Here is a 288358-nt window from a genome sequence, read left to right as displayed (position 1 = left end):
CCCCTTTGTCACATTCGCCTGCAATTCATCTGTCCATTCTACTGCTGGATACTCCCCATTTTATTTATTATTTGGCCGACACCCGTTACTACCCTTCGACACCTCTCGTTTTGCTGTGGCTCCCGTGCCGTCGAGTGGGCTTGTGTGAAAAACTTTTGCCCAGTTACACTGGCCCTTACCGTGTTTTGCGCCCCGTGACCGACGTCACCTACGAAGTTGAATCTGTGGTTCCGAAGTCCACGTCCACAGCTCCAACCTCCGAAATAGTGCATGTGTCGCGTCTAAAGCCCTATCATCAACGTTCTATTTCGCTAACATAGACCGCACCGGGACTGTGCTTTTCCCGCGGGGGGGTAGTGTTACTTAGCTGTATTCGCTGTTCGTGATGAGGATGAAGAAGTGAAACAGACTCCGAGAAGACGGCGACGCTGAGTGTTGTGAAATCGGTACCCTCATCAACGTTAGTTGTGCGGACAGCTTTGGGACTGTAAATCTTCCACGTAACAATATATTGGAGATTAGTTTTCAGACGGGCTTTTGTCATATGCCGCGAAGTTACCTGCAGGGAGTAATTTATCCTGGATCCTTTCTGCGCCGGGATTGTTGAGTGGCTACGATATGCACCGTGCAATTTTCGCACACGTCTCTTCGACTTGCAGAAGGTTCACTCCAGTGTATTTCGGCGTTCTTCTTGTTCTAATGGATGAGCGTCACAGTGCACAATTACTAACCCCTACCGCACTCGTTGCCGCTGTGTGGTGTGTGTGAGGGGCCACGCAGGCCATGTGCGGTAAGTGCACCTGTCCCTATCACACCCGCACATTGTGGCTTTATTGTCATTTTCTATATGATTTTCATTGCTTTCTTCTTCCCTTTCTTCTATATTGGTTTTGTTTCTCTTCTCCGCACACCTCGGTCGTTTCCTTCTCGCGTCTCCCTTTATGTTTTTTTTGCTCGTTTTCCGACAGATAATCAGCTTTCAATAATAAACCTACTTCTTCCATTAACAAGCGCTGGTGCTAGTATCGTCCACTTCTGTGTACTTGCTAAGCCGCCATGCTATTTTTCTGCTGGGTTACTTTGCTTTTCAATAAGGTATATGGATAATGGGCATATTTAAATATCTACAACCGGAACCAAGGGCGCGGAATCAATCTGCGCTGCGGATGAAAGCTCACATGTACTGTCCGATGACAGTGCGTGCTGAGTAACCCTGGGTTGTCTATATCGTGGAAGCCCCTGTAGCGCTGTTCATAGCATTCGGTGCTTTAGGCCGTTGCGGTCTGTGGCAAAAACATTCAAACCTTTGTCTTCTCAATGGTTCTTTGCGGAAGCGTTTTCAGTCTAGGTATCTGTTTCACCACATTACTTATCCTTAAATTCATTTAAGAATGTTCAATGCTTTAGAGCGGTAGCCTTATCGCTCCCCCTGATATTTCTGTCTATGATCTGGTCCGTTCTGTGCCTTTCGAGAGCGTCACACAGTGCTATAAAGAGATGGGCGGGCAATAAAGAGCCCAGGAAGCAAGTAAAAGGTGAATGTATATTTAGCTTAAATAAAAAGAAATAAATGGCCATAGTACAGGCGAAGGCCGCTAGTCAAGCTCCTTTATTGCATTTTGAGCGTGGGCAGGGAACACCGGACGTAGAAAACAAATTTGAGCCTGTATAATAAAGGTTCTTCCGGAACAAGGACTGATATTCTTAGAACCGGTGATAGGCAGTGATGTATGTATGTATAACTTTATTAAGGAGCTGGCAAATGACGGGTTAAAGCGTCGTGACGCTGGCCAAACGTCGACCTGGGGTTATGCCCTACTCTGCACTACCTCATTTGGCCCGTTTGTGGTGGGATGCGAGGCTTGTGCTTCTCGAGCGCACCCTGGGCCTGCTGGACGGCCCGTAGTGAATGTCTTTGTATTTTGCACAGAACTTTGAAGTTCCGGCGGGTATGTCCTATGTGCAGCTTCGGTTGGAAACCTGGCACAGTCCCATATCAAGTGCCATTGGTCCGCCGGACCCACTTGACATACACTGCACATATCACTCGTGTAATATCTGGGTGGAGGACCTCCGCCTCCTCCCGACTTAGTGCCGGGTGAGGCGGCAGCATTGTTCGTCGAGCTAGGCGGTAAATTTTAGTCCGTTTCTCGTAACTGGTCATTCGGTCTTTTGTTTTGAACCATCACTCGGAACAGTCCCTCTCGGGGGCGCGGAAGGTAAGCGCTCGCGCCACAGAATGAGCCGTCTCGTTGTGATTCGATAAGGATGCACAATCTCCCGCGTGTGCCGGGGACCAGCTGATACGGATAGTGTTGCCGCGGTCGAGCCGCTGAGCACGGTGCGACACTCGGCCTCCGAGATCGCCAGAGCGATGGCAACCTCCTCAGCGTCTGTGGCGTCCGTGCACCGCACGCTCGCTGCCGTTGTCTTGATGCCGGTAGCCGCCGCAACGGCCACTGCCACGAATCCTTCTCGCTTGTATTCCGCTGTGTCCACTAACCGGGCGTGCGGGTCCTGGGCGTGTTGCTCGACGAGGACTTTGGCCCGCGCCTGCCGCCGTTCTTGGTTGTACTCGGGGTGCATGTTTTTCGGGCCGGGGACGAAAGAAGGAAGCACCTTTTGGGGCTCCGGAATATTTGGTTTTATCGAGTCCCTAGGGTGCCATTTGCAAGTGCGTTTTCTCGGAGAGGCTCCGTCTTCTTCCAGGGACCCTCCGGGGGACTTCTACTGGCGTCCTCCCACGCTGCAGCGATACTTTGCGACCTTCAGGGCTCAGCTGGCAGCCTGGCTAGGCCTGACAGTCACTCGAACGACCATGGTTGACACGGTTGCTGTTGCTAGCAACGCTCATCTCCCTGCTGGTTCTACCGCGCACCCTCCAGCCACAGCGGTCTCTTCGGACAATGGGGCTGACCTCCCGGACGTCACTCCTTTCTTGGAGGATTCTAACCCAGAAGTTATTGCTGACTCCGATTCGCATTCGCCTTCGGAGACATATTTGACGCATCTGAATACCTTACTGGGCCACTCCCCGCATCCTGCGGCCATTGAGCCGTCCACAGATATTGATTAACGTCCACTGGGTTCCGGCGCTGCCATTTTGAGGGCACACGAGCACACGAGGGCTCACGAAAACAAGATTGGCTCTGGAGTTCGCGCTGTCCTCGTCTCACTGGCTTCGTCTCTGAATGCACAGGCAATGCACTTCTTGGTTGTACTGTTCGGGACAGGGAGCGTATCCGTTTACACGACCAAATCTCTTCTCGGGACCGGGAAACAGAAGGTCTTAAGGCTCACAACGCGGAGCTTTCTTGTAGGACATCTGCTTGCGAAGTTAATCAGCAGAAGACTGAACGTAATGTTTCTCGGGCCTTCGCAGCAACTTTGCGGGCCGCTCCAGATTCCGTGAAACCTCGTGAAGCAATTCCCAGATCCATGGATGGTATTCAGGACTTTAAGGCCTCACGTGCATCATACTGCTGAACCTCACCAGATTGTCCTAACGTCTGCGGCCGCTACAAATTATGTGAGACAGGAAGTTGCAACTCTGCTCAAGGCACCAATATACTCAGAATCCGAGGGCATTGGCGCTCTTAACCTCCGGCCCACGCGTCGTGCCTTAACTTCCAAGGACCCAGGACATCTTGAGCGTTTGAGGGCAGCCATCACCCGCATTGAGGCCACCAACGCCTCAATAAAGGTCCGGGTTCCCTCGAGGAGGAACCCACACATTCGGCTGTCAGGTGTTGACACGGACGTCCTCCCGGATGATTTGGTGGCGGTCGTCAACTGTAGAAATCCCGGATTATGCCTCGATCCCTAAACATGTAAGGTCAGACTTTCTTTCACTTAGCGATCTGGGCAGCGGGTGCACATCATTGAGGTCGACCCTCCCGCCTTCTTCTGACGTCGCGCCGCACGTAGGGTCACGATCGGGTGAACTTCATTTGAAGTCCAGGAGGGTCTGCATGTGCCTTTACGTACATTTTGTGCACAGTATGGTCATGCCCTTGGAGCTTGTACACAAAAAGCTTCCCCGGATAAGGCTTGTTGTACTCGATGCGCTGGTTCGCTCCCCCTTGCGCAGTGTCCCAGACCGATTAAGGACCAAAACGTAAAATGCGCCTCATGCGCAACGGCAGGCCGCCCTTGTGCCCATCCGGCTGGTGACGTCTCCTGCACTATCTTGCAGAATCGAGTGGCTCGAATACGGGCAAGAACCAACTATGGCTGTTAGGACCATGGCAACCCCTCGTCCCAACCATAATGTTAAGTTCAAGTAAATTTGGATCACACACGTTGTGCGACTGCCCTGATGGTTAAATGCTTTCAAGATAATGACATCACAGTAACTGCCGTCTGCGATCCATACATTACCCCTAAAAAGAATTTGTTGGAATTCCCCCTTCATTTCATAAAATTTACTGTACTGAAAATCCCCACTGTGTTGTATTGCTCCATAATCCTAATTTTCTCATATATACCACCTCGCGCAGTTATCGAAAACCTTCTGGCTTTCGGGTGGAAGTGTTACGGCCTTAAGAGGAACGCACGTTTAAGCATTTGCCGCATCCAATAACGTAGTTGTTATTATTAATCCAAATTTCTTTTTCTTTCATTTCTCAACCTTCATCACAGTTTAAGAGGCTTACTAGAGCCAGTTCATGTCGCTTAATTTCCCAGTTAACGTCTCTGAATTGGTTTCAGCACTTTTACAATCATCAGATCTATTATCAAACTCTACAACGAAAGTTTACGTTCCGTTAAATCTACATTTTCTGAGGGGTCTGTTTGGTGGTCGGTTGATTTGCGCATGGAGCGCTCACGTGTTCGGGCTCTTCGACGTCGTTGTCAACTATCAGGCGCACACATGACAATTATGTAAAGGAACTTTGCTCAAATGCTACAAGAAAATTCTTTTTTGGCAAGCCATACAAGTATGCTTTTGGGAAGCTCTGGACTCCCTCAATAATTCCTGTGCTGAAATACCCTGACGGTACCTATACAGAGACGTTTCAAGACACTATAAAGCTTCTGCTGAATACACATGTCGCTGTGGACGATTCTTCTTTGGATCTACCTTTACATATTCACGTCAGGGATATTATTAAGCCGCCTTATAATAACTCAATCCAGGATCCACCTTTCACTCTTGAAGAAATTGAGGCTGTTATAACTTCTTATCTCTCCTCGTTTTGTTGTTTCCTTGTTTATTGCTCATCCCTTCTTCGGTCATTTCCCTCAACCATGGAAAATAGGCAGGGTTATTTTTATTCCCAAACCCAAGAGACCACCGGACCTTCCGAGTTCATACCGCCCGATTTGTATTAATTCTTCATTTGGTAAAGTACTCGAGCGCTTGCTTTATGGTCGACTGTACTACTTATTATAAAAAAATAACTTGCCTCACAGGAATAAGTATGGTTGCACTCACGGCCGGAATCTCCTCCTTGTTCTATTTCGGCTCCTTCTTCTCTTGGTAGTCCACAAGCTTCGCCTCTTTCCCCATTACTTTCGAACATGGTCCTTTATGACCTCCTAAATATATCTCTCCCTTCCCCAATTCACATTCAGGCATATGCCGACGACACCATTATCCTTGTACCTGGTAAGACAAGTCGCGAGCTATCTACAAGGGCAACCAGCGTCCTAACTTTAGTCCAGAAATGGTGCACCGAAAATCGTGTTCAGCTAAACGCAGAAAAATGTTCTTATCAAATAATGGACTACCAGCAATACATAAGCGTAAACCCACCATTCCTCTTGAATCTCACAGCCTTAAGTGAGAGCCAACTATCAAATTATTAGGGGTTGTTTTTTATTCACACCTTACCTTTATTCCCCATGTAAATCACTTGTAACCTAAAACTTTGTCCTCTACCACTAAGCTCCTTAATTAGTTTAATTTTCGCGTTCACCTTCTCATTTGCGTCAAATTTATCACCAAGTCATTCTGCCCTCGATTACATATGCTGCCCCTGCATGGTGGTATAACTGTCCTCTTTTTCGACTAAGAGATCGCGTCCTTTCACTACAACGAATACCACTCCTCGCTCTTACTGGCGCCTACGCAACCACGCGAACAGCTCCACTTTGTGTTCTGGACAATGCTGTTCCATTGCCTATTCATCTAGACCAGTTATGTGCCGACCTATAGTATATGGAAACGTTACATACAACCCTTCTGAAACACAGCCATTGTACAATCCTTGGACTGATCATCCCACAATGAAGTTTAAATTTCATTTTATTTAACTCACCTATCAGGAAGCCATGTTTTGTTCCTCTCAACGCGCAGGTCGTTCACACTTCACTCCGCGGGCGCAGCTTTTGCAGTACTTACCTCAACCCAAAACATATTATTTGTTCATCGCCTTTCCTCGCGAGTCATTATTGGACTGCCTCGATCAACTCCTATCCGCGTCTACTAGAACCAGCCACCTCCATGGGACTACTACCACCTTACTTCTAATGAGTCTCTACCACACCATGGCCTCTACATACTCACCAAGAAGTCGCAGCTCTCATCATCATTCCCAATAACTTCTTGCGCAACACATGATGACTGTATTATTTACACAGATGCAGCCGTAGCCCTAACAGGCGGTTCAGTTGCTTTTATAAGCTCAACCCACCCTCACCTGAACACCACTCGAACTTACCTTACCTACACCAAATCAACTCTTGCCTTCGAACTGCAAACTATCTTAAACGCCATAGAAGCGTTACCTGCCGACCCTACGCTTAAACAAGTATACATAAGGACTCACTCTAAAGAAGCCCTAAAGCATTTAAGGAAAGTCCATGGCACTCTTACGGTCGCACAGACTTTAGATGCTGCTTGTCACCGTTACCCAGTGACTATAATCAATCATTCACTGGGTTCAAGACAACACAAATTTGAATACCATATAGCAGCAGACGTGCTTCCTCATGCAGCAGATGCGTCGCAACCTATTCATGATTCCTTGCCACCGGATCCACTCCTGACCCATTTGACATCATCAGCATCCCTCAGGCAGCGTACACGTGCTCTAATTCTCCCGTGTACGTACCCCCTTCCCCCAATCTAACAAGGATGGAGGAGGCAAACTCAGCGCCATAAATAAATAAATATATAAATTCATCGGCTTTCTTTGCAGCCACCTTCCAGTGCGTATGAAGCGGAACTTGTAGCCTTTAATTCTACAGTTGATTACGCACTTAACAATCCTCCTACTACGCCTATTTATTTCTATACAGATTCTCTGCCTCTGCTTTCTGCCATTTCTTCAGTAAATTTGTTTAATCCCACAATTCTTACCATTAAAAAGAACCTGGCGCGCTTATCGTTTCTCGCTCAATTCACGTTATTCCATATCCGGGGCCACTCCGGCATTTATGGTAATGAGTTGTCCGACCAAGCAGCTGGTAGCGCAGGCCAGTACGGCCGTTTACATCCTTCTACCCTTTCAAGATATTATGTTCGTTCACGCTCACATCGTTCTTCCCTTGTTTTGTGGAGCACATATTGGCACGAAAATAATGGCGGCACAGAATTATTTAATTGGATACCTGATACCCTCAATATACCACTCATTTGTCCGCCCCGTAATGCGCTAACAACTCTAATTACAGGGGCATGACAGATTTCATTTTTATTTTAAAAGAGTACGTCTATGCTTCTCTTCACTTTGTTCTTGTGGCAAGATGTGTAATGACGTCACATTAGTCAGGTATCAAGAAATGAACTTCTGTTATAAACTTTTCAGTGTCCGAGATGAATTCCAAAACATCATTTGGGAGTAGAAAACACCAAGTGAAATCAGATGTGAACCGTCATTTAATGAACAATTCTTCTTCTCTCAAGTGAACTAATTGCTTGCTATTTCGCATTTATTAAATTATATGCCGCAGGGTTTATTTTTCTACTTATCTCCTCTGAAAGGTTACCCTAGTGCCAATCTATTTTTTGACCCACCCATTCTAAGATGGTTCGACCGATGCTCGACCTACTTAATCTCTCATGTTGGGCGATTCTCACCGCTTCAGCAAGTTCCGTCCAGCTATTATGCACTCCCATTTCTATCAGGCGTTCCGTAGAAGAGGAGATGGGTAGACCCAGCGCCCTCTTGACGCAACGCCTGATGAGCGCGTCTATCTTATCTTTTTCATTGGTCCTGATGTTGAGGAACGGTGTGGCATAGCATATTCGACTTATTATGTACGCCTGCATTAGTCTCAAGAGGCTTCTCTCTTTAAGGCCTCTGCCTTTGAATGCAGTCCTCCTAAATATCCCTGTTACTTGCGTCGCGTAGGTAGTGAGTTTTTTTATCGTTCCGTCGTTATACCCGTCCTCTTGAATAAAAACTCCGAGGATTCTGATTTGCTGGACTTTTGGTACGGTTTTGCCGTCGACCTTAATTTCTACGTTAAAGTCGCCCTAGCACCTCATTGATTTTGGATGATATATCAAAAGTTCGGATTTTTGCGGAGAGCACGCAAGATCCCTTTCTGCCGCGTAGGACACAATGGTGTCCGCCGCCGCCTGTAGGCGTTCCTCTATGCTGCCATCGCTGCCATTGTTCATCCAGAGATTAACGTCGTCCGCATAAATGCTGAACTTCAGGTCTTTTATGAGCGGCAGGAAGGCCTCTCATCACCACATTAAAAAGGAAGTGGGAGAGCACCGAGCCTTGCGGCGTTCCTTTACTTCCCAGGTGGACAGTGGGGGATTCTAGGTCCTGAAACTCTAGTTTCAACGTCCTGTTTGTCAGGGAATCCATTACGTAATTACATGTCCTCTCGCCGACTCCTAATTCCTGCAGTCCCGCGAGAATTGCCTGGTGTTTTACGTTGTGAGATGCTTTTGTTAGACCTAGGGCTAGAATTACCTTCGTGTGTCTGGATTTCGAGTCAATTATGTCATGCTGTAATCGGAGCATTACGTCCTGTGTGCACAGGCCCGGTCGGAACCCGACCATCTCGCGCGGCCACAGGTTGTTTTTCTTCATGAAATTAGTTAGCCTTGTTTGGATTACGCGTTCCATAAGCTTTCCAATGCATGAGATCCATTTTCCATTTCGGGGGCTTGCCAGGTTTTGGAATTAGCACAACGTTTGCAGTTTTTCACTGCTGTGGAAGACGACCGCTACTCCATACTTCTTGCATGTCGTCTAGGTTTCGTAGCATTTTATTTGTTATTCCATCGGGGCCGGGAGCTTATCGCGTCTTTAAGCTCAGGATTTCGGCTCTAACTTCCGCTTCTGAGATGGGCGCGTCGAGGGCCTCGTTCGGTGGGCCCGCGTATTGCCTAAGAGGGAGGGATGTTGTATCGCCGACATATTTGTCTACAAGTTTAGTTATTAGTTCCGCGTCAGTCCCCTCGAACGCGTGTCTTGCCTTTGCTATTTATTGTTGTGTTTGACTGTGTTTTCGAACTGTCGGGATCAAGAAGATATCCTAGCAGGCTCCACGTCTTTGAAAGGCTCATGTTGCCCTCCATTTCATCGCACCTGTTACACCAGTTTTGCTCGCAGAGTTTAATTGCATAATCCTTAATTTCCTTATTGTCTCTGGCTATTTTTCGCCTTAGGTTTCGGTTCCATCTCTGACACCAGAGGCGTCTTTCGATACCTTTTTTTTTTTGCTTCCCACATGTGTAGGAGTCTCCTGTCGGCTGTTTTCGGTGCATCGTCCCCCTCTAGGGTAATGGTAGCGGATTTAACGTGGTGCACGAGGGTTTCTGCCCAATCGTCGATATTTTCAATATTTTTGTCCATGTTTGCGGATTCCCTAATTTGTCTGAATTTCTCCCATTCGATTGCGCTGATGATCTTTTCTCGTCTTACTTTGACTCCACTTTTAAGCGTTAAGAGTCTGTCTGCAGGGTGAGTTTTAATTCGTGAAAATCTTCCCATAACTGCCTGCCCTTCGGATCTTGCCTATTATATCCCCACTCTTGGTGGCAAGCGTTGAAGGCTCCTACAATTAGCAGGGGGTTAGCTCCGGCTGCCTTCATTGCTTTGCGAAATAATGTCTTGAACCTAACTTTGCGCTGCTCAGGAGAGCTATATATGTTTAGGACGAAAATACTGGGTTCCTTCTTGCTGCCCGTGATGATTTCAACGAAAACCGCCTCAATGTCGCGAGAACTAATTTCATGTTCGATCACCGCTACGTTCCTTTTGACGAATGTAGTGACCCGGGATTTTTCTCCCCGGCCACTATCAGACGCTTGATATCCTGATAATTTAGTTGCTCCTTCGCCAGTTTCCTGTAGGGCTGCGGCTAGAGGTTTTTCAACTATTTGCTCGAGATGTTGTTGCACTTACGCTCGCTTGCGCGGGAATCCTCGGCAGTTCCACTGCCATACCGTCGAATTATACTTTGGTTGCGCTTTACCTATGTTGGAATTGGTCAAGTATCCCTTCTCTCACTGTTTGCCTTTCTGCCATAGCAGCAAGCGCCGTGTTTGTTTGTTTAGATTGTTCCTGAATTCGGTTTAGGGTGCCTATGATGTTGGTCATTCCTGTCTCGAGCCGCTCGAGTCTCGCCCCGTATTTGGCGTCCAGTCTACGCTCTATTGTCGCCAGCGGATTCGTTTCCCCGCCTTCTTCGTTTCTGAGGGGGAGGTGGCCTGCACTGTTCAGTGATCATTGCGTCCTCCTCCGTGTCTGACGCCGCGGGTGGTGCTAGCACCTTTGGCGTCGCAGGTGGAGGTGTCGGTTTGGCTGCTTGTTTTGCGGAGGGAGCCTGTGGAGGCGGGGGAGCCCCGGAATTTGGCTGTGATTCTTTCTCTTTTTCTTCCCCGCTCGGGCTTCGCTTTTGGGTGGCCGACGGGTTTCTTGGGTCCCTGGAGTTGGCCGTGGCTCTGGATTTGGACCCCGACCTGGACTTGGATCCGGACCGCTCACTGCTGCTGCGAGAGCTTGAACGGTGACGTCAGTTGGCGTCCTCCAACTGCGGGAAGTCTCCGCTCTGCACCCGGAAGCCTCCGCCCTTGTCTTGAGAATATCCGCGTTGGTCACGGTGGTCTCTTCTGAATTTCGAGCGTCATCTGCGGCCGCTCTCAGGTGTGGGGTTGGGATATTGCTGCTGCTCGTTGTGCTGCTGCTGCTGCTGTTCGGCGATTTTCTACTCCCATTGACGTTTTTTGGTCTGACAAGGGAGTCCTGTAGAGCTTTCTACGCTTCTTGTCGCCAAGCGGGTGGTCTTGACCGCACAGCTGACATTTTATTTCGCAGGTGTGTCCCTGATCTGGGCGCTCTTCTCCACATCCTCTACACTTAGCGTTATTGGGATCTGGGCAGACATCTTCGCGGTGCCCTAGGCGCCCACATGCGTTGCAAACCTCGTATTTCTTTATGTATAATACACATCTTTGCCATAAGTGAGAGTTTCACCCACCTCGGAACCTCTGGTTTTTCAAACAGTATGAGCACGGTGGTTGAGCTCCTGCCCAGGCGCCTGGCTCCTAGCACGGAGGGGGGGGGGAGGGGGGGGGTGCCTTTGATCGTGCGTAGCCGGTGCACTATTTCTTCCTCGGTTATGCGAAGGGGAATGTCGTGTCATCCCCTTGCCGCAGTCTTCAGGCATAGCGACGTACTCCGTGATTTCAATTTTCTGACCCTCGAATTCGAGGACGCGTAGTGCGACGTATTTTATTTTCCGTTCTTCGCTGTCTGCTGCAATGAGGATAGACTGCTGTTTTGTGTTGACCGAGAAGGTGTCTTCCGCAGCCTCTCTGATGTTTATATTCGCGGTGCGAGCGATCAACTTCGCAAGTTCAATGTTGCCGTACTTAAGTAGGCGGCTGACTCCTCCCCGTGGGCGGAGAATTATTTTGTCAGTTCCGTCGGGTATCTTGATCGATTGCCTTTCAACCGACTTTGCTGCCAATTTCTTTCCGGCGAGCTTGGACGCGGCTCGCTCTCTCCCTTGATCATCGGTTACGCTGCGTTCCTCGTTCTCAAGTGGCACCGCCTCTTTTCTTAGCAATAAACCACTGACCAGGTTCTTTCAGCTCCGCAGGGTCTATGCTCGTTCCCTCCACGGTTTCCATCATTTTCGTCCAGCTTCTAAACGGCCGGGGGTGCCTTTGTTTGCTTAGGCCTAACTAGGCCTAGTGTCCCCCGTGGCTTGTGAAGTTCTTCAAAGCCTCAAAAATGTGTGAAAGAATCGGCCCACCTTGGAGTCTTGATAGTCCGCGGTGAGCGCTTCCTGAATAGAGTCGATTCCCACAAAATTTCCGAAATACAGTGGCCGAAATAGAGCGAAAGCGTTCGTGCTCGATGAAGCCCATCGATTGCACGTTCGAAAGAGGTCATGACGCGGCGGCGGCAGTGATGCATCACGTGTCCAGCGATGCCACAGACGTAGAAAATTGGCAAGTTGTCTGGTGTTCGCACCGTCCGTGGGGGCGCGGGCGAAAAGGAAGAAACACTGGCGGCGGCTGTCGGGTTATTTCAGCGTAAGTAAGCGGCGCTGTAACAGGATGCGCAGCAGTAGGAGGCGCTACAGCGGGAGGTGCTGAAACTGCAGGGTCTGCAACGGGAAGCTGGTGACAAACTGACGGCATGGCCTCGGACACTTGCTGCCGGATCAGATATCGAAGTGTCGTTGCCAGATTTGATGGCGGGTTCGAAACAGAGGGAAGCGGGTTTTTGCTGCCGGGTTTTTGTACCAAACTTTCGCCACATCCGTCAAGTAGAAAACGACATTTGTCAGCTTCATGCCGTCGTTCCATCGTTTGTGAGCGCTCACCCGTTCGTAGGAGGATAGCCAGTCTTCCACATCATGGTCGTCCGTGCCTTTGAAAATTGCGAGATCCGTTGACGAAGCTCACCGGGACAGGTTGCGGGTGGCGAAGCGGTTGGTTGGATGGCGTCACCTGGCATTGCGGCAGCGAGGGTACGGCTGCGTAGCTCCAGGAGCATTCCTCGCAGGCTCCACCAAGATTGTAAGGAGCTTTATTGCAAGGCGAGCTCGTTTGCTAGGGGCTAGGTCGAGGCTTGCAGGTAGGCGTTTGCAGGGTAGGCGCTGACTCGAACGACTGGTTCTCGCGTCTCGTGCCGGCGCGCTGCAGCCAGGTCTTCTTCTTCTTTACAGTTGATTATACTGACAAGAAATGTAAACTAAATCTGTTGAAGCTGTTAAACTTGAGCCACAGTTTAGCTGGATAACGTTTAGTACCCCTATGATTGCAAAATCTGGGCAGCCACAACTGCCTGCCGCAAAATATTCTCCTTTGGCTTTGATCCATGCTGATGTGTCTTTTATTTTGATTGCGATCGCGGAGAAGAAGGGTTGGACGGGGGGGATCCACACCATTTTAGAATTCTTACATCTGATTCCACCATCAATGCGCCATTAACGTAGTACTGCTTTCAAGCAGTTTAGACCTTTCCGAAGGCATGCTTGTATGACAGGGGCTGTTCCTGATTGCTTTGTGTTAGCTGAACTGCCAGAACGTTAGTAAAACACTCTGTGACAGTAGCAACTATTCGGTCGACCATTGTAGTCATTGAGGCTTCCACAGCAGTCATTATAGCATTTGTCGTTTTGTTGTGGACATGATCACGAAAGATGACCATCGCCACATTTGCAACACCGCACGGAGGACTTACAACCACAAGCACTCTGACTATATAGCCAGCAATCAGTACACTGCAGTGGCTTGGTTTCAAGAGGATCCACACAAAAGATCAGTGGTCATGCTTTTATCTCTGACGGGCATGGAGTTCCCGCAAATGTGACAATCACTGACTCTGTTGGCACACGCATATTATTCACCTCCCGGCTGCAACGATACACCGCTACCGCACCAGCCGCCGAGAGAAGGTCGAGAGTCTCAGCTGTAGTTAAAGAGGACCAATCTTTTTGTGCATGCAAGATGAGAAGGGATGAAGCTGCTCACCTGAAGCGATCCAAATGAATTGCAGTTAAGCGGATCCTTAAAGAAATTGAGGTCTGGAGTCGGCACAGTATCCCGCCACGTCCAAACTGCCTCACTTCTGCCATCCTAAGGCACCAGCGCTACAGGAATGTTTCAAACGCCAGATCGTTGCAACGCTTCCAAAGGTAGATCACGAGGCAGAATGAAAGCCCACCAGGGGGAACTCCCTGGCCGGGAGACTTTGTAAACATCACTTTACAGCTACAATCTCTCCGCGAGCGTTATCAACACGGTAAAAGACGCAAATGCGCAGGGGAAAACAGAAAAGGAGGGGCAGCCACCCAATACTTAGCCGATTCACACCCATTCACTCAAGCGCCCATTACAGCGGGCTCTGATGAAGATCTGCCTTTTCTCTCCAGGTACATGGTAGCGGTACGTTTTCTTTGTCGTGATTGTGACAATCGCCGCCTCTCGGCAAACTCCAAGACGGCACCTGTACCATTCCTCATTTCTGGCCTTCATTTACACTGCCACTTAAAGTAGCCACCATGTGCCATCTACTCTCAAAGCCTACAAAGGCATTTCTTCGCTTTATAAGAGAGACGAGTCTCATTGACAGACTGTGACTTTCTCACCTCCCCTCCTATTCTACTCTCCCCCTTTAATCCCCATTTCCCTTCCCCAGTGCAGTGTAGCCAACCGGAATTCATTCTTTTGGTTAACATCCCTGCCTTCCGCCCTCCTTTTCTCCTCCAAAACACCATGACCAGGTAGAGAAGCATATACCTTAGACGCCCCCCCCCCCCTCCCGTCCGCCAAAAAAAAAACAGAAAACAGTACTAGCATTAAAATACACAACCTCATAGCCAACGGTACCAGAACTGTGCATCATGCGCGGCGACTACATTTTCACGAAGTGCAATTTTTCTACTCAACAGGTGTTCGTGTAGTCTTCATCTCAACAGTGCGAAGTGGCCGTGTGCTAGTGCACGTAGCGTTCTAACTCGAGATTGTCTTTCCCTTGAAGCATTATTGCGACCCTTGTACGCGTCCTCAAGTCTTTCAAGAGCTGGCGTTTATTCGATTAGTGCCGATCGCGCTTTGTAAATGCTTTCTGGTAGAAGTGCCATTATTCTGCTTGCGTATTCGATCACTGAGTGTCCATTTTTGAACGTTTTTACAAATTTCACAGCTCGCTTTTCTTCTCATGTGACTAACGACGTCGAAAATGCAAAACATTCTTAAATCATTTTCAAAGTTCTTGATGCAGTTTACCGAGATCTTTCAATTTCAAAGGCACATCAACTGCACATGTGAACACTTTGCGCAAGCGTGACATTGAGCATGTCGTTACCCGCATGTGTTGAAAACATGCCACTTTGCTGTGAGATAGCAAAAGTTATTTTTCTTTGTTGAGCTCTTTATTTTTTTGCCGGTCGAACGTTTTCATCTTTAACTGTCATCAATATCGCCTCTTCTTTGCGGCACTATTTTGTTTGTGTTAACGGCAGCTCCTTCTTGAATATGATTTATACGCGCGTTTAAATGTTAACCGTTCGTAACCAAGAAAACAATTTGAGTCTTTTCGCCAGCTAAACCTGCTACCAAGCGGTTTCTGAAAACATCGTTTGGGATCGTTTATGGTAAATTCTAATCTATTATTCAGAGCGTTTTTAGGATCTGTGCTGAAGTTGAATGTCTAAGGAGACTGGGGACTATGGAGTGACGGTCAACTCAAAACCAGGGATCTGAATCTTGATCGCTTATTGAACCAGGTGTTGAATGTCATGCAGCGAAAACCTCATAAAGCATCCATCTAATAAAATGCGTGGTTTATTACGCAGAGCCATGTCTACTAACGTTTGGCCTTTATGAAGAACTTTGCGGCTTTCGCCCTCTTTCTTAAATACACCTTATACTAGCAATACTTAACGAATACGACACATTGTCGGCCCGAAAAGTGTTCTGAAAACTTCTGCCTTTGTTCTTGTAACATTTGCTGGAACCGGAGTTTCGTTAAGGTTTTCATATGCTTAATCCTCACTATACAAAAACAGCGACAGATTTTTTCGGCAAAATGTTTTATTGATGTCGCTAAACATTCTACAAGTTTTTCTTTTGTTCGCCTTAGTATTTAATTTCGGCATGGTCGCAAAACGTATTGATGCATAACGCGCACCCATTGCGGAGAGGCAGTTCACTTATCGTTTCCAACATCTACTGAAACGTATGATTAACATAGTTACAGACAAGCGAATTTTATTGTGCAGCACTCTTTCAAGAGGTCCAACCGGCTTGTGGCATGTCATGGTCTCGGCGAAAAAAAAAAGTCATTGCGATGTGCGGTGCGGAGACCACGCAGGAAGAAGGCGTCAAATCATGGTGCAGGGACTCTTTTTTTTTTTTGCCGCGTACGATTCACACTACCAGTGTCCGCTTTTAGGCATTGCCCTTCGCTCATGGTTTCATCGCTAGAGGGGGGGGGGGCTGGTCCGGGCGCTCAACGTTTCTAGCGTCGTCGAATTAGCTACCAGCACTGGTTTTACCACTAAGAAGAGAGGATGCGATCTGAATCCTCCTTTCCAGAGCCCTTGAACCCCGAGCTCGACGACGCCACCTTAGGCCAGCGGTCCCGATCTTACTGCGTGGCTAAATTGGCGCCTTTTATGATATCTCGCTCCTGACAATTTGGCCGTAATATTGTTACCGGGAACGCATGCATGACGAAGTGGTGGCCTTTCGAGGGCGCGACGACGCTGACAGTGAGGGTGCTGTACCGCCCATGAATTTTCGCTCCGTCACAATATTTTCACGTAGGAAACTAACAAGCAGACAAGTCACACGGGCAAGTCCCAACTCCCTCGAACCTCTTTTCCATAAAGGACCACGCAGGGAGCTCAGCCCCAAAGGAGTTGTCGCCGTGTCACACGGCTAAGAACGAGCTCCTCAAAGATGCCGTCAGGGTCCCATTAGGCGTTGTTCGTTTTGTGTATGCATATTATATAATCAAGTTGGAAACATGTAAAATAATTTTAGCTCTTTCTTTTCAACAGTTTGAATTTAATTTAAAATATAAATGTACCTTCATTCATATGAAAGGAATGCGCTGTTATTTCTACTAGCATAGTGGGTTTGTCCTTTGTGCTGGCCACAATGTGCTTGCAAAATTCTTGCGTGTATGCTTGGAGCATTTCCACTTTTATCCATGCTCTACGTTGTGCTACAGTATTAAAATTAGTTACAAACGCAAAAAATGCATAAGTACTTCTTTTAAAACCTGCATAAAGCTCACGGGGAACCAGAGTACTCAATTTACCTGCTCGAAGGAGATGATTGGAACTCCTTACGCTAGGAACTTCCTTAAACTTCCTTTCCTAAAGGACTGCCGTGTGACATGGTGCGTATCTCCATTGGGATAAAGACTACCTTGGTTGAAGAAAGTTAAGGAGTTCAGCCGTGCCCGTGTGACAGCAGTATAACCAGCTCTTTAGCGGGCTGAATTGCTTCCGCAAAGAACCTAGAAACTGGTTGGCATCCATAGCAGCAAAATTCATTCGGCAAAGAAAATTTGGATGCGGACCCGCTCGGCCATAATTATTCGAAATAAACCTCGGCCCTTTTAGCGCTGCAAAGTAATAAAACCTCTTCTTGGTGACGCTGAGTGGAACAAAGGACGAGCACAAGATTGCTTTTGTGCACAACAAGCACTGATATTGCTCCTTGTGCACAAAACCAAAGGTCGCATTCCAAGACCTTTTGTACGCGGCAAAGATTATAATGCTCCGTGCATTACATAATCGTCTTCCTCCATAACGTGCCTCTGGTAGGCAATGGCAAGAAAACAGGACCGCGTCGTTTACGTATATCGTAATGGAAACTCATGAGTAAGGAGGTGTTCATTTTCAAAGCAAACGACGCAAAGGCGCCTGAACGACCGAATAAAACAGTGACAAATACATGACGAGATGTAGACACGACGTCAATTCCATTTCAACGCCGTTTTATGAAGCTCGCGTTAACAGCGTTCTTCCAGAATCCCCTGCTGCATCTTCACCATATACTCCTGTGCTGTTTAGAAGAGCCAGACACACATCACTGTCTGGTGTCCACAAATATATTTTATTCGGCCCGCTCAGCTAGGCGGAAACGAAACTGCAGAGTTCCATCTTGCCAGACGCCGCATCCATTCTGCTCGCGCATCAGTTAGCGCTCGCGGTGTCGTCTTCTTCCGGACCATCGTCGCAAATGGTAGGTAGCTGCATATTCATCCTACAGTACACTAGAACCACCACGCCTATAAAAGTAAGAGAAAGCAAAAAGAGAATGATGAAATAGAAGCCGCAGTGCACCTGGTGCGCGTGGTAAATGAGGTCACTATTCCTTATCGCCATAGATACCAGCAGACAGATACTCACGGACTCTCAAACAGCTGGTCGAAATTACATGAATGCTAGGATAGGTCGTCACCCGCTGACAAAATTGAAAAGGGTACCGGGGCACATGGGGGTGGCAGGGATCCAGGAGGCCGACAGGATAGCTCGAGCGACGCTACTTTCCGAGCATCCGACGAGACCATGGAACTGCGATTCTCGCCAAAAGCACTCTCACGGCCATCATACGCTCAGCAACCAAATGATTGAGCATACGTTCTCTAAAATCCTCTCGCCTGCACCAGACACGCCGAGCTTCTTTATAGCGAGCGTTTACGACCCACCCTGAGCCACATTCCACGGCTTCCTTGCCTTTCTGACCGACATCAAACGCATATCTGAGTCACATACACTGACAGTAGGCGATTTCAACGCCAGACACATCACGGTCCCCAACGCCTCCACCCTAATTGGCACTAGCACCACTCGGGACATCTCCCCAGACCTTGCACTCACCAACCTCCGCTCCCCCATTTTCCTACACTAGGCAGCGACCATTACATTATCCAAACTCCACTGCAACATAACGCAAACAGTTCACATACAAGACCCAGCATCTCACAAGCGGCAGCCTCTTCCGAGGACTCCGCAAGCACCCAAAATTGATCCTCATCATCTGCATCTCTGGGAGGCAAGGCAAAGCCTCGTAAAGAAATGAAAAAGGCACCGACAGAACCCAAACTCCACTTTCAGAATCGCCCAGATTGGATGCGTACGCTATGGCCTAGGATTGGATGCGTACGCTATGACCTCTGCAGCGGCCTTCAGGGCAAACGAAAAACCTGGAATATCCTCCAGACCCTACTCGACCCCACCACCACCACCTCATTCACACTGCAGCACAAGACACAGGCATCCTCCAATACCTCACACAATAATACATCCCCCCCCCCCCTCCCACTCGCCTCCACGCCCCATCGTACTACTATCCTTCCTTCTATTTTCTTTTCTTATCACTTGTTATTTGCCTTATGACGCGTCTTGAAACGTGGCACTTGAAATCTTTCGCTTTTAATATAGCATTTTTCCCCCGAAAAATAAGCAGTAAAAATCTCGCTGCAATTCTGTTTTTGCACGTTGTTCCGGTAATCTCCGGGATGCGTTTGCGACACAAGCTACAAAATATAAAAATTCAAATTACGACTTGCTAAACCAAATAGATTGGAAGAAATCGGTTTTATCTTTATGAAAAACCTATATATTATTGCATATAAAATTACAAATAATTAAAATTACCCCTCTCACGGTTTGGTATAACATGAAAAGGTCACATTACGCAATAGAATACCGCAATAGAATACCAAATGAAGTATTGATTATAAGCGCGTTTTAAATTTGTGGCATAATTGCCTTGCAGGACTGGAATGCCATTCGTAAATGGAGCACTCTAGGTGCTTTCTTCTAAGGTGCTAAGGCTAAGCTGCTTCACAAAAATAACTCGCCGTCATATCATGTTGTATGTCTTTTCAGAAAGAGAACAATGTCAATGTTTGTCATCCCCGTAGAATCTGTTGCTATCCAAGCTTCTATTGAATCTTCGCACATACGTTAAAGAAACACCAAATCAGCAGTTGCTGAAACATTATCCATGTCTATTTGATAAATGTCTATTTGATAAAAGTTTCGAATTTGGCTTCTTTAATAGAAACAGCACTTATAAATACACATAGAGCGTACAGAAGCAATATCATCAAATACATGTCTGTAGTAGGCTTCTGACGAAAGCTCTGCATCACATTCTTCTCTACATTCTGCTCCATATTCGGCAGAAAAGCTGACAAAAAATATGATTTTTGCAGTTTCTGTCTTTGCACTGCAGTATCACACATTTACATTCGGTAGCGATATTGTAGATTCAGACAGCAAAAAGCCATAGCACAACCGCTACTCCCGTCATTGACGCCTGTGTCTGCAATTTGGATACTATAAATCCCCAACATAATCACGTCCGGAAATGCAAAATAACCAAATTTGTGTAACTGGACCTCGATCGTAAAATAAATTATATTGCACCTCAACAATCATTGCATAGCCGTGTTTTGTTGGCCTCGATGGCAGTTCTGCCATTTTGGGTCACAAAACGCACTGTCATAATTTTGTCCTCGTGGCAGTCTTAACTACTCGGTTCGCTCAGGATAAATATAACCGCATTATATTCTTTTCATATGTTTGGACATTACATCGAATTGCAGAAACATCTGCGCTTCTCAGTCATCAATCCAAACTAGCCTGCTTGGCTTGAGCCAGGCAGTAATGAAGCCATGTGAGCTCCGCTTTGAGGGCAACACACCAACTGTAGAACACAGGAGTATTAACAAGATTTGTTTCCAACCTTCGTAATGCGCTGAGCCCACTCACTCGATAGTTAGATCTTTCATTACAGCGTTCAGCTTTTCTGGGAGTCCTGCTGTATCATCGTTACTGTTGAGCTGTCGAGGCTAAGCTCATATTTATTTTAAACCGAAGCCTTATTGTACGGCTATAACAGCGGCCATCGCGAATATGATAAAACAAGCTTCGAAGACACAGTGAGGGGACTACTGGCTACTGTAGTGTAATTTACGTTCACCAATTTTAAACTATTATCCATCAGTAACCAAGATCCGTATAACTCGTGCTATGGTCTTTCCAGTTGTGATGTATGGATGCGAGAGTTGGACTGTGAAAAAGGCTGACCGCCGAAGAATTGACGAGTTTGAATTGTGGTGCTGGCGAAGACTCTTGAGAGTTCCTTGGACTGCCAGAAGATCAAATCAGTCGATATTGTCGACCATAAACCCTGACTGCTCATTGGAGGGTCAAATTCTAAAGTTAAAGCTCAGCTACTTTGGTCATCTGATGAGAAGAGAGGAGTCGCTGGAGAAAGATTTGATGTTGGGAAAGGTTGAGGGTCGCCGGAGAAGGGGTAGGCAGCGAACGCGATGGTTAGATGGCATCCTCGAGGCACTGCAGATGAAGTTATGTGATGTTAAGAAGATAGTGAGAGACCGGAAAGCGTGGCGTGACATGGTCCATAGGGTCACGAAGAGTCGGACACGACTGAACGCCTGAACTGAACTGAATGTTAAATTTAGATGTTTTACTGCAACTGAAATTTAGTGCTGGATAATAGTGACAGGTGTACAGGTTCATAAACCCGATGCTATTTACCGTGGTGTCAAAATGCCCAATTTGTCTTTTGCCTTGATCAAGTAGGCTAATTTCATTCCATCTATAGAGTACATGGTGTAAATAAAGATTCGATTTGTTATTGACCCGACCGCTCGAAAGGCGGTGGTGGTGGATCGAGCCTTCCATGGAGAAACCCATTACGTGCTGTGAACCCGAGGAAGTCTTCCTTTGGAGACATTATGAGAATTAAGTACTTTGGAAAAGCGACATTTGCCAGTGCCGAACTTCTCGGACACCCTACACGGTATAAACTTGGTGTTGTGTTTCAATCGCCAAAGCAAGATCGCCATTAACACAAAGGTCGTTTACACTTATCATATGAAGGTGTGCGAGGAAGCTAGAGTACCATCTCCGGCAGTGGGCAGATCCTGGAATGTCCTTCAGTGTCAGAGGCGGAGATGCATCCACTAGCAGCTCCTGTTCTCTCTTGATTTGTACATGCTTCACTATATAAAATAAGTTGCGCATAAACCTCTTCTTCGTCTCTCCTCCCTGGCTGCTCGTGACTTTTCAGGGTAATCCTCCAAAGTGGAGCTTAGGTCCCTTATGGGAGGCTATACTCGAACACGAAAGGCTCCACAAAAGAACAATCGATGTATAAAGTAGAGAGTGTCTGCATTATCTGCGATGATGTTCGTCGACAAGTGGTTAACCTCCCACTACGCTTCTTGCTTTGAAATGGCAGGCAGCTGCCATGGCATGACGACATCTGGAATGATACATGGTGGTTTCAGACACCCTGAATATAAGCGGACTACCTCTATCGATGAGAATCGTTTTGTGAGCTTCATACCTGTAAAAAAAAATTAGTTGTGGTTTAGCTCTGGTTAACCTTAGTTGAATTGCGAAAGCAACGGCGGAACCTTCTTTTGATAGTTACATTGCAGTGTAAGGTGCTACATTATTGGTATGGACGTGCCTGCGTGTTGTAGGGATAACGAGAATGCAGACGATTCCGGCAGGCTGATTCTGATATCACCCAACAATATGAAAGGAGCGACCTGAGGTAGCTGCGGCCACTTGAGGTCTCGCTTTGGCTGTAGTAGTATTGCTTTCAGGACGCTCTCTAAGCCGCCGCAAACGTAGCCGTTCTCACTGGCCGCCTTCTGGCAGGGCCAACAACAGGCCCGCTCTGCAAAGCAAACGTGCTTGAAGACGGCATGATAGATAGACGTATAGCACAAACTTTCAAGGGCCTGGAACATACCAAGAAAGTCACTTGCCATTCTTTGATAATTACGACCGGCAAACTTGACGGGAATATTTCATAGGAACACTTTCTATAACAGAAACATGGTTCATGGGAAACGCATCAATAGTAAAATTTGTCGCGATTTCTGCACAGGATAGAGGCCACCGCTGATTTGGCGTTTTCTTCGAGTACTTCTACGCAGACAAATGACCAGATGTATGTATCAAGTGTGACTGATGATGCACTTGCCTGGCTGCAGACAATTGGTAAGTGCATGTTAGGCTCCACAGCAAACCTGTAGCTACGCGGACACTGCAGACACGGCGGACACGGCAGAGTGCATGCACAGGTGATTTTCTTACATGACCCACCGCAAAGGGGCTGAAGCACTGAGATATGGAGGCTGCCTCTGCGAAACGGCGCACGCAACTGGGTGGAGTGCTTGGCTCTCGATGGCGTTTTAAGCGGCTTTTTTGTTTGTTTTTGCTTTCCGAAGTGCATTACGAAGCCTGTCAGCTAGATACATTGCTTTTATGTAGCAGTGGGAATCATAGTCGAACAAACCAAGTCTCTCTGTCGCGGTTTGGTATACGGCCACGATAATTGTTATGCAAGGTATACTATGATGACGGCCGGTGAGCTTGGGGGCGGTTCTCGCCACCTATGAGCTTAGTGACTGATGATTTGTTGACTGTTTATTAGACTTTCCTGGAAAATGCAGCCACATAGAGCAGGAGGCTTGGCACGATTATCGCTAAGAAAAGAAATATGCCGGCATTGCCTGGATCGATTCCGTTTTTGAAGGCTCCGTGAACGCAAACTCGCCTGCAACTTCGGTGCCATGCAATCCATAGAGCTGATAGGGTATGAAACTGAGCGAATGTCGTATGTAGTTCGCCTTATATGTAGTAGATCGTCAGGTTTGCTGCCATAATCAGGGCTGCCGGTTAGATGACACGAGGTCGCTAAGCTGTGATGAAATGCGGCTTGTACTAATCCGTCTTGAACTCTCAAGATTGTTTTCTGCAAACCTCACCGTCGAGTGCTCCAGTTATTTTAAATCATCTGAGATTCTTCATTACATATGCGCCCACATTTCACCACACACGGGACACTTTTCCGTTTCCATCTTCAAAATTCTGCCTTCAAGGTAAGAATTGTATGCGCGTCCTCTGGCACTGTAGCCGAGCACCCTAATTCAACAGAAATATTTCCAGCAACATAGCGCTGCTTGAAATCTACGAGAGCATTTGGCGGGCTAGTTGGTGCACATTAGAAAGTAATGAAAAACAGGGCGAAGACCAAGACGCGACCACACAACACAGGCGCTGCGTTGTGTGCTGTGTTGGTCTCGCCTGTGTTTTCAGGTCTCGTCTTTGTTTTCGCGCTGTTTTTCATTAACTTTCAATTGAAATCTAAGTTCGCAGAAAAGCGATGTGCTATGATTACAGTAGATTCAGTTGTACACTGTCACAAGTTGAGAGAAGTGACGATTTGAGGTAGCATGCGAATATACGCTATTAAATCGCTCCCCTTTGAAAACATGCTGCGCTGGACGTCAACATCCTCAGGCACGGCAATTTGCCTCGCCCATTTGTCAAATGTTGAAGCGCTCTACTATTACGCATTGTCGCCAGCCTCCGGGTGCTTGCAATGGGGTAGGCACCTTTTATTTGCGCACTAAACCGCTGTCGACATCTCTGGTGACCCTCAACCTTTCTCAACATCAAATCTTCCTCCGGCGACTCCTCTCTTCTCATCAGATGGCCAAAGTAGCTGAGCTTTAACTTTAGAATGGTCGACAATATTGACTGATTTGATCTTCTGGCAGTCCAAGGAACTCTCAAGAGTCTCCGCCAGCACCACAATTCAAACGCGTCAATTATTCGATGGTCAGCTTTCTTCACAGTCCAACTCTCGCATCCATACATCACAACTGGAAAGACCATAGCACGAGTTATACGGATCTTGATTGGCAGACTAATGTCTCTGCTCTTTACTAGGCGGTCAAGGCTAACCATTGCTCTCTTTCCCAGAAGCAAGCGTCTCCTAATTTCATGGCTGCAGTCTCCTTCCGCGGTAATCTTGGAGCCCAAGAACAGAAAATCTGTCACAGCTTCCACTTCTTGTCCCTTGATGCTCCAGGACTTGATAGGACAAGACGCCATGATCTTTGTCTCATTAATGTTCAGTTTAAGCCCAAAAGGAGAAGGCAATCAAAGGCATAAGGAAGGCAATGATGTTAAGCAGCCCAAAGGGCTGATTGCCTTCTCCTTTAATATGTTCTGGTTACGTGTACCCATGTTAGTGTGCCCTTGTTAGTGTGCCCATGTTAGTGTGCCCATGTTAGTATAGTAGGGCAAGTACTGTTCGCAGCTTGCTTGGATGAAGTATTCTTAGGCTATGAGAGGCGCCGTAGTGGAGGACTCCAGAAATTTCGACCACCTGAGGTTCTTTATCTTTTAGGGATAAGGGTAATGTACGATTGCTGGTGACATTTCTAATAGGCAGTTTCTAATAGGTAGAGAAGCACTCGAAGTGGCAGGTGAATATCTGGACAGGTAGTAACCGCAGAACCGCGTCTACAGTTCTACAGTGACTACAGAGTATGACTAGAAGCTTACCGGTATCACTCAGAGTAAAGTACACAACAGTTGCATCTTACCTGTACTCACCTATGGCGCTTAAACGTGGAGGCTAACCAAGAGGGTTCTACTTAAGTTGAGGACAACGAAGAGGGCTATGGAGCGCAACATTGTGGGTGTAACGTTGAGTGAAAACGTGCAGAGTGGGTCATAGAATTAACTTGAGTTCCAATTGGATTCCAAAGGAAGGAAAGCGTAGCAAGGGGCGACAGAAAGGTGGGCGGTTGAGGTTACATCGTTCACAGAGGTCACGTCGATGCAGCTAGCACTGAACTGGGCTAATAAGAGAAATACGGGAGGGGCCTTCGCCCTGCAGTGGGTATAGTCTGGCTGATGATGATGAAGATGATTACATACACCAACCAGGCGCAGATTAATCGCCCGTTATAGTGCAGTAGGATGAAAAATGTTAAAAAGAAAATACGTTCAAAACTCAATTATGGGAAGCTTCAAACCGTCATTAAAAGCGTTGTTCGCCTCAGCAGACGCCTACAAAGCAGGTTCAGTAACTGTTAGTACCACTGATTATCACTGAAGAAGCCAAGAGTACACTTTATTAGTATGGCTGTATGAGCAAATGCGTCGATGCGCTCCTGATTGAGCTGAAGTGCATTTCATCACGTTTCACGTCATGTGATGCTGGAGCATGTAAACATTGAAGCGCTGTACTTTTGGAGAGCGTTATCCATGGTTAACAGGACGTGACTAAGACAAATGTTTTTCATCATCATCATCATCATGCCCATTCGTGTAATTATTCTGAACCCTGAAGTCAGGACAGGTGGCCTTGCATATGCGGGACAATCGCGCACTTTTTCTACGACTTTATTGAGGGAGTGTGACAGCTTGTGAATATATGGCATCACCACTATCTTGCTACCCCATTCGCCATCACTTACACTCCTCGCGGTCTTTTCCTGCTGCTGCAGGCTCTCAGCAAATTTATTGCCACCTATTAAAATTATCATGGAACTCCAAACTTGACATTAAAAAAATCTGCACTGAAAAAAGCTGACTTTTCGCCCATGAAAAAGTGTGCATGGTACTGCAGGTTCCACGTAACTTAGTCCCAGAGGAGACTGTACAAGTCAAAGAGCCCCCTGGTGAAGCAGGTAAGTACACATTGGATCACGATCTGGCATTGTGACCAGAAGGAAGATTTCTAGGTTCGCATCTGCTTTCGCTTGATGTCTACCTACACCATCGCTGCATTATTGTTAGCCACAAGCTTAAGCATATTACGTTCTGCCGCAAGTGGTTCTTTATTATTCCTTACATATGCAACAGTATCAGGAGCCCTACGCTAGCTCCAGAAAAATCTTGTAAGGCTACAAAGAAATCCGCACCATTTTTCTCCCTTTTGTTCTCTATGTGTGCGACGTTGTGTGTATTTTATTTGTGTATGTCCTTCTATGTCCTCCTGAATAATGAATTACACCAAAAATATCTACCTTTCACCACAGAGGCTATATACTGCACAATCCTGATGGCAGCGGATGCTCTCCAAGCCAAAGCTGGGCCCGCAACCTGCTTGGATTTCTTCATAACAAACTGCGCCATGCGGGGGCAAACCCCTCGTATTAAGAACGAGCCATGTTTCAGCGCCTTCTTACCATATCTCATATCATCGTCAGAGGAAAGCGATAGGCATTGCACATGTACTTGTTGGCAAGGATAAATAAAATAATATAATAAAAAGTGGACAAGTTCGATTTTCTTGCTAAGCGTAATATGATATGGTTTTTAAAATTGTGAATACGCTGTAAGGCACTCAAGCTTCGCCATTGAAGGCATGACGCAACAGTGGTAATGGCTCCCACCTTTGGCTCCGCATTAGTAATCCTTTATTTTTTCTCTATTCGTTTGCGGATAGCTATTAGCGCGTCCAACACATATATAAACCTTACTTAAACTAAGCAGTGAAGCCCTTCTAAACGATATAAAGAAGGGGATGTTTCCATCTAAGCCCCGTAACTGGACTTGTGAAAGTTCTCCTGTAAGTAGAATATTTTTGCGGTCTAGCTGGTTCATTCCAAATAAAAGTTAAAATTGCGCTAATGAAGCAGGACGACACAGCAGCCTTGCTTTCTTGTCCTGTTTCATTCGCGCAGTTTTACCTTCTCTCATGTAACACATAAGATTAAATGGAGACAATGATGACGACTAGATTTCTCGTCACGAGCGAGATTGGTAGCGCTGGAGATGCGCAGTGAGCCCCACTACATATTGTCACGTGGTGGCGACAAGGCCGATGACACAAATGAAGAGCCTGGGAGTTCACTGCAGAAACCCTTTATTGGGCTGACTTGCGCCCGCAAAAGAGCAGCGATTCGGGGGCGGCGATAGCAACAATCGTGCCCGGGGGTCATCGAACGAAGAATACCGTCACAACGACAAGCGCTCAATTTAAAGGCGGCGAGAAAACATCTAGATAAAGCCGAAGACTAGCACAACCTTAAACATTGCAGAAACACACGCGAGTGGTAGGAATCTTCGAGACACATCTCGGCGCATCTTGCGCGACACAGAAACTGGCAAAGTTGCGCCTCGCGAAAACGAGCATGAACAAACAAAGAATACAGAATCGATCCGTATGCTACAATCCCACTGATAAGGCCACGTGCCAGCAACTGTAACAAATACAGATTTGAATGCTATGCGGCATTACTTCCCCCTTAAGAAACATCGCCAAACATAAACATCAGAATGTTTAAAGCATCACTGATTCTTTAACGCACGTAATACGGCTTCAGACGTACAACATGTACGACTTCTGGGGGCGCGCGTCGCCGTTGGGAGGCTATCGTACCGTCGGGAATGACTTCATAGCCCTGTTGTCCTACGCGATGAAGGATTTTGTACGGCCGGAACTTGGTCTCCTGGCTTATACTCTGCGTCGCGTCGTCGCAAGTTGTTTCGTCGGGCGTCGGTGCGTTGTTGGTTATTTCTTCATTTCGATAATAAGCCATCTGTCATCAAGCCACAATAAGCAACAATGAGTACTAACCTGTTTTTTTAGCGCCGTGAAGTTAATGAGACAGCTCCCGCGACAAAATGCCGTTTGCGTGCCAAACCCCGCAAGGATGAGTTCTCTCTCCTTTCTTATTTAACATAGCACTGATAGGTCTGCCTCCTAAACTTCAAGAAATCCAAGCTCTTCAACACTCCCTATATGCTGACGATGTCACCTTGTGGGTAACAAAAGGTTCGGACGCTGACATAGAGCAAATGCGTCAAGAAGCAGTGAATGTAGTCCAGTCATACGTTAACCAAATTGGGCTGAAATGCTCACAAATTAGACAGACTCATTAGAAGCACCGAGAAGGCTGGGCTAGGTCTACCCAGAAGCACTTCAACCGAAAAACTTCTCTCACTTGCGATACACAACACTGTAGAGGAGCTGATCGCAGCACGACAGCACAGCTACAAAGACTGTCTGCCTGCTTTAAAAAATTAATGCCGAACCACTAACCAACCACCCAGGACCACTACCAAGAGGAGTGCGCGACAAAATTATCTCCACACCTTTGCCCAAAAGCATGCATCCCTCCTTCCATGAAGGCAGAAGGAAAGCTAGAGCTAGAGCCCAAAACATAAAATACCGAAATCACGATGTGGTGGTGTATACCGACGCCTCGGACTACAATATGGCTGAAGGTGCCTGTGCATCTCTGTAATTAAGCAGTCCAGTAACGTCAGTAAATGTGTATCAGCCGCTTCGGTCAAATTCCGCTACTCGAACCAGGCGGAAGAAGCCGCAATCGTTTTAATCAACGCTACAACAGATGCGGACATAATTTCCAGTGATTCAAAAACTGAAACATCCTCGCGGATATCAGACTCGACAGATAGAACTCGTATGGTGATCGTAGTTAGAGCCGGCGTGCTTTTAGAAAAGTAGGAAAGCTGTGCACACGAAACTTGGCTGCTCATCAACACGCTCGAGGTTTTGTCGGCCGAGCGGTGGGACCTAATGCCGAGGAACTCTGGAAGGATTGCTCACATACATACCTTACACAACACTTCAAACTCTCTAGCAAAGTACACCCACCACCACACAAATCCCTAACACATATTTCCGGACAGAATCAGCTCATCAAGCACTAATTGTGGAGAGAAAGCCGACATTAATCATATCCTGTGGGATTGCTTAGAGGACCCGCCTCCCAAGGCTCTCGTAGAAGCTCCCTCACTTGAATCCTGGGAGGAAGTGCTGCGTAACGCGAACCCCGATATACAATTGGGCGCCGCAAACCGCGCTGAAGAAGTCGCCGCAAGCCACTACCTAACGGCCCGACAATAAAGTTTTCTCTCTCTCTCTCTCTCTCTCTCTCTCTATATATATATATATATATATATATATATATATATATATATATATATATATATATATATATAATCTGTCAGGCTTGTTCTATGGACCCTTTGTTCTATGGACCCTTGAAGCCCCGTCGGGGTGGTGCAGTGGTAAGACGCCCGGCTACTGTGCCGGAGTTCCGACCATGGCGGCTGCGTTTCGATGGAGGCGAAACGAAGAGGCGTCCGTGTGCTGGGCGATGTCAGCGCACGTTAAAGATCCCCAGGTGGTCAAAATTACTCCGTAGCCCTCCACTACGGCTCTTCTTTCTCTCTTTCCACTTTCACTCCCACCTTCCTCTCTTCCCTTACGGCACGGTTGCGGTGTCCACAGAAAACAAGTGAGACAGTTACCGCGCCTTCCCCTTCCTATAAATAAATCAGATAAATCAGATCAGATATGGACCCTTGAACCGCGCCGTAGGGGATGGGAGAAAGATGGAAATGAAAGTGGAAAGAGAGATAGAAGTGCCATATTAGAAGGCTACGGAGTAATTTCGACCACCTGGGGATCTTCAACGTGCCCTGACATGACACAGCGCACGGTCGTCTCCCTTTCGCCTCCACCGAAACGCAACCGCCGGCGGTCGGGACCGAGCCGGAGAACTAACTGGCTGTGTTTTTGTATGGTTCGCCGTGCAGCTTAGAGAGGGCTATTCCCGTTAAAACACAGTAAAAAAAAAAAAACCCTTTCGAGATGAATAACAGGTTGACAGGAAAGGAAAGGCACAGTATATGTCATAATTGTTTTGTGGACACCTGAACCGGGCCGTAAGTGGAGGGAGGAGGGCGGGAGTTAGGGCGGAGAGAGAGGGAAAAATGTGCTGTAGTGGAGGGCTGCGGAGAAATTTCGACCACTTGGGAACTTGTACTGACATGGAGGAGTGAGAGGTGAAGGGTGGCTGTTCCTGGCCCTACAAGGCTGGGACGGGTAGGTCAACGTCACTTGCGGAGGGGGCTAGCCTGCCACTGATTTTTTATCCGCCGTAGGCCGTCATTGCAACCACTCAGGTGGTGGACGACAGTTGTTGCGACGCGCGTTTCTCTCCCTCTTCTTTTTCTTTATTTTCTCTACTTCCGCACGAAGCAGTGGAGGTAGCTTAGCTACAGAGCCAGTAGCAAGCCCGTGCATTTTCTTTTCCTTCTTCCTACAGTCACATCAACAGTGCACTTACATCGCACACCACACGGACATCGAAACGCAACCGCCGGCGGTAGGGGGTCGAACCCGGGTACTCCGGCACTGTAGTCGGCATTTTAACTACTGTACAACCGCAGCGTGGCCACGAGTTCCTCGGTACATTACGTGTTTCGAGGAAGGAAAGTGCGGTATACTTCAGGTGGAGACCCACACTTCATTAGGTCAAGGTCACTTGAAGGTCAAATTTAGTGCCACTCGAAGACCGGCTCTACCTAGTGTAGTGAGCATTTAGCCTAAAATGTAAATTCGTTTATGAGAAAGGTAACGCACAATATTTGTCAAGGTCACTTGAAGGTGAAAGCCGTGACGCTGACAGCTCGGAAGGCTGGCGTAGTGAAGGCTTCAAAACTGGGATCGCGACACTGCAACACTCACCGGTTTCGCTTTCCCGCTAGGTTCAAGCTACGCTTAAACACCCAATTTTGTAAAGCACTGGTCTAAAACTTATCCCATGCACTTCCACTCCAAATCAGCGTGGACTCCCGTTGTAAACATTTTTGCTTCCTTTTACTCAAAAGGTTCCTACATGTGCAATGTTTAGAGGCTAGGCATTTTCCCTACTGATACCCACTCCTTGTCACGAAAGTGAGCCAGGTCTTTCTGTGGACGCTCCGGAATGCTGGCATTCCGGAGCATGCCCGAGCATACGCCAACCGGGAGGCGCACAATGACTGGGAACTGGACGCATTCACTAGAGGCTATGCATCCAACCTTGAACATCAAAGAGCCTTAAGGATGATCTACCTACCTCCCCACGAAGCCCTTAGTAGAGAGCAGTCAGTTGCCTAGAGACAGCTACAGACTTATACAGTGACGACAGTGTGACGACCGGCGCCGGAGGCCGGGCCGCTTTTGCGATGACAGCAACCGGCTTCCGCAAGAGGGCACGACATGCAACAGGGGTGCCAGGATCGCCGCTCGGCGCGTAGCGGCCGCGGGGATAGCGGCGGGTAAAGAAGAGGGGCGCGGTTTTCTATGCAGCTTTTTCACACGCTACGCAATTAATGCGCTATTTAATAAAGAAGCTAGTTATTCCAGGTGATTAAATAATCACTGAAATTCCTTTATGTATCTTGGAGACGCGTGCACGCTTGGGTTTCTATTCGGTGCAGCGCGCGAAGTTTGAATCGCTATTTGAAACTCTCAACGTTTCTTCGTCCTGCGGACAGTCATAAATCGTCCAGATGAGACACTTGTACTCAATGTTTCCAACGGAGCGTGGTGTTTTTTATTCGTTCTTCCCGTAAGGGAATGACGGCAGCTGCCGAGGAGCGCTACTAACACGCGGAGAAAAACTCTATACATGTGAATCAAAGCTTGTGCTTTGTAAGGCCGCTTTAGGAATACCATTTTGTTTACGAACCTTATTTAAGAACACCTGCTTACATTTTGTAGCTTGTGCTTATCAATATATAACAACTTTTATCCATAAATTGTCAGTAATCTGTAATATATATTTATATTAGTGATTAACAGACCCATATATCGCGGACATTTAATTTGTTTACGTGCCACTCACCAAGGGGGGAATCAGCTGTACAGATGAAAAAAAAAAAAGTCAAGTACAGCTAGGGCAATACTTCAGATAAAATATGAAAAATGAATCCTGTCACATACGAGGGAATACGTTCTTAGTGGGCACTTGAGTGCGGACGCTTTGCTAGCATAAATGGTAGATATGCGGAGCAAAGAAAAAAAAATAAAAGCACTTATAATTGCGCGTCATCTATGATACAGTTCTTGGCGTGCACCGAGAGAAAATGGAAAAACGCGAAAAAATAACGAGCACCTAATACGGAAGCTATTAATATAAGGCCGAATTTAAATGCGGACACTGATGCGTGTTTATTTTTCGAGTGTGTGGTACGAAATATGAGTAATCGACTAGATATACTTGCCAACTACTGCTGACAGAACTATAATCGGACTGCTTGGCGGCTACTCTTTGCAGAACTAATCAGGCTATATTTGTTCCCCCAGGAAAACTATAACAAGGTTGATATTACACGTGAAATACTTCCAAGAGAACTTACCTATTTTTCCCTTTGGGAACTCTTGTCGCAGTTCACTGACTTTGCAAAGAGCGAAGCCGCAAAAGCACATGAAATTTCATTATTTCAAGTGTGAGCTTTCTGGTCCCGCTAAACTTTTTGGACTTCCGCACTTTACACGAAGGTTGCAAAATCTCAAGTGCGAAGGCGTCGGGCCACCCGAGTCAAATATTTGGGTGAATTGCTACCTGTAGCTTCGAGCCTATGGCCCAGTTTTTGTTCTTGGGGAGAAACCGAACAACCTCTCAATCGCAGCATGTTAAGAGCTGCATATCCCGCCATATACAGTAAACTAAACGTTTTGACGTTATAAGGATGACCTAGCGGAAGCGAATTATAAGCGCACACTACAGCCTCTGCGTCCTTTATCTTTACTTCGTTCTTTCTTTTTAAAGCTATCCTTTTTTTTTTTCACTTTGTATTTGCACCAAAACAGGACTAGAGTGATTTTCAGGGGCAATTATTGCAGATTACCGGTTGCTCGAATTGAGATTAAATGTCTTTAGTATGGCGCACATCTCTGAAAGCTATCCGTTACAAGAACGTTCCAACTTCTCGGAAAAAAAAAAAAAAGGTTTGTTTTTATATTAGTGTACAGTTTCACAAAGTTGTTGGCTCATAAATTTCGACACTTATATCGCCCCGCTTGTAGCCTGTTTGAGCACTGCTTTCCTCTTCCCAGCTAGGCCTTCATTTGGTTCTTAAGCTCGGTTGTTTCCTTTTTTTTTTTATTGCCTTTCATATATCTACATTTTCAGCGGCTTTGTTCACATTCGCGGTCGCTCTTTTCACGATGCCGCGTGCCTTTCGCCTCTTTCTCCCTCCTTGGTAGGTGACACGTTTTTTTTACCTTCACCTCCCACTTCTTCCACCTTTCCTGACCCACTGTGTTCCGTTATTCAATAGCCAGCTTACCTGGTGTGTCGCTCGTTTTTCATGTATTTGCTATATCTATACCTCCATGCGGGGTTGTCCACATTTAATTCATTCGAACTGAATGCCGACTTTTCTTGTGACTTCAGGTGACGAACTGTAGTCAGCATGGTTGCATGTGAAAAAACGGAATATACCATTTTGGACTGTTTTTATTAATGGTTTACCGATGACCAGCTTTATTTAGTCAGCGCTCTGACTTCACGTTCCGACTTCTTCATACATCCTGTCTCCACACTACCCTCTTTTCAAATTGAGGACATTCCAAACTGAGAATTAGGTGCTTTAGCAATGCTAAAGAAAGCTGTACGGCGAGTGAAGCGTGCTGTGCTGTCTGAATTCGTACGCCCCTCTCCAAGTTGTTTCCTTCGGATCCCAACTGCTGTCATGTTGCTTCCCCGAGGTGTTGCCGACGGCCAAAATGGAAAATAGATTAGATGATTGCTAACAGTACTGAGCCTCGTTAACCGGCATATTTGTAAAATCTTGACGCCAGCAGACCGAGACGACGTACAAGCAAACGAGAACGTACAGTGCGAGCGGTATCCGCCCCGCCGCACAGCGCGCATACGCGGGCGCCCGAACGGCTGACACACCAGTTGCTGGTGGCGCCCTCTGCGCTGCGGCGCCTCCGTCATCGCAAAAGCGGCCCCTCGCTCCCATGCATTTCGCGGCGCGGTCGACACACTGCCCAATGTTCTAGAGCACTATAATTCAAGCGCACTATGAAGCCACTGGAAATCTGAATGGCTGCTCTATTTGCGTTCGCAGCCCACCAACGCCCTAGCAAGCATTTTTGCTTAGTCGTGTAGCTGAAAACATCCACTTCACCTCTTATTGTATTGCACTGTATTGAAATTCGAGAAGCGACATGATTGACATGCGTAAATCGGAAAATTTTCTTGAAGGTGCACCTTATGGGGAAGGTGATGATTTGAAGGCCCAGGGTCTGCTTTACCAAAAGAAAAGATGGAGATTCTAAAGGAATGTTGCAAACTATTTCCCTTTCACAGGCTGCATGCCAAAGAAACTGCTTCTCTTCCTCTTAGACGCACATTCGTTAGAATCCTTGAAGCGTATGCGAAAAACACTTTCTTCTGCTTTTGCTGACTCCAAACGATACTGAACCCTCTGTGGAAGGTTTGCTCTAATCGTGGGAGTGTGGGAGTCATGGGACCACTTACCGTGTTTAAAGTACACTGGATCAAACCACAGGCAGTCGCAGACTTGGTATACATGTCTTAAAGGATTGTATTTACAGTGTGGTAGAGGTAGGCGGTGGTGGTCTTACTACGGCGAGTTTGCGAGCGTTGGCTGGTGGGATTCTACCCAGCTGAATCTAGTTCACAAAGCGGAAACTCGGCGAAACATGGTCAGACATAGTTTTCTGTGGTTTAACACCTGTATGCATGCCTATGGACGTACCGGTACGTGTAAAGTTTGACTTGTGAGCGACATAGAAAAAGAAGCAAAGAAGCTAGTAGCAGAAAAAGCAAGCGGCCAGCGGCTCCACCCCCGCACATGATTGATTGATTGATTGATTGATTGATTGATTGATTGATTGATTGATTGATTGATTGATTGATTGATTGATTGATTGATTAAAACTTTAATTTCCACCGATTTAGGAGGCCCCCTACTCCCCGCTCCTGGCACGCAGGCCTGAGGAACGGGGCTGGAACCTCCGCGACTAAGGACTGGCGAATATACATTGGTTATTCGCGGCCTCAGCCGCCAGGCGGACGGCTTTCTGCTGGTCAGCGGGGACGTCGCTTCGCAGCAGGGTTACTCAGGCTTCTCTACTTTTAATGTTGTCCCTAGCGCCCGGAAACTTAGGGCGTTCCCAAATTATATGGTCGAGGGTCCCCCTCGCTTCGCAGGCTTTACATTTATCGTTTTTTCTCATTTCCGGCATGTAATCGCCGCCAGGCTATGGCCTCTTTAAAATTTAAGCTAGGATCCGGTGGCGGCATCAGACGTCTACCTAATCTAAAATTTTCGATTATTTCTTTATAGGTTTGCAAACGTTCGTCCATCGCCTGGCAGTCGGGCGGCTCCGCGTTTGCCCGGAAGTAGAGATCTCGGGCTAAATCATGGGCCGCCTCGTTGCCGGGGACGGACGTGTGTGCTGGGACCCAAATTAGGGTGATTTTGCGATCAATTTTAGTTGCAGCTTTTAGAATTCGGGCGGCTTCTTGTGAGACCATGCCTTTTCCGATATTCCAGAGAGCAGTTTTACTGTCGCTAAAGATCAATCTAGCCTTCGTTCCGACGCAAGCGAGCGCTATTGCGACCTCTTCAGCCGTGGCTATGTTTCTACTTCGAATGGTGGCGGAGACGACTGGTGCGCCGCTACCATCGACTACCGCGGCGACTGCCACCCCTGATAGGCCGCTTGCAGCGTCTACGTAGGCAACTTCTTTTACTCTGAATTATTTTGCACTTTTAACCAGTGCTTCTGCTCTCTTCTCCCGTCTCTCCTTGTGGTATTCTGGGTGCATGTTGCGGGGGAGAGGACGGACAATGATGTTCTCACGACATTGTGGTGGTAGGGAAACCTTGTCGGCTGTGCCCCTATCTATTTTTCGACCCACCCATTCTAAGATGGTTCGACCCGTGCTCGACGTACTTAATCTTTCATGTTGGGCGATTCTCACCGCTTCAGCAAGTTCCGTCCAGCTATTATGCACTCCCATTTCTATCAGGCGTTCCGTAGAAGAGGAGATGGGTAGACCCAGCGCCCTCTTGACGCAACGCCTGATGAGTGCGTCTATCTTATCTTTTTCATTGGTCCTGATGTTGAGGAACGGTGTGGCATAGCATATTCGACTTATTATGCACGCCTGTATCAGTCTCAAGAGGCTTCTCTCTTTGAGGCCTCTGCCTTTGAATGCAATCCTCCTAAATATTCCTGTTACTTGCGTCGCGTAGGTAGTGAGTTTTTTTATCGTTCCGTCATTATACCCGTCCTCTTGAATAAAACGTCCGACGATTCTGATTTGCTGGACTCTTGGTGCGGTTTTGCCGTCGACCTTTATTTCTACGTTAAAGTCGCCCTTGCACCTCATTGATTTTGGATTATATTGTCACGTAGTGGTGACGAGGTCGACGACACAAATGAAGGGGGGTCGATGATTGCACTAAAAAAACTCTTTATTTGGGCTGACTTGCGCCCGCAAAAGAACTAAGCAACTCGGCGGCGGCGATAGCAACGAACGCACTCGTCGGTCGTCGAACAAAGAATGCCCGTCACATTCGGCAAGCTCAATTTAAAGGCTGCACAGAACAATCTAGATAACGTCGCAAACAGCTACCAGCACGGGCTGGAACATTGTGGAAAGACACCCGAGTGGCCGGAACTTTGGATACAGATCTCGGTGCATCTTTCGCTACAACAAAACTGATAAAGGTGTGACTTGCGACATCGAGCATTAACAAACAAAGATTACGGAACTGATACGCGGTCGAGAATCAGAGTGATAAGCCTGTATGCCGGCGGCTGTTAAAAAAACAACAAATACTGGTTTGGTTTGGTTTGGGGGGTTTAACGTCCCAAAGCAACTCAGGCTATGAGAGACGCCGTAGTGGAGGACTCCGGAAATTTCGACCACCTGGGGTTCTTTAACGTGCACTGACATCGCACAGCACACGGGCGCCTTGCTTTTCGCCTCCATCGAAAAGCTGCCGCCGAGGCCGGGATTCGATCCCGCGTCCTTGGGAACAGTAGTCGAGCGCCGTAACCACTGCGCCACCCCGGCGGGGTAAAACAACAAATACTGTTTGAAGGTTTCGCGGCATTACTCCCCCCTTAAAAAAACATCGCCTCGATGTTCCACAACAAAGAAACTTAAACATAAACACTGCAAAGTTTAAACACCACAGATTCTTTAACGCGCGTAATATGGCTTCAGTCGTACAACATGTACAATTTCTGGGCGTGCGCGTCGCCGTTGTGATGCTGACGTTCCGTCGGGAATGACTTCATAGTCCGTCGAAGTCGTCGTAGCAGGTATGGCTTTGTCTGCAGAGAGCTTGATGAGCTTGGATCGGAGGTCGATGATAGCCCTATTTTCATTTAGGAAGTCCATGCCTAAAATCACGTCGTGGGAGCACTGCTGCAAGACCACAAAGCTGGTGGGGTAAGTACGCCCATTTACGGTTATTCTTGCAGTACACCGTCCCGATGGAGTAATCAGGTTGCCACCTGCGGTGCGAATCAGCGGGCCATCCCAAGCGGTTGTAACTTTCCTGAGATGGGAGGCTAACGGTCCACTGATGACTGAATAGTCAGCTCCGGTGTCTACAAGGGCAGTGACTCTGCGACCGTCGATATCAACTTCAAGGTCACTTGTTCGCGTCCTCGCATTGCACGTGGGCCTTAGTGTCCGATCTCGGCTCCGTCGTTTCTTCAGGTCATGGCCGGGGCATACCGTTGTTACTTCGCTGGGCGGCGGTGTCTGCTTGCAGTCTGCTCGTGTTGTCGTCGATGACGTCGTGTGGAGCGGCAGTGAAATGGCTGCGTCGTCGTTAGTGGTCGTCGGCGGCGGAGGATGTTCGTCTTTTCGCCGTTGAGCAACCTCACCTCCAAAGGTTGCTCTGTTTAGTTTCCCCTGCGCGGGCTTGGGGACCTTCCGCGCATACTCTCATCATAGGTACGGCCTGGCGACGCAAAGCGGGCCCTGTACGGCGATGGAGACCTGAATCGACGGATTGGTGGCGCAATCTCACCGCTACGCAGATAGTTGTCAATTTCTTGTGGTCGTTCACCTGGGCGTGGTCGTGGAGCGTCGACTGCAAATCCGCGGAGACCGATTCGTCTGTACGGGCAGTGGCGCAGAATGTGGCCAGCCTCACCGCAGTGGAAACATAATGGCCGGTTGTTTGCAGTCCTCCAGGCGTCGCACTTCCTCGGGTTTGGGGGTCGTTGGTAGGCTTGGCGGGCGGGGGCCAAGGGGCGGTTTTCAGGAACAGGACGGTAGCGGCGAGGGCTGGGAAAGTCATCACGTCGGGGCGGAGGGCGACGTAATGCACCAGCGTAGTTCATCGCTGTTGCTTCTTGTGCTGGAACAGTCGCAGCCATCGCTTCAGGAACGCCCAGCGCCTGCTGAACTTCTTCACGGACGACGTCCGTGAGCGTCGCCACCTGGGGTTGTTGCGATGATGGCAGCATTCGGCGGAGCTCATCTCGCACGATCTCCCGGATTAGGTCCCGAAGGTTCTCTCCGCTTGCAGATGTGCTGGGGTAGTGGCATGAGTAGTTTGGTTGAAGTGGTCGCTCGTAGTGGCGCATCCGGGTATCCAACGTCTTCTCGATGGTCGATGCTTCACTCTCAAATTCTTCCACAGTTTTCGGCGGGTTCCGGACAAGCCCCGCAAAAAGCGACTCTTTAATGCCTTGCATTAAGAATTTCACTCTGTCATTCTCGGTCATGTTAGGGTCGGCGCGGCGAAACAGGCGTTTCATCTCCTCTACGTAGGCCAGGACGGGCTCGTTTGGTAGTTGAATTCTTGATTGGAGGAGGGCCTGAGCTCTTTCTTTTCTGACAGAACTTGTAAAGGCCATCAAGAACTGTGCTTTGAATATCTCCCAGTCCTTGAAAGAAGTCTCGTGATTTTCAAACCAAACTCGGGCATGTCCTTGAAGAACAAAATAGACCTGCCTGAGTTTCGCAGCGTCGTTCCAACCGTTGAATTCTGCCACACGGTCGAAAAGGTCCATCCAGTCACCCGCATCTTCATCCGATCGTCCATGGAAGCAGGGGGGCTCACGAGGTTGGACGAAAACAACCGGTGCTGTAGGCTGGGCCATTGTCAGCGTCGATGCCTTCCGAGATCGAATGGAGTCAGGCAGCAGACCGTGTTCGGGTTGTAGGCCTTGAAGTCGGCGGCTGGCTCGGTGGCCTGTAGGCTGGTCTTCCAGGGCGTCAGGAACACGGCTTGGGTCTTCGCTTGAAGGATCAAAGGCAGCACCTCCACCAGATGTCACGTAGTGGTGACGAGGTCGACGACACAAATGAAGGGGGGTCGATGATTGCACTAAAAAAACTCTTTATTTGGGCTGACTTGCGCCCGCAAAAGAACTAAGCAACTCGGCGGCGGCGATAGCAACGAACGCACTCGTCGGTCGTCGAACAAAGAATGCCCGTCACATTCGGCAAGCTCAATTTAAAGGCTGCACAGAACAATCTAGATAACGTCGCAAACAGCTACCAGCACGGGCTGGAACATTGTGGAAAGACACCCGGGTGGCCGGAACTTTCGATACAGATCTCGGTGCATCTTTCGCTACAACAAAACTGATAAAGGTGTGACTTGCGACATTGAGCATTAACAAACAAAGATTACGGAACTGATACGCGGTCCAGAATCAGAGTGATAAGCCTGTATGCCGGCGGCTATTAAAAAAACAACAAATACTGGTTTGGTTTGGTTTGGTTTGGTTTGGTTTGGGGGGTTTAACGTCCCAAAGCAACTCAGGCTATGAGAGACGCCGTAGTGGAGGACTCCGGAAATTTCGACCACCTGGGGTTCTTTAACGTGCACTGACATCGCACAGCACACGGGCGCCTTGCTTTTCGCCTCCATCGAAAAGCTGCCGCCGAGGCCGGGATTCGATCCCGCGTCCTTGGGAACAGTAGTCGAGCGCCGTAACCACTGCGCCACCCCGGCGGGGTAAAACAACAAATACTGTTTGAAGGTTTCGCGGCAATATATGAAAAGTTCTGATTTTTGCGGAGAGCACGAAAGACCCCTTTCGGCCGCGTAGGACACAGTGGTGTCCGCCGCCGCCTGTAGGCGTTCCTCTATGCTGCCATCGCTGCCGTTGTTCATCCAGAGATTAACGTCCTCCGCGTAAATGCTGAACTTCAGGTCTTTTATGACTTTAAGAGCGGCAGGAAGGCCTCTCATCACCACGTTAAAAAGGAAGGGGGAGAGCATCGAGCCTTGCGGAGTTCCTTTACTTCCCAGGTGGACAGTGGGGGATTCTAGGTCCTGAAACTTTAGTTTCAACGTCCTGTTTGTCAAATGCTTTTGTTAGATATAGTGCTAGAATTACTTTCGCGTCTCTGGATTTCGAGTCAATTATGTCATGTTGTAGTCGGAGCATTACATCCTGTGTGCACAGGCCCGATCGGAACCCGACCATCTCATGCGGCCACAGGTCGTTTTTCTCCATGAAATTAGTTAGCCTTAGAAATATAGGTTTTCCAATTTCGGGGGCTTGCCAGGTTCTGGAATTAGCACAACGTTTGCAGTTTTCCACTGCTGGGGAAGACGACCGCTACTCCATACTTCTTGCATGTAGTTGGCGAGTGCCGTTATGGAAGCGTCGTCTAGGTTTCGTAGCATTTTATTTGTTATTCCATCGGGGCCGGGAGCTGATCGCGTCTTTAAGCTAAGGATTTCGGCTCTAACTTCCGCTTCTGAGATGGGCGCGTCGAGGGCCTCGTTCGGTGGGCCCGCGTATTGCCTAAGAGGGAGGGATGTTGTATCGCCGACATATGTGTCTACGAGTTTAGTTATTAGTTCCGCGTCAGTCCCCTCGAACGCGTGTCTTGCCTTTGCTATTGTTGTGTTTGACTGTGTTTTCGAACTGTCGGGATTAAGAAGATATCGTCGCAGGCTTCACGTCTTTGAAAGGCTCATGTTGCCCTCCATTTCATCGCACCTGTTACACCAGTTTTGCTCGCAGAGTTTAATTGCATAATCCTCAATTTCCTTATTGTGCATGGCTATTTTTCGCCTTAGGTTTCGGTTCCATCTCTGACACCGGAGGCGTCTTTCCATACCTTTTTTTGCTTCCCACATGTGTAGGAGTTTCCTGCCGACTGTTTTCGGTGCATCGTTCCCCTCTAGGGTAATGGTAGCGGATTTAACGTGGTGCATGAGGGTTTCTGCCCAATCGTCGATATTTTCAATATTTTGGTCCATGTTGGCAGATTCCCTAATTTGTCTGAATTTCTCCCATTCGATTGCGCTGATGATCTTTTCTCGTCTTACTTTGACTCCCCGTTTAAGCGTTATTTCGAGGACGTAATGATCGCTTCCAAAGTTGAGCTCTGTGTTCTTCCACCTAAGCTCCTCTATGTTTTTGGTAAATGTTAAGTCTGGGGTTGTGTCTTTGCTCACACTGTTTCCCACCCTCGTCGGGCAGCCAGAGTCTGTCTGCAGAGTGAGGTTTAATTCGTGAAAATCTTCCCATAACTGCCTGCCCTTCGGATCTTGCCTATTATATCCCCACTCTTGGAGGCAGGCGTTGAAGTCTCTTACAATTAGCAGGGGGTTAGCTCCGGCTGCCTTCATTGCTTTGCAAAATAATGTCTTGAACTTATGTTTAGGACGAAAATACTGGGTTCCTTCTTCCTGCCCGTGATGATTTCAACGAAAACCGCCTCAATGTCGCGAGAACTAATTTCATGTTCGATCACCGCTACGTTCCTTTTGACGAATGTAGTGACCCGGGATTTTTCTCCCCGGCCACTAGCAAACGCTTGATATCCTGATAATTTAATTACTAATTTGCCAGTTTCCTGTAAGGCTACGGCTAGAGGTTTTTCAACTATTTGCTCGAGATGTTGTTGCACTAACGCTCGCTTGCGCGTGAATCCTCGGCAGTTCCACTGCCATACCGTCGAATTAATCTTTGGTTGCGTTTTTCCCATGTTGAAATTGGTCAAGTATCCCTTCTCTCACTGTTTGCCTTTCTGTCATAGCAGCAAGAGCAGCGTTTGTTTGTTTAGATTGTTCCTGAATTCGGTTTAGGGCGCCTATGATATTGGTCATGCCTGTCTCGAGCCGCTCGAGTCTCGCCCCGTATTTGGCGTCTAGTCTACGTTCTATTGCCGCCAGCGGATCCGTTTCCCCGCCTCTTCGTTTCTGCGGTGGAGGTGGCCTGCACTGTTCAGTGATCATTGCGTCCTCCTCCGTGTCTGACGCCGCGGGTGGTGTTAGCACCTTTGGCGTCGCAGGTGGAGGTGTCGGTTTGGCTACTTGTTTTGCGGGGAGAGCCTGTGGAGGCGGGGGAGCCCCGGAATTTGGCTGTGATTTGGATTGGTATTGGTCCTGGGTGAGTTTCTTAATTATCTCCCTCAGTTCCTCAACTTCCTTTCTTAACTTTTCTATGTCTTTATCTTTTTCTTTGTTTTCCTCATCTTTAGCCTGGGGAACCCCACTGCAAAAACTCACGGTTTTACTGTCCCCGCTCGGGCTTTGCTTTTGGGTGGCCGACGGGTTCCTTGGGTCTCTAGAATTAGCCGTGATTCTGGATTTGGACCCCGACCTGGACTTGGATCCGGACCACTCCCTGCTGCTGCGAGAGCTTGAACGGTGACGTCGGTTGGCGTCCTCCAACTGCTGGAAGTCCCCGGTCTGCGCCCGGAAGCCTCCGTCCCTGTCTTGAGAATATCCGCGTTGGTCACGGTGGTCTCTTCTGAATTTCTTTGCTGCTGCTGCTGCTGCTGCCGCCGCCGCCGCCGCCGCCGCCGCCGCCGCCGCCGCTGCCGCCGCTGCTGCCGCTGCCGCTGCCGCTGCTGCTGCTGCTGCTGCTGCTGCTGCTGCTGCTGCTGCTGCTGCTGCTGCTGCTGCTGCTGCTGCTGCTGCTGCTGCTGCTGCTGCTGCTGCTGCTGCTGCTGCTGCTGCTGCTGCTGCTGCTGCTGCTGCTGCTGCTGCTGCTGCTGCTGCTGCTGCTGCTGCTGCTGCTGCTGCTGCTGCTGCTGCTGCTGCTGCTGCTGCTGCTGCTGCTGCTGCTGCTGCTGCTGCTGCTGCTGCTGCTGCTGCTGCTGCTGCTGCTGCTGCTGCTGCTGCTGCTGCTGCTGCTGCTGCTGCTGCTGCTGCTGCTGCTGCTGCTGCTGCTGCTGCTGCTGCTGCTGCTGCTGCTGCTGCTGCTGCTGCTGCTGCTGCTGCTGCTGCTGCTGCTGCTGCTGCTGCTGCTGCTGCTGCTGCTGCTGCTGCTGCTGCTGCTGCTGCTGCTGCTGCTGCTGCTGCTGCTGCTGCTGCTGCTGCTGCTGCTGCTGCTGCTGCTGCTGCTGCTGCTGCTGCTGCTGCTGCTGCTGCTGCTGCTGCTGCTGCTGCTGCTGCTGCTGCTGCTGCTGCTGCTGCTGCTGCTGCTGCTGCTGCTGCTGCTGCTGCTGCTGCTGCTGCTGCTGCTGCTGCTGCTGCTGCTGCTGCTGCTGCTGCTGCTGCTGCTGCTGCTGCTGCTGCTGCTGCTGCTGCTGCTGCTGCTGCTGCTGCTGCTGCTGCTGCTGCTGCTGCTGCTGCTGCTGCTGCTGCTGCTGCTGCTGCTGCTGCTGCTGCTGCTGCTGCTGCTGCTGCTGCTGCTGCTGCTGCTGCTGCTGCTGCTGCTGCTGCTGCTGCTGCTGCTGCTGCTGCTGCTGCTGCTGCTGCTGCTGCTGCTGCTGCTGCTGCTGCTGCTGCTGCTGCTGCTGCTGCTGCTGCTGCTGCTGCTGCTGCTGCTGCTGCTGCTGCTGCTGCTGCTGCTGCTGCTGCTGCTGCTGCTGCTGCTGCTGCTGCTGCTGCTGCTGCTGCTGCTGCTGCTGCTGCTGCTGCTGCTGCTGCTGCTGCTGCTGCTGCTGCTGCTGCTGCTGCTGCTGCTGCTGCTGCTGCTGCTGCTGCTGCTGCTGCTGCTGCTGCTGCTGCTGCTGCTGCTGCTGCTGCTGCTGCTGCTGCTGCTGCTGCTGCTGCTGCTGCTGCTGCTGCTGCTGCTGCTGCTGCTGCTGCTGCTGCTGCTGCTGCTGCTGCTGCTGCTGCTGCTGCTGCTGCTGCTGCTGCTGCTGCTGCTGCTGCTGCTGCTGCTGCTGCTGCTGCTGCTGCTGCTGCTGCTGCTGCTGCTGCTGCTGCTGCTGCTGCTGCTGCTGCTGCTGCTGCTGCTGCTGCTGCTGCTGCTGCTGCTGCTGCTGCTGCTGCTGCTGCTGCTGCTGCTGCTGCTGCTGCTGCTGCTGCTGCTGCTGCTGCTGCTGCTGCTGCTGCTGCTGCTGCTGCTGCTGCTGCTGCTGCTGCTGCTGCTGCTGCTGCTGCTGCTGCTGCTGCTGCTGCTGCTGCTGCTGCTGCTGCTGCTGCTGCTGCTGCTGCTGCTGCTGCTGCTGCTGCTGCTGCTGCTGCTGCTGCTGCTGCTGCTGCTGCTGCTGCTGCTGCTGCTGCTGCTGCTGCTGCTGCTGCTGCTGCTGCTGCTGCTGCTGCTGCTGCTGCTGCTGCTGCTGCTGCTGCTGCTGCTGCTGCTGCTGCTGCTGCTGCTGCTGCTGCTGCTGCTGCTGCTGCTGCTGCTGCTGCTGCTGCTGCTGCTGCTGCTGCTGCTGCTGCTGCTGCTGCTGCTGCTGCTGCTGCTGCTGCTGCTGCTGCTGCTGCTGCTGCTGCTGCTGCTGCTGCTGCTGCTGCTGCTGCTGCTGCTGCTGCTGCTGCTGCTGCTGCTGCTGCTGCTGCTGCTGCTGCTGCTGCTGCTGCTGCTGCTGCTGCTGCTGCTGCTGCTGCTGCTGCTGCTGCTGCTGCTGCTGCTGCTGCTGCTGCTGCTGCTGCTGCTGCTGCTGCTGCTGCTGCTGCTGCTGCTGCTGCTGCTGCTGCTGCTGCTGCTGCTGCTGCTGCTGCTGCTGCTGCTGCTGCTGCTGCTGCTGCTGCTGCTGCTGCTGCTGCTGCTGCTGCTGCTGCTGCTGCTGCTGCTATTTTCTGCTCCCATTGACGTTTTTTGGTCTGACTTCTTGTTGCCAACGGATGGTCTTTACCGAACAGCTGACATTTTATTTCGCAGGTGTGTCCCTGATCTGGGCGCTCTTCTCCGCATCCTCTGCACTTAGCGTTATTCGGATCTGGGCAGACATCTTCGCGGTGCCCTAGGCGCCCGCATGCGTTGCAAACCTCGTATTTCTTTCCATATAAGACACATCTTTGTAATGTAAGCGAGTTTCACCCACCTCGGCACCTCTGGTTTTTCAAACATGTATGAGCACGGTGGTTGAGCTCCTGCCCAGGCGCCTGGCTCCTAGCACGGGGGGGTTGCCTTTGATCGTGCGTAGCCGTTGCACTATTTCTTCCTCGGTGATGCGAAGGGGAATGTCGTGTACCACTGCAGTCTTCGGGCATAGCGACGTACGCCGTGATTTCAATTTTCTGGCCCTCGAATTCGAGGACGCGTAGTGCGACGTATTTTCTTTTCCGCTCTTCGCTGTCTGTTGCGATGAGGATAGACTGCTGTTTTGTGTTGACCGAGAAGGTGTCTTCCGCGGCCTCTCTGATGTTTATATTCGTGGTGCGAGCGATCAACTCCGCAAGTTCAATGTTGCCATACTTAAGTAGGCGGCTGACTCCTCCCCGTGGGCGGAGAATTATTTTGTCAGTTCCGTCGGGTATCTTGATCGCTTGCCTTTCAATCGACTTTGCTGCCAATCTCTTTCCGGCGAGCTTGGACGCGGCTCGCTCTCTTCTTTGATCATCGGTGACGCTGCGTCCCTCGTTCTCAAGTGGCACCGCCTTTCCTCTTTTCTTGGCAATAAACCACTGGTCAGTTTCTTTCAGCTCCGCAGGGTCTATGCTCGTTCCCTCCACGGTTTCCATCATTTTCGTCGAAATTCTAAACAGCCGGGGGTGCCTTTGTTTGCCTAGGCCTAACTAGGCCTAGTGTCCCCCGTGGCTTGCGAAGTTCTTCAAAGCCTTAAAAATGTGCGAAAGAATCGGCCCACCTTGGAGTCTTGATAATCCGCGGTGAGCGCTTCCTGAATAGAGTCGAATCCCAGAAAATTTCCGATATCCAGTAGCCGAAATAGAGCGCAAGCGTTCGTGGTCGATGAAGCCCATCGATTGCACGTCCGCTTTCCAGCTTGGTCGGCGTGGAACTCCCCCCCGCACATGAGGTCAAATACCAACGTCACATGATCTCTCCGGCGTCAGATGAACTCTAGCGAACACACTAAAGCGCCTGAATTTCCAGAGAGTTTGCAGCCTTTAGTTACACCCCACGCTGATGTCTACTAATTACTACTAATTACTAACTAGCTCCAACACCTTTGTTGCAGATATCCGTAAAAGTCACAGGTAAGTGGTGTCTCCAAATTCCTTCAGCGTCTTTAAACGTAACTTCTGGCCAGGCGCCGCCTCGCTGCATGCTGTATAAACTCCGGTGTAAATGGTGGGTTGTAGAGTCTCCTAAGTATTTGGTGGCAAGGCTCTTGTAGCAAATATCGGCTGACAGCCGCCTACTCAGAATTCCTGCATAATCTGCGTCATGTGAGAGAAACGCGTAACACTTCGATAACATACGTACGAAGCTGCGCAATAGGCTTCCGGGAACAGGCTTGCAAACCTTTATGTGCACCCGTACCTCAATGACGCAGTTAAATGGGGCGCAAAATAAGTACATTTGCCTACCGGGCATTGACGACTGACACAGTGAAGCACTTTGCATCAACTATAGTATATAGTATGCATCAACTATACTATATACTACTATAGAATATTGTATGCAATAAGCACCGTAATTTCCTGGAAACAAAATCTTTGCGGCGTCTTGAATTTGTTGGATAGAGCATTGTGATTCTGTCCCGAGTCCGTGCTTATCCAGACGGAAACAAATACGCTGAACCGTAGTAATGGTAATCTTCCCCCAATTACTTTTGGTTCGTGCCGTTTATATTTCGTGGTGATATTCTCGGTGCATAGAGTTTCCGTGGCTTTTAAGCTAAAGAGGGTTCCAATATGACTCATGGGAATGTGCAAGCTGGCAAAGTCTCTCTTCGAGCCGTAGATCCCTCATAAATGAGGCGTACCTTGCGGTGAGCCAATTTCAGCGTTCTAGACGGGTGTGTGGGCGCCCGTAGGAACGTGACTTATGTGCCAACAGAATTAGAATAAAACCACTCACCGCGTAGATAAATAATCTTACAAAGCAAAAAGCCTCGCCCTTACCTGTCGACGCGAAGAGGCCTAACGGCTGCCTCCAACTAGCAGCGCTGAGGTCGTTCCATGGACAGGTGTCCGATTTCCACGATCTCTCATCGTTTGTATCGTTGAGCAATAATATTATAATTGGTTGACAGGAAAAAAAGGCACAGTACCTGTCACAGTTGATCTGTGGACGCCTGACCGCGTCCTTAGCGGAGCGGAGCGGTGATTTTTACACTCGCAAAAGTAGAACCATGCCGGGAAGTTGTGTAGGCTGCTTATTTTGAGAAACAAGTGGCGTCCGTGTGCTGTGCGATGTCAGTGCACGTGAAAGATCCCCAGGTGGTCTAAATTACTACGTAGCCCTCCACTACGGCTCCTCTTTCTCTCTTTCCACTTTCATTCCCACCTTCCTCCCTTCCCTTACGGCGCGGTTCAGGTGTCCACAGAGCAAGTGTGACAGATACTGCGCCTTTCCCTTCCTGTGAACCAATTATTATTATTATTATTATTATGGTTCTAGAAACGGCACTCACATTTCTCGCCTTCAGCATGCTTCTACATTTCGTATAACGACGACTATTCCGTGATGAGATACACTACTGACGCCCGACGTCTGGCCGAGCGGTACACCTTGATGAGGCTTCAACCGAGCGCACCTCGGAAAACGGCAGTGCGGCGTCCAGACGCGTGTTCAAAATCACTTCTATACGCCATTTTTGCTCCCGGTAGTACATATACGCGCTTATGATATAATTTTTGTTGCTTTATTTTAGGTTTCCTGGCCACTGTGCCGGAGTAGCAGGATTCAAACCAGACTGCCGGGGGCTGCGCAACGATGGAGGCATCCGTTTTCTGTGAGATGTCAGCGCACGTTAAAGATTACTCTGAGCCCGAGCCAAGGCGGTCGCCAATGGGTTCTTGTAATGAGGAGGCCACCTAGTGATTGTGAGAGGTGGCCCCTCAAGCTTCCTCCCTTCAATAAAGTTTTTCAGACAGACAGACAACATCCGCTACGGCACCCCTTTCTCTCTTTTCACTTTCACTCCTACCTTCCTCCCTTCCCTTACAGAGTGGTTCAGGTCACCACAGAAAGAAGTGTGCCAGATACTGAACCTGTCCCTTCTTGTGAACCAATTATTACTATTTCTTTTTTCTTTACTGCAGTAGATTGTTTTCCTCTTTTTAGTTTCTCGATTCCTCAGAACGAAGCCTCTCACTTATATTATACATTAGTGACGTCACCTTGGTAGCAAGTTCCTTAAACAATACTGGTTCGCTCTTCGTCAACGTTTCGTTTTCACGTCTTTCTTGATACGTCCTTACGTTTGCCATCTTTCTCATTTCGTACTAACTTATCGGAAGCAGTCTTATTATACACGAACAGCTGTGTGTTAGCAATACCTGAGCCCCGTCGCTTCCATTTGAAACTGATGGAAGAATAAAGCAACGTGTTCGTAAAAACATGCTCCTACAGTGTATATAGAAACCGTCCCTCATTATTTATTTGTTTTCTGTAGCTTTCACCTTCACATTTGATATAATTAATAAATTTATATCTATCTCAAAAGAACGTAGACAGAGGAGCTGCATAAAACGCTGTCAAACAAGAAATTGAAAAGGCCGCAACACCATTTACAAAGCAGCAGCAGCAGATAAAAAACGGCTCACCCAGATTGTAAACTTATACGGAAAAGAAAAAAGGAAGAAAAGAGATAGCTCAATAAAATGGACAAATGATAACTTAATTAATTTAATCAGTTTAGAGAGTAAAATTCATCAACATTGTTCACAGCAAGATAAAATCATTGTGTATTCAAGCCAAATAAGAAACTGAATCCGTTTTTCCAGGCCGGCAAAGGGCTTGCGAGAGAGGTATATCCGCCGGCGATTTCGTCTACAGTACGACGACCGTCTTGAAAGAAGCGAAAGAGTGTAATTAGTGATCTGCGTACAGATTTAGTAAAGAAGCTAAATTTCAAATGAACATTAGCTTGGCGACCAATCTTTAATGGCACAGCCAACTATGGCATCGAGGAACGAACACACAGCACGTTGATGATGTTGATTTACAAATTAGGATGAACTTCCAATAAAATAAGGGTGACGATGAGTAATCACAGATGGGAATGAAGTTCATTACAAGTGGTCAGACTTTAACCTTAACAATTACCCATTTTTTACACGCGTCTCTTACCGTTGTACAAGTATTCTAGCCTTTTCAGATAGAAAACATCGTAGAAACACCAACGTCGTAATTTTTCTTTTCATTTTGCACGTTTACTGATAAAGCTTCAGTAACTGGTCAACAATTGGCTATTCGGTATTTAAAATCATTTCGCATGCATACAGTCCCTTCAGCAAGGATGATAACATTGGGTAGAAATTTCTTGCTATATCAGCGACATGTTGAAACTCGCCTTCTCTGGTAACGCGCTGTGCGAAAAATTACCAAACTATATTTTTTTGTGGTCAGAGATACCCCCTTGTATAAGCTCCGGGTAGTATTCAAATTATGTAATAACTGATATAGATTAGACAACTGTGTCTCCCACAGCTCGCAAAAAGTAACTATCCGTATATTCTATCTGAATGAATGAGCAGCCGCATGGGTACATACCCACACATTTAAAACTTTCCGCTTGTGCGCAGGAAGTGTCCTCGTCATAACGCTTAATTTCTTCACGCTAATCCCTGATTGATGTCTCCAAGCGGTGCTAGGTAAATATGCAGTATCACAGCAGCTGACGCTAAATTTATTTTAGTTCCTTCTTGCTATGCTTGTCTACACCGTAATACAGGCGCTCTTTGATTGGGCACGCTCTGTTAACCTAATTGCCACAATAAATTGTTGTCGCCTTTGTAAGGCGACAATATTTCCACCACCGAGTTTGCTGCTAATAATCCCACTGTATACCACCGAGTTTGCTATGTGCTTCCGATGCGGCTTTCAAAACATTCATAACGCTTCAAATATCAGCCAGAAAATTCATTCCAAGCTAGAAGTAGATGTAATAGATAATTCATTATTGGGTTGGCTGCGGTGGCTTGGTACCCACGAACGATTTCTTGGAGCTGGTCTTCATCTAGGCATCTTCGAGGACACGCTCGAGCCGTAGTGGAGGACTCCGGAAATTAAGAACCCCAGGTGGTCTAAATTTCCGGAGACCTCCACTACGGCGTCTCTCAGAGCCTCAGTCGCTTTGGGACGTTAAACCCCACAAACCAACCAACCAACCATCTTTCCGCTCCCGACCCAGCACGCAATTTCTGGGAGGGACGCAGCCAAGTTAAACTGCCTTCCACCGACCTGAGGTTGACGCGAACGGATTCCTTGCCCAGGCAGCGATTGGGCCAGTTGCACAAGCCAGGATGCGAGCCAGCACAACAAATTCTTCAACACCTTCCGTTTGTACCTCGGTTTTCCACCCCTCTGCCTGACCCCTCAAATCACTAGATCATAAGCTGCGCGATTGGGCCAAGAAGATTTACCCTCCACCCGTACCCAGTCGCAGCTGTCCGCAGCACTGTTCCCGAAATAAAAACAACACAATAAACAAGCGACTCATGGAGCTTTCTTTCCAAGGCTCGTGGTCCCCGACCCCGTGGGACCTCCCAAAGATGCCCGCTCCCGGCTCCTTTCCGGCCCTAATCAGTCTGGCCATCCTGAAATGCTCATCACGGCTGTGCTCTGGTTCACCTGGCCAATACGCTACACCTCGCAGTGGTTTCTCCTCTGCTGCACCTCCCCAGTGGGGCGCACGATACACGGTTCCTACACGGTAGCGATTACTGAAGCCCACCGTCGCCCCGCGGTGCCTTCTCGTGTGCTACACAGCTCGCGCCTTTCTTCGAACGCGACCCGGAGAGAGCAATCAATTCATGTTGCTGAACGCGCACTCTTCCCAATCAGGGACTCGCGACGACCAATCCCTAACAATCCGTCGGTGTCTGCCGCACATGACTTTCTGCCGCTTCCCCTCTTGACCTCAGCGATAGATTACGCGTTCTTTCGAACGGCCGGCTGACGCTAGCCTTTCGAGACCACTAACCGAATACTGCAGCTGCCTGACAGAATTCAGCGCCACCTGATAGGTGTATAGCAATTAAGCCTCTCCCTACGCCGCCCACTTCCGTTGCCGTCATCCGTCATGTGTCTCCCAGCGATGCTTCTGCGGCGAATTTGAGTACGAACTCACGAGGTTGCGCGAAGACTAGTGGCAAACTTAACACTGTAGCTTGAACACTGTAATAAGCGAGCGGTCAATCCAATGCATTTTACGGTTCACCATAAAGCATTGCACCTCCCTTTACAATAGCGCTCTGCAAAGCATCCACATAAATATTATGTTGGTCCCTGAAACATCCATGCTATGACTAACCAATCCTGACGAGGGTTCAACAGTCATGATCTAAGACCACGCATCAGTGATTTGTAGTTTGCAAGTGTACTTAGGAAACTGCAATATCTATGAACTGGCTTTCTTCAAAGGCGTGAGGTGAACTTCTAAACATATAGGCTCGCTATGGTGAGAACAATAATTGCGAGTGGCTCTGCAGCCGCGGTCACAATTAGAACTCAGCTCGACCAATATCATTGCAAGCACATTAAGTGAACAGAAAGAGTTCTACTGAAATATGTGAATATAAGAAAGCCGTGCCCGAAGGTCGTTCTGCGGTGCATTGATGATCCTTTTTGTATTACCAAGAAGAGCGCTTCCACTGCCTTCACAGATCATTTGAGCAGCTTGGAAGATTTCATTCAGTTTACCATTGAGGAGGAGGTTTCTGGCCGTCTTCCTTTTTTGGACGTTTGTGTTGAGTTGACGTGGCGACCGGCTTTCGTTCAAAGTATACAGAAAGGACACATACAGAGGCCGGTACCTTCATTTGAATTCCATTCTTCCTGCTTGCCACAAGCGCTCTGTCGTTGCTTCCCTCGTCCGACGTGCACAAAGAATCTGCTCGAAACCTGAAGATAAGGCCTCTGACCTTCGCTAAGTGCGCCGCTAGCTAAATAGTGCGGCTACCCCAAGCACTTCGTCGAGGCCGTGACACGGCAGTCATCGAGCCCATCTGAACCCATTAGTACTTGTTGCCGTGCCAGAGCTGCCATCCCTTATGCTACTGGTGTGAGCGGAATCCTTCCCTCATGTTCTTCACAAATATGATGTGCAAGTGGCTCCTGTTCCTACGCACAAACTTCGTCACGGGTTGGTGGCAGTAAAAGAAAGGATAAAGACAAAAACGTTTCCCTACGTCATCTATGAAATCCCCTGTGCAGACTGGGATTATTCATATATAGGGGACAGCGGGAACTTTGGACGGCGGTTAAGGGACCACAAGAACGACGTCAGAAAAAAAAGGTCAGTTCTAACGCACCTGCGGAACACGTGGAAGCAACGCAGCACAAGATCGCCTAGGACGATGCGTCCATCATCGGCAAAAAAAAAAAAAAACTGGTTACCACGCCAATATCAGGAATCTCTGGGGGTTCAAACGACAAAACATACACATAATCGCAACACCGGTAATATTCCGCCCACGTACACGAGATGCCTGGAACGATTAGGAAAACGCACATAATCTTCATCCTTTGAATTTTCCATCCAGTGAACAAGGCATACGTTTGGAAGCCGAGACGTCTTGTTTTTGATAATTATCTTTGTTGTCGGCTCCCCTTAACCCTTCATACATATTTCTACTCCAAAGTTTTGCAAATTGTACGCAAATGCCACCTGGCGTTCCTGATGTTCTTAGGTGGCGCCTGGAAGAAGAGGACACTGTAGTCGGCTGACGCGCTGTGTTCGAAACTGTGCCTGCCCCTACAGCTTAGCTTGTCGTTCACGTCTTGCCTGTTGTCCGCGACATATTTTGGTGTCGGCGCTAGGTTTTGATCTCAGTACATGTCCCGTACACCACCGCACGCCCAGAACTCAACTTCTGTGCCAGTCGACACCCCTGTGCACCGTACTAGCCGGAGGAATCAAGGCCTACCCCCTGAGCACGCGCCGTTGGAGTTCAACACCGCAGCTGCCCCTCGACCTGCTATGCAAGCACCAAGTTACTACACCCTGCAGAATCCACGACTGCCTCTGCCCTTCCATTGCAGTCAGACCGAAGACTGGCTCGTCCATTCTGAACGGGTCGCTTCGTTTAATCAGTGGAACGATGCCGCCAAGCTTATTAACGTCTTCTTCAGCCTGGAAGATGGCGCTCGTACTTGGTACGAAAACCGAGAAGACGCCCTAACATCATGGCGCGAGTTCTGCCGACACATTCTTGAGACCTTTACCAGCGTGGATCGGCGAGAACGCGCAGAAAGGGCTTTACAGTCTCGTATGCAGATGCCGAATGAAACTGTAACTATGTACGTGGAGGACATGACCCGGCTCTTTCGATGTTCTGACCCGGCCATGACTGAAGACAAAAGGGTGCGCCACCTCATGAGCGGTGTTAAAGAGCAACTGTTCGCTGGCCTCGTGCGTAATCCCCCGAACACGGTCGCCGAGGTTCTTTCGGAAGCTGTCACAATGGAGAGGATGCTCCAGCAGCGGTCTACCACCTACGACAGGCCGGTGCTCGCCGCTTGGGTTGCTTCACTACCCCGAACCTACGCGACATCATCCGCTCAGTTTTACGCGAAGAGCTCCAGACGATTTTCGGTGCTCCCCAGCCGATGGTCGGCTCTGTAGCTAGCATTGTCCGTGAAGAGCTTAAAGTGTTGAGGCCTTCGGTAGCGTCCGCTGATCCGCCACCGTTTCCCACAGAGTACCTACGTCCAACTTATGCAGATACGGTGCGACGCTCTGCGCCTGCTTCAACACCAATACAGCCTCCCGATCAAGGCTCACTGTATTCCGCCCACACTGAGCCGTACGTCGACAACCGACAAGCACCCCAGCGGAAGGCGGACCTGTGGCGCGCCCCAAATCGCCAGCGCCTGTGCTTCCATTGCGGGGAACCAGGTCATCCCTATCGCCAGTGCCCCTATCGACAACTTGGACTTCACGGATGTCCCATCGGCATGCGTCGCCCTCCAATAGGCCAACGACCCCGTGAGATTGAGGACTACCTAGCTCAGCAGCGCATGGCTCCAACTTCCCAGCGGCAGTCACACTCCCCGTCCCCACGCCGACCATCGCCGCAGCCCAGATCTTCCTGTGTGGCACAGCGACGGTCGCCAAGTCCTTGCCGGGAAAACTAAAGACAGCGACCTCCGGGGACGACGCCGCTTGCAATCGACGTGACGAAGACCCCCTGAAAACGACAATGAGACCCGTGAGCGATCCCGATTTTACGGCAGCGACGACAGTTCCTAAGCATGAAGATCGACTCTCGCTGGACATACCCGTGGTTCTCGATGGCCATAAGGTTAGCACATTGGTGGACACTGGCGCTGATTTTTCGATTATAAGCAGTAAACTAGCGGCGCTTCTTAAACAAAAGTAATGACACCATGGTCTGGCACGCAGATTCGCACCGCTGGTGGACATGTCGTAACTTCTAGTTGCCTGTTCACGGCAAGAGTTCCAATTCGCAGCTCTACTTTCATTGTACGCTGCTTCGTTATACCTGACTGCTCCCGTGACTTTATCATTGGTGTTGATTTTCTCCGGGAGTATGGAGCTATTATCGATCTCCGGAGGCGCACAGTGACATGTTCGACCGAGAAAGCTGCCGATACTGACACCAAGAATCGCCAACGCCGCGCCGCCCTTCGACTTTCGGCCGAGAGCGTTTTGATTCCGCCACGCGCCAGTATTTTTGTGACGTACTTGCGACGAACTGCTTGACAGGCATGCGGTCGCGGAAGGCAACCAGTCTCTATTGCTTACCCACGGTATAGTGCTCTAGAAGATTGGGCAGTGTGTCGACCGCGCCGCGAAATGCATGGGAGCGAGGGGCCGCTTTTGCGATGACGGAGGCGCCGCAGCGCAGAGGGCGCCACCAGCAACTGGTGTGTCAGCCGTCCGAGCGCCCGCGTATGCGCGCTGTGCGGCGGGGCGGATACCGCGCGGACTGTACGTTCTTGTTTGCTTGTGCGTCGTCTCGAGCTGTTCGCGACAAGATTTTACAAATATGTCGGTTAACGGTGCTCAGTACTGTTAGCAATCGCCTAATTTATTTTCCATTTTGGCCGTCGGCAACACCTCGGAGAAGTAACATGACAGGAGTTGGCTCCGAAAAAAACAGCTTGGAGAGGGCCGGCGTACGACTCGCACAGCACGCTCCACTCGCCGTACAGCTTGCTTTAGCATTCCTAAAGCACCTAATTCTCGTCCAGAAATGTAGTCGTTTTGAAAAGAGGGCAGTTTGGAGGCAGGATGTATGAAGAAGTGAAACATACAACACGTGCGTTCGAGCGCTGACTAAAACTGGTCACAGTAACCCCATTATCAAAACAGTCCAAAATGGTATATTCCGTTGTTTCCCTATGCCGACTATGCCGACTACAGTACGTCGCTGAAGCCACAAGAGAAGTCGGCATTCAGTTGGAATGAATTAAATGTGGACTACCCCGCATGGAGGTAGAGATGACCTAATTGTTCAAGAAAATGTTTCCATTCTAGGGTACGCAAGCCACCGGTAATATGCAAGTCATTGCCTCCAGAAAATCGCTCTAGTCCTGTTTTATGTACATACAAAAAAAAAATGAATAGCTTTGAAAAAGAAATAACGATGGAAAATAGAGGACGCAGAGGCTATCGGATATACGCTTATTCGCTCCCGCTAGATCATCCTTCTGCGAAAGAGAGGTTGTGAGGCCGACATGGTTTCTCACCACGAACAAAAATAGCGCCATAGGTTCGAAGCTGGTCGCAATTTACTCAAAAATTTGGCTCGATGCACGGTCCTTTTCGACTGCTTTGCACTTCAGATTTTGCAAACTTCCTGTAAAATGTGAAGGTTCAAAAAGTTTACCTACTTGGAGCACCAGAAAAGCTCCCACTTGAAGCAATGAAATTTATAGTGCTTTAATTAAATTCCCTTGGAAGTATTTCACGTGTGATATCAACCTTGTTAACAATTATAGTCTGGTTAGTACTGCAAAAGAGCACCCGCGGCAAGTAGCCCGATTATATATAGTTCGGTAAGCAGTAGTTGCAAGTATATCCAGTCGATTACTCTTATTTCATACCAGACACTCAAAGAATAAACATGTATTATGTCCGCATTTTATTTCGGCATTATTTTATTTGCTTGCGTATTAGGTGTTCGTCATCTTTTTCGCATTTTTCCGCTTTCTCTCGGTGCGCGCCAAGAACTGCATCATACCTGCCAATTTGACGCGTAATTATCAGTGTTTTTATTTTTGTTTGTTTGCTTTGTACCATTTGATGCCAGTAAAGTGTCCGCACTCAAGTGCCCACTATGAAGGTATTACGTATGTGACAGGTTTAATTTTTGACATTTTATTTGAAGTAATGCCGTAGCTGTACTTGACGTTTTTTTTTTTTCATCTAAACAGCTGGTTCACCCTTTGGTTAGTGGCACGCAAACAAATGTCCGCGATATATATGTAATTGTTAATCACGAACAAAGAATAAATGCTTGAGTCGCGTATACCTTGTTTATTTTTTTTTTTTGCCGGTAAATACCACAGTGCTTTAAATTAGTACGGTAGTGAATAAATGTGTTTTGCTCGCACACTGTATTTGTAATTTATATAAGCGGTGATTAGGGCACATAAAGAACACCGATTAAAGAGATATATTACAGATTACTGACGATTTAAAATAAACGTTGTTATGTATTAATAAGCGCAAGCTGCAAAATGTAAGCAGGTGTTCGTAAATAAGGTTTGTAAAAAATAGGTGTAAAAATAAGTTTGTAAAAATAAGGAGGCCTTACGAAGCACAAGCTTTGATTTGCATGTACACAGTTTTTCTCCGCGTGTTAATAGCGCTCCTGGGCAGTAGCCTTTATTCCCTTACGGGAAAAACGAATGCAAAACACCACGCTTCGTTGCAAACATTAAGTACAAATTGCTCATCTGGACGATTTGTAACTGTCCGCAGGAAGAAATGTTGAGAGTTTCAGATAGTGATTCAAACATACCGCGCTGCTCCGAAGGACTACCCAAGCGTGCACAATGTCTCCAGATAGACGTAAAAGAACGGCAGGGATCAGTTTAAGCACTTGGAATAAGTCGCCTCTTTGTTAATTATCACACTAATTGCGTAGCGTCTGAAAATCGCTTCAAAGAGAACCGCACCCCTCCTCTGTACCCCCGCTATCCCGCGGCCACTACGCGCCGAGCGGCGAACGTGGCACCCCTGTTGCACGTCGCGCCCTCTCGCGGGAGTAGGTTCTTGTCATCGCAAAAGCGGCCCGCTCTCCGGCGCCGGTCGTCACACTGCCCAATATTCTAGAGCACTATACCCACGGCATCTGTACAGCGCGCAGCCTCATTCAACTCCGCGACGGTCGGTCTAAGCTTCTGGAGACTAACTTCATCAACGAACCCCGGAATTGTTTTCGTACTACTACAATCGCATTCGCTGACTCCTTAGCGGACGTTCCAGAATGTTTTAGGTTGGGGCTGCTGTTAGCACTGTGCCCCCCCTCCTTGACCGTCTTGATATTAATCCGTATCTCTCGGACACACAGAAGCGTGAGCTACGAGCCCTCCTACTAGAGTCCAGCACTTGTTTCGCGTCTTCATCGAAAGTACGGCAAACGCTTCTTGTGAAGCACCGCATCATTACTCCTGACGACGCCCGCCCTATCCGCCCGCAGCCGTACCGTATCTCAACGACGAAACGTGACGCGATTCAGACTCAAGTTCAGGAGATGCTTTTTGATGGCGTCATACAACGATCCAACAGCCCATTGTCATTCCCTGTCGTGCTGGTAAAGAAAAAGGATGGGACCCTTCGCTACTGCGTTGATTATCGAAAGTTGAACATCACTAAAAAAGACGTCTGCCCGCTGCCCCGTATCCATGATTCACGCGACAAGCTTCGTCGCGCCCAGGACTTTTCCTCCATTGACTTTAAGAGCGGGTACTTGCAGATTGAGGTCGATGGGCGGGACCGCGAAAAAACAGCTTTTGTCACCCTAGATGGACTGTACGACTTCAAAGTTCTGCCTTTCGGCCTATGTTCAGCGCCGGCTACTTTGCGCATGATGGACACCGTTCTCACTGGCCTCTAATGGCGAATCTGTTTAGTTTATCTCGACGACGTTGTTGTGTTCTCTGAAACCTTTGGAGAACACCTCGAACGCCTTCGCGCAGTATTAGATGCCGTCCGGTCAGCTGACTTGACGCTCAAGCCCGAGAAGGGCCATTTTGGCTACAAAAAGTTGAAGTTTCTCGGTCATCTTGTGAGTGCCGCAGGCGTTAGGCCAGACCCCGAAAAAACTGCATCCCATATCTACCTACCTAACAGTTGACGCCCTGAGGGCACATTTCCGACACATCACCCGGGTTCCCTGTCATCATTTGGCCAGTCTTCCTATTACCAGGCCGCGTACATCGTTTACAGAGACCATTGATGCGCATCGCGCTATTCTGCCGTCCAAGTTTACACCCGCATCTAGACCATCCTCTCCACTGTGGAGCCTGCATCAACCACACGTGCTTCTTTCAATACCCGGCATCAGGAAGACGGTCGAGCTATCGCCGACAGAACTAAAACAAATCACTCTTGAATACTTCCATGAGTACCATGCAAATCGTATGCACATCTACACCGACGGTTCAGTGAATGCCGTGAATTCTTCAGGCTCCATGGTCATACCCGCAATTCCTTCAGAAATAAAATTTAGGACAATTCCCCGTACTTCTAACAGCCGCAGAACTAACCGCTCTACGGGTCGCTATCAGGCATATCAGTCAGCACAACCCCTCAACGATGGTCTATTTTCACGGATTCAAAAGTAGCTCTGTAAGCCTGAAAAGCGGCTCTTCGCCGTGGAGCCCATGAGCAACTCGTCGCGAAAATACGACAATTTCATCACTATGCCATAAACGAAGGACCTGACATCACCAATGGCTTCCAGGACACAGTGGCATAGCAGGCACTCTCCGGGCGGACTAGGTCGCACGAACAGCCCACCAAGACAGCGATTGTGTGTCGATTTCATTTTCCAGGGCAGACGCAGCGGGCATGCTTCGCGCACTTGCGCGGGAACACACGCTCTCCTTGTGGAATGCTGACCAGTTTGCGAACTGCGGCTTAAAATCCCTAGACCCTGACCTGAAGCTTCGGCTTCTACCTGGCCTACCCCGATGTGAAAAAACTTTGCTGTGCCGCCTGTAGGTTGGTGTAGCATTTACAAACTCTTATTCTTTTGTGATAGGTATGGCAAATAGCCCTGCATGTACAAACTGCGGGTGCGACGAGACTATAGGCCACATTATTTGTGAGTTCCTCATATACAGCGATGAAAGACTGTCTGTGCCGTGCGCTGGAGCATCTGGATGGACGCCCACTGACTGAAATTAAGATCCTAGGTCCCTGGATACGGCGATTGTCTGCGGTGAAGGCCTCCCAGGAACTGATCCGCATTATGAAAAGCACAGGACTGATCGAAAGGCTATGATTTTTTATGTTACGTGATATAGCTGTGACGTGATGTGATGTGACATGTCTGTGATGTGACTGTACTGTCTTCACTCATCCCTCTCTCACCCATAACTTTTATACCTACCTACTCCTCTCCCCCAGTGCAGGGTAGCAAACCAGTTCCTTTACCGGTTAACCTCCCTGCCTTTCCTCCTGATCTTCCTCCTTCTCCTTCTCCTCCGGGAAAACTGCCGCTGTCACCACGTCTTCCGTACCTGCCACAAAGAAGAGTTTAAAACGTTTCCTGAGTCTGTGTGCGTACTACCGCCGCTTCATCGCTGACTTTTCCAAGATAGCCGCACCCCTGACGAGCCTCACTCGGGATGATACACAGTTCGTGTGGGCCGCCGAGAAACAGGAGGCTTTTGAGGAGCTGCGCAGACGACTGCAAACTACCCCTGTTCTTGCGCACTTTGATTAAGACGCTCCCACCGAAGTCCACACCGACGCCAGCAACATCGGCCTTGGCGCTGTACTCGTTCAAAACCAAGCTGGCGTAGAAAGGGTCATTGCGTATGCCAGCCGCCCGCTCTCCCGCGCTGAAACATATTATTCCACGACGGAAAAGGAATGCCTCGCGGCTGTGGGGGCAACTATGAAATTTAGGCCTCACCTCTACGGCCGCGCGTTTAAAGTCGTTGCTGACCACAATACTTTGTGCTGGCTGGCCAATTTCCGGGACCCATCGGGGCGCCTAGCACGATGGAGAGCCTTCGCCTCCAAGAATTTGATTCCGCCATTGTGTACAAATCTGGTCAGACGCACGAAGATGCTGACGCGCTCTCGCGGGCGCCCGTCGGATTAGTCGATAACGCCACGGATGACAGAGGTTTTCTTGGACTAGTGAATGCCTTAGACATAATGACCCGACAGCGAGCTGACTCAGGCTTTCGATCTGTCATTGACCACCTGGAGGGTCGCGCTGCTGACGTCCCCCGCCAGTTTGGAAGGAACCTGTCTGCATTCAGTCTTCGGAATGGCGTTTTATTCAAGAAAAACTCCAGCACTGTTGACCGAGCGCACCTTCTCGTCGTGCCGGCCGACCTTCACTTCGATATCCTTTTTGCTTGCCACGATGAGGCCCACCTCCGGTCACTTGGGCTTTGCACGCACACTCGCTCAAGTTCCTCAAGCCTATTATTGGCCTAAACTTTATGACGCTGTCCATCGCTACGTCAGAGGCTGTCGCGAGTGTCAACGTCGAAACGTACCGCCTCTCAAGCCTGCGGGTTTGCTCCAACCTATTAATCCACCTCGGACGCCGTTTGACCAAGTCGGCATCGACCTTCTGGGCCCATTTCCGCTGTCATTGGCGGGTAACAAATGGTATATAGTCGCGACCGACTATCTCAGATGGTATGCGGAAACCAGGGCAATTCAGCGTGGCACATCATTTGAGATCGCTCAGTTCTTTATGCAGCAAATCGTGTTGCGTCATGGCCCATCGTCCCTAGTAGTCACCGATCGAGGCACCGCTTTTACGGCACAGCTCATGCACGACGTGTTCGAGCTTAGTCATACCAGCCACCGAAAAACCGCTGCATATCACCCGCAGACGAATAGCCACACGAAGAGACTTAACAAAACCATCGCCGACATGATCGCAGTGTACATAGACTCGCAGCACAAAACCTGGGATGAGATTCTCCCCTACATCATACACGCCTACAACACTGCCACCCAAGAGACGACGCGTTTTACACTGTTTCGCCTAGCCTACGGACGTGACTTTCGGACAATGTTGGATGCCATTCTTCCGAGCTGCACAGATGATCATACACTCAAGCCAGACGCCAAGCCGTTGGCTCAGCGCGCTGAGGAAGCACGTCAACTTGCCCGCCTTCACATTCAGCAACAGCAGGGAGCGGATGCATGCCGCTACAACCTCCGTCATCGACACTTCACATACCATCCTGGAGAGGAAGTTTGGGTGTGGGACCCCGGTGCGTCGACCCGGCTTGTGTGACAAACTGATTTCCCGTTACTTCGGACCTTACGAAGTTCTGCGCCGTGTCACGGAAGGGACATACGAAGTTCATCCAGCGGGTACTGTGCAGCCCTCGCGTCGGCAACAACGCTCCGAGGTCGTGCACGTTGTCCGCATGAAGCCCTACTTCACGCGGTAGTGTGCTATGCGCGCGTTTCGTTGTCGCATAGTACACCTTACCTCACCTTCGTTATCTATTCTGTCCATGTGCTGATCTTTGTTTTCGCTTGCATTGCCCATCGCTCGCGCTCCGTCTTCGATTTCTTTTAGGAGGGGGAGTAATGCCACCTGACGTTCCTGATGTTCTTAGGTGGCGCCTGGAAGAAGACACTGAAGTCGGCTCGCGCGCTGTGTTCGGAACTGTGCCTGCCCCTACAGCTTAGCCCTGTCTTTCGCGTCTTGCTATGTTGTCCGCGACAATAATATCTTTCTGCCAAATGATTAGAACAATCATGACGAGCGGCTCGGGGACCATGGTAGCACATGTTCCCCTGCGGGATTTTATTATAAAAGAGAGGAGCAAGACGATCATCGACTGCTTGGCGGCTCATGTTCGGCAGTCGACTAGATGGGCAAAGAGCATGGCAGCAGATCTCAAGCCAGGCTACTTGGTTCCGGGCTAACCGCAAAGGTCTGGCCAACCTTCAAATATGATATGAAACATGCTGCCTCGAATAAGGCATAGGAATATGGCCCAAAGTGGAGCCTTGCACCTAACGCAAGCCTTCATTTATTCGTTTCTCTTCATTTATTTCCTCATTTCATTTCATATAACATAAGTTTAACCACCTAAACACAGGTGGTTTGTTCCTTATATGGACAAAACGTTATATTTGAAGTCTTCGTGGAACGTGATTTATCAGTATTTATTATCAATTTTTTTCATAGCTTTATAATAAATGAGCAAAGCAATATAACACCCGACGTTACTAGAACCAGCTGAATTTAAAACCTCCGGAGCGCCGCTCAAAGACCCGCGCGCGCTCAAAGATCCGCCCACGCTGACCGAGCACGTTAAAAAAAAAAAAAGAAGCAGTGCGTAGCGTGAAGCACTTGGCGCGACAACTTGACGAGAAAAAAAAAGAAGACGACGTAAGCAGCGCGGTCGCCTGCGTTTTGCTTAGCACGGGCAGCGGCTTTTACCAACAGTGTCCCGGACTAGGGACCCGACCAGCCTTCCCTTAATCTAAGCCAATGTCAATAAATGTTTTCATCATCATCATTATCTACGTTTCCATCCCTCTCCAAATTACCGCCCTTTCTGTTCTCAGCAAAATGCAACACCAACTTGCCTGGCAGCTCGATACAAGCTGTCCAAAGATATATAATTTTATGCTGTAGTGTAACGTTGGCATTTATCACAATTCACTAATTACGATATTCATAAGATAAGAAGTGCAGTTATATTAGTCATAAGCTATCTAACGATAGAGGATTTGGTGCTGCAGCATGAAAGTAAATATTTTAATCACCGAAACGTAATTATTGACAACTAAATACGTCCTATGCTTAATCCAGCGAAAGTATATTTTGCGAAGCAATCCAACAATTACGTAATGATGGTGCGTTCAATATAGTCACAAATAACTAATTAAAGGGTAACAAAGGATAACTACAATTAGTATATTGCAATCATGTCAACGTAAGCTACACAGGCACTGCGGACACATTCTACACATTCCGTACACGGCGGGTAAGAAACAAGTAAAGCTACGCATTAAAATTACCCATTGATCAATACGCATGCAAGCTCATTCCATTTCAGATTACTTAACCAACGATAACCAGCAGCTGGGAATAGTCCCAATTGATTTACAAATTTCACGACCGGCAGTTCCTCATGGTGCTATTCTGATATGTCACTATTCCAATTGCCAAGCGTAGCAGGGAAAAAAATTGCAAAGCCTGCTCTCGAACCCTTTTGACACATAAACAACTTGTCGTAATTAAAGCATGCGCACACAGCTAGTTTCTCAAAAACAGGCGTGAGGCGTTCAATTGTTCGCACAAATAGCGCAAAATATACCAGAGAAGTATAATCTTCCCTGTTGGCGAAAACCAGACAAGCATTCCGAGTGTGGTCTGCTGCACCTTAATGGTATCTGCTTGCAAGGTTTTACATTAATTTGTAACCGTTTTGTGACTGTGAAGGTTGGAGCTATTGAAAAAAAATTAAAGAGGACTGCAGAATCTGCAATGAATTAATGCGAAAGCAGGGATGCGGCTGTTGGTTGCTTCTGTTTGCCTCTAGTTGCTTATATATCACTTCTTGCTTACCCATTTTAGTCGTTGGTACTTTCAATTTGCGTGCCAATCCCTTCCTATCCCTTTTTTCGGCTCTACTTCCGGTGGCGTAAGTCACGTCCTCTACGCCACATTCACTTCTTTTTCACCCATTTTAGTATTTGGTATAGTTTCAAATTGCGCGCCAATCTCTTCGTACGCCTTTTTTCGGCTCTACTTCCGGTTGCGTGACGTCACATCCTTGATGTCGCCCTAATCGACTCCCTTAATTTCCTTCTTTAGTCTTTGGTGCGTTCAAATTGCGCGCCAATTCTTTCCTAAGCCCTTTTTCGGCTCGTCTTCAGGTTGGGTGACTGATTTAAATAACTATAATATTATTTGATACATTCAAATGTAGCGCCAAGACATTGACTAATGAGACCATTTTCGCCTTTACTTTTACATTTCTTGCCTCTAATAAATTACCTAGTTACCTTTTTGGCCTAATTATTTTTCGGCCATTACGTCGCCCTCTATCAATTGACACCACTCATTAACCTCTACCACTTCTCAATTACAACTGCTGCGAACACGATTTTGCAGACATGTTCTGCGGACGCGGTCTGCCGACGCCGTCTGCCGACGCGGTCTGCGGACAGAAATCTGTGAACATAGGAAGTAATGCTCTCGCATTAATAAACAATCGCATTATTGTTTCAGACAAATTATTGCTTTTTAAATGCTGCCCTTCGCCCATCCCGCCCCAGCTTTCGCTCCCGCTCCAAGGCGTCAGTCAGGAGCCGGTTTAGGGTGCCTCGATCGGGCGCTCATCGAGGCACCCTAAGCCGGTTTCGACCACCGCGCCACCTACCCGGGAAAGGCGCCGGGCGCCGCCTGCAATGTACAGCGGAAGCGGGTAGCTTTACACTGAAGCTGGTTCTAGTAACGTTGATAACACCATATCGCTTGATGCCTGAAATGCATCAAGCTTACGTGGTCTGTAAAGAATGTGCACGCATAAAAATACAACGATCGTTAAAGGTTGTGCGGTCTATGGCGCAAGTTCTAATGCATGGAGGCGACTATGCGCCCTCCTTGCGACCGTCGCTGCTACAGTACGGTTATACGGTGCTTTAACCGCCGCACGTTGAACATGTGCTTTAATGCTTTCATGAGTTCTTCGCTTTCTTTTGAGACATAACCACCCCATGAAACATGCTGCAAGGTGAGTGTGCTCCTAATAATACATTGCATCGTGGTGGCAACGCATTTGCAAAGTATAATAAGGATGCTGATTTGTTAGTAACTGTTTTAGCTCCGCTTTTGTATGACGCAACACTGTAGAATCGTCCGCACCCGAACGCCTCGTGTTTTATGAATGCGCTCTTTCAGGTTTCTGAATGGGGCAGCGCTGGCACTCTAGATTTTGCAGCTTGAGGGCTTTTCTATACTTCGGTTCAGATGCTAAATTCTGGCAAATTAAATATATATTTCTAATATTCACTAAGAAATTGTACAGACATACTTTATTACATTCTGCGTGCATTCCTCAACGTCTATTTAATATACATGGCGAATATCCCGCTGTATATTTCCAAAGGTATTTTTTTTATATTTTAGGTATTACTTTCGAAATATATATTGCTTTCTGCAAAGCGCAAAGGTAAATTTTATGGTGGCTTAAGAAACATCCATGCCATAGCGGAACAATCATGACTCGGAGTTCGTAGTCATGGTTTAGATCAATCATCGGTGACATATAGATTTCAAGCATACTTGATGAACTCTAACAGCTATGGACCCTATACCACCGGGTTTGCTTTGTGGTTCCTATGCGACTTCCAAAACATCCATAAGGTTTCAAACATCCGCCAGAAACTTCATTCCGGGGGAGAGGTAGACGTATTAGATAACTCACTATTGGGTTAAGTGCTGTGGCTTGGGTTGTTGTGTTTTGTGTGCTGTGTTGGTTTTAATGGCGCATAAGCAGCTCAGGCTATCATGCGCCAAGCACACGCTTGTAAGTGGTGTATATTACTTATTCTATACTTTCTTTTAAAATTTTGCTTCCCTTAGAACGCTAAAACCACATGATAGATCAACATGTCCACTTTCATCTAAAATCAAAGCTGAATGGAAAGGAATGTGTTCATCATAAAATCGGGTAAAATACTTTTTTTCTTTGCATTTCAAATCTTCTGCATGAAAATAAAATGTGGTGTATGGTGAGTTGCTTTCCGCATTCTTCACACAGCGGTTTGTTTTCTTTTCTCAACAAAACGTTTTGTGTCATGTGTGTGTGACCAATGCGGAGACGGCGTATTATCACTTCCATGAAGCGTTGCTGATGATGAAATGATTTCCATTCTCCTAAAACTGGCATCACCAGTTGCAGTTTATTATTTACCTCCCTACTCCATGATGACTGCCATTCTTCCTTTAATCGGTTGTGCACTAGCATCATGCAGTCTCTGTACGGCATATTTATGTTCTTTATTTGTTTTTCATGGGCTTTGGCAGCGCAAAAGTTTGCTCTCTCGTTTCCCGAATGCCGACATGACTCGGGACCCAACAAAATGTTATGTTATGTCCTTGAGCGATATGCTATGTATAATGTCCCCAAGTAGTGGTGCAACTGCGTTTTTGTGGTGAAGGGCTGTAAGGACACTTGAGTCTGTGTAAACAACACTGTTTGTGATGTTCTCGTTCAGTATTTTTTTCACAGCCACAGCAGCGCGTAACATTCAGCAGTGAGAACACTTGCACACTGAGGTAGTCTAATCTTTCTTTCCCGGTTTTCTTGTACTACTGCACTACCAACGCGTTTTGTTGTCTTGGAGCCATTCGTGTAAAATTGTGTGCAACAGTCATATTTTTCTTTAAGAGCTAGAAATTCTTGCAAGATGAGTTCATGTGGTGTTTTCTGCTTAGAAAAATGAGTTAGTGTGAAATCACAAACAGCAAGGCTGTACCAGGGTGACAGTGGATCATATCTCGATGCAATATCAGGAGGGCATGCAATATTCTTAGTTCATGACATTTATCTTCAAAATGGAGTAACAAAGATTTGATAGTGTGGGGCCTATTAATGAACAATACCCTGAAGGCATACGTCGTGACAGTAATGTAGCATATGTGGTGATTGGTGACGTCCTATAAGCACCAGTAAAAAGATGCAAACCTGAATTATATACAGGGTCTAATCGTTTCAGATATGAAGCTCTTGCTGACCCGTATACTATAGAGCTATGATCTAGGCAAGAGCGAATGACAGAGTGGTAGATGTGCAAAAGGCAGGTCCGGTCAGAGCCCCAGTCCTCGCGTGAGAGGACTTTGAGTATATTGAGACATTTCGAGGCTTTCTTTTTTAGTGTGTTTATATGTGAAAGGAAAGAGAGTTTTTTGTCAAAAGTTAAACCGAAAACTTTGTGTTCATGTTTTACTGGTAGTGTGATTTCATTTAGGCAGATAGTGATGGTCAGTGTGCAGTCCTCGTCTAAGAGAAAAGAGAACAGCCACAGATTTTTGCGTGTAAAACCTGAAACCACTCTTATCTACCCATGATGCCAGCTTATTTACAGTTAACTGAATCTGCCTCTCACATGTTGCAACACTTGATGATGTGCACGCAATTTGCAAGTCGTCTACGTAAACCGAGTACATAATGGACTTCAGTATTATTTTCGCTATAGAGTTCATTCTTACTATAAAAAGTGTGGTACTTAATGACCCCCAGGCATTTTAGCCTTCTGCCGCAAAAACCAAGTTCTCCTAAATCACGTAAGATCCCGAACCTGCATGTAGTATCATATGCTTCTTCGAGGTCAAAAAAGACAGCAAGGCAGTGCTGTCTATGCACAAAGGCTTCTTGAACTGTATTATCTAGGCGGACAGGTAGTCAGTAGTAGAACATGTTTTCCTGAAACCACACTGGTGAGTTTCAAGCAGTTTCGAGATTCAAGAACAAACATTACTCTTATATTCAGAATACTTTCAAAACACTTCGCAAGACAGCTTGTCAGGGCTGTTGGCCTGTAACTGCCTGGGGTGTTTGGTGACTTCCCAGGCTTCAACAGAGGTACTATAATGGCTTTCTTCCAGGTCCCCAGGAATTTTCCCAGATATCCATATTTTATTGAAAATTTTAACACTGCTTTTACTCAGGCAGCAGATAAATGAGCTAACATCTCATAGTGGACCTCATCGGGCCCTGGAACGCAGTGTTTGTCTGCTGAAAGCACTCTATTTATTCCAGTGTAATTGAAGCATTAAAAGGTTCTTTTGTGCTACCAGTCATTGGAAGCATTTGTTTTTCAGCTGTTTATTTGTACTTGAAAAATGAATCTGTATAGTGTGTAGAAATTAAAACAGCAGCAAAATGTTCTCCTATTATGTCTGCTTGTTCCTGTATGCTTGTTTGTGTGCCAGGAACTGAAAAAGTGGAATGTAAAGGGGGAGTATTTTCCATCCTGTTTATGTACTTTCTCCCACATGCTTTTTGATGTACCCGAGCTCTTAGTGGAGGACACATACTTCTGCCATGATTGTTTTTCAGCCGTGCGGCGGATATATCGTGCTCTAGTTCTTGCTTTCTTGAAATTTATAATGTTTTCGTGTGTTGATTAGCGCCGAAAAATTCCCCATGCTTTATTTTGTTCCTTTTTTGCTTTTCTACATTCTTGCGTGTACCAAGCTTTTCGATTTTGTCGTACCACTCCCGATGTCCGGGGAATGGCTAGGTGAATGGGGTGAATAATACATGCTGTGAATATTTCATTTAACTTGTCCACATCAAGACTGTCAGAATAAATTTTTTTCTAGGGAAGCCTTTTCACGAAAAAGCACCCAATCGGCCAAATCTAGCTTAAAATGTTGCGGTTTTGTTAATATGATTGATGTAGATGACGTTAGACTGATAATGACCGAATGATGATCGCTCCCATAGGGGTTGTTAAGAACGTCCCATTTAAAATCAGTAAAAACACTTGGTGAACAAAAAGACAAATCAAGGCAGCTCATTTTGCCTGTGCTTGAAGCACAATACGTAGGTTTGCCCGCATTTAGTATGCAGACATTGTTGTAAAGAATAAAACCTTCTAAAATCCGATCTCTGACGTCTGCTTGTTCACTTCCCCAAAAGGAGGAATGAGCATTAAAATCCCCTGCTAAAATTTATGGCTCCGGCAGTTGCATTAAAATTGTTTGTAAATCACGAAGTGTAATAGTTAAATGAAGTTTGATGTATAAAAAACATGTCGTTATAGTTTTAAAATGCACCACGGTTACTGCAACAGCTTCAAATGAGGGTTTAAGTTTGATTTCTCGTGTCGCAACGCCACCTTGGGCCACGATAGCAGCGCCTCCAGAGAGCATGCTTGAGTTATGTCGGGCACAAAGGAAGGCTGTGGCTTAGTGTTTGCAAACGATTTCTTGCAGCTGGTCTTCATATACGCATCTTCAAGGACGCGTTCTAGCCATCTTTCTGCCCCTGACCCAGAACACTGTTTCTGGGAGGGACGAACTAAAGTTGAACCGCCTTCCGCCGACCTGAATTTTACGCGAACTGGTTCTTTTCCCATGCAGCATTGGGTCCGTTGCACAGAGGTGTTCTGTCGGCGACGGATGTGGGCGAGACTGAAAGGTTCTGAAGAACTTATGACGGAACCACCACAACAAATAATCATTCGGCACCTTCCGTTTACACGTCGGTTTTCTATCTATTTGCCTGAACCGTTCGATAAGCAGAGTGATTGGGCTAAGATTTGCCATCGACCCGTACACGGACGCAGCTGTCTGGAGCACTGTTCCCGCACTGAAAACAACACAAACAAAGGACCCCTGGCACTTCCTTTTGTAAGGTTTGTATCCACCGACACCGTGCGAAATGTTCAAGATGCCCGCCCCGAGCGCCTTATCGGCCCTATAATCAGTCTGGCCATCCCTAAGTGTTTATCACGGCTGTGCTTCAATTCACATGACCTATGCGTTATGTCTCGTAATGGTTTCTCCTCTGCTGGACCTCCTCAATCGGTTGCCAGATACCCAGTTCCGACATGGTAGCGATTAGTGAAATCCACCGTCGCCTCGCGGTGCCTTCTCACGTGCTACATTGCTCGCACCTTTCACGAACGCTACCCGGAGAGAGGAGTGAATTTATGTTGCTGAAAGCACGCGCACTCTTCCCATTCAGGGATTCAGGACGGCCAATCCCTAACAAAGCACCAGTGTCTTCGGCGACGGGAACCGCACATGTCTTTCCTCCGCTTTCCTCTTGACCTCAGCGGTGGATTATGCGCTCTTTCGAACGCTAGGCTGACGCTAGCCTTTAGAGACCTCTAACCGAATACTGCAGCTGCCTGACAGAACTGAGCACCACCTGATAGTCGTATAGAGATTAAGCCTGTCACTACATACAGCACTTTCGTTAGCTGTCATTCGTCCATGTAGTAATGTCTCCCAGTGATGCTTCTGCGACGTATTCGCTAGGGAGCGCGATGACTCGGGGCAAAATTAACACTGTAGCTTGAACACTGCAATACGCGAGCGGTTAATTCAAAACAAGCATTACACGGTTCTCACAAAGCGTTGCAATTCCCTTTACATTGGTGCTCTGCAAAGCATCCACAGAAACAGTGTGGTGGACTCCAAAACATCCATGCCATGGAGAAACCATCCTGGCGCGGGTTCTATAGTCATGATCTATAGGACCACGCATCGGTGATTTTTAGTTTGCAAGCGTATTTAGGGAACCGCAATATCTATGAAGCGGCTTCAAAAGCGCGCGGTGAACTTCGAAACATATAGGTTCGCTATGGTGAGAACAGTAATTGCGAGTGGCTCTGCAGCCGCGGTCACAATTAGAACTCAGCTTGAGTAATATTGCTACGAAGATGACGAAGCGGGAAGTGGCGCGGGGTGGAGCGCTCGCGCCAGGCCCGCTGGCCATTAAAGCATATTTCATCGTCATTTCATCACGTCGTTCTGTTTCTGTTGTGTCGCAGTGTTCCATCGCTTGTCATGCCACCACGTAACATTTGGTTGGAGGTGCGGTTCATCCCCATCATCGCCTTGCACCGTCGAAGCCAACCGTAAGCCGGGTCCAACGGCCGAGAGCCCGTGGAGATCGCCGCCCAGCTTTACCCCAGCCCTTTGTGCCCAGACCCGACCAGCCGCTCTCCTTGACCACAACACGTGACGACCAGCAAGAGCCCAAAGCCGACCCGACCGACCCTACGACGAAGCGACCTCACGACCACTCGAGCGAAGACAGCGCCCCCGCCCAAGCCGTTCGGCGTGTCCATGAGCCTTGGCCTTCGGCAAACGGTGAAGATTGGACCTGATGATCCGGGGCAAGCATTCATCCCATATTCGCATTCATTGTGGTGTCCAGCTTTTCATGTCCTAATGCTGTGTCTGTGTTCATCGTCGCTTCATGCATTGGATTTCTAGCAATCGATCGGGACGATCGCTCGGTGACCCCGGGTAGTGCTACGAAGATGACGAAGCGGGTGGCGCGGGGCGGAGCGCTCGTACCAGACCCGCTGGCCGTTAAAGCATATTTCATCGTCATGTCATCACGTCGTTCTGTTTCTGTTGTGTCGCCGTGTTCCATCGCTTGTCATGCCACCACGTAACAATATCATTGCAAACATTGAGTGAACAGAAAGAGTTCTACTGAAATATGTGAATATAAGAAACTCGCGCCCGAAGGTTTTTCTGCGGTGCATTGATGATTCTTTTTGTATTGCCAAGGAGAGCGCTTTCACTACTTTCACAGATCATTTGCACAGCATGAAAGATTCCATTCAGTTCACCGTTGAGGAGGAGGTTTCTGACCGTCTTCCTTTTTTGGACGCTTCTGTTTAGTGACGTGGTGACCGGCTTTCGTTCAAAGTGCACAGAAAGGACACACACACATAGACCGGTACCTTCATTTTATTTCCGTTCTTGCGGCTTGCCACAAGCGCTCTGTCGTTCCTTCCCTCATCCGACGTGCAGAAAGAATCTACTCGAGACCTGAAGATAAGGCATCTGACCTTCGCTAAGCGTGCCACGAGCTCAACGAGTGCGGCTACCCCAAGCACTTCGTTGAGGCCGTGACACGGTGGTAATCGAGCCCATCTGAACCCATTGGTCCTTCTTGCTGTACCAGAGCATCCATTCCTTATGTCCTAGGTGTGAGTGAGTCTTTCGCGCGTGTTCTTCACACATAATATGTGCAAGTGACTCAGGTTCCTGCGTGAAAACGTTTTGATGCGTTGGTGGCCGTGAAAGACTGGACAAATAGAAAAACGTTTCCCGACGCAATCAATGAAATCCCCTGCGCTGACTGCGATTACTCATACATAGGTGAGAGCGGGAACTTTGGACGGCGATTAAGAGACCACAAGAACGATATCAGAAACAAGGTTAGCTCTAAGGATCTTGCGGAACACGTGGAACCAACGCAGCACAAGATCACTTGGGACGATGCGTCAATCATCGGCAAAGAACTGGTTATCACGCCAATATCTGGAATCCCTGATAATTCAAACGACAAAACATACGCTTAATCGCAACGCCGGGAATCTTCCGCCCAAGTACGTGAGATTCCTGGGAATATTAGTGCAATGCACTTAAGTTTCGTGGTCTGAATTTTCCATCCAGTGAACAAGACTTCCGCGTAGTAGCCGAAACGTCTTGTTTTGACAATTACCTTTGTGGTCAGCGCCCCTTAACCCCTCATAATTATTTTCACTCCAACGTTTTGAAAAACGTCTATCAATGCCATGATTCGGGCAATCATGACTCGTGGCTCGGGGACCGTGGTGGCGCCACTCACCATCACTTTGATCGCTCAAAGCTCCCCTGCGGAATTTTCGGCGCAAAGCTTTTTCACATAAGCAGCCGATAAAATCAGGCACAAACAAGGCGACAAGTTTCCTGCATCGGCTTTCAGGCAAAAGGCGGCCGACGGTTATCCTTATTAGCTTATGGTGTCTTTATGTAAATCCTTCCGGTTAGATTGATGGCAGCTGCCGTTTGGCTGGGAACCACCATTTTGTATCTCAAGGGATTAGAACTGACCCTGTGGCATACACGAAGCGAAGCTGGTAAATGACAAACCTGAAATGAGGCTTGTATTCCTGGCACTCGTATTAGAGAGCCTCGCAGCTCAGGCAGCTGAACATTCCTCCCTTGTTAATGCAAGACTTCGACACTGCAATGAGAATATAATAAAAATGACGCAATCGTCGTAGACTAATGCTTCTAAATATCATTTTACGTTTCCGTTTAAAATAGGCATTTCCCCCTTGATTTGTATCTTCAGACTTTACGAACAACTAATCCTGCAGCGCAAAATAGAAGTGATATTTTTGCTTAGTTATTTTTTTCCAGCCACGTGCAATATTCAGTGCTAAGCGTCGTATATAATAGAAATGGCATCATAATGATATTGGTTCCAATCAAATCAAAGGCCGGAATGACCGTGCAAACATATTCTTTCGTATAGCTCGAACTTTATTCCTAAATAGCAAAAAAAAAAGAAAGCTAATACTGATGGCTAAATATGTCTGCACAGAAAATGCGGACGAAGTGCTACCTGGCTATTGCAAAAAAATATTATTCACTGTGTTCTTCAAATCGAATAAACGTCACCTCATTCGCTACATGAACGATAACAAATTCAGCTGCATTAACGAAATCACTGATGCGGGAGGCCCATTGAGAAAAGGCCGCGAGTTCGCTGGGTAGATAGGTATGTAATTGGCACGTCAAAGCGCTCAACGGTAAAACTGGGTACGGAGGTTCCGTAAGCGCTGCAACTCCTTAAACTCCACACGTCCTGCATTTTTCTCCCCGCAATTGTTGTGGCATCACAAAATCTCTCGATCCACTGCTGCAAACCCACGTAAGCGCGAGGGAACTAAAGCCCCACACAGGCGCACCAGAGGCCATGGTGTGACGAAGGCTGTCCTTCAGATAAAAACTTTGGCCCATGGCGGTTGCTTCTGAGCCGCACCGTTTGGCACTTGATGCACTCGCAGTGGCCTAAGTATAAAGGCGAGAAGAGGTTTTGTCCTACACTCTCCAGGAAAGAGCACGTCTATGAATGCTAATGGAGCGCCGTTCACCGCTTGGAAGCCTGAAAGCGGACCCTTTGCGCGCTAAACGTTTTACAAACCTGTAAGCCTGTAATTGTAAAACTGTAAAACTGTCACTCTGCCAGTCAACAGTATAAGGCGCCTGTCGATGTCGTCACAACAATGTTAGGCTCGGTCGCCGTAACAGTGTGGCATTTGGTGATATTTTCTAAGCAGTCGTCATAAGACGGCATAGAGTGCCAGAGGGTTCTGCTTGTTCGAAGTCTCAATAAGTGGTATATCGAGTGCAAGCGCACTTTTAAAGCTGTTACTTAGAAGAACAAGCCATTGTGGCCCTCCGGAATAATGCTTTTGTGATCAAGATCATCAAGCACAGAAAACATTCCCGGCCGCTTCCACTGGGCACATCGGTCCCAAACAAACAGCAAAGACCGATATCGGAAATCAGAGCAATGTCTATTTGGCAAGGATACGTCAAAATCTCGAGATATTTCAGGAATAACTGCTTTATTCAAAACTTTACAGCCAATGAGTATTGCAATGCAACATAGGATTTCAATTGAAATTCTTCCGCCTTACGTGTTAACTGCATAGTCTAAACAAAAAGCAAAGTATCGTTTCTATTGTTGCAATGTTCATTTTGAGTGTTCCCTTTTATTGTCTTTATATCGGTGTCACCACAAGGTCATTTTTCTTGCTAAGAGCACGCTGTATTAGACGCATTCACAGTAGAAATAGAAGTCTTTGACAAGGGAATGATGCAGTAGTAGCCTCTCTGAAGACACCAAATGGGCACAAGGAAGAAGCTAGACAAGGGTAATTACTTGAGACGGAGGAGGAGGAAGAGCTTTTATAGCCTATTATCCTTGCATTCCATAGTGGAACCTCAGTCCAGGTCTCCGCGTGACGCCACGATCCTGCAGGCCCACGGGAGCAGCTATCGTCATTTTGGTTGTTGCTGGTCAGAGCGGCTTCAAGAACAATTCTAAACACTCATTCTATAGCCCCGTTGGCCACAACTATTCGCTCGGCCCGCTATATTAACGGACGTAGGTCTGTCTGTCGACTCTGGGTGTGGCAAGGAATCTTGCCAAGAGAAGGGAGTGGGCAGAGTTATGGGTGCGTTGCAGTGTGTTGTTCACACGCCGATAATGATGCGCTAGCATCACGCCCATAACGTTCCACGGTTCTCTCCGCATTCGCAGTTCATCAATCGCCGACACACCTTTAAAAGGGATGCAAAGCATACACCCTCCAAATTACCCTTCAACATCGCAAAGAAAAAAATTTGGAGGACGCTTAAGCTTCGCCTTCAAGAGTGGAACGCGATAGCGTTATTGCACCTCGTCGAGAAAACTTAATAAACGCAAGGGTATTGGGGCATCCTCGCACCGGTACCCGCGCGGCCCGAAGGGGAGAAGCGGGTGAGCGAAGATAGTGATCTAAAGAAAGGAAAGACGCTTCATTCTACAACCCGTGAGGGTGCACGGCGAAACGTCAGGGGCGGGTGGCGCGCCACGTGTCGGGGCAGCGCCGCACATTGCGAGGAGGGGTTCTTCTGTGTTAACCGCAAGATGGCTCTGCATGTGTGCAGAGCGCAGAAGAAATGTAGCGGAAACGTACTTCGATACTCGTGTAACATGCTCATAATTACCGATATACACCGCAGTATAACGCTCTACGGCACGTTTCTAAGGCAGCACCGCATTCACTAGAAGCGCTTTTGTACCGCTTTCAAGCATCGAACTCGGGGCTGAGTGGTAGCATCTCCGTCTCACACTGCGGAGACCCTGGTTCGATTCCCACCCAGCCCATCTTGGAAGTTGCTTTTTATTTATGAAGTGCATGCCGGTATTTATCGCTCACGGCCAACGCCGCCGACGACACCAGCTTTTCTGCGACACGAGCTCCTTAACACTACCGCGTTAAAAACGATTCATCACCTGTCGACAACCGCGAGAAACAAATGCAGCGACGATCGATGGTCGGGAAGCAGCAGCTGTGTGTCAAGGCCTCCGATGTGCGGTGTGCAGTGCTAAAGCCCTTGAAACAGCGTAGTCAATAGAACAAGAACATGTTCAATGCCGAAATTTACAATTATTGGCTATGCTGCGTGTACATATGATTTCTTTGAAAATCTTGTGGAAGAGTACAAAAACGCCGTGCAGTATATTAAACTCAAAATTACTCCAGCATTTATGAAGGGCCCTCCATACCTGCGCAACAGCCGCTTCTTTTTAAAACAGCTATTTTAATGAACTAAACAACTGACGGCCTGCTCCGGCTTGCATGCTTTCGTTGCATTAGTGCTGAAGGCGTTGCGGCAACCAACTGCACCTTCATTTCAAATCCACTTTTTTCTACGTATAGCACACTCCTAAATTAATTAGCCAGCTTATAATAACAATTTCGTAGTTTGAATAAGAGTCACCCGCTGCAGCTTCGATGCCAAGCAGATAACTCCTTGCGATGCGAAGCGAACGGAATACGATGCCATCATGCCGACAGGCATGGTGCTGCGGCTGGAAGTGCTTCAGCAGCGTTGGTTGAGTGCGATATTTCTTGTTTCCGTCTGCGTTATTCATTAGCTTATTAAGTCATTTTGAAGCGAAAGCATCGCTACGCCATGTAAGGCCAAGATCATCGTGCCGGGCGCAAGCCCCAAATGAGCATGCGCCCACCTTCTTCTTCCCGTCGTCTTTCTTTTGTCGCCTTCCGAATCTTCTTGTTTCCCGTTTTCTTCCTTTCTGTCTTCTTCTTCTTGGTGTACTCCGAACCTTCTTGCTTTCAATATTCTTGGTCTCCTTCCCTTGTTCTTGGCGTTTTCGGAATCTTCCAACATCCGGTCCTCTTCTTCCCTTATGTATTCTTGTCGTCTTCCCAATCATCTTGCTTCCCATCTTAAGGCCACTGTTCGCGCAGAACTCGTCATGGCCTTAAGTGAACTATATCGAGAGTCCTCGAAGTTTTTCGCTGCTGTGGTTGCTGAACGCGCATGTTGTGATCTCCTTTTCGCCAGTTTACTGGAACGAGAGCATGGGATCGACGCTCTCCAAAGCCTTGACGAGAAGCGAATGCGGATCGCCATGGCTTCATGAGATTTGCGCGTTCTCCGCAACGACCCAGCGGCTTTTTGTTCGTTTGCGGACGTAATGTGCGCGACTACTCAGAATCTTTCGGATGCTGACTTCCCGCGGCCTCCACCTGCTGATCCTGCCGACTCTGTTGACATGTCCTCTCCTATCCCCAGTCAATACTATGTCATGTGTTTGGCGCCCGTCAGCCGTCCGACTCTGAAGGTCGTGCCGTGGACACCGACCTGTACTTTAGCATCAATCTTGAGGCTGATGGCATCGGAGTGGTCACTTTGCGACTCACTCGGCATAGCGTCACAGTCATTTTCAGGAACAGATCAGGCCTTGACCGTGTGCTGAAGGCGGCAATCAACCACATCGAAGTGACTCGCGTTCGGTCACTTTTTGGGTTTCTCAGAAGAGAAATCCTCATGTAAAATTTACCGGAGTAGGCACGAATGTTTCCGTGGAGGATCTGAAGGTGCCCTAAACTGCCGGAAGCTATTGCTGAAGCTTGACCCGGCCACTCGTAAGGTGCGTATTTCCCATAACGAAAGAGGTGGCACTCATGCCCAAATTATTGAAGTGGATCCAGATGTGTTTTCGCTGCCTAAAAGTAGCCCGTGTTCGAGCTCAATTTCGGCACATCCTAATCAAAAACGTCACTCAGAATGCCCACCATCGCCTACTACCCTGATCACGAGGCAGTGGAATTTCAGAGGCTTTTACTATAAAAAAAAGTAGCCCGCAGCAATTTTTAGATGCTACTGGACGCAAACCAGACTTTATCGCCTTCCAAGAAACAAACTGCACACCGTCGCTCACGGAATACTCAAGGAGGAGGAGGAGGAGTAAAATGACGAAGAAAGGCAGGGAGGTTAACCGGTGAAAGAAACCGGTTTGCTACCCTGCACTGGGGGAAAGGGGTGCGTGGATATAAAAGTTGTGGGTAAGAGAGAGATGGATGAAGTCAGTACAGTCACGTCACACACATGTCACATCACATCACGTCACAGTCATATCACGTAACATAACAGACTCAAGATTTCGGCAAAAACATCAGAGGTTACGAAACACTATGTGCAGCCACTTAGTCGCAAGAATATGACCATGATTGACACAATATTCGCGTATTGCGCACATTTTGCTCGAAATCCTGCCTCGGGGAAGAAACCAGGCAAGCGTCTTCTTGTTGACCATCTGCTGTCCTCCTAAAAAGGGCAAGACGGGCGTATTCGAAGACTTCTACCACGACGCCCTTAAGCTTTTCAAGCCACCTCAGAACTCGCTCTTTATTGTGGGCAGCTTCAACGCTTGTGCTTCGTGGGGCTACATAAACGAAACTTCTAAGGGCCATAGGCCGGCTTGGCTATCGTCCGGTACCAACTGACTCCTTTAACTACTATCGACCATTCAGCTCGTATCGGCAACAGCATGAGTCGGGATACCAGCCCAGATATGGCGCTAGTTCGAGCGCAACACTCGTGCTTGTGGACCAGCCTAGAAGATAATTTGGATAGAGACCATTCAACATTAAGATGGCCATGAAAGTAAGAGCGAGCCGCATGTCTTCCCGTAAGCTACACCTCATGGACTGGGACGCCTTCCGGCAACAAAGTTTAGCTCCGAAGGATGGCGAGCGAATCTCACTGGTTGATTGGGTGTTACAGCTGCAGATGGACATAAAAGAGGTCATGTACGCAGTGCAGGCCACAGAGAAAGCTCCCGAGAGCGACCCACACCTCATCCACATGTGGGAGGCTCGAACAGTGCTGATCCGAAGGTGGCGTAAGCAGCGACGCAATCACAAGTTACGCAAACGCATAGGTGAAGTCATTATTGCAGCAGAGCACTGCGTGGACGAGCTTGTGAGTTCCAATCGACGTATTCTGTGCGCCAGGCTGCTGGGAACATTCGGTGAAGCCAAAACATTGTCGCTCCTCCGCGGCCTCCTTGACCCGTATAAGTCGAGAGAGAAAACTTCTAAAGTGGTAGCCGAGCTTCTACATATGGAAGCAAAAGACACCACCACACTTCTGAACCCTTCAAGGCTCACTATATAATGACGGGTCCCTGATCACAGTATACAGACTATCACCATCAGGACGGATGCTCCCTCCTAGAGACGACATCACGTAATAAGAAGTTCGAGTGGTGCTAGCAACCCTAGCAAGCCTGTACGAACGATATTGCGTACGAGATGCTCCACAACTTCCACGATAGCTCAATAATCGCACTGACCAATTCTTACAATGAAGTATAGGACCACTAACGTAATCCATTCTAAAGCTGATGAAACACTTCGTGCTCACTAGGCTCCACCACACATTCTTCTCTGACACCATGTTCGGTTTCCGGCCGTAGCTCTCGACCCAAAGCACGCATCTTCACCTCAAAGAGGAAGTGATTGATCTTCCCAGCAAAATCCAGGACTGTGCTGTGCTTCGATAACGTGTCGCATGATGCCATCTTGACCGGTTTAGCGAGGTCACATTGTGGCCAGCGCACTTATAATTCTGTAAGGGCCTTCCTCTCCTATAGAACTGCCACCCTGGGCATCGCAGGAGTACGATCTAGAGCCATTCATCTTGCAGGTCGAGGCACTCCACAGATGCTTAGTGGTCGCCCATTTTGTGCAGTGGCTGGAATTTTTGCCGATGGCTGGAATTGCTCTCTATAATTCCTGGTGTGTACCATGCCTTTTAAGCTGACATCAAGTTATGGATGACTAAAGGCTCGGATAGCCGCATCCGAGGTAGCCTTCAAGAAGCCATAGAGGTCCCACCGCACTACGCGAGAGAAAGTAGGCTGACATGCACGCCTGAGAAGTCGGAACTCCTTGTTATTCGCGCGCACTGAAATACCAAAGTAGTCCAGTCCAAAATTGACCTCAAGCTATAAGGTACTCCGATAAATAGAGTAGAGAGATTAAGGTTGGTGGACCTGTATCTACAGTCTAACAGCGGAGCGACATTTACTATACTGCTGCTACAGAATCAATTCGTGTAGGTGGCGCACTTTAGCCGCAACACTTCCAACAGACGTTGGAGGTGGGGAGCTATGTGAATTATCCGGATGTCATTTCATGCAATCTATGAACTGCTAAATCGAAGTGAGCTGATTCGCCTGAACATTATTTTGCAATCGGCACTCAAGTGTACTGCCTCCGTACACTTCGACACAGTGTCTGCTCCTGCTCAGCCTAAACAACAATACAGAAGAGCTGATCGAGGCACAAAGGACCGGCCAGCTTACACGCTTTCGCGACACGAGGGTGGGCCAGGCCGTTCTGCGCCGATTAGACCACCCGGAGCCGACCCCATCGTTGCAGCAGATGTGCAGGCTATCGCGCCTAAAAAGGCAGCGAGAAGGAGAGTTGCGCCAGTTCCAAAAACCATGCAACCCGAGCTCTACACTGGCCGTAGGACAGCATGTGTCAAGGCAATCATGCGTCAGTACAGCCATGACACAAATCTTTTGTATGTCGACGCTGCAAAATATTAATTGAAAGACACTATGAGACTAGCGGTCAAAGATACCAACGGCTCAGTTAAGAATTACGGCCTTCGTTCAGGGCACAAGCTCAACCAAAACGGTTGAGGAGACCACCCTAGCAGTAGCACTGGCTTTTGTACACAATATGGACACACATGACGAACACCACGCCAGTCTCTCTGACATACACCATAATTAGATTCCCATGCTGCGTACCGCGCCTTCGCGAAGAACGCACTATATTTGAAGGCTGCGCACGTGCTGTCGCCAGTATGTTCAGACACATTTCCCAATGTCCAAATTGTACGGATCTCTAGTGAAACCACCCTTCCTGGCAACGACAGTGCGCGCTTGCTCGCCCGAGCAGCAACTTTCCGAGCGCTGTCGAATGAAGCGGGGGAGAAAGTGGAAACAGAGGGTGCTTGCCCTGCTCCGTACACTTATACCCACACATGCAATATTACCGCACAGAATGGTGAAGATTAGCAATACCTCCCCAACACTCATCAGGGCTGAAGCTGTGACATGGCGTCAGTGAAAAACTCATATGCATCGTCAGATACGCATCGTCAATAACTTGTTCTCCCCCCCTCCCCCGATATCCAGAGAATGTTCCAGCTACCAACAGTACAGATCTTACGTTATATCATTCAGTTTGGGTCTGTACAGCACCACCCGGCAACGTTCCACCGATAAATCTCCCCTCTCCGTTCACCTGACAACAAGCCTTGGCCAGCCCCGAGCCAACCAATAAGCGTAAGCTGATCGATCGGGCCGAGAACATGACGGTGGCGAACTGAAACGGGACTCTTGAGCTAGAACTCTTACATCCTTCCTGGGACCGCTCTCACCAGCACCAATCCGCAAGACCAGCGGCAGCTGCTCAAGCAGGCTTGAAGGATAGTAGCATCAAATGGGCCCCCGGACCTACGGGTCGTTCAAGAAGAAGGGGGCAAAAACAGTAAAAGAGTTTCCTTCTCTTCCTGCTGTTTTCATCTTATTATTCCCTTCTTCTGTATTCTTCTTCTTCTGGCCATCTTCCGAATCTTCTTGCTCCATTTCACCGGCTTCTTCTGTAAATAAAGGGCTTTACCATGTGTAACCATTAGTAGTGAAGCTTATACTTGCACGCTAGGTTTAATCAAGTAAAACCATTAGCAATTTTTAATGCATGGGATAACTTATACATCGAACTATTTCTCAATCGCCTCGAGTTCCACATATCCATGCTGGACTATAGATAGTAACCTCTCTGTGCTCCATCGCTCTCCTCTGCCACTCTACTCTGCCGAACGCGCCCAGAGCCGGTGTGGGGAGGATAGCGCACCTGAACTCCTCTTACTGCGCGTGCCTCGATAGTGGTGCCATTTGAGGTACTTAATTGATGCATTTTACAGTCGTAATTCAGGCTTGGGAAAGTCTCAAACGTAAGGTATTCACACGCGACACATAATTACTTAAGGACAGGACAGCTACCTACCAAATAAATGACCAAATTTTCATTTTTATACCCTCCTCTTTTTAACTGCCTGCAGAAAGAATAGAAGGCCGGACGCTTCCTGGTTTAACCCCTTCCATTTTCATACCCTCCTCTTTATAACTTCCTGCAGAAGGAATAGGCGGCCGGACGGTTCCTGATTTAACCTCTTCGCATTTCGCTTAATCTATTTCTTTTGCCTCTGCCAACAGCGGCAGCTCTGCGATCAACTGGTCGATGATACTGACGTGACAGCAAGGTTGTGGAGGAAAACAGTCGCTCCGATGTGACGCAGTTGCTGCAGCTTCCTTGATACCTTGCCGTGAACTTCCGTCTATCTCTGACCGCGGCCATGGTGCAAGCATGTGCCATGGCGGAAGCCCCTGCTAGAGTCCCTCGAGTCACCGTTCCTATGGTTAAAGGAACACTGGATTTAGGCACCCTAGAACTCTCGGAACAGTAGCGCGAGCCGGAGCAGTAGCCGGTGGCGAGCAACCACCGAAGAAAGCACAAAAAGAAGCAGGAACGCAGTTATTGGATTGATTTTACCGTCGCGTCTTTATCAGCCTATCCAAATACTCTAGGAGTAATTAGTGACCTATTCCACAGATACACGCATTATCTTCATCTTTGCAAGCTTTCTAACATCATGTTTTCCTCTTCGAAAATGCTGCACGGACCCTCAGTGAGCACATCTTAGAATGATATTCTGTGTTTAAGAATTATCAGTGAAGCTGTTAAAAAGAATTTTCTATTTAAAACTACTCATCATTGTGTTACGCATAAATAGTCTGCCTAAACGAAAAGGCAGGGTAGAAAAGGCTCACAACGGATGCATATGATTAAATTTCTTTCTCGGTATTCAGCGAGAAACCGAAAGGAAAGAACGAGCGGTTATCAGAGCAGCGTCTTCAACAAAGAGACTATAACAGGAACTATAACTTGGGAAAAGCGTTCAAGAAAGTTTTCACCAAGCTCTTAAGCTACTGTACTCACCAATCCGTCGTACCAATTACCTCTTCCAGTAGCACCACACTCGAGTGCAGACCACTCATTAAGCGAGCGCATTAGGCGCTTAAATACAACAGCAAGCTTCGACCGATAATTGTTATGACGAACGATGTGGATCGCTGCTGGAAAGATGCGCGCACCATTGCGCGCAGTCGAGTGCAGTCCACTCATTAAGCGAGCGCATTAGGCGCTTAAATACAGCAGCAAGCTTCGACCGATAATCGTTATGACGAACGATGTGGATCGCTGCTGGAAAGCTGCGCGCACCATTGCTTCCAGCAGCGTTTCCTCCTGAGCACAATAGCACAATAACATAATGCGGCCATAAAGAGGAGCTCTGGCGCTCTTATAAATGATTGCCATCACATAGAGCTGGCAGCTCTATAACGATTTGTATCATGTCTATCTCCTTACTCTTCGCCAGTTATGTACTGGTATATGAAGATTGCAAAGAGTGCGGCTATCTTTATGAGCTCTCATTGATGCAAAATGAATGATTGCCTGCATACTTGTCCTCATTCAATCCGAATCTGCGAGAATGAATGAAAGCAGGCGTATTTGACTGGTTACTGAAGGTTTGCATAACTAACAGCACGAATGGACCGAAGTGAGAGGGGGATTAACAAAAACATGATGCGCTTACCAATAATGGAAGTTTTATTTGAAACGAATAAACGTAAACTCATTTCAATACACCATTTTGTGAATACCAATTCAGGAGCAAACGGCTCATCCGTCATTACCGAGAAGACATCACGCTAACTATAAAGTAGGGCACCCCAGAGACATGCAAAAATACAACTATTTTAAAATGTGAAGATTGATGAGACAGCATAACAATTTGATCATGAGCAACATACAACAGAGCCGCGAACGCCATGTCTTATCCATGTATCTTACTGTCTGGCTTTGCCTAGACATGATGCTCGCTTTTTTATTACAAAACGTGCAACTAAATAAAATACATATAAAGCTTTGCTTAATGAATTGTACATATACACACGTGCCCCTCTGGAGAGGGAGGAAAAGTAGGAAGATGTATGTAAGGTAAAACTAACGAAGTAAACATGTTATACCTTAGGTTAAAGCTCTGACTGATGCTAGCGGCTTGTACTACTGTAAAAAAACAGTACCGATGCGCAGATGTGTTGTTCATGGTGTCCATTGGTGGTTATCAATTTCTAAAAAGAATACTGAATCTTCTTTGAGCTTGTGTCAGTAGATTTCTATTTCAACAAAATCAGCAGGAATAGCCACAGTAATTGGGGTGTCGTCAGTGCGTTCAGTTTTTTTTTTTTCTCGTCAGCAGGCTCACATCACTCCACCTAAACTCACAATGTATTTTAACCCGGCCGGCACTTGGAATACTACCAGCCTTGGTGGCCCGAAAATCTGCCCGTACGCAAGAAGCACCTCATCAGGAGCCCTCTTCAGGGCACCTGATTGCAAGGTGCTTTTGCCGCAAAGCTGGTGCCACTAACACCCACACCATCAAACATCGTGGTCTCATCCGCACGCTAGAATTTTGTCTGCATTCTTCTGGTTACTGAACTTTTTTAGTTTACATATACTTTAACGGCTCCACAGCTGCTGCTGCTACTGCCGCTGCTTATAAAGCTGCTGTTACAACAAATAAATTGTACTGCATTCGGGCCTGGTTCTTTATCCACAATTCCTACCTGGGCAGAACTGACGAAACATATTCCGGGACTAGATGAACATTTATTTTTGGCTTTTTATACCTATTTCAGTACTTGTTCAAGGGCATAGCAGGCTTAGTTCAACTCCATCCTGCGTATTCCATGCCACTCATTATTGAGGGGGACCCACATTGTTGTACCAATTCAGTGATTGAAGCACGATCATATTGTTTCATATATATCTTGCAGCTTTTCGCTTGATGCAATCCAGTTTGTTGATGATCGCGGACGCTTGTATTATTTATTTGTTGCTGACAGTCACTGGCGAGCGGCCTTATCCCTTTACGTGTATCGCGCAGGAAAGTATGGTGTTCTTTATTTATTTACGCTCAGTGTTGCCGAGACCCGGCTTTATCATTTTGTTTGTTGCGCAAGATGCGCCGAGATGCATATTAATTGATTACAGCCACCCGCGTCCAATTCTACAGTGTTCCAGGTTGTGCCAGAAATATTTCGCGGCTTTATCTACACTGTTTCTTCGCATTTATGGCGGAGCTCACGCAAGCCATCTTGAAGTACAGTCAAACTAGCCACCTAAGGACGCCTGCCCATCACCCGCAGGCGGACTTACAGAACGCCTCAAACGAACAATCTCAGACATGGTTTCCATGTGCGTTGACGCTGAACACAGGACATTGGACTCCATTCCGCCCTTTATGATATTTGCCTACAACACCGCTATCCGGAGACTACCAGGTGAACCCCATTCAAACTTGTGTATAGCAGAAAGCGCTGGAGAACGCTCCACGCGATGCTGCCGCACGTGACAGAGGACAACGTGGACGTGACCGCCTACCTTCACTGTAGCAACGCCGAGTACACAACTTACGACGGCGCAAACAAAGTACAAACCAGGGAAGCACGTCTGGGTTTGGACGCCAATCCGCTTTCGCGGGCTCACTGAGAAGCTACTACAGCGATACTTCGGCCCGTACAAAGTCATTCGCCGAGTCGGGCAACTCAACTGAGAGACCAACACGACGGCGCGACAGCACCCCAGCGTCGTCGTACTCACCTAGAAGATTTTACATGTAAGCCCGATTACGTGTACTGAAGGCCCTAGATGTTTAATATTTACGTCACCCTACAGTTAATTTTGGAACATCGAGTTTACACAGCCAAGACTATCGAAAGCGGCGGTGGCACTCCCATGCAAATCCTCGCCTTTTGTATGCTGATCGTATTCGCCGCCATGATGGCACTTGTTGTTGTTGTTGTTGTTGTTGTTGTTGTTGTTGTTGTTGTTGTTGTTGTTGTTGTTGTTGTTGTTGTTGTTGTTGTTGTTGTTGCTGTTGTTGTTGTTGTCGTTATTGTCGTTGTAGTTGTTGTTGTTGCTGTTGATGGGATTGTTGTTGTTGGACTATGAATTTATTTACGGGGAGGGGATACAAGGACACGGGTTATGTCGGCCTGGTATCCAGCACTTTCCACGCCACTTTTGGGACACATTTACCGCAAAATACCGCGTGGCAGCCTTGCAACGTAGGAAAACTGGTACCATGGAGGTCATGTGCGTCGCAGATTGGAGTACGTGCAGTGCGGTGCAGTGAATGTAACGATGCTGCGGCTCAATTCACTATCGCTAGTTGAACATTTCCTAGCTCGTTTGGCAAGTATAGGAAACTGTGCGATTTAGAAGGTTGGCAAGCCCTTACGAGCGAGGCGTGAAAACCTGTAAAAATATAGACGGTAAAGAAACGCAGCTAAGGAGATACGCCGATTTGGAGTGTAATAAAAACAGTATTCAGACATAGAAAAAAATTCCCGAACCCTTTCCGCACCATGTCTGCATATCGATGGTCCCGGCGGGGATGTCGCGACGGGTATCTAGCTGCACCTAATGGGCAAAATAACTGATGAGAAATCACTTAAAAGTGGACGGTTGTGTTGGTTGTGTTTTTAAACTTTCAAGCGAAGGTAAGTCCGCTCTCCTACTTTCTGAAGACTCTATCGAACACGACGCGTTGGCTTCTCTGGCAGTATTCCGGCGTCCGTCTTAGACGCAGGGAACGGGATTCTTTTTTTTTTTTCGAAGAGTTTGCCACAAGGCATAAGTTGAGCAAGGGGGAATGGGATACAGGAGATAGAAAGTTACAAGAAGGAAGGAAGTCCAGTTGTGCTTATGTATTCGAAAAGGTTGGCAGTATAGCGATTGTCCATTGTCCATTTCTCATAATCACTATCGCGATTCCACCGCAGGCCACCTTCATGGTTATTCGTTGCCTAATGTGAGTCGTTGATGGACACGTCCACAACAAGTGACGCACATCGCAGACGTCAGGGGGAGTATCACAGTGAGGGCACCTGTCAGTCACTGGTAGATCTTTTTCCCGCCATCGATGTCGAACAGATGGGGTCAGAGCAAAAGTGACTACCAGTTCGCGGTGCATTGACTTCAACTAGCAAACACCAATATAAATAGAAACCAGTTATAAGTAAATAAACAAGGCGCCATGTGTATTCAAAATCGTTGCTTTCATAATTTGTACGCTTCTCACAGCCAAGCATGTAGCGTGGTTTAGTCGGATTCACCATAATCTTGTCTTTTTCTACACCGTTTTGTTCGTCTCGCTCATTACGTTTCCCTCCATGTCATTGTTTTAACCCAATAGCGTTAAATGGTATATTGGGTAGAAACTCCACCGTCAGTGTCGGCGTCGTGAAAGAGACATTACAAGCACGGCGCTGGCAGGTGGTAGCTACCAGCTGACACGGCCGAGCACTGATTCTCCCATATTTTGTGAGGCTTAATCAGACCACATATCAGAAAGTACAAAGAAGCTGCCAGATCGGGTCGCTCATTTAAGGTGGTAAGGTGGAATACTAATCAACCTTAATTCTAGTGCTCTTGGATATCCAGTCAAGCACGCTACTCCTAGACCATGAGGCATGTTCAACATCATCATCAGCCTAACTATACCCACTGCAGGACGAAGGCCTCTCCCATATTCCTCCAATTAACCCGGTTCTGTGCTAGCTGCATCCACTTGACCCCTGCGAACTTCTTAACCTCATCCGCCCACCTAACTTTCTGCCGCCCCCTACTACGCTTTCCTTCCCTTGGAATCCAGTTTGTTACTCTAAGCGACCATAGGTTATCCTCCCTTCGCACTACATGTCCTGCCTATGCCCATTTCTTCTTCTTGATTTCCACAAATGTCAGTAACTTGAGTTATTTCTCTGACCCACTGTGCACGCTTCCTATCTCTTAATGTTACCCCTACCATTTTTCGTTCCATAGCCCTCTGGGTTGTCCTCAACTTAAGTAGAACTCTCTTGTTTAGCCTCCATGTTTCAGCCCCATAGGTGAGTACAGGTAAGATGTAACTTTTGTATACTTTTTTCTTGAGCGATACCGGTAAGCTGCTAGTCATATTCTGCGCATGTTCATACGGCTTGGTTAAAGTGGGGTTTAATATGTCGAACATCTGTTACGATATCCAGCTAGTTAACATGGTTGTTTTTTGGCTTAATGCTATGGCATCCTGTCCTTAAATGCATAAATCTCCGCTATAATTTTTATTCCTTTCTTTTAGACATGCTGCAATCACGTAAGAAATACATTTTGTCACTCTTTCCGCAGGCGTTACTTAAATTTTCAACTTGTCCCTTTTTCAAAGCTCTATTTGTCTTATTTCACATCACTTCAGTGCGAAAATCCAACACAATTACAAAGCAGTTTTCATATTTTAACACACGTGAACCACATACTGCCTTTACCTAACACGTCAAGCATGTTCATTTACGGCCTGGTTGGTTTTCTGTCTTCAAGTAAATGCTATTGAAACAGTCGCAGTGGGCGTTGAACATGCGTTGAACTCAGTGGAACATGCGAGATGCGTCCAGGAAACCGCCTCAATTTTCGGCTTTCCACGATATAAGTGTGCCTTGACTCCAAGCCCAGAATTTGTGCAAGCATTCAATGAACCTGTTCGGTGCATTGCCGGCTAAAAGCATGGATTTCTGGCACAGATGAGCCCGCATTTCTTGTAGAACTTATACGTGGCTATGTACTACTGGGTTGGGGAGGGTTTAAGTTTAGAGATGTCTCCATACTAGCTCTTGCTCCTTAATGATGTCTTTGTGAGGTGGAGCCAGGTATAATCGGACACATTCAGCCCGGAGTGCAGCAAATGCAGCGGCAGAGCCCAAGTAGATCACATATTCTGAGCCTTCCTGGTAGATCCCCCCCCCCCCCCTAAACATCCCCGAAGGCTCGTCTAACCGGGCCCGTGGGAGACCTCCCTGCTCAGCTACGACCTGGAACTCCAGGCCATGACCAAAGCACAAATGGGTCGCCCCCAGCATCTACTCATGGACGCCTAGCACACGCCCATCATTTCACTAAGCGCCGATAATCAATTTTTCTAGTCCAGTGTATCATTTACACGGTATCATATTTGTGCGGCGCATTTGATACTCCTCCAGGTAGCGTATATATCTAGATATAAAATACTGCATACAATGCGCTGCAGTTATATAACTTTACATTGCTTTTAGGTGACATCAGTGTTACATTCTAAGCCCAGCTCTTCTCCATCGCATGTAATGACTTACCCGATCAATGCTTTTACAACCAGGGCACTTCAATACCTTGAAGTTGCAAGGAGAGGTTCTAGTCCCGTTGTCGCCTCGGCTTGACTAACATGGTCCAGTACCACACACTTGACATCGTTTTGTTGATGATATTGCTTAGAACGCAGGGGACGAAGTGAAAAGAATGATTAATGAGTTAGACAAAAAAACGAGAGAAGTGGCCGAAACGTCATTATGCAGAAGAGTATGGCAACGTTCAACATCTTTGCAAAGGAACAGCAGCTCACAATAGGTGGTGAGGCACTGGAATTGGCAGGTGAATATGTCTACTGAGGACAGGTAATAGCCACACTTCCGTACCACGAAGAAAAATAATGCAGAGAATCAGATTGGGATGGCGCGCATTTGGGCAGTACTCGAAGGTCATTACTGGCTGCTTAGCGAGATCTCTCAAGAGGAAGGCATTTCACAGTTGTGCCTTACCTCTATTTGGCATAATAGAGGGCGCTAACTAAAAGGACAACACAGAGCTTCGTGTGACATTAAGAAAAAGGCAATGTGCAGAGAGAGTCCGACAAATAACTTGAGGTAGTGACACTGTAGTCGAAATTGAGAACTGGGCTTGGGCAAGACATGTAATGCGAAGAAGGGACAGTAGATAGTAGGAACGAGTAAGCATTTAATTACAAGCCAAGGAATGTGCCACAGGAGGCATCAGTAAATTAGGTGGGTGGATAATAAGAAGTTTGCAGGGCTCAACTACCAGCTGCTACCACAGGACAAGGCAAATTGGAGGAACTCGGAAGAGGCCTTCTTGGTGCAGTGTCTATAGGCCGTTTTTGCGGCGAGAAGTAAAATAGCCCCTAACCGAAGCGCATAAGGTCACTCCTCATCTCTGGTATGTGGAAACTCTATACCTTGGCACGTTGCTTAAGAAACACTTCTTTGAGGAGAAGAAGGACGTCTTGGGTCGATATCTTAGGCCGGAAACCAAACATTGTCTGTGGCATGAGAACCTTATCTTCCAAACAGTTCTGAAGTCTCATCATAGCGATTCTTTCATACAGTTTCGCTATGCATGAGGTCAATGAGATAGGCCGCAGATTCTCCATGCATGCTTTCTTGCCCGGCTTGGGGATGGCGATGATTTCTGCCTGCCATCACTCCTCAGGCACAGTCTCCGCCTCCCAGTGTTTTTTTTTAATTGGTTCACAGGAAGGGAAAGGCGCAGTATCTGTCACACTTGCTCTGTGGACACCTGAACCGCGCCGTAAGGGAAGGGAGGAAGGTGGGACTGAAAGTGGAAAGAGAGAAAGGGGAGCCGTAGTGGAGGGCTATGGAGTAATTTCGACCACCTGGGGATCTTTAACATGCGCTGGCATCGCACAGCACACGGACGCCACTTCGTTTCGCCTCCATCGAAACGCAGCCGCCGTGGTCGGGTTCGAACCCGGGTCCCAGTGGTCATTGAAAAATTTCGTGATGCTCGCAATCTGTTCCGCCCCTAGATTTCTTATAATGGTGTTGCCGATCTTGTCTGCTCCAGCCGCCGTGTTCTTGACTGTCATTCCGACCGCCGCGTACACCTCGTCCTTCGTGATTGAACGGTCAAGTTTCTCATTTTCAATTCCTCGATTCACTTCTGAGCAGTCAGGGATGTCCACCTACCACACATACCATTTTCGGATCTTATCTAGCAAATCCTCATCGTCTCCCATGTACTTGTGGGCGATTTGGTGAAGCGTTTTGCTGGTTTCTGCCTTAGATTTGGCCGGGTGGATGAGATTCCTCAGCAACGCCCTATTTTTGGCTGTCTCTAGTCTTCCTTTAAGTGAGTCGCACAATTGTCCTCATTTTTGTTTAGAGAGCTCTTGGGTATGCTGCTCTGCCTCAGCCGTGACCTCGGCAATCTTCAGTTTGAGCTTCCTGTTGCCCTTCTGTCTCCTCCACCTCTTAGTTATACTCCTACGACCTTTCCGTAGCCCCCCACTACGGCTTCTCTTTCTCTCTTTCCCCTTTCACTCCCATCTTCCTCCCTTCCCTTACGGCGCGGTTGCGGTGTCCACAGAAAACAAGTGAGACAGTTACCGTGCCTTTCGCTTCCTATAAATAAATCAGTTTTTTTTTAACCGCACTAGATGGTTGTCAATTTCAGGGATTGCCTTCGTCCTTTTCACAGGCCCCGCCGGGGTGGTGCAGTGGTAAGACGCCCGACTACTGTGCCGGAGTTCCCGGGATCGAATCCCGGCCTCGGCGGCTGCGTTTCGATGGAGGCGAAACGAAGTGGCGTCCGTGTGCTGTGCGATGTCAGCGCACGTTAAAGATCCCCAGGTGGTCGAAATTACTCCGTAGCCCTCCACTACGGCCCCCCTTTCTCTCTATCCACTTTCACTCCACCTTCATCCCTTCCCTTATGGCGCGGTTCAGGTGTCCACAGAGCAAGTGTGACAGATACTGCGCCTTTCCCTACCCATGAACCAACCAACCAACCAACTTTTCACAGTCTTTGTTGCTCTTTCGTACACCTCGCGAAGTCCCTTGCTCCACCCCTCAATAGCTTGAATTGGTTCCTTGTCGCAATGTTCTCTAAGCGCATTCCAGTCCATTTTTTCACTTCCCCTAACTTTCGTCTGACCCTCGCAGTGGCCAACGATATCACAAGGATGAAGGGATCACCGCCAAGACTCTCGTTCTTGTTTTCCCAAGAAACGTCATTAGTGTGCTTTACAAAAGCGAGGACTGGGCATGTATCCCTGCTGACGCTGTTTTCCAGTCTAGTCGGTTTCGTTGTTGTTGCTGTGGCTGTAGGAAGAAGGAAACGAAAATGCACGAGCCTGCTACTGGCTCTATAGTTGAGCCACCTCCGCTGCCTCGTGCAGACAGAAGAGAACTGATTGATTGATTGATTGATTGATTGATTTATAGGAACGGAAAGGCGCGGTAACCGTCTCACTTGTTTTTGTGGACACCTTAACCGCGCTGTAAGGGAAGGGAGGAAGGTGGGAGTGAAAGTGGAAAGAGATAAAGATGAGCCGTAGTGGAGGGCTACGGAGTAATTTAGACCACCTAGGTATCTTTAACGTGCGCTGACATCGCACAGCACACGGACGCCTCTTCGTTTCGCCTCCATCGAAACGCAGCCGCCGAGGTCGGGTTCGAACTCGGGTACTCCGGCACAGTAGTCGGGCGTCTTACCACTACCCCGGTGGGGCAGACAGAAGAGAAAATAGAGAAGAAAGGAAAAAGAAGAGGGCGAGAGAGACGCGCGCCGCAACAGCCGTCGTCCACCACCTAAGCGGTGGCGGGTGCAATTATGGCCTACAACTGAAAAACATTTGGTGGCTGGATATCCTGGTGGCAGTTCCTGGCCTTACGGGGTTGGGGCGGTGGGCCAACGCCGCTCGCAGCGGGGGCTAGCCAGCGACCGAATTTTTATCTGTTGTAGGCCGTCATAGCACCTTCCACCGCTTCGGTGGTGATGGACGAAGGCCGTTGTTGCGGCGCGCGTCTTTCTCTCCCTCTTCTTTTTTTTCTCTATTTTCTCTTCTGTCCGCACGAGGCAGCGAAGGTGGCTCAGCTAGAGAGCCAGTAGCAGGCCAGTGCATTTTAACGCGGTAGCGTTAAGGAGCTCGTGTCGCAGAAAAGCCGGTGTCGTCGGCGTTGGCGACGTTGGTCGTGAGCGATAAATCCCGGCATGCACTTCATAAATAAAAAATTTGGAGGACGCTTAAGCTTCGCCTTCAAGAGTGGAACGCGATAGCGTTATTGCACCTCGTTCGCACCGCCCACTCATTCACTCGGTATGCTCTTGAGTCACACAGACATAGTTTTCATACTCAACACTTCTAAGTGCACTGCACAACTTTTTTCTAATTATTTGTTCAAACAAGTGCTTCTCACAATCTACATTATCGCACTGTGTTGTGCACACTACAACGTTTCTTGCTCTCGTGTTCCTTTAGCGTTCACACGCACTGAGTATGTCGGTCAGTCACACATCGCAGGGGACGCTTTCCCAAAGAAGCGCTACGGCGCAGCGATCACGTCAGAGGCGTCCGGCATCAGACGCTGCACCTAGCAATCGCGCTGTGAGCGGAAAGCGGAGCCGCGTCGCCTAAACACCACTGTTCGAGTGACGCACGCTGGATGTTGGAAGGGGAGAGAGCGAGAAAACTTATTACACGCAAGGGTATTGTGGCATCCTCGCACCGGTACCCGCGCGGCCCGAAGAGAAAAAGCGGGTGAGCGAAGATAGTGGTCTAAAGAAAGGAAAGACGCTTGATTCTACAACCCCTGAGGGTGCACGGCGAAACGTCAGGGGCGAGTGGCACGCCACGTGTCGGGGCAGCGCCGCACATTGCGAGGAAGGGTTCTTCTGTATTTGCCGCAAGATGGCTCTGCATGTGCGCAGAGCGCAGAAGAAATGTAGCGGAAACGTACTTCGCTACTCGTGTAACTGCGACTTCTGTAAGTAACATGCTCATAATTACCAATATACACCGCAGTGTAACGTTCTACGGCACGTTTCTGAGGCAACACCGCATTCACTAGAAGCGCTTTTGTACCGCTTTCAAGCATCGAACAAGTCTAGGTGGTGTTGGCCGAGCTGCTTCAAGAGCATACCGAGCGAATGAGTGGGCGGTGCGAACGAGGTGCAATAACGCTATCGCGTTCCACTCTTGAAGGCGAAGATTAAGCGTCCTCCAAATTTTCTTTTCCTTGTTCCTACAGCCACAACAACAAAGCCCCCGACGCAAGCGGCGTTGACCTACCATCCCAGCCCCGTAGGGCCAGGAACAGCAACCCTCCAAGTCGGTTTCGCAAAATTCGTTACGAGAGCAATGACCGACTACTGTCCGGAATACCCGGGTTCGAACCCGACCGCGGCGGCTGCGTTTCGATGAAGGCGAAACGAAAAAGCGTCCGTGTGCTGTGCGATGTCAGCGCACGTTAAAGATCCCCAGGTGGTCGAAATTACTCCGTAGCCCTCCACTACAGCTCCTCTTTCTCTCTCTTTCCACTTTCAATCCCACCTTCATTCCTTCCCTTACGGCGCGGTTCAGGTGTCCACAGCGACAAGTGTGACATATACTGCGCCTTTCCCTTCCTGTGAACCAACTATTGTTATTATTACCGTTTGCGCAGCTGCTTGCGCCAGGTTCTTGCTCTTGGTGTTTTCTCCTACATATCCCGTCGCAGTTTAGTGGTCCAAAGTACCGCATAGAATTTTTTACCTTGATGTGATCTTGACAGATACTCCACATTTACGTGTGCTGTGCGATGTCAGTGCACGTTAAAGATCTCCGGGTGGTCGAAAATTCCGGAGTCCTCCACTATGGCGTCTCTCATAGCCTGAGTTGCTTTGGGACGTTAAACCTCACAAAACAAACCAAACCAAACTATTTTAGTGTAGATCAATTTACAATGTAAGCGAAAGCTTCACTACGCTAGGTATAGCAAATCTTCGTGTGAGACTTAATTTGCCCTCGAAGCGACCTTGACATATTTGTGTTGGTGTCCATGATTTCGCGGTGTTTACCCAAATGTATACAGCATATGCCCCTTCATTTCCCCAATACAAAATTTAACTATCCCCAGGTGGCCAAAGTTATTCCGCCTCCACTACATACATCTCTTTCTCTCTCGCCACTTTCACTCCCCATTCCTCCCTTCTCTTACGGCGCGCTTCAGGTGTTCACAGAACAAGTGCGACACTGCCCTTTCCTTTCTTTTGATGCAATTATTATTATTAAACACAGGCAGCCTTGAGTTCTTGCGACTGACTGCAGAAGGAAGACAGTGCACGGGCCTGCTACTGGCTCTGCAGCTGAACCACCTCAGCTGCCTCGTGCGAATAGGAAAAAATAGAAAGCAAGAAAGGGAAAAGGGAGAGAGAGAGAGAGAGACGCGCGTCGCAATGACCGTCGTTCACATCGAAGCGGGTGCAATGACGACCTACTACAGGTACAACCACCGGTGGCAGGCTAGCCCCTCCTCAAATAGTGGGGACCTACCAGTCTCAGCCTCGTTAAGGACAGGAGCAACCACCGCCGCAGCCCAGGATTGTGTGATGTCCCCGCACGTTAAAGGCCCAGACGTGGCCAAATTACTGATTTATTTATAGGAAGGGAAAGGCGAGGTAACTGTCTCACTTGTTTTCTGTGGACACCGCAACCGCGCCGTTAGGGAAGGGAGGAAGGTGGGAGTGAAAGTGGAAAGAGAGAAATAGGAGCCGTAGTGGAGGGCTACGGAGTAATGGGATCTTTAACGTGCGCTTTCTGGCCAAATTAAAAAAAAAAACATTTATTTATAGGAAGGGAAAGGCGCGGTAACTGTCTCACTTGATTTCTGTGGACACCGCAAGCGCGCCGTAAGGGATGGAATGGAAGATGGGAGTGAAAGTGGAAAGAGAGAAAGAGGAACCGTAGTGGAGGGCTTCGGAGTAATTTCGACCACCTGGGGATCTTTAACGTGCGCTGACATCGCACAGCACACGACGCCTCTTCGTTCCGCCTCCATCGAAACGCAGCCGCCGAGGTAGGGTTCGAGCCCGGGTACTCCGCAATTCGACGGGCTGTGCTCGCACTGTGGGCAGGTGTCACATCTACCACATGGTGTGGGCCTGCCAGAAAACCCCATCTTTGCCCCCTATCCCCAACCCCACCCGAGAGAACTGGGAGGCGACCCTGTCTGGCTGCTGCACCCTAGAGGCCCAAAAGGTCTTAACGCAGCGCGCCCGGGCTGCGGCAAACGCCAATGGAGTGCCTGTCTAGGCATCCCACCTAGTGTACATACCTATATGTATTATAATAATAAATTTTTTCACCACCACCACCACCGGCACAGTAGTCGGGCGTCTTAACACTGCACCACCCCTGCGGGGCTGGCCAAATTACTCATTTGCCTTGCACCATGGGAGAAGGGAGGAGGAGGTGATGAAGGGTGGCTGTTCCTGGCCATACGGGCTGGGACTGGTAGGTCAACGCTGCTTGCGGCGGGGGCTAGCCTGCCACCAAATTTCTATCTGTTGTAGGCCGTCATTGCACCCACCACCACATAGGTGGTCGACGACGGCTGTTGCGGCGCGCGTCTTTCTCTCCCTCTTCTTTTTGTTGTCTATTTTCTTGTCTATAAGAAGAGGGAGAAAAAGACGCGCGCCGAAACAGGTGTCGTCCACCACCGAAGCGATAGCGGGTGCAATGACGGCCTACAATAGATAAAAATTCAGGGGCAGGCTAGCCCCCGCCTTAATTAGCGGTGACCTAGCTGTCCCAGTCCCATCAGGACTGGGATCAGCCCCCCTTCCCCACTTCCTACCCTTTAACAAGCTGACACATGATCGGGGAAGAGAAAGAAGTGTTGGACCATACCATTGAGAGAACGAATTATGTTTTTGATGATGTGGCTGTATAAGAATGAAATGAAAACGCACGGGCCTGATACTGGTTCTGCAGTTGAGTCACCTCCGCTGCCTCGTGCGTACAGAAGGGAGAGAGTAGAGAAGAAAGAAAAAGAAGAGGGAAAGAAAGACGCGCGCCGCAACAGCCGGCGTCCACCACCTAAGCGGTGGCGGATACAATGACGGCCTACAACAGATAAAACCGTCCCAGCCCCGCAGGGCCAGCAAAAGCTACCCTTCACCACCTCCTCCCCAGAGCGAAATTACGCTGTACTGGGCAATGTCAGTACCATGGCCGCTCGACGGACGCTCATCTAGTGCGCGTCCATCTAGCGGCCGGGTCAGTTCACTTTAAAAATAAATCCCCAGGCAGTGTCGATTACTCCGGAGTCCTCCACTATGGTACATTTTTGTCTCACTGCCACCTTCCCTTACGGCGCGGATCAGGTGTCCACAGAATAAGCCCGACAGTCACTCATCCTTTCCCTGCCTAAATAATAATAATTGGTTCACAGGAACGGAAATGCACAGTATCTGTCGCACTAGTTTCTGTGGACAACTGAACCGTAATTTAAAGGAAGGGAGGAAGGAAGGCGGGAGAGAAAGTGGAAAGAGAGAACGGGGGAGACGTAGTGGAGAACTACGAAATAATTTCGACGACCTGGGGATATTTAACATGCGCTGACATCGCACAGCACACGGGCACCTCTTCATTTCGCCTCCATCGAAACGCTGCCGCCGTGGTCGGGATCAAACCCGGGTGGTACTCCGGCACAGTAGTCGGGCGTCTCACCACTGCACCACCGCGGCGGGGCAACCGTTCCTTGCCTCTAAACCAATGTACATTTACATATTTACTACGACACAAAAAACAATTGTTGTGCTAAGTTATTATAGCTTTGTTGTCACATTAAACACGAAATAGTTTCGGTTCCCGCTGACAGCGGTCTTAAAAATACAATTCCGCCGAGTTTCCGGCCGTACTGAGTTAATGGTTCATTTATATTGCTGGAGGCTTGTTCACCACAGTACTCAATTTCATTTTTACAGCACGCAAGAAATACTTTTAAATAAGCGAAACATATGCTGAAACTGAATGCCCCGCCGCGGTGGTGAAGTTATTAAGGTGCCCGACTACTGTACCAGAATCCAAGATGGCGGCAAACCAAGTAAAGCGGAAATTAGGGCAGGTTGGTGCATATTCATTGCACTCACAGCGAGCCAAGTCAGGACTAAACGGAGAATGAAGCACAAAAAAGCACTGACGTCAACAGAGGTGTAATGAAGAACGAAACACATAAAAACTCCATGAACCAACTTGTCACGACAAAAAAAAATTATCTGACTGGTATGTGGGTGAAAATATATGCCATTTTGTATATGCCATATTTGTAGTCTGGGATGCATTTGCCCTGTTTCATATGAAAGTAGACTTGGGCAGAAGATCGCCATTCGCTTTCCTTTCTTCGTATCACTCCTCGTAGAAAAAAAAAATGAAATAGAGGATGCATCAGGTGCAGTCCTCGTGTGAGGGAACAGACATCAACCAGCGACAATCATAATTTCGCCTGCTATCATAGATTGTTATTCCTAAGCAACAAAAAACCTTCTGCGAAGACTGCGCCGTGTTTTGCAACAAAAGCATCGCGAAACCGGAAGTACTGCGCTGGGGCATGAGCTGCTGAGACGGTTACAATCGGCGACATTGTTATATAATTTAGTGGCGACAAATATACACGTGTAGTTCTGAAGCGCAGTTGTAGGTGTTAACTCATAGGCGTACCTTTGTTAGCACTGCTTTCGCATCTCATGTTGAGGTGGACTGCCAAAGCCATTGACCCTCTCCTCTCGCGGCGCGTTTCAGAGCACCAAATAAATTCACAAGAAATGGAAGGCGCAGTATCTGTCACACATTTAAGGCTAAGGGCTCGTGGCTCGCTAGCGTGTTCGGCCGTTAGAAGCGTCACACTTCTTCGCGAGATTCCGCGAGATATCCCGAGATTGTGACATATCACCTAGTGACGTCATCACCAATGACCAAAAGTGACGTCATGGCCGGGTGTTACGTCATCGTGACGTTGAGTTCAGTTACGTATAATAACCGAAACTGCTGTCATCATGAGATCACAACTGTTCATGACCGATGACCAACCAGAAATTCACTTATAAAAAGCTGACCACGTCGGATGTCCGATCCAGCAAGGCGTCCGTGCTGCATCTTTGATCTGGCGCTTCCTCGAACGCCGCAGCACATAGCGTACAGAAGCAGACGCAGTAAAGCAAAAATCAGCGGCTTTTAAAACAAAGCATTTCGCCTCATCGCACTTAAGTAGTCCAAAGTGACTTGAAAACATCTTAGTGTTGCAGCACTACTGCCCGCATTCTCCCGGAAACGCGATGTCTGAAGCTGATTCAGGTGTCCACGAAAGTGTGACAGATACTGCACCTTTCTTATCCCAACAACCAATTATTACAGTCAGAAAAAGATCCACCTCTGGTTGACCTGCTTCGTTGAGAATGAAATGTGTTTGCAGTACGATTCGTATCCAACGCCATCGCCAATAAAACTTTGTCATAAGAAGACTGTCTCTCTGAAGCGCATCAAATGTGTGGTCTGGAAGCATAGCCGTCGGGCTAACACAGCATATAGAGTTTAATAATAGAGACATAGCGAATAATTCTGTCAAAACGCCCTGCTGCTGCACGATATTCCGTGATTATGTTAAACCGTCTATCTTTATGTGTACACCGGAGCAGCACCTTAAGGGAAGGAAGGAAGGTGGGTGTGAAAGAAGGAAGATGTGTCATGGTGGATGGCAACTGAGCCATTTCGACCACCTAGGAATCTTTTACTTGAACTCACATCGCACTGCGCTCAGACACCTCTTGGCTTCTTGAAAATTGGTTTAGAGGTAGAGGCGAGGAACGGCGCAATATGTTGCACTTCTTGGTAAACACTTTATAGGAAAAGGTAGGAAACGTGTGTTAATAAAAGAGACGAGGAAGTGCCATCGCGGTAGCGTGTGCAATACTAAAAACTGGGATGATCCAATAATGCGCTTTGCCTTCCCCAAAGGCAATTTCAATTTACACCTTTACCATGTACTTGACTCGGACAGAGCACTAACGTGCGGAAGGGTGGCAGTTCCTGGCCCTACGGGGCTGGGACGGTAGGTCAACGCCGCTTGAGACGGGGGCTAGCCAGCCACTGATTTTTATCTGCTGTAGGCCGTCATTGCACCAGCCACCGCTTCAGTGATGGTGGCGGACGACGGCTGTTGTGGCGGTGCGCGTCTTTCTCTCCCTCTTCTTTTCTTTATTGTCTATTTTCTCGTCTGTCTGCAAGAGGCAGCGGAGGTGGCTCACAGAGCCAGTAGAAGGCCCGTGCATTTTCTTTTCTTTCTTCCTACAGCCACAACAACAGAGCACTAACGCTTTTGCGTTTCGCCTTTGTCGAAACGCGGACACGGCAGCCAAACTATCGCCTGCTTCTATGTGTGTTTCCGTCAGGGTGTCCTCTGCGCAGTCCATCCTTCGTCTCCGCACTTCGCCGTCCCCATGCAGTCCTACAGCTATGTTGTTGTTGCGACAGTACGAAGAAGGAAAAAAAATTTGGAGGACGCTTAAGCTTCGCCTTCAAGAGTGGAACGCGATAGCGTTATTGCACCTCGTCGAGAAAACTTATTAAACGCAAGGGTATTGGGACATCCTCGCACCGGTACCCGCGCGGCCCGAAGGGGAGAAGCGGGTGAGCGAAGATAGTGATCTAAAGAAAGGACACTTGATTGTACAACCCGTGAGGGTGCATGGCGAAACATCAGGGGCTAGTGGCGCGCCACATGTCGGGGCAGCGCCGCACATTGCGAGGAGGTGTTCTTCTGTGTTTGCCGCAAGATGGCTCTGCATGTGCGCAGAGCGCAGAAGAAATGTAGCGGAAACGTACTTCGCTACTCGTGTAACTGCGACTTCTGTAAGTAACGTGCTCATAATTACCGATATACACCGCAGTATAACGTTCTACCGCACGTTTCTAAGGCAACACCGCATTCACTAGAAGCGCTTTTGTACCGCTTTCAAGCATCGAACTCGTGGCTGAGTAAGATTCTACTTCCTGCCGCGATAGCGAACGGTCGCAGAATCATGAGCTCCGTCGGAGCGGCGATAGCGGCCGTTGCTGGCCGCGGAAACAGGTTTAGCGCCGAAGAAGATAAGGACTACGAGATCGTTTTGCCTACCCTGCCCACCGGACGTGTTGTGTTAAACACGATGTTTTTGCACGGCGACGTGCGTATGAGGCCCTACAGGGTCGAGGACTTCAGGGATGCCCTCGCTAACGTCGGTGCGCTCCCCGACGTCGTGGCGTTGGGGGCGTACCAAATCAACCATGTGTGGGCGGTAACCATGAACAGCACGGAAGCCGCGAAGAAGCTGGCCGCCTTAAAGGAGCTGGAAGTCAAGGGACGCCGCTGCCTCATATTCGACCCTGAAGACCAGCAGGTGAAGCTACGCCTGCACTGGATGCTACACGGTGTCCAAGACGAGGACATCCGGACTGCTTTCGCGGCGTTCGGAAACGTGACCGAGGTGACGCGGGAGCGTTGGCGCGTCGTTGGAATGAAGGAAAAGGGATCCACCACGAGAACAGTGCTGCTCAAGTTGAAGCCAGGTATGAAGGTGGACGACCTGCCCCACCAGCTTCGCGTCGCCGGCGAGTTGGCTCTCGTGGTGGTTCCCGGGCGGCCGATGCAGTGCCTGCGGTGTCACGGCGCAGGCCACGTTCGCCGTGACTGCAAGGTGCCCAGGTGCTCCAAGTGCAGGCGTTATGGACACGCGGACGAGGACTGCGTCCGCACCTACGCGTCAGCGACCGGGCTCGGTGCGAAGGACGACAACAGGGAGCTGATGGACGTCGCCGAGGCTGAGGAAGCAGCAAAGGGTGCCGACGTGCTGGACAAGGTTCCCGTGTCGCAGGGCACCTCGGTGACTCCGAGTGGCGACGCCCCCCTTGCCGATAAGCCAGAGCTCGCGCCAGCTACGGTGAATTTGCCACAGCCAAGCGAGGAGACCTCAGCGGACGCGGAGAGCCTGCCGGCTCCCAAGGACGCAGAAGCAAAGGAAGTGAGCGAGGTTCACCGGCACAACTGCGGTGGTCGGACGACCCCGGCCGCTACCCCCGGGAAACGCCCACATGCCGACACCAGCACCGGCGACGACAAGGAGGCAACGCCAACTTCCGAGGAACCACCAGCAAAGGCGCCTCAAACAAGGTGGCCCACGTTGAAGTCTCGCCCAAACCTTGCGAGCGAGAGGCGGGCCGGCGACACGGCGCCTCTCGAGCACGGCCAGAAGCTCGAGGAGGACGGCGCCAGCAGCGACGGAGGCGTCTAGCCTTGTGCTAGGCGCGAGAGGTAAGCGCCGTGCTTTCGGTCTCTTCTTCTTATTTAAAAAATGGCCCCTGCATCACCGTTGAAGGTCGCCACGCTAAATGTTAGAGGTCTGGCAGGAAAGAGAAAACAAGGCCAGGTGTACCGACTTTTAACGGAGCATGATATTGATGTATTAGCTGTGCAGGAGACGAAAGTTGACGGTGAGGAAGAGATCGAGAGCATGGTGCAACGTTTCACGCCTAGGTTTTTTGCTGTGGTTAGCCACGCTGTAGGCACATCGGCTGGCTGTGTTCTTTTTGTGAAGAAGTTGCCGGGGCTTGAAGTGCTTGGTCATTTTTCTTGTGAGTCGGGCCGGTGTGCACTTCTAGATTTTTCGCTGAATAGCACGGATTGGCGGATTGTCTGTCTCTACGCGCCTAATGTAGCAGATGAAAGGGCGCAGTTTTTCCAAGGCATCCAGCAGCGGCTCTGCACCGATAGACAACTGATCGTCCTAGGTGATTTTAATTGCGTCCTTAGTGCGCGAGACAAGACAAGCCGGCGGCCATACCGAGACGCAAGCACTGAAGTGCTATCGCGAATTGTTGAGGAGTGTAACCTCGAGGATGTGGCAGAGTGTCTCGAGGGAGCCCGCACCGTAAAGCTCACGCACTTCCAGGGTTCGAGCCATGCAAGGCTGGACCGCATTTATGCATCCCTCGACATCTTACCTGAATGCAATAGTTATGAAGTAGAGCCGGTATCGTTTTCAGACCATTGTTTAGTTAAATGTTCTTTTGGATGGGTAAAGAGAGGGAATTCTTTTTCGTGGGAAATGTGGAAATTCAATAATAAACTCTTGCAGGATGAACATTTTACCCGCATAGTAAAAGAAGAAATTGAAAAAATAAACCCAAGTAAAAATATGCACCTTTGGCAGCAGTGGGAGCTGTGTAAAGAAACTATAAAAATTAAAGCAATAGAGAGGGCAACCTGTATACGGTTTGAGGAAAAACAGAAAGAGACGGAGTTAAGGACACTGCTCCGTACGTTGCTTAAACAGGAAGCTCGAGCGCCGGGGAAATGGATTGAAGATATACGGAAAACAAAGCAAAAACTAGAATTGATAGACGAAGATCGTTATCGAGGTGCGTTAGTGAGGGCAAGGGCAGAAGACACAGCTGCAGGGGAGGCGCCATCAAAACGAGCGCTGGGGTTCGAAAAAGCAAACGCTCAACGGAACCACATCGACCAAATAGATTGGGGCGGTATCTTGGCGGCGGACAACGACCACATCAAAGCAGCGTTCAACGCCCATTACCAAACCCTCTTCGCATCCCACACGGTAGACGCTATCACTTTTAAGAATAAGTTTCTGGCGACGATACCGCGTCTGGACGATGAAGTGAAAGAGAGATTAGAACTAAAGATAACTGAAACAGAAGTGGAGCACGCTATTGACAGTTTAAATGCCGGTAAATCGCCGGGACCGGATGGGTTCAGCGCGGGTTTTTACAAAGAATTTAAGTACGAAATCACACCTATTTTGAACGCAATTTATAACGATGCCTACACAGTAAATGCCCTGCCTCCGTCATATGGGTCATCCCACACCGTACTCATTCCTAAAACTGATGAAATAGACAAATTACGCCTGGTAACATCTTACAGACCCATAGCACTTACAAACGTTGAATATAAAATTTTTATGAAGGTTTTGGCCCGAAGGTTGCAAACGGTTATTAAGGATATAGTAGGACCACACCAAACGTGTGGGATAAATGGGAGGTCAATAGTGACCAACATTAAAAAGGCGCGAAGTGTCCTTGAGTGTTGTGATGACTGGGATGGTCGGTTCGCCATGCTTCAGATCGACCTCGAAAAAGCATTCGACTGCGTCGATCACGAAATTTTGTTTTTCCTTTTAGAACATTTGAATGTTGGTTCAGTTATATGTAAGGGTGTGGCCCTGGCGTACCGTAACTGCACGACGAGAGAGATTATTAATAAGAGTCTGGGAGCCCCCATTCGACTGCAGCGTTCGGTGCGACAGGGCTGTCCCCTCAGCCCTCTTTTGTTTTGCATTTATATTGAAACATTGTGCATGAAACTTATGAATAATGTCAACATTAGTGCGTTTAGGTTACAAGCAGCCGAAGTGAAGCTGCTCGCGTATGCAGACGACATCGTTATTTTTATGGTTGACCAGGAGAGTATCACCGAGGCTGTCAAATGTATCCGTGAGTTCTCTCAAGTTACCGGTAGCGGGGTGAACTGGGCCAAGTGCCTTGGGCTCTGGCATGGACAGTGGTCGTCGAAACCAGATCGCTTTGCCAATGTTACGTGGACAGACACACCGACCAAGTACTTGGGCGTCGAGCTGGATGCCTACCGCGAAAGCGAGCATTATTGGAAAGGGCAAATGACCGAACTACGGGAGAGAGCCGAGAAGTGGAAAGGCGCCAACATGTCGATTTTTGCCAGAGCTACTGTATGCAATCTTTTTTTTTATCAGCAAACTTTGGTTCGCAATGCAAGTTTTGAGTTGTTCGCGCGTAAACGTACAGAAGTTACACAGGATTTTCGCCGTTTTTGTTTGGGCAGGTAAATGGGAACGCTGCAGCAGGACGAATTTGTTCCGTCGGGTAAAAGACGGCGGGTTGGGGACTCGGCCATCTGTTTTTACGGCAGGTGGTCAACCGGTTTTTGTTTTTTCGGGATGCTTCGGACCCTTTCTTACGCACCGTCTGCCAAGTTAGGCTACGGCGTCTACTGCCGGAGTTTGTTGTCTCCACCGAAGAAGCTACGGGTGGGATTGTTGGTTATTACAGGGAGGTCGTCGCTAGTGTAAGATTTCTTTCAGTGCGTTTTTCTAATGAATATTTGTCCACTGTAAAACGAAAAAAGCTGTATCGCGATTTATGTGACATTGTTTTGCCACAACCCTTGTACAGAACCTTATACAGTGGAGGTCCGGGCAGAGATGTCTTGAAGAGAGTAAAGAAAATGCAGGTGTCGCCAGGAGCTAAGACATTTTTCTTTAAATTACACACCGGAACATTATCAGTAAAGAAGTTTTTGGAGGAAAGGGATTTTTTTTTTACCGTGGGGGGCGCACTGTTTAATCTGCAAGCAGCCGGAAACAATAGACCATGTTTTTTTGCATTGTTGGGAAGGGGTTTATTTCTGGGATGTTTTGCAACGTACGATAAAGAAAGAATTTCCACTAGACTCCCACGGCATCCGGTATTTAAGCATTGATAATGAAGATGGCGTTCCGTATGATTTAATCATGCTCATGGGCCTCCACTCTATATGGCGCTCCAGAATGGCGGGCTATCACTGCGACAGGGATGCTCGACCCGCTAGAATATACTTTCGAGAAAGTGTGAATTGGTTTATTGCCATACAGAAAGTGGCTGCTGAACCTCCCGAATGGCTCTCAAGGGTAGAGCCTTTGCTGTCGTTGCGGGAGTTTTAATGTACTGAGACGAAGCCAGCCTGACATTGGCTGATGATGACCTTCCAATATGTACTTTGTTTTGTGTTATTCGTGTTGTGTTCTTGTGAAATGGTATAAACCAAAGCCAGGAAATAAAGAAAAAAAAAGAACTCGTGGCTGAGTGGTAGCGTCTCCGTCTCACACTCCGGAGAGCCTGGTTCGATTCCCACCCAGCCCATCTTGGAAGTTGCTTTTTATTTATGAAGTGCATGCCGGGATTTATCGCTCACGGCCAACGCCGCCGACGACACCGGCTTTTCTGCGACACGAGCTCCTTAACGCTGCCGCGTTAAAATGCACGGGCCTGCTACTGACTCTGTAGCTGAGCCAAATCCACTGCCTCGTGCGGACAGAGGAGAAATCAGATAGAGAAAGAGAGAGAGTCGCATCGCAACAGCCATCGTCCGTCACTGAAAGGGCGGCGGGTGCAATGACGGATTACAACAGGTGCAACCACCGGTGGAAGGCGAGCCCCCGCGGGGTCCCCCATTCTTAGCCCCATAGGGCCAGGATCAGTCACCCCTGCAGCTATGGCAGCCACCGTCCAGATGGTTCCCGAGCCAAACTGGCATTAGGAGTGCCTTCTTCAGGTCTCATCGTACCTGCACCCTCCTCTCACCAGCTACAGCTAACAGTAATTTCAGTGAAAATAATTGTGCACTCCGGCTTTACGGTGAAGAACTGGTACTTCAACTTCGACAGTATCACGCGTGGTGGGAGGTAAACAAAATAGTGCTGCCGAAGCAAAGTGCGACCAGACACTAATATGGTCAATGCTTCTGTGGCATTCGCCAAACCCAGCGAACGGGATAGCTTTCTGTCTAGCGCTAACATATATTGCGCTCATCTGCGTCACAGTACAGAGGCCAGAAAGTTCGGCCCGAGTTGCAATCGAGCCGAACTTTCTTAGACAAGACCAAGAATTGATTGATTGATTGATTGATTGAAAACTTTATTGAGTGCTTGGAATTCTCGGAGTTGTGGGTGGTCCGCCTATTCCGGCAGCCCAGTGGCCTGCGCCGCAGCTTCGACCCCGCGAACCAGTCCTCGTTGTTAGTCGGCCTCGCTGTGCAGAATGGCCTCCCACTGCTCCAAATTGGGATTAGGAAGTTTATCGATAAAGGCATGCCACACCATGTGAAAAGCCGTAGCTATCTCCCCACAGTGTGGGTACTCTGGTGTGTAAAGTGAGGGGTGGTGGTGGTGGTTAAAACATTTATTAACTATTAAATAGTTACAGAGAGGTGATTGGGTTAAAACCTTAGCGGACTCCTCCCCTCACAATACTAGGTGGAGCTCCAATTCCGGTGCCCCATTGGCAAGCAACGCTGCTCGCGTCCGATGAGCCAAGGCCTTTTGAGCCTTGAGGTCTTGACAGCCGAGCAGAACCGCCTCCCACTCCTCTCTGGTGGGATTGGGGTTGGGGGGCATGGATGGGTTTGATTGGCACGCCCGTAGAAAATGTCCCCTATGACGCCCGTACTAATGAACTATTTTCCTCTTTTAATGTGCTTCCTCTCAGCATGTCCACAAATTCGACCTCATTATTAAATACAAAGAAGGTATCAGACATAACAATGACACTTTTATAAACCTATGCAATCTTAGAAGAACACTAGAAACATTTTACCTAATTAGAAGAAGGGAATTGTGGGTAATTCCCTTTTCACATACAAATCATGGCCTACATGGACTACAGTAGCACATGCCGAAATACCTTAATCTATTAGAGGAAAGCAGTATCAATATAGTAACGAGTACAAGGCAGCGAACACTGAACCGATCAGCTCCACACACTGCACTCAGCTTCGTTCTGTTTTTTCTCGGTTCCGAGAGGCACGCGGCATTACCCCCCGCCCCCCTTTTCGAAAGCGGCGACTCGACGCTGGGAGTGTCCTCAAGCTATATATGCACACAGGGGAATCGGGGAACACAAAGCTGCACACGCGCAAAAGGTCACTGTCTCTCATAATACGGTTTCATCCGCACTACATGAACAGTTTCAGCAGTTGAGCTCCGCCGTATTGAGAGTCGTTGACCCCGAGGAACAACTTCGTAGGTCACGTTGCTAAGACGTCGAATGACCTTATATGACCCAAAGTAACGGCGAAGTAGCTTCTCGGAGAGTCCTCGACGGCGCACTGGTGTCCACACCCATACAAGATCGCCAAGCTGGTAGTGAACGTCTCGGTGTCGGAGGTTGTGCCGACTGGCATCGCGGTGTTGAGGCTGAATACGGCACCGTGCGAGCTGGCGTGCTTCTTCGGCCCGCTGCAAAAATATGTCGACGTCCGCATAGGCGTTGGTGGCATCGTCGCCGTGACTTATGGGTAGCATAGCAGAAAGAAGAGAACAAAACTGAGTGCAGTGTGTGGAACTGATCGGTTCAGTATTCGCTGTTCCTAGTTTTCCCGACGGCTCGGGGAGCGGGGGCGCGGCGAACGGCTAGTGCGATATGTAGAGGGACATGGACTTCGAAACGATAACGAAAAGAGGTAATGACGCGGGACCCATATTGTGGGACGTCTGGAGGAATTGTAGGCATCGACAGGTATTCCTCAATTTCGGGTGGTCGTTCACTACTCCGAGGACATCGTGCACGCGGATGGAAGCCACGAAGTCCGGCGCGGCGGTACGGACAGACCATGTGACCGGCCTCACCACAGTGGTAACAAAGGGACCGATTGTCAGGGGCACACCAGACGTCAGTGCTCCGAAACCGTGCCTCGGCTGGAAGAGGAGGATGGCGTGGGCTTGGATCAAGAGTAGGGGTGTCCACTCTGGCTCTGGGAGCGTCGTACCCACTATGGTGCTGGTTTGGATGAGGCACAGTGGGGTTCACGCTTGGAGGATCACAGAGGTTATGCGGCTGAAGCACGAACGCGTACGTTGGCACACTCGGTGGCGGTGGCTGCACACCAGGCACAGACGGTTCCGGGACGGCTTGCCTAGCTTCTTCGCGAACGACCTCCGCGAGTGCTGGAAGCCTCGACGACGACGTTAGACCGTGTAGCTGAATGGGTCTCAGCTCTTCACTGACTACAGATAGAATAAGCACCTTAAGGCGTCATCAGAACCGTTGAAGCCGGAACCATAGATGACCGGTGACATGGCGGACACGTTACGGTTATAGTGTTGAGCCCTGCGTCTAAGTGTTTGTTGGTTTGTGGGGTTTAACGTCCCCAAAGCAACTAAGGCTATGAGAGACGCTGTAGTGGAGGCCTCCGGAAATTTCGACCACCTGGGGTTCTTTAACGTGCACTGACAACGCACAGCACACGGGTGCCTTGCTTTTCGCCTCCATCGAAAACTCGAAGTGTTTGTTCTATCATGGTGGCCTCTGTTAGAAAATCTGATGCCGTTCAAGGTGGATTGCCACAAGCCAAGCAAATAGTTCTTATTTCACCCCGCGCATTAGGTGGCGCAGTTTCTTCTACTCTGACATATTTGGATCAGCACGCCTAAAAAGGCGGATCATGTTCTCGTAGTACATTCCAATACTTTCGTTAGGAGCTTAGACGCGAGATTGCAGCGCCGACTCCGCACGCTTTCTTCGGTCGTTATCAGTGTAGGTCGCCAACAGATGGCGACGAAAGAAGTCCCATGATGATAGTGCCGTTTCGTGGTTCACGAACCATGTCCGAGCTGAATCTTCGAGAGCAAAGTACACATTATAAAGCTTCCTCTGCTCATCCCAGCCGTTGTAATCGGCGACCCGTTCGAATTGGTCCAGCCAGTCTTCAGCGTCCTCATAAAGCTCGCCATGGAAGGATGGTGGCGTTCGAGACCGGAGGACGACGAACAAGGGTGAAGACTCTCCGTTAGCCGCAATGTTCGTGCTGGATCTATGCATGTTGGCCACAGGCGTGCAGGAAAGAGGCCCGAACTCTGGCGACTGACCTCGAAGGCGGCGGCTGCAACTGCGATGGACCAGTGACAAATCCGTGGTGGCTCTCGGTTGCCCTTGAGGGGTGGAACTCAGCAAAAAGGGAAATCGTACTCCACACCTCCACCAGAAAATGTAACGAGTACACGGCAGCGAACACTGAACCGATCAGTTCCACACACTGCACTCAGTTTCGTTTTCTTTCTCGGTTTCGAGAGGCACGCGGTAATATACATAGCATCTCAAAGAAAAAATGGACAGAACAATTGATATTAGAAAGCAAGTAAACCTGTCATTTGTTTACTTTCTTTTCACTTTTTTACTTTTTTTTACTTTATTTACTTATTTGGGTTTTTTTTTGCTTTTTATGTTTTACAATGAATACCAAACAATCATTTCGTGCAAAGTGTGCATTTCAATGTCCTGTATTTTTCTCTTTTTTATTGCTGTTGTTAATCTGATTTTCCTAGCAAAGTGGATAATTACGCGATGTTGTGTTTGGGTGTGTGTGATCTGAAAGCATTGTGAATTCAGTTTTGTGCATAAGTGCCTGTTTGTTTTTGTCTTCCACCTATGCCACGACCGGGGCAGGAACCCCGTCAAGCTACTAGTACAGTAGCTTTTTGTTCCTGCCCTAGTATTTTTTGTACAAAATGCTCAATAAAGGATTTGTAAGGCGTCAGCTACCTCCCCACCGTACTGGCACGCACCATCAAAGGAAGGGTTGAAATGAAAGCGCCGCCGGGCACAGTACTGTATTGGTAAAAATTTTGATGAGGAGGCGCTCGTCAGCGCGATCCAGTCCCTTACAAAAGGCCGGGTAGCGCCTGTGCTCCTCCTTGTAGTAATCGGTGATGTCTTTGAATGTGAGGGCCAGATTGTCTGATTGGGAGTAGGCTTCCAAGGACAGGGAGAAGCCCGGGGAGAGAGTGCGCGGGCGACCTGATCGGCCTGTTCGTTTCCCTTGAGTCCCTTGTGATCGGGTGCCCAAACGAGGTTATGTGGAGTTGGGTCTATGTATCGGCAGCTAGATTGCAGTATACGCCTAGCAAGCGGGGGAGCCCACCCCAGCCTATAGTTCCGACAGGCACCTTGAGAGTCGGTGATGATGTGTTTCGACTTGGGAGTTCTGAGAGCCAGAGCAATAGCAATATCCGCAGCGTGCGTTATGCTGTAGGCTTTGAATGTTAGGCCATAAACTGCGTTCGGGTTGTGTACGACTGCAGCCGTATACCACCCCCGTAGTGTGGCCGGCAACATCAACGTAATAAAAGTCTTTTTCGTGACCATAGTGTCGCTCCAACACTTCCACGCGCGCTTGGCGATGACCGCTGTGGTCTTCTTTGGACATGTTGTGTCGCGCCAGGAGGGCGCGTCTCCAGGGTTCTGCACTCTCACCCTTTCCTCAATGTGGTATTTATGTTTGATATCTGGCCGGTCCAAGAGGCGGCGACCGGACGGGTTCTGTGTAAGACGCGTGTATTGGTTGAGTATGTGGGCTGCTCGAAGCTCTCGGAAGGTGTTCACCACGCCAAGGGCCAGAAGTCTGGTTGGGCGTGCTGACCGGAAGGTCGAGAGCCCACTTTATGACATCCGGTGGATGGCATCCAATTGGTCATCATCGTGTTTGCGCAGGTACAAGTATGGGGTCGAGTAGAGGATTCTACTCATTACAAAAGCACGGTCAAGCCGCAGTGCATCCTTTCTTCGTTATCCACTCCGCTTGTTGGAGACCTGGCGGACCATACGGCCCACCTGGTCTCCCACCCTGGGAAGTTTGGCCAGGGTGCACGTATCAGTCTTGCGTTGATGGTGTTTGAAGAGGCCAAGGATGCGGATCTCTTTGACCTCCCGGATTGGTCCCGAGTGCAGACTTATGCGAAGCTTAGTTGTGTCTCGATGGGAGGGACGTACGTGTACAAATTCAGATTTAGCTGGGGCGCACTGCAGTCCGCAGTAGGTCGCGTAGCCGTCGACTACCGTCGCCGCTGCTTGCAGGCAAGACTATGTGGCCCAGGTTACCTTGCACTGCCCAGATTGTGATATCATCTTTATAAAGATCGTGATGTATCTTTGGAAGAGAAGCCAACTTGAAGGGAAGATGAAACACAGCCAAATTAAAGAGGAGGCATTGGAGTTTAAATGGTGTATCGAGTGCCTGTCTGTAGCCGGCGGAGGGTGTGTTCTTCCGCCTTGTCTAGAGTTTTGTGAGGAGTGGAGTATGTCCGTCTGGCCTGTCTGTAGGCCTGCAGGGGTTCAGCGAAAGTGATTATGGGCTGTAAGTGTGCTCTTTTTCCTCGTCGGCTAAGGGGGGATCCCAGTGTAAGAGAGCTCGGGCGTGCCAGTGGGCGGCGTCATTCCCTCCCGTGTGTGCCGTGTGTCCCGGAAACTATAGGATTGAGGCCCGATTAGGAGGGTGTTTTGCTAATAGTGTCAGACATGATTTATGGATTAGTCCGCTGGTAATATTCCTGCACGAATTTTGGGAAGCTGTGAGTACATTAGCGTTTGGGTTGGTAGCTAGCGCTAGTGCAATGGCTGCCTCCTCTGCGTGAGTGGGGTTGGGCGTGCAGACTGATGCACAGTTGATTAATTTGCCCTCATGATTTGTTATGACGATGGTCATCCGCCCTTGGAATGGACCGGCTGCATCCACGTAGAGCATGTTCGCGTTGTCATCCCATTTCTTGCGAAGGCTTTCGGCTCTGGCGTTTCTTCGATCCGCGTTAAATGTCAGATGCATGTTTTGGGGTATTTGATGGACATAGATGTTCTTGCAGATTGATAGAGGAACTTCCGTCCTTTGGTCCACTGTGTAGGGTACTTTGAGGTGTATTTTATTCAGAAGGGTTCGGCCTGTTCGAGTGATGGCCAGGCGATTGAGCTGTGACAGTCTGCGCCTCCCAGATTTCTTCGAGTGTGTTGTGGATGCCGAGAGATATGAGGCGCCATTTTGATGTGATATTCGGCAGACCTAGTGCCGTTTTATAGGCCGCCCTTATTAGCGACTCTAGCTTTGCGATTTCTGACGAGGTGAGGTGGAGGTAGGCAGTCCCGTACATTATTCGTGAGACAACAAAGCGAATTGCATCCCTTTCTTTTATGCCGTGGTGCTTGTTACAAATGCGGCTGAGCATCCTAGTTATCTGCAGCATTGTTGTTGCGAGTCTTTTACGGCCGTGATATTTTGGCGGCCTTGCGGTATGTACTGGCAAAGGATTTTAATTTCGAATGGCTTAGGGATTTCGTGTCGATCGATGCTGATTGAGATATTTTGGACTAGAGGTTGTCTCAGGTTATTGAGTATAAGCAGTTCCGACTTTTCTGGGGCGCATTATAGACCTAGACATTTTTCATACTGTTGGACCAAGTCGGCTGCAGCCTGGAGACTTGATTCCACCTCTGCGTCGTTCCCAGTGCGGCATCAGATCGTAATGTCATCTGCGTAATGGCGTGTTGTATGCCTTCGATTTCCTGAAGCTGGGATGGTAGGTCCTTAATCGCCAGGTTGAATAGCAGGGGTGAAAGGATCGCCCCCTGTGGGGTTCCTCGCGGGCCAAGTGGGGTGGGTTAGATCGAATAGTAATAATAATAATTGGTTCACAGAAAGGGAAAGGCGCAGTATCTGTCACACTTGCTCTGTGGACACCTGAACCGCGCCGTAAAGGAAGGGAGGAAGGTGGGAGTGAAAGTGGATAGAGAGAGAGGAGCCGTAGTTGAGGGCTACGGAGTAATTCGACCACCTGGGGATATTTACCGTGCGCTGACATTGCACAGCACACGGACGCCACTTCGTTTCGCCTCCATCGAAACTCAGCCGCCGTGGTCGGGTTCGAAAGAATCCCAGATTGAGGATGGCCTGTCTCGATGTAAGGAAATCTTTGATGTAGATGTAGGTCTTGGACCGCAGTTGACATCTGCTAAGCCGCGAAGTATGCTGGAGTGGAAGATGTTGCCAAATGCGCCTTTTAAATCAATTGGGCCAAAATGGCCCTGGTCTGGATTTTTGGAGGTTTCTCGAAAAGGTCTTTGTATATGTATAGTAGAACGTCTTGCATTGAAAGATGCGGCCGGAATCCGAACTGCGTTGGCAGCAGCAGGTTGTTGCCCTCCCTGTATCGGGTAAAACGGGTTTTGATGACCCTTTCAAAGACTTTTCCCAAACATGACGTAAGGATACTAGGGCGAAAGTCGTCTAACAGCAAATGTTTGTTGGGTTTTGGTATAAAAACGTACGTCAGCCATCTTTCAGGAGGATGGCAGTTGTCCTGTATCTCAGTGCTAATAAGGTAATCTAGACGTCGGAAAGATTGTATAGATTTTGGGCCGTCATCTTGTCTGGCCCTGCAGCGGTGTTTTTCCGCATGCCAGCGAGTTCGGCCCTGACCTCTGCCTCCGTGAATGGGGCATCAAGGGCCACGTTGGGTAGGCCAGTATACTCGAGATGGGGTTTGTGTGGGCTTACGCATAAGTACCTATCCTGCAACTGATTTAGTATTTCCTCGTTGGTGCCCGGTATGGAGTGAATTATCGTGTTCATCCGATCACAATTTTCGAATTTGCTCTTGCTAGGGTCGATGAGTGATCTTAATAAGTGCCACGTTTTAGACACTCCAAGATTGCCTTGGATAATGTTGCAGATTGAATTGCAGCTCCGTCGGGCAAGGGTACACGCGTACTTTTCAGCTTGGGTGATGATCTGCTCAATGCAGAGCCGTAACTTGCGATTATATCGCTGTTTTCTCCATCTCATAGTGAGAGAGCGCCGCACCTCCCACAGATGTAGGAGACGTGGGTCGACCGCTGGACAGTCTTCGGTTGTTTGGGCGTTTATTGTGAACTTAGTTAAGCTGTTTCTGATGTCCCGAGTCCAGTCGTCTATGTCGACGATGGGATTGCTCAAAGGGGGCGGGATTCCCTCAATTTGTCCCCGTCCGTTAGTCGCGCAGTTCCGATCTTCTTTTTGTATCTGCAGGTAGTCAGGCTGATGGCGAGGATATAGTGGTCGCTTCCCAGGTGCTGGTCCGTATTATTCCCATTTGGATTAGCTGCGTTTTTTACAAGCACAAGGTCTGGGCAGGTATCTGGGGAGACATTGTTGCCCAATCTGGTTGGGAACGCAGGGTCTGTTAGGAGCGTGAGTCTCTCTTGGGTAATTATTTCGGCCAATTTTCGACCCTTGGGTGTGGCCTTCGGGTACCCGAAAAAAGGGTGCGGGGCGTTGAAGTCCACCCCAATCACGCACGGAGCTCTGGCCGCCAGCGCTACGAACTTTTTAACGAGATGGCCTAGCCTAGGGTGTCGGTCTTTAGGTGGGCTGTTGACGTTTAATATGTGTATGTCTTCATCACCTTTCCTTAGCGGCAGGAGGGTGATGTAGCAATATGATATGTCCTTGATTATCTTTTCGTGCAATACGGCTGTGTATGATTTGAGAACTAGTATGGCAGAGAATTGCTCGTGCTGGTAGCTTATCAGCTTCAGCCCTGTTGCAAATGGTTCTTGCAGCAAGATCAAGGCCGGGGCTCTTTTGCTTGCGTGATGTAGTACATGCTAAGGGCTGCTTGTTTCCGCTTAAATTCCCGGCAGTTCCACTGCCACAGTGTTACTCTTGAATCGGCTGACATGTTTGCTCATTGTCTGATGGTTTGTTCAATATCACAGGTCTAGTGAATCGAGATTTGTGCCTTTTTTCAGGCAGTTTGTCACTGATGGCTGCAATAGCGGTTTCCGTGTAGTGTTTGTTGTTTACTATGTTTTCAAGTGTTTCAGCCATTTGATGTTCTGCATACTGTTGGTAGGCTCGGAATTCTTCTCTGAAAGATCTGATCTCCTGAAGAATTGGCTGAGATATCTCCCCCAGGACGGGTTGGATTGTGGGTGCGTTTTGAACTCCGTGATAGGGTTGTCGGTTCGGGCTTGTGTTTGTGCGCATGTTGTGCTCGATGGCATTGAGGCGTGCGGTGAGTGTAGTCAGCATTGCTTGTAGTTGTTTGTTCTCCTGTCTGAGTGACTCTATAATGTTGTCTTTCTGCGAGGGAGGTGAGGAAGTGGAGAGGGGAGGCCATTCTGTCCAACTCACCTTTGTGTCCGTAGCTCGGATGATGGGCAGGTGGGGCTGGTTTCTGGAATCGGGAGGCTGGCCCGTGGACCTCTTGTTTTTGGTGCTTTCATGGTGCTGCCGCTGTTGCTCTTCCTGGCGTTCTCGGCGCCCCGCTGCGTCTCGTGACCTCGAGTTGGATCGCATTCTGTTTGAGGAGCGGGAGCGGGTGCCTCTCCTTCCCGGTGTCTGCTCCTTTGTCCGTGGCCTCCCTCGCGGAGATCGGTTGTGGTCTTCTGGGTCTTCGTTGTGGTCCTCTAAGTGCGCTGTGGTGATCAATAAAGTTGCGAGTTTAGGTATGAGAGAGTAAAACTTCTCTCCGCAATCTTTGGAATAGGTCTTGTGGGGACCCTTGCACAGGGCACACATGGGCTTACACTTGTGTATTCCCTCGGTGAGCTTGTTACCGCACAGTTGGCAGAGTATTTTCCTAGGTTGAGGGCAGACGTCGATTCTGTGCCCTGGCGTGCCGCAGTTGAGGCATGCTTGCCTGGTCTTGCGGTAGATGTAGCAATGGCACTCGGACCAGCCGTAGTTGATGGTAAACGGGACTCGGTGTTCAGCAAATATTACTGCCGCCGAGGATTATTTTCCGAGTCGTCGTGCACCTAGGATATGGTGGTCGGGAGAATACAGGGCTTGAAAGATCGAGTCATCGCTCACATCGGGCCTGATGTTGTGAATCACCTCTTTGCAGACCTCTTCGGGAAGGGTGATGCAAGCAGTAATTGCGAGAGCTTTGCCGTTCAACCGGATATGAGTAAGTGCGGCGAAGCGGTGTGCGTCCGTCTCGTATCTTGTGCAAACAATGATGATATTCTGCTTGCTGAGGATTCTAAGCATAGGCCGCTCTTGTAGCTGAGTGGTGAGAGTTGCCTCTATGCCCTCTTCAAGGTCGAAAGAGCGAGTAGCAATTGCTTGTAGGTCAAAAGTCATTCGAGGCTTCATCACTAGCTTGTAAGTGAAGTTACTCAGGTTGGGTAGCCGAGGGAGCCTGGGCGCCCGGGAAGCAGGTGCCTGCTGTTGCGTGCCTGGTTCTTGAATCGATGATGGTGGTGTGCGCGTAGCATCGGCGAGGTTCTTGCGGATTAGGGTATTCCGTCCACAGGCTGGTGGTTCCCCGGGAGTGGCTTGCGGAGGCGGCTGCGTTTGAGCTGCTACAATGGTGATGTAATTCATTGCCGTGGGGTCGTATTCTCTCACTGGTAATGCTTGCGTGGCGTCATCAGCCATGACGAGGCTGGCGTCGACGTGGCGAAGCGAGCGCTACCATTCGAACGCAGCTGCTCCGAAGCAGCGGCGGCCCGGCGGAGCAGCGTCTCCGCCGCGAAGGTGCTAGGCTTAGCTCCCTGCCTCGGACGTTGAGCAGTTAAGTGGGCGAGAAAGTGGCAATTCTGGACTCACCGGCCCACCAGGGGTGTCAATCGATGCAGGGGCTCGAGATAAACGCGTTGATGGTAAACTTCACGATTCGAAGCAGGAATTCGGTAATACTTGGAGTTAATGGCAGAGCCCATGCAGCGTGTGTCTGGTTGCGGCAAACGCTAGCAGCGCCAAGACCACACAAATCCCTAACCTTAATTTTCTGTACCGCGCATTACATCTCTGTGGATGCTTCGGTAGTAGTTAGCAGCTATGTTTGAGCCCTGACGATGCACAAGGGTAGAGAGTTCTTTTTTCTTGTCAGATGGAAGGAAGGGTGCACTGGTGAGTCTTCTGTGAAAGACAGACTTCAGCTAGCAACCATCATCATCCTACGACAACCCAGACAAGGCCTCCCGCACCACAAGAAAGGGGAATTGTTTCGGGGAGCGGGCTTTTGCCAGCCAATGGGTTCATGCAATCTGGCTTATCCCCACAGGGGAGGATTTCACAGCGCCAGTGCACTGCTAACGCAGCACCCCGGCACGTCAAATATTGACGCGAGCAGAGCCTCTAGAATCTCACTTCTATTCTTCCGAAGCTTACTTCGAAAGTGATCATCGGGCGGCCCCAGTCTTCTAATTAGTTCTTCATGCTGGGGTGGCGTTTTTCTCGTTCGAGGTGGAACCACAGTTCTTTCCAGTTCTTTCCAGGTCTGGGACTGGTAGGTCACTGCGACCATATTTTTATCTGTTGTAGGCCGTCATTGCACCTGCTACCGTTTCGGTGGTTGACAACGGCTGTTGCGACGCGCGTCTTTCTCTCCCTCTTCTTTTTCTTTCTTCTCTTTTTTCTCTTCTATCCGCACGAGACAGCGGAGGTGGCTCAGATACAGAGCCAATAGCAGGCCCATGCATTTTCTTTTCCTCCTTCCTTCAGTCGCAACAACAAACTACTGTAAGAGCTGAATTCCTGACTTGCATGCTTCGAGCAGCCGCCATCGCTAGGCTCCTGTCCACCCTCTTTTCGGATTCGTCTTCCGGGTTTTTACGGCAGAACTTTGCATTTTCTTTAAGGGCCGGCCACCGCCACACTAGGCCTGGGCCTAACCCCGCACGCCATTGAATGTGGTTTGGGAGTCGACCACCTCCACATGAACAGCGGCATGGTGCGCACTGAAGATAGGACTACTGACTCCATCGAGATGGGACCGGGCCCGGGAAGCTCGACGTATGGCTCACCTCGACGCCCTCTTTTCCCAGCAAGCCACAACGAACTTGACTCCTCGGCCACCGGCCAGCACAGCCACACCGGCGCAGCCTACGCACGCAAATCCTTTTCTACCGTTCTTAAGCATCCACCATCGTTAACCGAGCTCCCGACACGAGACATTAAACTCATATTCCGCCCCGGTGGAGGCCTTGTCCTTGGTAAACACAATGGAGGCTATATACTGCCTGTCGTCACCTTCATCAGAACGCCAGCCGAAGACTGTGCCCGCAGATATGCAGAACTAAAACTTATCAAGGTCATCGACCAAGACTACTCACTGAAAACGCACATCGTTCCTCCGGACAACGCTATCCGCGGCATATATAATGCCATCTACGACCAAGCATCTGAACAAATCTTTACAGGGCTGAAACCATTCAAAGCCCCTCCTATGCCATCACCGATGCATGCCAACTCGGCCGCACCAAATCAATTCTCGTCACCTTCATCAAGACCAAATCGGTTCCTAAACAGTTGCTCTTCTGTGGAGCGGTCTACCACTGCCACCCATTCCTCGCCAAAGCCGAAGCTTGCTTCAAATTCCATCTTGCGGACATCGCAGCGACCTGTGCGCGGCACCCAAAAAGACTTATGTCAATGATGTGGAGACACCCATGTGCCGGCTGACCCTCTAGCGTGTCCACCCCAGTGCATTCTATGCGGCGCTCCCCATTTTACGGGCTCCCGCAATTGCTCAGCGGGTTTCAACAGACCAGGTAACGACAGAGTGACACCCTCAATAGCTGGTACAGACTCCGAGCAAATACCTCGGCAATCGCGAAGCAAGCATTGGGCAAGTTCTACTAACCCGTCAGCTCGAGGTCCGCCGCTTCGACCAACACCAGGAACCGCTCGCCATCCTTCCCAGCCCTGATCGACCGGCTCACCTTATTTTCCGGAAATAAGATGAGCTGGGGCCCGCGATCTCCCTCCCTGGTTCAGGAAAATAAGACACTTAAAGATAACCTAAAAACGGCAAGAAAATTCACCTAGAGGATGATCAAATAAAAAAACTCAATGACCATGTTCCAAAGCTCACTCCGCTGCAAACGCTAATTCACTTGCTCTTCATCGCAGAGGGAAAATTAAAAAGCCGTGCAGAATCTGCATTGGGATAATTCGAAAGCACGGATGCTGCTGTTGGTTGCTTCTGGTTCCTTCTAGCTGCTTAATTCACTTCTTGTTTACCCATTATAGTCCTTAGTATTATCAAATTGCGCACCAGTCCCTTCCTATGCCGTTTTTCGGCTCTACTTCCGGTTGCGTGACGCCACATCCTCTACGTCACATTAATTCACTTCTTGTTTACCGGAAGGCAAATAGAGTTCCACGCCGACCAAGCTGGAGAGCGGACGTGCAATCGATGGCCTTCATCGACCACGAACGCTTGCGCTCTATTTCGGCCACTGGATTTCGGAAATTTTCTGGGATTCGACTCTATTCAGGAAGCGCTCACCGCGGATTATCAAGACTCCAAGGTGGGCCGATTCTTTCGCACGTTTTTGAGGCTTTGAAGAACATCGCAAGCCACGGGGGAGACTAGGCCTAGTTAGGCCTAGGCAAACAAAGGCACCCCCGGCCGTTTAAAAGCTCGACGAAAATGATGGAAACCGTGGAGGGAACGAGCATAGACTCTGCGGAGCTGAAAGAACCTGGCCAGTGGTTTATTCCTAAGAAAAGAGGAAAGGCGGTGCCACTTGAGAACGAGGAACGCAGCGTCACCGATGATCAAGGGAGAGAGCGAGCCGCGTCCAAGCTCGCCGGAAAGAGATTGGCAGCAAAGTCGGTTGAAAGGCAATCGATCAAGATACCCGACGGAACTGACAAAATAATTCTCCGCCCACGGGGAGGAGTCAGCTGCCTACTTAAGTACGGCAACATTGAACTTGCGGAGTTGATCGCTCGCACCGCGAATATAAACATCAGAGAGGCCGCGGAAGACACCTTCTCGCGGTCAACACAAAGCAGCAGTCTATCCTCATCGCAACAGACAGCAAAGAACGGAAACAAAAAATTTGGAGGACGCTTAAGCTTCGCCTTCAAGAGTGGAACGCGATAGCGTTATTGCACCTCGTCGAGAAAACTTACTAAACGCAAGGGTATTGGGGCATCCTCGCACCGGTACCCGCGCGGCCCGAAGGGGAGAAGCGGGTGAGCGAAGATAGTGATCTAAAGAAAGGAAAGACGCTTGATTCTACAACCTGTGAGGGTGCACGGCGAAACGTCAGGGGCGAGTGGCGCGCCACGTGTCGGGGCAGCGCCGCACATTGCTTCTTCTGTGTTTGCCGCAAGATGGCTCTGCATGTGCGCAGAGCGCAGAAGAAATGTAGCGGAAACGTACTTCGCTACTCGTGTAACTGCGACTTCTGTAAGTAACATGCTAATAATTACCGATATACACCGCAGTATAACGTTCTACGGCATGTTTCTAAGGCAACACCGCATTCACTAGAAGCGCTTTTGTACCGCTTTCAAGCATCGAACCTTTCGTGACAGCCGAAGTCTGGTTGTTGCAAGTTTTACCATTATTGTGGATCCTTTTTGAATTGATGTGAACCCAAAACAGGCAATAAAGAAAAAAAAACTCGTAGCTGAGTGGTAGCGTCTCCGTCTCACACTCCGGAGACCCTGGCTCGATTTCCACCCAGCCCACCTTGGAACTTGCTTTTTATTTATGAAGTGCATGTTTATTTATGAAGTGCATGCCGGGATTTATCGCTCACTGGACGCCGACGACACCGGCTTTTCTGCGACACGAGCTCCTTAACGCTACCGCGTTAAAATACGTCGCACTACGCGTCCTCGAATTCGAGGGTCAGAAAATTGAAATCACGGCGTACGTCGCTATGCCCGAAGACTGCGTTAAGGGGGTGGTACACGACATTCCCCTTCGCATCACCGAGGAAGAAATAGTGCAACGGCTACGCACGATCAAAGGCAACCCCCCCGTGCTAGGAGCCAGGCGCCTGGGCAGGAGCTCAACCACCGTGCTCATACTGTTTGAAAACCCAGAAGTTCCGAGGTGGGTGAAACTCTCACTTACATGGCAAAGATGTGTATTATATAAAAAAAATACGAGGTTTGCAACGCATGCGGGCGCCTAGGGCACCACGAAGATGTCTGCCCAGATCCGAATAACGCTAAGTGCAGAGGATGCGGAGAAGAGCGCCCAGATCAGGGACACACCTGCGAAATAAAATGTCAGCTGTTCGGTAAAGACCATCCGTTGGCGACAAGAAGTGCAGAGAACTCTACAGGACTCCCTACCAGACCAAAAAACGTCAATGGGAGCAGAAAATTGTCGAACAGCAGCAGCAGCAGCACAACGAGCAACAGCAATATCCCAACACCACACCTGAGAGCGGCCGTAGAGGACGCTCGAAATTCAGAAGAAACCACCGTGACCAACGCGGATATTCTCAAGACAGGGACGGAGGCTTCCAGGCGCAGAGCGGGGACTTCCCGCAGTTGGAGGACGCCAACCGACGTCACCGTTCAAGCTCCCGCAGCAGCAGGGAGCGGTCCGGATCCAAGTCCAGGTCGGGGTCCAAATCCAAAATCACGGCTAACTCCAGGGACCCAAGAAACCCGTAGGCCACCCAAAAGCGAAGCCCGAGCGAGGACAGTAAAACCGTGAGTTTCAGCAGTGGGGTTCCCCAGGCTAAAGATGAAAACAAAGAAAAAGATAAAGAAATAGAAAAGTTAAGAAAGGAAGCTGAGGAACTGAGGGAGATAATTAAGAAACTCACCCAGGACCTCCACCAATCCAAATCACAGCCAAATTCCGGGGCTGCCCCGCCTCCACAGGCTCCCCCCCCCCCCCCCCCCCCCGCAAAACAAGTAGCCATACCGACACCTCCACCTGCGACGCCAACGGTGCTAACACAGTCCGCGGCGTCAGACACGGAGGAGGACGCAGTGATCACTGAACAGTGCAGGCCACCTCCCTCGCAGAAACGAAGAGGCGGGGAAACTGATCCGCTGGCGGCAATTGAGCGTAGACTAGACGCCAAATACGGGGTGAGACTCGAGCGGCTCGAGACAGGCATGACCAACATCATAGGCGCCCTAAACCGAATTCAGGAACAATCTAAACAAACAAACGTGGCTCTTGCTGCTATGGCAGAAAGGCAAACAGTGAGAGAAGGGATACTTGACCAATTCCAACATGGGCAAAACGCAACCAAAGATTAATTCGACGGTATGGCAGTGGAACTGCCGAGGATTCCCGCGCAAGCGAGCGTTAGTGCAACAACATCTCGAGCAAATAGTTGAAAAACCTCAAGCCGTAGCCCTACAGGAAACTGGCAAAGGAGTAATTAAATTATCAGGATATCAAGCGTTTGCTAGTCGACGGGGAGAAAAATCGATGGTCACTACATTCGTCAAAAGGAACGTAGCGGTGATCGAACATGAAATTAGTTCTCGCGACATTGAGGCGGTTTTCGTTGAAATCATCACGGGCAGGAAGAAGGAACCTAGTATTTTCGTCCTAAACATATATAGCTCTCCTCAGCAGCGCAAAGTTAGGTTCAAGACATTATTTCGCAAAGCAATGTGAAGGCAGCCGGAGCTAACCCCCTGCTAATTGTAGGAGACTTCAACGCCTGCCACCAAGAGTGGGGATATAATAGGCAAGATCCGAAAGGCAGGCAGCTATGGGATGATTTTCACGAATTAAACCTCACCCTGCAGACAGACTCTGGCTGCCCGACCAGGGTGGGAAACAGTGTGAGCAAAGACACAACCCCAGACTTAACATTCACCAAAAACATAGAGGAGCTTAGGTGGAAGAACACAGAGCTCAACTTTGGAAGCGATCATTACGTCCTCGAAATAACGCTTAAAAGGGGAGTCAAAGTAAGACGAGAAAAGATCATCAGCGCAATCGAATGGGAGAAATTCAGACAAATTAGGGAATCTGCAAACATGGACGAAAATATTGAAAATATCGACGATTGTGCAGAAACCCTCATGCACCACGTTAAATCCGCTACCATTACCCTAGAGGGGGACGATGCACCGAAAACAGTCGACAGGTAACTCCTACACATGTGGGAAGCAAAAAAAGGTATGGAAAGACGCCTCCGGTGTCAGAGATGGAACCGAAACCTAAGGCGAAAAATAGCCAGGCACAATAAGGAAATTGAGGATTATGCAATTAAACTCTGCGAGCAAAACTGGTGTAACAGGTGCAATGAAATGGAGGGCAACATGAGCCTTTTAAAGACATGGAGCCTGCTACGATATCTTCTTGATCCCGACAGTTCGAAAACACAAACACAACAATAGCAAAGGCAAGACACGCGTTCGAGGGGACTGACGCGGAACTAATAACTAAACTCGTAGACACATATGTCGGCGATACTACATCCCTCCCTCTTAGGCAATACGCGGGCCCATCGAACGAGGCCCTCGACGCACCCATCTCAGAAGCGGAAGTTAGAGCCGAAATCCTGAGCTCAAAGACGCGATCAGCTCCCGGCCCCGATGGAATAACAAATAAAATGCTACGAACCTAGACGACGCTTCCATAACGGCACTCACCAACTACATTCAAGAAGTATGGAGTAGCGGTAATCTTCCCCAGCAGTGGAAAACTGCAAACGTTGTGCTAATTCCAAAACCTGGCAAGCCCCCGAAATTGGAAAACCTATCTTTCTCTAACCTCATGCATTGGAAAGCTTATGGAACGTGTAATCCAAACAAGGCTAACTAATTTCATGGAGAAAAACAACCTGTGGCCGCACGAGATGGTCGGGTTCCGACCGGGCCTGTGCACACAGGATGTAATGCTCCGATTACAACATGACATAATTGACTCGAAATCCAGAGACGCGAAGGTAATTCTAGCACTAGATGTAACAAAAGCATTTGACAACGTAAAACACCAGGCAATTCTCACGGGACAACAGGAATTAGGAGTCGGCGAGAGGACATATAATTACGTAATGGAGTTCCTGACAAACAGGACGTTGAAACTAAAGTTTCAGGACCTAGAATCCCCCACTGTCCACCTGGGAAGTAAAGGAACTCCGCAAGGCTCGGTGCTCTCCCCCTTCCTTTTTAACGTGGTGATGAGAGGCCTCCCTGCCGCTCTTAAAGTCATAAAAGACCTGAAGTTCAGCATTTACGCGGACGACGTTAATCTCTGGATGAACAATGGCAGCGATGGCAGCATAGAGGAACGCCTACAGGCGGCAGCGGACACCATTGTGTCCTACGCGGCTGAAAGGGGTCTTTCGTGCTAAAAAATCCGAACTTTTCATATATAATCCAAAATCAATGAGGTGCAAGGGCGACTTTAACGTAGAAATTAAGGTCGACGGCAAAACCGTACCAAGAGTCCAGCAAATCAGAATCCTCGGACTTTTTATTCAAGAGGACGGGTATAACGACGGAACGATAAAAAAAACTCACTACTTACGCGACGACAGTAACAGAGATATTTAGGACGATTGCATTCAAAGGCAGAGGCCTCAAAGAGAGAAGCCTTTGAGACTGATGCAGGCATACATAATAAGTCGAATATGCTATGCTACACCGTTCCTCAACATCAGGACCTGTGGAAAAGATAAGATAGACGCACTCATCAGGCGTTGCGTCAAGAGAGCGCTGGGTCTACCCATCTCCTCTTCTACGGAACGTCTGATAGAAATGGGAGTGCATAATGGCTGGACGGAACTTGCTGAAGCGGTGAGAATCGCCCAACATGAAAGATTAAGTAGGTCGAGCACGGGTCGAACCATCTTAGAATGGGTGGGTCAAAAATTAGATAGGGGCACAGCCGAAAAGGTTGCCCCACCACCACAATGTCGCGAGAACATCATTGTCCGTCCTCTCCCCCGCAACATGCACTCAAAATACCACAAGGAGAGACGGGAGAAGAGAGCAGAAGCACTGGCTAAAAGTGCAAAAGAATTCAGAGTAAAAGAAGTTGCCTACGTAGACGCTGCAAGTGGCCGATCAGGGGTGGTAGTCGCCGCGGTAGTCGATGGTAGCGGCGCACCAGTCGTCTCCGCCGCCATCCGAAGCAGAAACAGACACGGCTGAAGAGGTCGCAATAGCGCTCGCTTGCGTCGGAACGAAGACTAGATTGATCTTTAGCGACAGTAAAACTGCTCTCTGGAATATCGGAAAAGGCAGGGTCTCGCAAGAAGCCGCCGGAATTCTAAAAGCTGCAACTAAAATCGATCGCAAAATCACCCTAATTTGGGCCCCAGCACACACGTAGGTCCCCGGCAACGAGGCGGCCCATGATTTAGCCCGAGATCTCCATATCCGGGCAAACGCGGAGCCGCCCGACTGCCAGGCGATGGACGAACGTTTGCAAACCTATAAAGAAATAATCGAAAATTATAGATTAGGAAGACGTCTGATGCCGCCACCGGATCCTAGCTTAAATAATAAATAGGCCATAGCCTGGCGGCGATTACAAGCCGGAAATTTCCCGAACCCTGTCTGGTTGTTCCACACCCAGATAGATGAGAGAAAAAACGATAAATGTAAAGCCTGCGAAGCGAGGGGGACCCTCGACCATATACTTTGGGAATACCCTAAGTCTCCGGGCGCTATGGACAACATTAAAAGTAGAGAAGCCTGGGCAACCCTGCTGCGAAGCGACGTCCCCGCTGACCAGCAGAAAGCCGTCCGCCTGGCGGCTGAGGCCGCGAATAACCAATGTATATTCGCCAGTCCTTAGTCGCGGAGGTTCCAGCCCCCGTTACTCAGGCCTGCGTGCCAGGAGAGGAGAGTAGGGGACCTCCTAAATCGGTGGAAATTAACAATCTTCTTGTTTACCCATTTTAGTCTTTAGTACATTCAAATTGCGCGCCAATCCCTTCATATGCTCTTATTCGGTTCTACTTCCGTTTGCGTGATGTCACATTCTTGACGTCACATTAATTCACTTCTTGTTTACCCATTTTAGTCTTCGGTACTTTCAAATGGCGCACCAATCCTTTTCTATGCCCTTTTTCGGCTCTACTTCCGGTTGCGTGACGTCACATCCTTGACGTCACCCTAATTGACTGCCTTAATTAACTACTTTAGCCTTTGGTGCTTTCGCGCCAATCCTTACGCGGGATTGAATTCCGGCCTCGGCGGCCGCTTTTCGGTACAGGCGAAAAGCAAGGTATCCGTGTGCTGTGCGATGTCAGTGCACGTTAAAGAATCCCAGGTGGTCAAAATTTCCAGAGTCCTGCACTATGGCGTCTCATAGCCTGAGTAGCTTTGGGACGTTAGACCCCACAAACCAAACCAAACCTTCCTATCCCCTTTTTTTGGCTCGACTTCAGGTTGCGTGACGTCACATCCTTGACATCTTAATTTACTGGTTTAATTAACTATTTTAGTATTTGATATATTCAAATGTGGGGACAAGCCATTAGCTATTGAGACCATTTTCGCCTTTACTTTTACATTTTTGCCTCTAATTAATTACGTAATTAGCTTATTGGCCTAATTATTTTATCTGACAACATTACGTCACCCTCAAGCAACACCACTCATTAACCTCTACCACTTCTCAATTATTCATAACTGCTGCGGACACGATCTTGCGCGTTTTGCCTCTAATTAATTGCCCAATTAACTTATTGGCCTAATTATTACGTCACCCTCTATCGGTTGACACCACTCATTAACCTCTATCACGACTCAGTTACAACTGCTGCGGGCACGACTTTGCTGACGCGGTCTGCGGACGCGGCCTGCGCACAGAAATCTGTGAAAATAGCGAAGTAAATAAAGGTTTCTTTCATTCCCCTCCCAGTTTGTCCCACCCCACTTCCTCCTCCTCCTCCTACCACATATAACACAGCATCTCTAAGACTCATACACCCGCCAAACGGAAAACACCTCACCAAACCTTTCCTACAGAGGTCAACTCCTAAAAATTAGTTGTAGTTTAACTCTGGTTAACCTTAGTTCAATGACGATAGCACCGGCGGAAACTTCTTTTTCCTGCTACATTATTCCTCTATCACGCCCTATCAGTGTAAGGTGCTATATTACAGGGTACACTTAAGCTCATCCAGTATGACGTGAGAGCGTAAGCTACCTGCCCACATATGGGAAGGGTTCAATGCTGTTGAACCGAATGTGGAGCGAAAGCATTAGCTGCCGGTGACCGAGCGTTCTTCTTCTTCGCGGCTGTTCAAGGTCAACGTGGCCCTTCCCGGGACGATGCGAAGGGTCGAAACCTGGCGCAGTATTGCTATCGCAATAAAAACCTGATCTGGTCGCCTCCATAGCTTTATACTCGAAGAGAAGCTTGCTGAAAAATTTTGAATCTATGACCGCTAGCACAAACGCATGGGCAGCTAGAGTGATGCGCGGATAGCGGTGCTTGAGCACCAGATGCAGCAGCAACAGCTCCAAATCAAAGCTGCTCAAGAAAAGTTACTCTCTTCTGCAGCACCTCCCCTGATCCCACCCGCCTCCCAATTCAAGGTGGCAGAACATTGACAGGACATTAAGGTGTGGCAGTGTAACTGCAGAGGCTTTCGCTCCAAGCGTAGTAATATGCAGCTCTATATTCAATTCTTTCCGGCCGATGAAACACCAACGGTAATCGCAAAGCAGGAAACAACCTCCCTGTAAAACTGCTCAGTTACACCGCTCATACACCAACAAACTGCACTCAGTATAGAGTGGCGACACTGATTCACCGCACCTCACAGCAACTGGCCACAATATGTACGTTGCAAATGTCGACTTCCATTTAATAGAGCTGCTTCCCAAAGAGCGAAAAGAACCAAGTTTATTCGCTCTGAATATCTAAAGCCCCCGAAAGAGAAAACTGCTCGTCTAATGGCGGCCATAAAAAAAGCCCTTAAAATCAGCGCTAACCACCCATTGTTTGTGGCAGGAGACTTTAATGCCCGCCATATCATATAGGGATACAAAACGAACTGCACTAAAGGCGTCCGACACTGGACACTTCTCCAAAACGAGGGCATAACCCTCGTCAATGACATTGCACGCGACTCGGCAACAGTGTCCAGGACACCACCACCCCCGATCTTGCACTCACGTAAGAACATCACACAATGCAAATGGACAAACCTACAAACATTTCTCGGTAGCGACCACTATATCATCAAGACCTCTCTCTCACTAGCCTCCATAAACCCCCGCGTAAAGCGGAAACTAAAAATCCCCAACTGAGATCGCTTTCTCGGTCTTCGTACCGCGGCCCCAATGTAACAATGCTAATCGACCACCTTAGAATTTGCTTGGCTAACCTCGACAAGGACGTAACCATGGCTACATCAAAAATGCCGCGCCCGCCAAACTCGGAAGTGATTTATAGCCGCTTACTCCTTGAGTGGGAAGCCGCTTACTCCTTGAGTAAGCTTGAGTGGGCTTCAAAAGCGTTTGCTTAAAAGCAAACACAATCGCACCCTGAAGCAAATGTACTTCAGAGTACATCTCCGCCCTAAAAAGCGCTAAGCATCATTTTCTTTCCAACACTTTGCCATCCATGCTGAAATTTAACGTCCGTAAATTGTGGCTCGTAGTTAACCCTTCCTCTGAAAACTTAATTACATTACAGAACTCGTCTGGCCAACAGGTTTTCAAAACCCAATGTGCATCTTTCTTAAACTATATATTTCTTCAAAATTTTTCAAGCGCTCCTAGTTCTCATTTTCCTGAATCACACAACTATAACTACCCGACCATGTTCCCAGTTTTGGTAGACGTAGCTGGTGTTGCAAAATTTATTGAAAATCTCGACTATCATGCTTCTCCCGGTTTTGATTTTATAAATGCTAAATGTTTGAAAAACCCTTCCACTTAAAGTTCCATCATACTAACAGAGATTTTTCAGCAGTCTCTCGACACATGTACAGCCTCATCCACTTCTAGCTATAACACGGTCGCTGCTTTCAAAGCGTCATTGCGTCCGACCCGACTATGCAATAACGCTAAGTGGCAGGCTATGAGAAGCAGCACATCCGGCTCCCTATGTGCTTGCATCGATTTCCATCGATATGTGCCTGCGTCGAACGCAATGTTGTTTTGAAAGGAGTGGCAGTGTTATAGCTACAGGTTTTCCCGCTGAATTTAATCCTAGCGCCAGCGGAAATAATCTGAGCGCCGACTGATATAATCTAAGCGCCATGTAATTTAATTCGAATGCCAAGCATTTAATCATAGCGCCAGCATACTTAATCCACGCGCCAACTCGAATAATGTCAGCGCCAACCAATTTAATCCGAGTGCCAACGCAATTAATACAAGCGCCAGCGAATTTAATCCGGGTGCAAACAAATTTAATCCACATGTGAAAAATGAATGTGGGGGAGGACTCCAAAGCACGAAACGTGAATTCCAGAAATAAATAGAAAGTGAGATCACATTCCAGACGAGTAAGTGAAGCGTCAGCTTATGGGATGACTTTCGTCAATATTATGGCAAACGCACAATCTCGGCACTGAAATACTGAAGGGTCCCAGAGCTGTGGCTTACTGGCTCTATATTCCAAGAGGAGAATTTATCCCACAATTGTGCGCACTGCTGATTACAGAATATATACCGAATTAAAATGTCTTCGATGAAACACGCAATTATTTTATCACACAATTAAAAAACGTTTTAATCAACCGTATCTAATTTAGCTACATGTAATTTCATCAGCCAAATATTACACAGCCAATGCCAAAAAGTTCCAAAGCAGGCGGCAAGTTTTCCGCCTCCGTTTACTCGGTGCCGAATTGTCGTTTGTTTTTGCGCTATGTTAGGAGAATGGATGAGAGCACAGACACGTGAATTCACTATTAGAAATAGGTGTACTTTCTTTTGCAAGAAATAGAAATGTTTTCTCAAGAGCATAAAACAAAAACTGCTAGAAACGCAGAAGACAAGAGATTTCAAAGCAGGCGGCAATCTTCGCGCCTCCGTTGTGTGTGCCGCGTTGTCGTCTGAATTTGCACGACGGAGTAGAGCCGGACGGTGGTGGTGCGTACTCGTATGCTATAGGCAGGTGGTAGTCTGCGTGTTTTCATTAATTTCGCATGAACTTTAACGCGCATTATTTTCTTCCATGGAAGCTGATGAGCAGTACCCTAACATCCTAATCGGGCACCGAAAACGGGGACCGCTGTTCAAGCCTCCAGGTGCCCCAAGAAGAAAGAACAGCAAAGTATCCGAGCATGACAGGGCCAGAATTTTCGAAGTGTCGAGGGGTGGAGGAGATGTGAAAACATTGGCAGACACGCTGGGCATCAATTTAAAGACGGCGAGATCCATTGCAGCGAGCGATAGAGAAGCGTTGAAGAAAGGCGGAACATCGAAGAAATTCGGAAATGAGGTAGTAACGGCTCTAAAGAATACTGTGGATAACAACCCTGCTTTCACGCTAAAGCAAATAAAGCAAGCAGTGGAAGAAGAATTGCCGGGAATCGCCATCAGCACAAGTACCATTGATCGCCTACTGGATTCGCACGGTTACTCCATGAAGTTGGTGACTCAGAGGCCGATTGACCGCAACAGAGACGATGTGAAACGCAGCAGCAAAACACGCGCAATAGTTGCAGCGTGAAGGACCTCGCTTGTGCACGTTTTACATTGATGAGACTAACTATAACATATGGTGTTCAAGGAGCTTCGGCCGTGCAGTGAAGGGACAGCCTGCGGTGCAGACGACGACTGGCACCAAAGGAGCAAACCTTAACATTCTCGCCTGCATGTCCGCAAATGATGTCATATAATGGACGGCCGTAGACAAGGTTCACTGGGTCGTTTTCAATAAATTTTTGAGCGACATATCAGCCCGTGTCGAAAGTGAAGAACCTGGTTCTGAAGCGGTTTTTCTTTTTGACAACGCTCCAGCCGCACTCGATTTAGCGGCTGCCTCCTTACAGCCCGTTTTTCAACCCTATAGAGGAAGTCTTTTCGAAGTTCAAGTCGGAAGTCAAAGCTTTCCTCAGACAGCGGAGAGACCTGCTAATCACTCCTCCCGGAATGACTAAAAAGGATCATCGGCGCAGTTTGTTGCTCGACGCTGCCCGACACTCTATGCAGCAAATACAAAGGGTAGAGTGTGCTGCTTTTGACCGCCATAACTTTTCTTTTATATGGGCAGCTTTGCATGAAGACAATATGTGAAACGTTCCGAGTTACATTTAGACCTGCCTAATGACTCCTAGTAAATAAAATTGCATTTCAGTCGGCTACTACTGTGCTTGTACGTGCTTATAGTTTGTTGGCAACCTACGCCGCTAGGACTGTCGCCCAGGCAAATTAAGTACTGCCGTTAAGGTGACCATATTGAGAAGCCAGTAGTTATTCCTGACCTCGGTTGTAAGTTCCGATGTACATAGTTTCATTCACTCTGCCGTGTCGCGGCCAGACTGAATGCAGGGGCGCGTTCTCTCTTTCCGTGGTAGCGTTACTGTAAGTCTTCACGCCGACACCAACTGTGCGTTACACTGATCCTTTTCTGCTAGTAGTGTTAAATCATGATTAGAAACAAAATACATTTCTGCACCGGTTGCAATTTCTAAAAACAGCCGGCTGTTGTGTGAAGGCCGCACTTGTCATCAGCATGCAGATTCAGTGCATATGACAACCCATAATAAGCAGTGCTTAACCAAACAATTAGAAGATGACAGGTATATTTATTCACTTGCCATGCGTCTAAGCTAAAAGCTGCAAGAGACGTGTCACAAACCTGTTTTTTTTTTTTTTTTCAGGTGCACGTGGTTCTTGGTTGTTGCAATATATATGAACAAAGCGAAATAGTGCATGCAGATGTGACGCTTACTCGTCCCATGGTCTGGAATGTGATCTCGATTACTATTTTTTTCTGGAATTCACGTTTCGTTCTTTGGAGCCCTCCTCTACATTCATTTTCACATGTGGATTAAATTGGTTGGCACCCGGATTAAATTCGCTGGCGCTTGTATTAATTGCGTTGGCACTCGGATTAAATTGGTTGGCGCTGACATTATACGAGTTGGCGCGTGGATTAAGTATGCTGGAGCTATGATTAAATGCTTGGCATTCGAATTAAATTACATGGCGCTTAGATTATATCAGTCGGCGCTCAGATTATTTCCGCTGGCGCTAGGATTAAATTCAGCGGGAAAACCTGTAGACGTGCATGACCCTTTACCTACGCAATGAAAGATTGAGAAGATGGTTCCTTCATAAGTCGGTAAGCAAAAACCTTGCCAACAATTATCGCCCCATCTCTCTAACAAGTACATGCTGTAAGTTACTAGAGCACATAATCTTTAAAGCACTGACAGAATTTCTTGAATCAATCTTTTTTACAATGGCACAACATGGTTTCCGCAAGTCGTACTCATGTGAGACTCAGCTCTTATCTTTTACCCATAAACTGCACCACATTCTAGATGGATCCTCATTCGCTGATTGCATATTTTTAGATTTTTCTAAGGCTTTCGACAAGGTTTGTCATAAACTGCTGCTTCACAAACTTCGTCATCTTAACATTGAGCAGAGCATTTTAAAATGTATTGAATGCTTTCTTACTAACCGCTCACAATTAGTATCAGTTAACTGTCATAACTAATTCACTTTCTGATGTGAACTCCGGTGTACCTCAAGGATCCGTGCTAGGGCCTTTACTCTTGTTAATTTGCATCAACGGCCTGCCCTCTGAGATAACTTCTAATATGCACCTCTTTGCCGATGATTGCGTTATTTTCTGCGAAATTAAAAACCCAGATGATATTGTCTTCAAACTGATCTCATTGCGATTGCTACCTGGTGCGAAAAATGGTTAATGCAACTTAATACTAGTTTTAGTGTGGTAATCTTCGTTGATCTTCGTCGTCATAGCCACTGACATGCATCGCGTGCTGGCGCACTCGAGGACGAAGAAGTTGGTCGCTGTCTTGCTGATTCGCTAAGCCTGACGCTCCGCTGCGAGTTCATCCTGAGTGACTGGATCCATCTGGGTTTACTGAATAAGCACACCCCTACAATTGGTGCAAGTGCTTCTGGGTACCTTTCCATCCACCCTGGAACTCAGAAGCAGCCCGTTGCCTTCTGTTTCCACCATTCCGGACGAGACCACCTCGACATCGCCGCCCATCCCAACCACGGTCCTGTGTTCTGGCGTTCTATGCCAGCGTGATCCATGCCTCTTCAGTGGCACGGCCGACCAAGACGTCGGCGACTGGTTGTCGGCGTATGAGCGTGTCAGCAGTTACACCCGATGGGACGATACTTTCAAGCTAAGTAACGTAATCTTTCATCTGACCGACGTGGCGAAACTCTGGTTTCGCAACCGAGGCAGACCTACCATATCTTGGTCTACATTTAAGAAGAATTTTGCGGAAGTGTTCGGCCGTCCTGCAGTTCGCAAGCTGCGAGCAGAACAACGCTTGCGTGAGCGCACTCAGCATGCTGAAGTCATTCACCAGTATAGAAGACATCATTGATCTGTGCAAACGTGTCGACCCACTAATGTCCGGACTCCGAAGCGGCTAAGATCGGAAACACCCTGAAAGGTATCTCTGAGGACGCGTGTCAGATGCTCTGGGTGAAACATCCTGCCACCGTCAGTGGCGTGATTAAACTTTGCCAGAGCTGCGATGAGCTTCGTAAGCAGCGCGCTTCTAACCGGCGGTCCTGTGTTAGAGACGACGCCATCTCTACATCTAACGCTGGGCGGTTGTACTCCATCAGAGGACAGCCCTTTGATTCAACAGATCAAAGCCTTCGTTCAAGAAGAGGTCACTTGCCAGCTATCCCTGGTCCCTCAATTACAAGATACTGGTCGCCTTGTTCCTGACATATGGCTCCATCTTTGGCCCCTACCATACGGCGTGTCGTGCAAGCTAGACCACATCGCTGATGTCCTTCCGTCCAGCCCCGTGCTCCCGCTCAGCCCTGTGCAGGCGCAAGTAACGGCGCCACTGACGTATGCCCAAGTTGCGGCCAGGCCGCTAATGTCAAACCGCACCTGTTTCCTACCAGACCGCCCCTTCGGCTCCGGTAATTTTGACCACCTGGGGCAGGTGGTCGAAATTACCGGAGCCCTCCGCTACGGCGTCTCTCATAGCCTGAGTTGCTTTGGGACGTTAAATTCCACAAACTAAACCAAACCAAATCTTCCAAACATCCATCGCCTTTGCCTGGGTCTGCATTCCATGTCCCTATTCCAAGGGTACACCAACGCCCTACGGACCCTTGACGTACCGCGGACAACCGGCCAATCTGCTACTCTTGTGGGCTACCGGGCCATATGTTGCACGCATTTGCCGCCAACGCCTTCCACCTTCTCGCCCTGACCCCTGTAACTACGGAACTACTCGTACGACACTGACCAGCCCTCGCCGAGAGCTCCACCCAGTTCCGACTTTGTTTCTCGGGACAATCAAACGTATGCCTCTCGCCGATTTTCCGCCCGTTGCAGTTCACCATCCCAGCTTCTCCGACGTTCTGTGTTGTTGGAAACTAACAGTCGCAGTTCCCGGGGCAATAACTGCGCTTGGTTCGAACTCTTCAAGTTCACCGTCTTCTCCCGCTAACGTAATACAAGTGTTTGTCGATGGTGTCGCAATACATCGCACTTGTTGTCACGGGTACCGCCGTATCCGTCATCAGTGAACCTCTTTGCCGTCGTCTTCGCAAGGTGACCACCGCACTGTCCGACTTTTCGCTTCGCACCGCCTCATCCCAGCGCATTCATCCCTCAGCGGCATGCACGGCCCGTGTTCTCATTGAAGACGTCTTATACACCATCGAGGTTATTGTATTGACTCACTGCTCACACGACAGCATCCTGAGCTACGACTTCCTTTCAACTCATCGTGCCGTTATTGACTGCGTCCGCGCGAAAGTTGCCTTTGTTTCCTGTTTGTCATTGATTGATTAAAACTTTAAGTTCCAGGTCCGATTTAGGAGGTCCTCTACTCCCCGCTCCTGGCACGCAGGACTGAGGAACGGGGGCTGGAACCTCCGCGACTAAGGACCGGCGAATATGCATTGGTTATTCGCGGCCTCAGCCGCCAGGCGGACGGCTTTTTGCTGGTCAGCGGGGACGTCGCTTCGGAGCAGGGTTACCCAGGCTTCTCTACTTTTAATGTTGTCCCTAGCGCCCGGAGACTTATGTCATTCCCAAAGTCGAGGGTCCCCCTCGCTTCGCAGACTTTACATTTATCATTTTTTCTCTCATCTATCTGGGTGTGAAACAACCAGACAGGGTTTGGGAAATTTCCGGCTTGTAATCACCGCCAGGCTATGGCCTCTTTATTATTTAAGCTAGGATCCGGCGGCGGCATCAGACGTAGAGTCTTGTGCGACGTCCCTACCCGGTCTGCAAAACTCCTTGTCGCCAATGACACAGACATTCCTCCATTTTCTGCTGCCCTCGTTCCACTCTCCTATGAAAGTGTTACTACTTCGACTGTCTTCACACCTTCCGATGCCGCTTCATGCCATCCCTGTCTCCTGCTTCCATTTGCTGTTCTCAAGTTCGAAGATGGTCGTAGTGCAATCAATGTACGTCTCGAATCCATTTTCGTGCCCGTCCGTCCTGCTACGCGGCGAGTGTCTCGGTCGTATTGAAGAACTTGATCCCGCGCTTGTAAATACTCTTCCTGCCACGCCTACTTCGTTAGGCGTTAATGTTCTCAGCCCTTGCGATAGCGACCGTTTCGACACTACCTACCCGACGTTTTTCAACAAGTTATTGACGCAGATCTTCCACCCGCGCAACGCGATCAACTCGCTGCCCTTCTACGGAGCTTCACTTCTGCCTTCGACCTTCCTCACACTGCTCTGGGTCGCACGTCTGTCGTTACGCACACAATCGACACTGGCACAAACGCGCCTTAACGACAGCGTCCTTATCGCGTGTCGGCCTCTGAGCGCCAAGTCATTGTTGATAACGTGGACGATATGCTTCTCCGTGGCGTCATACAGCCATCAAACAGTCCATGGGCTTCTCCGGTTGTTTTGGTCACCAAGAAAGATGTTTCCATCCGGTTTTGCGTCGATTACCGTAGGCTAAACAAGATCACGCGCAAAGACGTCTATCCTCTGCCATGAATCGACGACGCCTTGGGCTGTTTACAGGGAGCAGAGTACTTCTCCTCTTTGGATTTGCGCTCTGGCTACTGCAGGTGCCGATGGCTGACGATGACCGCTCGAAAACTGCTTTTATAACACCTGACGGCTTATACGAGTTTAACGTTATGCCCTTTGCAATGCCCCGGCTACTTTCGAGCGCCTGATGGACACTGCTCTTCGTGGACTCAAGTGGCAGACCTGTCTGTTATCTGAATGACATCGTAGTTTTTTCTACCGACTTTTCTTCTCACCTTTTTCCGCCTAAAGCATGTCCTCAGGTGTCTTGCCCACGCTGGGCTACTTGAGCAGCCCCAACGTCAAACAGTCCTTCCGACTCCCTCCATTACCCATACACGTAAGGCCAGTCTCCAAGCTTCCCTTTCCTGCCAAGTTTCCGCTGTAGAGCCACAAAAAGCTCTCTGCGTGCATCGGATGAAAAAAAAAAAAAAATTACCACGCTTCACCTGCGCGACGTCGCCTCTGAGCATCAACGTTCGGCCGCAGCTTATTCAGTCAACGGTAGGTGGTACGTGTTCCTTCACCGAATCGCCGCTTCTTTCTCGCCCATAAAAAGGGTTCATAAGACGAGACATCGTTCTTGTAGGGTACTTCTAAGGATCACTAATGTGCTCCCCTATAAAAAAGAAAATAAAAAAAAAAGCTTCGAGAGACGAGGCTCTATCGAACCCTAGCTCCATCTCCCTTTCTATGAATGACCGTTCTGCGGGCTTACTTTACCAGGATAGCGCCACAGGTTTACAACCTAGAGGTGTACCCTACCGTTAACGAGCCTTGAAGGCTTTGCCATGTTTCACAGATGAATCTTTCCCCGACTCTGAAACACACAAGTCCAGTCCGAATTCCCGGTCCCGCTGCCGGAGGAGCGGCAGCCATTTTCTTTTATTTCCAGCGTGCGCAAGACAGACGCGTACACGTGAGGAACACAGGAGAAAGAACACTTGGAATGAGCTCGGTGGTCGAGGGCCGCCGCAAAGGGCGAGCGGACGCGCATGCGCACAACAGCTGGCCAGGAAAGCCAAAAGGCGTCGACCCTAATGCTACAACATAACTAATCAACCAGGCTACACCAAATTTTGAATGGCAAATATGCAAGAGAAAGACAGAGTTCAAGGTCAATGAGAGTTGATCTGCTAACCATGCATACTGGTGATTTAATTAATACGCGTTTGTATTGACCGGTGTATATCCCACTGCGTGAAAAAAATTATTGAACAGCTGTCCACAACTTACAGACTGGTGCTCGCAATGCCTAATGGTGCATATATTGTGAGAGGTGTCTTTATCAGTGTTCTAAAAATAAGAGCAAATCTCAATGTAGTGAGCAGTTCCAATCATACAGTAGGTTGGGCAGCTATATAGAAACTCTTTGTACTTCTCTTCTCAGATTGTACCTACGACTATTGGATTGACTAAGACTATGAAGCCTGTCCAGCCTGCCGGGGGACAATGCAGTAGCGTGGATGCAGAAGTGCAGCATCATTAGAGACCCACTGTTGTGCACATGCGCGCCCAATCCATGAAAAGGACCAGGCAGGCCCGTCGCAGACAGACAACTAAGACAAAGAGAGAGCGCGAGCAAGAACAGGCATCATGGGCATCGTGTACGACAACAGTCCGGTGGTGGTGATAGTGGTCTCCCGCCGCTTCCTGAAGGAGCGGCCCGACAACGCAGACACAACAAACAATGCATATATCGACAGGAAGAGGAAGTAATATAGAAGAAGAGGTGTTGTTGCACTCGTCGCCCACATAGCGAGGAGCGGCCACACACAATAAAATGAACAACACGGTATTCCGATCAGACACACCGGCAACGGCAATATTATTACACGCATACACACACACGAGGCGACGGCTGCAGGGGGGTGCAGCAGGCACCTTTCCTTGGCCATCCCGTGAACTTCACGTAACACTCCCGCAGATTACCCAGAGAAAAATTTGCCAACACTGCCAACTTTTCCTAACTACACATAGGCGACTCTACACTCAGAAGCAGCAAAAATGCAATCCGGAGCTGGTTTTGTCCAGTTGGGGGGAGGCGGAGGGGGGGCTGTGTGTTTGTGTATGCGTGTGCATTCCACCCCACTTTTCATTTGCTGAAGAGACTACAGCAAGGTTAAACAAGGATATAGGAGTCTTCAAAGATAAAACAAAGAAGAGACATGGCAAGAGAACACACCAGGGAATGCCCAAGAAAAAAAAATATAAAACACTCATCAACAAGAAACAAGAGCAACAATATCTTTTTTTCTTTTCTTAAAAATAGAGACAAACGAAGTTCGGTGCAACATGTACACAGGCTGCGCTGAGCTCTCCGTTTATGCGAGCTGCTATCGAGGCTCAAATAAATAAAAAAGGGCTATATTCATCATCGAGCCTCTCAGGTGCACGTCCTAACAAAAGCCTAGACAATGAACTCGTAAGGAGAAAAAAATACATTGTGTGCGCGCACGAGTTCTAAGCGGCCAATGTTTGCACAGATGTCACTTGTCAGATGCGTCCCAATGCACAGTCACTGGTAAGATACCAGAGATCCATAGACATATTCTCCAAATAGGTGGTAATGACACCCCCTCCAAACTTCACTACTCTAAAAGGTACCTCACTGGTTGAACAGCAGCAGTCGGACTAGTCATGGTTCGTTCCTTTTCCCGCTAAGGCCAGGCCTTATGTCAAGCTTCTGAATTTCATCTCTTACAGCAAAGCCAAACACCAGCAACACACTGACGCTAGCTATTCGGTGAACACTATGTCACTCAACAATGTATTGCAGTAGTACAAAAGCGCACTCTATAAGGATACCAACATGAGACAAATCTGTTGAACATGTCTCCCTCGTCCTTACCACGCAAATGTCTTCTGATGCTCTTTGTTATATTCTGCCTCAAGCCAGGTTCGTAAGTCGTACTCTATCCAAAGCTTGCACTGTACGCATTTTGTAAGGAGTGTGCAGTGAAGACACTTCCAACAGCCATAACGCGTCGACTCGGCTTCGCGCAAAAACACAAGTTTTAAGCTGCGGCGACAGCAAAGTGGAAGTGCACGAGGTTCCAAACACTTCTGTAAGGTGTGCTCTTTTTTTATAAGACCATTTGTTTTTTAATCCCCTAACGGCAGTATATGTTGCTATGTATTATAGCTATAATGCGGGCACATGTGTCACCATTTGCAATTCCCCAAGAATAAAGAATGCTCGCTCATTCTACAACTATCGCTTAAACTTCACCATTCTCTCCGTAACAAGTTGCGTGGACAGATGCGAGGCAATCGGCTGAGATAACAATAGGCTTGCCAGTCCCACAGTGATCATTCAAGACGTCTGCGCACTTGCAAGAACTTGACAATGATCCTCTCTGTACACGATATGATAGGCGCGCACAGATTTCCCAAACGCTCCTTCTTGGCCTGTAGAGCATAGAAAGAGCCCAATAAAATCAATGAGTCCCATCGAACAACATTCTATACAATGGCTTGCGCTGAAGTCACATCACGACTGCCATGACTGCGAACCTAGGACATAGCCATAGAAGAAAGAACATAGGAGACCATGAAGCAAGAATTCTGAAGCCTATAGCCACATACATTTCCAGAGTAAGATTGCAAATGCCCCTCAGGAGATGCTCTCGAGCCAATTGCATCAAACTGTTGCCAATATACCATGGTCAATGACCTTCCAGGAGCTAACCACCTGCATTGTTGTGCTAGAGGGTGCAATGTGATTAATTGCAACGTCACAACAGAAGGTTGATGAAGCAGTTGTAGAGCCTGTTCTGAAATATGTACACTGTTCTTTTCAAGTTGCACATCAGATAATTGTCATGACGTTTTATAGCAAGCTTGGCAAATTCATGAACATGTCACATAATAGGCTCCTGCACAGCAGATCAATCAACGAGTGCACAATTTTGAAACCTCATTCACACCTACCATTTCTATAGAGGCCAGTGTTAGGAAGAGATTCTTAGGAGATTCGCTTAGAAACTTTGATGGAAGTTACCTGATGAAGGCTAACTGCTGCACCTTTGAAGAATTCCACAATGTACACCCTAGAGAACTGGTGCCCTACCCAAACCACCAAATCCAGCTTAACCCAGTGCATTCATCGCTAACATAGAGCTCACAAGATGCTGAAACTAACACTGGCTATGTGGATTTCAGACGGAATGCCACAGGTCTACCCACCTCACTATCGAACAACATGGCGGCCATGATGATATCAGTGCAATGCATCATGTATAGTTTGTACGTATAGATCCGACCATCTCTACTGGGCACTGACAAAAAATATTTGCAAGGCTCATTTCATACGGCGTTCAACTCATGTACGCTCTTATGTTCCTAGCCAGAAAAAAACTTCTGGACAGTTTTAGAGCCTAAAAGTTGATAGAATCTGCAATAAACCCAATAAACCTTAAAAGGCTCCTCCTAATCTCACGGAGCAGCCTAACATTTGCACACCATCCCTTAATGTATGCTGGCTCAGAAAGTGAACCAGTAGCAAGACTTCAAGCAGTCTCCTTTTCCAAGTGAACACAAGGCATTCAGACAACCACAAGGGCACTGTACACAACGCGCTCATTGCCACAATGGTAGACTGTCCGTACTTTTCAGAAACACCAGCGATCATGTCTGATCTCTGTTTCGTCAACACTGCGGCCGCTACCATCATACCAAATGGCCAAACGCGCAAAAGAATACTGGTGGAGTGGCCCAACTAAAAACGATCATCTTTCTTACAGGTGCTTCGCATTATGCACAGTTCAAACAGTTCATTTACTGCGGCAGGTAAAGTACCGGTCAACCTCCCCTACCACCCTGAGGAAGAACGGCTTTGAGAAGCAGCGAGCACAGCTGGGCAGGCTAAATGCCTAAACGATGCAAGGCCATTACTCACACCAGCAACCGCAGTGATGAGCTTAAGCTTGGGTCGGACGCTTTTAGAAGTGGCTGCATGCAGTGATCTCGGCAAACTGTAGAAGACAGCACTGCTCCCAGGACAGTGCCACTTACAGCTGCGAGACAGTGCATGCTGCCTCGAGGCCAGACTGGCTGCTGATTAGCTGATGTAACACTAAAGCTTCAAAGACCTTGCAGAACCCTCAGCACAGAATCCGCGAAAACAGAAACCACAAGATGCCAACACTTTGGCCACCAACTTAGAATTGTAATCACATTGTGTTCGCATCATGTGGGCCCTACGGAAATGGTTTCCTGCTGAGTGCTTTGCATGGCCTCAAAGCCGTGGCCAGTACTGATAGAGAGCCAATATCTGTGCCCAGCGCCACGGCGTCGTTGCGTCAGTGAGCCACAGGCTACAGACCAGCTTTTCTCGTTGCCGCTACAAGAGGCTGTCTACAAAGGCAATGAACCACGACAATGACGAAAAGAGGGGGGAGGGGGGAACTCCGGCAGCAAAAACCACTCCAGAAAGCCTCCTTTATATCGAAGCAGGGAGAGAACTCCAACCGCACAGCAAGAGCGCGTGTGCTCTCCCCGGTTGCCAGGACAGCGTGCGGCCTGCCCTACCACTGGAAGAACATTGTTAGACTGAGCTTTCTTCCCCTCCATGCCAGGTGCACCTGCCTCAATGCAAAATTCTCCAGAATAACATTTGAGGCGAATGCCAGCTGTCCGGGCACCTGTGCTATCTGAGCTGTTTGCCAGTGTGGCCGCCATGAAAACGCGCTCTCTCTGCCCGGGAAAACTGTTGATCCAACAAGACAGAGAAAAAATGACAGCAGCGTTGTCGTCATCTCGGACTACGGCCGCGCGGCACCACCTGGCGGCGATGCTCGGTGTGACTCTTTTATTGCGGCGACGGCAGTGGCCGCTGCAGGGAACGAGGGCTGCGCAACGCCCTGACCGACTAGTTAACGGGGACTGGGATAGGGTGGTGAGGAAAGGGGAGAATGAACGAGGGAGGGAGACAGGTAGAGGGTGGCGGTTAAAATTTAGGTTCATGCTCAGGGTCATCATCGGAGGTCTTTCACATCCTTGGAGCCAAAGGCCTGGATCATCTGCTCCTCATACTGGTCAATGTTGCGCATCATGATCTCCTTGCAGGGCCCCAGAAGCCGCTCAAAGGCCGACACGTCGAGAAAGGCGAGCTTGACGGCCCCAACCGCGTACACCGAGGCAGCGCGGGGCTTCTTGGTCAGCAGTGCGAGCTCTGCAGCAAGAAAAGAAGTCGAAGGGCAAGGCACACTCGTGTCAGAAAGGAAGAGGCAGAATCTGTAGCACACTTCAACAAAGAACAGATAACATCACATACAGAAATGGCACATAACGAGGCTACACCCACTGGCAGTTTTGCCAGAGCATTGCACTGCTTTCCTCCATTTGCTAGATATAGGTGGTATCTGGTTGCCACCAATATTCCTACCATAACTTCGCCCTCAGCACCCAGACAGCATTATTACCAGTAGTAAATGCGGAGTAAAAAAAACCAAGTAAAACCGTAAGCTGCAAATTCACCCAGTGCCCATGTAAGTCTATGGCATTGGACGGTGCGGACCTCGTACTGGTTCATTTGGATGGGCTTTTGACAAAGACCATGCTGAGGTACGACCAGCAATAATCTGAATAACCTTCCCCAAACCTGAATAGTATGGTGCAATGCACCTCGTATCCACACCTCTGCAAAAATGCGCCAGTACTTGGGCTCACTCAGAATCACACATGCTCAGACTCACCGAACTCATGAACTCAAACTCAACTTCGACTCATAGCCCACTCGGACTCACTCCGATTCCTGACTCATCCAGAGTCAAGCACTCGTCGAGAGTCATGACTCACTTAGCCTCCCTACTCATCTGGGCTCACTAGCTCCATTCGACTCCCAGTTCACCTGAATTCATTCATTCCTACCAACGACTTACTTTGACTCACAACTTGTTCGGGCTGCTTCCCTCATCTCGACTCACAGCTCATCTGGGATCATTCATTTTGACTGTGAAGTCATTTAGACTGACTCACTGAGCTCAGCGGTTTCCTTTGCTTAAGTGGCCTTGGCCAAGATGAATATCTTTAGATAGAAGGTTTCGTTTTTGTGCTTTGGTTTGGCTGATCGTTTTTCATATGAGTGAAATGCTACATGTGATCAATCATAATAGCAAGGTTTAAAAATAAAGGCTGTCAGGAAACAAAAAGTCCTAAAGGGCTTGAATGGGTTTTTATGCACCTTAAGTTGTATCATATTTACACAATTGCAAGTCGACCCCTCCAAATTGCATGTCCTGTCGTGGAAAAAAAAGCATAACGGTGGATGCTTTCGACAACGAAAATTTATCGCCTGGCTGTACTACTCATCTTCACTTGCTGCAAGCTTGGCCTCCAGCTCCGGATAGCATACCAACTGTATCCCTTGGAAGCCTCTTCACTTGGCATCACAGTTGAAAATTTTGTCTCGCTGCCACCACCACTCCTGCATAACCTGTTTAGAAGCTTCGAACTCGCAGCCAACAGAGCACTTATTTCTTCGGCATGAATGATAGCCGCCTCCTTGAACGCTGCACAGAACAAGCGCCGGATGCTTTTTGGACTAGAGAGCTCATGACGAAGCATGTGGCCAGTCATAAAATTAAAAGTGCTGAGAAGGCGCAAACTCAACGACTGATTGGATCGGTGTCGGCTCTTCCATAAACCATCGACACTCCCTGGAAGTGCCACCGTGTCAGGTGACCTGACGCGACTGACGTGCAAAACGCGAGCGTTGCAGCGATTAGAATAGCGGCTCTTCGGTAAATTATCGACACTCCCACAGGTGCAGTTCGTGCTGCACAGTAAAAGTTAAAAAAGAAAATGAAAAATTCTTCCCAAGAAGCACGCACAGTAACTGAATGTTCCACTTAAAGCTGCAGAGAAAACAGATTCACCGTAGCCTCCCTGGTACATTTTTTTATCTTGCTCTAATTAACAGTGCCATGCTTTGGTTTCGATTGTAAGTCCGGATTTCCAAATTTTAAAAAAGGGGTCGACTTACAATCATGTGAGTGGTATCAATCGGTATATCAGTGGCACGACTTACAATCATGTGAGTGGTATCAATCGGTATATCAGTGGCAACATTCACCATGTGTCAAATGCACAAAATACACTAGGGAACACATGCAGGAAGGTGTTTCATATAATGATCTCTTTCAGTCACCGAGAGATGCAGCCAAGCTGCCATGCCCAAAGGTGCCCTTTGTCATGGCAATAAACCTTAATTCCCTCTGCTAAGGGCAAGAAAAAAGGTGCACACCATCGTCGGAAAACAGATCAAGATCTGAGCCTGAGTCCAGACTCACAACTCCGATCACGATATGAATTCGGATCTGGACTCACTCATATGACTCTGATTATTTCCCAAACGTGAGTGTGAGTAAGCCCGAGTGAGTTGACTCATCAGTGATTCCGCTGACCTATGGCCGCATGTCAGACAAGCGCCAACTGCAGGCATGATGACAGTCACACAGTTCCGTCTCCGGACAACATGACCATAAACCTTTGGCTTCACTTTTTCAAGTTTCTTGCCAGCCCATGGCAACAGCAGCTGTTGGCCACACTTATTGGATAGTTTTAAGAGAGTGCGAATATCCGAAAGTTCAGAGTTTTCCAATGGTACTGGCTACCCAATTCAGACTGCAATTTCATTATTCGAACTACAGTTGAACCCCTCTATAACGAAAGCCCTCAAGAACGAAATTCTCGCGACAACGAAAAATTCTGGCGCCCCCGGCGAACTCCCATAGGGTTCAATGCATTTGTCCCCTCTCAACAGCGAAGGGTTTTTAAAAAGCAGTCCCGCATTAACGAAAGTTTGAGGTAGTGATCTGCAACATTTTTTCGGCACATCAGCCAGTCGGGAACATAGAATGGGCGAAACTGCAGCAGAACACTCATCCGACAAGTCGAGCCCGTTCATTTCACCTGCCAACAAGCACCGGCGCAGCCATTTTTGTTTACTTTCGGTTGGTTCGGTAATGATGATGATAGCAAAGCATTTTTTTTTTTTTTTTGCCCGCTGAAAGCGGCTTTTTGCTAGCCTGTCTGTTGGCCACTACGCATGTATGTGACGTTTCACGCCACGTGACGACACCGCCGGCCAACCGGGGAAGAGCAAGGAACCTCCTTTTTTTTTCTTTTCGCTAGTGCGCCGACCACGCTATCTCGCCGATCTCGCCATCCGCCTTGTGCCGCTCACGACTTGCCAGTGTACAGTGTTTTTTGTTGTTTTTTTACTGTCGGAAACATGCCGCCTCCTGTAAAGAAGCGCAAGTTTTTGACGCTGCAGGAAAAGGCTGCAATTATCGCTGAAGCTGAAAAAGGCAGGAAGAAGACTGATATTGCGGAGGAGTTCGGTATCCCATGCAGCTCGCTTTCTACGATTCTGAAATCAAGGAATGGCATCATGGCGGCACTCCAGAACGGCGCGCGCGCTCAGAACAAGACTTTGGCAGCGCCGGTCTACGAAGACGTGGACAAAGCTGTATTTCAGTGGTTCCTGGACAAGAGAGCGAACAAGGTGCCTTTGTCCGGAAGCCTCCTGCAGCAAAAGGCGATTGACTACGCGTGCATTCTGGGGCACGACAACTTTAAGGCGAGTGCCGGATGGCTAAGTCGATTTAAAGCGCGGCACTGCATCGTCGCCAAAGTGTTGTCGGGGGAGTGTGCGAGCGTAGACGCTGAAGCAGCATCTTCCTGGATGGAGAAAAGTTACGAAGGCATAATGGACGAGTACGAGCCCTCCGAAATTTATAATGCGGACAAAACGGGCTTCTTCTATGAAATGTTGCCTTCAAAAACGCTAGACCTGAAAGGAAAAAAATGCCATGGCGGCAAGCTGAGCAAAAAGCGGGTCAACCGTTCTTTTATGCTCAAACATGGATGGATCTGACAAGCGTCCCCTCCTCGTGATCGGCCGGAGCAAGACTCCACGGTGTTTTAAACGTAACCGAAAGCTTCCGGTCCAGTCCACTGCAAACCAAAAAGCGTGGATGACGCGCGCAATATTCACAAGCTGGCTGGAAGCCTTTGATACGGACATGCGAAAGCAGGGCAGATCTGTCTGCCTTTTTTTGGACAACTGCAGTGCGCACCACATTGAAGACGTTGCCCTGACGAGCATCCGCTTGATTTTTTTCCCCGCGAACTGCACATCCGTTATCCAGCCTCTTGATCAGGGGGTTATCAAAAGTGTGAAGTCTGCATACCGAAGAAGGCTCATACAGCGGACGTTGCTAAAATCGAAATGAAGTGACCGACGGAAATTGACCTCTTCATGGCGCTGGAGATGCTTGCCGGCGCGTGGATTGCTACTTCGGCCACGCTTGTCCAGAACTGCTTCAGGCACGCCGGTTTCGCAGCTGGTCAGCACGCCTTGGCAGAACCGGAAGCTGCAAGCGGTGACGATCTGCAGCCACTAACCGAAGCATGGAACGCGCTTCGCAGTGTAGATGCAATGGTGCCAGAGGCTGTTGAACTGGAGGACTTTTTGTGTGCGGACGCCGACTTGATCGTGCACGAGGAATTCAGCGACGACGCTATTATCGACAGTGTGCGCAAAGGAAATGAGGCGAGTGACGACGAAGATAGCGAAAACCAAGCACAAGGTAAGCAAGTAAGCTCGCGTGATGTGCTTGATGCATTCGATGTGATCCGGACTTTTCTCGGCGACCACGACGACGACGACGAAGCTATGCATAGCTTATCAAGCTGCGAAGCCAGAGTCGTCAAGCTCCTGCACAGCAATGTCAAGCAGAGCAAAATAAGCGACTTTTTTAATTAAATCTTGGTTCTGGAAGGTAATGGGTGTGCTTATTTGTCCATTTTCGCGACAGCGAAATTCTCGCGACAACGAAAAGGTTTTCCTTCCCCGGCGGTTTCGTTATTGCGGGGTTCGACTATTCGCAAATAACTAAATAGTGAAACCGAAATTTGCGAACCTCCTAAACGTTCAGAAATTATGAATTTCTCCCTGATACAAACTGGCAAAGAAATATTCTCAAATGGCTATATCTGACAACTGTCACATAACTTAGCTTGCTCTTTCTTCGCCCAAGCAACTGCCAGCACGCGTCAAAAGCCTGCGCGGCGATGCGCTGACGGCCGTCAAGGGCGACCACCACTCAGCTCCTGCATACTCGCAGGTCGAAAATGAAGAGCACAGCCCATCAGTGTGTCAAGCCACAATGTAGTTGACCCTGACGGGCACCAAGCATCTTGTTTTAGATCACCCCGTGCATGTAGGTAAGCGGGAGCGACCCGGTTGGTGGAGGACAGCAAGGGGCAAAGTTTCGGGCCACGTGTTTCGGAGCACTTTCAACGTTCTCAATGCTCGCCAGAACCTGAAAATTATGCATGTTAGGCCATAGTGGTAAAAAAAAAAATGTGCGACAGAAGCGTCGACCTTAAAACTAGGCAGCGCAATAACGCAGGGTGCGTGCTAGGGTACACAATGGCACGGTTTCATTTTCGCACCTAACACGTTCACTCCAGCGTTTGGGTGACCATTTGAGGCCCAGCACTAGGTATGCAGTCTGGCGAAACTGACCTAGGGCTAAAGGGTTTACATGTCATCATGAGCACTGCGTTGTCACTCCTCCAGCAAGGTCATTTTATAATGCTTTATGGAAGCGTTCAGTAACACCCCTTTCCATGTGAACAACAATAAGGAACGCTCTGGCTCCTTAATTGACAGCAGTTAATGAATAACTGTAAACTTGGTATTAATACATTATTCCTACTTTCTTGTAATGCCTGGTATGCTTTAAAGGTATGACAAATTATGTCAACGATGGATGAAAAAAATACTTTTTTTTTTAATTTTTTTTTTATTGCTGTGTTTTGTGGAAATTAGTTTGTCTTTACTTTCAACTTTTGTGAAATTATTCTAAAATATTACAAGTGCAACCACTTATTAATCGCAATCACTTTGCACCCAAAAAGTTGTCATACACATGCTTCTTAGGTAGAGCACCCGCCTCGCCTTCAGGAGGTGGTGGGTTCGACTCCCTCTGCCGGCGGGACACCCACCGGTTTTCTCAAATGGGTACAAGCCATTACCCGACTTGGTGCACAGCCTCCTAGGGTCCATGGCTTGGGAAAGGAGCCCACAGCCTCAAATCCCAACCACGTAGGGGGCTCACTGCAACTCGACCTGTACTACTGCTTAGAACTCACAGTCAACCACATAATGGGCTTTTGCTGCGCGAGGCGGACTTATTGTTGTCCGATGACGGAACGAATCACTGCCACATGGGCGCAACTATTTGGGCCGTGACCCCTTTTTCCAAGCATTTCACCCCAGAAGAGCCAAGCACCAGGCCGGGGGAAAGCTTGTACCCATTGAAAAACCGGTGGATAAACCGGCGGCACCAGGGATCGAACCCGGTACCTCCCGAATGCGAGGCGGATGCTTTACCCCAAGGCCACCGCTTCGGTTTCCCGAAGATTTCATCTGTAATTTAGCATGGCAGTACTACAAAAGCATTCTGTCTGATCCGCAATTAATTTTTAATATTCGCATTCACCTAGCACTGAAAAATTTATTTTTCACATGCCTCTCACAAATCTGCGATTTCATCCGCATTTTAACTTGGCAGTATTAGAAAAATATTTTATCCGATTCACACTTAGTTTTTAACATTCGAATTTGCTTGGCACTCAAAATTTTGGTATTCCTGCAGCTCCAGTTAATTCATTATCGCAAAATGGGACTGCACAAATTTTGTGCACATAAACCAGATGGCATGCCCCGTTGAATGGTGATGGCAAGTTGTCGGACTTTTTATTTTCTTTATCAATCCGGCACCAATGCCCGTTCACAATGTCTTGAGTCTGCATGGTTATCGAAGTGCACATCTGCCTTGTGGCTCTTGATATCTTCTAATGCACTAAAGCTGCACGCTCATCGTGTGCTATCAGTCATACTCAGCACAGCAAGACCACTTCATACGCCATGTTCTTGCTGGTAAGGCGGCTTTAAGTCCTATTCCATTTCAAAGCAGCTTTATCTGAATGTTACGGCAATCACATAGCAAAGTATTGAAAAAACTGTGATACAATAGTAGGTGCCATGAACTTACCACCTGAAAATGCTAATGGCAACTGCCCACACTTTGATCAAAAAATAAATATTCCAATATTTTCTTTTTTTTTCTTTTTTTTTTTTTTTTTTGGCAGTGCTTATACCGCGATCAGTGACAGCAGCCATTCCTACCAGGGCTGGAGGTATGTGCAAAATGAATAGGTACTACTGTGAGAACCTTATTTCTTGCACTTTAGCTATGCCATAGTAGCAAGAGCAAAACTGATCGCAGATGGCCCTTCAAGTCATCTCTGCACACGCTCTAAGTGCTCACTCCTTCTGTTAGAACTGTGAGTACTTTTATTAGCACTCTTAGTACAGAAAGAGATGCTTCGAAGGACGACACATAGCACTAAGAAAAAATTAGGGAGACATCTAATCTCTGCCATCAAGGATTAGACGCAATAGTGTTTCACACACATTAAAGCAGTTTCATCAGTTTTTATCTTCATTTTTTATATATTTTCTCTTATGGCCTGCCGAGTGATGATGTCAGCAGTAAGTTGGAAAGTGCTTAATACTTGACGCGTCCCAACACGCGTGCAGCGAAATGTGCTGTTTGCGTTTGATGCAATGCCGGGGGAGGGGGGGGGGGGGGGGGGGGGCTCTATCGTTAATTACGTAATAGCTTTTCACACACACAGAGGATGTTTTTCACCTTTCTTCTTTCATTCACTGTGCATTTTTGCATTACAATAGACAAAAGCAACGCCGAACCAGCATTTCTGCGACACAGGGCCCTTATGCTCTCGTGTAAAAGATGCAACAAGGCCTGGCGTCTCGGATGCAGTCATCAAAAAACTAGGGGGACCAAGCTGTTGGTAAAGCTACCGCACAATGCTTACGCTCCTATGTGTTCATACTGAATGGCCAGGGAGCCTTCAGGTAGTCCCTCATAGAATAATATCTAGCCCTGCACTCTTTTCATCCCACGGTGCAGCATCACCTCATAATCGACAAGCTCGAACCATACTGCACCACGCCTGACAAAGCCATCTTGGACAACAAATTTCTAGTTTTCACAGCTGTAGAGGTGTACAGGCATCACAATACTGTACGAAAATCTGCAGACAACACGATAATACTGAGATGCGCTACATACCATATTTTGTGGTACATAAGACGCCTTTTTTCTTTTCACAAGAATTTTGCTAGTGCATCTTATACACTTTGCGCCGTATATGCATTTTTTTTCCCCTTTTGTGCAACGTACCTAAACGAACTTTGTCGTGAAAAGGCAGCCGTAGCGACTTCACAATTACAAGATCTACATGGTCGCCTCACAACCCCTAAGCATTAGTGTTAAGAAATGCCAAAAAATGGCGACACCCACACTCTTCCACCGTCCACACTGCCAAGACAACCCAGGACAGCTGACTCTATTTCCAAGTTGCCATATGCAATATGTGTTTACCACTCCCTGCGTGTGCTGAATATGGCCCTTGTACCACTTGTGCCAGACGGTCGAACATGGCAACAATCACAGCACCAATTACGAGTGCAAAGAGGGCATCTCAGCAGAGCTGCCGCCAGAAATTTATGAACATTTTGATACCGTGTCCAAAGATGAAGCCTTTGCAAGCTTTGAGTAAACATACAGTATTGCTTCTTTGCATGTGCGAAGGTATTTTTGGGTGTGAGTTTTGAATTTTTTTTCTACCATTTCGTGCAATGGGTTTTCTCACTGGCACGAAAAATTTTGTGATGGTCACGCATGCACGTACACATTGTTAAGTCCTAATGTCCTAGCAGGCTAAATTTAGATGCATTTTACACAAGGGTGCATTTTATATAACAATTTTTTCACTGAAAGCCTCTAAATTTAATGAAGGGCACGTCTTATACACTGGAAAATATGGTAGTGCCACAGAGGTGCAGATAAGAAAGTGCAGCAGAGTCAGTAGCATGACCACACAAAAAAAAGCAATGACTAACACCTCTTTCATTTTCCTTGAAATGGTGATACACTACAAAAGCATGTCTGATCAATATAAGCAATAAAAAAAGCATTAATTTGAACTTTACATGAGAACAAAGCAAAATGTTGAGTTGCAATAAAAAATTATGGGAGTGAAAAATATTGAGGTGTACATTATCTCCAGCTTCAGTTTGGTTTGGTTTGGTTTGGTTTATGGAGTTTAACATCCAGAAGCGACTCAGAGAATGCGAGACGCCGCAGTGGAGGGCTTTGGAAATTCCGAACACGTGGGGTTCTATGCACCGATATTGCAGAGCACACGGGTGCCTAGCTTTTCGCCTCTATCGAGAAGCAACCACCGCAGGCAGGATTCGATCCAGCAGCATCTTTAGAGGCAGCAGTCTCGCGCCCTAACCACTACACTGCTCCACTGCAGTGGGAAATTTTCGCCTTCCTCGATGCTGAATGAACCATAGAGTGATGACAACAGGACATAAGACTGGTGTGCTTGTTTCCCTCAGTATCTTACACTGTTGTTTAGTGAAAGCCAAGTGCATTTGCTCCTGGAAACACCACAACTCACACTTTACATAGGTCATGTGACACAACACTTCTAAGAAGAGTTTGTCTGAATTAGAAAAACTTGTCATTCTCCTTCCCGCACTGCAGTCTTTTTTTTTTCCACGACAACTATCCCAGAGACTTTCCCGTCCTGGTACTCACCTCCAAAGTAGCCGCCCTTGCTGATCCTGGATACTTCTGTTTCGTTTCCGCCCTGCACAGACATCATCAAGGCGTTGCACCAATGCCTACTACACATATTAAACGTTTGTCAGTTATATACTCGCAGCAGACCACTCTTAACTGCAGAAAAATACTTGGCTAATGAACAAAGCTAGCACACTAACTACACCGACTAGTAAAGACCATGGCATCAAAAAAAACAACACGTATATGATCAGAATAACGATCTCTCATGTTCACTTTTGACTGCACATAGCTATGCTCACTGGAAGACTCCACAGGTTGATATTTTACCTTTCAGCTGTTTTACAAATTAATAATTCTCAATTTATTTACTTGCAAAATGTGAAAGAAAGAAAGCATCCGTGACAACCACGATACCCTGAAACATGCCACTGCATAAAGTACTCCCACAATATCTCAAATTGCATTGGTTTATGCTCACAACATTACTCTATGCTTACCATCAGCACTGAGGTTATTTGCAGGATTTGTTTCAAAACGTTCTGGTTGTGCTGTTTGGATGTACATGAAACTTTAGTCTTTCTGTAATTAGGCATGTTTTCACTTCATCAAGCTGCATTCTGTTCCAATTACTGCGAGAGGCAGTTTTGCCTGCCAAGTGCGGTTGGCATGAGAGCACCCCCAGATTTTGTCTGTCAGTGTCAAATGTGCCCAAAATTTGCGGGGTGATAACCATCAGGGAAGGCCAAACTTCTGCATATATACCATGACCATGTGTCATTTAGCCGTGTCTCTAATAATCAGCCATGATACAATCAGTGAACCATCCAATTACCGCTCTCAGTAAGAATTGACTCTCCAGCTCTCTCTTTGTCCAGTGGGAAAAAAATGCATTTGTGACTCAGAAATCTGAATATACAATCTTTCCCACCACTCGATTCAAGCTCGTGACGTACACAGCGAGAGGGAATGGTTGTGCCTCCAGTTTGAAGTGAATGGCAGTGAAGTACAGCCTCCGAGATTCATGTCCACAAATTGATGTCGATGTAAACAGTTTACTTGCGAAATCAACCGACAACAGTCACAATTCCAGCTCATTTTTTGGACATTTCGAGTTTGCGAAAGTTTCATTTTGAGTGACAGTGGTCCCTTTGTGATTAGAGTGCAGTGCCCTATAGGTACAGATCAATTTCTACTAGTCAGCAGTCTGCTCACAAATTTAAAGGTACTCTGATCCATTCTCACATAGGAACATTACCCCGACACTAAAGGATACGAACAGATAATGTCTCAAAGCATGCATAATAGCTTAATAGTAGCACTTTGAGCTAGATATTTTTAATTGAACTCTTCAATGCTGCACAAGAAGTAATGCGGATGATGATGTGGTTTGCCAATCATTTGATTCGATTTGGTTTATGGGGTTTCACGTCCCAAAGCGACTCATGATGAGAGATGTAGTGGAGGGCTCCGAAAATTTCGACCACCTGGGGTTCTTTAAAGAACTCCAGGTGGCCGAAATTAACGCAGAACACGGACACCCTGCTCATCACCTCCATCGTGCATGTGCAGCCACTGAAAGATTCCTTTATAAAAATTATTTATGTGATAGTGCAAATATTTGTAATTCCCGGAAAGCTTCCTTCCACCAACAAACACACAAAGCCAGCCACAGCTATTTTTATAGAGGCCACAGCCACACAGAGGGCATCATCAAAATCACTGTCAACATGTTACAATGTTAGGCACACAATGTATGTTTCAAGCTTCAAATAATTTCTAGTTAACACCCCCTTGAACCCAAAAAAGTTGAGATTTCTTTCTGGCACAATAATGCAGTCTCAATTTACCAAGCCCCGTGTAAAATGTTACGTTATTGCTCATGTTGCAAAAGAGACGATAACACCGAATTTTATCATGAAATTGAAACACACAATTGGAAAAGTACTTGTACAACCATCTGCGGCAGAAGAATACCAGCGTTCAAGACAGAGTTCACTCACGTCTTTCTTGACGCAGATGCGCACCGTGCCATCCTCAATGAAGTACATGCCATCCGCACCATCTCCCTGCGGGCAAAGTATACACACGCGGTCACAAAACGAGATGGTGGACTCTCCGCAGCGACAAAATATGCACATATATCTGTTACATAACATAACACATTTCAACGTCAAAAAGCTCTCTTGATATAAAAGTGGCCCATATCACACAGGCACACGAAGGTGTCAAAGGGTCTTTTCCCTCACGGAAGCATAAAGCATAACTGCACAAGAGAGACAGTGTCAAGCCTTGGCCATGAAAGGCCATGGATGACGTTCAAAGGAGCAAAGTCACCCATAGCACTAACAAACATAAAAGCATAAAACTCTAAAAGAAGAAAATCAATAATGCAATGATGTTTATTTATTTATTGATGGTGTTCTTTGTCTTTGTATTATCTTATTGTGATATTAATCTGCAACAAGTGCCCCTTCTAATGCCCTCATCAAAAGGGCTTTTGAATAAAAATATAATGAAAAGTATACACTGATTTTTCACCTACTGGCTTGACTTGGTGACTGTTTCTATCATCTGTCATACCTGTCTCTAACTGCTTCCCAATTTTGGTACTCAAAAATAAATTGAAGCCCTTTGCATGAAAGAACTTTCATTGACAAATTCACAATTGGCAACCTGATTAGCTCCAGACAAAGGTTTGCTTACCTCCTCCACCACAAATCAGTAATAGTACCAATTTTATTCCATAATGATGAACCAAGACTTAATTCCCTATCTTTTGTTTAAGCAAAGTTTTTAAAAATTTGTGCTGTGCCGCTTCCTTGTGCCCCATGCAAAAACTAGAACTGCATTTCTAGTGTTGGCAAAACCATAAAAGAGAGCTGGCAACAAGGGAGAAAGAGAAGAGAGAAAGAGGGAGAGAGAAAAGGGGAAAACACGGCAAGGTGGAACTATACTACAGTGGAATGTTGAGCTAGTTTGTCTGCAAACATGATGAAAGATGCAGTTGAGCAGACAACGAACACATTGGCCAGACTGGAAGATGCGTGAATGACAGGATTAGACAATACGCCACCAGAAGGACTACGTTATGTAAGAAACAAAAATGTCCAGCTGACCTTCGTAGTGTTCAAGTTTAAAAAAAAAAATAGGGACAAGTTGACACTAGAGATTTTGGAAGCTTGGGCAATCACTGTGTCTAGTGAACAATATCTTAGTACACCTTCAGTTTCCTTATTGAAGGAGGAGATGGAATTCCTAGCTTACTGGTAGGACAATAAAAGAAATTAGCTTGACTTAGAAGTGAAGCAAGAAGAAGGCGTATGTGTGTGAATAATTAGTTGTCAGAGCAGTATCGTCCTTGTTTTTTGTTCGTTGCTCTGTGTTTATTGTCTGTTCAGCTGCGTTTTTCATCACGTGAAAGATGGAACTAGACGTGCAGGCTCCTGCTGGCATGTATCTTTCTTCAAATGTTAGGAGCAACTATCTTTTTTCGACACTTGAAGTTACCTGAGTGACAACACTTTCAAAAGTGAGATTCATCGATGCCTGTGTGGCCACAAGTTTGTGGCAAGCTGGCAGAACTGAATTTTGTGACCAACCAGACAGGCATTAATGGTGTGGTGCGCCTATCTGGCGTTGCGGTGCTGTCTGTGCGAGGTGCTGTTCATGGCCCCGTTCAACTGCTTCAATGTTTGTGCAAGGCGAGTTCCTGGGACCAAGGCAACACCAAATACTAGGGTCATTTTTTTAACCGAAACCAACTACACTAGCGTACCAAAACACCATTGAAAGTATTGGAGACTTGCCACACTGGTGTAGGGTAAAAAAATGGCCCTACTGCGTGCAATTGTGAAAAAGTTCAGCTGATAGAAGATTGCAACATGGCAGAAGAAGCTGGGAGCAGAGATGCACTGGAAACTCTGATAGTGCATGAAAAATACTCCGAGATTATTGAGAACACACGAGTATCGCGAGAAAGTGGAAGAGATGTCAAAACCGAGAAGATTCTGCTGTGTAAGCAGTTGAAACAAAGCTTTGCAAGACTCCAAAATCTTTTTTGGGCCTGTGGTTGCAACAGGCATCTCTGTGATGGCCAGGTAACTTAACGATGAAGATGGCCTCTTGACACATCCAAGAGCACTGGAGCGAATAAGCAGGTCAAAGAACCAGCGTTCACCATGTGCAATGCCATGCATTAGTGATCAAAGTGCTTCAGTGCATTGATTTAGCATTTCAGTTGCAAAGCCTTGGAGTAATACACGTCCACGTGCGAAATTCAAATTTCTTGTTTTCTCTCCTCTTCTATCTGAGGCCAGCACATCAAGTCAACAAAGTAATGTAGACGCCAGTGAACCAAGCTGGTGCCGGAGTGGAGTGCCAAAGAAGAAGGCCACTGAAGCCACATAGTGTGAGCAAGCTGGTCGAAGGTGCTACAGCTACAAGCAGTCCGGACACATGGTAGGAACGATACCTGCTAGCAACCACATGACGGAGGAAAGCCAAACAAACAGCAAAGAACCAAACAAGTTCATCAAGACTGCAATTTTAAGTGGCATTAGCAAGCTGTAGGCAATAGCTGTCCCTGGGAGCTCGGCATATATAAAACAAGTGATGAAGCAGCAGTGACCTGCAACCTGCAAATCGTACACAAGGACACAGACGTGCATGGGTTTGGAAACGCCACGACCTGCACAGAATATAAAGCTGACGTAGGAATTGACGATGTCAGTTGCAAGGATGCCAAGGTAACTGCCGTTGACAGCAGTGCCTTGGCTGCAGTCTAGTCGGTGGGTAGAATATAAACTGAACAAAAATATACCGTGCACCCGTGCACTGGTGATGAGCTGCCAATTGGGTACTGTGATGACCTGCTGTTTTGCAACACTGATGTGGTACAGACGAGGTTTTGAGGGTTCGGGACTAGGGTCGAGAAAATTTTGTGTTGTCTAAGAGGACTGCGTGCTAAGTGACAGCAGAAACCAGTAGAGATGATGGAGATTTGGTGGCATCGAACAGACATGACAAGGGGATGCTGCTTTACGTAGAGCCTGGAGGGTGGATATTCCAGTAATGATGGAGAATGATGACAACCAGGCTTTGCAGAAGGAAACTGTCACTCGTGCTCCAGAGCTACAACAAATTAAGCCCCATTGCTACAATGACCCAGTCGAAAAATTTACCAAAGCATGTTGAGGGTTGGCAAGGTCATGAGCGAGTAGAAGACTCGCTAACGATGACAAATGACCGCAGAGGTTGTTTTGCCTCAAACTTGGCTGAGTTAGGGAGTAGAAACCAGCAAGAAGTGACCATTACTGAGAGACCTGAGAGTACTCCAGTCAATTGTAAACTACACAAAACTGACATTGCCAAGACAGAGAGACAATAATGTGATTGTAAGAGAACAGAAGACAACTGATGACATAAAAGGGTCATTGCCACATGCCAGTCCAGTGTTACTGGTGCACGAAAAAGAAAAGTGGTGAATATAGTCTTGTGGTACACTATCAATGGCCCGAGACACAAGCCATTGCCAAATACTGATGACCAGTTTGTATGTCAGGTACAAAAATGTACTGCGCATTAAACTGTGCTAACGGCTACCTCCCAATTCCACTGAGTGAGAAACCGAAGGCCAAACAGTGTTTATCACATCTGAAAAAACTGGGTCGTTCAAGTGCGCGGTGTTTGTACTTAGAAATGACGCTGCTGTGTATCATCGACCTCCAAGCAATTTCCTAGCGCCTCTGCAAAATACAGTGGCACTGTGCAACATGAAGACTTGCTGGTTCCAGCCAGTGGCTGAGACTCCTCAATTGACTCCTCAATTAAAGCAAATACTTGATGCTTTATGAGCAGCTGAACTAACATCCAAGCTTTTTCTTTGTTTCAAGGAAAGGATAAATGTAGTACCTGTCACACTTGTTCTGTGGACACCTAAACTGTGTCGTAGAGGGATGAAGGAAGGTGGGAGTGAAAGTAGAAAGAGAGAAAGAGGAGACGTAGTGGAGGGCTGCAGAGTAATTTCAACCGCCTAGGGATCTTTGACGTGCACTGACATCGCACAGCACATGGGTGCCTCTCCGTTTCGCCTGCGTTTTGATGGTGAAACGGAGAGGCACCCATGTGCTGTGCGATGTCAGTGCATGTTCAAAATTCCCAAAATGTGTTTTTGCAAATGGAGAGTTTAACAACTTAGTATTCAAGACAGTAAATAGGCATCTGCAACCAGGTGATGTTAAGCTACAGGCTTAACTACAAGCGACGTTCATGATATAAGGAGGCTTTTGGGCTTGAACGGATCTTTCCGGAAGCTCATCTTTCAAGTTTAGCAGAGAAAGAACCCCTCACCAAGAAGATGCAAGCTATGTACAGGATGCTGAGCAGCAGCAGGCATTCGAGCTACTCAGAAAGAAATTGACTGTGCCACCTATACTGAAGCTTGATGAGCCCAAGGCAACGACTAAGCTCCACAGCGATGCAAGTATGAATGAGCTTGCCAGAATCCACTTCAACGGAACCAGGCAAGACTGCGGTATTTGGCGCTTTGTGTCACCAAGTGCACCGCCACCAAACTTGGGCAACACAGAATCGACTGCACGCTGCTAAAAACATTCCAGCATCTCCCATCAAAAACAAAGTGATAAAGGCATGGGCTGGCTGCATGCTTCAGCACAAACAAACGTTAATTTGCGGCAACATGTAAGCACCACTGATCAAACTGTTAGTGCAAAGCAAAACTTTCACCTTACTTAAACACAAAAACTCATTACTATGAAGAAAGTAACAAAGATTTCTCAGTGATTGCACGGTTGCCAAAGCATTCCACATAGGATCATCTGCTGCACTGTTACATTATTTCTTCAATAAGGAGACTCTATCAGAAGTACAGAGACCAAATGAGCTTCAGTTATCAGACGTAATGTGTGCATTGCCAACATTCAAAACCTTTCGAAGGCAGGAAGAACTCTCATCCTGGGAGTTAAAAAAACATCCTCCCACGAACGCTGCAAGCACTTCACTGCATTGCATAAATGCAAGCCCCTTGGGTTTTTCACTAACGACTGGCCCCAGCAAGGTGTCTAGGTCTACATAATTGCAGAAAGGTGCATTAGGGCAATGGTCTGTCAGACGCACCTGCTTGATGATGAGTTCGTCCTTGTATGATCGAGGCATCAAGGCATCACACAGGTTCATCCGTTCATAGCTCTGTAAATACACATGCACAAAAACCGATATCAGGAAACTGAACAAGTATCGCTAAGCCTACGTAGCTCCATGTAAGAGCCATCCCAGCATATACACTTCTACTACGTGTTGCAGCCCACTTGAAGTCACTTGAATGGCAAGCTACAATGTGCTATGAGGTGAAGTGAGCACAAACCCTGACCCAAGTATGGAGGCTATATTTTGTTAATAGAACATATTTATCAATGCCTCCCAGCTAGAGAAAGGTTTGTGCACAATTTTCAACACAAAGATGAAGGAACTTTTACGGATTTTAAGGATATCCAAAGATGGTATGGCACAGTATGGTACAGTGCGGTATGGTACAGTAGGTTATAGTACAACGGGTGGGGCACAACATGGTGTGGCACGGCATGGTATCATAAGAGTATGGTAAGCTATTGCAGCTTTCACAGAAACTCCATAACTAAGTAAAATTCGTCCTGTCCAGAGGTTCCTATTCCAGGACCACTACTCCAAATAGGCAGCGGTCCCAGCATACGGTATGGTAAGATATATGGTGCGGTACAGTATGGCACGCTAGGGTAAGGCATGGCATGGTACAGTATGCCATGCGGAAACCAACAGCATAAAGCTGCAAATGATACAAGGTAGGAAGAGGCTTTATAACCACTTCGACCACCTGGACATTGGTTCGCATGCACTCATATTGGAGAGCGCACAAGCATTTTTGCATTTTGCCTTCACAGAAATGGGGCCTCGAAGTGCCGTGCACTTGGACTGAGCAGCCAAATGCTACGACTGCTAAGCCATCGCATTTGGTTAAGGGCATTCGCAGAGAAATTTTAGTGACAATTCCAGACCCTCTAAGCTTCAGAAGATGGAAAATGCATCCTGCGATCTATATTTCAATAACTCAGCAATGACCTTGGCGGCACAACAAATACCATGCAAATCACGCACATCACAGTAACAACATGTATTCCAAGTAAAGCCACCAACATCACTGACAGTCATGTCAGATTGGGCACCAAGACAAAATGCTACTTCATGACACCAAATGACATAGTACTCACATTGAGGGACTTGAGCATGGGGACCTTCTCGAGCAAGTTCTCGTACTCCTTGCGCTTCTTGAAGGCGCTCTTGAGCACGATGCGGCGGAACGTCTGCCGGTTCATGGCCCACAAGGAGCCCTCTGTCACCGCCTTGATGGTGGCCGCCCGCGGCATGTTGTACATGAGGGCCAGCTCGCCAAAGCTGCCGGAGCCCTCGTACTTGCCCACCAGCTTGTCCTGCTCCCTGTCTGTGTTCACGAAGATCTCGTAGGTGCCGCTAGAGATCACGTAGAAGTTGTCCCCGTCATCGCCCTGCTTGATGACTACGTCGCCGGGCTTGACCTGCACGCGCGTGGTTGTCGTCAGCCTAACTGCAGGGGGAAGACAGGCTCCTCTTGCCTCGAATTAAAACCATGTATAGCACCAGTCGAAACCAATTAGAAGAAGAAACTGTCATGGGCAGGCCATGTAATGTGAAAGGAAGGTAACTGATAGGTCCTTTTAGAGTCCTTATAGGATATGGCCTGAGATTTCTAATCTCATCTGCCCAGATCTCATTCCCACCACCCTCTTTTGGCTTCTCTTTGCATCCATTCCATTACCCTAAGGACCTATCAGTTACCTTCCTTTCACACTGCACAGCCTGCTGACGAAAGTTTCTTCTTGTTGGTGTCGACTAAGACGTTAACTTGCATTTATTCTCTGACCCATCCAGCTCTCTTCTTGTGTATTAATACTACACCAAGCATTGTCCAATCAGAGCTCATTTACACTGTCCTCAGCTTAATTTTAAGCCTTTTCATTAGCCTCCGTGTTTCTGTCCAAACGTAAATACCAGCAAGATACAGTTGTTATGTAGCGTACTTTCCTACTAAGGAAAACATGCACGTCAACTGGTAATCAAATCCAAAGCGACCCCACCACTCCCACTTTCGAGGAAGAAAAACGATACCACACTCACCTTCCGCTCGAACATGGCATCTATCACCTCCTGCATTTGAGGCTGAAAGGAAGAGCGAAAGGATGTGCCATTATCAGACATAAAGGCACTTGAGTCAACAACAGAGAAAAGAGAAAACGGAGCCAAACACAGCACTGAAGGACCACTCTTTTTCTAGCCCACATTTGCTTTTTTTTTTTATCTAATCCTTCTATAATGTCTAACCTACTGGCCGTACCTAACAAACTTTCCCGAGAATCTACAAGGTTGACCAGAAACCTGCACTAGAAGCCAGTCCAGAATCTTGAAAGCAAGAACTGTGGTTGGAGAAGCTGCTGGTTTGCAGGTGGTTAAGTTTTTTTCGACTCTAAATTCACTCTGAATACAATGAGCCGCTCTCTCTTTCTACAGGCATCTGGCTACAGGTGGTAGATACTATTACCCTTTTTGACATTCCAAAAGAGCTTTCAGTTTTTATGCTGGCTGCACTTCACAGGGTAAGATAATACTAAATAAATATCACACCCCAGGCAAAAAAAACAAACAGAAAGACTCATTTCCAGCTGGATTATCCGTGTTACATCCAAATTTTCCCATCTGGAAAAAGAAAATTCCAGCTAGAATGACATACTATATTTTCAGCTGGCTTATGGAAACAGAAATCGTGCGCAGCTGAAATGTTCCCATTTCCAGCTGGAAAAGTTACACTTCCAGCCAAGCTCCAGGAATAACTCCAGCTGGAATCTCATCCCCTTCAAGCTCAGAAACAGAAATCTAGATGGAAATTCAACTGCAAATGTGCTTTTCCAGTTGGAATGGGTACGCCTGAGAAAAGCCTACCGAATGTTCAATTTCACTCCAGCCCAAAGGAAATACACCCGAACACTCCAGCTGCCAAGCTGATTGCCAGCAGCGCCTTTACCCACAACCTATCTATGGCAGCCATCAGAAGGAGCCAGTAAGTAGCCAGTGAAGGCGAAATGTAAAAAAGAGAGCCTATTTCCTAATGCTGTGGTGCACAACACAAACAACTGGTATGCAGAGCCGTGTGGGTATGAAGTGCCTCCTTTGACACATGCTTAATACTTTTTGTCAAACTGTGTGACAAAGGCTATACTGACCACATCCAGGGACTTGAAGAGCAGGATGTTCTTGACTGCCTGACTGAGCTTCTCTCGCTGCTCATCGGATTTTGGGTGCACCACCTGGCGACAGACAGGAAGAAATGAGCCGGACATTTTCGTCGGTGACACTACAGTTCATTCTGCGGAGTTCCAAGCTGTCAACTTGAACGTAACACAAGCAGCCCAAAGTGTTTCCCGACCCCAAGCAAAAATGCAGGAGGAATCACAATGACGCCACAAAGGTAGCAGCGATGAAGAAGCAAGTAAGTGTTGACATGATAATGAAAAGCTAGCCAGAACTAAAGTTAACTCTCTAAAATTAACCCTCAGAAAAAAAAATTAAGCATTTATTAGCTTTGAAGACATTTATTTGGCAACAAAAGATGAATTCATTAAATATTCAAAGTTGAAGATTCATTACTTTTTTGCCAATCAATTTCAACTTGTGGTTTAGAATATGATGCCGAGGCTCCGACCCCTGGCAGGCTATGGCCAGCAATGGTGCTGGCTAGCCCCAAAGATTCACAAGCAAACCAAAAAAAGTACTCAAAATATTGCAGTTTGGCTGTGGTAAATTGAGTACAACATGTGTGCATAACCTTTTGACCACTTCAATCTAGCAAAACAGCTCTATTTTCTGTAAAAGTGGCTTCATTATCATTACAATGTGGTAATTATTCAATGTAGACCAATGAAGAAATTTGGGCAAGTTGTTATGAATTCATAACTTCATAATTGATAATTCTCATCTGTGTGTCTGCCCATGTTGCCGCAGAGTTGTAAGTTATCAGCATAGGCCAACATCAATTTGTCACTGTAAATGTAGATAAAATCTCTCAATGCCGAACTAAGGTTTCCAGCACACCCTTAGCATGTCCTGTTCACACTACATCCAAGCTCTCGGTGTGGACAGCAATGCAGTACAGACAGAGCAATGCTTAATTTATCACATAACCCGATTTTCAGTCGCTTCAAACCAAACAGAAACATTTAACCATCAGAATGGTACAGACTTGGAAGTAAAATGCAACTCACCTTGGAACCTTCGTCGTCTTCATCCTCAGCAGGATCGTAGTGCTCAGCAAACACTGCGCAAAGCATAAGAGGAATTTCAATGTCTGCACAAGCTACGTACAGAGTTCACACAGCTACTATCACTGACAGTGCCATGAGGTCGAAACAGATCCACTAGAAAACGAACAATGGCAATACCATATCAAAAAAGGTATATAAAAGGTTTATAAAAGGTATATAAAAAGTATAAAAAGGTATATAAAAGGTAAAAGGATGTTCACACAAGCCTGTATGGCATAAAAGAAGTGCAAAACCGAGCATGCAGGGCACAAAAAGAAGAGTGTAGATTCACACATCAGAGCTGCAATTTTTCTGATATTGCATCAAGATTTCCAACACAAGAGAGCCCCTTATGGGTATGGGCACGGCCTCTCACTACCAGCCATTCCTTTCCATTCCTTTCCATCTCTTTACACACCCACAACAGAGACAAGCAGTTGTCGCTTGCTCATTTATCGATCAATTTCTTTATAACTATCACCCAGGGGAGAAAAAAAGTACTACACCAAAGAGAAACCAGAATTCAAAACAGCAGGCTGGGCCAGGACCACCATATGAGGTGAATCAGCTGATATGCAATAGCTATTCATGTCAATGTCCTCAGTGTCAATTTCACCTCCACGTCTACACAGGGTCTTAACTATGAAAAGCATGTGCTTCACACGATTAATGTTTCCGGACCAAGATGTCTGAGCCAGTGGCGTAAACAGAAAGGGAGTCCCGGTTACCCAATACGTTAAAGCCTAGCCTTCAGTACAGAAGAGAATATTTCAGGTGCCTTAACGAATAACGCACAAGCCAAATCGTAGCAGTTTTGATGTCATGCTGGCAATTTGGCAGAAGGCTGGACTATCTCAGCATCAAATAATGCGTACAAGACGTTCTTTATTTACTGCACCTTCTTGTGTCAACACAATAAGCTATCATGCTCCACTTAGGATATCAAATACCAGGAAAAACATTGTTTGAAGTTAGCCGACATTTTTTTGCCCTGCAATACACTGCAAGTACGAATAAACAAAAGAACTGCACAGGGCACTGATGAAGATGGTCCACAAAACATTGAGGGGGGGGGGGGGGGTTGGCGTTCTCTCATGCATGTTCAAGTTAGCTTTTCCACATTAGATGCTGTGCCCTTACTGGCCCCCAATAATATAAGGAAAGAGCACTGAAACTGCATGTCACTGCATGTCACTGCTTCCCAAGTGCTGTGAAGAGAACCATGTGAGCATACTCTGATTCTATAATATAAAATTTTAAAAATAATCTGTTCCACTATTAGTAGAACATGCGGCATTGAAGTGAAACTGGAATTTATGAAAGAGTCCATTCTGCAGCCAAAACATGCATACTCTCCACGCAGCCCTTTTTATGAACATTTTGCCATTGCTACTGTACAAACTTGTCACATAGATAATACGCACATACACGAATTTTATACATATGACAAGCAAACCACACACACACACACAGGTGGCACAGATTTTTCAGCTGATATTCCGAGGTTTGTCGAAAGGACCCATAGAATGAAACTGCCGTTGCAATTCCTAGAGAAAAGGCCAAGTATCTCTCGGTACAATGAAGTTCCGTATACCGTTAACAATTGAAACTGCCGTTACGATTCCCAGTGAAAAGGATCTCTCGGTACAAGAAAGTTTCATATACTGTTTAACAAACTGAGACACCACAAAAGCATAACATATCTTAGTGCCACTATGTCAGAATAAATTTATTGGAATGGCAGCAGGAGAGCGATGAGAAAGTTTCTGTCAAGACTAAATGCGTGTATTTTCAAAGAGAGACCTCCAAACGGCGACTATTACTGAAGCCTTACAATATGTCTTTTCTAGTCAAGTTTTCCTAGGAGCACATTTAAGCCATTTTCTGGCAATCAGTATTTACACTGACATGGGCCTGTATTTTTCTAGTTGTCTGAAATACATGCTCAATTCAGGGTATTGTAACAAGAAACAAGAGGGCATTAATGACCGTCTTTCGCAATATGCTTGAATAGCAATGCCATATATTTTTTCCTATTAGCCATCACTTGAGTTCGTTAAAATTTTTCTCCATCAATGCTTTTTGCTGTCTTCTTAAATGAATCCAAGAGTGAAACTTGACTAATCTCGCCTTCATTTAGTTACTATAGCAACAAATGCAAATTAGAAATTGATGAAGGCAAGTAGACTAGGGTCCACGTTCAGAGTTTGCATCATTATCAAAAGTGGCGCTATCTCCCTGACCTCGAGTCATCTGATTCATGAGTATGCCAGAATTGAAAATAGTGGCAACTGAACTGACATCAGGTGTTTCCATAAATTGCTTTCTTCCTTGTTCTCCCTAACTGTGACATCAATACTAGTCAGCTGATGTCTTGCAGCATTAACCATTAACACTTGTTCATAGTTTCACTACCATCTAGACGCAAACAAACAATGTGCATTCCAAGTAGTTTCTCACATAAAAAATACGAACATGGAAGTCCTGTGGGGCTCAATTTGGGTCCCCTATTATTCTTTATTTTCAACTGATGCTCTCCTTTCACTAACTGTATTCTTTATGCAGATAATAAAATACCTATTCACACAAATATCTGCATATATTACCACCCTAGCTCAATTTAAGCCACAATAGTATTACCACCTGATGCTCTAAAAATGGACTTCCAATCAAATTTGCAGGGCCAAGGCCTCTCACACAGACCACCGATTAAATCCAGTCATGTGCCAGCTGCACCCCTAATTACCACTAACTTCCTAACTTCATCTGGCCACCTAACCTTCTCCTGCCTCCCTGCTACGCTTCCCTCAGCAGGTAAATACTGGGAAAACGAGGGGCTCATTAGTACACAACTGAAAAAAGGCAACAGTAAGCGAGGACCTACCTTGGAATTAAGCCTGCTACCCTGAATGAACACTGAATATGCATTTCCGTTAAGTGCCTCACCCATGCCTGAATCCAACTACTATTTTATTAAAACGCATCTCACACATCTGTTCTCTGGCACATTCTGCCCTTACTGCCTCTTAACCTTACGCTATCATTCTCATTTCCATGGCTGGCTCAATACTGTCTCCTCAATTTGACTTCAAGACCTTTCATCAGATGTCATGTTTCTGTCCCATAGGTAAGTAGTGACAAGGCACAATTGTCGGGTTCATTCTTGTACAGCTGTCAAATGCACTCTCCTCATTTGTTATTATTCTCCCAGTCACCTCACTCTAGTAGTTTGGGTCAGCAGTCATTACCTGCCATAAGTAGATGCATTCTCTGACAACATCCAATGCTTTACTGCCTACTGTAAACTGTTGTGCAGCTGTGAGACTATTGAGTGTAACTCTGGGCTTCTTATTTTTCTGCCCACTGTCCTGTTTTGCTTGTCAGGTCGTCTATCATACTTTGCTATTCATTGCTCGAATTAATCAGCAAAGCAATGTCAGCAGCAAATCAACGAAACTAAAGTATACTTTTGTCCCCATACCTCCCCAATTCAGTTTTCTTAATACCTCCAGCAAACAAACAGGCACTGGAGATATTATGCCTACATTCCTGACACTATTCCTGATAGAGATTTTCATACTTTCTCCACAGTGGCTGTGCAGTTAGTGTGAATACTTTTTAGAACCGTTCAATGTCACAAGTGCGGAAAAGCCTGGAGGAAGGAGTTCAAACTAAGTTCAACTGTAGGTTCAACCCTGTTAATTTTCTTTCATGGGATTCGCATGGTGTTTACATATGTAGGTGCCATGCCATGTGCACTTGCAGCAACCAGCTTCAAAGATGCAGCAACCACAGTTTAGTGAAGTGAGTGGTCAAAGTCAGTGCCCGCTGAACTTGCAATTCAGGTACGCAGTTCTTGTCACCAGCCACCTATAGGGCAATGATTGTAACGTGATGGCACCGGGTGGCAATACGACACTGTGCTGCATGAATTGAAACAAAATCATATCGTGTTCAGACTCAAAATTGGTGCTTGCAATTATCGCATCAGTTAGCAATGCATCACGCAATTAGCACAGTACCACGTGAATAAACTCACTGACATTGCCCACAAATTCAATATTTGGGAGACGACAGCAAGCTATGTGACCATAATGAATCGAGACCTGGTCACTGCAATGTTTGTTTGCGGCGGTCTAGAAGACAAAACTGAAATTCTGTCCCCCTAGGGCTGCACAAGCTATGAGCGCTATGCAAGTCATTCATCAAGGACGCCATGCATTCTCGGCTATGCTCTCCCCTGTGCTCATTGGTTAGCAAATACTGGAGTTTGTGTAACCAAACAGACAGGCAGCCTGGTGCATTGCAGGAATGCAGTTACCATGGTAGAGGGAGGCCAAATCACCCCACCTGTGTTGACAGCTCCAATCCCAGTTGGGGAGAGGCAGTGCTCATGTCATAATGTTAGCTGCATGTCGGGCATTTGTCTAACCGAGTGGGCTGTCTGCGGTACCTTCGATGTGCTTTCAGTTAAAGGATTTACCATAACACATGGCAAAATTGATCACGTGTAGTAACAAGTCCATTTTTAGACTTCTGCAATGCAAGAAAATCCAGTGCTTTATTTTTTCACACAAAATCGAAACTGAGTATGTGAGAGGCAAACGAAGGCCAACGAAAATGCAGCATTTGCTAATGGCAAATTGCAGTGACTATGGCATCAAAATGTAGCTGCACACGGGATTGTAACAAATCATGCATATTCTTTTGCACTGCCATCACCAACTATGCTGCTGTCACTGCTTAGAGGGAAAGAGCAAAAGGAAGTGTATGCCTAGGTACAATGTAGCAGGCCATTCAAATCTGGCTCCTATTCACTCCAACACCTTATCAAATATGTTGCACTTGCATCCACCTTCCTGAGTGCCTGATGTGTTCAGTTGCAGCTTTATGCAGAAAAAAAAAAAGTACCAGATTGCCTTCCATCTGCAGAACTTCAGAAAAAAGACTTGTCCTTTGTTTCGAAAAACTGGTACGATGTGCCTTGCTCATGGCTTTTGAATTCTCCATTGGCACCAGCTGCCAGACTGTGCAAATTAAAAAGTTGATCAGGACATTTAGATATTTAGCTAACTAGTCAAAATCATCTTGTATATTAACTGATCTGCCATGGGTGATAGTTACATCCCAGAATTAAAGTGCTTGCTGGAATTCTTATTATAATATCCTTCAATGCATGGAAAATTCATTAGCATGGAAACTATGCCTAACCTAGTATTGTATGCCTTCCATATAATGTGCAGCTCTACTGTTGGTATACAGTGAAAGCTCGTTAATTCGAACTTCGATCATTCAAAATTTCAGATAATTTGAATTACACTACTTGGTCCGGCCAATCTTGATAAAGGTCCGTGTGTAAAAAAATCCATTTAATTCGAACGCGGCTCGGTTTTGTTGCGGGTAATTTGAACTACGGCCTGGCGCCCAGCACATGGCCAAAGAAAGGCCTCCACGATAGGGAGGGTTTGAGGCTGTGCACGTCCAAAATGGTGGCAGAAGCTGAAATCAGGTAAAACTATAGAAAAGTGGATAAAACCTAAATGGCGTATTACCGCGCAGCAGCTGCCAGCACCGGAGGGTAGGGGTACAGGGGCGGCGGTTGCCTGCTCTTCTCTTAAGAGCAACTTTCGAAGCTTTCAAATAAAAACTTGTTCATTCGACCCCATTAATTCGAAAATACGGATACGTATTTCTGTCGGCGCGGTCCCAGCAAACGCCCATGAAAGGGTGTGTCGGAAAGGCGCTAGGAGTTTCAAAATTAAAAAAAAAAACATTACGGGGGAATAATTGTATTCATTATTTTTTATTTTTGCGACAGTCGTTCATCCTTCTAACCATCAGTCATCAATGAACGCACGCGATTAGTTGCGATCATGACGCCGGCTTTTAGCATCGTTTGCTTCAAAAGGCTTTTGCACTATCACGCGTTCCAATTATTGTGCGGCAGTAGACGGCGCCTAACCCAAACGCGTAATGATAAAGTGAAAACGAGGCTGAACAGCAGGACGAGCAGGTGCACACTGTCAAGTTGCCCCCTCCCCACACTTTTTTTCCTGCTAGAGATAACTTGAAAAGATAAACACACCATGATGATATCGCTGCGCGGCATCTTAGACTGCCAAGAAACGCGCGGTGGAATGCGACGGTGGCAGTACGAAACGGAGGAACGCGCTAACGAACACTTTTTTTTTTAACATTCTCAGTGGCAAAAGTGGGAGGGGGGGGGGGGGGGTGTTGAGTTCATTATGCCAGGGGGTGGTTACGCGAGTAAATACGGTAAATTTGTCGTAACACAAGTAGCTGCTGTCAGTTTTGTCGAGGCAATTTGATAATTCGAACATCGGATAATTCAATCTTTTCCCCCGCCCTTTGAAGTTCGAATTAACAAACATTTACTGTACGTAATTTCAAGGATCACAACCATGGATGAAAACCTTTTTTTTTTTTTTTTAACTTTGGTGCTGAACACTTAGGCTGCTGGCACAAGGGGCAGCAATATCCTCCAAACTGTGGAAAAGTAATGAACAAAGCCCAAAGGCACTAGATGGTGTTAACTTGAGACGGAAGCCTTGCTCATTAGTTACTCATTTGGTGCACGCACTATGCGCATAATAATGCATGTCAGCATGACAGCACACAGACTACCATAAATAGGAGCCATAACCACAAAATCCCATTGAAAACGCAGTTTCAATACACAGGAAGACCTTCGCCTCCCCCCCCCCCCCCTCCTAATAAGCCTAGAGGAGAGCTAATGATTCGCGTCACAACTAGTGTATACAGTCGATTCCGGATATAGCAAAATATTGCCTATATCGAACTCAGATTATCCTCTTGAAAATCATGTGCAAAAGTTAAGAGCGGAGTTCGCTTTTATCGAATTCCCGTTCAGCGGAATATTCGATACCTATAGAACTGCGCATCGTGCCCCTGCAAGGTGAGCTTCTGCTATGGCGTCCCAATGATCATAATTCGCGCGCGAAGGAGCCTAGGGCACCTCCTGATAATGCTACTGCTGTAAAACCGCTCGGCGAGGTGAACGTCGAGTCCGCGCTTGAAAGTGGTCTTCGGGCAGGTGTGCTTGTTTTTAATCCGACACTGTTGTTATGTGGGGAAGCCCGCGTTCGGTGCACCAGTTGTGTGGTGAAGCCTGTCTCACTGATCGAAGGCTGGCCTCGCGTGGCCTGCTTCGCTGCTAAATGAGACGGAGCAATCAATTGCGCCCTCTTTTCAATGAAATACTATTAAATTTATAGTGTGCTTGTAACGTAAGCAGACCTTTTATGATCAGTAGTGGCTTTTCCCAAAGCGCCACTCGCTGCAGCTTTCATGAAAATCCCAACACTTGTGCCACGCGGCGCGAAGCCCAAGGCGAGAGTATCGCGAGGTACAGAGACTCCGATCTGTCGCTACCAAATGTTTGGACAGCGCGAAGCTTGGCTCGAGGTTCATGAAGCGCGTGTCCACCTTGCGCGTCGCCTCACCCTGTGACGCGAGCACTGGCCCGCCAGTATGCCGGAAGCGTACCGCTAGCATGGGAGCCCGTATTCGCACTTCTCACACAGGAGCTCATCTGTTTGCATGTTCTATATATCGAATTATCGATACATCGAACAATTTCGAGATAGCGTAGAGTTCGATATATCCGGGATCGACTGTACTGCCGCGTATAAGTCGACCTTCAGATGTAAGGGGGGGGGGGGGGGGTGAATTGGGGGAATGTATTTTATACGCATGTAGAACCGTATCTGCGATGCCCTAGGTAGTCTCGGCTGAGCCGCGCCCCGTTACGGATCGCGTTCCCTCCCGGCAGCATGCATGGAACTTCACGCGTCAAAAAAAAAAGAAAAAAAAGCGTTTATTCGGACGCAAGTCGGCTGCCACTAACAGAATCAATTCGAACTGCGCACCCTCTGGCCCAGCTCTTTTGCGCTAACTGTGACGCTGATGGTCGCGTTTCCGGTCGAGCAGCAGACAGGACGACAGAAAACTTCCGGCAGTCTCCGGGGTGCGCGTCGTGCCGGAATCCGAAACTATAAAGGACCAGTGGCATTTCTGTCCGCTGGTTACCTTGACAGTCTGTCGGTACACTTGCCAGTGTGGAGGGCAAGAAGGTACGCCGTTTTATCACATTTTATCTCAACTAGCCTTGTAGCTGTGTAGTTACTGTTGCGGTTACGCGTTAGGGTTACGCGTGTCGCGCGCATGCCACGATCGACAATGCGCTAAACCTATCTTTCGAAGCCAGCGCAGCCCGCGTGAAGCATCGACTTAGAGATATGAAGATGCGAGAGCGGGGTGTTGCGGTCGGGTCGACTCGTGCCATGAGTGGCATGTACTAAAGCAATTTTCCCCATAATTTATGGGCACGTAGCTGACTTAAAATTAAGTCCCATGGCAGTGCGTGTAAGGCGTGCTCGTTTCTGCGTTGCTGTTTAATGCAGTGTCTACAGCTGTCAACGAACCCGTCTTCCAGGCTTCAGTGACGTCAGTCGGTACGCAGGGATCCTTCAGCAGGTTTATATGCACCAAAATTCCCGCAGCATTCCTCGCGTTAAGCTGTGAGAAATCGCGAAGGTCTCGAGAGGGATAAGATTCTGTGTGGAGATATTTTTAATACCATATACAATGGCCTCGTTGGCAAAGTATACCTTAAGTGTATTTTAATGCATCACATCAGTCTCGTACAAGCCGTAACTTCACTTCAGATTAGAGCAGAGATTGGTGAACTTACCAGACTTGCGTCTTGAAAACCGGTTGGGCGGTTCTGCGAGACAAAAGAAAGGACAGCTGTGAGTCATCTGCAAGCAGTATGGATTATAATATAAACACTTTGTTTTAGTCCACGTGGCACTGAAAGGATGCAATTAATGCAAATAAATTGGTTTACAGGACGGGAAAGGCGCAGTATCTGTCACACTTGCTCTGTGGACACCTGAACCGTGTCGTAAGGGAAGGGATGAAGGTGGGAGTGAAAGTGGAAAGAGAGAAAGGGGAGCCGTAGTGGAGGGCTACGGAGTAATTTCGACCACCTGGGGATCTTCAACGTGCGCTGACATCGCACAGCACACGGACGCCACTTCGTTTCGCCTCCATCGAAACGCAGCCGCCGTGGTCGGGTTCGAACCCGGGAACTCCGGACAGTAGTCGGGCGTCTTACCACTGCACCACCCCGGCGGGGCAAGACTGTTCCTTCCTTGCTCTTTTTGTGCTCGGTTCTTATAACACTGTTCATGGCCTTCATGATGAACATAGGATGAGCATGGTGCTTGGTTTCAACGGCATAAACTCAGAGCAAAAACGTACTGGCAATAGACACACAGCACACATATTTCATTTCAATGAACACGGACTAGCTTATCTCATTTATTTAGTTATATGCAAGCATCCCTGTTTGACACCCGAACCTACAAATGAGTATTTAGCTGTATTTCGTAAACAAGAAAAAAAAAAAAAAACGGACTAAGTCGCCCTGCTACACACGCACTGTGACAATTTGGTACCACCTGAACTCTCGAAACCAATCCTGTTGGTTAGAGTGAATGTAACTTTCACAGACACCTACTATCGAGGTCCGTTGTTAAAGCGGAAGTATGGGACCACATTCAATGTGGTTCCTATGTGATTGGTATGGCCTCAGCATATCTATATTGAGGAATGTATAAAATGCATCGCGATTCGAAACTGCCGCTGCCAAGTAAGCACGATGAGTGATGAATGAAAAATGCGCCGCAAAGCGATTATGCACCCAGAACCAACAACACGGTAAGGGCAAGAACCCCCATTGGGATCATAGCAAGAAAGCAATAACTTCTTACATCGCGTTTCCTTTCCCATGCGATGCAAAAAACTGCATGAACACAAAGCCGCGCAAATTCAGTCCCAGCAGCAACGGCACGCGAAAGCACGTTTCCGCTCTATCGGCGTTTACGTGGGCCCGACAGGAGCGGGTTGAGTTATCGGGTCGAAAATCGTTTACATGGTTCATGTAAACGCTGTCGGTTCGGGTCGAGAAGTCGAGTCAACGTCGGTGCAGAGAGTGGGTTGACTCGACTTGACCCCGCTGCACGAAGCATGTAAACGTAGTCGAGTCGAGTCGGGGCACAGTGGGAGAGAACAGAACGGGAGACGCTAGAGATGCGCGAAAAAAAAAAAGGGGGGGGGGGGGGGAATCGGGTGCCGTCTGCTGGCTCTTCGCCTAGACGCAAGGCGCCGCCGTAATCGCCGCTCGTCGGGTCGGCTTCTTGTAAACCAGGTCGGGTCGAGTCCCCTCAACTCGACTCCTCAACTTGACCCCAGCAGTCCGGCCCATGTGAACAGGGCTCCTACAGCTTTGCGCGTGTGGTGCGAAAAACCTTTAACTTGCTCAATGTCACGACGTGGATACCCTCAGCAGACAAGCAGAAGACCGTGCCTGAACAGGCACCGGACTGAAGACACATGGAGAACGCACTAGCTCGATGGCGGCGTCAACGCGCCAGCGAACACGGCGTATACTTACTAGACCGATGACGGTAATGACAAAAGGCCATGACTTACGTTTCTTCCCTGTAGGAATAGATGGGAAACAAGAGGCGGCACGCGGTTAGGAAAGGTGACAGCACGAAAAGCGTGGCGGCGCGGAAGTAGTTCGTAAGCAGCGCACCTTTCTTCTCTCCTCCTGCTACCGGGCGTTGAAAGGAGGGAGAGGGGGGAAAAGCAGCAAAATACACGGTCAGTCGGTGCCGTCGCAAGACAGCGGCGGACCGCGCTCACCTTTGGACATGACGGCGCACCTCGTCTTTCTCTGCGTCGACCGCGCTCCGCTAAATTTTTGTCCGTTTCGCCAGATCGAAAGTGATAACCTCCAAATTGGGTTAAACTGTATTAGCTAAACGATCCACAAGCCAGTATAGGCCTCTACCGCGCTTCATCTGCATGGTCCACCAACATATGTTGGCCAGTGTGGCGTCGACGCAAGACCACGCTCATACCCTATCATATCGGCCAATTCCCATCCCAGCAATCCGAACCCGACAATGGAACTTTTTTTTTTTTTCAATTAAAGATCTATCCCTATGAATGGAGGAAGATAAAACATATTTGTCGGAAACAGAAACTGTCTAAATTGTTTCTCGCAGACTTGTTCTGAATTTGGAGGTGCATGGTTAAGACGAACAATAAAAGCAATCGGGCGTTTGGCTCGTGGTTTTTGGAGGACGACACTAAGAACGGTCAAGAGAGAAAAAGCCGAAACATCACGTGTCCCGAATGATGTGAGGGAACATGTCGATTATCAAGCCAGTGAACGTACGATTCCCCTCTGGCGAATAGCCAAAAATAAATAAAATAAAGACGCCGTATCTCGACTTCGAGGACTACACAAGCAACGTAGGCGTCCTGTTATATGCGCTCCTATTTACAATGCTAAAATGCTTGCAGAACTGATGTGAAATGGAGAGAAATCATGACTCCGCCAGGGTAACAACCATGTCGAATCTCTGCGCAGGGCGGAAAAATAGAAGCGCTCGATCAATGCAAAACGCAGCCCGGGGCGACATAGAGTAGCGAGTGACCTCTACTGCAGTCAAAGTACGTGGGCCTACTGGCTTGTAATCGACAGGGATACAAATTCAGAAACAGATTTGGGCTGCACGCCACCAAGAAATGTATTTTGGTGGAAACATTGACAGCACCTTCAACCTCTCACAGGTTAATTTTCGTTACCAGTATAGTTTGTTACTATCCGTGTGCATGCGGCCTAAGATAGCATAGCTCCGTGCACTTTGCCCAATCTCGTACTTTACGCCAGGGTGCTCAAAATAATATATGCGCAACCAACATGTGTAACAAGCTCACATTTGTATCAAATAATAGATGGCCTCGCGGCGTCCCTACAACTGAGAGAGACATAAGCAGCCGACGCTATAAGTCGCATTCATTCACAAAATTCTCTTGTAAAGATGAAATTTCACAACAGCCACGGATTCAGTTTCAGGAATAGTTACGAGGGAAGCATCCATGAAGAGCAAGCAGCCCTAACCTTATCCCCGTTGAAAAAAAAAAAAAAAAAGTTGAATAATGCAATAAGCTCACAAGACTTTATTATCATACGAATGCGATATATTATCATAAAATGTCATACATAATTTATAATATCGTATGACATTTTATGACACATATGAGTGTGTGATAAAGCCTGTATGATGTTATTGCATCATAAAACTTTTTTTTTTTTGGTACGCGGAGCGATCGCGTTCACGTTCTACCAATTTCATTTGACAAATAATTTGGAGCGCTCTTAAAATTGAAGCGCCAGCTGTGCTTTTAATTCCATCGTACATCACTCGAACAGGTACCCAGAAGAAGAAAACAATATCGCCGTTCAAAAGCGTACAATACAAGCCTATGCAAGCCTACACAAGCGCAACCTGACCACGACCGGCCATGTGTTAGCACGCAGCCTACGTTATGCTGAGCGTGTCTCCACTTAACGACGCGCGCACGCGCTGGTCGTGATCAAGCTCATTCCTCTGGCGACTCTTCTTTTGTGCTGCACACAAGTTTCGCGTCGTGTTTCGTACATGCCTCTCCTTCGTCGGAATACTTATTTTGTCAGCGTACATCCGTCGCAAGCCTCCGCAGCGTCGAAATTAGAGCTTATTTGTCAGAGCTTGCTTTGATATATTCGTCTATTTCGAGCTGTCGTGGTAGTAGCTGTAGTCGTTTAGTATATAGGTTGCGGTTAGCAACGCAGCGCACTCTGGCGATATTGCGCCAAACGCAAGGTGGTACGAGTTACAGTTTATAGGTTAATAAATGTCAAACTCCAAAACAGACATTCAGATAATATACGAGCTAAAATAGCATATCTATACAAGCTATTTTCAGAGCGCCCGATAGCGCGACCAAGCTTTATTGTTATCATAAAATGACACATAGCCACACAAGAATATCGACCAAGAATTCAAGCACATGCAGATTTTTATATGTATATTTATGTGTCCAAATACAATGATTGGAAGGAAAGAGAAAAGTAAACCAAAAGGTGAAACACTGAAACAGAAATAAGAAAGATCGTAGCGCAAGCGGGAGAATGACACTATGGGATTTGTACCCCATATTAGAAATATTGCAGGAGTAAAAAATTTTGAATGGCGCAAAATTCAGACCTGTGTCCGCGCTCAGGAATGGTGGCGCCAAATGACAAACCAAGTCCTATACCTCGCGCTAGTTTTACTTTTCTTCATTTTGTAAAACCCGATGAAATTGAAAGCGAGATAAGGTCTGTAAGAGCTCACGCGCGACCAACGCCGCCCAGGGAAGCCTTACCTGTGATTTATTCGTTTTAGTTTTTATACATATAGACGCGCCAGTCATAACCGAAACCTACGTTCTTCCAAGGTCTTGTGACCGCATTTTGACTCACGTGAACCACTGTCTCGCAAAATGAACCTGAAGTATTAATATTACCTTGACCTTGAGGTGGATGATGTCATAAAGGACACTTACCCATCTTTAAATATTTTCGTTTAGGAAAAGAAAGTCGTCACTGTCAGAGTCTAACACGCAATCGAATTACTAAACAAACCTAGGAACTCAAATCGGTCGAAGCCAGTGGCTACAGGTGAGATGGGGGGACAAAAGCCTATTTTTTCTTGAGTTACAAGTTACATCCAACCACAGTTCTGTGCTCTCTCCTATATTCCTGTACACATACAGCTGACGCCAAGTTAAAGGCCACATTACAAGAACACCGTTAGGAACTTTTTTCTATTTTTTTTTTTTGCAGTCCAGCTTGTCCATGTGTGTAAAGACCAGAACCAAGTAAATGAGAATCGCGGCTTCAAAACACGCGCGTCACCGGGCGCATTAACATAGTTCGGTATAAGGGGAATTACGTTTTGGCGGTGTATACGTGCGCACGTGACCACTGCAGTGGTCCGCGCCCTTTTGTCTACCAGTGACGGTGGTGCGCCTTCAAATTTCTGGCCTGAACTTTTTGGGTCAGGACTGCACTTTCAGGACGCTTCTGCGAGCCCTGAACCGGAGACAAGTACATGGAGTACGCACTCCGAAAACAAGAAACATGACACAGCGGATGAACCAGTTACGTTGTCCGCGTCGCGTTGCATGCTATAACTGCGTCTTCCCAGACAGGAGGCGCGATGGGCTGCCGGAACAGCCTCAACGCATAGCGGTCTCTCTCTCTCTCTCTCTCTTTTTTTTTTTTTTTTTTTTTTTAACGCCGCATAATTTAAAAGCCACAACTCGCTTTTCGGCATAAGCGCTCGCTCATCCCAAATATATAGCTCCCTGTCCGACTTTCTTGATCGTCTCACTGGAAAGAAAATGCGATCAAAGCAGTGGACATATAGTGTGCTCAAAAAATCCTATATGTAGATTTCGCCATATGTGTAAATTGCGCCATACTCCGCATATGCAGATTTCACGAGCATATTCTAAGCGGTTAGCTCGGTTTCCAAATTAAACGAACATTTCTTGTTTTGGCCTTTTCTCATTTTCCTTTATTATATTGCACTTTCGCAGTGTAGTATAATATGCCGATACAATCGTTCCTCCGCAGCACGGGGTACATAGAGTCGTGGACATGCTAACCTGAAACGACCAACCGACGACCGAAAACATACCACCGGTGGTGTCAGAACATGAACCGATAAAAAGTCAAACGGCGGCATCAGGGAGGAACCAAGCAGGCTTGATTGGCGAGCCTAAGGGCCTCTGTCTCTTCCGTCTCGTTGAAGCTTCTATATACTTTCCACCACCGCACATTTTTTTCTTTAATGTTTTGTTTCGGTCGTTCAGTTCCGCAAATCTGTCGTCTCTACCGCTGCCACTACTGTGAAGTTCCATTCGAAATATGAAGCAAGCAGCGGACTCGTACGTAGTGTTGATTTCGTTGTTAGTTCGTCTTCTAAAAGCATCCGGCAATTTTTTCTCGTCGTTTCGTCAGATCGGACTGGCTTAATTATGCATGACTATGCGCAGAGCTGACTTCGAATGTCCCTTATCGACGTCGGGGTTTCATCCGCGTTTCGCAACGTCCTAACGCGTGGATCGCTGCAGTCGGCGCAAGACGCCAATGCAACCCCTTTTGCAACAATATTCCGCCTCCAATCTGCCAATCTGCGCACACCATTTTGCCTAAGAAACAATTATTTGCATTCGCAACAGCCACGGATGGTTTTCCGCTCCAAGCGAAATCCTAGTTTCAAGGTTTAGAGAAAAGAGGAAACGTATTCTTCTTTGTAATCCGCTGTCCATAATTTTCAATAATATATGTTTCTTTTTGCCGCGTTATCCTCACCCCTCACGTAATGTCCCGCGAGGGACCTTCGAGGAATAATGAATAAATAAAATAAAAAAGCCCTACAAGAGCGAACCGGTAAATGCAGCAATTGTTGGCGAGTAAATAATTTATCAGCACAGCATATTCATTACGCCGTGCATATAGTATAAACTTACTTGACGCAGGAACATTCGAGTTCATCTCCGTTTGATGACCCAGTGTATCACTGGTGACGCAAAAGCTGGGTGTAAGGTGGTTTCCACTGACAGCAGCGCCCCATTTCCCTCTGGAGTATTGCAGCACGCTTTTTGTAGACGCACCTCGTTTTCGGGTGAGTGACTCACTCGCCGCACGTACACACCTCTTGGCAGAAAACAATACACCATTCGGTATGCAAGTACAGTCCTTCTCAAAAATAGCTACAACGCGGCGGTGGTGGCCAAAGCCTGATGCTCTCCTTATAGGTGTCCTTCGAGTCGCAGTGCTGCACAGGCTTACTTGAACACGCACGGGTATAGACTGCCGTCCGACGTGGAAAGGCAGACAGCACACGGTTTTCTATGTCCACTGATGCGATCTGCCTGTCGTGCTAGCGTGTTCCAGAAAACAAGGCACTATAAGCCGGACAGGTGTCGCCTTGGCAATATAATGAAGCCCTGTTATGACAATAGGCTGCTATATATGGGTCCGTTTATCTAAAGACTGTCGCGGCCGGTATACAAAGAAAGAAACGTCAAAAACAGAACAGAGCAATATGTGTGTGCATGTTGTATAGATACAGAGCATCTCAATAAGAACGCCTCATAAGCGGCTACTTCAACTGCGCCCCTCCGACGCGGGTCGTTCTGTTTTTCATCTGTCAGAGACACCGAAACAGAGACGTGACGCCACAAAACGAGGCGCTGGCATTCACTGTGCGCCAGTTGGGCGAGTGCGTACGCGGATCCCGCGGCACACCTGTCCACCGCCAATATCTTATAAGCGTGGTAGTCAAGCACACCGTTTTCCTTCGCAGTCGCGAAGGAATTTCGTAGCACTGCGACCGAAAGCAACAGCGCGCAATGCCCTCCAGTGACAAGTCCAGTAATTAAACACTTTGAATCACCGCAATACTTCCGGAAGCCTATATTATGTTGCGTTATAATATATAAATTTTTAGGAGTGCAGCAAGGCCTCACGAACCATGCATGCCCGACACCTCCTACTATAATATTTCCATGAAGAAACGACGGATGAGCAGTATAAGTGCACAGACGCTTAACTAGACATGCTTGACACTCCTGTCTCTGGTTTATGGAAACACTGACTCCTGAGCTCCAAGGACGCGGGATCAAATCACGGCCGCGGCGGCTGCTTTTCTGTGGAGACGAAAAGCTAGGCGCCCGTGTGCTGTGCCATGTCAGCGCACGTTAAAGAACGCCAGGATGTCGAAATTTCCGGAGCCTTCCACTACGGCGCCTATTATAGCCTGCATCGCTTTGGGACGTTAAACCCCACAAACCAAACCAAACCAGGCTCCTGAGCTGAATCTGAGTCCGGCTGATGGACGGCTGCCGTGCTGCGCCTTGCGAAGCCCGATATGCTTCACAGTCAGTGCGTTGAGGGCAACATTGGGCGCCAGTGTAAATATAAGACTGCCGCTAGTGGAAGAACGCAGCTACGCCTCATTGCCGCAGAAATAGGAAGACCTGCAGAGTTTCGACACCCAGCGCACGAAGGTTGGATCCGACGTGGTTGGCCCGTGTAAAGCCGTTTCCGTCACAGCAAAGCAGGCAACCACGTGCACGAGCAAAACAAGGCGGAGACCTCTCGCGCTGAACATTCCAAAGGGCAGGCAAGTGCCGGCGGTGTACATGGAAGAAATCTTGTTCAGATAGTAGCATCTGTATATAGATACAAGAGGAAATTAAAAAAAGAAAAGAAAAACACGACTGGGTCAATAAGAAAAGGGGCATACTAAGCTTGTCAACAACAGCAGAGAACTGCAAAATACGGCATTGCCTGATTATCGCCTATTGAGAGTGTGCAGCTCTAGGAGTTTGAGAATGCGCTTCTAGTGAGGTATTGTAACAGCATAATATTCGCTTCAAAGAATGAGCAAAGCAAAAATGTCATTTCGCAAACACCCGCTCTCTATCTCTCTAAATGTGACCCGTCCTTCCCCGCAGAGAGAGAAAATACACATCTGTGTAACTGCTGCAGACCACACCTACTCAGCCATTTCGCTAATTTCGCCAGACAGGCGAAGTCTGCAAAATGCTACGAATATGGTCCCCACATTGCCACTCCCTCAGACGTGTACTCGCGGGAGCTGGCGCACACGGGAAAGCGAGTGGTGTCCGGCTGAATAGGGACATTTCTATCTCCGTTCATCTCTGCGCGCGGGCGTGCGCGAGAGCGACACATACGGCATTATCGGCGGTGTTGGAGCCGCGGAACTCGCATCTAAAACAATTCAGGACGCGATGGCCTCGAAAACAGGCGCACGTCAGAATCTTCCACACTGGGCTGTGTTCCAAACTGTAAACCGAGGAGATGTCTAATAAAACGGAGAATCGAGCTAGTTGGTACATTTTTAAAGAATAACAGAGGAGATGTCGACGCACAAAAAGGAAAGACAGGAAGAATAGGCGTCAGGTTAACGAAGTATATGCCATCGAGGAAACCTTCTATCAGGCGAGTCGGAATCACACGATCTTCACACACGAGAATAAAGGGAACTAGAAAAGTCTATTGTTCGCCAAACGTCGTGTTTGTGTGGTGATTGCCACGAAGTCCAAATGCACAAAAGCGCCCTCTGACGTTGTATCAGGCAAAACGCGCGGGGCGAAAAGTTCGCGCGCTTTCTTCCCATGTCACATCTTAGCTTTATTTGCACGGATGACTTCGCGTACTAGAAGTTCCTACATAGAGTGAACGCACAATATCCGCGTTCAACGTACGTGTGGAAATGTACACTTTCACGTTTGCTTCTAAATTACCACCTTTCGTCAGATAATGGTCTCGAGGTATTTTCACCTTCGGTGTTGAAGCAGCAACAGGATTCGTTCCTGTGCCACTCTCCTCACTCATGCCGGAGCTATACGTAAGTGCGCTGGTTGGCAGGTTTGTAACACGAAGTAACATTGCGTGTTCACCTAACCCTATCATCATTATCGACACCATGACAGCTACGAGTTGTTCAGAGTTCTCAAAAAGTCTAGAGACCACGCGCACGCGTTCGCCACCCCGGCCGAGCCGAGCCCGACAGGTTTCGATCCAGTTGCTCAGGCTGGGGATTAACAGCCGACAGCACATATACCATGCGAGGTCAGCAAGTCGCCTCCAAGCCTTCGAACAGAACACACCGCACAGTGGTCCACACGCCATGAATAGAAAATAGAAGACATCGCGATAACAAGCAAAACAACCGAACAAGGCATGTAGATAAAACGAATCCCGACGCTGGAGGACCATGAGCAAGTGCCAAGCTCGTTAACGCGTCCGTCCTTTTTTCGCACGAACATGTCGAGGCGACGAAGCGCGTTATAATGACCCGGTGGTGCACCGGACTGAGGACGCTCGCGCCCTGTGTGGAGGGCAATTTAGAACAGCTACAACGGTTGACCACGTAATTACTTTCGCGGAAGCTACACACAGGTAGACGCCCATACCGACGGAGACTATGGTTCTCGACGCCGCGTCTTGGGGACGATTATCGCGAACATTGCATCAACGTTGCCGAACGAAACTGCGGACGATTTGCATACGACGTGAGAAGGCTATATATAACCGTCGCTGATGCGCGCATTTTTAATTTCCTCCTCAGACGTCTTCTGTACAAGTTCACACGAATTTAGAGGCGCCTCAGGCTGATGCCGGCGTAATTACAAACACAGCCACCGTCAGCGATGATGTCGTTATCGCAGCCTCTTCGATCGCCAAAGTGACGAAAAAGGGTCGATACCTCAGCACAAACTTAACGACATACGTATACATTAGAGCTTGCAGTGGAAACACGGACTACTGCCTGTCGAGAAATTCAGGCCTGAGAATTTCGCTATTGTCTAATATAACACATTTTAAAGCGGCATTCGATCAAATCATATGAGTCCACATCTATATACCGATGAACCTGTTTTTCCTTCTTGCTTTACTCATTAAACCACTCGCGACGCTTTTCTTTCCTGGCACTTATTAATCGCTTGCATAATCCCGGGGTCGTAAGTTTAGCGGACGTGTCGAGATTAACGAGGGTTTCTTCACTCGACAGCTTCTCTTCGGCGTTGCTGATGACAGCTGGCGTCCGAGAAAGGATTCTCCCCCAAACCGCACTTCGCTTCCTTCAGCTCGCTGTCACCGCCGACAGCTCAATACGAGAATGTTGAAGCAAGCATTCACGTGACCTGCGGTCAGCGGCCCAGCAGAGGATCGCCGCGAGCCCCGCCGATATACCACGCATGGACCGACATTATACACGAAAGTTTAGGCCGTGAGTGAGGTCGCACTGAGACCCAGTGGGCCTGCGTGCATCCAGTGGTTCTCGTACATCGAATTATCTGGCAAAATAAAGTTGTTTTTTCCTTCTCTTCCATATTTTTATTTTATTTTATTTATGAAATACTGCGGGCATGTCGCATGACCAAGCAGGAGAGGGAGGGTACATAAGGGACAGTATATCAAAAGTAAAGAGCAATCAGTTATACAATCTATGCAATAATGTCGAATAATACAGCAAGTACATGACGCAATGAGAGAAAATAACAAAATGCACAACACCAAACAGCTACAGTGCATCAATCAAGGAGGGTGAAAGAATTGAAACTGGGGGGTAGGGCATCCCATTCAAAAACTGTTCGTGGAAAAAAAAGAGTATTTATATGTGTCGGTGCGCGCAAAAATGGGTGCTAGACAGTCAAAGCAGAAAGCTGGGCTTGCTAGACATCATAAATTAAAAAGCTAGCGCAAATAACACAGACACAGACATAGGAGAAGACAGAATTAGCGCTCGTCCTGTCTTCTCCTATGTCTGTGTCTGTGTTATTTGCGCTAGTCTTTTTATTTATTTGCTAGACAGAAGCTGTGCTTACGGCGCGAGGGTCACGTGGAATCTTTGGCGATATAGTTTTCGAGTCGGATACCTAGTCGAGAGAAATATAGTGACTGCAAGAATCTGAGACGTGCTTTCTTTCTTCTATCTACCAGTGGTTCCAATTCTGCAAGCTGCAACATAGCGGACGGACAGTCTAGGCGCCTATACCGATTGAAGACAAAGCGAGCCGAGGCATTGGATTTTTTCTAGTTTTTGGACGTCATCTGTTGTGTAGGGGTCCCATGCGATGCAAGCATATTCGAGGCTCAGCCTTACTGCAGTTTTAAATACTTTCAACCTCAATGCACTGGTCATACGAGACTTGAGAAAACAAAGCTTCCTACGGGTGGAGAAACATATATTGTCTATGTGATTTGTCCATTTCATGCAGGAGGATATTGTGACACCTAGGTACTTATACTCATTTACCTCTTTGATTGCATTGTTTTTTATATAATATTCAAACTTTGATTGGTTAATATTTTTACTCACATGAATAGCACCTGTTTTACCGAAGTTGGTAACCACTTCCCATTTGTCGCACCAATTTGCTAGCAGCTGTAGGTTAGAGTTCAAAACGAACTGATCATATAGCGAGGGGCACGGCAAAAATATTTGGTTCCTAAAGCGACTCAGGCTTATAAGAGGTGCCATAGTGATGGGCTCGGAAATGCCGCGGGTTCCTTAATGTGCACTGACATCACACAGTACAAGGACGTCTTGCTTTTCGCCACCAGCGAAAAGCGGCCGCCGAGGCCGGGATTCGGTCGTGAATCCTTGGGCACAGTAGTCGAGTGCCCTGACCACTGCGCCACCCGGGCGGGGTAACGGACACGGCAAAAAGTAGCGCTGTGTACGAAAGATGCTCAATAATTTAGATGTCCTTGACTGTCTAGTAAGAAGAATCCTCTACCAGCCGAAGGCACACTGAACTGACAAACAAAAGCAGGCAGCGCGATTACATATTAACTTCGCCAGTTCCAAGCGCAGCTGCAGTGTGGTTGTGGTAGTAGTAGTAGTACTAAACATTCTGCTATTAATACTATTATGCTATTAATAAGACCACTCTCGAGGGCGCTTGCCTTTCAAGCAGTCACCGCTTTCTGTGCGTTCCCTGTAAATACAGGGCTCTATAGAAAACTTTTCTATACATGAATACAATAACTCTGTCAGATGTACTGTTGTATACAGGAGAAAAGATCCAGCACAACGGTGGCCGCGCGTTCTCCGACGCCGAGAAGACGCGCTCATTAACGAACTCTGTTATATAACGCGCGTACAGAGCGCGGCAGCTTTGACAAGCATTCGTATCGCCACAGATGAGACCGGTTATAATTGTCGCTGCCAAAAACGAAAACAAAAAAGGAAGGCTGGACGTACGTACAGCCGCACGCAATTTTGCAGGGACTCGGCGCTTTCTTCTCATTCTAGCTGCCGCAGCCCCGCGTATAAGTGACGTCATGCACATTTCGTTTAGGCCACAAGATTCAATGCATGTAAGCTGAAATGTGACAATTTCTACAAAACACTATAGACACCGCACTCGTTCTGATACTGCCCGCAGATCGACGAGACTAAAACTCGAGCGAAACGACCACACTAAAGCAACGTCCGTTACAGGAGGTGTTAGTGAAGCCAGCTGCGTATACGTGTAACAACATGGCCGTAATAAAATCTACTATACCTATACGACCTATAAGCCTTCACAGATGGACGGAAACCAATAAACGTATTTTTTTTTTCTAACCACGAACGTTTTAAAGAGTGTACCTTGGGGAGCGCGGCATTTTTTTTCCTTTGTTCTGATTTTCTCTTTCGACACAGCGACGTTTCCTTTTCTACCGCCGGCAACAGACGTCGCGCCGGCAGCGGCACGCATTCTCGCGTTTAATCTTGCTTTTCTTTATCTTTCCATCGCAAAACAGTAAATCACCATCTGGCTCGCTCACCGCGCGGTATTCATTTCCTTCGCGAAAAAAAAAAAAAAAGCGGGAGTGTATGCGGGCTACTTTAACCGATGATTACGTTACTTAGACAGCCCCTCCCCCCCTCCCCCCTCTCCTTCCCATTGCCCGTGCGCCGGAAACGAAAGGAACGACCCCTCCACACGCGACAGCCTGTCGTTAATAGAAGGAAGCGTACATAATAGACGACCATTTCGAGCACGATGATTGCCGTTGTTGTTGCTGTTGAACACACCGCGGACGACAAAGACGCATTCCTTCGGCCACGCGAAACCATATTTAAGAGCCCGCACTGTCGCCAGATGCTTGTTCGACGTCGAAAAGAAAAAAAAAAAAAGAACGGGGGAGGAGTGTGGGAGGAGAGAAGAAACATATCGAGACGCCTGCCGAAGAAAGCAACCGCATGCAGCACGCTTTTTGTCTCTACCGAGCCCGTAACACATACACACCTGCGGCAAAACGTGACCTGGCCACACGCACCGTAGGGTATGTATGCACACGAAAAGCAGGAGAGGGAAGGGGAGGGGGTTGCAGGCGTCAGCCGAACGACTCATGGCGCCAGGGAGGCGCGCGCGCGTGCGCGCTTTTAATTCGTTTTTCTTGCAACTGAGAGATCGGTGCAGTGAGTGAGAGCGCGCGTGGCTGCCATTCACGAAGCTGCATAACCAGTGAGTCATAACTGATCTCCGCGCGAGAACGCTAGTGCCACATTGAACCACCGATCGTAACAGCCAAGTTACCAGCTCAATCCCGACGCGATCTCGAGTGCTACAGTTGCTAGTAGCCAGGTGCCAGTTTTCGTTTACGCAGCGCCGTATACAATCTTTTATTGGGGCGCTGGTTCATTTATTCTTTCTTGCAGACAAGCTATAGCGAGCCTGCCATGCGTCGGGCACGACGACGTTCATTCATCGTCGGCCCTTTCGACTGACGTGATTGCGAGAGGCGTTCGAATGAGGCCATTACTGTACAAACAGGGCGGAGAGACGTTTATTATCTGCGATCTAAAGTGGCTGCTGAGGCGGCGGGTTCCGAGCTGAATAAGCGCAATTAATGTCCATTACAAAGGAAACGGGAGAAATTTAAAGTACACTTTACACGCGCGGCACGGACCGTGCTTTCATTACGGCGAGCGTCGGCGAAACATGATACATTTGCAGGGAGAGGCTTTCACATCGCACGCGTGGGACCTCGCAATGCCGCCGCCAGTGAGGCGCCGCGGGGCCGTCACTTCTCGTGCTGTTCCGCGAGGATCACGAAATACAACCTTGTCCGCGCAGCGCTCGCGTTTGCTTTTGAAAGTTTAAACGTGAACTCACAAAAAAGAAGCATTTTTCCATCCGGTACACAATTTTGACAGCGAGTGCCGGTGAAACGTCCTGCGAATTCAATATTCGAAAACTAAAGCTAAGAAAGCTAGCCACACCACTCAGAACCAGTATTTACACGTGTTCATAACAAAAAAAAAATTATATATATATATGGTTGGTTGGTTGGTTGGTTTGTGGGGTTTAACGTCCCAAAGCAACTCAGGCTATGAGAGACGCCGTAGTGGAGGACTCCGGAAATTTAGACCACCTGGGGTTCTTTAACGTGCACTGACATCGCACAGCACACGGGCGCCTTGCTTTTCGCCTCCATCGAAAAGCTGCCGCCGAGGCCGGGATTCGATCCCGCGTCCTTGGGAACAGTAGTCGAGCGCCGTAACCACTGCGCCACCCCGGCGGGTCTATATATATATATATATATATATATATATATATAACGGACGATATAGGGGGGGGGGGGGGGGGGGGGGGGGGGGGGGGGTAAACTTTAATACCCGAGCCAATCCTAGACGGTGGCCTGGAGTCCTTGGACCTGGGCGGCGTCCCAGTCGGGTTAGACTGAGTGTCAGGGTGTGAGCTCAACAGTTGAGTCACCCAACATCCTTGTCTTTTTGTCTCTTGATTTAGACTTTGGATTTCTGGACACGTCCATACCATATGTACCAGATCCGCCCTATCCCGACATAGTATGCATCTAACTGAGAACTGTTCCGGACACTGGCTAAGGACAGCTGAATTCGGAAGAAAAAAAACCTTGTTTGTATAGCGCCTCCAGATGCTTTCTTGGATCTTTAGTGTCCTATCTGCCGGTGGGTATTCTACCTTGTTTAGCCGATAGTGCTCAGTAATCTCTCTATAGCTGACTAGCCTGTCCCTGCTCAGAGTGTATCGAGGGCCAGAGTCTACGCGGAAGGTGAGACCGCGGGCAAGCTTATGAGATCCTCCATTTCCTTGAAGCTGGGAGGGGGCTGGTGCCCATATTAGCCGGATCACTCTGCCATCCTGACATGTTCCCGTACCCTCTTTGCTTGTGGAGAGACCTTTCCCTGGAGAAAACTGCATATTGCTGCTTTGAATCACTTATAAGTGTAGCAATTAACAGTTAATTATACCTGTAGTATCTAAACAAGGTGACTGGTTAAGTTGTGCTGACAAGAAGCCTGCACAGTCTTCCCAATCGTAAGAAACCTACGGGCATCAACAAAAGAAAAGCCTTCAGGCAGGGCAGGTCAAGAGGGCTGGGTACTAAATTCCTTAGTCATGGATTAGTGGCGTAGCCTGGTGGCAGAATCTTAACTACTCTCAACATGGCGACCATAGAACCGCCACCCTAAAAGCTGCCACGGCGTTCTTCATTTTTATGCCACTGAAGCTTACGCGTGACTGCAGTCCATCGAGACCGCGTCGTTGTCGCGACTGGATAAAATGACGTCATCACACGCCAATCTTACGTAGCCCCTTGTCGCTGATAACGAGATTTCTGAATGGTGTTACAGGACAGCCGCGTTATCTTGCTGCGTGACGACATCGCGTGCTCAGCATCACGCAGTCACACTGCCTATCAAACCTCTTAAATAAGTAAACCATTTTACACACACCTACCACCACCACCGCCGCTTTAACAGATGACGCCGAAATCCAGGCTACATTACGGGAACGACCCTTGAACTCTCCTCTCGAAACGGGAGAGGCCCATTCCGGGGCCGATCAATCAAACGAAAGCAGCCCGGCGGCTGCCTGTAATGTGAGCCGAGATTACGAAACCCGGTGTCACGAAAGAGCGGCTAGCAATTACCGTTGCTGAGCCATTAGGGGCAAGCTTTTATGAATATGCACTGAAGTCAAGCGACGAAAAAAAAAAAGTAATCTGTGAGGCGCCAAGCGCAGTTGAATGAATTTCCGCTGCGTTAACTAGAACGGACAATGTGTGACGCAAGAGTGGGGAGCGCCCGCTGCTGACATAGAAAAAAAGACGAAGGGGAAGGGGTAGTGAATGCCGTACGAGCACCAACACGGCTCTAATGGTGTAAAAAAAGTGTAAAAGTTACTCCCTTCGGAGAAAGCTTCAGCACCTGAAATACACCCTTGCAAGAGCCCAATCGAGGCACTGTACTTAGAACTAAGCTTTCCTGATGTGCCCATAGGACGGCACGGAGCACAGGACCAATGTTGCTATTGTGTTGGGGACGCATTGGTCCCATGTTGGGGCGGGCATTGACAACACAATACCAATATTGGGCCACCAATAATTTCTGCAGCCTGGAATTGGCCAAGGGAGAACGTTTGCCCGTACTAACCCGGGCAGCACAAACAATCGGCCCAATACTGGTATTACGTTGGCTATGCACTGGTGCCATGTTGGACCGGGCATAACCAACATATTGCCAATATTGGGTCAGTGAACTGTGCTGTCTGGGAAATAACGTGACGTTAGGTTGAGCATGGTTAAGTGCCGTGTCATGCAGTGCCAAGATTTTTGCGACGACAAATTCGGAGCAAAATTTGCGATTCTAGCCCGAAAACGTCATCCGAACATCCCTCCCAAGAAGCAGCCGCCTGCTGCTTCCACGATGCCTCCAAAAACGGCCACAGCGAAGGCGCGTGCTACCTGCGAAAAATCAGCCTCATGTCGGCGACCTTCTGAGGTTACAAATGCGTTTACCGCGAATGCTATAGGCGTGGCCACCATGCACGATGCTAACACGCAGCCTGAAATTTCTCGAGATTGCGCCAAACGCGCAAGTACCGTGGGCGCAACAGTGCACGCACGGCGAAACATGCTCGTACGGGCATACGCGCTGCTGCACCGGAACGGGCAAGCCACGCCCTACACGAAATGCATTACAATGTCCTCTGTGCGTTTCGTTCATCTTCGTGCTCCAACTAATTCCCCTCTCTATGACACTGCATGTACACGAAGCTACTCCGAGCTGCCTCAACGGTTCGGCTTTTCTTTCACAGTTTTCTCAGTAGACGCACATTTACAAAAAAAAAGTCCGTGAAAGGCACATGCAGGCTTGCCACACACAGCTTTCACAGGGCTCCTTAAAGCATACGCAAAGCGCATACAGCTCACTCGGTTGAAAAGCCGTCGCCGTTAAATACCAGTCTCGGTTCGGGAGTTGTCGGAAGTGTTGGGAACGAGGTACAAAAAATGGAGGCCTGTAATTGATCGATAAATGTCAGTTAATGAATGGGAAGCTGTGGTTTAATTATGGTTAAGCCTAATGGTGTAGAGAAAGCTAGGCCCCCTGGCTACACTAAGGTTCAACTTATATCTAAGAACATTGAGTGGAGTCATCTGTCTTCTTTTCCTTCTTTTTGTTTTTCTTCAATTCCCATTCGATCCGCCGGTATACCCTGGTGGCCAAATTACTCCGTAGCCCTCCACAACAGCTCCCCTTCTCTTACCACTTTCATTCCCACTTTCCTCCCTTCCCTTACGGCGCGGTTCAGGTGTCCACAGAGCAAGTGTGACAGATACTGCGCCTTTCCCTTCCTATGAACCAATTCTCCTCTTTTTCTTCTTCTATGGACGCAACCTACTGACCACCATCTACGTTTAGCGTTAAAGCTCTGAAACTCCATGTACAACCCAGTGTTTCGCCTAGCGCCGACTCAATGACGGAACGAGACCACCAACCACACTCCAAAGACTAACAAATGTATATAGGGTATAATTGCAAATTCATATGTAGAAAGGAAAGGCGCACACATTTCTCGATGGACACCTAAATAGAACGGTAGAGCAAGAGAACAAAGTTGGAGGGAAAAGAAGAAAGAGGAACAAGCCGCGGTGGTGGACTGCGAAATTTCGACAATCTGGGGATCTTTAACGAGCACTGACACTGTACAGCACGCGAACGCCTTTGTTTCATCTCTACCAAAACGCGAAATGTAGAGGTGTCCGCGTGCTGCGCGACGTCAGGGCACGTTAAAAGATCTCCAGATGGTCGAAATTCGCAGCCCACCACTCTTTCCACTTTCCTCCCCTCCCTTACGGCCTGGTTCAGGTGTCCACAGAAACAAGTGCGGAGACCTTTCTTTTCTAGAAACTATTACAATTTACATCAAGCATAGAACATAACGAGATGAGCCAGGCGATACAAATCGTTTTACCCCTAAGTACATAATGGTTGTACTGTTGTACAAATGTATGAACCCAAAAAATCAGTCTTACTGCGAATACAAATCGAAAACAATTTTAGTTATAACAGTACATTTGGTTTGGTTTGTAGGGTTTAAAGTCCCAAAGCAACTCAGGCTATGAGAGGCGCCGTAGTTGAACACAGCTCCGCGCAAATTTCGGCCACCTGCGCATCTTTAACGTGCGCTGACATCGCACAGCACACGGACGCCACCACCTCCATCAAAACGCAGCCGCCGGTGGTTGGGTTCGAACCCGGGTAGCCACAAAGAACGAGTGAAGAGCACTCATGGTATGATAACGTTTTTTATTGCGGCAGTGGAAATTGCGAATATTCAATTAGGGTGGGCTAGGGTAGGCGCAACGTGCCAGTAACTCACGTCACAATTAACATCTAAACCACGAAACGTCGAATAGTCCGCTTTGACACTCTCGGATCCCCGGACGCGTTTCCTTATTCCATCTTCAAGTCTCGCACATCCCTCTACCTGACATTTATCTGCCTTCATTGTCAAGGAACGCTCATTTACCGTACTTGCGGGTCAGCTGGTCAAAGGACGTTCACCGTCAGCCGGTCAAGGAACAACGCTTCAAATTTCATTCCCTACGGAAAGGGTGCGGAAGTGAACTCCGGGGGCGCGCTCACCAGCGCGTCTTCTAAAAGAATTCCAGGAGCGATGATATAGCCGAACACTGTGGTGCTGACGTCGTGGAAGTAGTCTGCTGCCTTCTCGCTCGCAGACGCTATTCTGGCTTTGAATTCGGACCACGGAACCGTACAGCGAAGGCACCGAGACGGGTCCGCGCTGATGCACGTCATCACCCCCAAGATTCGTCCTGGAGTGTGTGGGAACGCTCCGTCGGCTACCGTAATGCCCTCCAGTTCCCAGACAGTCTCGAAAGCACTCGGGCCAAGAGACCGGTAGGCTGCACCGGAGGAAGCAAGCAGTGATTGACTAGCTTCTTCGCTTTGCTGCAGAACCACGACTGGCAGTCCCACAATTGCGCAAACGGTGCCAGTGTTACAGCGTCGGACGCTACACGAAGCCAGGTCCTCGCTGCTGCAGGTCCCCATGGCAGCGCCATGAACCTGGAGGCCCTCCGCGTCCATCATGCAGGCGTAGTTCCTTATGCGCTGAACGTAGCAGCAGACAACGAGCGAGCAGGAGAGCGGCGCCATTAATTGCGCCCCCCACAACCGCCGGCTCTGGTCACAGCACTTGCCCCCAGGTACCAGGAGCCAAGTTCGTAGCCGCCAGTCCACGTCACTGTCGAAGACGAACAGTGGGTTGGCGCCATCCTGTTGGTCCGCTGTCGGAGTCATTCTGCACGGTATCCCCAATTGCTGCCCGACGTTGAAGACAATGTCCTCCAAAGACTTCCGCATCAGGAGGCCCGCACGATGCTGCAACAGTGCACGGTGCAGGCTCAGCAGACATCCAAGCACAGCAGAAACAGCAGCGGGGTGTTCCACGGTGCGTGCAGCGTTTGAGAAGAGCACGAGCCGACGCTGAAGCAAGGAGTGCCGGGAACAAGGTGAGAGTTCGACAGAAGAGTGCGCGCGCTGGAATGTTACCACGATCAACTCGCGCCGCGAAAGGAATCTCGTGGGCATGCCGACGCTTGTTCGCCGTTTAGGGCGAAAGCCTTTCTTGGCTCGTGGTCGAAATCCCTCGTGCGCGAGATATGGGCGCGAGACGTGCTCGCGAGATTCCGCGAGATGTGTTCTCGTTGACCGCGTTCCTGCCATCTGCAATTCCATACTTGAACGTGCACCAAGGAAAGCCACGCGACAAGAGCGACGGCGCACCGTCATCCAAATACACTTGCCGGAGAATGTGTGACAGATACTGAGCTTTTCCTTTCCTGCAAACCAATCATAATATAATACATAGCACTGCAACGAACGCGCCCCAAGGAAAGGAAACTTCCACTGCGGCACGAGCCTCGGCCTTGCTATAGCAAAAGCTCTACAAAGGGCGCGCGATGTACCCTGTGCAGCAGCAACACTCAGGATTTCGCATTTCTCCATGCAGTGCTCTGATTTTTTTAAATTCCAGCCGCGATTCCATCTTTCGCCCTTAACTTGTCTGAGGGATTTTTTTTTTTTCTAGCTTTTCACGAATATCCTTGTCAGTAAGCGTTGTTTACTAGAGGATACTGCTACATTTGGCTCGCTACCTCCGCAAGTTGGCGTTCCGGTATAAGTCCTTGCAAATTGATAGTGCTACAGAATGGGGAGCTTGAGTACAGCACACGCAGTTGGACGATCGGGGACGGTGGCGAGTCGACGCAAAGCCGGCGGCAGGGAGGGACTGCGTTGTAACACATCTGGGGCCGATTCCCTTTGCTCACCACGCACTGTAAACTTAAAACGATCCAAAAAGAGTAAATAGGCGCAGGATACGTGTTAAAGTATCTAGCGCAGACTTGAGCAAATGCAGATACTGATTGTCTGTCGTACACGAGTGACTCGTCATAGTGTTTGCCCATTTGGATTTGCCATCTTTAGGTCTGGGGTTGCCGATGACCCATCGGCCCTCGATGCTCAGAACTGTACAGCTTGCCATTAAGACGCGGTTACAGGAAAATTCGTGTATTCGAAGCCAATCAACACGAAGGCGTGCCTCAGATCTTCTCTTAGCCTTTCCATTCTCTCCCTCTTTGCCTTAGCGACGACCACCCGACAGGCACGGTGGGACCTTCGGCGGCTTCGCCAGCTATAAGGGCACAGGCGCACTTGGTATCCGGACAGCTTGTTGGCACGTAGGCGATCGGACGAATGCTTGAAAACACTACAGTTGCAACCTGCGCTCATTTCAGTCAATGAGTGTCCAAAGAAGCCCCATCGTTGGCTCGGAGCACAGCGCCTAAACGGAGAGACCAATCTCTAAGGCCTTTCATGATGGGTGCACAATCATACCCAAATGACCAGGCAATCCCAGTGCCCACCACTCACTCAAGCACCATGCTGCGCTCAGAAATCTACACAGATGGCATTTGCTACTAACGAGTGACGGCACGCAGAAAGACGATTGCACATAAAAGAACCTGAGCGACCGGGATAACCCTGGCCCATTACAGTCGTGAATTAGGGGGTTCCACGTTCCGGAACAGCACGCGTGGCCGTTGATGACGCCGTAGTGGAGGACTCCGGAAATTTCGACCAGCCTGGGATTCTCTAACGTGCACTGACATCACACAGCAAAAGCTTTTTTTTTTTTTTCTTCTTTTTTTGCGTGTCGCCTGCATCGAAATTATGGCGGCATCGGCCAGGGTCGAACCCGCGATTTTGGGATCTGCAGCCGGAACACTGAGCAAACCGCGCTGGGTTTTAGTTAATAGCGTCCGGCAAGGGATGCAACAGTAATAACTTCTCCTGATCACTAGCATGCTGCTTCGGGAATTCAAAGCCTTAATTGTAATGATGACTGGTGCCGCAACTGCTGTTTCTGTACAGCTCTCGGCTTAATTGCGTGCAATGCACCCCACGGTTACAGCTTGACTGCACCATGGCCGTTTTACACGTTGTACGGTGGGTCATGTCTGCTCGTTTCTGTCTCTCCGCTGACTCAGGTACACTCGTACGTAAGTACCCTTGTAAACAGTCAGTCTGTACTAATGAGCCCATGTGCGTGCCCTGTGCGCAACTTTTGTTTGGTTTGTGAGGTTTAACGTTCCAAAGCAGCAGCCTATAAGACGCCGTAGTGGAGCGTTCCGGAATAATTCCGACCACCTAAGGTTCTTTGACGTGCGCTGACATCGCACAGCACACGGGTGTCTTGCTTTTCGCCGCCCTGGAAAAGCGGCCGCAGAGGCCGGGATTCGATCCCGCATCCTTGGTCACAGCAGCCGAGCGCCCTAAACACTGCACCACCGCGGCGGGTCGCTGTGCGCAAATGGTCCTTATTGTTACTTTAAAGCCTATATAGTAACTTTAGTGGCCCTGCTCGAACAACGCGTATTGGGCCAACGTCCCCCACCGAGCCATGCCATCGCTGAAATATAAGGGCTCCATCCAGTGGGAGCACACCGCACCAGTATATATAGGTCCACGCCTAACTGCCTGACAGAGGAGTACATGTGTTCAGCCACGCGTACACGATGCGGGAGGTGCTTCAAGCGAGGCAGATTAGGAAGCTGCTGCACAAAAGAAAGCCCGACTTCGTTTTACGCAGCCGTGCAATTCTGGAGGAGCAAGGATTATCCAGCAATCTTCTTGTAGAAAAAAAAAACGAAACAAAAACATCGCTCGCAAAGCTTTCCAAACAAAAGAGCACCGTCGATGTAAAAGATAAGAGCAACAATCGGCGAAGAAGACAGCAGCGGCAACGCCCCCACGGGGACTTTACAGCCACGCTGACACGAACGAGCAATATGCGTGCCGGGGTTCATCGCACCGCCGGATATAACGCGAACACATTGATGTGCGAGACGACGCTCGTACTCTCAATGACGTCGAGGTTCTGCCGGGGCGCGCTTGCTTTTAGCTAAAGACGGCAAAGGGGTGTGCGCCTGCGGCTCGCAGCGTCGGTCGTCAAGGGTGACAGCGAGGCGCGCATCACAGAGACCCCGCCCTTTCCATCAAGCTCACCGCCATCTGTTGCGTCACAACGATCGCGACAAGCTTCCGAGCCTAGCGCCAAAAACATGCGCTGTAGCGGCGTCTTGCCTCATCCATCCTGACATCGCGTTTTATTTGACCCCTTAATGGTTTCATTTTATCGTCTAACCCGCTTTGAACGCCGCCGCAATTTCACGCTCTTTTAACGCGACGCCCCAACGCGTGCGCGGTTACCTTTCACAATGCGTAACGTGTAACCAGATTCATTTTCTTTTTTTTTTTATTTTATTTTATTTCCGGTTGGCTGCGAGAAATAGCTTGCGCCACACATTCCGGCACAGGTGGTGGTGAGTCACTGCAGTCATTGCAGCGCTGCTGCACCCTGCAATGACGGCGGGAAATGCTAACTACATAAAAAGTGGTATAAAAAAAAAAGATGAAAACAGAGCAGCGCACGAGGTGTCTCCAGATGGGGTATGCTCGCTGCAAAAGCAACAAGCCTCCAACCAGGCGATCAGCGCTTCGACGAAGGTGTACAGTTGTGACCGCCTACTACGCGGTGAACACCGATGCTGAACTGATAACGTCTGCGTACAAGCCGACAGGGCGGGCAAAACTAGCAATCAGGCCATTTCTAAGAGAAGGGAACCGATGGGGCAGCGATCGGAAACGAAGACCTTGATGCTGATGGTCTCACGAAGCTTGACATTAAAGGAGCAAGAGTTGCAGCAATACGACAGGCACGAGCCGGATTTCACAATGGGCTTTCTTGCAGCTTCCTGAGCATTAACAAAACCGAGACCGATCAACGATCTGCGCTCCGACGTCCGGCATCAGACAACATAGCGGAGACGTACTACTATACCACAGAGTGCACCGATTAACCCCACATCGGCTGTCCGGTACGCTTCCACATACTGGCATTACACGTCTCTCTGCTATGCTGAAACTCAGTAGCATTTGCTCCAGCTAATAATAATAATTGTTTCACAGGAGGGGAAAGGCGTAGTATCTGTCACACTTGTTCTGTGGACACCTGAACCGCGCCGTAAGGAAGGAAGGAAGGAAGGAAGGAAGGAAGGAAGGAAGGAAGGAAGGAAGGAAGGAAGGAAGGAAGGAAGGAAGGAAGGAAGGAAGGAAGGAAGGAAGGAAGGAAGGAAGGAAGGAGGGAAGGAAGGAAGGAAGGAAGGAAGGAAGGAAGGAAGGAAGGAAGGAAGGAAGGAAGGAAGGAAGGAAGGAAGGAAGGAAGGAAGGAAGGAAGGAAGGAAGGAAGGAAGGAAGGAAGGAAGGAAGGAAGGAAGGAAGGAAGGAAGGAAGGAAGGAAGGAAGGAAGGAAGGAAGGAAGGAAGGAAGGAAGGAAGGAAGGAAGGAAGGAAGGAAGGAAGGAAGGAAGGAAGGAAGGAAGGAAGGAAGGAAGGAAGGAAGGAAGGAAGGAAGGAAGGAAGGAAGGAAGGAAGGAAGGAAGGAAGGAAGGAAGGAAGGAAGGAAGGAAGGAAGGAAGGAAGGAAGGAAGGAAGGAAGGAAGGAAGGAAGGAAGGAAGGAAGGAAGGAAGGAAGGAAGGAAGGAAGGAAGGAAGGAAGGAAGGAAGGAAGGAAGGAAGGAAGGAAGGAAGGAAGGAAGGAAGGAAGGAAGGAAGGAAGGAAGGAAGGAAGGAAGGAAGGAAGGAAGGAAGGAAGGAAGGAAGGAAGGAAGGAAGGAAGGAAGGAAGGAAGGAAGGAAGGAAGGAAGGAAGGAAGGAGAGAAAGTGGAAAGAGGGAAAGGGGAGTCGTAATGGGAGGGCTTCGTTTCTGCTCATTACAGGCCTTTATCACAGTGGAGAAGTAGCGGGGACGTATACCAGCTGAGTGGGTGAAGGTTGGCCACTGCGCATGCGTAGGCGGCGTCTGGTAATCCGGTATACGCGCAGTCCGTCTCCCTATGATAAATGCCTAATTATGGTTTGATTTGGTATGTGGGGTTTAACAATTCTCAAAGCGGCTCAGGATATGAGAGACGCCGTAGTAGTGGGCTCCGGAAATTTCGACCACCTGGGGTTCTTTAACGTGCACTGACATCGCACAGCACACAGGAGCGTTGTTTTTCGCCTCCGTCAAAAAGCGGCCGCCGCGGTCGGGATTCGATCCCGCATTCTTGGGACCTGAGCGCCCTCTCCACTGCACCGCTGCGGCGAGGCTAACAGTCTAATGATTCTCGCCAGCAGCACACGCACCGTCATAGAGCACAGATGTCGATGGCAAAGAAAACGCTCACAAATATAATTGCCAATGGTCAGCAAAAATGAGCACAGTTTTTTATCCCGCCCATCTTTACGTCCCGAGAATGTGTCGTCGCGAAATTACTAATTCAGCCAACGCGCAGTGCCGTTGTATACACAGTTAAACCTTGATTTAACAAATTCTAGGAGAGCCGCGAACTATTTCGTTTAATCGGGAATTTCGTTAAATTGAGAGAGGCATATCTCGGTAAAATGATTTGAAAAACTCGATTATGCGGCAACCAAAAAGCTACCGCGGTGCCATTTTGGCAAAGCGTAACTGCTCCGAAATTGTGCGGAAACAACGGACACCCATAGCGCGTATCAAAAACGACAAAAATTGTTCCCTCAGCAAGAGCAGCTCCAGAATGAAATTTATCTCCCAGCAAAGCTAACGGGGATCTTTACATGCGAGCGCTTTGTAAGCAACGACTGCCCTGTTTTTTCTTATGTTTGAAGTGCGTCTGGCCCGTGTTTCGCCCCCTCGTATATTTCGTAAGGGTGTCCACACCAGCCTCCGCCAAGCGTGTGTCAATTTAAAGCAGACAAAGGGCATCCACCCCATCCCCCGCGAATAGTGTGAGTCATCTAAAATAATAATAATCTCGTTTTGCACAGCGAAGCTTGGTAACGGCGGACAGAGGTTGTCCTCTATGTTACTGCTGGCTCGCAGTCAAAAAACTTTTAGGCTTTTTCTACAAAACGAACCAAATTGTGAGATTTCAACTTCCTTTTCGAACAAAGGGTTCGTAAAATCGAGACAGATCACGAAATTCGTTTCGTTATTTCTAGTTAACCAAAGCATTGATCCTGAGGGGGAATCGGGATATCTTCGTTAAATAGGGAGTTTGATTAAACCGAGTTTTGACTATACTTGAATTGCATTTTTCTCTCTCCTTTTTTTAGTTTGTTGCATTACCACATAGAACGTAGCACGGTATTGCACACCGGCCAGGAGTGATAAATTTCGGGAGAACATTTCAGCGATTATTTTTTTTTTTTTTTTTTTTTTAGGATAGGAGGAAGCACGAGCTTGAGACGCCATGCGCTACCGGTAAATGCGGCCGCTTAATGGCTTGAAGGGTCGCACTGGCCGCGCGCACCCCACAAATGAAGCGGACGTCCCGTCAACCCAGCTTCCTTTCAAGACACGAACGTCGGCTAAAGTGTCTTCAAACGTTTCGCGCATTCCCGCATAGTTTACGCGCCGAAAACTCGCTAATCGTTCGACTCCATTACGCGAGTGGAGCGAGTCGAGGTGTAGAGAACCGCGTTATGCGCACTCCATACTCAGTGTGCCGGAGAGATATCTCGCCCACATCCAGCGCACAGCCTTATTGTCCGGCTAAACACAGTCTCGCGACCAGCTCTGATGGCTCTGACCGGAATCATCCCTTTCAGTTCATTTCACACTTGGTGGATCCAGGAGGTACCCCCCTCCGTCGCTCAATGAGCACAGGTTCGAATTCCAGCCGCGTTTTGATGGAGTAGAAGCGCAAAGAAAGCCCTCCACCACGGCACCTCTTTCCCTTTTTTCCCTCTTTCCTTCTCTCGCTGAGCTGTTTAGGTATCCTCCTTGAGCTACTGCTCCCTTCATTTTCAGAAAAACCGATTTCAAAACAGTCTAGTTAGTCCTTCCAAATGCAGTCTCCCCGCCTCGTTCCTGTTCATCACGAACGCCAACAAGTCGAAATTGCCCTCACGAACCCTGACGCCAAGACGGGAATACGATGGTCTCAAGTTATGGGGACACGATGATGTAAAAGTGAGGGCACACCTTTCTCAGTTCAGACATCGGAAAGGGAGGACGCGATCAAGCCCAGGCCGTTGCACGCACGCACGCGCGCACACACACACGCACACACACAACACGGGGCCGGTCCCAAGACAAGCCACGTGGTCACGGCTGAGCGCACCTCGCATTGGCGCATCGGGGAGCAGTAGTGACAAGCACGCCGAATGACGAGTCACTTCCAAGAAAAAAACAAATAAGGTGGTGGCGGCGTTCCCTTTCGGCGCAAATATTTGCCACAAACCCGGCTGCTGCGGCTACACAACGAAGTGCGAGGGCTTGCTGCGTGCAAGGTTCACATGCAACGCGTACACACATACACCAGCGACAGGAGCGTACACACACGCGCCCGCGGCGACTACGCCCCAAAGAGGCTGATGAGCGGCCGCCGCAATCTCTCTAGTCTGTCTCCACTGCGCATTGCTAGGAGCCGCGAAAACGAGGCACGCCCTGCTGGGCTGCGTCACACCGGGCGCGCAAAGAAACGCGCGCCTCGCCCCGTCGCGCGCGCGAACCGCGGCACTGACCGCGTTTTTGTGGGGACTAACATGCACGTGGTGTGGATGGCCATGTGACAAGCTTCCACGCGCCGGCATAAAGCCGTTCTCGCTTCGTTACGCGCACAAATGTAGTGTACAATCTTAAAACGCGCTGAAAAGTACATAAGCGTATTGTTATCTTTCGCATTACAACACCCAGTTATCGCAAAGAGTGTCCGACCCTTGTCCACCATTCGGGCTAGGGTGTCGCGACATTACCGCCTTCCCCCGCGCGGCGATCGAAGCAACCCAAGCCTGGATGGTACACCTTTCTTTTACAAGCATCTAGCGATTACATCGTACCACCCAATGTTCAAGCCACCACCTATCTCGGTCACTTCAATCGCGTTGGTCGTCTGTGACATTTCTTCCTACGTCAGATGGATGCGGCAATCGCCGAGTCACCAGGTTAACTGATACACAGTGATGGTCTTCGCAAGCCATTCTAAACTTAAAAAAAAAAAGAAAAAAAAAAAAAACCTCAGAGGTCCCTACTGAAACTGCTTGCGGAGAATGCGAAAGCATTGGCGCTGCCGAGACGTGTAATTTTTACTTTTCTTTTTCGTGTTTTATTGTACTGCATTTTACTTTTTGTTTTTGCGTATCCTTTTCGTTTATACTATCATTAATCACCATCATCATTAATAACTATATTATTTTCATGTTGGCACCATCCCTAATTGTGATTGTTTATTTTTTGCTCAGCATACCAATGATATAGTAATTGGTTTACAAGAAAGACGCATATCTGTGGCACTTCCTCTGTGGACACCTCTACAACACCGCACTAAAGTTTGCATCACGGTGCCTTAGTTCGCATACACAGTCGTGGCTTCACTTTTTACGTCCACGGTTTGGCCTCACAAACATATCCTATTAATGCTTTTTTTTTTTTGCATTACGAGTATAGGATAATTAAAGACCGCAAAATTGGGTTACATACGCCTGGATTCGTAATGTACCCTTTCCTTATCCATGGAAGCGTTATGCACAGTATACAGTCGCGCAAAAATTTAGCAGGACGTGACAGCGCCAATTGACGCCTTTTGAAACCGCGAAGGGTCAGGCACAGAGTCCGGCAGAGCGGTAACCGCCATTAGTTTGCTTGGGGAAAAAGGAACAAGCAGTGAGCGTGTCGCTTCTAGGTGGAAACCTACACAAGAGCGGCATACGATTGGAGGAGCATATGTCGTCGGTTCGAATCCCTGTCACAAACTAGCGTCCAAATCGACTAAGCCGATCGATGCTGAATGGAAAGTGAAGTGGCATGGCACCATTCTGAACGCTGCACCATGAACGGCTGCGTGACAATTTCGATTCGAAATTACGTGCGTTTTTTTTTTTTTTTTTTTTTTTTTTTTACACGTGTTCCCTTTTCGACAGAGCGAGCAATAAGCACATGACGGAATATTTCTCATCGTCCAAGTGTTAGCGCTACTTCATCTTTAATATGCAGAGCCAACTACCCGACAACACGCACTCCTTTGCTCTGTTGCGTTCCACGAAACACACTTCAACGCGTGACGCCCAGTGACACTGTTCGACCAACACTGGCACGCGACCATCTACTAATACGAACTCTGCATCAAACGGAAACAGAGAAGATAGGATGATAGGAAGGAAAGAGAGCAGAAGTTTACAGCCACTCTAGATACGGCGACTCGTTTTCGGGCCGCTAAAGTGCCTCTTCCATATTCTTGTTTGCGCAATCTCGAGAAGTGATGGTGGGAAATGGAAGGGCACGGATAACATGGTCGGAAAGCGAGACGGTTATTCGGACGCTGGAACCCCCACGGCACGGACCCTTGAGGTGTCCACTTAGGCACACGTCGAGTGGTTGCTGCCACGAATGCGGAGATGACGGTGGCGTGACAGAAGTGGATTGGTCTTTCCTGCCACGTCACACAGCGACATATAGAAGAAAAATGCAAACACAGAGTCCACGAGCCGCACGAAGGTAGAGGACAGTAAAACTCCTTGCCGAAATTATTTCCGGAGACCTCCATTACGGCGCCTGTAAGCAATTCCCCGACGCGCTGTTTAAAAGCGCAACGATAAATGCGCCTGTGCTTTCCTCAGACACAAGAATTAGCATTAAGCCATCTATATCTACCACGCCTAGTAGGCAGACTGCGAGTGAACCAATAAAGCATTTTGCGCTTTCCACGATTTGCGAGTGCATTCGAACGACGGGAGGTTTTTCAAACGCGGTATTTCAAAAACCTTCGTTAAGGCTATTTGGCATGGCTCTGAATGCTGGCCATATATATATACAAAGTGCAAAAACAAGCAGATGCGAGCAGCTCCCGCCATGGTACTCGAGCGAGCGGCCGTCTGACGCAATCGCGTGCGTGATGACGAAAACAGCCCGTTTTCACACGCACCCTGTCTACTTCCCATGGGCGTCAGCAATATTCGCAGCTGCTTCTTCATTCACACTGCTTATATTGAGAATGCACCTTGAGCAATACCGACGCAAATGACGTCATAGGGGCCACCTTATGGCATCCCATATTTTAATGAGGCTCCATGCTCGGCAGGCATGGCGGCCACCAGCTAGCGCAACGTGTTGCGTAAACATACCAGTTCCTGTAAGCTGGGAAAAGTGAAAAGGGCCTCACTTTCATTTCTCGTTTTTTTTTTTTATTCCATATCTTTCGTGTATCCGTTTTTCGGCTGTAGTTTAGCTGTTATTTAGATATATTCATCCTTTCAAGTTCAAAGATCTAACCCGTTCCCTTCCAATAATAATAAAAAAAAACCGTGGGTACCCACTGTTTACGGAGCATTAGCGCGCGGTGCTCGGGGCATGGTGTCGCAGCATGTTTCTTGTTATTTCGTTTTCCTTTTATGGCGAAAGCCTCGGCAGCGTATCCGTCCGTACGTCCGCAAGAAGTGTACCCCTTATTCGCGAGATTCCGCGGGATTCCACTTGTCATCCTGATGACGCCATCACAAAAATAAAAAGCGTCTCCACCAGGAATCGAACCTCCATCCCTGATTCCCCAGCCGAGCGCTTTAAGCAACTGCCCCACGCCTGGAATTTCGTATTTTTTGTGTGAGAACGCACATCATATCCACTTGTCTACCGTGCCAGATACCGCGCCTTTCCTATCCTGTAAACCAATTATAGAACGCTGCTGAATAATAAAGTAATAAACAATTATTATTATTATTATTATTATTATTATTATTATTATTATTATTATTATTATTATTATTATTATTAGTATTATTATTATTATTATTATTATTACTAGAACGCCGGTGAACTTTGGTGCGTTCAACGGAACGCTGGTTGTGTTCGATAAGGGGCGTGCATGTGTGCATGTGTACAGCAGCAACGCTCAGACTCGCATTTGTGCACTTCAGATTCTGCAGTGCTCTCAGAAAGCCTTTTTAAGCGAAAGCCTTTCCAGGCTCATAAAACGAAGTCCCGGGCGCGAGATTCCGCGAGATGTACTTTCCTTGTCTAGCGTTCCTGCCATCTGCAATCCCGCACTTGAACGCGCACCAAGGAACGCCACGCGACAGAAAAAAAAAAAAACCTGATTGATTATTAGGAAGGGAAAGGCGCGGTAACTGTCTCACTTGTTTTCTGTGGACACCTCAACCGCGTCTTAAGGGAAGGAAGGAAGGTGGGAGTGAAAGTGGAAAGAGAGAAAGAGGAGCCGTAGTGGAGGGTCACGGAGTAATTTCGACCACCTGGGGATCTTTAACGTGCGCTGACATCGCACAGCACACGGACGCCTCTTCGTTTCGCCTCCATCGAAACGGAGACGCCGAGGTCGGGTTCGAACCCGGGTACTCCGGCACAGTAGTCGGGCGTCTTACCACTGCACCACCCTGGCGGGGCCCACGCGACAGAAGCGATGGCGTTCACTCATACCTGCTGGAGAAAGTGTGACGAGTACTGCGCCTTTCCTTTCCTGTAAACCAATTATAACTGTATGTAGCACTGCAACAAACACAGCCATCGTCCGGCACCGAAGCAGTGGCGGGTGCAATGACGGCCTACAACTGATAAACATCGGCGGCAGGCTAGCCCCCACTGCAAGCGGCGGTGACCTACCTATCCCCAGCCCCATCAGGGCCAGGATCAGCCACCCTTCACCACCTCCTCCCTACAGAGCCAGTAACAGGCCCGTGCATTTTCTTTCCCTTCTTCCTACAGCCGCAACAACAGTCCTCTTCAGTCCGGCCCCGCCGGGGTGTTGCAGTGGTAGGACGCCCGACTACTGTGCCGGAGTACCCGGGTTCGAACCCGACCTCGGCGGCTGCGTTTCGATGGAGGCGAAACGAAGAGGCGTCCGTGTGCTGTGCGATGTCAGCGCACGTTAAAGATCCCCAGGTGGTCGAAATTACTCCGTAGCCCTCCACTATGGCTCCTCTTTCTCTCTTTCCACAACACTCCCAACCTCATCCCTTCCATTACGGCGCGGTTGAGGTGTCTACAGAAAACAAGTGAGACCGTTACCGCGCCTTTCCCTTCCTATAAATCAATCAATCTCTCCAGTCCGGACGAGCCAGCGGAGGTGGCTCAGCTACAGAGCCAGTAGCAGGCCCGTGCATTTTCTTTTCTTTTTTCCAACAGCCACAACAACAACAACGGACAGAACAGAAAATAGAGAAAGAAAAAGAAGAGCGAGAGAAAGACGCGCGCCGCAACAACAGTCCCTCCCGTGATGGGGCTGGGGCAGTAGGTCACCGCCGCTTGCGGCGAGGGCTAGCCTGCCACTGAATTTTTAGCTGTTGTAGGCCGTCATTGCACCCGCCAACGCTTCGGTGGTGGACGACGGCTGTTGTTGCGGCGCGCATCTTTCTTTGCCTCTTCCTTTTCTTCTCTATTTTCTCTTCTGTCTGCACGAGGCAGCGGAGGTGGCTCAGCTACAGAGCTAGCAGCAGGCCCGTGCATTTTCTTTTCCTTCTTCCTACAGCCACAACAACAACAACGTCGTCCACCACCGAAGCAGTGGCGGGTGCAATGACGGCCTACAACAGATAAAATTCGGTAGCTGGCTGGCCCTTGCCGCAAGCGGCGTTGACCTACCGTCCCAGCCACGTAGGGCCAGGAACTGCCACCTTGATGTCAGTGCACGTTATAGATCCCGAGGTGGTCGAAATTACTCTGTAGCCCTCCACTACGGCTTCTCTTTCACTCTTTCCACTTTCACTCCCACCTTCCTCCCTTTCCTTACGGCATGGTTCAGGTGTCCGCAGAACAAGTGTGACAGATACAGCGCCTTTCCCTTCTTGTGAACCAATTATTATCATTATGTTCGTAATACTGCGGGAAACAGCTCTTCCTTGCGTCTGAGTTTAAGGCGAAAGTATTGGTAAGCTATGTAAAAATAATAATTAGAGATCAGGGTACTTAATATCATTTCTTACCGCTGATAATAATTACTGGCAAGGGTAAATAAAAACAATAAATAAAAACTGAAAATGGGAAACTAACAAATCAATAAATAGAGAAACATTAAAATAAACAAATAAAATTAATTATATGCATGAGAAACTAAAAATTACAAAAACGTCGCGGCAGCGCTGATGCTTTTTCCTTCTCCCAATGCAGTTTTTTGCAGTGACCCAATTTTGTTTTTAGCTTTGTGCATGACGGTAAGAAGAAATATACTGTGACTATGCGCAAAGACAACGTCGACAAGACGCTGCATGGCGCGGCCATTTTCTCCCCCCACGCGCGCCGTCGTTGATGCATGCGTTAAGAGCGCTATAAAGGCACTGGCGGGGAACGTAGACAACAGGAGTCATCAATATCATCGATTGGGAGGCGGATGTGGCACATGGAGGAAACAATAGCAAAAAAAAATAAAGAAATGTGCTACACACATGCTCCCCACTCATGCCGCGCAGATACTCCGCTATGCCCGAACTATGATAACCTAACCCACTCTAACGGCGACGCTCTTCTCCCCTCTTGAAAAGACCCCATCTTCGCCCATCAATGGGACCTGCAGCTACAGAACCTTTGTTTTCGCCGCAAATGCCCGGCTGTCTCTCTCTCCCCTCTGCTAGTGACGACGATGATCGCGGAGGAGTACCATCTCTCTTTTTCGCGTCGTAATCGTGAGTCTGTCCCCACTCTTCTCCATCGACTTCGACAGCGCACGTGTGGGAAGCTCGGCATGTCGCCAAGCAAACGAGCGACACGCACCCTGAAGGGAGCGCTTAAGCAAATACATTCCCAGCGCCTCCAGGGCTGAACGCAAATGCGCGCGCACGCTATACACATGCACGGCCACCACTTGCGATGAGCGCTGCAGCCCGACCACTTCCACCAGAGGCGGAATTGTTTTCTCATTTGTAGACTACTTTTCAACCATAAAATGTTGCAGTATTCGTGTCAACCCAAAAACAAACAATATTGTGTTTTCCTTGGACTGACCGTTGGTTTCTTTCGTTTGTATATATGGGTGTGTTTCGATTGAGACAGAAATCGAAGTTCCACGATAATAATAATAATAATAATAATAATAATAATAATAATAATAATAATAATAATAATAATAATAATAATAATAATATTATTATTATTATTATTATTATTATTTTGCTCACAGGAAAGGAAAGGCGCAGTATCTGTCACACTTGCCATGTGGACACCTGAACCGCACCATAAAAGAAGGTGGGAGTGAAAGTGGAAATAAAGAAAGGGGTGCCGTATAGCGGAGGGCTCTGGAGTAATTCGACCTCCTGGAGATCTTTAACGCTTTAACGTGCACTGACATCGCACAGCACACTGACGCCATTTAGTTTGGAGATCTTTAACGCTTTAACGTGCACTGACATCGCACAGCACATTGAGGCCACTTAGTTTGGAGACCTTTAACGCTTTACCGTGCACTGACATCGCACAGCACACTGACACCACTTAGTTTGGAGATTTTTAACGCTTTAACGTGCACTGACATCGCACAGCACACTGACGCCATTTAGTTTGGAGATCTTTAACGCGCACTGACATCGCACAGCACACTGAGGTCACTTAGTTCGGAGATCTTTAACGCTTTAACGTGCACTGACATCGCACAGCACACTGACGCCATTTAGTTTGGAGATCTTTAACGCTTTAACGTGCACTGACATCGCACAGCACACTGACGCCATTTAGTTTGGAGATCTTTAACGTGCACTGACATCGCACAGCACACTGACGCCACTTAGTTTGGAGATCTTTAACGCTTTAACGTGCACTGACATCGCACAGCAAACTGACGCCACTTGGTTTCGCCTCCATCGAAACGCAGCCGTCGGCAGTCGGGATCGAACCCGGGTACTCCAGCACAGTAGACTGTCGTCTTACCACTGCACCACCACGGCGGGACAGGTTCCAAGACCATTTTTCGTTTTCCAGTGAATTTTTTTATGTGCTGAGCAAATGTATCGGCACAAAGAAATAAATTTAATTTTGAAAGATACGCCGTAGTCGTACATCAAAAAAGGTGGAAAAGTCAGTTTCATTAATCACTAGCCCGCCCCTACCGTCTCCGCTTTCTCTCTTTCTACTTTCCTCCCTTCCCTTACGGCGCGGTTCAGCTGTCCACAGAACGTGCGTGACAGATAATGCGCCTTTCCTTTCCTTGAACAAGTTATTTAATAATAATAATAATAATAATAATAATAATTTATTATTATTATTATTATTATTATTATTATTATTATTATTATTATTATTATTATTATTATTATTATTATTATTATTATTATTATTATTATTATTATTCCGTAAAGTTGCCATGCTGCATTCACACTGAAGCTTTGTCTCAAATCAGCATTTGCTCACCGATTCTATGCAACTTGTACTCTTACAAAAAATGCCACAGGAAAAGCTTTCGCTGCCGCGATTTCTTCTTTTTTTTTTTTAGTGAAAAACCGCAAGGAGCTACGTGTGAAAAAAAAAAAAAAGAATTAATTTCATCCCCGCATTGTAGCATGCCACATAGAGGACTCGTGGCTGAATATCTTTTCGTCACTATTTTTCTGGTCATGCTGTTGATCTCAGGCAGAATGTCCAGCTCTAGATCAGAAAGCTTTTTTCTCCACGCCACTTCAAAATATGCCAGAATTCAAAGGCATCGAAAAAATGGACAACCTTGATTCCATTTAAACAATCGTATTCAATTTTTATTAAAAGTCCCTGAACAAAGGGACACAAAAGTGGTGCATTATGAAATTATAAGAATATAAATTCAGTGAATGTCATTTTAGAGAATTGCGTACGGCTGCCTCTTAGAAGCAGAAACCGTCAGATCCTTTATTGGGTACTGAATGCACGGGGGTAATCTTACGCGGCACAGTGGCCGAGGTTGGTTGGTTGGTTTGTGGAGTTTTAACGTCCCAAAGCAACTCAGGCTATGAGAGACGCCGTAGTAGAGGACTGCGGAAATTTAGACCACCTAGGGTTCTTTAACGTGCACTGACATCACACAGAACACGGGCACCTTGCTTTTGGCCTCCATCGAAAAGCTGCCGCCGAGGCCGGGATTCGATCCCGCGTCCTTGGGAACAGTAGTCGAGCGCCACCCACTGCGCCACCCCGGCGGGATACAGTGACCGAGGTCGTGCGTGCAATTTTTTTTAGTTTATTTTGTCCAACATTATGAAATTTAAAGCCCGTGCTCTCCGCATACAAGTCTAACAATGTCATCAGCAGCAACTTTCATATTCTGCTTTTGTCATGTCGTGTGTTTGTAGTTTAGAAAAGAACACCCTTTAACGGGCTTCTGCAGCCACGGGGAGGGGGGGGGGGGGGGGGGGGGCATTATTGGCAGTAGTCACTAGATAACTTATCCAGTGACTCTAGCGGTAGCTACATAACGATCCCGAATTCGACAGCGCCGACCGCCTTGTCGCCGCGCGGAGACCAATGCCTGCTGCCATCTTCTTCCGATAGCAAGATGCTTCTTTCCCGAACCCCTGTAGCTTCTGTGTGAGATTGTGACCTTCGATCGATCCAGTAAGCGCACAGGTAGAAGAGAACGCCGATGTCTGTTCTCGCGTGAGGCCTCCAAGGTTGTGTGGACGACGCTTTGTGTTGCCTCACGTTTTCTCTGCGCCAGAAAGCTTCCTCGACTAGAATGCTCGGAATATAAAACGCGACGCTGCCATTCAGATTTAAAAAATAAAATCAAAACCTCAAACAGATAAACGAATTTTACAAAGTATATGCAAATTACTTCTTTTAAGCAAAAATCCCAAATTATGAAAATAACGACCGCACATACGTGTCGGAAGTATACCAATACGTCACAGTGGCGGCGGCCATTTTGTGGTAAATGTAGCACGGCGAAAGGCTGCAGGCATGTCGGTGTATCGCTACCTTTTCCGGCTTGCACAGCTGAACCTGCGATCTGCCCCACAAAATGGCGCCGATGAATTCACTTGAATATCTCTTATACTGCGTAGGTGTGACATCGCCATTCCTGGGTTTAGGAAATGCTTCCTCGCACATGTTTTCCGACCCTGCAGTTCGAGCGCACATCAACCCACTTTCTCACGTCCTCTCCCCTAAGCCCACCAGACAGTTTCATGCGCACTATGCGGAACTGCGACGATCTCCGTTCACATAATGTAGAAGATGGAGAAGATTCAGAGTAGCCGACTTGCGGCTGACGTCGGCGGAGCGATGGTGTACAACGACCTTGTTATTATGCAAACAGTTGGAGACGCTTATCAAATATGTAGTAGTAAACAGAGGATTTACGCCGAATTTCAAGGTACGTAGTAGGGCGCAACTGTGCCGCAAAACTGCATTTGGAAATTCTGACTTTTTTTTTTTTTTATTGCATTCTGCTGGGCAAGGATAAAAGCCGAAAAAAAAACTTTTCGCCTCAATGTTTCGGGAACTTGCATCTAACGCGCGGCCGAAACAGCCGCAGTCTGCAACGTTGCGCAAAGAAATTTGCATTTCTTCTGAACCCTCATCTAAAATTGATTCTAGGAAAGCAACTTTGTGCCTATCCAAGGATCACTTTAAGGAAAATGCTCCCATGTGCTACACAAAGCTAACGTATGTAAGAGGCGAGATTCTCGCTCCCTTCAAAGTTACATATCGCACTCGTGACCTACATAACAGTTCATCTCAAGAGAAGAAATACATGTTTACAGCTACAGAGCATCAACAAAAAAATGCGGTGATAGTCACGAGATTCTGTACGCCATTCCCGCTACAAATCCCCGATTCTAATCCGCTCAAAAGACTTTTTTTTTTTTTTCCGCTCCAGTAATCCTTGACATGTTTAGTTGGGTTTGGCCCTGTGAAGTGCCGTCCCACCAAGAAAATGAGACCGCTTATAAGCGCAAAATTTGTAAATGTTCCATTCATAACCGGAACGTATGTGGAACCAGATTATGAGTGCAATACATCTTCACCGAAGACGACGTAAATGGGACACCGCGATCTAGCGGAACCGTCGCCTACTGAGACAACACACAAGCTATAAAGAGATGCCCCGCACTATTTTTTTTTTCGTAAAGCAAACAATGGAACGTCTTACGTACAATGTTAAAGTTACAGATAGCGTGATCTTAAACACGGTTAAACCACGCAATGAAAGAGATACAAACAGTGAGGCGGAATCGCGAAAGGAAGAGGAGGTTCGTGTCGAGCGGCTTCTGAACTAAATCGGCGCACTACATAGACGCATTCATACCCATCGCGGAAAGATTCCGCGCACACATATAAAAAAAATAATAATAAAAGCAAACGGCGCCCGACGTCGAACAGATCGGAAATATGCAGCGGAATACCTGTCGCATTCTACCCACCGACAGAATAAAAGGCAAAAAAAAAAAAAAAAAACGGATAAAAACGCGCGCTGCGAGTTCCACGCCCGAAATCAACAGACGTTGAACGTTGGCAGAGATTAGACAAGCCAGCTTACGAAACCGAGTACGTGAACGTCCGAAGCATGCACTGCAAGCGCCTCTATTCTACCTTCCCTTCCAATCCTTCCCCCTCTCCATGATTTTCGATAAGCAGCGACGGTACGCGCCGAACGGCAGCGCGACGGTAAAAGAAAAAAAAAAATCCTGATTCTCGCTACGCGGTGCATTCCAGAGTATGAAGCAATACGCAAGCACGTCCAGTGCTGACTACACGATGTCGAGACAAGTGTGCAGCGCATATGGAGCTAGCATCAGCGCCCGATTCGCCGAAGCATAATAATAATAATAATAATAATAATAATAATAATAATAATAATAATAATAATAATAATAATAATAATAATAATAATAATAATAATAATAATAATAATAATAATAATAATAATAATAAGCTCAGAGACGGTACCGCTCTCGGCGTGCCATCATCATCAGTCACGTTGCGTCTTCTGCAGAGCAAAGCCCTCCTTCTGATACTTTACCGATACTGAAGTTTGGCTAACTTACAGTAGCTATATAACGGTAAGGCTACATTTAAAAAAAAAAAAAAGAGCAAACACAGGCTGAAGTCAATGCACATTTGCGAGAATGCTGATGATGCAATGATTAGGGCGCTAGAGTGATGTGGCCAAGAATGCGAGATCGAATCCCGGCCGCGGCGGCCGCTTTTCGATGGAGGCGAAAAGCAATGCGCCCGTACGCTGCGCAATGTCAGTGCCCGTTAAAGAAAGCCAGGTGGTCGAAATGTCCGGAGCCGTCCACCACGGCGCCTCTCATAGCCTGAGTCACTTCGGGACGTTAAACCGCATAAACTTAAACCAAACTACTAGCAGTCAACACGAATGCTACGCACCAGGCTCGCTCACAATGCTCGTGCGACTATGGCAGCCAGCGTCTTCACACCCGACGCAAGGAAGAGTAGTGTGTCCCAATAGGATTCAGAATCTGAATCCAAATCGCCCAGTGAAACACCTTTTTTCGGTTTCGGGGAGCGAAACTTGCTCCGGGTCGCCGATCGCATGGAATTCGCAGACGTGGACATGCCGAATTCGGAAAACTACGACAGATTAAGCTCCCAATGCGGATGAAACTACCGCTGACCATTTTTTCACTTAGGTCACGTGGGCTGAAATTGCTCTAGCAGTGTCATCAGTAACTGCATAGTGCAAATCGATAACCACAAAACTTACACACTAGGTATATCCGGTAAGCTTGAAAAAAACATCTCGAGCTAGTTGGTTCATCACAGAGCAAAACAGCGCAAACTTCACATCAGGCTTTGTTGTTGTTCTTGTTTTTGATGCTTGCTGTATATATTCCGAGGTGTCAGAACAATAAACTTCAGTTGTTAGTCAGCGCCTGTGTCTCGTCTGCCCTTCTCTGTCCGTTGTGAAGTTTGCGCTGTTTTGCTCTCCGGAAGGTTTGAGAGCGTCAACAGGCAAGCGTCCTTTGAATTTCAAGTTGGCTGGATGTGAGGAATCAAACAACACGGGCCACTCATAGACAAACTTCTGGAATATACGACCCCCTCGCTGTACACGACCGCTATTCTGGTGTGCACCATTCCAACTACGAATCAGAATCAAACTCGCCGGAATTTCCGCACTCCACAAATTTATATCACGTTGGCGTATACAGTCGGCAGTTTCACGCGGCAAGAAATCAGAATGCTCCGCCGCGGAAAAAGATACACTCAACGAAATGGATCGCGCCCAGGTGTAGCTCGGCACACGCGTCAGGGGGCAGCTGCGAAGCCCGGACACGCGCCCGACATGCCTGGCCGGGTGGGAGAAGTGACGCGCGTGACAAGCGAGACAGGCGATGCTGCGGCGCCAGCGAGGTCTTGCGCGAGCCAGCTATAACGACCGTATAGTAAGGGCACGCCAAGCGCGCCCGGCTAGTTCCGCCCGCGCAAGCAACGCGGTCCGCATGAACAATGACCTGGCCATACCAGGATGGAGGAGATGCCGGTGCGCATGCCGGATAGTGATCGCCGCCAAAGGAGCGGCTTGCTGTCAGACCAGTGGGTACCGACTATAGATGGACTATCAGCGCAGCGTGCGAGTATCCGCGAAGCAAGCGGGCACCGCTTTGAATGGCGCTCCACAGAACCCATGGTCAGAAACTTGAAGGACTGTCCTTAAGAAAGCGGGCTCTGCACAGAAGGACTATTTACAGAACCCGTGCGCAGAGACGTAAAGGACTGTCTTTAAAGTACGTGGGCATCTCATAGGACTATTCACAGAACCCGTGGGCAGAGACTTAAAAGATCCTTAAAGTATACGGGCACAACATAGGACTATTCAAAGAAGCCGTGGGCAGAGCCTTTAAGGACTATTCACACCACCCGTGGTTCTGCGGGCATCGACTACGGCCATCAACTGGGCCTGTGGATATTGACTTGAAATATTATACGCAAGGGCAGTGGGAATTGAGTATTCCTGTATTCAAAGCCTACGGGCACTGTCCTCAAAGCCTGCGGTACCCAAAAAGCGTTTCTTCATCAGAAAGTTCCCCTGGTAGCCCTGACGGCAACGCTCGAAAAGGCTGTGCGAAATATGGAAGGATAGTACCAAGAGGCGACAGAAACCATAGAGGTTTTCATATCGGTCTTTTAATTTGAGCCCCCCCCCCCCCCATTTTTTTTTTTATCAAGTGCCGATCAGTTAGATTTAGCACCCTGTTACCTCGAGGCAGACTAGAGCCTCGAGCGCAAGATCCAGAACTGGTAAGATTTTAACGTATACGTTAAACCGAGTAGGTCGTGCGAAGGCCTTCGCACACAGGTGGAGATTAGTGGAGACGACGACGCGCAAAGTGAGTTCGAAGCCACTGTGCTGCGATGTTTTCATTTTTCTTGGTGCCGATCGCGCACGCCAGGAAACACTCTGGTCACAGCAGCTAGGCTGACACGTGAGACCATTGTCTTGCTCGGGGTAGGTTGGCCGGATCAGTGCTTTGGGACTAAACCGTGACATTTAGGAAACTCTGAAAGCGTGCCAGCTACATCCGCGTCCGATCGTTAAGAGGTCAGGATGCGTAATCATGTGGTGAAAACCACGCGGGTCTTTCTTATCACAAGGCAGAGTCGCGCGTTACTGGCTTCGAATCAGGGCTTGATTGACTACTTTCTGTATATCGAAGACCGAAACAACGAAGGCTTCGCAGCTCGCGCTGGACGATTGAAACTACGTAGGCGAAAATGTAGATCTGTCGCTCTAGCAGCAACACAGGGAGAAAGCAGAAAAAAGAAATTGTACGGGCGATGGGGGAGGGGGGGGGGGGATAGAACGCCGGAAGACAGGACAGTGCGCCTCGCTTCGTGAACGCTGTCACTAACCCGACGCCGTACGTCACTCACTAACCCGAGCCGTAACCAACGCAGCCCGCCGTGAGCAACACTCAGCGACCGCTAATGAACGGCGCAGGAAAAGGACAACTAGCATGACACAAAAACAGACGAGAGAGAGAGAGCAGGAAGAGAAAGAGATACACGAAACTACTGCGCCTTCGCGTTCCTACACAGTGAGCAGACACGTGCGCGTTGCTTCTCGCAGCGCGCGACAACCGGCCCTGCTGCAAAGTAGGATATCGAACAGCCGACCTCCACTATAAAAGCAGGCGCGATATTCCGCGTACACATGGGACGACGACACGGGCGTACAAACGCACGCACACGCAGAGATGGCCTTCTTTGATGGGGCGCGGCGGAGCAAGTGTAACGAGGTTTCCTCCTCAGTCTACAAGGGGGAGAGGAGGGGGTCACACATCGTATACGGACCGATAGACACACGGGAGTCTGGGCCCACGGGTAGACGGATAAACGCCGTTCAGCAGCAGCATTTTCCCAAGGAGGCAGCAACATAAGCGAGAAGCTCGCCCTCCCAGAGCATGCCGCGTGACAGTCTCAAACAATGGTACGCCCGCGCCGGGAAGATTAATCTGCCGTGGTCGCACCGGAGTAAGGGCCGCATAGCGCGGGAGTCGCAGCTGCCGCTAAGGATTCCTCCGGCATTTGAGTCCAAGGGAGAGCGCGCGCGTCGGCGAGACGTAAAAAGTGGGACGCCACTGCCTCCTCCTTCTACTACTTCTCGGGAAAGGAAAACAAAATGACAAATTAACGGACTGACTCAACCCTCAGGGAAAGCGAAAGGAGGGTACGCTTTGCCGTGGCGAGGAAGCGCGTTGAAGTAAAGGGGAAAACAAATATGAAAACTTGCGAGGCAGGCTCTACACGGAGCCATGGGGTTGCAGCGGTGGCGTAAAAGGGCGACTCCGCGTTCTCGCTACTACTGGTCCCATATGCGACGATGACGTCATGATGTGCCTTGCAAAACCCCACCTCGAAACCCGTATGTGGACCGCATGAGGGACCGGACAGAGCTGTCAGGACAGGCTAATCCATCACGGGTGTACATTGAAGGCTTGAGGTTACGTACGCACGGATTCGTTCCATAAGTGTTCTTGCACTATGTGCAGTCTATAACGCCAATGTGAGGAACACTGTCCAGTTCGATCTGCAAGGCCGTTCGTAGAAACGAAGCCGGCCCTAGGGCAGTTGCGTTATGAGAATGCTTCACAAACGCCCACTAAACTCTTTCCTGCTGAGGCATATATAAAAGCTGCACGAAAAGTAAAACAGTGGTAAACACGGTGCGCGGGAGCTGTTACCAAAGCGGCATACTGCTTCAGGTAGTACTACATACGTAACGGCAACCTGTTGCAGCCATCAAAATGCGGCATGCGCTTGGTCGGTCTATCCACCAACACCGCATACTGCCAGCCACTCGACAGGTATGCGCACGAGAGGCACACACATACACGCACACACTACGGACGGACAAAGCCGGTTTGCCGGCCTCGTCCGCTGATGACGGCGCCGGGGGTCACCACACACGCGCTTTCACCCATACCTGCGCCGTCCTCGCCGTCGTCGTAGCCGTCGTTGGGCGGCTGGTGATCCTCGGCGCGTGGCTGGTGTCGGTGGTCGACGAGCGTCGTCGCAGGCTCCTCATCGTCGGCGGGCGGCGCCTCCACGCGAATCTCGGGCACTGAACTGAGCTCGGGGCCGCGCCCGGACGCCGGCTCCGGGCGGAGCGTAAACGAACGGCTCTTGCGGCCGAACAGGCGCATGCTCCTACCGCCACTGCGTCTCTCCTTTTTCCTTTTCGCGCCGCTCTGGACACGCGACGAGTCGAATGCACGGCGCGGCCAGCGCGGCGTCGTGGCGACGTCGAGCCGACGTCACCGGCGCACTCCCCCACCACCTGGCGGCCGAGCGGCGCGCCGCGGAGGCTCGCTCCCGCCGTGGCGCGCTTTTTGAGTCGCGTTGATACCGCTTGTACAAGCACGCTGCTTATCTTGCTGCAAGCCCTTACGGAAGGGCGCGCAGGCTCTGCCTACCGAATGCGGCCCAATGGCAAGAGATGTGCCGCCAGAGACTTGGTAGTCTCGCGGAGGCGAAGCGAGACGACGAGCCTGCGGGCAGAGTTCTGCCCGCCACCGCTGACGATGGACAAACTTTCTATGTTGTTCCTTACTGACTGCCCTGACAGGACAACATCCCTAGCTACACTACAGCCACGGGTGCAGGCCGTGCCTTCCCCGCATACAAAGCGGACTGCGTAGAGTCCACAATACACCCTTCGCTCCTCGTGGTGTCATTGTGTGGAACGCGTGAGCATGCGGCGGCCTGGACACATCCTGACAGCAGCGGCGGTGTCATACTATATATATGTATATGCGCTGCAACACGCATAATGTGCACGAATGTAATGGTAAAAGTGCAAATGCACAGCCACTAGTACTCCCCCTTCCCCGCACCCCATTTTTATCCAACGATATTCATCAGCACAAAACAGTGAAGTATTCACATCCTTCCAGGCAGTGGTTCTTACGAGAAGACGGTGAAAGCGGAATGGAGCGGCTACGCAGGTGTCACAGTCGAATACACGTCAGGCGGAGCACGTGTACGGAGTATAGCAACTCCCTTGCACGACTCACGTGGACGGAACAAGTCTGTCGCGTCCTAAATGCGCGTCTTCCGGCTCGGTATTCCCGGCGTAACAAAGTAAGCGCCACAAAATGAAAACGAATCGCGAGGCAATTAATTACCATTCGTTCGAGCATTGCGAAAGTGTGACAGCCTCGCACATACCACGCATTGCTACACACACAATACTCGACAGCACATACGATGCATCCCCACACGCGTCTTTTAATAGATCAAATGTACTAAAATTAACCATTTACATTTATTCAATTAACTTAAATGGCTAGATTCAAATTGATAAAAAGGGGCGCTTTCTGCCTCTTCTAGCCCAGAAGAGGATATGGAACTGGCTCTACCGGATTGGGGCAAGCCTGCCACCGGTGACTGTATCTGTTGTAAGCCGTCATTGCACCCGCTACCACTTCGGTGGCGGACGACGGCTGTTGCGACGCGCGTCTTTCTCTTTCCTTCTTTTTCTTCCTTTCTTCTCTATTTTGTCCTCTGTTTGCACGAGGCAGTGTATAGGAGGCTCAGAGCCAGTAGCAGCCCCGTGCATTTTCTTTTCCTTCTTTTTAAGTCGCAACAGCGTCAACAATAACTTCAGAATGACAGCCTGAGGGACGAGTTGGTTCATGACTTGAAGACCACTACGGTGCAAAGAAGACAACACAAAAAAGAAAACAACACCACATGCGCATGTGGTGCCGCTTTCTTTGTGTTGTCTTCGCGCCGTAGTGATTTTCAAGATATGGAACTTTCTTTCACTTTGCCACCAGTGAACAGTGCTCTGCCTTGTGCCCATCCTTAGCCGGTGAGAAGCTGGAAATGTGCGAAGCCGATGGCTTCTCGTCCTAATGGGGCTCCAACGCTACCGCGTAAAAGAAGGGAAAACAAAAGGCGCAACTTCGGTCGAACTCCCTTTCAGTTTTCCATCAAGCAGGAGAGACGGGTGTGTTCAAAGGAAAGAAAACAAAATGCACTACTAGGACGTCTTCCGCAATTCTGTCCGACGTCCCACCGCCAAATCACGTTGGTTCAATACCTATTTATAGAATGGCGGCACACTACTGGCCACGGCATCGTCGTTTCGATCACGATGTCGGAGCGGCATACATTTCGACGGGGTCGCAATTCGAAAGCACCGAGCCCCAGCACCGAGACTATGGCGTGCGTTATATAGAGGTCTCAGGGCGGCGAAGTTAATCACAATTCTACTGCAACTGCACGGTGCAGAGTCCACCGGATCGCTCCTGACACGAAAAATAAGATACCGTTTTTTGTTTTTGTTTTTTCAGCCGGTTTTATAGAAACGTACCGAAATGGAGAGGCGGCGTCGAAACCGCATGCATGGTCACCGACGCGTTCGCTAAGAGCGAACCACCTTTCTTCTGCCTCTCTCGTATCTCCCTCTTCTACCCCACCATCCTATGTCCCCTCATACATTCTGCTATTCTGCGCACTAAAACTCGACTGATGCAGCATATAGTTCCTCACAAAGGGAACATCTAGCTTTCCCCTCTCAAATCGTGCTTTAAGCTGTCAAGCCGATGATAATCGCTCAACGACGACACTAGCTCGATACACTTCCTTTAGAGGCATATACCGCTTTGTTCTTCAGTTGCGGCAGAATATGTATTTTCGACACAACACGAACCAAGCTAAAACCTAAATACCCGGCAAGCTCTTGGTGTATGAGGCTCTCATTGAGAACTCGCATGAAAGGGGGCGCCACTTTTCACTCTAGGTAACCTTAAAAAACTCTGTGCGACGTGGTACGTCACCGTTGGTGGTTATATCATCGCTGCGGCGGCCCTTAGTGCGCACGCGCGCGCTCACGGATGCTATTCAAGCGTATAGCGCCACAGGATCACCTCATGATGCAGATCAAGAGACATTTAGTCTAGCGCTACTACTAACCGCTACATTCTACCGCACGCCGTCTCCGGCGCATGCATTGATTGTGCCCTGAGTGCCGAATCCGCCGGCATTTTATGGGAATGTGGCGCCATCTGTCGTCATCAGGGTGATCTGCGCATGCGTACTAACGCTCTCGCGGTAGTGGTAAAGCCTCTCAATAAGCCGGGGAATGGAGCTCAGACAGCTAGCGCTGCTGTGTTAGCAGCAGAGTATCACTCTTACGTCGGGTTCTCAGTGTACCAACTGCAAATATATATATATATATATATATATATATATATATATATATATATATATATATATATATATATATATATATATATATATATATATATATATGGAAGACACGAACTGCAAAGGGAAAAGGCATAAACGAGGGGATAAGAAAGCATGTGGGGAAGGGGACTGAAAGGGAAATGATATAGCAACAAAACCGCGCCTACGACCTTTTTCTTTAGTTTTGAGCAGTAAAACGTGTCTGGAGCAATAACAATGCTTCAGCCGTCGTCTGCCCTTGGCGGCGGTCGTGGCCACGTTTCTTTATGGCCGGGAAAATATTCGGATGCTCGAGGAAATTTCGCTCGCGTGGAGCTAACACTGCACATTCCCGGCAATGACAAAAGCACTTAGCCGGGCCAAGTAAAAAAAGCAAGAAAGATGAAACGAAACAGCTCTGCACAGTACATTCTGAACGAGCCTTGTGTTCATTGGCTTGTGCAATATGCACCCTCACTACACCACGTGCGCGCCGGGGCACGTTTAGGAGAATAAAAAAAGGAGGAGGAGGAGAGGAAAGCACAGGCGTCGGCGCATCTCGGTGGGTCACTCATTTCGTCGTTACTTCGGGAGAGGGCGTATAAAACTGGCGTCGTTAGCGCCCCACCGAGAGAAGGAACAGAACAACAAAAGTGCGATAAGGAATGAAACGCTTAACTTCCCAAGTTCCTTGTTCGCCAGCGGTGAAACGTAGCACACCTAACGACTATCGACTTCTCCAGCACACTCACCTCGTGTTTTGAAAGCAACGATGCAAAATGCACACCACCGGCCTCCGCTCATATGCGTGCTAAGCTCAGGAGAAAGTTACGGTGGCTTTTAATTTTTATTTCTTTTTTTATGTTTCGGGGAAGTAAAGAAAAAATAATTCTACACAAGGAGAGATATACTTTGTGCATGAATGAAGTCCAGGACATTCTAGTGGAAATTAAGAAGGAATGGGCATGGGCAGGACATGTAGTACGAAGAGAGGATAACCGATGGTCGTTTAGGGTACCAAACTGGATTCCAAGGGAAGGAAAGCGTAGCAGGGGGCGGCAGAAAGTTAGGTGGGCGGAAGGTGGGAGGTTAAGAAGTTCGCAGGGGTCAAGTGGATGCAGCTAGCACAGAACCGGGTCAAGTGGAGAAATATGGGAGAGGCCTTCGCCCTGCAGTGGGTATAGTCAGGCTGGTGATGATGATGATGATGATGATGATGATGAAGTCCTGGAGAGAGTGGGGGATGTTGGGGGAGCTTGCAGTGCATCCGTTAAGTAAGCGCCGGCTTTTCGCTCACTCTTTCGGGGCACGAGTTTCATTGAAGTACGATGTCAATGCTTGTTCGCCCCTTTTCAAAACTTGCTCATGATCAACCACCCGCAAGCGGTGGCTCGGTACCTGTGGTCTTCGGCTGTGCCGGGCCGGACGTCGTGGTATCGAAACCCCGCCCTCATGGACGGAATTTCCACGAGCAAAGCGGACGCGTGTGTTCGGAATAATGCTTCGAGTTAAATGTGCTAAAATAGGTAGGTGCGGGATATTTAATATACCGAATCCGCGCACTTAAGTCAGGAGGGATGCAATAGTGTCAATCTCCGGATGAGTTCCTGCTGTATCGGCTGGGGCGGCCGCGACGAAGGGAGGCGCGGCTCAGCTGAGTGTGACATGCATGACCAAAGAGGAACTGGCGTTTGCGGGACGAGCACGCAGGTTTATGTGCTCGGGACACGTGACCCAGGACAGCCAATAGACAAGCACACATGCACACAAGAAAGCACACGGCCAGTCCATGAAACCGAAACAAGAACAAAAACTCACGATACAACAGTTACCACCACCGGAGTACTTTTTAACGAGCGCTTTACACAAGTCGACACAAGCGCAAATGTCCAAATAAATCAAATTGTATTATCGCCATTGGCAGATTTCGCAGGCACGCTACGAAGAATAAACTGTTTTTCCTCTCTGTGAACATCTGGGATTAGACCGCCAATCAGCTCCAACTAGAGATCACCGAGCCCGCAGGTTTCGACGTCGCCACGGGTTAAGCCGAGAGGAGGGGAACACAATATACCAGTTCAAACTTCAAAATCTTTCAGCAGTGAATCCACCTTTCATCGCAGAAAACGCCAATGGACTCACTAAGAAGATCCAAACAATCTAATTTTGCCAAAAATAGGCACAACACGTATACAGATGTCAACATTAAAACTAACGCCTTGCTCTTGTTAACACTGTGCGCCCTAAAAAAAAAAAAAAAAAAAAAAAGAAAAAAAAAAAAAGGTCTCTATTCCGCACTCGGTATATGTTTAACCAATGCCGCCACTGTGATGAACCGCGGCTACTCTTACGTAACTACGCTGTTACTGCCAGTTCCATGAGGCTGACGCCAGCGCCGCGCAGGGCAGTCGACTGGAACTCTGCGTAGGTGTCCACACAAAGGAAAAGTGGACCGGCCGACAGTGCCCCATCCAAGTTCATTTGCAGAACCAATCTAAATTCACCTCAGTCCGCCTTTACGCTGGAAGAGTGTCCAGTGTTGTGACCACTATAGAGCTCTCCGCCCGGACGTTCGGTGTGTTAATCCGCCACACAACAACCCTACATGTCGGTCCGGCCACGCGTAAAGCCCATTAACCGAACCTAACCTGTATCCGCCGCCACCGAACTAGCGGCGACGAGCAGTACAGCAGCGGCCGGCTGCGATTTGCGTTTTGCTGTCGCTGGGCGCGGATCCGTGACTTTAATTTTCATTGCGAACGTGCTCCACGCACTCTTTCCCTCTTCTGTTGTGTTGAAGCACTTTTCGATTAAGGCGACATGTTGTTGTTGGAGGCAGTCCGCGCACCACTTGAGCCTGGGCATTTCAAACAAAACTTGCGTCATGCAGATTTACCGAGTAAGACTCACTGCACTTATCTACGAGACCATCTATATGGAAGCATCTGCACTGGCAACCTGGGGGATCTTTGTGACAGCCTTCTGAATCACCTCGGTACAAACTCAATATCCGGTGCATTAGTTTGTAATTAGGCTATGTGTGGCGCCCCGTGGCTTTCTATATCGAGTGAGCCGCCGTTCATTTGCTTGCTATACACTATATATGTATATATACGTTTGATACTATTCCTATTCGCGCTAAAAACGATCTCAATAAAACGTCTTTCGGCGTATAGTTTCGGTTCTTTTCTAAAGCACACAATGCTTTCAACGCCTGTCGTCGGCGCGCTGTCGTGGAGAACATGGTGGGTACCAAACTCGTAGAGAACGCGAAGACGAACCGAAATTAGAACACGAAGGCGGGCCTAACGAAATCGGGTCTCCCCCTGACGCAGGTCAGCACATTCACTCATGAATGAACTAATATCCCCTCACTCACAATTACACTCGCATTTCTGATTGCGAGCGTGAATGAGTGGTCTTGAGCGTGAGCCGACGTGAGTGTGAGCGAGTGGACGCGTGTGTGATTGAATGTACGTGAGTTTGAGTGATTGGAAGCTTGTGCGTGAGTGAGTGCATGCGAGTGTATGCGAGTGGATGTGAGCGGTTGCCGGTTGCACTGAGTGGATGGCAGAGCACGCGCTTTGGATAACCAGTGAGCAGGCAAAAGGCATCAAGTTTGGTTTAGTTTGCGGCGTTCAGCGTCTCAATGTTACTTAGACCGTAAAGAACACTGTTGTGGAGATTTTCGGACAATTTTGACCACCTTTAAATTGTAGCGACATCACAAGCACATTGCGATCAGCCGCGGCCGGGATGCAACTGGCGGCGGCCTGTGACCGAGCATATTTTAATACACTGGTATAAGTATCGACGTGATCGAGAATGAATAGTTATTATACATTAGGACTTAACAGGTGCATATCCATATCATACGATTATGTGGTTATATGTGATTACATGGCGCCTACCTTCCCATGCAGCTGTGGTGCTCCAAGGGCCCCTATACGTGTTGCACTGTCGCTGGAGAAGCACATGCGTCAAGTGTCTCCCTTCCTTCCTCGCTGGATTCACGGCGCAGAACTCATTTGTCGGTGGACACCTCGAGAGACGTCAACACGAAGGCGAGCCGAAACAAGCTTTTACAAAGCTAAAAACGAGCAGCACGGTCTCGCTTTCCAATGGACATCTCAAAAGCGCCGCCAGAGGGTATAGATCGTGAAATAAGACCCTTCGAGCCCTTTCCTCGAATTTGCTTCGTGCTTACATCTACTCTCGATGGGAAGATCAACTGCGATTCTTAAGCCAGACTAACTTACATGTAAATGCAGCATTACTGATTGACGGTACTTATACGAGTGCTCATCTAAAAAAAAAAAAAAAAGTTGGCAGTCTAACCTAATGTCAAGAGACGCCCCAGTCTCTAACACACACAATCCAACAGTGAGCTTCTTTCTCCCTTTCTTTCTTCTCGTCTCCTCGTTCTGACTTTCTTCTATTCGTTTCCTTGCTCCCCTTCCCTAACCTTTCGTTCTTTACCTTCCTTTTCCGTTCTCCGACGTATCGTGTTGCTCAGCGACCGGCGTTTGGAATTGAGCAAACTTTCCTTACCGTCCTTATTACGCTAAGCCTCTTTCCGTCACGATAAAGCGGCCACATAATTCCACTGCCCCTTTTAGCGTGCGCACATCTCGAGTCTTTTCGCAAGCCTTTATCGGGTTTCACCTTTTCCCCCGGCTAAATGAATTATGATAACCGGAGACGGCGGCAGCCCCCGGGAATCGCTTTATTCTCCCGACGGAGACCGTCAAAACCTTCCTGCGCCGCCGACGCACACCTATGCGAAATCTCGCCGCTCGGTTCAGTTTATAACGAATTGCCGCGCGAACTCCTTATTCATTACTCAGGCACGCGCTCGCATTTCCGAAGGAACAGAAAAGGAAAAAAAATTCTGAAGAATTTACTTCGCTCCATTAAAAACAGAGGGTAGCGGGGAGACGGTGGCATTTCTGGCGCAATATAGAAACACACCTCGCGGCGTTTGCAGTTAGTGCTCGAAGGCACGCGTAAATACCGCACGACCGCCGAGACTCGTGTAGCCCTTTGTCTCATCTCCCAGCGTCAATTTGTAAGCACGAGGTATCCTACTTCGAGCGAGCGCCGCCTACGCGAGCGCGGAAGAGGGAGAACTGGCGGTGGCAGGAATTCCGGCTTCCTTACTTCGGAAATGGTTGAGGAATCCCGTCCTCGAAACGAATTCCCGCGAGACCAGACCACGGGAGCCGCCGCTGTTGCCGGGAGGCAACAGTCGTGGAGGAGATCCACATCGCGAAGGAAATAAAAGCCCGATGTTGCGGCACTGCACATGTAGAGAATATCGGCGTCACAGTCGTTTTATGTACAGTCGCGGACCAAAGTGGTATACTCCACGTAAATCGCAACGATTGCATTTTTTTTTTTCAGTATAAAAAAAAGTGCCACAAAAAATTGGACTTAGATGGAAATTATATCAAGGAGGGTACCGTATAATGCATATCTCAGAAATAACTGCTTCTCTGTCAGAAAAATCTGGCGGGCAGTTTTCTAGCAGCCCGTGAAATATACCACTTTTGTCCGCCGGGGTACGTCGCTGCTTCTCAGCGATTTCATAAACCGCAACACGCGCGCGATTCCGCCTACTACGCATGCGCAATGCGGCTTCGTTCGCCTTCCCTCCCGTGGTACCCTCGTGGTCTTAGGAGAGGAGACGTGGATAAAAAGATAGAAAAGAAAATCTAAATACCGGGTTAAGTGGAGAAATATGGGAGAGGCCTTCGCCCTGCAGTGGGTATAATCAGGCTGATGATGATGATGATGATGATGATGATGATGATGATGATGATGATGGAAATACAAACGCGGTAAGCTGACTATGACTACCACAATAATGCGCCACTTGACCACAGACGCCAGGCTATTATGTATGACCGTACTCTTCCAAGTTAGCCAGTAGAAGCTGCGAGGCCAAGCACGCATGGGGACAACCTTACAAATTAAGCCTGCGTACTCGGTTGTCATCCTTGATCAGGTGACCTCTGACCTCTGGGTTGTCCTTAACTCAGACCCACAAGCGAGTATGTAGTTCCAGAAAGCATGGCGCGCAAAGCGCGCATATCTCATCCCTATATTACACGGCCCCTGAAATGCTACATGCGGTAATGTAATGCAAGAAATCCATAGCTGGACGTGGTCGTAATGAGTATTTGAGTCAAATTTGAAAGCTCCGAGTGGAGCGTATAATTTACAAACTACTTTTAAAAACCACTCCTGGCGACCGCTCGCGACCGATTGGGGCGACGCATCGCCGCGAACACCGCGCACAAACCTCTCACGTGACGTCACGTAGACTTGGGCGCTCCCGCTCATTGGACGCGCCCAAATTAAGCGGGCGAAAGGCAGTGTGATGTGGCACCGACGCAACTTGTTTACCTTTTTTCTTGCTCGCAGGCGTGGGTTGCATTGATTAGGGTGGGGGGGGGGGGGGGGCATCATTTTCCACCGCCCATATCTTTTTCGGTGCTAATGAATTAAGGTAGCCTTAAAATTCTTGCGTTGCGGTGGCGATTGATGGGATACATATTGCTCGTGCGCGTTTTCTAGTTTTCGTAGCTTTTTCACGGTACCTTTATAAGGAACAACCCATAGGTGGTGCTTATTTATAAGCCAAGGCCCGGTGTCAAGCCGGCTGCTATATACGTATGAGGATGGTTGTTTAAATATGCGGGGTTCGATCAGCTTTCTACTGCAGCACACGTGGGATTGAGCGGCATTAATTTCACCCGCCCGAGGATTTTTTTGACAGCACAGTAGCTTCCTTTAATTCCGACTCCATGGGCGCGTGGCGGGTACATGAATGGAAAATGAGACTACGAAGCACGAGGCAAGAGGTTAGCCCGCCAGCCTCAGGTTAGCCAATACAAATTGAGAACACAGTTCCATGCAGTCTTGGCCACTGTGAAAGGACAATTAAGAGGGAGAGAACTTAACGAATTATTAATGACAGAGATAAGGTTCCACCATAGTGCAGACGAGGCAAGAAGAGGTAAATAGTTCATTACTGCAAAATCTAGTCAGTGGAACCTTAGATTCAGAGGCAATACTCGGAAGGGCGGCTTCGCAGGACTGAAACATTATATGGGGACAATCTCGTCCAACATTTCTTTCTACTTGATCTGTCGGCTCTTTCTGGCTAGGCTGGTGTCAGTATGATAGGAAGGAGCCCATTCATTAGCGAGAAATATCTATTTAAATTCTTTTCACAAGGCTCAATTTAAAATCGCAACGTGAAGACCGAAAAGAGTTCTGCAATTATCAATTTGGAGTCTCCCGGCAGTGTTAGCCTCATTACCTTTTGCTTTTGAAAGCGGTCGATGGTTGCGATACCCGCTCTTTATTTTTTTTTTTCTTTGTTTCTCAAACATTTTCGTGGTGTTGTACGATACGGGCCAATTAATCAATTACTTTCCTAGGGGCATGTACAGCGCATCGAGCATCAGCGACGGACAAACGGTAAGAGGATCTCAGATTCTCAATACCATGCACTGTCCGCTTTGTGGTACTAAGACGCAAAGGACTCATCCGCCCGCCATAACACAACACTCAGTTGATGACCGCTGCGAAAACGCGCCTGGGGGAGAATTTCACAGCTCCTAACCTTCGTGGTCGGTGTGAGTGACAGCTGAGGAACGCGTCCCTCTATTCGTATTTGACCGCGTCAATGAAAACCAGTGCTCACACCTAAAGACGAATCTCGCACATTGCAACCGATCAGTACCGCTTCCGTATGTACTCACACTAAATAATAGAGAGTTTTAGCTTACCGTGATCCGCGATCCGCTACCGTGATCCGCCACCGCGCGTTCCACTGCGCATGCCCAGACCCCCCTTGACGCCGATATATGGCGCCACATACTGGATGTCGGGACCTCGCCCACGCGCAGTAGAGAGTCACGGTGGCGGATCGCGGATCACGGTGAGCTAAATCTCTAATCTCTCACCCTTCAAGGTGTAACGCTGTCCCCGGGCAAACACCCTGTACGTGAAAACCGACAATGCAGGGATAAGGAACGGCAGTTAACAATCAGGGGTTTCTGGTTGCCTAGCCTGCGTTGTGTAAAATGGAAGAGGGGCATATAATAAAAAGCGAAAGAGAGAAATTAAACAGTTCTTTCGCACGTCTTCTGTTTAAGCTTAGGTGAAACCAAGCTTTTTTTTTTTTTTGTCAACATGTACCAAATGACAATGTTTTTCAACTCTGACGCGGATTACGCTGTGCTTCACGCCACAAGGAGACGAAGACAACGACGACCGCTAATCGACCGGGACGCGGGCACAGTGACCGCGCGTGCCGAGAGGAGGAGGAGGAGGAGAAAATGAGGCGTGTCGAAACGTCTCGAGTGGGCATTGCGAGGGACTCCTCGTGACCATTGCGTCAACACCGGCAGTTGCAAACAAAAGAAGGTGGAAACACTGAAAAGCATGCGCCTTTCACGAACAACAAACGACGAGGAACGCGAGGGCCGCTTGTGTGCACGGTACGAGCGCTTCCCGCGCGTGGGTACGGTGTCGTTGTGTCGTCACGACAGCCACTGACACGGTCGGGAGACGCCATTTTGCTTTAGCGAGGAGGACTACATACACCCCCGTACAGAGAGGTATAGAAATAAGGCTCGTATGGTACTTATGATCACAGCCGCTGCTCTTTTCGAATGTAGCGCGACCTGCATATCCCGTGTGTCCGGCTGGTGTGCTGTTGTAAACTGTTTGAGGCGAGTCGAGTATACACACGCCCGAATTCTACGTGCATGCCCCGGACGCCCAGCGAAATCATTTTCTTCGAACTTCCCATCGCTCTAAGAACGCTTCAGATTTCCAAGATCCTCAAAGAAAAATTTAAAAAAAAGTTCCCACTATAGAAGAATCGGCTGGCCGCCGCGCATGCAGGCGGAAATCCTGCCTGCAAATGTGGCGCTGTCATGAAGCGCACATACGACACCCGTAAGCAATACAGTTCGACCTCTTGTCACGTAATAAAACCACAAGCAAAACCTATGAAAATAATTCACTATTCTGTGCTGTAGAGAAATTTCACTGGGTCGCTGTTCTTACCAATACACCCAGTAAAAGACTTGAAACTCTAATTTGTCGTTTTTAACAGGTACTACAAAACAAATACCGAAAACAAACAGCTCGGTTTGTTCACAAAACTAAAATTACTGAATGATTCAGTTTCCGCAGGTTGTGATGGTTTCCCCGACGTCTAAGAGCGATAACGCTGAGCAAGATCCATGTGGTGCAGACAACAAATCAATGGCGGCACTGCACGAAACTGCTTCACCACTTGCCGACGCAGCAGTGAAACCAAGGAAATTTTAGGCGGTTTTAGTTAAATTTAGCATTATATGGATTAATGTACCACAGCGATTCGAGCTATGAGGAACGCCGTAGTGAAGAGCTCCGGAAAAATTCAGCCACCTGGGGTTCTTTAACGTGCACTGACATCGCATAGCACACGGGCGCCTTGCTTTTCTCCTCTATAGAAAAGCTATCGAAAAGGTATAGAAAAGCTATCGAAAATCGGGCTCAGTGGCCAGGTTTCAATCTCGCATCTTTGGGCACAGCATTCGAGCGCCTTAACCACCACAACGGCAGAGTTGCAGCACGCCAAGAGATCCTCAGTGCGCGTAAGGCGTTAAGATTCGTGATACCGGAATGACTAAACGGTAAGCAGCGAATTTTTCCCGGGGTGAAGCAAAATGTCTTCTTCGAACTCTCTTAATTCGAACTTCCAGTTAATATGAATTGACGTACTGAGTTGACCAGTCAACGTCAAATGCTTTAAAAAGTTTTCCTTGGCTCGGACTGCTCATAAACAGAACACGTTTTCGGTCCTCTTCGTCGGTTCAAATTGACGAGAGCTTTTTCTATACACACCACGCACCCTATTTTCCGCCCGACTGCCGAAACATGTGCGGGAACGCGAACACCACCTCCAGCTTGTACACTGTGTTTCTAACAAAAGAACACGAAAAAATAAAAAGGCCAAAAAATTAGCTGTGTTTTAGTTTGTGGTTAAACCTAGAGTTACGCGAGAGCTATCTGCATGGCTACGCTTAGGTTCGACTTGAAAGTACAGACATGGCTTTTGCACATAGTAGTTTACTCTATGGTTTAGGATTTATTTATGCCATATGGGCACTTTTGACCATTAAAGTGCGATGAGGCGAAAGCGTCTATCGCAAAGTGGTCCGGAGCCCTCCACTACGGCACCTCTTTCTCTCTGCTCTCACTCCCACCTTCTCGATGACGCGATAGCGTAAGCTACCAGCCAACTTGTAAAGCCCCGCTTTAACCGAGCCGTATGAATGTGCCTGCGTGGCCTAGGGATAACGTGAATAGAAGGGTCTTGGCAGATCACCCTCCCATACGAAAGGAGAGACCCGAGTTGTCAGCTCCTGCCAAACATAATGTCAGGAAGCACTACGTCCAGTTAGTGCTCGGCCATATCAGCTGTCAGCTACCGCCTCACGCGACTTCTTCCTTCTTCGCTGCACGGACAGGCACGGCGGAACGTCGAGACTGTGGCCAATGTATACCTCTCGCTACAAAAACATGCTACGTTCGCGCAAGAATAACATCGACGACGAATGGTTTTGCTGTATATCATTTAAGCTTAACTGCAACGCGCGGCGCGGCGCTACGAACGTCGACTTCGTCTCACACCTGCGCTGCTTCACTTGGTTCTTTTCTTTATTCATTGAGTGAAAAAATAATAATAACTCCCCTGTCGCAAGCAGTTCTGTACCAACTATATCCTTGTTTGATTCTTTTTCTTTAACACGAATAACTCCAAGCGAAGCAAGTGGACGACGGCGGCAAATTTCCAGACTTGTACGATGCCTAACGCTCACTGAACGCAGCGTTAGACGGGTAGACGGGCGTGTTTGCAATTTGCCTCCAGTTAAATGCGCCCTGCGAGGGGAAAAAAAAAAGTCCACTTGAAAAGTTGGCCCGAAAATAGAGAAACTTCCAGCATAGTATAATTCTTACTTTCTCTACCCAGCCCCAACCCACGCTTCCTTAACGCGCGCCCGCCGCGGACGCGTGACCGGCGTGGCGCGGAAGTTTTCAGAGGAATTCCTGGCCGTCACTCAGCCGAGTCGCTGCCGTCACTCTCGTCTCCCTCCTCTTTCGCCTCGTCGTTTCGTCACGATCGCTAATGAAAAGCGTGCCACAGAGAAGGACGCTGTAGGCAGGGTCCGGGCCGATGGCGATATTATTTAGCCGTCGCTTAGGTACGTGCACGCGTACCTCCTTTTACCCTGGCAAGTTTTTCAGCTCCGGCAGGTATTCACTGACAATGGCACCTCGCTGTACTTCTTCCCACACGGACGATTAGGCACGAAGATTCGATACGCCCACGATATAATGGGCTACAGCTGAGATACCGGGGGGCACTTGACCAAAAGCACTTGTCGCCACATTCCCCCGCGTACGCGACGCGTTAATTTTGTCTCCGCTCAGTTCTGACCTCGCGTGGATTATTGTTCTTATTAGTGCGTTAATTATAATTCCTCTCATTTTTTCATTTTTTTACCCTGCCAGCCAATGACACCGCCACCACCACTGTTCATCGCATAAAATGACGTCACAAAGCGAATGAGGTCATATGACTTAGCGCGACACAATGTCGTGCTCGCTTTAATTGACCGATAACGTTGCGTATCACCGTCACAGCGAAAACCACTCGCATTGGAATCACCGAGCACATTCCCAGTGTTTTAATATTATTTTGCTTTCATGGCAGTAGTAGATACGATGTCACTAACTTTATTCATTCGCTCATGGATGATACATTTTAACAGGTCCAAAGGTCAAGTGATAAATTGGTAAAGGAAGCGCACGACACAAACGTCCTTATCAATATTAAAATGGACACGCAATCGAACCGACCAACACAAACCACCTTCAAGTTTCAAATGGCACCTATCGCATACAGCAGACGCTGAGAGACGACCATGTTACATTCAACTACACCCGTTTTTGTTTGTTTGTTTCTTTGTTTTACTCTTTCGAACCGACAGCAGCTAAAATACCGCCGCGGTAAATGAATGTCGCAAGACAAAACTCGTGATGGTGTTTTACTCATTTTCTTTTCTTTTACACTGGAACAGCCACTAACTAACGACCACGACACTCAAACGAGAGACTGTATTACTTTTTTTTTTCATTCACTCTTAATCAACTGAGGAAAAAAAATCGTTCTTCCTCAGAGAAGAATCAACAGCGCGTTCTCATGCGCACGAGACCGCTAACTGCAAAGCACTGTAGTACAAGTCTCCGCAACAGACTCCATTGTGCGCCTGCCGCCGATGATAACGCCATCTTGCGAGCCAACACTGCAACTCGCCCCGCAATCCGGAGCAGAGCCGATGAGACGCGAATCTCGGGGCCCCTTCATCCACGCAACGGCCTCTCTCTCCCCGTCTCTCTCTCTCATTTTCTCTCTCTATCTCACTTCTCTGCCCCTTTCCTCGGAGCACGTTGCTCCCGGTAATCCGCTTACTCTAAAACGCGGCGATTCAGGCTAAGTGACTGACGGACAATGAAAAATCCGACTGCGAAAGTAAGAAGCACGCGACGAAGACGGGTACCACGCTTCCACCGATTAGACATGTGGGAGATCAATCGACGTTCAGAAGCAAGCGTCGCCTTGCAATTATTGTGACAGCTGAGAAATTTGACGTAGTACAGCCGGTGGGTTAAACAAAAGGCTGGAAATTAAAGCATTCAGCTTTATTGATTAGTTAGTTTGTTTGTTGTTCTTTTTGAAAACGGCGCTTTTATTCTTTCATGGATCCCGGTGTCACATTACTATAAAAAATAAATACCATGACATAGACAGGTGCCAGTATTGCCTCCGAGAACGACGTCGGGCTTGAAGTCGACAACTCGGAGGCCACGCTGCGAGAAACGCAGTCGTCTCTCGTTTCACCCAGAGGGCGCCACTGAAGTAGCTTCTTCGTTTTCCGGCAGAGCACTCAATCAATGACAGGAGGGAAAACCGAGGTAGTCGGATTTTTGTGTATACTCTAACAACATACCCTCAGATGAGACAATTTGCGCACATCTACAAACAGCGCACAGAGAGTACTTCAAGAGGGAAGCAGGTAGCGTCGGAATGCGAAGTGAACCATTTCGACGTGCAAGCGTCATCTACACGGCATCTGGCATGCTCTAAAAGCGTAATAATGACTTGAAATGAAGAAAAAAAAGGGCTCGTAACAGAGGACGCGGAGGATTCGCTACGCAGGCCACGGCGTGCAGCCGTCGGGACAGTTCTCAATTCAACGACGGACTTGACTGCATCCTGAAAACTGACATTTTCAGGTCGTAATAAGATGCTAACAAATCGACAGTTTCGAAAAGAAAGAAAACAAGCCGGCAGCCACAAAACTTAGCTGAACGAGAACTCTCAGTCTCTCTCCGTGCACAGCTTCTGTACTAGCCATGTAACCTAGAAGGAGTAATTATTAATGATGCACGCGTGTGTACGACTAAGCATCTTCAACGCCCGAGATTGGGCTAGTTGGTTATTGTTCAGCATATGTGACATCCTGTTCTGTGTGCGAATTTCAGTTACGTTGAACTAAGCTTCCAAGCGTTTGCAATCTGCCATGTGACGAGAAATCTAGTTCTCACCCTTCTCGAGCTTATGCATTCGAGAAGTGCTTTCAGGGGCCCCACCGCAAGGCTAAAGCAGCAAACCCCTTGGGCTGTATATTTTTTACAGACTGTCCATCGCACTTTTCACACTTGATTCTCGTTGCCCGCTACAGCCCCCACAATGTGATTCCGTATAAGCTCCTTATCATGGTCGGAGTGCCCGACGTCTTCGCATTCAAGAAATGTGATTAATTAATTGATTGATTAACTGTCTGATTGATTGATTGATTGATTGATTGATTGATTGATTGATTGATTGATTGATTGATTGATTGATTGATTGATTGATTGATTGAAATTATTTTCCACCTATTTAGGAGGCCGCCTACTCTCCGCTCCCAGCACGCAGACCTGAGGAACGGGGGTCTGAGGAGAATCTTCGTCTAAGTGTCAAACATCGCCGTAGTACTCGATACTGCCGGGAACCCTTGTAATATTTCGTTGCTGCTACTGGCAGCCGCTGGCGTGTGGCCTTGTCAGTTCGCGTGCACCACACAGAAATATATTGTGTTATTTGTTTATTTACGTTCAGTACTGACGAGACACCGCGTTTCCATTTCTTTGTCGCCACGCCGGGGTTGCGCAGTGGTTACGGTCGGACTAGTACTGTTCCCAAGGATGCGGGATCGAATCCCGGCCTCGGCGGCCGCTTTTCGATGGAGGCGAAAAGCAAGGTGGCCGTGTGTTGTGTGATGTCGGTGCACGTTAAAGAACCCCAAGTGGTCGAAATTTCCGGAGTCCTCCACTAAGGCGCCTCTCATAGCCTGAGTCGCTTTGTGACGTTAAACTCCACAAACCAAACCAATTATTTATCGAGCAATACGCGCCGAGCGGTAATCCTCAATGATTCCAGCCACATCGTGTCTGTTCCCACAATGCTCGAGTTTGTTCTAGTCACCTTGTACTGCTTTATCTAGATGTTTCTTAACCAACTTTGAATTCAGCGCTGACGAGTGCAACCGGCATTCGCTGTTCTACGACCGGCGAGCACGTTCGCTGCTATCGCCGCTGCCGAGTCGCCGCGAGTTCTTTTGTCGGTGCAAAGTCCACCCCAATAAAGAGTTGATTCTAGTTCTACTACACCTGTATGTCCTTTTGTTCCCACGGCATTGTAACCACGACCTGACATTATCATATTTTTATGCTCAAGTTGGGAAAACGTGCCCAGTCGAAAAAACTACAGAACTGTCAAAAATACGACAAAATATCCTGTAGTTCTGTCGTAATCATAAAATTTTTCTGTAGTTATGTAGTACTTTTTTGTAGTTCTGTAGTTTTTCTGTAGTATATTTCTGTTGTCTAGTTCTGTAGCACTTTTCTGTTGTAACTACAGAAATTTCTGCCGTTACTACAGAATGTTCTGTGGTCACAACAGGTTTACCGTCAAAAACCGCACAGAAATTCTGTCGTAACATCAGAAAATTTTCTGTAGTTTTTTCCGACTGAGTGGTCGCTCTATTGTCTACTTCACATTTAGCTCCCGATCTTTCCCTCACACTGCGTGCGTGATACTGCGCGGTCCAGAACGAACCACTAAATGTGCGCTTACTAATTAAATACACCATTGTAGAGACGCGGGAGACACCGGTGGCCTATAATGAGGATCTCAGTAATATCGCGTCTATTATTTGAGTCTCGATCACTAACCTCCATGGCGGGGTTATTGTATCCAGTAAGGCAGAAAAGCAACAAAGCAAAAAGTATATATATATAACACATATGACATTCGCTCTTAGTACTGTTCGCTAATTATGTCGCTGATCAAACGAACTCTCATCTGTGAGAAGCCTTCATTTGAAGAAGCTTTACTGCACATATGGCTCCAAATTATTATTATCTTTAGTTGCATTTTTTGCAGAATATTTGCGCGGAAAGGGTTAATTCCTATCTCAGTGAAATATGCCTGTCCGTAAAATGAAGGTAAATAAGTTGTATTTTTTTTTATCCTCCCAGACAGTGAACGCTCATTAATTCAAGCTCGCTTGATACGAGCTTTCAATTGTTAGAACTAGAACTTTGTTCTAATCAGGATCAATGTTCTATGAAAATTATCATTCCTTACACAGAACAAACCTATTCGCCCTTCTAATTGACGCTATACCAGAGTCGACTGAATAATATGTCTCAATACAACGAGCTCGTAGATTTTCTCGTTTCCTTCCCGTCTTCTATGCTAGCTGGAGCAGTGACTGAATATTCTCGAAAGCCGCGCAGCGTCAGGGAGCCTTGAATATCCTTTCCGACCAAGCGCCGCATTTATGAAGTGCGAAAGCACGACGTATACGCTATCAATCATAAGGACCTGATTATCGAAGACACTTTCAGAAACGTGTCGCCGTCACAGAGCTATAATAGCCGATTGGCGGCAGAACAGAGCCACCCCGGGGCAAAACACCTGCCCAGGATCTCTACACCTGTCCTCCAAGACTACAGAACTGACTGGTAGTGCGTCAACAACTCGTGCGGAGACATAGGTTCCGAGATGAAGACGATCCCCCAGATGTTTGCCTCTTCAACCGACAGAAATATCCGGGCCGACGACGCATTCGCATCCCCTGGAACAGCACGAGGGAGGCCCCCACGCGGCTGGCCCTCCTCGCCGGGAGGTACGTCGCCCGCACTGGTCTGGTCTGCTGCCGTTGACTGCAGCACGCGCCAAGTTCGCGACCTCGATTTAGAAGCACAGCCCGCCAGCGGCGGTGCGCGCTCGGTCCCAAAACAGGGGGCCCACCACAGGCCGCACGCACAGCACGCGCTGCTAGTGACCAAGACGACGGGCTTGATTGGCGTGTCATCGGTTAAAGGCGTGGGAGAGTGTGACGACGTCCTGGATTCCGTTCGCACACCCGAAAGGAAAAGAAACCAAGAAGGCGATTCACAGTGTACCAGATCTTCCTGGCCATACGTGGCGCCCCGTCGAGGGCTCCCCCGGCATTGTGAGAACTAGGACCGACGTCTATACAGGGTTAGTATCGGCGGACCCGCGTGACTTGTTTTGAGGCTTAACTGGAATGAGCTGCTCCGCGTATACGTATACACAGCGACCAGAGTCAGGCGCAGAGGCGCAAAGCAGGGATGTTATCTCCTATTTACAATTATGGCGAACAGCTTTCTTCATCATTAATTACTAAAGGCCCTTCTTTAGAAAAGGCGGTCTCGAAGTTATGAGCGGAAAATGTCGCGGACGTGGCTCTGACACAGCAGTAACAGGCGGTGGCAGGTGACAGGGCCGTGCACTGACCGGTCGTCGGAATGTGCGGTGTCATGAGACCACGTAACATGGCAGCGTTCCCAGAGAGCTCATTTCAGAGAGAGCGTTCAGACAGAGCTCAAAACAAGTCTTGCGAGCCCGCCGATACTAAAACCTTCGGGGTAATTAGGACCACGCGGGTCCCAGTTCTGCCGGGGGAGCCCTGGGCCCGCATTCCGGTTCTGGTGAGGTCACGTGCGATAGCGACACCTTCGATAACGAAGCAAACTCTGAATACGGGCCCTAGATGGGGCGCCACGTATGGCGCGTGTAGTTAGGAGAAGGTCTAGCAGCGTGCCATACAGGGAAATCTCGTACACTGTGGCGGCCGCTGCCAACTTTGACTTCGCCTTTGAGATAGCAGGGTGAAATTGTAGTGTGTCGGGTACCTCGGATCCCGTGTTAAACTCGCAGCCCCAAGGCCACGGCAGGCAGGATCGTACGGCTCGGTTAAAGGGAAGATTTATATTTACATCTGGTGTTTTTTTTGTTTGTTTTTTTCATATGCTCTGGTAGCTTAGCATTGTATGCTAATGAGTATTCATGAGATGATAGAGGCACAAATTAATGAATTAGTGAGTTGGCAAGTTGAGAGCGCGTGTGCGCGGACGACGATCCCCATGAGAGTCGGCAAATAAACGACACGTTAATCGCAGCCATCAAAGCTGTCAATTCATGCCCTTAAAGATGAAGCGTAGGTGTGCCCCCTATTAAGTGACAGCTTATAGAGCTCGTTCGGTCCAAAAGCCGCCGGTGTAATAATAGTAGCTGTCGGCACCGCGCATCAGAAATAATCGGGGACTGTGTTAAAACAAAACAAAACATATCATGGTAAATTGTGACTTTATAGTGACTGATTGCTGTCTGATAGACCATAGCGAGTTAATTAATTCATTATAATTGATCAATTAAATAACGCAAAACAGGAGTTCAAAGGAGTCAAAATGCTCAGAGTGAGAAGTCATTGCTTGACGATGCCAATTAAAAAGATTTACAGTGTGCCATTGATCTATTGATAAATCAAAACAATTGAAAAAATGGTAAATGCATTCAAAGGTGTCAAACTGCTCAGAATGGAAAGGCAATGTTCGCTGATGCTAAGTATCGGTGTAAAAAATATTTTAAAATTATAAAAAAGAGAAAAATGTAAAAAAAAAATAAAGAGTGAAAAACCATCTTCCGCGTGTGTGAAACATATATTTTTGACTAAGACTGTACAAGTTCTCGTGTGCGGAATAGTCACAGCAGTGATAAACTAGTTCCCCGTCCGGTAAGCGATTTCCAAGGTGAGAAAAGATCTCAAATCCGGTTTTCCCTGTTGCAGTGCGGCAGTGCTGATTTAACCTGGCTTAACCTGATTTACCGTGCGAGAGGACGAGTTTCGCATAATTTACACTAGTACATGTAAATGACGTTGCAGCTGTCTTCTCCCCATCGCCTAACGTAGACTGTCTTCTCTTCTCCCCTGTCTTCTCCCCATCGCCTTCCGTAGACTGTCTTCTCTTCTCCCCATCGCCTTCCGTAGACTGTCTTCTCTTCTCCCCATCGCCTAACGTAGACTGTCTTCTCTTCTCCCCATCGCCTTCCGTAGACTGTCTTCTCTTCTCCCCATCGCCTAACGTAGACTGTCTTCTCTTCTCCCCATCGCCTTCCGTAGACTGTCTTCTCTTCTCCCCATCGCCTAACGTAGACTGTCTTCTCTTCTCCCCATCGCCTAACGTAGACTGTCTTCTCTTCTCCCCATCGCATTCCGTAGACTGTCTTCTCTTCTCCCCATCGCCTAACGTAGACTGTCTTCTCTTCTCCCCATCGCCTAACGTAGACTGTCTTCTCTTCTCCCCATCGCCTTCCGTAGACTGTCTTCTCTTCTCCCCATCGCCTAACGTAGACTGTCTTCTCTTCTCCCCATCGCCTAACGTAGACTGTCTTCTCTTCTCCCCATCGCCTAACGTAGACTGTCTTCTCTTCTCCCCATCGCCTTCCGTAGACTGTCTTCTCTTCTCCCCATCGCCTAACGTAGACTGTCTTCTCTTCTCCCCACCGCCTAACGTAGACTGTCTTCTCTTCTCCCCATCGCCTTCCGTAGACTGTCTTCTCTTCTCCCCATCGCCTAACGTAGACTGTCTTCTCTTCTCCCCATCGCCTTCCGTAGACTGTCTTCTCTTCTCCCCATCGCCTAACGTAGACCGTCTTCTCTTCTCCCCATCGCCTAACGTAGACTGTCTTCTCTTCTCCCCATCGCCTAACGTAGACTGTCTTCTCTTCTCCCCATCGCCTTCCGTAGACTGTCTTCTCTTCTCCCCATCGCCTAACGTAGACTGTCTTCTCTTCTCCCCTGTCTCCTCCCCAACGACTAACGTAGACGGAAAGCCCAGCTTTAAACGCGCCGTGCCAACGGACCTGCGCGGCTTAGGGCCAACGGGTCTAACTCGGGATCCGCCGGCCCCTGGAAGGCTGGATTCTGATCTTATCCTCCCACCTTAATTGCGGAGACCAATTTGGCAGCGCGTGCTAGTTCGACGACGCAGGATATGCTGAGCCAGTTAGACATCGTGACGTAGAGCCTCCATACTTTAAGAAAAAAATATTTGGTTGGTTGGTTGGTTTGTAGGGCTTAATGTCCCAAAGCAACTCAGGCTATGAGAGACGCCGCAGTGGAGGACTCTGGAAATTTCGACCACCTGGGGTTCTTTAACGTGCACTGACATCGCACAGCACACGAGCGCCTCGCTGTTCGCCTTCACCGAAAAGCAGCCGCCGAGGCCGCGATTCGATCCCGTATCCTTGGGAACAGTAGCCGAGCAGCGTTCTCAATAGGCACAGCCATTCCCGTTAGCCGTGTATCTTCTCAGTCCAGCGCCGCCAGATCACACAGCTCTCTCAAACAAAATGAGCTGTGTGAACCCTGTCTTCGTCTGTAAAGTATACCGCATTTTTAATCAAGTATATATAGTCCCTAGTACATTTACAGTAATAGCATATGCAGACCTCTGCGGAACAACGCAGCGCAGTCATGCTACAATGAAAGGCGCTTTCATTCCTGCACGGTAAAAGCAACAATTTCACGATGCAAAACGAAAATCTTGAGAGCAACCATTCAGAGCTGCCCGCCTACGACTGTATACTTACATAAAACGTCGTCTATATACAGCTTCTCATTCTGTGTTCTGTTCCTGCTATGAAACTAGGCTTAACAATTATTTTCGTGAAATTTTTGAAGTTCTTCATGTGGCTTAAAACTGAAGGACACAGATCCTTGCAGAGGCCAGCAGCTGTGATAACCGTAAGGTGGTGCAGTGGGTGCGCGCGATCCTCGAAAGCAAGGAAAACATAAAGGCGCTCTAAATAACACTGCATAGAATTTCATTTTCACTCTCCTCTTGTTACCTGAGTATCCGTGAATGCATAATTTTAGCCGCAGACAAATAGTTGTAAAATACGCCCCCAGCAAAAAAAAAAAAAAAAATACGGCCGTACTGTTTGCTTTCGCGCGACTCCATTTCCTTACTGTGCGGTGGTCAATGACAACCCTGTAATCTGTGAAGACACCCACAGCAATCTTTATTGTTTGTTTTTTTCGACACGATGAAAAAAAAAATATTTTGATAAAACCGCTATATATTTGCGGTTCGGACAGCGTATCATCGAGAAAGGCCTAATGCAAGCTCGCAATGTAATACTGGCGATCCTTCCGCCAACGACAGAACGCATGACGCAAGGCGTCATGCGATTACCAGAAATTTCTTAGGTGACTCCCCCTATGCTTTTGAGTTCAAAGAGAAATAAATGCGGGAGCCGAGACGTTTTATCGGATTTGAACATCAAAATCAGTCACGCGCGGCAACAATTTTAACTTTATAAAAACACTCGCTCTGCCTGTAAGTGCGTGAAGCGACGTCATTAATGCCTCCCGTCTGCGGCCTCTCGCGGGTCCTCGTTCATGTACGCGCACTCTGCCACTCGCTCAGTCATGAATCCCTTAATCTGTTCCCCTACTATATATTCATAATAATAATTAATAATATTCGTTACCATTACTCTCCATTAGTTCAGTTACCGCATTATACCAAAAGCCACACGAAATAGATAAAAAGCCCCGCTTTAAGAAAGATGTATACGAGCGTGCCTGCGTGGTATAACGGTACAGTGCTACCCACTTAGTCATTAATCCCCTAATTTGTTCCCCTATATTATATTAATATTCATTAATTAAGTTGCCGCATTACGCGTAAGGCCACAGGAAATAGATACAATGTCCCGCTTTAACAAGAACTATACGAGCGTTCATGCGTGCTCTAACGTAGCGTGTCGACTCTCGATCAAAAGGTCCTGCATGTAGGCTTCGCTTTTCCGTCTAACATGATCTACCCGAGTTGGCAGCTCCAGCCAACACCGCTCTGTCACGTGGTCTCGTGACGTCACACAACCTTTCGACCAATCAGCGTTAGACGATGCACACACGTGCTCTTTCGCTCCCAACGCCGACGAAGCAGACGCCGGATCTTCAGCAAAACGGATCATTTAATGCTGCCGCACACGTTAAAAAGAAATCACTGAGGTTTAACCCTCTTCTTCGGTTAAGCGAAGTGAAAGCGTCGGTTTGCTTGGCTTTCCTTTGATTAGGCTTATGTTTAGACATGGGCAGACATGGATTTTCAGCTATTAAATTCCCGACACTATGAAGTCGAGGACACCGTCAACTATAAGATGGAACACGTGATGCTGTATCTGCCGTCAAAGGTCAAGTGGTGGTATACACCATAGGCGCTACCATGGCAAAGCTATATATATCCACACTGTGACCTCTCGCTCGTTGAAGGTCAAGCGGGCTGCCTGGTTGACCTTGGCTGGCATACATGGAGTAGTGAAGTTTTCGCTTCCAAACATCTCATCTTATTCCAGCATAAAAACGTCTGACGATGCAGGGGTGTCACCTGAGAAATACATACGATAACAGCTTATGCAGAGACAACAGTGGCAGCGCGTGCGAAGGACAGCGCGGCGTAAACTATACCCGGGAAACAATCATGCCGGAAGCGGTCGCGTCAGCGACTACGAAGCGCGTTACCTGATATTACAGCAAAGCGAGGCCGCTTTTTCTTTTTTTGCCCTCAAAACTCGCGGCGCCGAGCGCGCTCGAGCTAGGGTTTCGCGTACGTCTGCACGAAAACGGAGCGGCATATTACTCTCGGCACGTAAACTGCACGCGCAGTTTTAACCGGAAGGGAGCGCGGCGATTTCATTTCCCGCAAATCACGAGAACACGAACCTGCCTGCATTTGTTGCTTTCGTTGAAGCACGCGTCATCAGAACAGAAGCGTGCGGGCTTGCTTTCCTGCGGTGTTTCTTTTTCTTTTTTCTTACATGCGGTCGTCCAGAAATAAAACGAACAAACAATGCGCGCATACAATCAAAACTGCGATTACGTTGGCGCTAATGCAATATTGAAATGCAGCCAAATCAATCACACGATTTCACTTACAAAACGATGCTGGAGCTTTAAACATTACAAGGGTTCAACGCTGCTGAACCAAATATTGAGCGAAAGCATTAGCTGCGGGTGACCGAGCGTTCTTCTTCTCCTTTTCTTCTTTCTGAGCCCACACATAAAGCCCCGCTTTAACCAAGCCGTAGGAACGTGCCTTAGTGGCCTATAGGGGTAACATGAATGCCAGAGTCCTAGCAGGCTGATTCTGACATAACCGTCTCATGTGAAACGAGAGACCCAAGTTGGCAGCTCCTGCCAGCTCTCACCCTAGTGTCACGTGTGGTGTGACGTCATAGCGTCACGTGGGTTACGACGTGGCTACTGGCCGCACTACGCTGAAGGCTCAAAACCTAGAGTAGTATTGCTTTCGCAATAATAAAGCAGGGCGCTTTCGTCGACACAAAGAAAACAGAAAGGCCCCAAAAATAACTTAGTTACGTTACATTAATATACTAATAAATACTACGATTTGAGACTAATACTTACGGTCAAAACGCGTGACATTTCCTCAGTAAAATACTACTCATTACGTACCATTTTTAGTCCTCACTATCCACTTTTTTGTCGTTACAAGTCATCATTGGACATATGGTTGATTAGAAGTCATTAGTAGTCAATTATTATTCATTATAACCTCTACCAATCTCCATTATAACCTCTATTGATCGCTGACTATCACTATCAATCATTTTTGTTTCTTTAATCTCTTCAAACGGCGGGTATTTCCTGGTGATGTGTCCGGCGGCCCCGTCCAGCCGAAGCACCATGAGCTTAGAAAAGCTTTCGCCTAAAAATTCTTATTAATAAATTCATAATACCGTTGCTGCGCACGGGAGACACCGAATTAAATTGAATAAATCTTGTCGCCTTAAATTAAGCGGAGAGCGCCTGCAGACGCGCGTTACATTTAAGGAGATTCGTATTTGTAAATGCGGGTCTTGTACACCTGTGTGTCATGACCACACGCCACCTGCTTTTTTAGTACGATGTTCTACGGTATGTGCCAGGGCAGCGTAGGTAGTATACACACGCTAGAAGCAATCGCAGGCCACATCAACGGCGCTTAGTTCAGGCTGCAATAATAGTGCCCGTCGAAGACAGCCGAATTGAGAGAACGAGACAACGTACCCCTACATCTCCGAGCTTGCCCCCTGCGTTCAGGTCACGCGTGTATCGGTCACGCCTGACCGACCTCGGCGGACACCTGCTCGAAGGCGCGTAAAGTACGTCGTGCGTGCGACCGAGCCTAGCTCTATTCGTGACCAGTGACCGAGGGGGTGAGTGATCTGATTGCCAGTGCGGTGCGTTATAAACGAAACTAGAGCTAACTCTAACACGGTATATATTAATTCTATTATATAGTAACTAGTATATAGTAAATATATGGTAACGTATATAGTAAATGTAAGCAAAACTATAACGTCGCGAAAGAGAAATGGGGTGGGGCAGTATACGCTGCCTATCACAAGGCGGACCTTTGATCGATTTAAGACGCTACTAACTAGCGAAAAATAACTAAAGAAAACGAAAGACGTTGACCTCCAGAGTGCCTTATCCTGCTCCCTTGCTAATGGAACGGTCATCGAAGAAAATCCGTTTCCTCGCGCCGGCAGGTTTGGTTAGCCAGAAAGCGCTCACGACTGAAAAGAAAAGCGCGACCAGAGCGACTGTTCAGAACAGCGGGCACAACCCGACACGCCTGTTCGGATTACATGCCGGGCGCGCCTGTCGCAAGCATTTCCGCTGCCCCTCGGTGGTGGATTCGAGTTATAGCGCAACCACTACCCCCCCCCCCCCCCCCCCCCCCCTCTTCCCTACCGCTTCTGGTATACGCATGACCGGCCGGAAGTCTGTTGCCGTACTCGAGAGTCGAGTGTCTCCTTTCTCTTCTTTGGCAACTGTAATGGGCGCCTTATGTCGCAACCCTGTACTCCCACGTTCCCTGCAGGGCCAATCAGAACGCTGCGCATGAGGGCTGTGAAGGAGGAGCATTCGAGTGCGTGCCCTGTACGTCACCAAGTGGGCCCCAGCCCCGTCTTCGTGAATCTGGATATTTGAGGTTCTATGGAAGAAGGGACGTGTTATGGAAGGGATAGTGAAAAAAAGGAGTGCGCGCAGCCCTATTATAAGTCTCCTAATTTGGCTAGGGACCACCGCAGCGGAGCTGCGCAAGGGGTCGGCGTTTAGAGAACAGGTGAGAAGAGGTGGTGGTTGTAGTATAAACATTTACTGCCAATATTACAGAGGGTGGGGGCGTTACCCCTACATGGAGAAGAGGCGGATCCGCTGAAAGAAAGGTAAGGGTAGATGTCGGAGGCGTCAGACAAATTCTAGATTGTGCTGGTCAGACGCGCCCCACATGGTTTAGAGGCGAGGGCGCAGGTTTGTCGCCGCAAGAAAGTCCGGCAGCAGTTTGAAGGCAGCAGTCTGCTTCACCAGAACACAGCGTGGACTTCGAATCTTGTATAGGGCGTTCGCGGTAATACAGGCATGAAGGGAGAAGAGACCGAAGGCTAGGGGTATAGGAACAGAACATATCCAAAACTGAATCGAGTATATGCATCTCATCTGCTCGTAATAATACTGGCATATGCATAGAAGACGACGAAGGGATGTCTCCGCTCGTGCTTGCCTGACGGACTGTAATAGTTTGTCGCTTCCCGATTGGATTTCTGTCTGGATAAAGTTACGTTAAATATTATTCCGTACTTCGAATATTCGTTGGTTTGTGCGGTTTAACGTCCCAAAGCGACTTAGGCTATGAGAGACGCCGTAGTAGAGGACTCCGGAAATTTCGACCACCTGGTGTTTTTTAACGTGCACTGACATCGCACATTCGAATATTCGTACAACTTTTAATTGGCAGGCAACTGTGGGACGTTGTAAAGTACTGCTATACACATGCTAATGGGAATCGCCTAAGGGTTTTTGATGGGTGGCCAACATTTGCCTGTAAAGCTTTTCCTGCCGCTTGTATCGAATAGTTAAAGAAGCACGTAATTTTGGGTTAGTATTTTATTCTCTGCAATGATGCGTAAGACATTACACGGATCACCGCTTAAGACCGGTAAGCAACTTTACAACCTAATTTCTTTGCTCGCCCGTTTCAGTCTCGCTTTCAAGAGCCGAACGATGGCTGTGTCATCAAAGTCAAGTCTATAGGTCGCGTAAGGGATGAAAAAAATCACCCCTTCGACGTTTTCATTAAACTCAACACAAAAGTCAGCCTGGCTTGACGATATCTACAGCTTATAATCCCAAAAAGTGAAGAAGCAGCGCTTATGTCGCATTTATTATTATTATTATTATTATTATTATTATTATTATTATTATTATTATTATTATTATTATTATTATTATTATTATCCTGCACGTGGCCTACACTTCACTTTAACGTACGTCGTATATTCACTGCTCTGTTTTGAAACCTAAACCGAAACTAGTGAGATAATAAAATAAAATTACAAATTATTCAGCACTCTAGTGAAAACAAAAAAACACGTCGCCAACCTGCAGTAATTTCTTGCGTATCAATACACACAAAGAAAAATGTAATCAAAATCTGCTACATATACGCTCTTTTAAAACTACCGCCGAAAACCAATAGGCTGCACTTTTCAAAGCAATTTTCTTCCAAGTTCGTTATTTAACAGCGCGAAAAAAAAACGAGGACGTTAACACACACAACAACACGAGCGCGAAAAAAACGTCGTTTTTTTCGCGCTGTTAAATAATGGATAACAACCAACTTGCCCAGCTTTCTGTTCTTCCAAGTTCATCCTGCGTCCGCGGGGTGCGTACGATTTTCAAAATTAACAGCAAAAACCCCAAGCCCAGCGAGGGAGGATTTGTGGATATATTGATTGTTATCGTGAAGTTTATTTATTTATTTATTTATTTATTTATTTATTTATTTATTTATTTATTTATTTATTTATTTATTTATTTATTTATTTATTTATTTATTTATTTATCAGTACTTCAAGGTAACTATTCAAGGGCTATTATACAAGGAAGTTCTTCAATATTTGAAACACATTACTTTCAGAAACTGTCCAGGCCAAATATTTCTGGATACGAGACAGACAATCGTGGGATACAATGCTATGCAACGTATGAGGTTCGAGCCGTAGCTCTTAGAAGACGCATCACTGAGCTCAACACTGAGCTTCAACGATTTCGAGAGGAGTAGCTGCACGAAAACGGCGCTTGCTACAAAGTATATATATATATATATATATATATATATATATAGCATAAGTAAATAGGCGTACTTGGTTGCTAGAGGTTACATAAAAGTGAAAAATTGCTTCATACTGTTTCCAAGTTTATTTGTAGCCGACGTTTCGGCAGGAGCCCTGCCTTTCTCAAGACTTGAGAAAGGCAGGGCTCCTGCCGAAACGTCGACTACAAATAAACTTGGAAACAGTATGAAGCAATTTTTCACTTTTATATATATATATATATTAAGGGGAAATGAGGGTGCTCGTTATAATACATAAAGGAAAGAAAGCCAACAGTCGGCGAGGCCAAGGAAAGCGTTGGGGATTTACTTTGTTTTTTTTTTTAATGTTTACGTGGATAATCACAGAAATTAGTAATGTAATCTTATTTAGGGGAAATATAGTTAAACACGAAGTAGAAGAAAAAACAACGTGCCGATGGTGGGAACCGAACCTGCGACCTCCGAATATCGCGTCCGGTGCTCTTCCAACTACATCGGCCGCTGTCCCCCCTGCTACTTGTTTGGGTATTGATGTAGCTCAGTTGGAAGAGCACCGGACGCGATATTCGGAGGTCGTGGGTTCGGTTCCCACCATCGGCATGTTGTTTTTTTTTCTTTTGTTTTTTCTTCTACTTTGTGTTTAATTATATTTCTCCTAAATAAGATTACATTACTAATTTCTGTGATTATCCACGTAAACATTAAAAAAAAAAAGTAACATCCCCAACGCTTTCCTTGGCCTCGCCGACTGTTGGCTTTCTTTCCTTCATGTATTATAACGAGCACCCTCATTTCCCCTTAATTGATCTGCTTGTAGCTTACGGGGGTCTCGGTTCTGGCAGTCTTGAAGCCATAGGTAGCGTAAGAGGGTTCTAGCACAGCTTTCGCTCTCGCAAACGACCTTGTTTGGGCGTGCGGAGATACTCTGATGATAGGCTCCTACCACACATTCTGCCGACACAGTCTGGTGACGCGAAAACGGCTGGTAGTGTCGATAACTAGACTACACCGCTGTCATCGGAAGAAGAAAAAAAAGCGATTTCGACCTCCACTGACCAATTTGAGATATCCCATGTCTAGCAGTATGGTTTCACTGCCTGATTATTCTAGTTCACCTGACGTTTCGGGACGGTGGACGCAGACCACAAGGTGTGGCAGTCAAAAGGTGGAGCAAAACAACAGCGGCGGGACAGAGAGCAATCTCGAACAGTCGCAGCGGGGAGCGCGAAGATCCGCGGCGCCGAAAGACGTCATCGTCGGCGGGCATAGGCGTCTCCGAAGCGCGCGCTTTACGGCTGGCCCCTCGGAAATAGGTCACTTATTCCCCGACGGGGAATCGTGGACGTCACGCCAAGTCGATACAACGTGGCATCGCCCATCGTCGGAGCGCAAACTCGCGGCCCTAGCGCCAATGAATGTAGTACCTCTACACGCGAACAAGTATAACGAGGAAGCCAGTAACGGTCCAAGGCCATCCCATAGGCGAGGCGGGGAGCACAGCGTAAATCGGATTTACTTCTAGCACAGCGAAGAAGTACCAGCGTCGGCTTTTTATAACGGAGCTGCCGGGTGCATACAGCACATACGCGAAGCAGGCAACCGGTTGGTAGCAAGCGACACCTCCAAACTTATTGTGCACGTCCGCTACAGTGAGGATTGTACACTTTCTTCAAACAAAAAAAACACGGCGTATACTCACGAGTTTGGTTGGTTGGTTGGTGGGGTTTAACGTCCCAAAGCAACTCAGGCTATGAGACGCCGTAGTGGAGGACTCCGGAAATTTCGACCACCTGGGGTTCTTTAACGTGCACTGACATCGCACAGCACACGGGCGCCTTGCTTTTCGCCTCCATCGAAAAGCTGCCGCCGAGGCCGGGATTCGATCCCGCGTCCTTGGGAACAGTAGTCGAGCGCCGTAACCACTGCGCCACCCCGGCGGGGTACTCACGAGTTTGCGTGCGTGCGTGCGTGCGTGTGTGTGTGTGTGTGTGTGTGTGTGTGTGTGTGTGTGTGTGTGTGTGTGTGTGTGTGTGTGTGTGTGTGTGTGTGTGTGTGTGTGTGTGTGTGTGTGTGTGTGTGTGTGTGTGTGTGTGTGTGTGTGTGTGTGTGTGTGTGTGTGTGTGTGTGTTTAGAAGGGGGGAGGGGGGCAGTGCTGGGGACATTGATCTCTGTCAAAGACAATCTCGCGCACCAATGCACACTTCTCGTGAGTTTGCAGCACCAACCGGGGAGCGACCGGAAGGATAACACCCGACCTCGTACTACTGTCCCGAGCCAACGTTTTCAGGCCTTGCTTTTTTAAAATAGACTTTTCATTTCAACCCAATCATGCGTAAAATTCCAAAAACACACGCTCGAATTCCCGGCACCTTCATAACGCAGACGCGGACTAACCTAATGTCTACATTTTCTTGACTAATGCTCTAAAACTTGTTTGACAAAGACGAGCGTAAAATAATATAAACAGAGGTCAGAGTGGAATGCTAGCACTTTTTGCCAGGCGTCACAAATCGCACCGCAGCAGCCGAAAATTTTTCGCAATCCTTTTGGTAGCCCACACACAATCATAACATGCAGCTGTTCTAGGTGGCTGACCGGACCTCTCGGAGAGCGACAATGCGCGCGGCGCCAGTAACGTTGAGAAAAAGCGGAGAAAAGTTTGCTTCTTTCATGTGAATCACTATCGAGAACGTTCTATCCAAGGCAGCGAGTCACCAATCATTTTGGAGCGGAGATACAGAGCGCGAAGAGAACGAATAAATGAAAAAAGAAAATCGGAACACTGAAGTCACGTTAAGAGAAGAACGCGACAGCATTAGAAGCAGTGCTACATGCCTCCTTTTACAGCAGTCCGAAGTGATCCTCGTCTTTCTTTCTGTCCTTATTATATTGCCACTTATAAGAGGTTACGTCCAACCTAGTGCGCCACCGCTCTCAGCACCTGGAAACAAACTTGTCCACGACGTCACGCACCACGAGAACCAATCAGAGTTGGGACATGTCGCCGGCCAACTGCCAGGACTCCTGCTAAGTCGGCTATGTCACGAAGTTGGCTAAAAACGAGCACACCTCGCCAACCAATCGATGCTCAAGGATCAAGCCACACACTGAAGACTTTACACCTTAAAAGGTGCAAAAAGAGTCGGCCTCATATTAACTCACACTTGAAAGCGCTTTACGCCCTTGTAGGAGTCAAAATGGTGCTCGGACTATTAACACCCCAAATAACACCTTTTTGAGGGTGTTGGAAGAACACCCCTTTTAATGCAAGGGTGTTAGTAATAGGGGCGTGCAGGCGAGATGGTTGCCCGATGGGTGGCTGTTTTAGAGTTGATGACGTCGTAAGGTCGCGTGAGCTTTCTCGGACAACCAGGGAATTTCATTACAGCTAAAGAACACGAGACTTCCGGAGCTCAAATGCTGCCGCACCAAACAAAAGCGGCAGACAACCACCAAAGATGCATTCCGCGGACAACTATACATATAGCCAGCAAGTAGCGCTCATTCGTCACGTCGGCTCGCCGCTAACCGGCCTGCAGCCTTTCGGATCGAAATCCAGACAGCGCGTGACGAAAGCGGCAGCACGGAGCGGACCACATACGCGGCTCCGCAACCGTCAACCAACATTTGTTTGGTGCGACGCAGGACACAGAAAAGCCGAATCCGTGCGTCACCGCGTATGTCAAGGATCTGTTTGCTGACAGACAAGCAGAAACAAAGAGGGAGAGGGGGGGGGGGGGACACTTCGGTGGTGGGCAAAGCCCAGAAGACAAAAAGCTTATTACATTACACACAGGCAGCCAAGCGTTATCTATATACACAGCTACAATCTCAACAAAGCAGCCCCATACGCATCAAGCCTGCCCGTACCGAAAGGCTGTCGCCATACACGGGCGATTCATTAGTCAGGATATAACCGACGGCATGCCTCCGCCTGGCATGTGCGTAATAACGCAAGCGCCGCGCCGAAACGATCACCGATTGTCCGCTGATCCGGTTCGATGAGCCTCCGCTTTTCGTCGCAATCCGTGTGCTCGTACACTGTAGGGGAAAATATCCACGTGTGTGCTTAATCTGTCCCCATAAGTACACAACCAAGGGCTGGCTCACGCCCAGGCAACACGAACCTTCCGCCAATATAGTTACTGTATTGACAATACGCTGACCCTATACGTTGCGTTGGGCATTGTCAACACAGTACCAATATTGCACTGCCTGGATGGTAACCACGGTCAGAATTGTTCGCGAGTGTCGAGACTATACGATGCAGTTAAAGCTCAAATTGAAGACCGGCGCCAAGCGAACACCGATTTGCCCATAAGTCGTTTCCTCTGCAGATATAAGGCGTTTAAAGTCGTTTAACTGCATTATATAAAGATCATGTTCATCCAACGTGTATTTCACAAGATATTCGCAAGCGTCGCGTCCACATTTCTCTTTCGCCGGACGTCCTATACCGCGCGGTATAGTTCTGAACTGCGCTCTGGGGCGGAATGTTGCACTCTGTGCACAGCACTCTCAAATAAATGTCGTGCGGTTCCTGTGCGACGTGGTAGGCGAATGGGTCCGAATAGTTCATATATCAAAATCTGAATGTTTTATTTTCACACAAAAATTACAAAGGTTCTGGAAATTCATCTGGATCTTTAGCCGCTATGGCTCATGATGGATCCATTGCAAAGATTGTTAACAACACAGTCACTTCAGGAGCAACACTATTGATCGAATATTTAGGGGAATCCTCCAAGTAAATAATTCAGTAAATACTCCTTTATTACAAATCTACTCCACCTTGGAGGATTCCCCTAAATACTCGATCAACATCATTCCCACTTTGAGTTATAAATTCGCTGTCGCCCTACCATGATCTGCTGACCGTCCTGGTTAGCTCAGTTGGTAGAGCGACTACACCGGAAAGGCGGTAGTCCCGGTTTCGATCCCCTGATCAGGACGAATTTTTCTTGAACTATGAAGATCCTGAGAAAGCCGTATAGCTTTCCTTTGTAGCCGTATGGGTGTGCTTGGGTGGTTGCTAATGAGTAATTACTCCCTTGTTAGCAACGATATTAGCATATGAACGACATGTAGTTAGCTAAGTACTTCAAATTCTTTGCTGAGTATAGTTTCTATTTAATGAGGACACGACGTTGCTTTAAAGTTACATGGAACGTTCATATCTTGGCACCATTCAAAGATATTGAATGCCGCCCGTATATGTTATCAGCTGGTAAGAAGTCACGGTTGGGACCCTAGATAAATCAATGTGAGTGACAGCTTTACCGTGGACTTCCAAGCAAGCATATAGTGTGGAGGACTAGGAAATTCCATTGGAGGGGTTAATTTTACTTTCCATAGTTACAGCGCGACTTGTCTCTCTTCTCCCGTAAGTCGCGCTGTAACTATGGCAAATCGTCACCAAGGGAGTATGTGAGTGAATTAACTTTATTGTCCGACAGAAAGGGGCTCTTTCCTAGGTGGTTTGTGGGGTTTAACGTCCCAAAGCGACTCAGGCGATGAGAGACGCCGTAGTGGAGGACTCCGGAAATTTTGACCACCTGGGGTTCTATAACGTGCACTGACATCGCACAGCACACGGGCGCCTTACTTTTCGCCTCCATCGAAAAGCGGCCGCCGAGGCCGGGATTCGATCCCGCATCCTTGGGAACAGTAGTCAAGCGCCGTAACCACTACGCCACCCCGGCGCGGCAAGGGCTCTTTCCTACCTCAGGCCCTCCCCTCTAGAGGAGAGGCGCCTTAGGGCAGGTGGAAATCCGCTTCAGATGCTGGCCAAATCCCTCGGATCTCGACGGCCTCTTCGGCCACCAGCTCGCCCAACAACTTGCTCTATATGGGTTACTATTAACATAACTCCTACAGGGTGTGGTTGCGCTATATTGCAGCAAACTACTGAAAGCTTTATTTGTTGTTTTCAACAGCGGATTTCAAAGCACGAAACGATCTTTCTCGTGCTCAATGTAGCCGAGACGCGGCTTTATCGTTTTCTTTGTCGTGCGAGATTCGCCGAGATGTATCCCGAACAATTCCAGCCGCTCGCGTCCGTTTCCACAATGTTCAAGGTCGTTCGGGTCATATTTTGAGTGTTTATCTAGATGCTTCCTTGCTGCGGCTTTCAATTGAGCACTGCCGAAAGCAACCGACGTTTCTTAATTCGACGACCAGCGAGCATGATTGCTACTATCGCCGCCGCCGAGTTGTTTAATTCTTTTGAGGGCGCAAGTCAGTCCAATAAGGAGTTTAATTGAAGTGTCACGCCAGTCTCTCCGGTTCCTGTTTTCGGCCTTGTCACCACCACGTGGCAATATATACACAAAGCGAGAACGTGATGATGAAGAGGCACATTAATTAGCGCCCTATATTCGCTGTGTCTTAACACGCCTTGTTACGCTGTCTCCTCTGCGTCATTAGCATACATGTGCACCGATATCTCCAGACATAGGCGGCTTACGTTGCTGCAGATGGACTGGAACAAACTTGTTTTTGGCAGCCATTGGCGATCATCACCATCATCAGCCGGACTATGCCCACTGCAGGGCGAAAGCCTCTCCCATTTTCCTCCAATTAATCCGGTCCTGTGCTAGCCGCATCCACTTAACCCCTGCGAACTTCTTAACCTCATCCATTCGCCTAATTTTCTGTAGCCCCTTGCTACGGTTACCTTCCCTTGGAATCCAATTGGTTACTCTTAGAGACCCATCAGTTATCCTCTTTTAGAACTACATTCCCTGCCCGTTCCCATTTCGTATCCTTAATTTCGGCGAAGAAATGGGCATTGGCGATAACAGGCGTAAAATAATTTTGTGCGCGAACTACGATAGACTGCGGTCAGTGTGAGGGGGCGCCTTTGTTCTTAGCAACTAACCGCATGGGGCGGCAATCTGCGGGGACACGCCGCACGATGGCGTTGCCAAAGCACAGCAGCTCTTCGCGACGCTCAGGTTCGGGGTGTGTAGTCAATCTCGCCCGTCGCCCGGAAGCAGCTCGCGAGGCAGACAATCGAGGGCGCTGACGGTACGTAACTTCCGCTCTGGCCCTTTCGCGAGTGAAGTCGGTTTTCCAAGCGTGGTTTCATCGAGGGACTTGCGGGCGCTCGCTTCGTCTGAGCCGTGCACGCGAGCGCATCGAGAGAGCCTAGTGATGGGATGATAAAGGACAAGAAAGGCTATCGCGGTTAGACACTGTTGATTATTATCGAAAGGAACGGGACAAAGTCACTTCTTTGCAAGCCTCCGCATAGCACCGCGGCGCTGCGTCCCTTGGAATTTGATCCATTACCAGAAAAAATTTCCTCCCTACTTTTATCGTACTCCACGCTTAAAAACGAGCGGGATACTGGCATAATTATACTTTCCCCGACTGAACGACGAGGCGGCGGTAACTGGGCAACACTGAAAACGCGCCGCTGTTTCATGGTGCTGTAGCTCTGCCTCCGAGTCCGTCGATGGCATCGTTGTCAGGCAAGGCATCGCCACGGAATACATACCATCTCGAGCGGTTACCGCTTTAGGAGAACGAGCGGGAGAACACAGTGTCGTTTCTTTACTTTAGCATCCGCGCCCGCTTCTCTCAAGCGTGTCCCGAAAGCGCGGCTGATGCAGCCCCGTGCGTCACACCGACACCTGCCGGTGACAGCAGGATTCGGCGGCAGCCTTTTGTGCCCACAATCTACACAGAAGTAGGGCGCGGCAGGGAGATGGCGTGCGAGGTTTCGTTATTCGATACTCGCTCTATATGTTTCTTTCTTTTTTTGTCATTTCTTTCCACCCAGCAGAGAAGACACAGCCAGCGGGTCATGATATAAACGACTGCCTATACACAGAACGTAAACAAAAACTGACACGATGCTTGTAACGTACTCGCATGCTATGTACTGCACCTTGCCAATGCTTCCCTAACGTGATCATCTCGCCTCAACAATCCCGAGTGGAAGTGTAAGTTAAGAACAGGGATAATTGGCGGGATATGAAAAAGACCTTTGCCCATGCAGCGGACGTAATCACCCTACTCATAACGGTGATGGACCTTTTGTTTTTCGACAAGCGCTCCCTGGGCGTTGCCATATTTGCCCTCTGCTGTAAGAACGGTAGAAGCGGTTGCGCCAGCTTTCTGCGTACCGAGTATACATTTGAGGAAAGTGTATGAACGATGTCCTGAACGCGTAGCAGGACATGGTAGAAACACAAAACCTTCACTTAACACAGCATCTCTCTCTGGATGAACGCACGAAACCCGTGAGTGACTACCCACGCAGATGCCCAAGCTAAGGCGTACTCTATTTCCAGGTACCAATACACGTACGGCACCAGTAGGACACGCAACTGTGCCATGAATGGTGAAGTTGTTTCTAACATTTTTTCCTTTCCAAAACTACACACACATTTGTGGCAGGTATGGGTCCGCCTGTCGGCCGAAATGCAGTTCCTTATATGTGCCTCTTACGCAGGACGAGAAGAGCTGCAAATGCACAGATTAATTTATTAATGCTTTAGTTAATGGTTAGTCTCGAAACGTGTTATTTTTAAGTCTGATGCCGAGCGCATTTGTCCTGGCGAATTACAACAGGCGATCCGAAGCATAGCGTCTTGCTCCACGAAACCGAAGAGCTCTTTCAACAGGCGATTCATATTAAGATTTTGAGTTCCGATTAGACCGCGACGGTACGGTTCCTAGACCACCTGGATAACCGCTCGGATTCCGAGAGCGTTCCAGGCCGCAGTTTGCAACTCGCCATTGGAGGCTGTGCTTCCTGAAGAAAGTGCGAGACATGGCATCAGTGCACAGTGGTGACAACGTATACTTGAACACAGAATGCATTCAAACATTGCTAACTGCGGTCACCGTCGTCTACGAGCAGTAAATTGTCAAGAACCGCCTATATTTTGAACACCTATACAAATGGAATCTTAAGATCTATTTGTGTCATTTGGAACCGTGTTGAGTTAGGGAGAAAGTGCAAGGGAAAGGAGGGCCTGATGCTGCCTAAACCATTTGGATTTAGTTGCCTTTCTTGATCTTTTTACAGAATACAGCTCTGCTGATAATTGCACTTTGCTCTTCATTGCTTAAAAGTTCTTCTGCATTTCCATATTTATACTGGCGTTTGCTTTTGTTACTTCAATTTTCCACGTTTTGCTGACTATTGCTAGTTACTAGAACCCAGTAAATGATTAGGCGATTTATGGCATGGACATGCAACAAATAAGCAAAGGGATTTGGTTACAGCTTCTAGTGCTTTTAGTATGCAGCCAGGGCCTTTTCATACGCCCTTAGTGATCACGAAACTTGCGCGATGGACTATGGGAGAGCTTTTGACCGTTTACATACCATTGCGAGACAGAATGGCAAGATGCAAATGGCCTGGGGCAAGCTGTTGCCATGTGCAAGAGCAAAGACCTGGCGCCCCCATAATCGATGCTGGCTTCGCAGTAGCAAGTTATGTCCCTAAATATAACTAGCCCGCGGACACGTACTTTCCGGTGATTATTGGTAAGATAAATCGGCGGCCGTTCTTCGATGTTTACTACAGAAGAGCGTATACACAGCTAGTCCGGTCAAATAGACGCGTACCCCAGTTTCCTATTGGGTGTTGTCGGAAGGGTTCGGGGGACGTGGTAGGAAAAATGGACAATGTAGTTGAGGTGGTGAACGTCCCCCTTACGACGCGATTCAGGTTTTAACCGAAAACTGTTACAGGTACTGCACCTTTCCTTCGATAAAAAAAAACAATTCAAAAATTAATTGTGCTTGTCTACCGAAAACAGAAATACTGCGCATCCCTTTCGCCAAAAACCAACTTAAACAAAAATATACAAACAAATCGCGGAAAGAACGGGCGATTTTAAAGGCGCTATCACATCTATACTATTGAAAGTCCCTCCATTCGTTTTCGAGAACTCCCCTGATGGGGCTGGGACGGTAGGTAAAAGCCGCTTGCGGCGTGGGCTAGCCAGCCAAAGAATTTTTATATGTTGTAGGCCGTCATTGCACCAGCCACCGCTTCGGTGGTGGATGACGGCTGTTGTTGCGGCGCGCGTCTTTCTTTCCCACTTCTTTTTCTTCCTTTATTCTCTATTTTCTCTTCTGGCAGCGGAGGTGGCTCAGTTACAGAGCCAGTAGCAGGCCCGTGCATTTTCTTGTCCTTCTTCCTACAGTTACACCAACAACATTCGTTTTCCAGAAAGTACCCGGTTTCGATCACGACCACCGGCGGCTGCATTTCGATGGAGGCGAAACAGAGTGGTGCTGTGCGATGTCAGTGCACGTTAAAGAACCCCAGGTGGTCGAAATTTCCAGAGCCCTCCACTACAGCGTCTCTCAAGCGCTAACCGCATGAGGCAACCATTCGCGGCGGCATGCCGCGCGACGGGCTGAGGGCCGCCAAAGCATTGCCGCTCGTCGCTGTCGCTCAATTTCTGGGTTTTTAGAAAACTTTGCATGTTGCCCGGAAGCATGCAGATCGCGAGGCAGCCAATCGCAGAAGGCTTTGGGGTGCTCAACTTCCGTTCTGGCTTTTTTTTCTTCTTCTTTTTTTTTTTGCGTGTGAAGTTTGTTTTCTTAGTCCGGTTTGGGCGAAGAATCTGGAGCCTGCACGCGCTCACTTCGTCTGATCCCTGTATATATGAGTGCATCGAGACAATTCAGTAAAAGCTTGGAAGGGTAGTAAAAGAAAGAAAAAGGCTAGTGTGGCCAGATATTGTTAATTTTCGAAAGGAGCAGGAGAAAGTCACTGTTTGCAATGCAAGTCGGCATCGCAGTGTAGTAGCGCACCGCTGCGCTGTGACCCTTTAAAATGCGATGCGTTACAAGAAATTTCATCAGCGTTTTATGGTACTTTATGCTGTTTAGCGTTAGAAATGGGATATAGCGTGATTGCACTCCCCTTGACCAATGACGAGGCGGCGGTAACAGAGCAACGCTGAAAACGCGCCTCTCTGTCGCTAAGCCCCGCCGCTCCATGCAGTATGCACCAGCGACAATGACAAGCGTTGGCGGCGTCGCGCGACGGATCGCTAAGGGCTGTCGCCTCATGCGGTTACCGCTTCATAGCCTGAGTCGTTTAGGGACGTTAAACCCCACAAACCACACCATTTCTTTTCTTTTGGAGAATGTTTTTTTTTTTTTTTCGTCATACAGCGCAACGGTGATTGTCGACGAATAAAAAGAAATGTTTTAAAAAGGGTCATGAAAGCAAACAGCGCCATTTTTTTATCCTGACTGGTGCACGCGCTATGCACAGCTGATTTTAGTATTAATCACGGAGTGAGATAGACAGGAGCGCCGACTCTGGCGCGCTGCAATGCATTCGGCGTATATAGGCAGATTTTGCTACGCAAACGCCGAGCCCGCGTCCGGCGCTCAGCTTCGCCCTGTACTCTCTCCCTCTTCCCTTTTCCCGCCGACGCGGCTTTGGTCACGCTTTCCACCTCTCTATCCTCCTTGCAGAAAGAGACGAATGGGTACGTCACCTGTCGACAATGTTGCGAAACGAAATGCCCTCGAGCTGCTAGACTTCATGTCGGAGTCTGGCGCCCTCAACCTCAACCTCACCTAACCCACCCCCTTCCCCTCTAGGCCTCAGGTCAGCCTCATGAATAAAGGTTTATGAATGAATGAATAAAGGTTTATGAATGAATGAACGAAAGAATGAATGAATGAATGAATGAATGAATGAATGAATGAATGAATGAATGAATGAATGAATGAATGAATGAATGAATGAATGATCCAGGCGAGCGAGCGCGCGAGCGTCACGAAAAGGCGGAGAGCAGACGGAGTGGCAGCTTTGCGCGTCGTCTGCCAGAAAACGCACAAGTGAATCGTGGTTATATCATTGCGCGTACGCCAACCTGTATCTTTTTAAGCTAAAACTTCAAGATAAAGCTCCGCCAGTATCGTTTTTATTTTGTTGTCTGCGTATTTCCTTGAGAGTGAGTCGACAGGGGCAAGCAGACCGCAAACCACGCAGCGAGATCACCAGTACACGGGCGGCACACAGCACGGCAGACGTGGAAGGAGCGCATACTGTGCATTTTTTTTTTTTTTATGCGGATGGGGTAGAGTATGCGATGAGGTGTTTTGTCGTTGGCTGCAATTCAGGGTACTGCAAAGGAAACGAAAAAGTCTCCTTGTTTCGGCCACCATCTGATTGCAAGCTTTTCGAGCTCTGTGGAGGCGAAACATTCCTCAGATTGGACGAGAATTCTCAAAAGCACGCGGCATTTCAAGGGTGAATTTCTCTCCCTAAAATACTACGGCAGCTATAAAGGGACTGTACTGATGAAGAAAAACGTGCTGATGAAGAAAAACGGGCTCACCAAGGTCAAGGGCGCAATTCCCCCCGTATTTCAGCAAAACCAAGAACCCAAAGCTGTTGTGCGCTCAGCATAAGAAGGAAAAATTGAAATGAAGCTTGTAGTGCACAAGACAATATTAGTCTATTAGTGTCCTAGCTACTCGCTGTTCTTGTGTGTGATGGTGAACGTCATTGCGCAAGTAGTGGCCGGTTTCTTTTTTCTCTTTTGGAATAAATAAACTTCTAAAATATTCACAGTAGCTTTAATTCAGCGATAGCTCTGCATTAAAGTACTTTTACCTCGGTATGTGTTCACATGGCCTTGGCTACATGGCTGAAAAACTGCTCACTCTTATGTTGCAAGACTTACGCTTAGACATTTACAGCCATAGTTGTTCGCTCCGCGGTGAATTATCCTTCTCCCACTGATGCTGCATGTATACAAAGTTGAGCTGCGGAAATTCAATAAACACGCAGCTTATGCGCGCGCTGTGCGGTGGGAGCGCACATTCAAGAGTCCTAGGTGGCCCAAATTGATCCAGAAACATCCACTTCGGCCTCTGTTCGCTTATGTGCAGTCGCCGGACACCGAACTTGACACCGCATGTCGTTTTTTTTTTAATCGTAATACTCACATTTCCATCCACAGGACGAAGGAGAAAACACAGACGTGAAATGCGCTGTCTGCATAGGGTTCTTTGCATATAGGAAGGAGTCAGCGGGACGCGGTAGGAAATAGACGACACTTTAATACAGCTCGAAGATGCAGACAACGCGATTTCAAAGGATATACTCCCGCGGCGATGCAGGCGATACGCAAGTGCAGTGACAGGAAGCAGACGACACATGCGGCAGCAACACGGAACCGCCGGAGCGGTGGCGAGGCGGCGGCACGCTTCAACAGCGTCGATGATAGTCGGTGATAGGGTGCGCGCAGCATCGAGGCACCCTAGTCGGTGACTAGTCGGTGATAAATCCTAGCGCCATCTATCGGATCCGCCACCAAGCTTTCTGCGATGTAGCAAAATTTCGCCCTTCCAAAGGGCAGAGTTGAATCCGTGGTATTAATAAAGTACGCTCACTTCCACATGACGTCCGCGTAATGGTTTTGACAGCGCCCAACTTCGAAACTGTCCGTTCAGCTTTTAGTACATCCGGGATGTTAAAGATGCTCGGGACAGCGCAAGATGGTCGCGCGAATGTAGCTGAAAAAAAAAAAAAAAAAAGAAAAAACGGATAGACGACGAAAGCACATATGGCGGAAAGTTCTGGCCTCCGGCTCAGACTGGTACCCCATTAATAGAAGACGTGTTAGCAGTATTCTGCAACCCGTTTCTCACAGGCACAAAAAACAGCCTCGATAAGGTCATCTGTGAACTGAAAGTTACGGCGGGTGTTATAGAGTGTAGTGGCAAATTTTTCGAGCTTCGGCCATGTTTCTTCAGACTGCCCGCGCTGCTGATATCCCAGGCGGCACAAGCTATCGACACAATATCGGTACTATGCTGGCAATGCACTGGAACATGTTGGCCTGGACATTGATTGCCAACATAGTGTCAATATTCGGCCAATGGCTTGTGCTGTCTGGAATGCCCGATTTCCCTGCAGGGCCACAATACACTCGGGACATATCTCGCACACGATGTCTTCCACCTAGTGAATAGTCTTCATAACCTCCGAGTGACGCTCAAGGCTTATATTATGTCTTGTATAGAACGGCCACCTTAGCAAGTTTTTATGAATATTCGAGTTCAGCAAGTACTTTCACATATCGGCTCGTCTTTTTTTTTTATTGGGTCTTTTTTTTATTGGTTAAGGAAGGGACATTCGCAGTATCTGTCACACTTTAACTGTGGACACCTGAACCTCGCCGTAGAGAAAGGGAGGAATGTGGAGTGAAAGTGGAAAGAGAGAAAGAGGAGCCGTAGAGGAGGGCTACGAATTTCGACCACCTGGGGATCTTTAACGTGCACTGACATCGCACAGCACACGGGTATCGGCTGGTCTGTTTTACAGACTGGGGCTCTTGAGAAAGAGGACGCCAATGCTGCACAACACCGGCCAGTCTGATCAACAATAATTTGGGGGGAGGGGGGCTTATTTCATAGAGGCACCCTTTGCTCAAGCAACGCCTGCTCAAGGCCTAATAAATGAACGTTGAACTTTCGCCGCTGCTTCTGGCACGGGCCCCCCTAGCGAGAGATGTGGCCCGGCATTCTACGCCGAGGCGGCTAACCTTTTCCCAAGCTTTACCCGTCGCAGATGAAGAGAAACGATTTTACGCATCGACCACCAGTAGTCGCTACAACGACCGTTTCCTATAATCGATTCGGCTGCCGTGCGCTCTGACTCTCTGACACACTGCGTTCTTTGAAGGAGAAAACAACCGCAACAACATCCTCGTCTACAGAAGCGGGTTTAGAATATCGGCAATACTGTTTATCAATGCGAAGTCAGCATTCCTGCCCTTTTGAATAGAAAATCGATGTTCCTCCTCGGAGAACCGTCGAGCTATGGAAGTGCCGATAAACCTACACTTCCAGGAAACAAGAATATGACGCTCTTTGGGGACGCTTCCATGGTTACGCATTAGCCGTAGCTTGTTGCGCTAACAAATGTGGGTGTCCTTTCATGTCGCGTACAGAAAACTTTAACCAGCCAACGCCTTTGATAAGGTGATAACGTACTGTAGAAGGTGCTAAGCCACTAGTCAGCTTGCGGCAAAGAACGCGCAATGGCGCTATACTTAATACGACGATCCCGCAGTCTCATCACGTCTTGGGCTTCAGAACTTTGTTATTTCTTTTTTAACAGAATGTAACACGAGCGTAGCCCACCAAGCTGGGGAATACGCTTCAAAGATAGAAACCTTTTTCGATCAAAAGCGAATCATCTCCCCCCTCCCAATAAACACCACACAGAGAAAAAATATATATAACGGCGTAGTATATGCTTGCTATCTTTATCGGAAACGGAAAAATTCAACCTCCAGTTATAGTAAAAATTTGGGAGTCCCTGATGTCCTAAGCGCAAACCACGCGTAACGACGACGTCAAACTGGCATGCGCCGAATAATGTGCAACGAGCCATTCGGTTGCACAAGTGTGCAACCTCTACTCCTGGGCACACAAACCTCCAGATGACGTCATCACGACGCATCGCCAGTGCTTTTCTTTTTTCTTTTCGCAACCTTTTCGGGGCCATCAGTGCGCGTTGGACGACGCACGCGTGCCGCCAAAATAGACTGTAAAAACATTAGGCAGCGGCGCGCCATCGCGATCTGCCCTCGCTATAAACGCGCCTGGAACACGCTTTTTTGTTTAAGGTAAGATTGCAAAACATTCCCCTTCTGCTGCTGAGCCGAAAGTCCTTCCATTGTTCTTTCTTCAACAGTGATGAAGGCACGACCAAAAGACAGCCTTCTCACTAAGCCGTCCCCGGGGACACTTCTTCCGAACAAAATTAAGCACAGAATGGATTACAATTGCGAAGAACGCAACACTCATCCTAGCCACAGAAAACAAAAAAAAATGCTGATGGTTCAGCTTGAATAAACCTAGAGTGTAAGCGAAAGCTTCATTACTAAAGGGCCTGTCACACTAGCACGACACGACACCGACGCAGACCCGACAACGACACCGACAGTCGGCCAACTCGTCGGCCGACCATGTCTGCGGCCGACCAAGCTGTCACACTAGGCCGACAACGACACTAACACGACCGAAAACCAAATGTCTTCCCAGTGTGACAGGCTTTGAGGCCGGGGACACCGACAAAACCAGTCTGCCGACTGTCGGTGGCCGAGTCTTCGAGAGATCGGCCGCCGAGCAAAAACTTTCTCGAAACGCAAAACCGACTCAGTACACCTCATCGACAGCGAATACCTTTCAGCACTAATATACGTAAAAAAAGTAGAATCAATGCATAATCCGTCACCGAAACGCGAGCGTGAGCCGCCAAAATACTCGAGGCCGCCGAATGCGTGTGGAATATCAACGGCAGCGTTTTCTTTTCGGGGCGAGTGAATTCGGGGCGCATAGATTTGTGGCGCTCGTTGGGACCGTGAGCAATCTTTCCGCTTTTCCGAACTGCACAGAATAATGCAAAATGAACATAGTACGTGACAAAGAAATGATGAAAAGAAGCGATTATTTTCCTGAAGCCAGCAGAGATGCCGATCCTCCTGCGCACTTCGATCATTGTGTTTAACGTCTAGCCGCTGCGTCGCTACTTCGCAACCCAATTTCAACGCTATGTTACGCATCACGCAATAATTTTTTGTTGCATAATTCAATGTGTTTCAAGAATTGTGTGCGCAAAAAGCGCAGAACTTGCGTTTAAACTTTACAACAGAACCAACAGCAGTCGTGGTCCCGCGGCCGGCCCTGTGAAATGCGCCGAAGGTTTTAGAAAATCTGCCGAAAGTTTTACCTGTTACTGCACAACATGGCATGATTCAAACTATCTGCAGTTTACTCTCAGCAAGCTGGACAGTCAGTTAAGCGGTAAACGCTCCTACTACCTTCGCGACTTTCGCACTGCAAGACAGCGTATTAGCTGGAACCATATCTCAGCCTCTGAAAGGGCCAGTTAGGCCTAACTTTCGTGGTGGAGTGGTTAGCGCAGCTGGCTATCAAACAGGAGGTCGTGAGTTCGATCCCAAGGGTAGAGTTTTTTTTTTCCTTTCTTTTTTTTTCACCTTTTAATATACACTGTCTCTTATTCGCCGTGGACAGCGTTTGTTTTTCGAACACTAACGTCGTTCTGATCCGGCAACCTGAGCCGTAAAATACTGGGCACTATTCAGTCTCGGCCCATAATCACGACTGTTGAGACGCATGTTTTGGTATGGTCGAATACATGAAATAGAATTAAGATTAAGCGTTCCTTAAGTTGTTACGAGAATAAACCATGAAAAATAATATAGGGAGTAGCTACAGAAAGGAGAATTTTGCATGGTAGAAAAAAAAATAAAAGGATTAAGAAAATGAACGTATAATGACACGAGAAGAGAGTGAGAATGAGAGGGCCTGGACGGTGGGGAGGTTTCCCACGTTGTCTGGCTAGTGTGACATAGGAGTTGGGCGACCGTCGGCCGACAGCCGTCTTGCGAGCGACGCGGCGCCGACACCGACTGTCGGCCGACTGTTTCCGTCGGCGCAGTGTGACATAGACGCAGACATCAGGAAGACGCGCTGTTGGCAGACCAAATCGGCGTCATGTCGTGCTAGTGTGACAGGCCCTTAATGGTTACACGTGGTAAGGTACTTTATTTACAGAATAAGCCGGTCAAATGGAGTAGGGACATTCGGAAGACGGCAAGAAGACAGAAGAAAAAGAAGGCGACGAGAAGACCAGAAGAAGAGGAAGAACAAAGGGAAAGCAAGAAGAAGAAGAAGGTAACCAAGAAAGGAAGCAAGAGGTTCTGAAGATAAAACGAAGACAAAATGGAAGAAGAGGACCGGAAGCAAGAATTTTAGCACGATTTCAAAAATTTCCAACGTCTCCATCACCTGAGTAACGAGCCTCTCCTTTCTGCACCAGATTACCAACACCTCAGGTGGCCTTGGCGTGGCCGCATGTGTGTTTCAAGGATATGTGAGGTGCCTATGCCTCTCTTGCGCTGCAGATTACCGAAACTAAATCTGTATTTATGTCGTTCGGGGCTATCCGCTACTAACATCTGTGAGTCTTTTAAAGAAATTGAATCCATCGATCATTTTTTTTTTCTCTTCTGCCGGAGGTTCGCATCTCACCGCAAAATTTACTTAGCAACTTCCCTTTCGAGACTAGGCCTTCCACTAACCATTCCAGTTCTCCTCTCCTTCGGAGCAAGCGTCAAGGAATATGCCTTAAAACCAGTTTGCGATTTCATTCATGATTACATAATTTCAACAGGTAGATTCCTATGCTAGGTACGATTTCATTAATTTTCTTTTCCTTTTTATTTTTTCCAATATCTAGATAAACATCCATATTTATCTGAATACTCCAGTCCTTGAACATAATTATTTACAAACTACAATGCACCCTGGCTACAGTGGCTACACTGTACCCTGGCCAATCCCCCGCCGTGGGTACGTGCCATTTTGTCTCAGGACATCATTATCATCATCATTTGGAAGACACCAAGAAGAAGACAGAATGCGCAGTTGTGGCCCGCGCCCGGCATAGTGACCTTAGACTTAAATTGCGCAGTGAAGCTTTCGCTTTTGAAAAGAAGAGCGAATTTAAATGCGAGCTGCGCGCTCTGATCCACGCTCTGTGTCACGTTCGGCACGTGCCTTAACGAAGTCGGAGTGCGAAAACGCGAAGGTTCATTGCCACGATGAACTGTGCTGCATATACTCGTCTTACAGTGACGGTCCCGGTTTGAAACTTCGGCCTATCAGGCATGACACGGACGTCAGCAGAGCGCCGACTTGAGCAATCGGAAGAAAGCGGTGCCATATATATATAGCGACACCGAGGTGCTTTTTCTGTTCGTCTAAATGTTTCGTCACGAGTGGGGTAATGTGCAGACATACCGCTCGACGGCTCAAGAACTTTGTGCGATGAGTTGCACCGCACGTCCACTCTTCGCGGATTTACCTTCGCTCGAGTCAAGCGGCCGCAAAATGTAACGCGCACAGAGCACGCGACGAAAGGGCGCGCGCATGTCAAATCGGCCCGTCTAAACCTTCTTCGCGGCGTGAACCGCTGAAGCTGCGCCGTGTGCATACGTCATTATTATAGCGGTCGTCACTTCACGTAGAAGTCCCTTAAAACGCAGCACACTAGTCCCCACAACGGCGGTGATCACTAACACGGACTGATTACGAGATCAAAGGCGAGCACGCGTTATCTGTAAAAAAAAAAAATCAGGACTGCACTTAGCTTCGCTTAAAAGCTTTATGGCGAAAGCATTTCGTCCTCATTCTCTTCTTCCTCTTCTGTCTACTTCTTTTCTTCCTAGCTCTTGCGTGTGTCTGTGTCCCCGTTATAATTTCATTACGCTCTTTTCTTTGCCTTCGTCGTCAGAACTATTGTGACATCCTTACCGGGTAGATTATGTTGACGTCAGAACTTATTGTGACGGCTCGCTGAGACATCTCGTGAAATATCGTAGAATCTCGCTGGCTAGAAAGTTAACAAAATGTCCTCAAAGTTCACCGTCAAAGCATAGCTCGCCTTTGGACTACTGGACGGGTTGGTATGAGAAATCATGGAGTTGACAACGCAAAACTGAACGACACTAAGCGAAGACAATTACATGCGCGTAACGCACACAGCGCCGAGGTCTAAAGGAGAAATTAGCTGAACGCTTATCGTGCTCGTGTGATCTTTTTTCTTTTTTTCGTGTTCCTTACCCGTGCGCAGTACACGGGTTAATTGCAAGTGAGTGAGAGAGCCAGGCCTGGTTTTGTCCAACAGCAAACACAGCTGATGATGATTACAATGCAGCACCGTGAGATCGCAACCACTAATGCAATTAAAGGCCAACGCTCTGAACGTGCAATACCGGGCCAGCAACACGCATGCAATTATATAGCCTAGCTTTGAGGCAGCCCCAGGAAGCTCAACAATTCCTGCTTCAACAAATCGTTTCGACTGTTTAACTGTCCAGCCGTGGATCTTGAATATGGTATGAAACGTCCGCCACCTCGCGTTCTCTGGCAGTTACAAGCAAAGCCATACGTGCAGTGCAACTTGCACACTGCCATTCAAGGGTGCACATGCAGACAGCTCAGCGCAGAACACTTGCCGATATCTGCAGCTGCCTTTGAGTGGAAACAAAGGCCACGCAGGTCTCCATCGCTCTTTCTCCAGCCAGTGTGGCTTTGTTTGCGCTGGCAGCCTTACGCGATGTACGGAAAAGGCGACAGCGCTCCATCGTTCCCAAGGCCAAAGACACGCGCCTTGCATTAGGAGACGGGGGCTGCGCGACACGTCGTGTTTTCTCGGCACTAGCGAGGCAGTCGCGTTTTTTTTTTCTCTTCCCCCCCCCTCTCACCCCCTCCTTCTCACCCACAAAAAAAAAAGCATTTACATTCAACGCTTTCTTGCCGTGGATTCAAAGTTTGGTTGCGCGAAAGACAAATTATATCAGAGATAGTTGGCACCGCGGGGACGATTTATGGCTGAATGTAAATTTGTATCTTCCAGTGCCTGTCTTCCAGTTCAGTCCCCCCCCCCCCCCCCCCCTTCGTAGACTGTCGAACGCATAGGCTATTCCTGATCATTAACTTGGCCCATATTTCCCGATCACGCGAGGTTATTTCAACGTGCACTGAAATCGTACTCGTTAAGCCCACCGCGGCGCCTTTTGTGCAACGTCTGGGTGGACATCTACACTTAAGGACAGAACACTGACCAAAATGTGTCATGAGATTATGGTGGAGATGAAAAGATCTTGCCTCATATATAGTACAGATCGTGCACTACAATATCAAAGAAAAGAGGCTTTACAATTTTAATTTGTCATTGAAAATCGCATAAAAGCAACTGAGGAGCTATCTAGCGGAGAAACCACCCTACTTTCAGTGTTGTAGCCCACGTGACTACATGTCAGCAAAATATCGCTGATTTTCTTAAATGCACACTGTTCTTTTTTTCTTCTGGGAGTGCTTGTCATAACTTTCTATATTTTGCGGCCTCTCCAGTGCGTCCTTAAATAAAAACCATCACTCCTTTCGCACCGCGAGAGGCATGCTTTCAAGTTTTGCCACTAGATGACGCCACAGTAAGCGATGATAGTGCCCATTAAAACTTTCGTCGAAGAGGCGTGCGTTATTGTGCCGTAACAGCATTGAGTGTTTAAACTGAAAATGACGCTACTCTACGCAAAAAATGTCGAATTACTGCCTGACGAGTAATAGCTATGTTTGCTTTCGGGACACCTTTTTTGTCGACCACCAGTCGTCATCGCGGTCGCTGCTCATGGTTTCCAGCATCGGACTACATAAAAACGAGCGCACGCACTGAACGAAAAATTCTTGGTAAAATTTTTCTACACCGTTTCTACCAAAACCGCTATGGAATCGAACATTTTAGACACCAATCTTTCAATTGCGCCGAAAAACATTCGAGACCTATGTTGCAGTGTTCTGTATCTTTAACTATAGACCAAGGTCGCCCGGACATGAAGAGGCGAAATCCGAAGTTGCATCCCAAGAACTAGAGCATACGCTCCAAAAGGAACGCGCCGCTCCTAGAGCTGCTATTCACTGGATGTGCGCATGCGCTCACAAGTCTAAGCACTGAAAACCAGCCACAGCGAGTAACATCCCTTTGCATATTTATCAAATGTGAATGCATATGTCCGAGAGCTAATAGCGCTGATTTTGAAAAATGTCGCCCAGTCGAACCACTCTTTAGAGCGCAAGATTTCGCATCGCCCGATTGCAATGACCTTGACCTAGTTAGGTGTAGGTGTCCACTGAATGTGGGAGAGACAGCCCTTTCCTTATCACAATAATTAACACCCGTGTGCTAGGCGATGTCAGTGCAGTCGTTAAAATACATGGACCTGCTACTGGATCCCCAGCAGAGCTACCTCCGCTGCATCGTACCGACAATGAAGAATGAGCGAATAGAGAAAGAAAAAGAAAGAGGGAAGAGAGAAAGACGCGCGTTGCAACAGCCGTCGTCCGCCACTACTTCGGTGGCGGGTGCAATGACGGCCAAGAACAGGTAGAACCACAGTAACAGGCGAGCCCCCGCCGCATACCAGCCCTGTAGGGCCAGGAGCAACCACCCTCCGCTGATGTCAGTGCACGCTAAATATCCCCAGGTGGTCGAAATTCCTCCGCAGCCCTCCATTACGGCCCTCTTTCTCTACTTTCTCTCCCACGTTCCTCCCTTCCCTTACGGCGCGGTTCTGGTGTACCAATTATTTATTATAACAAAACAATTTTAAACAATCGCGGAATGAAAACGCGGTGTGAAAGGAGCTTCGCGTCTGCATTTAAAGGGTCTATGAAAAGCCACTTACTTAAATTGCTGATTGTTTAGCTTGATTAAGCCTAGTGTGCAAGCGAGAGTTCCATTACTCATGGTTTTACGCGTTAAACCTCTTAATTTACAGAAGAAGCCGGTCAAATGGAGCAAACAGATTCGGAAGACGCCAAGAAGGCAAGAAGAAGACGGGAAGCCAGAATATTTGGAAGTCGCCAAGAAGACGCAGGGAAGAAGATTGGGCCACTTACACCGTGGATTGGGCGCACGCGCAGTTGTGATCTTAGCTTTACATGGCGTAGTGAAGCTTTCGTTTCAAAACGTGCGCGAGCAATGCTAGCTTGTTTATTGTACCTCAAAGGGCATGCCGCATTACAGCCACACAAAATAGGTGTCCCATCAATCATCTCCATAAGGCAAACATTTTTAAGCTAGCTTTATTAGCACTGAAGATAGGGCAGATCGAAAATGATACGCTTCCCTCGCACTTAAAACGCGAAAAAAAAAATGAAAGCAAATCGCAACGGATATTGATAGCGCTCCACACGGCGGGTCCCATGAGTGGGCGCACCCAGAGAGCCCCGATTATGCCATCCGGAAGATTTGGCGCAGAGAGGCGTAACCGTAATAGATCACGAGTGGTCGCCAGGAGCACAGTTTAAAAATTATTTGCAAATTACAAGCTCCGCGCAAGGCTTTTCAATTTGACTGGAGTACTCACAATTGGTCACATCTGCGGATTTCTCGCATTTGAATTCTATCGCAAGTACCGCTTCAGGGCCCTTTATGGCGAAGCTGGAGCACCCCCGGCCCTAACTCAATCGTCAACTGTGTATAACTAATACCTAAACCATGCAAAACCATGCTTAACAGAGCTTCCACTCACATAACTAGGTTGAAGCCACGTTTGAACTCCCCTCATTCGTTTAACTTTCCCCACGGTGAAACTTTCCCATCCACTCTATGCCTTCATGACTTCTGAAAAACGAGCCACAAAAGTTCAAATGATGAGTTGCCCACACTACGGCAAATTTCAACGCTTAAATCACGTATAGTCCGCGAACTATAATCCGGGAAATACGGCACTATCGCCTACAAATACAGCTGAAATCGTAGCGGAAGTAAGGCAAGATACCGTATCAAGATGAATCGAACAATCAGCACAGTCATGTTTTCGAACTGCTAGCTCCGCCGTGGCGGATGAGACGACGCAAACGTCCGACTTATTCTGACCGAATGAGGCGAGTACACCGAACAAACACGGTATGAAAATAATACTGACGACCAAGCGCCATTTCTGCGCGAAATTCGAGCTAAAAGGATTGCAGCGGTTTAGCTGAGAGAAGCCTTCTACAGCGCGCATGTAATAGCGCAACACGCATTATTTGCGGATAAGATAGCGCATGTTAACGAAAAAACAATCCCGATACAAGTTCATTACGTCCACGGGGTCACTACAGGGCGGCAAGACGCCACACGACTTCCTGAAACGAACTCCGCGTACAAAAAAAGAAAAAAGAAAAAAAAAGGCGGGAGCCAGGGCATTTTATCTGATTTTAACAGCTATATCTGTCGCACAGGGCAACAATTCGAAGTTCATAAGAATGGTCGGAAGGTACGGATCGAGTCCCCGCAATTGACAGACGTCTTAAAAATTCTGTTTAGTGCGCCTCTAAGTCAAATTCAAGACTGCCTATCGTCAGCCCGTAAGCACAAAAACGTAGCCAGACTGAAAAACAACTAATAACACAGTGAAGCTAAACTGTCAGATCAGCCACTTTTTAAGCATGTCTCTACATTTGAAACAGTCTGTAAATAGGCTTTTCACGTTAAAAACACATGTTAACCACAAAATAAGAAAGGAGGCTAGCAAAAGTTTCCATCTCCGATTTCAAGTATCATGTCAGTTCTTGCACAAAAACTTCCAGCCTGCATTTTTTCTTGTACATACTTCCATCACTTGACCACTTCCTCATTGGCTTCCCTGCCTTTCCTCTCTCCTTACCAGTCCTGAATTATCCTATAGAAGTGATTCAATGCAAAAGGCATAACCAGGTAGAAAAATGCAAGGTTTCTATGCAGTTGAGTCGCTAACAACTGCGAGTGGGGACATTTTAAGCACACTGCCATTGTCGTCAATGTGTACCATTAAAACAACAAAAAACACAATTACTGTATACAGGAACCCATCTGGCATAAACGCCATCTGTATACAAGCACACCCCAAATGATTAAAGAGAACTGCACTGACCCTCAGTGGGTGTCAAGAGCAGTTACTTCATCTCACTGTCATAACAAAAATACTCACAAAAGAGTTGTAACAAAAAGACCACTCAAGTGCATGTGTCCCTAGAGCTAATGGTTTTCATCACAATAAGCAGCAAAAGTGCTCCCACTAACAGGAAGCCATTGGACAAGAACAATGCACATACCAGTCTCGTATTCAACGCCTGCAGCTGCCATTTTATTTACACACACCAAAGGGAAGGTAGCTGTGCAATGCTTGCAGTCTCTCATGAGCTGAAACACATCAAAGTCCTCAGTGTTTTAGATCAATTACAGGCAAACATGCAGAGAGTGGCATTCAAAGCTGTGGCTTCTGCAGTCGAGGCGGTGATGGCCGATGTGCTGCAGAGTCTTCGCCTGAGCGGACCAATGGTTCACTGTGGCTGGCAGACTGCTTGAGACGAGACGAGCGAACGGAACCCTTTGACTTCCCTTCTGCACACAAGATCACAGCCACTCTGCACGCTGAGTACCAAACAATTCACCAGCCTATATTCACAGCAAGCACACAGTGCGTTACAGTCTTGGTGGAAAAACAAATATACAGTAGAAGTCGGCCTGAAAACTGCCATCAAATACACTGAGATCGCATGAAGAAAAGTACAATTGAAACAGGCTTCTTATTTGTTTTTTGTTTTTTTGTTTCAAGCAACCACTTAGTCAAAAGCAGGCTATGTGATTATGCCTCCACCCGTCACCACCGAGAAGCTAATGAAGCGGGTGCATGGCATTCTCTCCCAGCAGCGAATGTCATGACAACGGATGGGTGATAAAGGGTCGGCAAATGAACCAGTGCGCGCGGGCTTGGGTAAAGTAGTGAGGGCATACCACGTGACTCGACTCAGATATGCGCTTGCAGCTTCGTTTGTTTGTATTATTATCTCCCATCCCCATTGGTGACAGGCTGCTGGGGTATGCCAGCATTGTGAAGATATCAATGGTGACATGAAGATATATACTGTGAAGATATTGATGGATCTCCCTGCATAACTTTGATAAAGCAAACAGGAGACATGCCTTTCAACCAGGTTCGACAGATAGAATTACGTAAAAAACTATGGTGATACAAATAAAATGCAGCCAAAAAACTCTGAAAACATTACACCTCATTTCTTCTGTCAATCAGAGCAGGACCTCAATGCCCTCCAATTACTAATTAGGAGGCACACAGAACAAAAGTGGAAGAGGATTCTGATCCAATTCCAACCCAAAGGCAAACTAAAAACATCTGTCAAATGGACAATGTATAGTTTACAAGCAAGTTCACTTCAGTCATTAAGCAGCTTCATGCTACTTTTTGGATTGATCCTTCTTTTGTACGTAAAAAAATGTGCATGTGTGAGGCCTTAATAGACCTATCCAGGCCAAGGCCATCATCACAGGTGTTTGTGTTCTGATAAGCAAATAATGCATTACAGGGAGGAGACTCTTGGCAGAAGAAAAGCTCCAGCAAGGAATATGCAATGTGCATAAGTAATTAATGAAGTGGGAAGTCCTGTCCATAGGGCCACACCCCTTCGACGTCACATTTTTCACACCAGGAAGAGAGAGAGGTCTACTGTGAACGTGATAAGTGAAACTTTCCCCTTTTATATGCACAATTATCACCATCACTGCTCATGTAATTCTTCACTGATGCTCTCAGTTCATCTCTTCTAGATCTGAATAAAAGATGCTCACAATCAATTTCTATCTGAGAAATATGCATAGCCCTAGTGGACAGAATATCACATATGCTGATAATGACAGAATTTTGCTAAAGGAGGTCACCTCGGTTTCTTTAGCGAAATTTTCAGTGCTAAATTAAAATTATAAATCCTCACCATTTCTCGAATACTATAGGGCTCAATCTACATACAATGAAGTAAGACCTTTTCATTACCACAAGTTCAGACACATTGTGGCCAATGTTCGCTCTCTTTGAGGTGCGATAAGAGGACCAAAAATTATCTAGTGCACTGCAACCAATAATTGTTTGAAACCTGCTTGGTCTTAAAAACCCAGCTCCAAATTAAAACCAATATCAGACCTGATGTGCTACCACCTAATTCCATTCTAAATCGTTGGTAACTATTTTGTGATGTACGTCACCCTCCTCATAAAGTAGATCATTTTTTGGGGTCACAAGAAGAGTAATGCAAGATTCTAGCACCTGTGTCTTTAAGGCAATAAACATGACTTTGCCCTTGAATAGAGCCTGCAGAAAGCAACCACTGACAGCCAGACATCCAGTAATTATAAAAGCTAACAGTAAACTATTAGCATTAAAGAGCAAATCAGCTCAATGAACACCCTTCTCAGTCTAAAGCAATGGTTTCAAGCTTGTGAACTCTCATGAGTAAAAGCCAAGTGAGAGCCCATCATATAAATGTCAATAACAATTTCCATAAGGAACAGATTCATAAAACAAAGCATGCTTATCATGACAAGAACTGCAACCAAGGAATTGTGCACTCAGACGTTCAAATGACATATCATAGAAATTACTGACTCCCACAGCAATGACAAGTGCAAGACGTTTTGGAAGGTCTGTGCAAACTACAGAAAAACATTTGTGACTGCCAAGGTCAGTGGAGCAAAATGGTCAAAACAGCAATAGAACAATGCAAAATGTGTCAAGAACACTTGCAAATAAATCCGGGGCTATTTACACTGCCACAAGGGCTATTAGTAGGTCGCATACTTTTCGGTATTCGGCTTTTGAAAATTGGGTGCATTTTTCTTGGCATTTATGTGCCTTTTTGGAGGCTGTGTTTGTCAGCTAGTTGCGTGGGGAAAACTGTAAAACACGGCCATTATTGGTAAAAAAACATTCTCAAACCACGCAAGATTATAGAAGCAAAGATGCACAAATTTTATTGACCTTGGAGCAAATGCTCTATACACTTGATTGTAAGGGATGAAAGCTTACTTAAACTGCCATGAACTATGTCAGCGCGCTGCTTAGTGTTGAGAGCACGAAATTTTGAGAACGCTCGCTCAACATGAGTGCATGACAAGGAAAGACCTAAAAATGTCCAAAGATGCTTGGGCTAATAATGGCCAGTGACATGGGTGCTGTTTCCATAATAAGGGAGGGTCGACAACAGCACTCATCGTGTACTGGCGGGAATTGTAGAACTCTGACTCCAGCTCCTTCATATTGTTCTCATCCTGTACTAAAAGCCTGTAGATCCGTTCGTATCGATTGAATTTATCTGGAATCCCTCCTAGGAGGTCTCCTACTACTTACTTCCATAAAGCATGTGGGCGCGTAACCTAAGAACAAATTCTTTTGGCTGTAAAACAAGCCATAGGGAGAGGCTGACTTAAAGACTTCCGCAAATGGTCCATTGCTGCAGCGATGGAGATGTTAACTGGTGCATTTTGGCGGTCGGCGTGGCAGAACCTCAAGCGTTTCCCTCCTTGGACTGCTTTTTCGAGTGCTTGCTGACCTTTTTCTATACTGTGAAGGAAAGGAAATGAGAAGTTCTTCACCAAGAATGGGACCTAGACTATCGTGAACAATCAAAAGCTGCTGTTTTTCGGTTTTAACAGATTCCGTAACTTTTATACCGGTGTATTATCAGTGTTCTTCGGTTAAAAGTACATAGCCCCGCTATAAGCGATGTGTGGTGGAGGGCTCCATACAATATAAAACAAGTGCAGTTCTTTAATGGGCACTGATATTGCATAGTCAATGGGGGAGTTGTATATCGCCTCTCCACCGAAATAAGGTTTCTGCAGCTGTGATCAAACCCCAAACTTTGTGATCAGTAGTCAAATGACAAAATTACAGTACACTACATGTGGACAAAAGGTGTACAGAAAAGTGTACCGCACACGTCCCCCCCCCCCCCATAGTGTTTAGGCACAAAAAACAACAATAAAAGACTAGCGGACTCAAAAACAGTCTCATGACAAACTAAACAAGTTCACCAACATTTTGCACAAATTGCATACAAGGATGCCTGAAGCAACCAGCAAGGCAACTAGGTTGTATATGTAAGATATAAAACAACATACTTCTATCAAGATGTCTTTTAGCACCTATGTAATAACTCAAGCCTTGCGAGACAATTACTGAGGTCATTTCATATGCTTCCATTTTTCATTTGTCACAAAGATCACTAGACAGCAGGTCACACCATTGGCTAAGGTTGCATGTGTAAGGTTTTAAGTGTGGCCAATTAAAAAAACAATTCAAAATAATGTTGCCTAGCCAACATTGCCTAAAGCCCAACAGGCTCAAAACAATATAAAATAAAAGATTGGCAAAAAGAAAATTCCCCACTGCAGAAAAAGAAAGAGAAAAAAAAGGGGGGGGGGGGGGGGGGGCAGCTACGTCACAAATAATTCAAAGCTGAGGGGGGCCTGGCCAAGCAGCATCCATTTAGCAACGAGTAAAATGGCAATATTGAGGTGCAGGCAATAATGAGCCAATAGTCTGGTAACTTCCTACAGTTATTTGAAAGATGCAGCTTCGTCACCTTAACAGTGACCAAAACAAAGCAGAAAATGAAAAATGGAAGCTTAAGAAATACGCCCCTTGGGCAATATTTCAACCACACACAACAAAATATAGCCGGTTGATACCTTTGATGTTACCTCCGTTAAATGTTCTAGGCATGAGCTTAAACAACGCTCTTCCGTTTGGGCCATCAATCTGCTAACTGTCAAGTTTGCAGAATAGCTAAGGGTAGCACAGCGTTTTGCAATATTCTGTGCACTCCTTCTACCTTCTAGGTTCACCAAGTCTCCCCTTTTTCATAGTGATTTAAACTGACAGCAGGGTTTACACAATGCTGAATCTCACAAACAAAATATTGCAAAACGTCGTAACAACATAGTTCACCAAGAAATTGTTATAATACAGGAACAGTAGGACTATAATCAATCAAAAGATGTCGCTGGCAGAAACAGGTCTTCTGAAAGTTAGCACATTGAAGACCCTGGCTCATAGCATAATGCCACACAAAAAAGAAAAGCTCATAAAGATGACTGACAAGCTCCACTCTTTCTAATGCGACCAGGTTGATGAAGTGATCTCTTTTCAGGGACAGACATGTTACTCCTTTTACTTCTTTCTTAAGCAGTACTAAAGATTATTAAATATCTCAGCAAGAGTGATTTTTTAACCTGCTGAAGAAAACACTACAATGAAACAGTTTGCCAAAAGCAACCTCTATGGAGGTAACTTTCAATGAAGGTTTATTAGAACATTAACACGCTTTTTATTGCTCATTTGAATGAGACATGTCAAATTAACGTTAATAAAACCTGCTATACCTACACAAACAAAAAAAAGCCATACATTTTGTTTCTGACAATATGTTTTACTCAGACAATGAATTCCAATTTTTTTTTTTTCCATTTCAATGATCTAGCAACAAACGAACATAAAATTGTAAAAACTAAGAAATAAAAATAAGGCACAGGTTCCATCCCTCACCAAACCGGTACCGGGACTGCCGCTGACTAAAAGGCATGTATAATTACAGATAAAGGAGGCTATGTTGCAGACAGATATTTCCACATGTAATGTGCACATGTGCAGGAGATGCAGCACGCAGCAGGTCTCATCCAGCTGCATTTGTACAATCCGATGAAATTTAATTAGCATTGCTTGCACGCTCAGCGACACGACACGTTTGACGTGGCACGCAAGCCGGTCTCGCTTCCTGTTCCTAGAGCAAACACGAAGCATGTGATCACTCAGACCACTAATGAAAGAGCACGGCACATTTATAAAGATTGAACACAGCCTCAAAAAAACGGAAGTGAGCAAGATCATAAAACATATGCAAGCATGACTTCACAGTTGTTGTCCACCTACATTAAAGGAAGCATTATAGTATAATTTTGCTTATAGCTTTGAAATAAAGCTTCCATAAAATCCATAAAAGTCAAACTCCTGAAGAAACAAACTTTATCTGCACATCTAGAGAAACCTTGACATTAGAGATAGAGGCTGATTATACTAAAAGTTGATCACGATGAGTATACCCTGATAATGTTGTGGTGATAACAAGATATTAAAAAAAGAAACTTGGGGAATCTCTACAGAATGCCTTAAAAGAACAGATGGCCGAACAAGTTACCAAGAGTTCATATTAGTGCAACATAAAGGAACAAGGTCACATAATAAAAAAAATGACAAGCGCATGTGTCACCCCTTTTAGCATGTTGCTCAGTGCTCTATTAAATTATGAACATAACGTGATGCGAGTGTGACTGATGACACACAAGAGACCTTTTTCAAACTGCCCAATGTGCGGCACTAATGTCGTACATTGAACAATAATTGTTTTTATCAGTGCAAGGTTGTCACCCGCTTACAACAATAACAAAGAGCGACTTCCAATTCTTTCCTTCAATGCTGCAACCTATTAGTGATGGAAGGTTAGAGGCCTATCCATCAGAACCATCACTTAGAAGACATGTCACATATGCATAGCTCAGCCGCAGTAACAAGAAACTTCAGCAAGTTCAAATGCAGTTAACAGAGGAGGTACATAGTCAAACTCTCCATCACAGAAGGCCATTTCTGCTGAAAAACATGTATTGTAACCTAAAATGTGAACCATGAAATTATAGTGGCCGTTGATCAGAGACGCACTTGCATATACACACTCGGGCTCTCAACGAAAATCCAACATATGTCAGTGTACCTTACAAAGAGGAACGCTGGAAACAAATTCACACGTCACTCCAAACAGTGTGAAAGTTATTGCAAGCATTTCTAATCACATCATTTGCAAACTCTTTGTAACATTATCGAGAACACTTTACATGAGCACAAAATAATGTATCACCAGGATGTTTCTTGCCCAACTTTTGCACACATGAGGCTGATAGAGCCCACATGTCTGGAGAATAAATACAAGCAAATCGCCATTCTTTTTACAGCCATTAACAGCAGGCAGCAGTAATGGCAATAAGCTATATAAACACGAACAACTTCAATGATGTATTTAATAACCTAAGTAGAAAGAGGGACTATAAAGCCGAATATTGAAGTGCCGATCGCACCCGATATGCAGCAGGGAAAGGAATATGATGGAAGTCCTGCAACTGGATACATTATGTGCCAACTGGTGCAGCAGGAAGAATGCTGCACTGTTTGGCAACCATAAAAGACAAATCACGAACAACAGACCGAACAATCTGTCAAGCTAACCTCAAGTCAGATACGGCCTGAGCCATCAAGCCTATGCAGTGCTGTTTTTGAAGCAACTGAAGTGCGGTACAGCATAAGCATGAACAGTTCAGGCTGAAGTTCAATTTCAATTCATAATGAAAGGTATCTATGCCCCTGATGTCAGTATTTTTGGACTAAACAAAGTCGCTGATATGATGGGAAGCGAGCTATCTCTCGGTCAAAAAAACTTAGAGCAAACAACTCTTTAATTACTACAACCAACACAGCCCCAAAGCAAAGCATCTGAAACCAAGAAGTCACATCTCGCAAATTCACAGGCTGTTGCTTAAAAGGACGTGATCGTGGCGCTGTTCGACGACGAAGTGCACTACATCCCTCAGATGGATCTCAATTACACTCCTGTTCCATAGTAGAGCATGCCAAAAAGCAGTGTTGTGTAATAGCGACATTACGCCAGTGGAGCACTTTCGATGCCGATTCCAAAGCGAAAACATCACGCGGTCAGCGTCGATCAGCAGCAAACAAGACTTCCGCTAGTGGTTTCTGCCTACAGACCGGGTGCTAGTGTGTGTATGCCAGCGGGCGGCGGATGAGCGCGGTACATCGTTCGTGCGCTGTATGTCATAGGCTCTCCAAGCCCCGGTGTTATACACAGGAGCTCACTCTTACGCAAGTTTAGCCCTCGCCCATCCACTGCGGGTTTGTCAGCACGCAATGGAGCGCGGCGCGGTAGCCGGCTGCTTTTCCACGCGCCAATGATTCGGGTGTGTGTGTAGTGCGCGAAGCTGCAGCCCGCCGAGCAGCCACAAGTGGCTCCCATCGGAACCGGGCTCCTCGCTCGGCACGACTCCTTGGCACCGACTACGGGGAAAACGCTTCCGAATACGAGCGCTAGTGCGAGGGGAGGAACGCCCAACGCCGAAGACGACGGGCGGTCAACCGTAGGTGGGCGCGCCGGCGCCGTAGCTTTCGGGCCGGGGCTCGCCACCGCTTCCGGGGAAGCCGGCCGCCGGTTAGGCCTAGGCCCCGGGTGGGCAGCAAAGGGGAAGGGAGGTGAAACTACTCACTGGGCATGGGCTCGTCCTCGTCACTGTAGATGGCTTCGTCGTTCTCGGCGATCGCCGGCGGTCGACCGGACGATGCGCTGCGCTGCCGCTCGTCGCGCAGCCCGGAGAAATAGCGCGCCGCGTACTCCACCAGGTCGCTGGGCCGCTCGATCATCACGTTCACCGTGAACTCGAGCAGCAGGTTCGTCAGCTCCGGCGGAACGTCGTACCGGGGACGGTTCATGACGTTCAGCAGCAGTGCATCCACAGCACACAGACACAACAAACACCACCACCACAACCACCACCGCAGAAGCAGCAGCAGAGGACGCGAGGTCGCGCCGAGGACACGACCACTTTCTCGTCCCAAACAGCAGCGCACGGCCGAAGCACACACGACGGCGGCGGGCTCCCGCTGGCTTCTCCGACGCTCCTCTTTCCCCTCGCGCGCCCGCTAATGAAGAGCCGGCTAGAGCAGCGCGCCGTCTGCTACCGCGGTGCCGAAGCGCCGATGCCGCCGCCAGGTGATTGGCCACGCCTACCGGCGAATTGGAAAAAAAGAGCGCCGTGCAAGGCGTACGCGCGCGCTGCTAAAATTGGTCACAAATTTAATCCCGACCGCAAAAAAAAAAAAAAAAAAAAAAAGAGAGAGAGAGAGAGAGAGCTTCGAAGAGGCGCAGCTAGATGCCCGCAAAGGCGAAGAAATTGCATGCTTCCTGCATACGCTCCTGCTACGTGCAGATGTTCAGCTCGCAACGAAAAGAAGCACTGCGCGCAATTTCTATAGGTGTGTGTTTAGGCTGGCTCTTCCACCGCTGTTGCCTTGAGATCGACATTCGCCAGGTGGTTGAGGCACAGCTGTTGACGGGAAGCTTTTCGAAAGCGAAACCTGCACGCATGCTTTTGCGGCGTGCGTCGAAAGGGGCGGAAGAGCTCCTCCTTGTCTGGGGGCCATGGCGATCTCCGTGCTGGGGGCGTTACAAAACAATACGCCGCTGAAGTCCCGTATTCCTTCCGCGACATTTTATGGCCGCAGATGAGTGTGCTCGGTCTGTTTTGTTTCTGGCGACGAATATGAGACATTTCGCGCGCCCACAGGCTGTCGTCCAATAAAATAGCGAAATTGGCTCCGAACGACGGCATCGAAAACATCGTTACGAAATTTCACATCGCCGTTTACTATTCCCTCTTTTATATATATATATTTATTGAAAATAGTTACCCGTAGCAAAACAGAACTTTTGCGATTACTTAATGCTGGGAAACCTGACGCCAATAGAGTATCTTGCGTGAGGCGATATGTGTAGCAGCGGAACCTTCACTTTCTGGTCAAGTTCATTATACAAATGTTTTAGGAATACGCCAGAATTTGGAACAGGCAATTAAACTTTGTTCACATTCACGCCCCCCGCCCGTCAACCTTTACTTTTCACAAGGAAGTGCAAATCGTACGTGGAAACATGAAACTGTGCGACACGTAACAAAATTGAAAAACATAAATTAGAATCAGTAAAATAAAAAACGCGGAAATAATATTCTCAATGAACGTCGGATATGAAATTATCTCAAAAAGCCAAACTTACAGATTACATTATCTCCATACTTTTTTTGTAATTTGATTTCCATGAAAAGGCGCGCGTCGGACAGCTTCTGCGGTGTGAAGAATTTGAGAATCGCGTCAAAAAAAAAAAAAAAAAAAAAAAAACAATAATAACCTTCACAGGACAAGTGCATGTTACTCGAGTACAAATCAAAGTGTCTGAACTTTGCTGCATTGCAGAATGCGAATGAAGCAGCTTTCTCTTCTTCTCTATCTCCTCTCCAATTTTCTTAGCGACAAAATTGCAGCATTTTCTTCTCTTTGCAAGAAGCCGTATTCGGTTCGTTTACTTCCGGGTCAAGGTCACATCCATATCCTTACACCGTAATCACCTTTTACATATCGGGTACCTGAGCTAAATGTAACCGTGCACACTTTTAAATAAAGCCTTTAAATTCTTGGCACTTTTATATTATATGGCTCAGTGAAGCCATCTGAGGGCTGTGTGAGTCGCGTGACCTACTCTGCAGTATTTTTTCGTTCTCCAAGATAAAATGGTTACTTGGTCAAATGTCGAGGTTTCCCACAAACCTCCAGCATGGTTTTCCGATTTACCTCATGAAACAGTATACTGTGAGCATTTAAAAATATACTGTATAGTGTACACCCCGCGAGTCTCAACAGCGCTCAGTTGCTGTCTCCGTGCTAGAACATTCGGCATTTTTTAAAGGAGGGGTTGTCTTTATCTGGCACAGCAGTACATCATACATCGTATCTGAATTTTAATGGCGGATTATCTATAAGGTACCACGAGTGAGTACCACGTGCACTAAACATTGGTTTGGAAAAAGTCAAAAGAGCAGTAACACACTCTCGGCGGATGCCCGCACCGCGCCGTAAAAAAGAAAAAAGGAAAAAGATTTTTCTGAACAGAGAAAATGTTAGGCGGGGGATGTTTAGCTGGGAGGGGGGAAGCTGGCAAAAAATATAAGAACGAAAGCATGGCGCTATAATCCCTGATACTCCTACGTGCCCCTGGAAGGAGTAAGTATACACCCTTCCTTGTTTTTCTGACGACACCCCTTAATCTGCAACAATTTTTTTTTTTTTTGCACCGACCAAGGATGGCTATAGTAATGTTTCTATGTTTCTACTCCCTCCTCCCTTCCTTGAAATTTAGACCACAGCTTATCTTCAGATCCTGGGCAAATCCCTGGCTGTAACTATATATAAAAGGATCAACCGATTGCTTGGCGCATACCACGAACTACACCCCGTCCCCTCCCAGCATTCCCCTTCCTGCACCTCCTGGTCGCCAAGAGCGTTGCCACAGAAGATGTCCAACACACGTTGCTACCATCATTCCCTCCAGAGAATATACAAAAGCCACAACAACGCAGCAACCGCAACGGCACTGCACTAGAGATTAATGCGACTGAGATCACGAGAAGAGGCACGTCCGGGAGGAATCGAAGAGCAAGAGGAAGACGAGCAGGTTAGCGGCGGTGCTGTGAAGAGGCGGTTCGAACACGCACCATCAAAGCAGAATGCACAGCTTATGACGCAGCGGATTTTATCAGCAGCTGAGCCATGTGGAAAGAGGGCCAGCAGGGAGCCACAAAACAGCTGAAGTTTGCTTACCCATCGAGCGCCCCCAGCTCAGAACAGAGCTCGGTGGTTACTTCGAGTCCCTGTAGAGAAGGGCTACTGTAGTACAGAGACCTCGAGGACTCTGGTAGTACATACTAGTGTGTCCGCATTGAGTTAGGTTTGGTTTGTTGGGTTTAACGTCCCAAAGCAACTCAGGCTATGAGAGACGCCGTAGTGGAGGACTCCGGAAATTTCGACCATCCGGGGTTCTTTAACGTGCACTGACATCGCACAGCACACGGGCGCCTTTGCTTTTCGCCTCCATCGAAAAGCGGCCGCCGAGGCCGGGATTCAATCCCGCACCCTTGGAAACAGTAGTCGAGCGCCGTAACCACTGCGCCACCCCGGCGGGGCATTGAGTTAGGTGTTCGAATTATTTTCCTATTCTTTAGCGTTCGTTTAATCCATTCGCAGCTCGACATCTTGCTTCAAATTCGAGCAAAGTATGAAAGCACAGCTGCTTGAGTTGCCCTTGTAATAGTATACGGAAAGCATCCTGATACGCCGCTGCTACGTTCCTTAGGCGAATATGATTTGGCCAGCTTCTCACCGTTAATGCATGTACGTAGGAATATTATTTTGGAACACCCATACGTCTGACATATTTTATTCGTTGGTTCGTGCATTGTACGTTGCATACACTTCAGAAACAAATATTTAGTTTACAAAACTATTTCAGTTAGTCAAAGTTATACTGATGACTCGGCACGCCGTCTAAACTCCTCTTTTACTTTCGTGCACACTCACACACCGTGGGTCGCCATATGTGGCTGTCACTCCGAGTTGCGCTAACTAGCAAGGACCGGCCAACAACTGTAACCAAGACATCTGTAAGCGGATGGCGAGGAGCAGAGAACGGAGGTAGAAAGGGGGGGGGGTTGAATTTCGATTATGCGTAATGCCACTGTGATTATCTGTGGATAATACATATTAAGGAGGATGAGCGGATCGGAGACAAGCTTTCTTATTGTTTGGCTTAGAGCGATGTAAATTAGTACACTGACTTGAAATAGCATCCAGCAGTCAGATATAATGTTTCATGAGATATCTTCAGTAGTTTTTGTCTTATGATAGTTTTCATGTCGTTCACATGTTGGTTGCTCGTAGAAGGGCTATTGCGACTACAAGACTGGCTACGGGTCTGTAAGTGCTTTAATATTTAATAAGAAGTGTGGACTAAATTAAAGCATTCTTTACTGCTTTTTGAATTTCCCTGATCTTTTTTAAAAGGCGCAGTGTTCACCTTCTCGTATTGTTTAGAATGTGAGCCTAAACCTGAGACTGTTTGATACAGTGCATATGTCAGCAATTACAACAAAATGCTATGCTTTCCACGAGCAAGGTGATGCTCGATCAAAACAAACTTTTGAGAAAACAAGCCTTAAAGTTCTAAACTAGCATACATTGCATATGTGCCTTACGTTGTCCGTATATTTATTAAGAGCACTTGAAATTTGTTTCGGGGCGAAATATTTCAGCACGAAATATAATGAGGGCATAAAGAAAAGCTGAGTTTTCTAAAATCTACTTTTTTTGTGGTTTTCGCTATCCGATCCCCACATCCTCCCTTAATTTCAGATTAATGTGAACGTTGCAGTGTGGCATCACAAAAGGAAATAATGAAATTTGTAGAGCGTATCGCAATGCAATGTTTCAGCCGAAATATATTGTTCTAAGTGTTCTCTTGAAAAGCACAATTCCATGTGCCTCACTGTCAAGCCAACATGATGTATTTCTTTCCCGCTTACCGTCCTGTAGTTTACGCCTAGATATTAATAGGTCGTCGGATTTGTTGAAAGCAAAGCTTTTATTGTTAAAGCAAACCTTTATTCATTCGCGTGTCCTATTATACTGTCAATCGCCGCAGCGATATGTCACGAACGACAAGGGGACTTCGTAACCTGATAAACAGAGTATAGGTTCTTTAGAATCTGTTGCTTGCTTTCTAATCTTACATCCACTTCACAAATGAAAGCGCTGAGCAGAGTCATGACAAAACATGCGCAGAGCAAGTACAGGTATACCTTCCAGGTCAGGCAATGCAACCTGAAGAAACTTGCGAAACATCTCCAAAACAAGAAATAAGCAGCACACAAGCTGTTACGGATGTGATCGACGGAATAAACTACAATTCATATAAAAAGCTGCCTGTAAACTTCAGTGTATATTTCCAGTCCCGTTTCTCACCAATTCCTCAAAGCACAGTCACCGCTTCGAAAGCGGTCTCGCCCCAAAGAATTTAATGAGCTAGAATTTTCCAGCATGTTATTAATGTGCACTCTGCTCCAGTTCCAGTTGGGATATTCAGTTGGGGGCTTAAGAACTGCGCTCTATTTTAAATGTTGTTATTTGTCTTAAACAAGGAGTTCTACCGGGCCACGACTGAAAAAAAAAAAATGGAAACGTTATTCTAATCTCTAAAAGAGGTGGCAAAACGAAAGAAAGATGTAACTATACAGACAAGTACCGTTATTAAGTGTGTCACGTAAAGCACCTGAGCCTGTCATTACCTTTACACTCACCTAATTAGTCATCCTGCATCTCCCTTTCTCCAATGCGCACGGTTTTAGAGCTGCGTTTTCCTGCGACACGAATTATTCTTTGTTCTTACTCACAAAATCGCGTCCTCGTTTTTGTTTTTCAGACTTCCGGGAGGAATTTGATTCCTTTTCTTATACATTTACATGTCACACAAATTAAAAGATCTTTCCTTAATACGCCGGCAAAATTTACTGTCTGAAAGAAAACGGTGCGTAGTTCTGGACCGGGCGAGTTTCGGCACGTGTGTCTGTGTTCTTATCGGGATTCGTTTTGGGCCCTCTGTTTTTCTTGACCTATATAAAGTATCTCGCTGATGACGAGCAAGTCTGATTGCTATTGGCTGCTGTGTCTTCAGCGAGATCCCTAGCTAGTGCAGCGCGGACTGCCAACATTTACAGAGTGACTAGAGCTCTGCTTTACAGTTTCACTACCACCGTGACGCCACTCCTGGGCCCGTATTCCGAGTTTGCGCCGTTATCGAAGTGTCGCCATCTCACGTGACCTCGAGTCATCTGATTGGTCGAAACGCCGGAACTGGGTGTTTCCACTGCGGAACCGGAAGAGGGGCCAACGTCATTTTCCAACGTTTCCACCAATCAGATGGCTCGAGGTCGGGGAGATAGCGATACTCACGATAACAACGCAAACTCGTAATACGGACCCTGAAAGATACCTTTTAATTTACCTAAATGCAATCTTGTCATGTTTGCAATTAAAATCAGTCAGCGCTTACTAAGTATATGTGATGCATTTAAACTACCTATTAGTATCAAGAGATTACAAATACCTAGGGTATGTTACCCCTACCAACTCGTCGTGGAATGTTCGTGTAACGTAACGTTGAAGGCTAATCCACTGCGGAACTTCTTCAGATGAAAATTTTAACTGGCGCATGGTTAATTTAAAGGGAACTTCACTTCAGCCGAATACACGTCTGCTCCTTGAGTGCATCTACAGTCGTTGGAATGAAGTGAATCCAGTAAAATAGAGCAAAACTACAGCAAAACGAGCATGCGTATACGGGCCCATGCATGCTGCTTGCCTATTAAAGTCAGTCCCAGGTTTACTATGACTTTTCGAAGATGTATTACAATGTTTCCAAAATTTAGTGGGGCCAGTTGCTCGAAATAAGAAACAAAGACTGACGCTTAGCGTATAATTTTATACGTTCAGCTGAAGGATCATCGACAGCTATTTACGAAAGGAAAAACATGTACCGTCTTTGCCAAAAGTAACCAGGAAGCAGATTTCGCTTCTAGGTCAGGTAGTGGAGAACTCGTACCACTGCTGAAGCTGTAAATCTGTGCAAAGTAAAGGAGAGCTCCTGCCCTCACTTATTAACAAGTTGTGACCTTCTGGGAAGCCATGTTGGCTTTAGAATACAAGCGATAAGCAAAACATGCAGCCTGGTTACTTTTGGCAAAGACGGTACCTGCTCGTATTCAAGGCGTTTGGCGAACACTTTGAGAATTTTAAAGATAGAAGGTTTAAAATATTAAAACGTATTTGCAGGAATCAACTCTAAGGCGCGGCGGTAGCAGTTTGGTATGAGACGCTCCTAAATTTTCCGTCCAATTACAAAAACCACTCGTTAACTTTTTGATTATCGCAGCTGGGTGCCTAATCCTAACAGGGAGTTTGAAACCGTGAACAAGACGGCGCCATATTAGTTTTTGAAACGAAGAACTCAATTTCTAAAGTCCTGTAATGAGAAAATCCGGTGCTTATTTTATTAGAGTTTCTTGCCGTATGAAACCGAGCGTAAGAGACTCGCATGAAACTCGTTACTGACATGACGCCCGGCGTCAACGGCTTGAACGGTGGAGTCTCCGTATGCAGGAATTTGATTACTCCATCGTTTACAAATCTGGACATAAACATGAAGATGCTGACACACTGTCTCGAGCTCTTGTGGAGTTGCCCGTCACAGTACGCACGAAGACGCCCATTTTCTTGGCATCATCAGTTTCTCCGATTTAAAGGCCCGGTAACGGGCGAGATGCAGACCTCAAAACTGTGATCGATCATCTGGAGGGTCTCGATTCTTCAGTATTCCGACTGTTTAAGAACTTGTCATCCTTCTGCACGCACGACGGCATCCTCTACAAGAAAAGCGCCGGCAACAGTGACCGAGCCTACCTTCTGATCATACCTGCAGATCTCTGCGGCGACATCCTTCATGCTTGCCATGATGACCCCACCGCTGGACACCTGAGCTTTGCACGAACTCTTACCAGAGTGCTCCAGACGTACTACTGGCCCAAACTTGCTGCCACCATCCATCAATATGTGAGAGGTTGCCGCGAGTGCCAGCGACGCAAGACATCGCCGCTGAAGCCAGCGGGTTTCCTGCAGCCTATTCCCCCACTGCTAGTACCATTCGACCAAATTGGTATGGACTTCTCCTCTATCGTCCTCTGGCAATAAATGGATTATATGACTATCTTACACGTTACGCGGGAACTATGGCGGTGTCGCGTGCGACATCCTCCGAAGCGGCACAATTCTTCATGACGTAGGTTGTCCTCCGGCATGGTGCCCCTTCATACGTCATCACTTATCGTGGCAAGGCATTTACAGCGCGATTCTTGAAGAAGTTTTCCAACTAAGCCAGACACATCACCAAAAGACACGCCCAGTCTAATGGTCTTACCGAGCGACTAAGCAAAACAATAGCGGATATGCTCGACATGTACGGAGATGTATGGCATAAAACGCGTAACAAGATTTTGATTTCTGTAACATTCGCATACAACACGGTCGTTCAAGAAACAACTCAATTCACTCCGTTTCGACTGCCCGACGCCATGCTGCCGTGTGCCGCTGACGACCAGCTGCTTACACCTGACGCCGAAGAATCCGACAACTACGCTAAAGAAGCTCGCCAACTCGCCCGTACTCACATTACGAAACAGCAAGCAACAGATGCACGTCGATATAGCGACCGACACCGCTACGTCGTGTTCCAGCCCGCTGACAAAGTATGGGTGTCCGCCTGTCCGCCGCCCAGGCATGTTCGAAAAATTTCTCAACCGCTACTTTGGACTCTGCAGTGTGTTGCGTCGCATATCAGATGTTACTTACGAGGCTGTTCCAGACGGATCTGTACCAAGCTCTAGTCGTCCCTTCCGGAACATTTGTTTCTTTTTTTTTCTTCAAGGGTGGGAATAATGCCTCCTGGTGGTTTCAGGTGGCGGGACTTAGATCAGCTCTTGACTCTGTGTCTCTGCCCCTCATAACTTTTCAAGTAAATCCCTGTCTTCGAGACAATATATATATATATATATATATATAT

General features: G+C 47.9%; 2 protein-coding genes across 3 annotated transcripts; one reads left to right on the top strand and one right to left on the bottom strand.

The window, feature by feature from the left end:
• The first annotated feature begins 101379 nt into the window (after positions 1-101379).
• On the top strand, positions 101380-106378 carry LOC146179683 (uncharacterized). The gene has a single exon (XM_084579316.1). It carries the CDS (start codon positions 101427-101429, stop codon positions 102672-102674), a length of 1248 nt encoding a protein of 415 aa, XP_084435442.1. The 5' UTR covers positions 101380-101426; the 3' UTR covers positions 102675-106378.
• Positions 106379-137688: 31310 nt separating this feature from the next.
• On the bottom strand, positions 137689-279826 carry Pka-R2 (cAMP-dependent protein kinase type II regulatory subunit). 2 transcript variants are annotated; one of them, XM_084579314.1, is made up of 10 exons: positions 279354-279826; positions 172663-172695; positions 163890-163942; positions 162852-162935; positions 161752-161793; positions 160809-161132; positions 159682-159753; positions 154548-154613; positions 152560-152611; positions 137689-143018 (listed from the first exon to the last, which is right to left on the bottom strand). In XM_084579314.1, exons 1-10 carry the CDS (start codon positions 279574-279576, stop codon positions 142822-142824), a joined length of 1146 nt encoding a protein of 381 aa, XP_084435440.1. In that variant the 5' UTR covers positions 279577-279826; the 3' UTR covers positions 137689-142821. The 2 variants fall into 2 exon arrangements, with proteins under 2 accessions (XP_084435440.1, XP_084435441.1); XM_084579315.1 differs by lacking the exon at positions 279354-279826 and adding an exon at positions 216696-217004.
• Positions 279827-288358: the final 8532 nt, after the last annotated feature.

Source organism: Amblyomma maculatum, chromosome 9 (genome assembly GCF_055883805.1).
Source record: "Amblyomma maculatum isolate TAMU_Amacu chromosome 9, ASM5588380v1, whole genome shotgun sequence".
NCBI lineage: Eukaryota > Metazoa > Arthropoda > Arachnida > Ixodida > Ixodidae > Amblyomma > Amblyomma maculatum.
The sequence above is the reverse complement of the archived record's forward strand: the minus strand, read 5'-3'. Positions and strand labels throughout refer to the sequence as shown.

Bases quoted from the DNA above. Each gene is read 5' to 3' on its own strand.
- Pka-R2 (XM_084579314.1), bottom strand. From the start codon at position 279,576: ATGAACCGTCCCCGGTACGACGTTCCGCCGGAGCTGACGAACCTGCTG. The intron at 172,696-279,353 runs GTGAGTAGTTTC...TTTGTCTCGCAG, and splicing joins CGAGGACGAGCCCATGCCCA to AACCGCCCAACCGGTTTTCA. The intron at 154,614-159,681 runs GTGCGTCTGACA...CTTTGCCCGCAG, and splicing joins ACGAACTCATCATCAAGCAG to GGAGATGGTGCGGATGGCAT.
- LOC146179683 (XM_084579316.1), top strand. From the start codon at position 101,427: ATGAGCTCCGTCGGAGCGGCGATAGCGGCCGTTGCTGGCCGCGGAAAC.